The 258,283-nt window shown below is 49.8% G+C and overlaps 6 protein-coding genes across 9 annotated transcripts; 2 read left to right on the top strand and 4 right to left on the bottom strand.

The window, feature by feature from the left end:
- The first annotated feature begins 26,886 nt into the window (after positions 1 to 26,886).
- Positions 26,887 to 62,312, top strand: FIBCD1 (fibrinogen C domain containing 1). Of its 2 annotated transcripts, XM_070454729.1 has the most exons (8): positions 26,887 to 27,385; positions 27,968 to 28,083; positions 37,153 to 37,632; positions 42,471 to 42,630; positions 43,042 to 43,178; positions 54,278 to 54,374; positions 57,570 to 57,749; positions 58,266 to 62,312. In XM_070454729.1, exons 2-8 carry the CDS (start codon positions 28,012 to 28,014, stop codon positions 58,523 to 58,525), a joined length of 1,386 nt encoding a protein of 461 aa, XP_070310830.1. In that variant the 5' UTR covers positions 26,887 to 27,385; positions 27,968 to 28,011; the 3' UTR covers positions 58,526 to 62,312. The 2 variants fall into 2 exon arrangements, with proteins under 2 accessions (XP_070310830.1, XP_020731237.2); XM_020875578.2 differs by lacking the exon at positions 26,887 to 27,385 and having other exon boundaries at positions 27,690 to 28,083.
- Positions 62,313 to 66,608: 4,296 nt separating this feature from the next.
- Positions 66,609 to 69,846, top strand: QRFP (pyroglutamylated RFamide peptide). Its single transcript, XM_020875555.2, has 2 exons — positions 66,609 to 66,674; positions 68,625 to 69,846. Exon 2 carries the CDS (start codon positions 68,625 to 68,627, stop codon positions 69,027 to 69,029), a length of 405 nt encoding a protein of 134 aa, XP_020731214.1. The 5' UTR covers positions 66,609 to 66,674; the 3' UTR covers positions 69,030 to 69,846.
- Positions 69,847 to 74,519: 4,673 nt separating this feature from the next.
- Positions 74,520 to 211,600, bottom strand: ABL1 (ABL proto-oncogene 1, non-receptor tyrosine kinase). Of its 2 annotated transcripts, none has more exons than XM_020875587.2 (11): positions 210,866 to 211,600; positions 108,597 to 108,770; positions 107,747 to 108,042; positions 98,533 to 98,805; positions 89,543 to 89,627; positions 88,629 to 88,806; positions 86,576 to 86,760; positions 84,121 to 84,273; positions 82,514 to 82,603; positions 82,033 to 82,197; positions 74,520 to 78,197 (listed from the first exon to the last, which is right to left on the bottom strand). In XM_020875587.2, exons 1-11 carry the CDS (start codon positions 210,999 to 211,001, stop codon positions 76,489 to 76,491), a joined length of 3,444 nt encoding a protein of 1,147 aa, XP_020731246.1. In that variant the 5' UTR covers positions 211,002 to 211,600; the 3' UTR covers positions 74,520 to 76,488. The 2 variants fall into 2 exon arrangements, with proteins under 2 accessions (XP_020731246.1, XP_020731247.1); XM_020875588.2 differs by lacking the exon at positions 210,866 to 211,600 and adding an exon at positions 123,767 to 123,965.
- LOC139030878 (uncharacterized) lies at positions 211,171 to 212,602 on the bottom strand. Its single transcript, XM_070454710.1, has one exon. The coding sequence runs from the start codon at positions 211,704 to 211,706 to the stop codon at positions 211,608 to 211,610; it is 99 nt and encodes a 32-aa protein (XP_070310811.1). The 5' UTR covers positions 211,707 to 212,602; the 3' UTR covers positions 211,171 to 211,607.
- Positions 212,603 to 213,055: 453 nt separating this feature from the next.
- On the bottom strand, positions 213,056 to 225,087 carry EXOSC2 (exosome component 2). Of its 2 annotated transcripts, XM_070454703.1 has the most exons (10): positions 224,937 to 225,025; positions 223,957 to 224,134; positions 223,301 to 223,402; positions 221,573 to 221,618; positions 221,197 to 221,286; positions 220,074 to 220,139; positions 219,017 to 219,085; positions 217,685 to 217,861; positions 217,159 to 217,287; positions 213,056 to 216,655 (listed from the first exon to the last, which is right to left on the bottom strand). In XM_070454703.1, the coding sequence occupies exons 3-10, from the start codon at positions 223,384 to 223,386 to the stop codon at positions 216,575 to 216,577; spliced, it is 744 nt and encodes a 247-aa protein (XP_070310804.1). In that variant the 5' UTR covers positions 223,387 to 223,402; positions 223,957 to 224,134; positions 224,937 to 225,025; the 3' UTR covers positions 213,056 to 216,574. The 2 variants fall into 2 exon arrangements, with proteins under 2 accessions (XP_070310804.1, XP_020731245.1); XM_020875586.2 differs by lacking the exon at positions 223,957 to 224,134 and having other exon boundaries at positions 224,937 to 225,087.
- A 9,523-nt stretch (positions 225,088 to 234,610) lies between these two features.
- Positions 234,611 to 250,116, bottom strand: PRDM12 (PR/SET domain 12). The gene is made up of 5 exons (XM_070473828.1): positions 249,894 to 250,116; positions 247,969 to 248,159; positions 246,300 to 246,455; positions 237,663 to 237,774; positions 234,611 to 235,011 (listed from the first exon to the last, which is right to left on the bottom strand). The coding sequence occupies exons 1-5, from the start codon at positions 250,114 to 250,116 to the stop codon at positions 234,611 to 234,613; spliced, it is 1,083 nt and encodes a 360-aa protein (XP_070329929.1).
- Positions 250,117 to 258,283: the final 8,167 nt, after the last annotated feature.

The following is a 258,283-nucleotide window of genomic DNA, read 5'->3' as shown; positions in this document are numbered from 1 at the left end:
AATAATCTCTTTCAAGGGCCACTGATTACCGTTTGTTCCCATTTACAAAACTAGTTAATCAAACTCCTTAAAGCATTTGAAATGGCATAAACAGATTGAATACATCCTGCTTTCCTTTAGGTACCTCAGTGATCTGACTGAGAAGCCAGCCTCACTGCAGAATTAAGTGCATCCTTTGTATGTCTAATATACAGAATCTATAAACTCCAACACTGTTTACAAACTTCCCAAGAGTACAACCTGAAATCCCAAGTCTAAATCAAGTGCTCAATCTCATATTTTAAATTCGAATCACAAGGCTGAACTAGTGCTTTAAACAGCAAAACGCTCCTGAAACTTACAAATGCCTAAGCCACTCAACCTGCACACACTTCAGACAAAGATATTAATATTGCTGCTTTGATTCACTTAAAGATGCCTATTCTTTATTCTTTTAATATTATTTATTTGGCTGCATCAAGTCTTAGTTGTGGAACACGGGATCATCTGTGACAATGCAAGGACTCTCTAGTCGTGGCGAGAGGGCTTGGTAGTTGTGACCCGCGGGCTTAGTTGCTCTGCGGCATGTGAGATCTTTGTTCCCCAACCAGGGGTCAAACCCCTGCCCCTGCGTTGCAAGGCAGTTTCTTAACCACGGACCACCGGGGAGGTCCTGGTGTGCCTATTCGCCACTTGAAATCTTCTTGGGGCTGAAAGATGCTAACCCAGCATGGGAGGCATGGGGCTCCCTGGGCTCCCCTGGTTGGCGGGCTCATGCTGCTGGGCCCCTCTTTCTCCTCTGCTCAGCCCGCCCAAAGCCCCCCCACCACGTCCGCCCCCTCCCCAGCGGATTGGATTCAGCTAATCAGTTTACTGATTCTTCCTGTCCGGGACTCTCCTCCTCCCTCCTCTCCGTTAGAGGCGACGTGGAGGACTCGTAATGACAGGTGATTGCATTCTGTGCGTCTCTCAGGGCTTTTATTGCAGCTCTGAGGTCACCACAAGGACAGAGCGGGGCTGGTAGAAAGCCTGGCCACCGCCCTGGAAGAGGCCCAACCAGAGTCGGAGGAGGAGGGGGTGGTTATGAGGAGACCGGACCTCTCCGAGGGCCAGAGGAGGCTCCAGTGTCCCCACCGTTGTCAACTGCAGGCCCCGTGTCCACTGCTGCTGAAGCCACAAAGCGGGGGTGCTGCTTGCAGAAGGTGGGCTCCGGGGAGGACCTTGGGCTTTGAGTCACACCAGCCTGGCAGGACTCCACCGCCTCGCCCTCCCTGCGGAGAGAATGCGTAGGGCTGCAGCTCGCTCTCTCTGCATCCACCTGTTACACAAACCAACCGCACACAGGGCCTGACGCTTCCTCCTATGGCCCCGAGCAGGGCCTGGTACCCAGCTGGCTCCACGTGACCAGCCGATCCCTTCTCTTCCGGAGGCTGGGGTGGGGGGGGCTGGGGGTGGCATCCACACCAGCCCCTGTCACTGCCCACTTCCTGGATGCCACGTGCCTGGGAGGGGCTGTCCACACCATCTCTTTTCTGCTGTCCCAGTGAACCCCTGAAGGCTATAACTAGTGTCTGGGTCGGTCCTGGGGCTCAGAGAGGTTAAGTAAGTTGCCCAGCGTCACACAGCTTAGAGACGGTGGAGCTGGGGTTGGCACTCAGGCAGGTCTGGCCCCTAAGACCCCCTCGTCTTGGCCCCTGTGCCATCCTGCCCCCACATCCTGGCCTGGGATGGGTGAGGCAGCTGTTAGCAGGAGGAAGCAGTGTGACCCAGCTCCTTCCACAGTGGAGAGGATTTCGTTCCATCAGCTCGTCTCTCCCTCCTCAATTATCTCGGCACCAGGAAACTGAGAGAATGAAATGTACCGCGACAACCGCCTCTCGCAGATGAAAGCCGTGGCCTTCAAGTGGGGCTGAAAGCCCCATGGCAGGGGTGCCCTGCTGGAGCGTGGGGGCCGTGGGGGAGAGCCGGCGTGGGTGGGGGTCTCCCCTCCAGCCTCTCTCCCTTCCTGCCAGCCAGCGGTGGGCAGGGTAGGTTGTCTTGGTAACTCAGGCTGAGTTGATGTTAGTCATCTTCCTGGGATTTTTTTTTTTTCCCTGTGATGAAAGGTGGGAGCGGGAGGGGCAGGGCAAGCGGGGAAGCCAGAAGGAATCTGACGCCCTCCTTCCACGGGGGCTGCTGACTTAATAAGAATAAAGGCAGCTCTGGGGCAGCTGGGAAACCCCAAGTGCAGGTTTGAGATAGGTCCTGGGGGGTGGGGAAGCCAGGCCCGGGCGTGGGGGAAGTCCTCGGGCCCCATATGCCCCCCGCCCCGGGGTGGGGACCGAGCCTTGGAGGGACCCGTGTGGGTGAGTGACTCCACAGACTTGGGCACGGCTGTCCAGCGGTTAGAGCTCACCCTGGTAGGCCTTGACTCCCCTCTTTTCACAGGCGGGTGGCCTTGTCCTCATCAGAATGGGGTGGGTGGGCTGTGTGTAGTAGTGCCTCTGCCCCTGGGGTGGAGGGTTGAGTGAGATGCTGCCCTTGGTGGACGCCCCTTCCAATAGGCCAGCACCGCCCTCACTGTGGATGTGGTGGGCTGGCCGGCCTGGCTGGGACGTCCCCCCTAGAACCGGAGGGCACGGGGCCGAGACCAGCTTCCCTCCTCCTTTCCTTTTTCTTTGAACCAGCCTGCAGGGCAGCAAGGCATCTCCCTTGGACTGGGAAGAGAGGCTCGCCCTGGCCTGCTCGGGGCGAGGGCACGTCTCCGCCTTGACCCCTTACTCACGCAGGCTGCCCCTCATTAGAGACGCGGCCACAAGCCTGGGGGGCAGAGTGACTTGCCCCGGGCTTCCCAGCCAGTTAGGTCTTCTCAGGCCCAGGTGGGGGGCCTGGGGTGGGGGTGAGGGGGGTCCAGGCGGCCCCCACCCACGGCTCTTTTTTCTGACAGCCCATCGGCTCTGCCCTCTGCTCAGAGACCCTCGAGGCCTCCTGGATTGAGGATGGCTTCACGGTAAAATGTCGTCACTCTCTGACCCAGAGCCCTGCATGGCCTCGGCCACACCTCCAGGAGACGGCCACGTCAGAGGCCAAACCCGCTCCCCTAACTGACCACCCCCAGGGCACCAGCCCACGGCCTGAGAGTCGGGCAGAGCTGTTCTAACCACAGAGCCGAGCACAAGAACTCTGATGGGAAGAGGTGGGTGGGACAGGACTCAGAGGCGGCTACAGATATTTTCTTTCTCTATTTTTTGGCCACTCCGCATGATATGCGGAATCTTAGTTCCCCAGCCGGGGATTGAACCCTTGCCGCCTGCAGCGGAAGTACAGAGTTAACCACTGGACTACCAGGAAGTCCCAACAGACACTTCTAAAGCTGCTTCTCCCCAGTCACTGGGCAGATGAGCTGGGACAACCCGACTGCCCGAGGGGCAATGCCTCATTCCTGAGCACCCTTCCTGACAGGGCTGCGGTGTGTTCCCCAGTAATCAGAAGAGATGTCATTTCGTGAGCCCTTACTGTGTGCCAGGCCCTACACTAAGGCCGCTCGTGCTAACGGTGAGGGGTGTTACGTCCATTTTACAGATGAGGCAAGTGAGGCTCAGAGAGGCAAAGTCACCTGCCATGTTAGGTGGATTCTTCCAGGAGCAGACCTGAGTGGAGGATTTCAGGGCAAGTGATTTTATGAAGGAAGTGCTCCCAGGAGAAGCCAGAAGGAATAGGGGAAGCAGGACCAGAAAGGCGAGAAGGCCAACGAGGGTGTGATTTCAGGTGAGGACCCGGGCTCAGCTCGGGAACATAGATTGTACCCTCGGCGTTTGTCTCGCTCGAGGAGCGGCTGGCCTTCTGTGTAAACTGAAGCCAGTGATTGTAAACTGTTCTCAGCGAAGCTGGAGGAGCTGGCAGATGGGCACTAGTGCCGTTAGGGGGCTCTGGGGATCTAACAGGCTTCCCAGGTTGTGCTAGGAGTAAAGAACCCTCCTGCCAATGCAGAAGACCTAAGAGACGTGGGTTCGATCCCTGGGTTAGGATCCCCCAGAGGAGGGCATGGCAACCCACTCAGTATTCTTGCCTGGAGAATCCCATGGACAGAGGAGCCTGGTGGGCTACAGTCCATGGGGTTGAAAGGAGTCGAACACCACTGAGTCACAGTCCGCACGCACCCGGCCAGACACCAGGGTCCCTGCCTTACTTGCTGTAAGTCACACACCTGGCAGGTGGTGGAGCCAGCATTCAAACCCAGCACAGCCAGGTGCCAAGCCCTGGGTTCTCACCCACGGCCCCCTCATGGCCCCTCCTGGGGCTGGCATGTCCTCACTCAGACGTCGGTTCCCCTCTGTTTCCTGCTGTCTGTGAGGAAGCCACGGGGCACACTGCAGATGCCCAAGTGACAGGCGCACACGTCACACACTTCCACCACTCCACGCGCTGCATCCTGCAAGTCTCACCACGGAAAGCGTATCTCAGGGCCTCATGTATCTTTCATGCATCAGGACTTTCGGCGCAGGTACTGTGGGGGAGCCCTGGATGTGTACCAATGTGGCCCTGAATGCCTGGAGCATCTCCCGTGTGCAGGGGGACAGTTAGACACTCCTGAATTAGGGCCCATCTCCTTTCCTGGCAAAGCAAACAGGAGTTAAAGAAAAGGATTTGAAAATGATGTGACAGCCGGCCCGTGGATATGGCGGGGTGACCGAGGTTTGGATCAAGCTGCCCACACGGGGCTTAAGGCAACAGAGGGGCAGGGACAGGGAGCAGGCCTGGGGATGAGGTCTCGGCAGTCATTCCTGCCCTACGGCGGGCATCGGCTCGTGCCCTCTGGAAGTTAGACACGGACGTCTGACTTGCCCTGGCAAAGGAAAGCTGACATGGAAAGATGGGGCCACTACTGGGCCAGAGCAGGTAGATGGGGTGCAGGAACCCCGGCCCGGCTCTCCCTCCAAATAGTAGAGTGTCTGTTCACCTGGTCCCCACGGCCTGGGAGCCGTAGGTGCTGACACAGACGTCGGGAGGGTCGGTCTGGGGTCTGCACAAATCGGGGGTGGGAGTGGTGGGCCCCGCACCCTCTGGCTGGGTCCCCAGGGGCTGGGGGGGGGGTGCTTGTGCAGCCCCAGGGGCCACCTGAGGCCCCAGCCCACCTGCTGCAATTTCAAAGGCAAATGTTCTGAGAAGAAGCAAGGCATAATAAACCAGGTTGATCGATATTCCACTGAAGGAGAGGGACAGAGGGAGGGGGAGAGACTGACTTGGAGAGACCTGGAGAGACCCTGAGAGACACAGAGAGACCCGGAGAGAGACATGGAGAAACCTGGAGAGACACAGAGAGACATGGAGAAACCTGGAGAGACACGGAGAGACATGGAGAGACCCGGAGAGACACGGAGAGGTCCCGAGAGACACGGAGAGACCCAGAGAGACACGGAGAGATCTAGAGGCATGGAGAGACATGGAGAGACACGGAAAGGCCCAGAGAGACACGGCTTAACAGGAACGAGAGCAGACAGAGACACTTCTGTACGGAGAGGTACGACAGAGGGAGACACAGGCAGAAATCCACAGAGAGAGGGGGATGGAGAGAGACAGACACAGATAAATACACGAACAACAGAGAGACACACAGAGAGATGGACAGTGAGACACCCACCAGCCCCACCACACGCCGGACATGTGCACGGACACAGACAGGGTTACAGGCGGACACCCGGAGACTGGGGGACACGAGCGATCGGGGGGCTGTGGGAGAGGGATGTAAGAAGCGGGGGAGGAGAGCTGTGGAGTCTGAGCCTCCTGGGGAGCTCGAGTGAAGCTGCTGGAGGCCTGGGCCCACTGTCATTCCAGCCTCGAGGTCTTGTCCTTGGTCCTCCGGCTCTAAGGCAGTGGGGACAGGCGTGTGGTCACCCGACCCCAGTGCTCAGAAGGATGGTCAGAGGGACGGGCGGGGCTGAGACCTCCCACCTGGGGCCAGCCCACCTCTCACCTGCCTCAGTTTCTACATCTGCAAAATGGAAGAGACCCAACTCTTGCCTCCCAGGGTGGTCTTGAGGGTTAAATAAGGTGACAACCACAGCGACCACCAGCAGAAGCTACCCTTTCCAGAAACTTCTGATGTGCCAGGTCCATCTGGGAACCTGGGGAGCCCAACAGTGAGTGAGGCACAGAGGCCCCATTTCCAGATGAGAACACGGGGCCAACAAGAGAAGTGACTCACCTGGGGCCACAGAACTGCCGTCACAGAGATGAGGTTGGACACTGGCCCCTTCCTGTTCTTTCAACCTTAAAATACGTTTCTACCACTTTTAGGAGCAGGCAGCCCAAGTCCTGTGTTAAGTACGGTGAATGAATTGCCTAGAAATAGAAGCAACCTAAATGTCCATCAACAGAGGAATGGATAAAGAAGACCTGGTACATATACACAATGGAATATTACTCTGCCATAAACAAGAAGGGAGTGATGCCACTTGCAGCATCATGGATGGCCCTAGAGATGATCCTACTAAGTGAGGTCCGTCAGACAAAGACAAATATCATTTCATGTCACTAATATGTGGAATCTCAAAAAATGATACAAATGAACCTACTTACAAAACAGAAACAGACTCGCAGACATAGAAAACGTATGATTATCAAAGGGCAATGGTCAGGGGAGGGAAAAGTTTAGAGGCTGGAATTAATATGTAACACGCTGCTTGTGTGCTAAGTCATTTCAGTCTTGTCTGACTCTTTGCGACCCCTTGGACTGTAGCCGGCCAAGCTCCTCTGTCCGAGGGATTCTCCAGGCAAGAATACTGGAGTGAGTTGCCATGCTCTCCTCCTATATATAAAACAGATAATCAAAAAGGACCTACTGTATAGCATAGGGAACTCTAGTCAATACTCCGTAATGACCTATATGAGAAGAGAATCTGAAAAAGAACAGGTATACAAGTATGTATAGCTAAATCACTTTGCTATGACAAACCATTGTAAATCAACTATACTCCAATATAAAATAAAGAAAATTAAAAAAAAAAAACAGGTGAACATCCACCCTGGAGGGCAGAGAACCATTCACTCATTCTTTCCTCCATCTGCTCACTCATTCATTCCTTCCCTTCTTGAACATGTGTGAATTGTCTGGCTATCATTCATTCATTCACTGTCTGGCTATCCTCATTCATTCATTCATTCCTTCCCTGGCTCACTCATTCACTCCTTCCCTTCTTGAACATGTGTGAATTGTCTGGCTATTACTGATAACTAAACAACATTTTAGAAACCAGTTATCTCATGTCCCTTCCACTGTTCCTCGGAGGCTGTTCTGAGTGTCCTTGGCCACCCGCGGATGCTGGACCTCAGGTCTCCTCCTCCGAGCTCAGCAATAACGTTCATCCTCTTCTATGCAAGGTTCACATTTTGGCTGGTGTGCCCCAATGTTCTGGCTGGTGTGCCCCCCAGAGATGGGCAGGAGACAGGGCGCTGAAGCTGGACATCTGTCTCAGGGGCCTGCCTGTCTCGCTCCATCAGACCAGCCTGGGCCGCATCCATGCGGCTACCACTGGAGCATCTGCTGGACGCCCGCCCCGTGCCAGGTCCACAGGCTGCCCCCTCTCAGCTTCGCCACCGCAGGAAGGGGAGATCTTCATGGCTTTGTTAAATAGCTGGGAGAGGGAGGGGCCAGATCCAGGTCACATGGCTTGCGATGGCAGGACTGGGACCCCAGCCCACACTCTTGGCCACCCTCCCACCCACCAGGCCAGGCCCCTAACCCAGCAACACCTCCTGCGGCCTGGGGCCTCACTCAGCGCCCACACTGGTGTGGTCACTTGGGACACGTCTCTGGAGCTTGGTCCTGGAGTCTTGCCTCCACGTGGAGCAAAAAGCCTTCCCCACCCTGGTCTAGGAATTGTCACCATAACCCAGTGAAGCAGCGACTGGACTCTTTCTTTTTCTTTTTTAATAATTTATTTACTTTTGGCTGTGCTGGGTCTTCGTTGCTGTGTGGGCTTCTCTCTAGCTGTGGCAAGCGGGGTCTGCTCTTTAGTTGCGGGGCTTGGGCTTCTCCTGGCGGTGGCCGCTCCGATCGTGGAGCACCGGCTCTGGGGCGCTCGGGCTTCAGTTCCTGCAGCAAGTGGGCTCAGAAGTCGCGGTTCCCAGACTCTAGGCCACAGTGGTGGCACAAGAGCTCGGTTGCTCTGCAGCACGTGGGATCTTCCTGGACCAGGGGTTGAACCGCGTCTCCCGGCACCGGCAGGTGGATTCTTTACCACTGAGCCACCAGGGAAGCCCTTGGACTTTTTTTGCAGAGCGCCGGCTCAACGGTCCAGCCTTCCTGCAGTGTCCACACTGCACGGGCCTTGGGGCTCAGTAGAACAGGGTTTGAGAGAAAGTCCTCCCCTCTCTGTCCCATTCCCCCTCTCCCGAGAGCTTCCTCTCCAAACGTACACTTCCTGAAGACCCCCCTTAGGTGCCTGCCACCCAACCCTGGCTGCATATCAGAGGCCCAATTCCTGCATCTCAGGGAGCACAGTCCAGTTCCACCAGCCTGGCTATCTCCTGATAACTGTTTATGGTGGTGAAACACCCAAAACATAAAACTTGCTGTTTTAACCATTTTAAAATGTACAATGCGATGGAATTCGATATATCTACAGTGTCCTGCAACCATCTGCATCATCCGGCTGCAGAACTTCCCCATCATCCCAGTGGAAACCCTACACCCACTAAAGGGTCAGTCTCCATTCTCACCTCCCCCAACCCCCTCCCCCACTCCAGCAACCATGTATTCTACTTACTCTATTGCCCGTCTCCGCAGACTTGCCTATTCTGGGTATTTCTTATAGAAGGGGACATACAGTATGCGGCCTTTTGGGTCTGGCCTCTTTCGAGTGCCATGCCGTAGTATGCATCAGAACGACGTTCCTTTTTATGACTCAGCAGTTTTCCAGCCTACGGACATAACACATTTTGTTTGTCCATTCATCCATCCACCGATGGACACTGGGTTGCGTCCATCTTTTAAAAAATATTTGTGTTTCTTTATTTGACTGTGCCAATTCTTAGTGGCAGCATGCAGGATCTCTAGCTGTGGCACGTGGGAGCTAGTTCCCTGACCAGGGATCAAACCTGGGCCCCTTGCCTCGAAATTTCAGAGTCTTAGTCACTGGACCACCGCAGAAGTCCCTGCTTCCATCTTCTGGCTGTTGTGAATAAACCTACTATGAATGTGGGCATACAGATATCTCTTTGAGACTTTGCTTTCAATTCTTTTGGGAATATATTTTCTTGGAATGTACCCAGAAGTGCAATTGCTGACCATTCTATTTTTAATTTTTTGAGGAACCACCATTTTACATTTTACCAGCAGTGCCTAGAGATCCAATGTCTCCATACCCCCATCAACATTTGCTATTTTCTGCTTTTTTTTAATATATATATAGCCATCCTAATTAGTGTGAAGTGGTATCTCTGGTTTTGATTTGGATTTCCCCGATGGATGCCTTTTATTTCTTTTTCTTGCTTAACTGCTTTGGCTAGAACTTCTGATACCATGCAGAACGGATGTGGTAAAAGCAGACAGCCTTGCCTTACTCCTCACGGTGGTTTTGCCCAGAGTACTTTTTCAGGATCGGGATGACTCTGATGGGCAGCCTGTGGTATGAGCTCCTGGCTTGCTCTGGTCAGTGTTTCCCCGTCTTATCTCATTTACTTCTCACAGCAGGCTTCTGAGGCCCCGTTTGCATACCCACTTTATAGTCAGAGAGAAAACAGATGTCATGAGGTGGTGGTTCTCCACAGGATGGGTGGTGAGCAGCAGAGCCAAGAGGACCCAGGCAGGGAGGCAGGGTAACAGGTCCCCATGTGCCCTGTTCACAACGGGCATCTGTTCCGATCGGTGGAACGAAATTACACAGCTTGGTGACTGTTTCAAAGGTCACCGCTCCTGGCCCAGGTCTGCCTGATTCCAAAGCCCTTTGCTCGTCCCCCTCCAGGTGCACTATGGTAGCCCCGGCAACCACAGTTGACAAACTATGGCCAACAGTCAAATTCAACTCCAGCCGGTAAGCTAAGGGTGTTCACTTCTTTAAAGGGTTGCAGAAAGAAATCTAAGATGCACATGCAGACAAAGCCTAAAGCATTTACTGCCAGCCCTTTATAGGAAAAGTTAGCTGGCCCAGATTGCCCAGAGAAACTCTATTGGAGGGACCCTCCCTTGCCAGGTTAGGTCAGCTCCTGTGGGTAACGTCCCCTAGCTGTGCTTTGTCCAAGGACCAGGCACTGGCCAAGGGGCTGGGCCTGTGTCCCCACCCAGGGCCAGACATCAGCTCTCACCAGCTCAACCCTCGCTCATCTCAGGAGGTGAAAAATGTGACACCTCAAAGTGGGCCATTAAAGTTTAAAGGTGGCAATGCATATTTAATGGGGCTTAACAAAGCATTCTTACAGAGGCTCAGACAGCCCCCCCCAGGGGTGGAGGCAGGCTGCAGGAGAGCCGCCCTGCCCATGGCAGCCCCCCTCCCACCTGAGCCCCCTCATCTGTCTGTGGTAGGACAGCTTGGCATTCCAAGCTCCTTCGGGAGCCAAGTGCAGGCCCTTCCATTATTAATATCATGCGGACGTCTGAGGAGCTGTGTGAGTAGGGTCGCAACTCAGGCTGGCCTGGCCCCATTCCAAGCAGCCCCCAGCCTGTGGGACAGTTGTGGGAAGGCTGCCCCCCATCTTGCCTCCATCCTCTGACCCTCTACTTGTGTTAGGGGTCACTGCCGAGGGCGAGAGGTCAGCAGGAGGCATCCCTGGGAGTAGGGCATGGAGACAGCCCTCCTGGGGGTTTTGCTTGTGACAGGTCCCAATCCCTGAGTCAGAGATCAGTGTCTGGGAATCAGAGGTCACAGATTTGTAGATTCATGGCATCTTAGAAGAGCTGCTACTGACCCTCCTGCATCCCAGCAGCCCAGCAGCTGTGAGTTCTGCCAAACCATGTGAGCCACAGGACTCACTTTGCTGCTCCTCACCATCTGAAAAGCAGAGACATCACTTTGCTGACAAAGGTCCATCTAGTTGAAGCTATGGTTTTTCCAGTAGTCATGTACAGATGTGAGAGTTGGACCATAAAGAAGGCTGAATTGATGCTTTTGAACTGTAGTGCTAGAGAAGACTCTTGAGAGTCACTTGGACTGCAAGGAGATCAAACCAGTCCATCCTAAAAGAAATCAACCCTGAATATTTATTGGAAGCACTGATGCTGAAGCTGAAGCTCCAATACTTTGGCCACCTGATGTGAAAGAAGAGCTGACTCATTGAAAAAGACCCTGATGCTGGGAAAGATTGAGGGCAGGACGAGAAGGGGACGACAGAGGATGAGATGGTCGGCTGGCATCAACCACTCAATGGACATGAGTTTGCGCAAACTCCGGGAGATAGTGAAGGACAGAGAAGCCTGGCATGCTGCAGTCCACAGGGTTGCAAAGACTCGGACACGACTGAGCGCCTGAACCAGCAACCATCCACATGACTATGTGGGCTCTGTCTACTCTCAGAGCCACCCAGAGCCTTCCAGGGACCCCAGGGGTTTCCCACAAGGAGGCCACCAGTCCTTACTGATGTCCTGCACTGGCCGCTTGATGGAGGAAGCTCTCCTTGGCCACACGGCAGGTGCCCCGCCCAGGATGGTGACCTGGAATTCTCAAGCTGGGGGTCCCTGAGACTTGCCACGGCATCTCTAGCCCTTGATCATCCCTTGTGCAGAGATGACACATGACCTGCACCCACAGTCCTGCACATGGACCTCTAACTGCCTCTAGGACGTGCCGCGTGGAGGCTTTCAAGGGTTCCCCGGACTTGCTGTATGGCAGGTTTTAAGGGCAAAGCTGGGGGTAGAAGGCCCCTTCTCGGAGCGGACATGCCAACCCCCACCTCCTTCAGTGACCTCTGCTGACCGACAGCCGGGCCCCTGCTCGGCTGGCCACAGATGCGGGCAGAGCGGCTGGCCAGCCTGGCAAGGAGCCCTGGCTCCCTCGGCATCTGAGGAGCTGACCCACTGTCTTAGACTCCGAGGGTTTTCCAGTGTGTGCAGGTTCGATGTTACCTCTGCAGAGCATCCCTCCAGGCCAGGGGTTAAAGATGTCTGTCTCGCCAGCTCAGGTTCTGTGGAGCGGCTCCGCAGGGCTGAAGGCAGGAGGGGCTGAAGAGGGGAGCTGGCAGACCAGCAGGGGGCCAGGGGCCTTCAGCACCCCCTGCCCACCCCGCCCAGAGCAACTTTGCTCTCCGACCACGGGGGGTCCATGAAAGATCTCTTTTAAACAGAGTATCTCAGCTAAAATCAAATCCAGAGGCCTCATTTGAAGAAGGGGGAGGTGGGGCAGGGCCTGGGGGAGGGGGCGCTGGGCTGGGGGCTCGTCCTGGTCACAGTGGCATCCCAGGCTAGCAGGGACCCAGCCACAGGGGCTGGAGTTAACAGGAGAAAGTGGGGGAGGGTGGGGGGCTGGGCGACATCTGGAGTGGGTATCAGTCTCTGGTTCCGGCTCAGGAAGCAGCAGGTGTCCTGGCAGCCTCTCCAGGCCCCCCCTCCGTGTTCCCACCCCCTCCCAGACACCCCGCACCCACCCGCCAAGAGGCACAAAGGAATCAGCCGTGCTCACATTTGGGAAGAATTACCAAATTCCTTTGCCATTTGCTATCTCTCACTTTTCTTTTTTTTTTTAAAAATATTATCCCAAACATCCTGGGAGGCCCATGATTTCATGATTCTAAGAGCCTCTGGTCCTCAGATTCATCGGTCGGAAGATTCTAGAAGCTGGAGATCCCTCTTCAGTGTCTGGGCCCAGGGCCCCCAGCCCGGCGGTCAACAGAGCCCACCCCGGCCTCAGGCCACCCGCCTTCTTCCCACTTTGAGGCCTCACGACCTGTCGTGTGAGCTGAGAGATGGTCCCAGGGCCTGAAGAGGGGAGAACTGACTTTTCCTTTCCTGCCAGAGACTTGGGGTGGATTCATGTGGGCCATCTCTTGGCCCACTCTGGTCTCGGCAGTTGAGACTGGAGTCGCTTAGGACTAGACATTACTCCCACAGAACCTTCTGGAATTGGATGCATATACACATCCCATTTCACCTCCTGTTCACCATCATTGTCCCTGGAACCAAGCTCCTTCAGGGGCCTCCGGGTTGGGGCGACCAGGGTCTGGGGCAAGGTCCCCGAGTTCCTGGCCAAACTGTATCCTGTGAGAGCCTCAATTTCACCCCCTTTTCCAGGTCCCTTTGGGGCTGGAGCCCTGGGGTGGCCAAGTGCATGGTTTACCCCATCCTGCTCCTTATAAGCCCTCTCGACTCTGATGCTGACAGTTTATGGAAAACAAGGCAGACTGCAGTCACGTGGGCACCTAAATGGGGGCAGCACAAGGGCTGATGGGGGCACTTCCTGCTGGGCAATCATAGGCAGGTGTCTCAACCTCTCCGAGCCTGGGTTGGGACCCAGCGCAGGCGGTGGAATGGGACAACATATTGGCCCATAGGCTTGTGGGAGAAGGCTCACATGGGGACGAGTAGTGGCAGCCCAGAGCCTTGGAATCCATGCAGGAGGCTACCCTGCCACCGATCCCCCCACCCAAGGATGGACCGTCCTCACCCTGGAGGAGAGGACCCAGCACCTCCTGGTGGGTTAGAAGCCAAAGCTCCCCCCTGCCCACCAGTCTCAGAGGAGGAGCCTCGGGGGTGAGGAGCCGTTCTGAGCAGCTGAGCTATGGGTCCCGGGGATACCAGGCAACCCAGGGCTCTGCCTGGCTGCCTGGAGGAGGTCATCACACATAGAACCCACTGTCATCAGGGTGGCAGGGCCTCTTGGCAGGGGGGACCTCCAGGCTGGGCTGCAGCCCCCTCCGCAGCACCCAAGCTGTTGATAATGGGGGAGATTGAAAAAACAAAACAAAACCAGATGCTTCTCTGAACATTTTTGGCATTCATGAGTTTCATCCCAAACACAGCTAACTTCCGCTCGCCTGCTGCCGCCTGTCTTCTGCCCTGCGCGCCCTCCACCCTCCAGGTGGGCAGCAGGACGAAGGGAGGGCCCTGTCCTCCCTCCGGGTCCCCCTCTGCCCCCTTCCCCTCCCTCTACCCTCCTTCCCCACCCCCAACCCCATCGGAGCCACATTTCCGGCCTGGCAGCTACAGCTGGCCCCCTGCCTGGGTCCTTGTCTGATGGCCCCTCACCTGCTCCCTCCTCCTCACTCGGGAGGCCATGGCCTCTGCCAGCCCCTGGGAGCCTCCAGCGGAGCCACCGAGGCCCCAGCTGTGCTCTGGAGAAAGGTGACTCATGACAGGAGCTCTCTCAGCCAGCAGCCGGGGAGGGGCGGGTCTCTGGGGGGCTTCTCGGGGGGCTTCAGTTTCAAGGGAGGTGGTCCCACCTGCCAGTTCCAAAGGGGCAAGAGATCTGGGCTCTGGTCTTTCCTGGACATCTGCCCCCAAAGGAACCTAGGGAAGGGCCTCTGCCCCATGTGCTGAGGGCCTTGTGGCCTCAGTTTCCCCTCTGGACATGGAAGGGAGTTAGGCGGGACGGCCTCATGGCCTTTCTCACTCTGACAGCGCAGGATTCCAGAACAGCGACCCCCGATAACCTCACCTCCATCGCTAAGGAAAATAAAAGGAAAAAAATAACACCCACCCCATCTAATCCTTTGCTGGCTTATACCACGCAGCTCAGCTCTCTCGCCGGCTCCTCTGGGGGATGATGGAAATGTGAATTTAAATAGAGTTAGGCCTGAAGAACATTAGCCAGCATGGCCCCAGCAGGGAGAAGCCCCGCGGAGCCAGAGGCAGGCCGCGCGGTCCGCGCGTTCACGAGGAGGCCGGCACCTTTGGACAATTACAATCAGGAGGCTTTGATTAGCCCTCCTCCCGCCTTGCCCCCTTCCCAGGTCTGTCCTTAATAGCCTGCTGCCTCCTCTCGGGGAGCCGAGGGGCCTGCTGCTGGGGACCAGCCGGGTGTAGATAATCTCCCAGTGGCACCACTCTGCCATCCACGACGAATGGGGACTCCGAAGCAGCTCAGTGCCCCCTCCCGGCCGGGGGCGGCTGCCAGCCTGAGACGGGATTAGCATGGCTGTCAGCTCTGAGTTCAGGGCTCAGCCATGGGGCTCCGGGCAGAACAGAGCTGGTGCCAGGAGCTGGGGGCATCTGGGAGGCCCTGGCATCCCCCCTGCACAGCCCTGAGCGAACCCCCTCCTCTGTGGTCCCCACACTCCCTGCACTTTGCCGTCACCTGGGTGCCCTGGAGGGAGGGGACAGTCTGTCTCCCTGATTGCCGGGCACAGGCAGACCCTTAGGGCAGGGCTGTCCCTGCTCTGGGCCAAGGGTTTTGTGGGGTTTGGAAGGTGGGCAGGGCTGACAACGAGGGCTTGTGTTGGAAGCGCACTCCTTGGGGCAGGGGGGGTCCCAGTACCCCTAAGCTCAGGCCAAGGGGGCAGGGCAGGCCCCAGGGGTGCAAGCCAGGAGGCAAGTGGGGGCCCAGTGCAGTGATGCCGGGTGGGCATGCTGGGTAAGCCAGGCCCCGGATTGGGAGCAAGAGGCCTGGACTGAGCCCAGAAGGCAGGATCCTCATGCGGTCAGAGCAAAGGGCCTCTGAGCCCACACGGGGCAGGATCAGCATGAGGAAAGGACGGTGCCTCCCACTCTCCTTCCTGACACTGTGCAGCCTGACGTGGCTAAACGGTGCCTACTTTGGGGTGAGGTTCCAGAAGCTGCTGTTACCACCCCCACCCCCAGAAGCGGTGGTGATAACAGCTATGTGTGGGCTCCCGGGATGAACCAGGTGCATCTAGAGGGCCCCCCTGGCCCAGGGCAGGCCCCAGCCCTCAAGCCAAGCTCTGGTTACGGCAGGGCCGAGGTGACTGCGTCCATGGAGCTGCTGGACTCACCCTTGCATCTCAGGTTGGCATGGTGACAAGTCCCCTTCCCCTTGCTGAGCTGAACTTAACCCCCTCCTGCCCATTAGTCACACTCTTAGGTCCAGAGTCTCGTCGCTCCAGGGAACCGCTGCTGGTTCGAATGTTCTGGGTGAGCCTGTACCATCCTCTCCAAATGCTTGCCTCCTAGCCACATGCTAAGGCCTCTGCGGCCCCCCCATCCCATCCTGTGCTTTCGGTGAATTAGGAAAAGGTGCCCATTTCAGCTCCGCTGCCTTTCCCAGCCAGATGCCCTTGTTTTTTTGTTTTTGTTTTTAAATTATTTTTATTTTTCTATTTATTTGGATGCACTGGGTTTTCCTTGCAGCACACAGGATCTTTAGTTGTGGCAGATGGGCTCTTAGTTGCAGCATGTGGGATCTGGTTTCCTGACTAGAGATTGAACCCAGGCCTCCCTCCTTGGGAGATGGAGTCTTCACCACTCGACCACCCAGGAAGTCCCATGGCCACGTGCCCTTGTGCAGTGCACAGCCTGGACAACTGTTCCAGGCAACCCTGCCTCATTTCTCCTCCTGAACACCTAAAGCAGAAAGTCCTCTTGCATTATTTGCCTGCATCGGGATCTCCCAACTCTACCAGTTCTTTGAGACTGCAGACAAATCCACTCTGGATCCCAGTTTTGACTCAGCTGTTGGTGCCATTTGACATAGACTGGGTGTTGGATAATTGTAATCAGGTTGGGTGCTGGGTAGATAAAATAAAACAGAGGGTCTGCAGGTGCCCAGCGCCAGGCTCAGAGCTTGTCAGACCCAAATCCATGTATTCTCAGCACCCCTGGGAGGCAGCTGTAGTGGGGTTTTTTTTTAATCCATTCCTTTCTTAGGGCAAACCTAATTCCCCTCCCCCTGAGTGTGGACTGTGCATAGGCACTCTTTTCTGATGAACAGAATGTGGAGGAAATGATGGATATGACTTCTAACCATAGATCATAAAACGCACTGTGGCTTCCCTTGCTCTCTCTGACCTGCTCCTATGGGGGAAGCCGGAGGCCACACTGTAAGGATGCTCGTCACCCTCTCGAGAGGGCCATATGGCAAGGAGGAACTGAGGCCTCCCGCCAAGCAGCCACGTGCGCTCTCCACCTTGGAAGCGGGTCCTCCAGCCCCAGTCAAGCCTTCAGATGATGCACCTCCGTCAGCATCTTCTCTGCATCCTCCAGAGGGGGCCCTGAGCAAGAACCACACAGCCCAGCTGCTCCTGAAGTCCTGACCCCCATACACTGTGTGAGATGGTAAGTGTTTGTTGTTTCAAGCTGCTAGGTTTTGGGGTAATTTGTAATGGCATAGTTGATAACCAGTACCATAGGCATTTTTGTTCCCTGGTTTGTTCAGACCAGAAAAGTGAGCTCCAAGGTGTCCTGGCGGGGACCTGGCTTAAGCAAAGGTGCCCTGGCTGGAGCACTCATCTCAGAAAGAAAAGCACTTGTCAGGTGCCCAGTGGAGATGGGACCAGGAATGGCTCTGGGGCTTTGGTTGCAGAACTGAGGCATCCCTTCCCTCCTGCCCCCCAGTGGTGGGGAGCTGCCCTGTGGGCATGGAAGCTGGCCCTGTGGGCTCCAGAGTGGGGAAGCTGCTTCAAAAGGAGCTGCCGGGCAACCAGCAGTGGATCAAGGCAGGCCAGGCACCTTGTTTGTTTGTTCATTCATTCAGTGATAACCAAGCCCCTACTGTGTGCTAGGAGCAACCACACTCCCTCCATGAAGACCCTCCTGTCCTCCCCTCTCCCAACCTTTCTGGAAAAAAGCTGACTCACTGAGAGCCTCTGGCCTCCTTGGTGGGGATTATAAGACAGGACCTGGGATGTCAGGCTGGAGGTCAGGTGCAGATCTGGGCATGCGGGGGCCAGGTGGAAGGAGGCCAAGGCTGGATGCTTCCCGATGATGCTCGGCTCAAGACAGTGTGGGAAAGAAGGCGAGAGATTCCAGAAGCAAGGCCGGAGCAGGGCAATGGGGATGAAGAGTCTTAAAGACAGTCCAGTCCTTTGACCCTGTAATTCTCTTCCTGGAAATCGACCCTAAGGAAGTAATTAGCAAGGCCGACAGCAATGGGGGGTGGTGGGAGGCTGTTAGCTGCGCATTGTTTACAACAACTAGAAAATAGAGATAAACGTCCAAAAATGAGGCGGGCTTGTAAACAGCATGTCCCCTTCCCACCCCAGCTCTGGAGTCCGATGACCCGGATGTAAATCTCCGGCCTACAGCGGCGACCTCTCTGTGCCTCTGCTTCCTCTTCTGTCAATGGGGAGAATAACGGGCCTGGGCTCTGGGCACCTGTACGGGTCTGATGAATCAGCGCTCCGAGCAGTGCTGAGCTCAGCTCCTGGCGCAGAGATCCCCGTCTGTACATATTAGCAAGCGGCTTCGTGGCGGTGGTGTTGCTTAGTCACAAAGGCGTATCCGACTCTTTGTGACCCCAGGGACTGTAGCCTGTTAGGCTCCTCTGTCCATGGGGTTTCCCAGGCAAGAACACTGGAGTGGGTGGCCATTTCTTCTCCAGGGGATCTTCCCGACCCAGGGATGGAACCCACGTCTCTTATGTCTTCTGCGTTGCCAGGCGGCACAGTGCCGCCTGGGAAGCTCTGACACAAGTCTGACTCTAACAGTGAGTTCTGGAATCATGAAGAACATGGAATAAATCTCACAATCAGGTTACGCGAAGCTGTGTATTGCAGACCCTCCATCTGGTAAAACATGATGTGTGCCAGAAATAACCATCTCCGCCGCCGCCTGGGGCCCTCCTCTGGGTCAAGGGTGAGACCTGGTCACTGGGGCACAGATGCCCGGCCACTTGCATCGGCACATTGGCCGTGGTCCACGTCTGGCACACAGCAGCAAGTAAGCGGAGTGTGGCGACGCTAGAATCTGCCGAATGACTGTGAGAAGGAATGGAGATGCACGTGAAGTTTATACACAGAATACCTGCTTGCCTTATGTGGGCTTTCCCAGAAGCAGAGACGTAAATACAAGCGGTTTGTTTGGAGGTGATCCCAAGAAGCGCTACCAGGGGAGGAGGAGGGTGAGAGGGGGGGAGGCAGACAGCATGGGGTGGGGGGGGTGTGTATCAGATTGCACCACAGCATCTGGGGCATCAGCCCTGGGGGACTCTGGGAAATGGGACAGACCACGCCCTCAACAAACAGCGAGGGAGCTGGGGATTGGCCAAGGGCTGCCCTTGGGGGAGAAGGTACAGCACATTCTGGAAACATGAGTACCTGCGTGGACAGAGATCCAGCAGTGTCCGCTGCACTGATATCTGGTAAATGTTGAATGAACGCTGCTGATATTTTCCCATCTCAGCCCCACTGGCCTGCCCAGAAAAACACTGCCAAGAGCCTCTCCTGTCTGTGTTATGTATCAGTACATACAGATAGACTCCTAAGCCTTTGCTAGTCCCACAGCCCGTAGTCTCTGGCAAAGACTTAGAAAAAAGACTGGAAGGAAGAACCCCCAAATGGTAACCAGAGTCGTGTCTGGACACAGCTAAACTAGGTGATTTTTACAACTGGAAAAACTGATGAGATTGAAGACAGAAACACAGACGGGACAGATGGCATTAACTGCAAATCTAACCCTGAAAGGCTCCCGTCTGAGTTTTCCCATCCCTGGGCTCCTCACAGTCACCCCTGCCACAGTCTGTCCCATCTATGTTTCTCAGCCGATGCTCAGCGGGTCTGGTGTTGGGTGCACAGGGCTTCCAGATGGCTCTCCAGAAGAGGACATGGATGGTACGGGAACCACAGCTCTTGAGCCCTGGGCCCTGGAGGAGGGCAGGCCAATCCCCACTGGGATGTTCTGACCCAGAGGAGCTCCCTGGGGCTGGCCTGCCTGCCGGGTTTTCTCTGTCTGGCCTCATCTGTCACCCAGGTGAGACTTGGCGCATGAGACAGAGGCTACCTGGAACCTCCCACTCCAAGGCCTTGAGATCCAGGATGGCAGGAAGTCAGAACCCAGCAGAAAGCCAGGGCCACACCCTCAGTGAAGGAGCAGACTGAGGACATTCCCACCCACGGGGAAGGAGCAGGAGTTTAATCCGGAAACATGTCCACCACCAGTGTGTGGCCAGAGCCTTGTTCTCGTGGAGATTTGGGTTTTTGTTTTGTTTTGGCTGTGCCATGCAGCATGTGGGATCTTATTTCCATGACCAGGGATCAAACCCGTGCCCCCCACAGCGGAAGCGTGGAGTCTTAAGCACTGAACCACCAGGGAAGTCCAATTGGGGCTTTGAATTTTATTTTCCCCCTCATGCTGCTAATGGGAATAGCAAATGCTACAACCACGTCGCGAAGCAGTTGGACCACCACTGTTTCAGGAGGCACGGCCTTCAGCTCTTGATGCCGCTGGGTGCCCGGCAGTGCGGCTAGCGAGAGCAGGGAGGGGCAGACTGGGAAATAGAATGATGATTGACAGGCGCTTCCACACGCTGACCCGTTTCTGAGCTTTGAGCAAGACATCAACTTCAGAGCACAGATGACAGCCGAGCTGCCCTCCTGACCACGGCCGCAAGACAGGTGGGTGTGATGGGAGAGGGCACCCTGATGGGCAGAGTGGCACCAGCGGGCAGGCTGCCCAGCTATCCCGAGGCCCTAATGAATGGGACAAAGCAGGGCGGGCAGACCTGCAGGGGAGGTGCTCAGGAAATGTTTGCAGAATGACTGAGGGAGCAAGTGATGGGCTTCGAGCACCCACATCAGAGCCACCACCACCCATGCGGCACCCACAGGCACACTGGGAGGAAGCCAGGTGTAAGTCACAGGGCACCTGCACCCCCCCCAGACACTGCTAGTGGGGTGTCAGGGTGTACAGCCACGTTGGAAAGCAACTTGGCTGTTTCCGATAAAGTTAAACTTACTCCCACCCTATCACCCAGCAATTCCAAGGACTGTGTACATGTGTGTACCAGCACGGGCGTACAAATGTTCACAGCAATGCTGGGCTTGACAGCCTCGCATGGAAACAGCCCAAACGTCCATCACCAGTGAAGTGGTTAAGCCAATTATGCAGAACCATAAATAAAATACTATTGCAGTAAAAAGGAACAAACGACTGAAATACACAACATGGACGCATCTCCTCAGCCGAACGCTGAGGGAAGGAACTAAGATCCAAAGGAACACACACCATGTGGTTCCACCATGTGAAATTTAAGAAAAGGCAAAAGGAAGCTATGGTGATAGAGTAGTGGTTACTTCTGCAGGGGCTGTGTGTGATGGGGGAGGGGCAGGAGAGAACTTCCCTGGGCGACAGAAGTGACAGGAGGGATGGCTGAAGTGTACCAAACTCTACCCTTCAGATCTGTGCATTTTGGGACTTCCCTGGTGTCCAGTGGTTAAGACGTCTCTCTCCAGTGCAGGAGGTATGGGTTCGATCCCTGGTCGGGGAGCTAGGATTCCTACCTGCCTTGTGGCCAAGAAACCAAAACATAAAACAGAAGCGATATTGCAACAAATTCCATAAAGACTTTAAAAATGGTTCACATCAAAAAAATCTTTAAAAATATCTGTGCATTTTATTATACATAAATTAGAATTTATTTAGTTAGTTAAAAAAAGTAAATAAGCATGAGAGAAGAAGGGACTTGGTAGACTAGACACCTACCTGGTGGCTCAGTCGGTAAAGAAACCACCCACAATGCAGGAGACTCAGGTTCAGTCCTTGGGTCAGGAAGATCCCCGGGAGAAGGAAATGGCAACCCACTCCAGTATTCTTGTCTGGAGAATCCTACAGGCAGAGGAGCCTGGCGGGCTACAGTCCATGGGGTCGCAGAGAGTCAGACACGACTGAGCGACTAAACCATCATCACAGACACCTACAACAACAACAAAAGCCTGCAAAAGTTGGATATGATGTCACAAATATTCTTTTAAACATGTAGTTAGACTGAAAAATAAAGAAGGACTCAACAGGGGCCAGAAACCAGAAAGAACCAGGGGCCAGGGAGCCTGCCTGGAGATGGGCAGACTAGGAAAAATTCCACCTTGGGAAGGGAAAAGTTTCCACTTTGGATTAACAAACACAAATCTGTTTTCATGAGGATTTGGGGTCTGAATTCATTCTACATACAAGATAAGAACGTAAAGTAGCTCTGAGTTTGAAGCATCTTCAGCTGTCTAGTGGAAACAAAAGCCATTCCTCCAGGGAAGGACAAATTCTCAGCTCAGAACACCCTGGGTTCCCAAAGATAAAGTTCTGACCAAGTTGGAATTCGCAATCCAAAATTACAAAACACACGGGGAAGCAGTCACCACGAGTGAGGGTCGGCAGACACAATGACCAACAGGATTAGCCCTGCAGGGACTCGAGATGGTGAACCCAGTATCTTATAGCACACAGGACAGGAAACAAACAGAAAAATAGGCATGCCATCACTGAAGGTTTGGCCACTTGTAGGTTGGGATGTGGCCACTTGTAGGTTGGGATGTAGCCACTGGTTGCAAGATTTTTTGTTTTCTACACCCAGTTTCCTTCATTCAACAACAAACATCAGGAACCTGAGGGTTAGCCACATAGGGGTCCCCAAATTCTAAAGGAGTGGGCTCTGGGACCAGAATGCAGAGGTCAAATTGAAGCTGTGATGTTTATCAGATGTATATATAACCTTGAGCAAGGTACTTGACCTTCACGTGCTTCAGCTGTCGCTTTATCTGTGAAGTAGCATAAGAAATGCTAGTAATCTGCCTCTTAGGTACTGGCTGGGGTTTCTGTGAGAAAACTCAAGTCACTTACATGGTGCATAGTGGGCATTCAGTAAAACAGCACCTATTCCTCTATAACAAAAGCTTAAGTCACCTGCCGGCTGGATTTCTTGCTTGGCCTGAATTCTGGACCACCGCCGTAGCATCCCTCCTGTCCCCTGCCATAGCGGACCCTTCACTGTGCCTTGTGGTGACCTCGGTGGGGGCAGGGCCCACTCCCTTCATTTCTCCCAAGCCTTTCCAACACAGGTTGTTGAGCAGAGCAGACTCTTAACCAAAGACCAGGGGATAACAGATGGGATCTCCTATATCACAGCTTGGAAACCACGAACATCCCGCTCGCACTCACATCAGCGCTGGGGTTCCCAGGCCAGCCTTCTCCCCAGGTCTCCACGCGGCTGGGTGGGCTTCAGCCCCTCCCTCTCTGGTTCCCTCTGGCTCCCTTCCTTTCCCCCATCCCCCACATCCCCTCCCCTTCCAGCTGCTTCCGCCGAAACCACATTTTTCCCTGAGTTTCTTGCCTCCCCAGTCTCTCCAGGTCCTGCCCTCCCCTCCCTGGTGAAGCTTGAGCCTCAGCGTTTTACACCCAAGTAGTCCATCGGGATGTTTTGCTGAATAAAAAGCCAGAATTCTGCCTCCAGCTTTAAAAATACCAGTGTCCCCTCCCTGCTCCGTATTTCCAGAGCACTGATCACGTCTCGGAGGATCTGGAGAAAGGGTTGGGGACACCGAGACCCACAGGGAGGTCCCGTCTTGCCCGCCGGCCTGAGTTATCCTGCTCCTGGGTTCTGGCCTCAGCCTCGGCCTGCATTTCCCTGGTGCCCTCCAACAGACAGGCGGCAGAGGTGGCCACACACAGCATCCCAAGGGACTCAGGGCATAAGCCCACCCGCCCATGCACAGCGCATCAATGCCAAAAGCTCACACGCTCACACATGCACGTTCACTCCATGCTAATTCCTGCCTTTGATCGCGGCCTCTAGTCTGTCATCACCACTCAGCGTTGACAAAGCAAAAATAAAAAATAAAACGAAAGAAATCCGCCCTGTCATTTGGACTCCCCCCCACCCTGCCGGGCTTGGCAGCCCCCACCCCAGCCCCCGCCTTTGTATTATGGGTTTATGTCAAGGTATGTTGGATTCTAAATTAAATGTCAGCCCACTGTACGTTTCTGGCTCCAGCCGCAGAAAATGAAGAGCTAGTGCTGGAGACCATCCAGTTGTTCCGCTCCCCGTGCCTAACCGTGAGGGGTGACAAGCCCATTGAATCAGCGCACGGTAGCTTTCCATGCCACAGGAAGCCAAGATAAATTTATTTTTAATGATAAATGTGACTGTCAGAGTGAAGTTGAGACAGCTTTACGGTGAGAATCAAGCGCCCTGGGCAGCGCGGGGCAGAGGCTGGTGGACGAAGGCCAGAGGTCCCAACCTCCCAGCCAGCCGGTCCCTGGGGCCGCATGAGGCGAAGCATATTCAACACTCAGCCCACGTGTGCTGAGCTCCTGCCACAGGCCGGCTCTGTGGCGCTGGGCTCAGGCCCAGCGCTGCCAAGCAAGAGGACAGAGGTGAGGAAGAAAGGGAGATGCACCCCAGCAGTGCGGAGACCTCAGTTCACATTCTGACTCCATCAGTTGCTATGTGATTTTGGCTGAGTGACTTAACCTCTCTGAGCTTCAGTCGCCTCATCTATGAAATGGGCATATCAATAACATCCACGGGTTTTTGTGGAGAACCGCATGAAATAAGACCTATTGCTAATGAACGGTACACAGCACATGAAAAATGCTTTCTGAATGGTAGCTATTATTTATATCATTTTTGCTAATAGCACTTTTACCCAAGTTATGTAACTTACCTTTGGGAGTCAATTTTGTCATTCGTGAAACAAGGGTAACAATAGCTCTCACTTACGAGGGTGGCTGGGAGGATGCTGTGTGCCCGGCGCAGGGCTGAGTGTAGGAACGAGGGGCCGTGGATTCTAGCCGGTTGGACAGCAGTAACCCTGAATGTTGTCACCCGGCGTCTCTGGCCACGCTCATCTCCTTGATGAGAAGGCTCTTTTCCTTTCCATCCCTCTCAGGCTGGCAGGCCTCACAGCCTGCCCTGTACCCCCTCCCTGCAAAGAAAAGGGGGTACCATGCATCAGGACCCCACAAGCATCCCTCCTTCACACTGCGGTGGGCACTTGGCCAAGCACAGCTGATGACCTATGAGGGACATGTCCTGACTCCAAAAGATGAGCAGGATGAATCAGAGCCCTTCTCCTGGGAATTTAACTAAAAATCCCCCAGGAGGGGTTTCTGTTGGTGCGACCATCATGTCCCAGTGGCCAAAGGCAGGAAAGACAGGAACACGGGGAATCAGTGAACCAGAGGGAGAAGGGTGAGGGGATGTGTAGCCAGTGGGCAGGGTCCCGGAGCAGCCTGGGTGTCCCTGGTTCCAGCTTCCCTGAGGTCCTGGCTGGAGTGCCCTGTCTCAGGCTGGCTGGAAAGCCCTGGTCCAGCCCTGATTCCACCGAGCACACCTGGGCTCCTCCCTGGGGCTCTGCAGACACCAACTGTGTCCAAAGGAAATTAGACGGAGGGGCTCTGTCCCCCCTGGAGGGTCAGCTGTGCTTTGGCTCACATAGATCCCTCCTCTCCCCCAGCCAGGGCAGCTTCTAAGGCGCTGAGCAAATGCCGGCGGGCTCCTTCTTCTGGCCCGGCTCTTCTTCTGGGGGTGCAGAGCAGGGGCCATCATCACAGCGGGGGTGATGGGTGAAGACCACTCCCACACATGCACTCACCACACCCCTGCGGGCAGGAAAGGGAGGAATCTGTGGCCCAGCGTGCGAGACAGGCTGACCGCAAACAGTGCCAGGAGCAGCCGCTAGGTGGCCCCCGCTTATCTGTCCACGCGCCCTTCTGCAGGCCTGGGAGCAGTTCGTCTGGCTGGTGTCCTCTGGTTGGGACCTGCCTGGGCCGGGCGAACTGTCATTTTCCATCCTCTGCCTTTGCCTTGCGGCTTCGCTGCCTGGAATGCCTTGTCCCCAAAATTCCAGGTGTCTCCACCTTCACAGCCCAGCACCCCACCCCCTCCTCTAGGATGTCTTCCCCGCCCATCCAGAGCAGACACCCCCAAAACTCTGCTGGCCCTTAGCACCCTCTCCACACAGAATCTCAGCTCAGGGTCCCCCAGAAGGGTGACCTTCTGTCTGTACATAGACACTTCTGGAGCTTACCTCCTCTCCCCAAATCGGACTCAGGTTAGGAGTTCCCGCCTCACGTCTACAAACCTCACAAGTCCCCATTTAGAAGGGGGAGGTGGCGATTTCTTGTTCAATGAGGAGACCCAGGCTTGGAGAAGACAGGGAATCTGCTCAAGGTCACAGTGGGAAAGTCTGAAGCCTCATCTTGTCAGATGTTTCAAAGCACTTTCGCTCAGAACTTCCCGAGAGCCCTCTGAAGAGGGTGCTGTTGGCCCTTAAGCAGCCGTGGGGAAACCGAGGCTCAGAGGCACAGCTGCTTGCCCCAGGCCACTCGGCCACCACACGCCTCTCCACAAGGCTGACGGCCCCCCTGCCAATCCATTTAACCTACAGGAAAGGCCTCAAATGAGAGATGCCATCCAGAAGAGCCCAGGAACCAGGACTCCAACCCAGGTCCCCAACTCCCAGTTGATGCTGGGGGACCCAAACTCCCGGGGGGCCTGACTGCCTCCCTTGGGCCTGGGGAGTGGGCTGCAGGTGAGGCGGGCAGATAGCTCTGGAAGGAAGAGGCGGCTGGCAGGTTGGGAACCCAACTTGTGGGTGAGTTGACAGTGCACTCGGATGCCAGGGGCAGCAAGTGCCCCCCAACCCCAGCTTTCCGGGGCCCCCACCCCCAGGCAGTCTGCTGCACCCCTGAAGGCCCCGGAGAAGGATGAATACGGGGCGACAGACTGGGAGCCGGTGGGAGAGAGACGAAGACGGTGCCAGGGAACAGCCTGGCGGGCCAAGGCGCCCCGGGAGCCCGAACACAGCTCTGGGGAGGAGCGCGGGGAAGGGAACACAGGAGTCTATTCTGAAGCTGGGGGAGCCGAAGACTGGGGGGGCGACGCCCCGCCGAGAGGGGCGGGGGAGGGGCCGTCGGCCAGGATCTCAAGGCGGCCCGGGGGAGGGGGCGGCCGGCCGGGAGCTCGGCGTCGGTCGTGTGGGCGCCTCCCGGTCAGGAGTCACAATAGCAGCTCGTTAACAGCGCAGATTAAGGACTTTTGTCAATTACCTCTGAAGGCTGCACCGGGCGGATTAAATGCTTTTTAAAGTGCTGCTGGTGGGAGGGGGCGACTAAGAAGCCCCCTCCCGGCACAAATCCCTCCTCTCCCGGGCAGAGGAGGAGGCGGGGGCCGAGGCAGCGCTGGGCGCGCCCGGGGAATGCGGGCGATCGGCCGCGAGCGCGGGCAGAGCGCGGAGCGGCTCGCACGCGACACCGCGGGCCGCCTGGGCGAGAATAAGGCGTGGGGCCGGCTCTCCGTACGCGAGCACCGGACTCAGGCCTACCGGCTCTGGCCGAGGAGCCCCCAGGGCCAGCCTCGCGGGTCGGGGTCAGGAGCGGGCGGTCCCTGGTGGCGGGAGACTCTGGGCCTGGGCGCACTTGCCCCGGGACCTGGACCCAGATCTCGGACACCCGCAGGGGGTGCCCTTCAGCCGGCCCCCACCCCCGGGACCCGCCGGATCTCAGGGTGAGCCCCTGTGCCTTGAGGGGGCCGGGAGGAGCGCGGCACCTCTCCCCGGAGACGCCCGAAGGCCCCTCGGGGGCGCCCCCGGGGCCTGCCCGGCGCCGCGCTCCCCGCGCACGGTGAGTTGGCGCGGGTCCGGCCCGGGAGGAAGTTTGCGAGGAGGCGGCCCCCGGGGTTCTCAAGCCCCTCCGGGCCCGGCGAGGGTAGGGCTGCCCGCGGCTCTTTGCTGTCCTCCCGGGCTGGCCTCGGGGGTCTGGGCCGGCCCGCCTCTTCTCTATTAATTAGCCTTTGGGGAGGTGGAGTTTCCCCATCGCCGTCCGCGGTGTGTGCGTGCGTATCAGAGGGAGAGCGGGGGAGCAATAAAAGGCAAAGAGAGTCCAAGACAAAAAAGACACGGAGATTGAGAAGGAGGGGGGGAGGAGGGCGGAGCGCGCAGGGGAGGCGCGGGAGCCGGGAGCGGGGACGGCGCGCAGCGCGAGCGGCGGGCGGGCGGCGGGCGGCCGGCGGCTCTCGCGCTCCCGCTCCCGCTGTCGCCCGCACACACCCGCGCACACGCCGGCACGCACACGCACACACACACGCTCACACACACACTCGCACACCCGCTCGCTGGCCCGGGCCGTCCCGGTGCGGGGCACCGAGGCGGGAAGCCGGCGAACAGAGCGAGCCCGCGCCCACCTCGGCGCCTTTGCGCTCCGCAGCGGCGCGCCTCGCCCGGCGTCCCCGCCAGCGGTCCTGCCGGAAGATGGTCAACGACCGGTGGAAGACCATGGGCGGCGCTTCTCAACTTGAGGACCGGCCGCGCGACAAGCCGCAGGTACGCGCGGGCCCGGGGCGTGGGGATACGGGGGCCCCGCGCGGTGGGCGAGGCGGTGGCGGCTCCGGCCGGCGGGCTGGGCACCCGGGCTGGAGTTTGGGGCGTACACCCCGTGAGGTTCGACAGGCCCGAGTTGGGGCGGGCACCCTCCTTGGCTCCAGAGGAGACACTTGAACTTGGGGTTCGGCCGCGGATGAGGGCGGCACCCCTGCAGGAGCCCCCTTGCTCCTCCAACGGACTCAGGTGCACGCCTGCGCAGAGAAAGTAAGGGACCCATAGAGTTTACAGTGTCACCAGCCCTTGAGCGCAAGCCTCTGTTTCCTCATCTCTACAATGGGCATCTGAACCATTTACTAAGTATCCCACCCTGGGCACCACCCCGTGCCAGGCGCCTGGCACGCGATCCCCTCCCCCTCATCTCCTCTGAATCCTCACACTGTAGCCAGCCTACCCCCATCCCATCCAGCGGAGGATCAATAAATATTGGCCTCTTGTAAGAACACTGGATATTGTGGTCCTCCAGCTTTAAGACAAGGGAAGCAGGATTCAGAGAGAGTTGCTTCTGCCCCAGGCCTTGTGGCTCTGCTGGGATTTGAACCCTGGGTCCTTGGGCTCCAGGTCTGCTCATCCCCCGCTTTGTGCTGCCTCTTCAGGGGGCCGTGGAGGAGGCCCAGGGCTGTGACTGGAACGGGGGACGAGGACAGAGCTCCAGGGCTGGCCGGAGAGGGGCTGGGGCTGGGGAGCCGAGCGGAGGGGCAGCCCCGGGGCCGCCCCAGGCTGGCCTGCCCAGGGACTGGGGCAGGCAGGCGAGATGCGAGGTCTGCTCGCCAAGGAAAGGAAATAATGGAGCTGCCCGTTTTAAATTTCAAATTTCTCCCAGACAGATGTCATTGGGGAAGGAACAGTTCTTGTTTGCAGAGGCAGGAGGGGGGTGGCAGGGGCGGGCCTTGGCGGGCCCCTCACTCTCTCGGGAGCGGGAGCGGCAGCCTGAACGTTGTCTGGAGCCACATGCCTCCACACTTTGCAGAGCCCTTTCCCAACCGTCTGCACAACCTCGCTGTCGGCAGCAGCCTGGGTGGGGAGGCAGGGGTGCACGTGCCCTTGTCGCAGGAGGATGGCGGCGCAGAGAAGTCGAGGCATGCACCCAAGTCACACAGCATGTTAGTGGGAGAGCAAAGTTTCCAAGCCAGGTCTGACTCCACGCCTCTCCCAGCGCCTCCTGGCCCATTCTCCTTTCCTGTGAGCCCCCTTACAGGTACTGACTGCTTGTCATTTGCTTGTTAGCAAATTACTGTTTCCAAACGTTTGCTGCCTCTTTGTCCCCCAAACACACACACACGCTTCACTCAGGGAAACCCTGCATATACTTCAAAACCTACTCAGGTGCCACCTCCTCCAGGAAGACCTCCCTGATGCCGGATGCCCAGTGGGCTCTGCCTTGATTCCCAGAAGCATTTAGCCTGTGCCACTCAGCTGCCTTTATCTCCCTGCCTTGTTCCCTAGCCTTGGTCCCTCCTCTAGCAGGAGCTCCCTTTGGACACATGCTTCTTCTGGGCCCCCATCGTGGGGTCTCCCCCTGGGTCCAGGCTCCTGTCTTTCCATGCAGCTCAGGCTGGGAGCTGAGGGATTTTTGCTGAACTGAACTGCATGAAGCCTGGCCAGGAGGAGCTGGGAGAGCAGCGAGGGCTGATGTGTCTCAAGGGGAGGTGGCTTCTAGGGGATCTATTTGAAATGTGGTTTTAAGGCCTCCTGGGTCAGCCCTGGCCTCTCCGCTGCTTCGTGGGGTATATATTCCAACTGCCACCAGGCCAGAGCCCAGCTGTCTGCCCCTTGGCATTGGAGGCTGCCAAGAGCTTGCGGTCTCAGTGGCCTGGGCCAATATCAAACACCACCTTCTCACTCCACCCCTTTGGTGATCCAACGTGTAGACAGGCTGTCCCGTTGTCAGCTCCAGGCTTGTCTGAAGCTTCAGGTAGGAGGCAAGCCCTTTCCTGTGCCCACTGTCGGAAGGGTTCCCTTGGACCTGGCCTTCTTGCATCCATAGTTTCATCTCGACCACTGACATGCTTTGTGACTGGGTGAGTTACGTCCCCTCTCTGAGTCTGGGCTTTACCATCTGTAAAATGGGAACAGCAATCACTGCTTCCTCCTCACTTCACAAGGGCTTACAAGAGTTGAGTGAAATACTGGTGTGCTTTGCAAACTGTGACGCGCTGTACACCCTTGAGGAAGGTGGTTCTCGGAGTAGCCTGACCCCTTTGCCAGGCCGTCAATGTCCCGATCATCCCTTTGCCCACCAGGGAAAGCAGTATGACCACCCAGTTCCCTCCAGAAGGTTCTGACTGAGGTTCTCTAATGAGGCACTTCCTCCAGAAAAGGTGCCAAAGCCACACTGTGAGTGCCAGCTGTGCTCATCTGCATATCTTCTTGTTTCTTAGTCAGACTGCTCTGGGAGTTTGGCAGCAGGAATGATCAACCCATTAAACAGATGAGGAAACTGAGGCTGAGAGTTGCAGTCAGGACTTGAGCTTGGGTGACCGATGAGCCTTGTTGGGAAGACTAAGGAAAGAGAGGCTGGCTGCCCTCGACTCTGCCTGCTTGGGCGCATTATGTAATTCCCGAGGGGAGGGCTCCGGTACCTGCATGGTTCCCCAGGGCACACACCACACCCCCTGCCATTGAAGGGCCTACATCCAAGTGCTGCTGTTTCTGCGGACAGCCTCGGGCCGGCTGTGTCCCGGGCTGTCCGGCCTCAGCTCCTCATTTGCCAGGTGACCTTGGACAAGGTGCCGACTTCATTAGAGCTTCACTTCTCCCCCTGCAAAGCCAAGGGGCTCTCACACCCTTAGGGCAGCAGGTGATGGTGGAATATTTGCCAGGAGTTCGGAGTTGCTCAGATAAAAGGACCTAGAAATAGCCACGATTCTCCTAATCATCTAGTGTGGGGCAGAAAGTCACCCTGTAACTATCTCCTCTTGTTGCGGGGGGCGGCGGGGGGGGGGGGGGCGGCTCATTTCTGAGCAGTCCCTGAGTCAAACCACCCCTCAGGGAGGTCAACCTCTGAACCATCCCAGGCAGTGTCTCTTGATATTTTCAAAACTTTGAAAAATATTCCAGACAGGGAATACAATTCTCATTGGGAAGTTCTTCTTGATGTCTAACCTAAACCCTGCTGCATTTAATTCACTCAGTGGCTATTTATAGAGTCGCTCCCTCCTCTAGGAGAGACAGCTGTAAACCTGTGCCTCGGGAACTTAGAGTCTCTTGGGAAGAACACACTCACATCATAGGATTATGATAAACCACGATGGGCATTATAAAGAAAACCATGCATGCCTCTGTCCTCATTGCCTGGGCTTTGGGTGGAGGTCACTGTGTCCGGGTTGGATGAGAAGGAGTCTGAAGAGAACAAGGACTGCCAGTCAAGGACTCCTTCCTTCTCCTTCTGTTTCCTGGGCTCCTCCCCATGGAGCTCAGCCCCTAGCCCAGTGGTGTGGCTGTGATGAGGAGGCCAGAGGCCAGGAGAGGCTGGGGTGGGAGGGCAGAGACCACTTCCCCAGGGAGGCGGCATTTAAGCTGGACAACATCTGTCAGATCTGTGACGCCAACGTGTGTTGGAAATGACAGAGGGGTTGTCCCGGGTGATGCTAGTGGTAAAGAGCCCGTCTGCCAATGCAGGAGACTTAAGAGATGCAGGTTCGATCCCTGGATGGGGAAGATCCCCTAGAGGAGGGCATGGCAGCCCACTCCAGCATTCTTACCTGGAGAATCCCAGACAGAGGAGCCTGGTGGGATACGATCCATAGCGTCACAAAGAGTCAGACACAAGTGACTTAGCACACACACACAGGCAGCTGGAGAGAACTGGACAGGAGTTGGGGGGGAGGGGAGGGGACAATAGCGGAGGCTGGGGGTGGGGCGGGGCCTGCTCCTGAGGCCTCTTAGTCCCGGAGTGGTCTGAGCCGAGTGTCCTGGGCATTTTGCCATCAGGAGGGTCCTGGGCCACTGGGTGGGGTATGGTTGGTGGGCCTGGGAGGAGGTGGGGAGGCTAACAGGGAGATGGTTGCGGTGATTTTAAAGTAGACGATGGGGCTTGGACCAGATCAGGGCTGGGGGGGCCATAGGAACAGAGGGGCCCTGGGGATTCGAGGAGGTAAGAGTGGACACAGCCAGGTGCTGGCTGGGGGTGGGGGTGAGGGAGAGGAACCCAGGGAAGCCCCCGGTTTTGGGGGAGCTGGTGAGGCTGATACCATCCCTGGGTGGAGGTCTCAGGATGGCTCAGGCTTGAGGTGGAACAAGCCTGGTTTAGGGGTCAGTGGGCTGGAGGTCTGGAGATCTGGGGGTGGGGAGGGTGAGCAAGACCCTCACAAGACACATCAAGAGACCCTCCCTCACTGGAAATGGACTGAGGACTGAGTGCTCTCTGGGGAGGGCTGGCGGCTCGGCTCCTCCGGGAGGGGTGGACGCGGGCAGTTCCCAGACCCTTCTTTTTGTCCCTAGAACACCTCCGGCCACTCTCCTGGGGCCTTCCTGGTGGCCTGAGGCTTCAGACGGCCTTCAGCGTGGCTCATGTTCAGAGGCCCCTGGCAAGACAGGGAGCTCTTCCCCCAGGACTCATAGAGTGAGCCACCAAGCCCTCTTCCTAAATCTTTGGGGACCCCCCCCCAGAATTTTGAGCAGAACAACCACCTCCTCTTTTTAAGGGGTCTCTGGGATCTTCCTTCTGCCAGGACCAGAGCATCAGAGCCCAGCCCAGGTCAGGCACTGTTTGCCTGGCCGGGGAGCAGATGTGTGTTCCTGGGGAGAGAGGAGGAAGACACCCCCAGGGCCTTTGGGCTGGGCAGGGGCTGGGCTGCCCCGCTCGTGACGATGCGTGAGCCCAGGTGCAGCTCTGAGTCTCTGCCAGGCTCAGACCACACTGCTGCACCTTGGTTTTCCCAACGCAGACCCACACAATGTGTTTCTGGGGCTGGGGTGCTCCTAGGAGGTGAGAGCCTGGGAGCGGCTTGCACCTGGATCTCACCTTGCCTGGCCTCTCCCTGGGGGAGATTTCCTTCTTCCTACTCTGGTATAAGGAGTGTAGTCTCAGCCTACTTATGGGACCACGACCCAGCTCCTTTAAAAAAACAGGGAAAGAGACTTCCCTGGTGGCCCGGTGGTGGCCTCCTGCACACTCCCAATGCAGGGGGCACAGTTTCGATCCCTGGTTGGGGAACTAAGATCTCACATGCTGCACAGTATGGCCTTAAAAAAAACAAGGAAGAAGTGGGGTGCGGCGCAGGCAGAGCACTGTAGCCGTGAGCCCTTCCTTCCAGAGCCCTCTCAGCCTCAGCCAGACCCCGTGGCCATCCCTGGAGGCTGGGGACTCAGAGGAGGCAGTTGGGGCGCACGCCGCCCCTCTAATGAGGCAGCTCCGGGGCTTTCTCCTCCGGCCTCCGCTGGCGTGAGCCCACTGTGTCCTGCCCTGGCTGGGGTGTCCTGGGCCGCCTCGGACCGCGGGCCAGCGCTAGGAGCCATGCAGGGGATGAAGCCACATCCCCCCAGCTGGGAGCTCGCACAGGGGCTTAGCACTAGCAAGCAGGTCTCAGACCCTGGGGTTCCTAGGATGCCCCCCACCCCCCGCCTGGGTTGCCTTCCCAGTCTACAGGCTTCTTGCCCCTGGGAGGTGGGGACACCAGGCATGCATTGCTCTGCCCCGGTCAAGGGCTGATGAGTTAAACACCAGCCCCCCGCACGCTCCACTGGGCTGCTCGCACCTGAAGCCCCCCTTATGGTCCCAGATAGATTTCTTTGCAAGGCACGTAAACTGCAGCCTATAAAAGCGAATAGCACTTCATGTTTAAGGTGATCTCTGAAGACTGATTCTCCTCTGCTGAGTGGCCGGTTTCATCTCCAGGCTCTGGCGTCCCCCTGCCCCTGGGGGGACCCCCTGCAGCCTTCTCCAGCGCCCCCTACTCCTCTGCGCCCTTGACCTTCCCACCAGGGACCAAGGGCCTGGGTGGAAGCAGATGCCCAAGAGGAATGTGGTCCTAGGGACACACCCGGGGGACGTGGCTGGCCGCTCTGCCTCCCCGGCTGGGGACCTTAACACTTTCCTGTGGAGGACGTCACTCAGAGCCGCTCGGGGCAAGGTGTCTCGTGACGGAGTCCGGGAGGGGACTGACAGGGACTCACTGGCTGACACAGGGCTTTGTCTCAAACCCCGGCCAGGCTTCCCACAAGGCAGGACTGCGGTCGGATGGCTCAGCAACAGCTGCACAAACTGGCAATGGGTTTGAACCCAGTCACCCGGGCCTGGGTTCAAATGCTCCTGTGACCTTGGGCAAGGCTCTTCTCTCTTTGAGCCTCAGTTTTCCCATCTGCAAAATGTAACCAACCACAACAAGGGGATGTTTGGAGGTTTCAGTGGTGGGAAAACAGCATAAACTCAAGTAATAGCAGTGACAATGCGATGCCCGCCCCTGTGGATCCTGCTGACTCGTGGCAGGGTTGGGGCAGCCTGGAGGAAGCCTTCATTCTGTGCCAGGCCTTCCTGGGTAGGCACAGGGCTCAGTGTGGAGGTCATGATCCTCTGCCCTGCCAATCACCATGGGTCCCAGGGCCTTCACCTCCTCCCACGCCTACAAGGTCATGGAGAAATGTCCTAGCCCGTCTGCCTTACCCTCCATCCATCCAACAACCAGTTGATCTATGCCTTTTGGGGGAGGGTGGGGCTCACGGTTTAGAGCAGGTCTCCTAGACCTGGGCTCTGCCGGCCCCAGAATTCTAGCTTCCCTTGTATCCACAGCTTTCATCATCTCCAAGGGGATCCATGCCCCCAAAGAGGGTAAGGGTCATAGTCCATGGGACACGAAGTCCCTACAGGCAAGGCTGGCATGACTGTCCACTGCTACCCCTCAGGGACTGGCTTGGACCCTGGCTCGGGGGGAACACCAGGTAATACTGAATGGATGTTTGAGTGAATGAATGCAGTCAAAGGTGATGATTGTATTTGTTAGGGCCACCGTGGGGGCAGTAAGGGCTGTGGGAACACTGAGGAGGAGCGTCACCCAAACTGGGAGGAGGGCTGAGGAAACAGTCCAGGAAGGCTTCCTGGAGGAAGTGACATCTAGCTGAGCCCTGAAGAAAGAGAGTTTAGCTATGGAAGAGAAGCAGGGGAGGCTGATGCCTCGGGCTGAGGGAGCAGCCTGTGTAGAGCTGGCGGAGGGGAGCTGACGTGTTCGGGTCTGACTGGAGGAAATCGTGCCACTGTGTGGAGACCCAGCATGTCTGAGCAGGTGTGGGGAGAGGTGGGGTAGAATGTTGAGTCCCATCACTGCAGGGACAGGCTAAGGAACCCTCTCCCTCATCTCTCCAACAACACAGACCCCTGACCCCCATCTCCTCTGGTGCCAAATAGGAGATTCAGGGGTTACGTGTAGAATTTGAATTTAGGGAAAAGTAGCTATTGCTCTGCCATATTTTCTCATAGAAAAATACAGTATATAAGAGGCTATTTTTTTTTAATTTGGCTGCACCTTGCTGCACATGGGATCTTAGTTCCCTAACCAGAGATCAAACCTGCGCCCCCTGCAGTGGAAGCATGCAGTCTTAACCACTGGACCACCAGGGATGTCCCTAGAGGCTATTTTATGTGTCACCAAGAAAGAAAATTGTCAATCACAATTGTAAGATCCTCCCAAATGTCAGAGATGTTGAGATATGGAGACCGAAAAAAAAAAAAAAAAACAAGGAAGGGACATTCTAGCATCAATGACACAGAAATAGCACTTTAGGTGGAAAATAAAAAACCCGACACCTCCAGATGCTCTGTGCACATTGATCATGAGATAATAAAAGCCGCTAATATTTATTGCACAAACACAGCGTGCCAGGCATGGCTCCAAGTGCTTTAATATACTAACTCATTTAAAGATGCCTCTTGGATTCAGAAAGTTGAAAACGTGGGGAAAATTCAGCGCTTGGACATGCCTGGCCCCGGGAGGAGGCGGATGGTGGGGGGGCCCAGTCCGAGCCCAGCTTCTCATCGGAGGAGTGACCATGGGCAAGCCCCTGGCCTTCTCTGGGCCTCAGTGTCCCCGTGTGTCAAAGGCTGAGTGATCGCTCTGCAGGCTTCCCTTGGGCCATGAGGGATGCGAGCCAGTGAGTCTGGATTTGTGCTCCATCACGGTGCCTCCTTTAATTACAAGCTGAGCTGGGTCCAGGGGGTCGGGGGGTGCTTTGTGAAGAGGGGGAGGAAGGCAGGGGAGGCAGGAGAAGAAAGGGGGGCGGGGAGATGCTCAGGAGGCCACCCCCGGCCTGGGGACTCATGGCAGCTTCGTGGGCCTGTAGTGGCTTCAGGACGCGGGGTGTGGGTGCTCTGGGTTGAAAAGACCTTCAGTGACAGCAGCCCATGACCCCAAGGCATCCATTCCGCTGAGACAGCGCGATGATTTGTAGCATCGCTGTGTCACCATCGCAGCTGTCCCTTCCCGAGTCTGCACGGCGTCGGGCGCCTGCCTATGCGGCGGGCGTGTCATCATTGCCCCCATTTGACAGATGAGGACACCAAGGCTCAGGGAGGCGAAGACCCTCACTCAAGGTCACCCTGCAGGAAATGACAGCTTGGGGACCCGAGCTCGGCCTCTCTGGCTGCAGAGTGGGAGTCCACCTCCCGCCCGCCCTTACCAGACCCAGGAGGGCTCCACGTGGGGCGATGTGCCCGCCTGGGGCAGGGGCAGCGAGGCAGAAGGGACTGTCCCTCCATCTCCTGGCTCTCTGCCCTGGTTCCTCTTGTCACCATCCCCACCTGTCTCCCTGCCTCTCTTGCTGTCTCGAGCTTGCCGCCTTTAGTGGCGGCGGGTGGGGGCCTGTTTCTCTGTCTCCCCTCTGGGGCTCTGTTTCTCCGCGACTCCCCTCCCTCGTCCTCCAGAAGGCGACCCTCTGAGGGTCCCCTGGCTTCACAAAGGCCAGAGGGCCCCATCTGAGGGCTGAAGCCGGAGGCCTGGGTCTGCCCCTGACGTTGTTCCTTCTCTCTCCTTGTCTGTCCCTCTGTCCGTCTCTGCATCCGCGTGCCGGGCTGGCCCGCAGCGGCCGGGCTGCGGCTACGTGCTGTGTACCGTGCTGCTGTCCCTCGCGGTGCTGCTGGCCGTGGCGGTCACCGGCGCCGTGCTGCTCCTGAACCACGCCCACGTGCCCGGCACGGCGCCCCCGCCCGTCGTCAGCACCGGGCCGGCAGGGGCCAACAGCGCCCTGGTCACCGTGGACAGGGCCGACAGCTCACGCCTCAGCATCCTCATTGACCCGCGGTGCCCTGACCTCGCCGACGGCTTCGCCCGCCTGGAGGGCGCCCAGGCCTCTGTGCTGCAGGCGCTGAGCCAGCGCCAGGCTGAGCCACGGCTGCCGGGCGAGCAGGAGCAGGAGCTGCTGGACACGCTGGCGGACCAGCTCCCTCGGCTGCTGGCCCGGGCCTCGGAGCTGCAGGCCGAGTGCGCCGGGCTGCGGAAGGGGCACGGCGCCCTGGGCCAGGAGCTCAGCGCCCTGCAGAGTGAGCAGAGCCGCCTCATCCAGGTAAGGGTGGGGGTCTGGGAAGGGGTGGGTGGGGCGGCTGCCACTGCCTGCTGGCCCTGCTGAGTGCCTGGTGCCCACAGCGCCCCTCCGTCCCCAAGTGCCCCAGGGCCAGGGGCTATTGCAATTCCCGTCTACAGACAAGCAGATGAGGCTCAGAGAGGTGAGAGTCTCACCCAAGGTCACACAGCTGGTGCGGCCGTCCTGGTGACATGGGTGTTAGTGCAGCCTCCACGGCATGCAGTAGTCCATCCATCAGTCAAATCCATCCATCGAGTCAAATCCAGGCCTGGAAGGGCTTCCCAGTGCTCCTGGGCAGGTGGACACAGGAGAGGCAGGACATGGCCTCCATCAGGCTAATAGAAGCTCACGATCACGTGGTGCTCAGTGGCAAGCCGCCCCCACCCTCGGCTGGGCCATGTGGCCAGAGAGGGCTGTACCCCCTCCGCCAGGTCCCCCATTCACTGCCACTTGGTGCCCACAGCTTTCCAGGGGAGGGGGGCACAACTGAGAGCTCAGCCAGACCCTTAGTATGTCCTCAACACATCCGCCCCCTGCAGCCCCCACCAGAGCCGGGCCAGGTGGGTCCCAGCAAGCACCTGGTGGATCTGGGTGAAGGGTTTCTAACACTGACCATGCCTGCAGCACCAGCAAGAATTTTCCCCCTTGTAGAATCAGGGCTCAGGATCAGCTCACTGACCTGCTGTTTTCCAAAAGAGAAAACTAAGGCCCAGAGCGGGGCAGTGGCCAGGGGTACAGTGGCCAGGTCTCCCCAGGTGGTGCTAGTGGTAAAGAACCCACCTGCCAATGCAGGAGATATAAGAGACACAGGTTTGATCCCTGGGTTGGGACGATCCCCTGGAGGAGGGCGTGGCAACTTATGCCAGTATTCTTGCCTGGAGAATCCCCTGGACAGAGGAGCCTGGCGGGCTACAGTCCACAGCATCACAAAGAGACACGACTGAAGCAACTCAGCACACATCTGTGCACAGTGGCCTCCGGAGCACTGCCCAGCCTCCAGCCTTCACCCTGTCTGCTGCCCACCCCCCACCCCCATGACTTAGGTCCTTAGGGACTGAGAGGCGGGCCCCACCCCTGCCATGGGTCCAGCCCCTTCCGGACACATGAAATGACCAGGCATTTGGTCACTCACCAGCTCAAAAGTGATGGGCCTTTTCCCTCCCCCGAAGGCTGCAGCTGGAGAAATTACAGTCCTCGTCATCCTGTCTGGGTGACTGATGGGGAGGTGGCCTCCCCATCCTGGGGGGGTGTTCAGCTGCCCTCCTGCTGCCCCTCCATCTGCAGCGTCCCCGCCCCTCATCCTCAGGGCTCAGGGAGACCTCCGGACTTTCTGGGGCATCTGGGCGCCTCACTCTGCTCTCCCCGTGGCTCAGCCCTGGACAGCCTGGCCCTCCTGCAAACGCTCACCTTCAGGGCAGGGGCGGAGGACTGGGTGGGAGCTCAGGGCCTCCCATCCGCTCACCTGCACGGAGGCCTGGAGCTGTCCCCGGAAGACTAATGGCTCTTCTGGGGCCCAGCACTGCCTCGGCTCACCTGATATATTCACTTCTCACAAGAATGTTTAATTTGACTCATTTCCCACAGAATCAAGGTGATTTCAGAGACCATGTGTCTTGCAGAGCCATGTTGCCATAGCTCCTAGTTTCCCTTCTACGAGCTTCCCAAACTCTCCGCTGTCAGCCTGAGACCTGGGCTTCTCAGAGCAATGCCCACGGCACTCCCTGTCGGAGTGACCAGAGCTGCTTGTTAAAAGGCATGTCCCTGGACCTCACCCCCAAACCCCTGGGTCCCAGCAGGTCAACGAGCACCTGGCTGACTCCTGTGCACTGATGTACAGATGTCTAAGACCCACTGGCCCAGGAGCGGCAGAGCTGAGTGTTCCTGCCCTCACGGTTTGAGTCAGTAGAGTCAAGCCTTCACTGAGGACCAGCTGTGCATCCCTGAGCACCTCCAGTGCCCTCCCGGGATGGGCACTGCCCTCTTCACCGGTGACATGGGGCTAGCACGGTCCATGCCCAGTAGGATGCTGGCGTTCATAGATGTACTGGTCTCGGCGGGTGTGTGGCACGTGAGAGATGCTGTCTACACATCCCCACTTCTTTTATTATGACAGTAGAAACTTTGTAAACTGAAGTTGCAGCCCATGGGGAGCCACCACTGAAAATCTTTTTTTCGGTCCACACTGTGTGTAATAAGCACTTTGCAGTACAATAGCCCCAGGAGGTGGTGAAGCGAAAGTGAAAGTCGCTCAGTCGTGTCTGACTCTTTGCAACCCCATGGACTATACAGTCTATGGACTTCTCCAGGCCAAAATACTGGAGTGGGTAGCCTTTCCCTTCTTCAGGGGATCTTCCCAACCCAGGGATCGAACCCAGGTCTCCTGCATTACAGGCAGATTCTTTACCTGCTGAGCCAGAAGGGAAGCCCAGGAAGTGGAGGGAATCATTACCCCCATTCTACGGAGCGGCAGACTGAGGCTCAGCATGGCAAAGCGCCTTGTTTAAGCTCCAACAACTGAGAAGTGCCGGAAGCAGCAGCTCCGATTTCACTAACTCTGAAAGTCGCCAAGTCCTCTTGAATGCAGCTGTGCAGCTCAGCGAGCAGGGGCTGACTTTCCCCATTAATTCGGGGCATGTTTTTATGTACATTTTCAACTTTAATCATTTGCTGATTTAAACTGAGGTCTTCCTTGCCCGTTAGCAAGAGCTGGCCATGCCTGAATTTCTTGAGTGTGTCTGCCTCGTCACAGAAGGATGGGCAGTACAGATTCGACTGAACCAATGGGCTCGGTGATCTTTCCTGCTCACATCCCACAGGGCCGCCCCCTGCCCCTGCTCCCTGGGGCTTCCTGCATCCCGCTGCAGAGCTCCTCCAATGGGGCTTGTCTCCAGGACACTGCAATAAGACCCCAGGAGAAAGCTGCCACCCTGCCTCAATGCTCTCTCCACCCGTCTGGGTGCCTCTTCCCCGGGCCTGAGCCCCCACTGAATCACCTGCTCAGCAGAGGGGAAACTGATAAGGAAACTAAAAGCTTTGTCGGGCCTCTGCTCCCAGACAAGCCGAGAATCATATTTTGTGAACTGCTGGCACTATATATTCCTATTTCCCTTCCTCGAACGAGCTATTATCTGGCCAGTGACAGATTCGGTGTGTAAAGAAAGACCCAGCAAGCTGCATGCTCACTGGCTGGCTGCAGCCTGCCTGTGACCCTGCCTCCCTCCTCCTGGAGCCCTGGGGTGGGGAGGTGACAGACCACAGACCCCTCAGGCAGCAGGCACAACCGAGAGACCCCAGGTGGAACAGAGCCGCACTAATTGAGCCCCAAACCTCTGGACCGTGATCACAGTGGGAATGGTACAAATCGAGAAAGCAAACTGAACACATGCTGTCGTGAACCTTCCCCCTCACTAGAAAACAGGGCCCACCGTGGTGGTTCGCGAGGAGGAGAGTAATGCGAAAGGGGTTTGGTTACCCTTCCAGGGTTATTTGAAAGTGATTGGAGGAGGGGCCTGAGCGAAAACCCAGAATCAACACCAGAGCCTGGATCCAAATCACGGTGCGGCCTGCCCCCACCTTAGGCTCCCTGCACGATGGTACAGTCCTGGGTTCCTTTCCTGCCAGTCAGTCCACGCGGGTCATGGCCTGAGTGTGTCCTCCACAGGGACCTCCCCTTCTGGGCCTCAGTTTCCCTGTTTGTAACAAGGGGACAACACCTCAAGCCCTTCCACCTGGCAGTGCTATGGGGTCAGGTGAAGGGATGGACATCAGCGAGCCCTGGAAAGTCAAAGCTGGGTTCTCATGGGGATGCATGGCGGGGGGTGCAGGCCTCCAGGGTCCCACCTGTGGAGTTCAGACCCAGCACCCCTGCTTTGTAGCCTTGCTGGGCGATGAGAAGAGATGTTGGGTGAAAGTGTTTTGTAATCTGGAAGGTGCCTCATGAATTCCCATACTGAGGCAGGCACCCAGGTGCTGAGTGCTGAGTCCCTGCTGGGGGCTGCATGCTGTGACTGATCCCCAAGGCACCTGATCCAGGGAGGCTAGGTTAGCCCTGTCTCAAGGCTGGGTTAATCACTCACCTGCAGCCGTGTAACTGGCAAGTGGGTGAGTTGGGTTTTGAACAGTGGGGTCTCCTTTAGTCAGCTCAGCGGGGCTGAAGGCACAGAAATGGATGGAGGACAGGGCCCGCGGGCAGCAGCGGCACGGGGGTCTCCTCCCACCTGAGCCCCAGTCCTTTGCGCACCGGGGCTGAGACCACCGTAGGTGGCGGCCAGAATAAGTCAGGAGCTCGCACCAGGAGCGTGCCTCTGCCTTGTGTGTGCACCAGAGCCGTTGCCACCCCGGTGCTCCACTCACTCAGGGCTCAGTCCCCCCGGAGCCCCACCCACACGGAGCTCCACCCACCCAACAATCCACCCACCTGGAGCCCTACCCACACAGTGCCCCACCCACCTGGAACTCCACCCACCCAGTGACTCCACTCCCCCTGGAACTCCACCCACCGAGCGCTCCACTCACCAGGAGCTCCACCCACCCGGAGCTCCATCCACCCAGAGCTCCACCCACCCAACGATCCACCCACCAGGAGCTCCATCCCCCTGGAGCTCCACCCACACAGTGCCCCACCCACCTGGAACTCCACCTACCCAGTGACCCCACTCCCCCTGGAACTCCACCCACTGGGTGCTCCACCCACTGGGTGCTCCACCCACTGGGTGCTCCACCCACCCATAGCTCCTCCCACCCGGAGCTCCACCCACCAGAAGCTCCACCCACCCGGAGCTCCACCCACCCAGAGCTCCACCCACCTCTGTGCCCTACAGCTTCTCTCTGAGAGCCAAGGCCACATGGCTCACCTGGTGAACTCTGTCAGCGATGTCCTGGACGCCCTGCAGAGGGACCGGGCGCTGGGCCGATCCCATGTCAAGGCTGACCTTCAGAGGGCACCTGCGAGGGGATCGCGACCCCGCGGCTGTGCCAATGGTGAGTGGGGTGGGGGCTGCCCTCCTTGGATGACCTGGGTGCCCAGGTTCATCCCCACAACGTCCCCCACCTGCCCCACTGACGAGACTATACTGCATCTGTGTGCCGAGGACTTCCTGCTGCCGGGCAGCACTGAGCACCCTACCTATACCCTCCTGTGAACCCCTCTCCCAGCCGGATGAGGTGGAGCTCACCGCACCCATTTTCCAGATGAGGAAAGTGAGGCTCAGAGAGGGTGCTCACTCACCACATCCACCCAGGGAGAGGCAGAGTCACAGCCTGCCCCCAAGGCCAGTGCTCTGGAGCCCATTTGACTCTGCTGGACAGACAAGTCAGAGACCCAGGGACACAGGAGGGTGGGGAGGAACGTGGGTGCGGGGCCCAGTGCCTTGACGGCCTTCCCTGTCTCAGGCTCTCGGCCACGTGACTGTCTGGACGTCCTCCTGAGCGGACAGCAGGAGGACGGCGTTTACTCCGTCTTCCCCACACACGACCCCGCCGGCTTCCAGGTCTACTGTGACATGCGCACAGACGGAGGCGGCTGGACGGTAAGTCTCCCTGGGTGTGCGGCCGGCTGGGCCAGGCCCCGCCTCCTCTGGGCCCTGCAGATGTCTGAGCAGATCCTGGGGTGACCCAGGAGGCTGTGCACGTAAACCAGGGGTGCTTTTCCTGGCCCTGCCCAGAGGCTCTCCAGCTCTCACAAACCTGCCCGTAATCTCACCAAAGCATGCACAGGGCAAGTGCGGGGCATGTGCTGACACTTGGGGGCTGTGTGCTGACACGTGGGGGCCACTTGGGGGCAGGTGTCAGATCCCGATGTCTGAGTGGAGCCGCCTTACACTCCCTGAGCCTGCAGCCCCCACCCCTACCCTGGGCAGTGGTTCTGGAGCGGTGGAGGGGTACTGAGGTTGGGTCCTGGGACGACCGGCTGCTACTGTGAGTTCAAGGGCAGACGTCTTCCGTTATTCAGTAGGTGGTGTGTGCAGGAGACACAAGGGGGAGCACGCACGGTTGCTGTGAGCAGAGACCCCCCAGGGTCTCCTGGCGAGGAGCTATCGCCATCTCCTTGCACCTCCTGGTTCCTGCCCAGATGGGAATTGGGAGCAATGGAAAGGCAAGGGTGAGAGTCGAAGGTGGCCTGAGAGCTCCCCAGGGCCAAGAGAAGGAGGAGGTGGGCGTGGCAGGGCAGAGGCCCTGGTTTGAAGACCTGGAGGTCTCCTGATCGGCCAATGGAGAAGCCCCTTCCACAGCAGGGTCGGCACACAGGTCTCCCCTGGTCTGCGCCGCCAAGTCCTCAACTCTGCCTTCGCAGGGGGAATGTAGCCACAAAACTAAAATGCCTGGGAGGTGCGTGGTGGCATACGAGGGTGAGGGCAGCGGCAAATGGAGCAGGAGGCGAGACAGGAGGGTCTGAGCGAGGCAGGAGGGCAGGGCCCAAGCAGATGCTCTTGGAGGGCAGAGCTGCCGTCAGGAGATGGTGTAAGAGCTGCTGAGAGCCCCCCGCGGACCCCGAGACAGACATTCCTCTAAACGTCCCTACAAGCTCCGGAGAGGGGAGCGTATAAATGCACTGGACTCACATCTGAGCCTAAAAGCACTTTTGTTTTCCTCTCTCGGAGCATCTGAGTTATGGCCTCCGCCTCTGGGACCCCCTCGGTGGGCAGAACAGCTCTGATACGCCAGCCAGAGCCCAGAAATCAGAGTTAAGGGTTAGGACAGGCTTAATGAAAGACCAGGATGCCGGCCCAGACCATGCATCTTCCACTCGGGTGGAGTGGAAGCCAATCTCCTGGGAAGTCAATCAGAGTTGGGGCCGGAGGCGGTAATTCCTTGGGCCTGGGCTTCTGGGGTGATTAGAGGGGAGTCGATGAGGTGCACTGGCCTGCCCAGCCCTCCCACCCAGACATCTGGATCAGCCGGCCTGGAAGAAAGGCCATTCTCAGCAGAGAAGGGCCAGCGAGGCTTACAGACGTTAATATCCATTTGGGCTTCCGTCAAAAGCAATCTTTTCCCGGATACCTCTGGGCGTCTGTCAGGATCACCTCCCTGCCACACGGGATCTCTTGGAAACTCAATTGCTGTTTGGGAGGGAGCTGGCTGCCACCTTGCTGGACCCCGATACCATCCATCCTCATTTAGGCTCCATGTCCAAACTGCCGGGCCTCGAGTGCCAACACGGGGGACAGGGTGCCTGGGGCCAGACACGCTAACCAGAACCTGCTTCCCAGAGAGCCGGGACTGCAAGAGGTTGGCACTCAGCATCCCTGGTTGCCTAGGGGCACTTTACAGTTTCTATACTGTGGCCCTGCTGGCACTGCAATGCCTGGAGACCCACAGGGCAGCCTCAGCGAGGGCAAGAGGTTTGTTCAAGTCATCCAGGTGGTGCTAGCAGTAAAGAATCTGCCTGCCAATGCAGGAGACAAAAGAGATGAAGGTCTGTCAGTCCCTGGGTTGGGAAGATCCCCTGGAGGAGGGCATGGCAACCCACTCCAGCATTCCTGCCTGGAGAACCCCACGGACAGTGGAGCCTGGCTGGCCACAGTCCATAGTGTCGCAAAGAGTCAAACATGACTGAAGTGACTCAGCACGCACTCACCTGGCAAATAAGCAGCCCGGCCTCATGCAAGTTCATGGAACCAACTGTCACACGGTGTCACTTGTCAGTTTACGGCTCAATCATGGGGTGCCAGCCACGGGCCAGAGGATTCCGCAGCAAGGTGCCAGCCTGGCAGGGAGCTAGACAAGTCAGCCAGCCTGTGTGGGGGCTGCAGGGCTAGGGGTCCAGGGGGACCCCAGAGGGGAGCCCCCTCACCCCACCTGGGGCGGCCAGAGAGGCTCCTGGACAGGGAGATTGGGGCGCAGGGGGATGAGGTGAGCACAGTGTCCAGGCAAAGGGAACACGTGCAGGGGTGGCAGGGACGGGGCAGGGCTTGTCCTGGGACCTTGGTGGCTCCGTTCTGCTGGCGTATCGCTCAGGGGGCCAGGGACGGGTGGGAAAGCAGGCAGGGCCTGGGTCGCATGGTTTTGCAGATGCTATAGGAGTCAGGCTTTCTCCCTGGGGGCACGATGGGCTCTTGGGAGGGAGTGACCCAGAGACAGGGGGCCAAGGGGGAGAGTGTGCGAGCAGCTCAGGAGCAGGGGTTGCAGGGGCCTCGAATCCTTGCAGAGGGCGTGGGAGTCTCCATGTGGGAATGAGGTCAGGGGATAGGGCGACACAGGCCTCAAGGTGGCCTCTGCTGATGTGGCCACTGGCCCTGGTGGAACCCCAGCCCCTCTCCACACTCACCATTGACCACAGTGACCCAGGCCACATGGGGTCAAGCTGATCAGCCAGGCCACTGCTGAACCTGCCACATGCACCCCACCCACACCTGCCCCGCACAAGGAGGAAGGCAGGATGGAAGGTCTGCCCCCTGTTCACCTGTGACCCTGAGCAAGGGGCCCAGCTTGGTCGCCGGTCATTTGAAAGTCCTCCCGGGTCCCCACTTCGTGCTCCCTTTTTGCGTCTGTCACAGGTGTTGTCCGTCTCTGTCCCCACCAGGCTAGAGCTCTGCAAGGCGGCAGCTGGTCACCCGGTGGCCCCCATAGCTCAGGGGTCCACACGCTGCTTGCACACCATCTGTGCTCCTAAATACATGCCGGACGGGTAACCGTTGGCATCTTCTGGCAGCATAACTTCCCTTCTTGGAACCTCAGTTTTCCCATCCATTAAATGGGAATAAAGTAGTGCTCTTCATGGTGGGGGGGCGTCAGAATCCTCCACAGGCTGCTCACTTGTGGGGCAGGGGCAGAGGAAGGGGAAGGGGCACCAAGGGACCCCCTGAGAACAGAGGAACTGACTCTACCTTGTAGGATCTTATGGTCAAACCCAGTTTTTATTATTATTGTTTGCTTTTTTGGCTGCACCCCACAGCATGTGGAATCTTAGTTCCCCAACCAGGGGTCGAACCCACGCCCTCTGCATTGGAAGGCAGAGTTGTTACCACTGTACTGCTGGGGGAATCCCAAGTGGTGTTTTTAAAGAGGAGGAAGGTTTGTTAAAAACAGAAGCCTAATTTCCTCATTTGGAAGGGTGAAGCGTGGGACGAAGCAGCCGTTTCCAGCTCATCCCCGGGGCCCTGAGAGACTGGAAAGGTCACATTCCCTCTGGGGGCGTCCCCTTCCTCGTCTGGCCAGTGGGGTGGCCCCTGTGTGTTACGTGGCCACCTTTCAGGGCCTGGGGAACAGGGTGACCAGGCCCAGGGCGTGGTTGGGGTTTTGTGGCTGGGAGGAGGGTCCAGCCGGCGTCTGCAGACTGGGTCCCCGACTGTCCTGTCCTTCGGCCCCAGTGGCACAGCCTTGCCCCCACCAGGGTCGCTTCAGCAGAGCTGCCAGCCGGCCTGATTGCCAAGCCCTCATCTTTGCATAATCACCAGTCGAGGTCACAGAAATCAGGTCCAGTTCAGCGTCTCCTACCGTGGGGACCTGCAATAGGACTGGCTCTGCTCTGCGTCCCCCACTCAGATCCACCATGCCGCCAGCTTTCCCCGGCCCTACCAGCCGAGTGCCCGAGCCTGCGTTCTCTGCCAGGCATTTTACTGCCGTGCAGGGTCAGCCGGCTCAGACGGGCCTCTAATTGGCTCCACGCAAGAGCAAACCTCCCCTCCCACCGTGTCCATTCCCTCCCTACCTGCGCGCCCCAGGCTGAGGAAAATCCTTCTCTTACTGGGAAGACATCAAAGGAACTGAACCCCTGAACAGAGCCCAACCCAGCAGGGGATCAGGCTCAGGAGAGATGAAAGCTCCCAGCCTCAGCCAGGATGCAGGTGATGGGGGGGCTGTGGGACACACTGGGGGCGCCACCTAGCAGGACTTGGGGGTCTGCCAGGGTGCGGTCTCCCCGCTGCGTGCCAGGGGCTGCGGAGGCAGGAGGAGACCTGCCGTGACATCAGTGGCTGTCGCCTGGCTCCCCAGTGTTCCGGGGGAGTCCGCCGAGTGCACGCTGATAATGACCACGTCCACTGCTGATGGCACCCCTCTGGTCCGTGAGTGATCCACGGGGAGCGGTTAGGATTTTTCAAACTTTGAACGTAGACGGGGGTGGGGGCTGCACGTGGAGCTCAGCCCGGCGCCTCAGCATCTGATGAACGGCAGCTCTGAGCGCCGTTTGCCTGGAGCCGACAGCTACCGCCTGCCAAGCTGGGAAACATGGCGGGGCGCCAGGCCCAGGGGTACCATTTGCAGTCATAGACAAGGAGTGGGCCCACTTCCTCCTGGGCTTCGGCGGCTGGTTCTGAAGGAGAGCGAGGTTAGACATACTGTGCCCCTCCCCCACCCCACCGGGCCCACACCTACCTTTTCCTGCCTGGCGTCTTCACTGTGACCCTGCAGGGCTGACGAAGGGGTTGCTGATGGGGCCTTTGAAAATATATATATTTATTTATCTGTCTGCCCAGGTCTTAGTTGCGGCCTGTGGGATCTTGAGTCACGCCATGAGGGATCTAGTTCCCTGACCAGGGATCAAACCCGGGCTGCCTGCATGGGGAACTCGGAGTCTTAGCCACTGGACCCCCAGGGAAGTCCCTGATGGGACCTTTTTTTTTTTTTAACAGAGAGGGGAACTAAGGCTCAGAAAGGGTCCCGTGACTTGTCTAAGGTTACACGACCCACGAGAGGCACAACCAGGATTTGAACTCAGTTCGGCCTTATTCCAGCAATTGTGCTCTTGCTAGCAAGCCCAGGCGCTGGGAGTTGCTGCCCAGAGGTGTCCAGAAAGGACTGGAGGAGCAAGCGCCTCCTGGGAAAGCCGGCAGAGCGTCCCCAGGGGCTGGCTTTGAAGGGCTGCGTTTGTTCCACGTCTAAATTCTTTGTTCTTTAGAGACAAGAATCCGCCTCTGCCATAGCCTGCCACCCCTCCTCCCAGAACCGCCTGCTCAGGAGGCCTGGGAAGGCTGGTGGAGCACAACCAACACAGTTCTGCCTGTAATTGGTTTCCACAGCAGCTTCATCAGAGTCGAGGAAAAATCTCAGATGCTGCCTCCTGGGGACCCTTCGATGGTGGCAGACACCCCCCCGCCCACCACCACCACCTCATAGCATTTGGACCCACCCTGTGTCTGTCTCTTGTGCCTCAGCTCCTCTGACCACCTGCCAAGACCCTGCTCAATCTGCAGTCCACCTGAACACCTCCTCCTTCAGAAAGCCCTCTAGTTACCCACCCTCCCAACCGTCCCAGCAGGTGGCTCATCCTCCTGTGAGCTCTGGACAAATGTAACAACAAGCGCGACCCTGATGGAATGCTGTGTTATCAACCAGCCCATTTAACCATGTCACTGTGTGTTGGTGGGTTGGAGCTGTTATAATTCCCATTTTACAGATGAGAAAACTGAGGCATGAAGATCAAAAGAACACCTCAGATTGGGAGCTGCTCTGCCCTAAGGCTGCTGGCTAGAGCATCCATCTCTCCTGGGGCTGTGAGCTCTCTGAGGGTCAGAGTCCCCCCCACCATGAGTCCAGGCACACCACATGGGGTCTGCAGGAGCAACCCTATCATTTTGCAGAAGAGAGAAACCAAGACTCAGATGGTCTGCCCTAGGCTGGAGCCTGGATAGAACTTGAATCTCCTGGGTGCCAGCCCAGTGCATTTCCTGGGACCCGCTCAGCACAGCTATGAGGGAGAGACAGGGGACTCACAGGCCTAGGGGGGCAATGTCCACCCCCTCAGCCAAGGGGCACCCCTGGGCCACCCGCAGTTTTTGTGTCAGTTTCCCGACTTCAGGTTTCAGTGGGCCCCTGCCTTGAGGCACTCCTACTCCGCAGAGGTCTCCCCACCTCTCCAGACCTTAGTCTTCTCATCTGTCAAATGGGAGCATGAATCCCTCCCTCCTGAGTTGTGGTGGGGAGGACTGAGATCATCCTTGAAGGCACTGGGTGACCGCAGAGCCAGGCCCCGACTCTCAGGAGGTCTCCGCGCTCTGGGCAGTGTGGCTAATGCGATCAGCTGGGGCCCATGGGAGAAAAAGGCCCAGAGGACACTGAACCTGTGGAGCGCGAGACAGGCCCCAGGAGCCTGTCTGACACACGGGACAGTCGGCCGCTCTGCTGCTCCCCCACCCGCTCCCGCCGCCCAAATGCAGCGGCTCCTTCCTTTGAAACCTCCGGGCACCATCTGCAGGACCATGTGGGCCCAGCGCTCCCTTGGCAGAGCCTCCCTGAGCGGCACTTGGAAGACGCTGGGCGGCAGGCGGCTGGCTTCTGAGAATCCGCAGCAAAAAAAACGCGCCCGTCTGTCTGCCCACTCGTGGCATCTGCCCAGGAGGCCGCGGAAGCGTTTCTCCATCAATCACTTTGCAGCCGGAACCCAAGGGAGAGGCCCCAAGAGCTGGGCCAGTGGATATTTTAGCCCTAAAATTCATAGTTTGTTTCCCCACCTTATCCCCACCATTTTTGCCTAAATGGAGACTCCTGTTCCATGGCCGGGATGGAGGAGGGGGAGGTGGCTGCCTCAATTCTTTACTTGCCTCCCCTCTTTTTTTCATTTGGCTGTGCCAGGTCTTCCTTGAAGCATGTGGGACCTTTTAGTTGCAGCATGGGGATCTAGTTCCCTGACCAGGAATCAAACCCGGGCCCGCTGCATTGGGAACGCTGAGTCTTAGCCACTGGACCACCAGGGAAGTTCCAAGAGATCGGTTTTTTTTTTTTTTTTTTCCCCTGCTACACTGAGCAGCCTGTGGGATCTTAGTTCCCCAACCAGGGATTGAACCCAGGCCTTTGGCAGTGAAAGCGTGGAGTCTTAACCACTGGACCACCAGGGAAGTCCCTTGCTTCCTTCTTTGTATCTTCTTGTCTGGCTGATCCTTGCTCTGTAATTGAAGGTCTTCTGGTGGGTGACATCTGGCCCTCCAGGGTTCCCAAAGCCCAGCTGGTTTCCAGAAATCTGAAGCCACAACTGCAGTTCACCCTGAACCCCGAGTCAGAGAAAACACTCCTGGGAGCCTGCGAGGACCTGCAGATGGCCTGTGGCCTGTGTCCACCTGGGACGCATGGCATGCTGTGGTCAGCTCAAGGGCAAGATGCGGGCTTTTGAGTCTGAGATTCCAGCCATTGCCCAGTGTTTGGTCACCCAGTGTCGGAGCTATGGGATCAAGACAGCCCACGGCAAAGGCTGGCAACTTCAAACTGCGGGTCGTGATCCATTGGCTGGTGGAGAAATCAATTTAATGGGTTGTGAGCAACATGTTTTTTGTTTTTTTTTAATGAAGTGGAGTGGAGTAGAACAAAATAACAGGATGGAAAATATTAACGCCCATCCATCTGAAGGACAAATATCATTTCGGAAAGCTTTTGTTTCAGATACAAAAAGCTGTGAGTATGCAAGTCAGGATGTCAACTGCACTTCCCTGGGTCACAGTCCGAGAGTCTAAAAGCCACTTCTTTGGAACTGCAGCAGGGCTGTGTCTCAGCCCTGGAAGGGGTCGGTCATGGTTTGTTACCACTTGGAAGAGTGCCCGTGTTGGCAAATGATGCTCTGACCTCTGAGCTGCGGTGGATTGGAGCCAAATTGTCAAGACGTCTGCTACTCTCAGCGACGGCAGGTGCTTCCCAGGTGGAGGAGAGAGGCCGGGAGGCCCCAGTGGCCTTGAATGTGTGCTCACCACCTCTGATCATTCACCCAGACCGAGCTGTAGCCGGGGCCCTGCTTGCTACTGGCACCCAGCCTGGAAAAGTAGCAGGAAAGGAGGGCTGAAGACGGGGGATGCTGAGAGATCAGCTCTTGGCCTGAGAGGCCTGGCAAGGAGACAAGGGGGCAGGTTTGGGACACCCCTGGTGGGTTGCAAATGAGCACATGGACGTGGGTGGTGAGATGCGGACTTCTGGGTGTCCAGCACGGCCTCAGGCTACGGAGTGAGGGGTGAGTCAGACTGTCCACTCATAGCTGCCTGACTTCTGGCCAGTGTCCGAGCTTCTGTCTCCTGGAATGGAAAGCTGGGCAGGTCAGGGGACCCAGAACTGGGCTCCCAGAGTAGGGGTAAGGAAGTATGTGCACTGGACAAGGAGAACTTAGTCTGAGCGTCGGCTCTCAACCCAAGCCGGCCTGCCTGTCCCAGTGGCTAGGGTTTGTGTCCTGCCTGTGCCTGCAAGCGTGACACGCTCACTTTCCACTTCATAATAGCAGGAACAGGAAAAACAACAGTGTGGCAATAATGATACCAACTACTCTGATTTATTCCTTGCTGAGGTCTGGGAGGCCGGCTGAGTGGTGGGTGAGGCAAGCGTGGCCTCGGGGGCAGGAATGATGCTCCTGGGCCACATGTTGGGTCATGTGGGGGCCAGGACGGGCCCTTGCTCTGGGGTCACCCTGGATCCCCTCCCAGAAGCCAGGCCCTCTGGCCATCCGCTATTCCTCTGATCTGCCCTGCTTCCCACCTGGGTGGGGACGCCCCTCAACCAGGCATCACCCTGCGTTCCCCTGCCCTAAGGGCCCTTATTTGGATTCCCCAGCTGGTTCCTGACACGGATGTGCTCAGTGGGACTTTTGGGGGAATAGCCTTGGGACAGCCCCGCTGGGCAGTTCTGGGGGAGACACGCCCAAGTCTGGGAGCGATGTGGCCTAGGGCCAGGGCTGCGAGAGGAGGGAGGAGGGCCCTGGTGGCCTGTGTCCTGGGTCTGTGGGTCTCCTCGGCTGGTATGGGCTGACCACTGCCCATGTGCCAGGCCCTGAGCTGACTGTCTGTGGGTGAAAGTGTTAGGACTGCAACCCTTTGTTGCATGGAATTCTCCAGGAAAGAATACAGGAGTGGGTTGTCATTCCCTTCTCTAGGGGATCTTCCCCACCCAGGGATTGAACCCAGGTCTCCTACATTGCAGGCAGTTTTGTTTTTTTTTTAAACCATCTGAGCTATCTACAGCCAATGGGCAAGGGCCGGGGGGTGGGGGGGGGGTGGTGTGGTGTTGATGCCGAGATCCACATTTTACAGATGAGGAAACTGAGGCTCAGAGAGGCGTCATCACTGGCTGGCACTGTAAGTGGCAGAACCCAAGCTCTAGAGCCCAGATTGGGAACCACTGTCCTCCCCGCCCCTGCCCCTCTCCTCCGCCCCTGCAGCCCTCCCCCCCACCCCCCATCCCCAGCCCTGCTCTTCCTGCAGAAACAGGCTCTGCTGTCCGAGGCCTTCTCGGGGGAGTGTCTGAGCTTCTGCCAGGATTAGGCCTTTCAAAGGGCACGTGCTCAGGGTCCCAATCTGCAGCCATCAATACCCGCTCTCCACCGGCTCTCTGATCTCCGAGCCTGATCGAATTTCCTTCTGCTCGCGTCCCTTCTGAGGGCTTTCACGTGTCAGGGCCAGGCCGGGTTGAAGGTAGCCAAGCAAAGGAAAAAGGTGTCGCCTCCCTCCCCTCCCGCCACCTGACGTCAGAGCTGCCCGAGCTGCTGCGGTGATGGACGGTGCCCCGCGGACAGACCCGGAGCTGCAGGCAGACGCCGCACAGGGCGGTTCCGGGCGGCTGAAGTCGGGCTGCTTAGTAATGGATCGGGTGGCTCTGCTGGTGCCGCGGCCAAACCTCTAACACCTCAGACGCGGGCACAGATGGAGGCGGTGGGGGCGAGTGCTGCCTCTGCAAATGAGCAAGAAAAAGGCTTGTTAGACAGAAAAGCTTGGGGGCGGAGGGGGGGCGGGGGGCGGCAAGCGGGGGAACAGGATTGTCAGCGGATCCTGTAAATACTCAAGGCAGCTCTGGCCTGGACCAGCGTGCTACTTATTTCAAAGCAATTTAACCGATGGGATTCCGGACTCCCAAATCAAGAATGTTATTAAAATGAAGAACAGAGGCGGCCGGCGGCTGGCTACAGACTCCTGGTGCTCCCCTGAGAGGTGGCCCGGGCTCTGCTTTCCCAGGGCCCCCTGCTGATCCCCTACCAGGGGTTTTTTAATAGGGTTGGCGGGGATGTGCATGAATGTAGCAGGGGTGTATTGAGAGACCCAGCCAAGCCGGGGTGTGTGTGTGTGTTAAGTGCAGTGTCAGTCGCTCAGTCGTGTCCGACTCTGCAACCCCACAGACTGTAGCCCATCAGGCTCCACTGTCCATGGGGTTCTCCAGACAAGAATGCTGGAGTGGGCTGCTGTGCCCTCCTCCAGGGAATCTTCCTGACCCAGGGATCAAACCCAGGTCTCCTGCATTGCAGGCAGATGCTTTGTCATCTGAGCCACCAGGGACACCCTGTGTGTGTGTGTGTGTGTGTGTTATTGGGCTTTAAAAACTCAAGAATGGGTTTTTGTTCAGTTTTGTTTTGGACGTAGGAAAAGGTAGAGGGACCTTTGTTCAGCCCCTTATTATTTGACCAGTGGGGAAACTGAGGTCCCTGCAGGGATGGGACCAGTCCAGGGTCGCACAGTGAGGCAGCAGAGTGGGTCTGGAAGTCTGTTTTTCTCCACTGCACCCGAGTCCACCCCGGTTCCTCCTTGAGGGGGCATTTCAGGGCCTGGGGGCATTTGGTCAGTTCCCCTGCCTCGGAATACCATGAGCCTCCCAGGTCCGGGTCCCAGCGAGAGCTGTTCAGAGATATGAGGCTCAGCACCTGTGCTTCCCAAGTGGGCAGGTGAGGGGCAGTGGGACGCATGTGGGGTCCTGGGAAGTCTGGGGCCAGCTCTCCATTCTCATCCGCTCTCAGGTGTTTCAGCGACGGGAGGACGGCTCCGTAAACTTTTTCCGAGGCTGGGAGGCGTACCGCGACGGCTTCGGCAAGCTCACAGGGGAGCACTGGCTAGGTGAGACCCCCGCCCGATGCCTGGCCCACCCTTTCCCTATGCAGTGCACGATGTCACACACGAGCCCCCTCCTCACGTGGATGCCAGTCAGGTCTCCATGACCTCCCCGTGCCCAGGTCAGCTCCCAGGTTCTGCATGGAAAGGGGACCTGTGCATCCAGTGGAATTTGCTCTAGGAGCAGGAAGCCCAGGGCGGTGCACTCGCCGCGAGTGGGTCCCTCGAGGATGTGTGCTTGTCCTGCTGGGGGCTCCCTGGGACCTGGTTGCTGTCCTGGGTCAGGCAGCGGTGGCCGATGCAGGTGCTGGAAGACCAGGATGACCCTCACGCTCCCCTTGCCCTTGAGGGTCAGCACCCACCCCCCAGAGCAGCAGTGGTGCCCCTGCCACTCCTGGCATCTTAACTGAAATCTGTTGGCAGCCATTGAGTGCAGGAAAAGTGTCTAAGCAGAGCCTTGACCAGCTCCTGGCAGGCAGGGAGCCCAGTCCTCAACTGCCCTGTGATGTGCCCTGCCTCTGCTTTTCCACATTCCCCTGCCACCTTTTCATCGAGTGTTTTGTCTTTTCCTATTGAGTTATGAGAGCTCTTTATATATTAAGGTTATTGATTCTTTGTCAGATACCCCTGATACATAGTTACTCCCAGTCATTTGTCTTTCAGCATCTCTTTTTTGGTAACATTATTGCTTATTTCCTAGGAGTTTTAACTTTTTTTTATGTAGTTGATTGCGCTAGTCTTTTCCTTCATATCTTCTGAGTTTTAGGCCCTGTTTTTCTCTCCCAGTGTCATAAAAATGTCTATTTTTAAAATGCCTTTTCAGTGTTCAGTGGTAGGTTCAGCTCTTTAATCCACCTGGAAGTTCACTGGGGTGACGATGGGGGTCTGAGTATGTTTCCGCATCTTCCTCCTCATGCTCTGTGATCTGAACTCTGATGGATGGTGGGGATGGAACTCCAATCACCCCAGGGGCCCAGGGAAGTGGGGGTTGTGAGCATCCTGGTGGATCGACAAGGACTGGAGAAACACAGAGGGTAAAGATGAGGGAGGTGGAGGCAGGAGGGAAGGGGGCCTTGAGGGGAGGAAGGGTAGAGAGGAGGGAGGCCCTGGCCCCTCCCTCAGGACACCTGCCCCGGGGCCCCCGTAGGCACTGGGCTGGCTCATTAAGGAGTGGAACTCTGCTTATCCCAGCAGAGTGGGGTCCTAATAGGGGTCCACGGGGCCCACTCGGGGGTGGGGGAAGGAATCTTCCACCATCCCCACGGGGCTGGGCTCCCTCTTGCCCTACACCTGGATCAGATCATCTGTCCTGGGCAAGAACTAAATGAGCACACACAGTCTGGGCTAAGTCTGCCACTTAGCAGCTGTGTGACCTGAGCCAGTGACTTCACCTCTTAGCACCTCATTCTCCTCACCTATAAAACACAGATAATACTAGCAGTCGTCTCACTGGATCACGACAGCAGTGGCAAACACCTGGATCATGTGTGCAGTGGGCCAGGTGCTGTCCTAAGAGCTGTACAGGGACCCTTTAATTAAATTGGACTCACTCGAATCCCCCTGGCTTCATTAATCCATGTGAAACGCTCATAGCAGCACCTGGCATTTGTAAGTGCTGTCTGCGGGGTGGGGGCTTCTGTCGCTGGTGCCTACAGCCTGCCCTTTGCAGCTTGGGAAGCCCTCTGGCCCTCACTCCACGGGTGTGCAGACTGGGGCCCAGAGAGGGCCCCAGCTTGCTATGAGGCTCCAGCCCAAGGAGACAAGGCCCCTGGGCTCCGGCAGCTGGGTCCTCGGTGATGGATGCCAGTGGATGCAGGGAGGTTCCGGCTGTCTGGACGGCTTTTGCTCTCGTCATGGTTCCTTTTCCTCTGCCCGGGACCTGGACCAGAGTCTTCCCTCTGGGCTGGTTGGGGAGGAGCCCACATAGCCCTCCCTCCCACCCTGGGGGTGTCCACACGCTGACCCACGCAGGAGAGGAAGGCAGGAGGGACAGGCTGAGGAAATGTCACTTGGTGCCAATAACTTGTAAGGCGTTTAATTAAAAGCCCTCTTAATCAAGAGGTAATCAAACTGGCAGGGAAGCACCTTGAGTGTGAGTGGCGGAGAGGGGGGGTGGAAGAGGAAAGGGAGGGCCTGGCATGAGACCCCAGAGTGGGCGCAGGAGAGCGCAGGAGGGGAGGGACAGTGGTGGGGGGAAGGAAGTAGGACAGGGTATGCTGAGAGGTGTCCGGAGCCAGGCATGGTCTTCTGCCTCTCGTCCACTAGGCCAGTATTTATTGAGCACCTATTGTGTGCTGGCTCACCTCAGATGCTAGGGTTCCACAGTGAGCGGGACAGTCATGCTGATCACATGGAGCTTCCACATTGGTGGAGGGGGGAGCCCGACATGGAAATAGGCAGCTGGAATCAGAATGATAAACACCAACAGGGGGCACCTGGGTTGGCAGAGGTCCTCCACTTCGACAGGAGGGCAGGCAGTCTTCCTGAGAAAGTGAGATCTGAAAATGAACAGAAAGTAACCAGGTGAGGGGGCTTCCTTGGTGGCTCAGCGGTAAAGAATCCACCTGCCAATGCAGGAACTGTGGGTTCGATCCTTGGGTCAGGAAGATCCCCTGCAGAAGGAAATGGCAACCCGCCCCAGTACTCTTGCCTGGGAAACCCCATGGACAGAGGCGCCTAATGGGCTACAGTCCATTGGGTGGTAAAGAGTCGGACACAACTGAGCGACTAAAGAACAACATCAAAGCAGGTGAGGAGAGTAGGGAAAAGTGTCTCAGGCAGAGGGAACAGCATGTGCAAAGGCTGTCAGGCCAGGGAGTGCATGTGAGGACCAGATCTCATCTAACCGGAGCCCAGAGTGTCAGAGAAGATTAAGGCGCCATCACCCCCAACCCAGAAGATTTTCCAGACTCGACTCCTGCAGCCTTTTACCAGCCTTCAGCTTAAAACATTTGGAAAGCACAGCCTGATTAAAGCAAATACAAAACACACAAAGCAGGAAAACCCGTCGGTCCCGTTTCCTGCCAAATACAGCTCTGCAGGAAGAAGGAGGTAGCCTGGGGCTGAAAGGACACCCTTAGCGGTCGCTGTTCCTTTCTGTCACCAACCGCATCAGCTTAGCTCTCATGTCCCCTTGGTTCTCTCCAGGAAGGTCACTTCCTCAGCCCCCAACTTCTCCCATCATTCTCTCCCCTATTTCAGGGCTCAAGAGGATCCACGCCCTGACCACTCAGGCGGCCTACGAGCTACACGTGGACCTAGAAGACTTTGACAATGGCACAGCCTATGCCCACTACGGGAGCTTTGGCGTGGGGCTGTTCTCTGTGGACCCTGAGGAAGATGGATACCCGCTCACCGTGGCTGACTACTCGGGCACAGCAGGTAGGGGTCCAGGCTGCGGTGGTGGAGGAGAAGGGCGGGGCCACCTCCCCACCTGGAAGGACAAAGGAAGTCTTTCCAGGCCAGGGGCCAGCATCAAGTCTGCTCATCACCACCACCAAGTCCCCAGCTGGTCCTCATCCCAGCCCCATGAATCTCGCAGGGACTCTCCCACAGAACCACCCATTTTGCAGATGAGCGAAGAGCCCAGAGCCAGGAATCAGGCAAGACATCTGGAGTTTGAGCTCTGCTGAGCCTCTCCATCGCCTCTGGGCTGGGTTTCTCCTCTCCCGGCCAAGGCAAGAAAACCCTGAAAAGGGTGTGTGACAAGTCTGGGAAGAGGGAGAGGCCGCGGGGACGGCCGCCGGGGCCATCAGGAGGGCACTGGGGCTGCCTGTGGGCGCCAAAGGTGTGCGAAAGGGCAGGGGCGCGCTTGCTCACGTGTGTGCATCGTGCACGGGAAGCTGCGTGCACGCACCTGGGCCCCACTGAACACACCACCTGTGTACACCTGCGCAGGGGACTCCCTCCTGAAGCACAGCGGCATGAAGTTCACCACCAAGGACCGCGACAGCGACCACTCAGAGAACAACTGTGCCGCCTTCTACCGCGGCGCCTGGTGGTACCGCAACTGCCACACGTCCAACCTCAACGGGCAGTACCTGCGCGGCGCACACGCCTCCTACGCCGACGGCGTCGAGTGGTCCTCCTGGACTGGCTGGCAGTACTCACTCAAGTTCTCGGAGATGAAGATCCGGCCGGTCCGTGAGGACCGCTAGACCGGCGCGCTCCGGCCCTGCCGCATCCCTGCTGCCCCACCGCCCCACCCACCGCCACCGCCGCCGCCGCCGCCGCCGCCACCAACACCACCACCACCACCACCACCACCACCACCACCACCACCACGCCCCGCCCTCGCCTCGCCCCGCCCCACCCAGCCGTCACCACGCCCCTCGCCCTCGCCCCGCCCCCAGCTACCACGCCCTGCCCCCCTCGCCCCGCCCCGCCCCGCCGTCACCACGCCCGCCCCATCTCCGCTTCTGCCCAGATGCCCGCCCGCCCGTGCATGACTGACCTGCTCTCGCCATGGGGTGGCCCAGGCCAACCCCGACCCGAAGCACCCCCTGAACGAGTGAGGCCACACAGCACCTTCACACTGTCCCCACCCCCAATTTGCCCCTGCTGATGGGGGCGGGGCAAATCTGACCACCCCGAATTCTGCCTGCCCCGACTTTAGCTCCATGGGCCACGTGTCTGCCTCTGCCTTGGCCAGGAGTCGGCCACGTGCTCCTGGCAGCCCTTCCACTTTGCCAGCGCAAACATCTGGAGTCATGGGCGGTGGAGGAGGGGCAGCTGGCACCCCTGGAGCCCTTTTAGCAGACAGAGGGAAGGGTCAGATATTTTTAGTCGGTCCGAGGCCAGCCTCCTCTGACCCTCTAGACCCCTCCTCAGTTTCTCTGGCGCCTGGAGGTCCCCCTCTCTCCCAAGTACTGGGAGTGGTACTCAGGGCCACCTGTGCTCATGGGCTAGGTGGCCACATCCCTTCACGTCCCGAGGCCAGGCTGGGGTGCAGCTGCCTTCAGGAACTCACACCCCGAGGTGGCTGAGATCCGTTCCCTGGAGCCCTCCCCACCCACCCACCCACCCTGATTCCCGATGTCTTTCCAGGCCTGGGAGGCCCCCAGTCCCCTTGGCTGCTCTGCCCATCCTCCTGCCTTCCGGGGGCAGCTGAAGTCTGGCCCCACCCCATCCTCCTGCCTGTGGGACACGCGGGACCCGTGCTGGGCCAGTGAAGACCTCTTGATTTTCAGGGCATTGGCAGGGCTGTGCCACCCCCACCACCAATTTCCAAGCAGGGACTCTGGGATCCTAGGAGGCTGGTCAGAGACAGCTGGACCCAGAGCGTTTGGTGGCTGGTACCTGGTCAGCCTGGACAGTGCTGTCTCAGTGGAGACGCTGCCCCCTGCTGCTGACTGTGGGTGTTGCCACCTTGGGTCGGGGGAAGGGAGGGCGTCACTGGGCAAGTGGGGGAGACTGAAGCTCCTCCCAGGCACTCAGAGACCTTTCTCATCGAATTCTCTCAACGCTCAGTGCACGGTTCCTGCTCCTCTGTAACAAGAACCACAGGTTCTCCAGGCCAGCGGCCAGGAGGGGCAGGGCTGGGACTCCAGCCCGTGACCCCCTGCTCAACCAGCCTTGGGATCCTGGTGTCAGAACCAAGCCCAGGGCTGTTTTGCAGAGTTTCCACCTGTCGGGACCTGAGAGGGCCAGGAGGTCAGCCTGGAAAGCGGCCCAGAGGGTGGGCATCCCAGCGACCCCCCCCCCCAGGACCCCCTCACTCCTCAGGGAGTGATTCCTAACTAGGACTCCTGAAGGCAGTCGAGTGGGCGAGTGTGGGATCCAGCCCTCCCTTCCCCTCCTGCCAAGATCTATGCTTCAATAATAGTAAACCGCAGTTGGCCACGGACAGCAGGAAAGGCCCCAAGGGCCTCTGACGTGCCAGGGGACCTGGCGGGTCCCCTCCAGCACCACCTGGTTGTTGGGCATTTGTCAGGCTTTCCGGACAAGACCCAGTTGCTGCTCTCCTGGCCCTCAGCTGGAATCAGAGACAGCCAGGGAATCAGCGATGACAGCCCAGGCAGTAACAGGAGTGCCAGGTGCAGGCAGGGTGGGGAAAGTGCGCTGAAGATGTGTGCAAGACGACCACCCGGGCCCCCTGCTGGCCCCTTGCCCATCCTCTAGAAACCAAGAGAGCCAGTCGCCCCTGCCCCCGGCTGCTGGGGCCCCCTCCCAGCCAAGGAGCAGAGGCCATGTGGAACCCTGCATCCTCATCCTGGGGACCCTCCTCCCCCCTCCAGCTCCAGATCAGAGCTAGCTTCTGCTGCCAGCCTCGCGGTGCCAGCCACTGTTTAGAAAGTGCCAAGCGCTTTCTGATCTGTCATCAAACACGCTCCTGGTGAGCGTGATGTTAATGGATTAACAGATGTGCGTGTGCGTCAGAAGGCTCAGGGGCGCTCATGCCACGGCTTGGCCCGGGAACTGACGAGCCACAGCTTCGGCCTGGTCGGGGGCCGGGCGAGGGTGGCTCTTAGGAGTGTCGGACCAACCTGGAGACACTGGTTCCTTCCTGCTGGAGATCCCCGGTGCCCCTCTGCAACCCAGGTTTGGCATTGTTAGGGACACGGCCACACCAAAAGCTGGCTAAACAGGCACATGGCCCGTTGTGGTGAGGACAGCCAAGGCCAGTGCACCCCCCTTCCTAAAGGGCACCCCTTCCCAGGGCCAGGAGGCTGGGGTGCACGAGGCAGGCCTGGCATCCAGCTTGGAGGAGCCCGCAATGTGATTCCAGTGCCCGTGGCTGTCACCAGCGATGGGAGTGACCACAGAAGGAAGGCAGTGCTGGGGGAGCCGGAGGGGCAGCAACAGCAGGACAGACGGAGAGATGACGGATGCGTGTAAGGGCCACCCCGGGACCCACGGTCACTGTGCCCGAACGCTGACCCACCATCACGATGACGGAGTCGATGGCTTGATGGTGGGCTACCTGTGACCCAGCTGTGTCACGCTGCCTGATCAACCCCCTCCTGTGTCCTTCCTTCTCCGATGAGGAAAGAAACAAGCGGGGGCGGGGGGCTCTCTCCACTGGGACCCTCAGGCAGGGCATTTACCCTCCCTGCTTCCAAAAGTCCCTTTCCAAAGGCACAGGTAGGTTCTGTGGGATCAGCCTGAATCCTTGCCACTCAAACTCTGGATCCATCTCTGAGACGCCACCCAGCCAGCCACCCCAGCTCCCGGAGTCCAGAGGGTGGATGGGCCCCGGGTTTCCAGCCTGAAGGCCTCAGCGCGGTCAACAGGAGTTGAGCATGGAGCCGGGGGCTGTTCTCAGGTAGCATGTCCCCCTGCAGCCGCATGTGAATAGGTTTGGTCACGTTGGTCTTGGAGCAGAAGTGGCAGCCACACACCCCAGCACCCACCGCCTCCAGGTCCCCCAGGGCCACACACCCTCATCCACGCAGACCTCTGGCCCGGAAGCTGGGAGCCCCATTCACCCAGGGCTAAGAGGATTTGTGAGGTCCCTCGACAGGACCCGCTGGCCACGTGCACTTCAGCAGGAGGGGAGGGAGGTGGGGATGGCATGTGCGCTGCCGTCGGGGGACTGGGGACAGGGCCCTGATGTGGAGTCTGAGGACGGACACGCTCACGGGAGCGGGCAGGGATGTGCAGACAAGGACACGAGGCTTCGGTCCAACGGGCCGGCCGGCGCCTCCCCAGGGCCTGTTTCTTCATCTGTAGAAGGGAGAGGGCTGCCCCCAAACCCCGAGTGCCCACGCAGCTGGCAGGACTTGGCAGACCCGGGGGGCTGACGGTGGACCTCGGTGGGGATGGGGCAAGCAGCGTACACTGGGCTCTCACCTGGCCACGTCTGCCCGCTGCCATGCCCACAGGCTGCCCGACTGTCCACACGAGGGACGAGGCCCGGCCCGGGACGGGTGCTCGTGGGGCCCGTGTGCACTTGGCGTCATGTGTGGTCCTGTCTCCAATAAACTCTCGTGGTGACCGACTCGGGCCTCTGCCTCCCGCCTGCTCAGTGCCCCACAGGGTGGGTCAGACACCCCAGGGTGCCAGGACCGCCTCGTGCACACGTCCCAGCGCGGCTGTTCCGACACGGGCAACCCCTGTTCCCCAGACAGCTCTGTACCCCCAGGAACCGCACGGGGTCCCGGGCAGAGCCGGCCCCACGCCTGGCCAGCACCCTGGGCGTCAGGGTCGGAGGTATGAGGCCTTCCGCCCTCAAGAGCGCACCTCCCAGGGCTGAGCCTGGGCCCTTGTTTCCCATCACGGTCCCCAGGGTCCCATTTCTTCACCACTCCCCTGGTGGCCCAGCTGGGAAAGAATCCGCCCGCAATGCAAGAGACCTGGGCTCGGTCCCTGGTTGGGAAGATCCCCTGGAGAAGGGAATGGCTACCCACTCCAGTATTCTGGCCTGGAGAATTCCACAGACTGTGTGGTCCATGGGGTCGGAAAGAGTCGGACACAACTGAGCGATTTTCACTTTCCCTTCCACTTTCCCTGGTGGCTCAGCTGGTAAAGAATCCGCCTACAGTGCAGGAGACCAAGGTTCGATCCCTGGGTTGAGAAGATCCTCTGGCGAAGAAAATGGCAATCCACTCCGGTATTCTTGCCTGGAGAATTCCATGGGCAGAAGGGTCTGATGGGCTACAGTTCATGGGGTTGCAAAGATGTGACTGAGCGGCTAACATAACACTTCTTTACCACTGAGCCACCTGGGAAGCCCCATTCAGAAAATCAGTCCCTAATGACTGTTTATTCATAAAACAAATTTGAAGCTTAAACACATGGCAGTCTCCCGAGTTGCTGTAATGAAATCCAGTGTTTATCAAGAGCCTGCGTTGGGGACCTGGTGGGGACCAGGGGAAGTGAATGTGCCCAGTGTCCTGCCTCGGGCTGGCCTGCGAGGGGACCCCCGCTCCTCCACCACCCAACCCAGCTCCTCTGGCCCGGCACACAGCACCATTCCGAGGTCCGGTGACTCAGGCACACGGAGGCTCTCCGAGTTGACGAGCGGTGTTGGCATTTTAGTCACAAATAGTGAGCTTCCTTGGTGGCTCAGTTGGTAAGGAATCTGTCTGCAATGCAGGAGACCCAGGTTTGATCCCTGGGTAAGGAAGATCCCCTGCAGGAGGAAATGGCAACCCACTCCAGTATTCCAGCCTGGAGAATTTCACGGACAGAGGAGCCTGGTCGGCTACAGTTCATAAAGTCTCTAAGAGTCAGACATGACTGAGTGACTAAACCTACCCAGGGGAGAATCCACATGGTAAGAAAGTCCCCAGGGCAGGGAGGGTTCAGCTGGCATGCCCAGGAGCTCTGAGCGGGATGTGCCGACCTGGGAGGCCCATGCTTGTGAAGAGGGCACCGTCCGGGCTCCACTAGATGCCAGCAGCCACCACCCCGGCCCCATCGGCCTTGTCCCCTGTGGTTCACCCTCCCCTCCCCATGGTGTGGGCTCTGCTGGGGGAGGAGTTGGAGGTTCAGACAGTGACGAGACTTGCCCCAGGCCACAGCTGGCTCGTGGCTGAGCAGGGAGGAGCCCAGCCCTAAGGGCTCACGTGAGGCTGAAGGGTGGCGGACTGGGGGAGGCGTCTGAGATCCGAGTCAGGGGCCTGGGCTCAGCACAGCCAGGCTGTGTCGCCCTGGAGGTTCCTGGCAGGTTCTGCCAGGGCAAAGGCCACCGGTCAGCTTGGACATCCCGGGACACAGCCCCGCCACTCCGCGGGGGCGGCTTCCCAGGGAGCCTGGTGGCCCCCGGACCCCCTCCCCCACAGCCGCCCGCATTCCCTTGGGGGTGCCGGGGAAAGCCTTTGCTTCTGGAAGCTGATCCTGACAGATCCCGGCCGCTCTGCTGCAGAGTGTCACAGCTGTCACCTCCACGGGTCACAGTCACCCCCGCGTGTTTCAGTTGTTACCGCCTCCTGCTCAGGAGGGGGGCTCATTCCCTGGAGGAAGTCCAGGGGTTTTCAGGAGCCCGGGAAGGGACTTGAAACCAATCTTTTGGGCCAGGTGTCCGGGGGAGCCGCTGGCAAGCCCCTGGGGTTGGGATGTTTGGCACCAAATCTGACATCAGACTTGGTTCCAGGTGCCCCTACTTTAGGGCTGGGGTGGAGGACTCCTGGTCACCCCCAATCTTGCCCCCTACCCCACCCACACCCAACACTTGGGACCTTCTGTGGCCACTTCTCAGAGCCCTGGGCCCCCCGTCCCGAGAGGGAACCACACCGGGGGCTGTTTTCACAGCAGAATTGTCTTGGGCCCCGTGTGTTAACAGTCAGGTGGAACCTTCCTCCTGGCGGTGTGGGGGCCCCTCAGGGCTTGCCCCCACCTCTGCTGTCCCCACTGTCCACAGCGTCCCTGAGGAATTCCGCAGGGCACAGCTTGGGAACCAAACCTTCTCATTTGATGCCCATGGGAACTGAGGCACAGAGGGTAAGCATCCGGCTCAAGGCCCCACAGCGAGTCAGTGACCCCGCGGCAGGCCGCGCTCCGTCGTCAACCAGCACCCAGTGTCACGGCCGGCCAGCACTCACCAGGGAGACGAAAGGACACCGCACCTCCCAGCTTACGTGCACACGCTCACACACGTGTGCTCACGTGCACGCGCGCACACACCTGCCTCTGCCTCTGCTCCAGTCGGCACATGGCGTGCCCTCTGCCTGCGCCCGCCTGCAAAGTCCTCGCCCTCACCAAGCAGGCCGAGCACACCCCTCCGAGGGGCCCGCAGGCAGCCCGTGCTGCCTGACTGCTCTTGACCTCGTTCCTGCTGCAGACGGGGCTGGAGACAGGAGCGCCAGGACACAGCTCGGAGTTCGGGTCATCTGTCCCCCGACCCGGTCACCATGAGGGGAGTAAAGAGTCTAGCCCCTTCCTTAGGTTGCTGGGCATGGGGAAGGCCGTCTGTTCCCATGTGGGGTAATTCCCACCCCTCTCCTTAGCACGTCAGTGGCGCAGCGGTAAAGAACCCACCAGCAATGCAGGAGACACGGGAGACGCGGGTTCGATCCCTGGGTTGGGAAGATTCCCTGCAGAAGGAAATGGCAACCCACTCCAGTATTCTTGCCTGGAGAATCCCATGCAGAGGAGCCTGGTGGGCCGCAAAGAGTCAGACACAACTGAAGCGACTGAACACTCACTCACACCAGCACCTCACAGGCAAAGGTGATACAGGTCAGCTGGGTGAGGGCCCTGGAGCCGGAATCCACTGGGCTCAGTCCTCAGTCCGGCCTGAACAGCCACCCCAGACAACTGCCGGGCGGCCGCAGCCTCACCGTCTGGAGCACTCTGGAAAATCTAGGCCGGGCAAGACACAGAGGACTGTGCTGGGCACCTCCTGCTGGTCTCCCCGGAAACTGGCGGTGGACGGTGGGGAGGGACGGGGAGGGACGCTCCTGGGTCTGCAGGCTGCTGGACAGGCCAGCGGGGGCCCACAGGAGAGCACGTCCCTGGGCTGGGCGCCGGCCCATGCCCCTTTGGCTGGTGCCTTGAGGAACACGCTGCCCAAGGGGCCCCGCACCCTGGCTTAGCCCGCAGCCCACCCCCTCCCCGCCCCATGCCCAGAGCAGGCCCCAGGGGCGCTCAGAGATCACACATGGGCGGAGGGGCGCACCAGACTTTGCAGTGAATAGTTGCGGGGTGAGTGCCCTGAAGTGTGAGCGAGACGCTGAGGGGCCAGAGTGGCTCCCGCAGGGACCCGTGCACCCACGGCACACCCCCTCCAGCCCTGTGCCCCGCTGTGGGGAAGCGGTGTAGGTGAGCACACGTGAAGGCCTCCACCTGGGCCTCCGAGCTCACGGGGGAATCTCCCAGGGAGTGAGCGGCTGGGGAGTGACGAACGCCGTGCCCTCCACGACCGTGACCTTCACCCAGGCCTCGACGAGCCGCACACTGGGCCCACAGCCTCGTCTCCACGAGCCGGGTAGTGGGGCCTGGTGGGCCTGAGCCTCCCTGCAAAAAGGCCCACCTTCAGTGTTTTAGGGGGTGTGGACCAGGCGTGACCCCAGGGCCATGCCTGTGACTCACACTGAACGAGGCGCCCCGGCTCCTCCAAGCAAGGCCGGCTTTGCGCAAAGGGCAGCCCCATCTGGCCTCTCATCAGACCACATCCTGTTTGGTTGGGTCTTTTATCAGCACAGTCCGCGCAGTTCCATCCTTCACCACCAGGTCCCCAATGGAATCCCAGGGTCAGGAATGCACAGCAATCAGGAGCGCTCAGGGCACGGGCCCCGGGGGGGTGGGGGGCCTATATAAAGCAGGGAGCGCCCAGGAGAGGCACCTCCTGGACGAGAACCCAGAGCAGCTCTGCCCAGCCCAGCCCAGGTCCAGCCGCCCGAGTGGGAGCAGACCCGCAGCACCGTGAGTATGGCCGCTCCATCCCCGGCAGGAGTCGCACTCAGGCCTCCTGCAGGTCGGCAGCTGGGCACACGGTGCTAGGAACCCTGGGGACCCACAGGGCTGGGAAGGCCCCGAGGGTGGAGACCCGCACCTCATCTTGCCGCCTAGAGCAGGCAGAGATTGACCACAGGTGCCCTCCGGGGCTCGGCCCTGGGCCTCCCTCTGTCTTCTCCTGCCAAGTCCTGGATGTTAGGGCCTGAGCCCCAACTCGTGCTGGGGCCCAGTTTTCGGTGTGGAGTGTCCCAAGCTCCCACTGGATTCCTGAAGGGGTCCACGGTCCCCCCAAAGGGAAGGAGAGAAGGCGCTGCCCGTCCCCCTTTTGAGACCCAGAGGCCATTTCCAGGTAGACTCATCTACCAGCTGGAGTCCCACCTTTATCTCAAAGCTGTCTGCCTCGCTTCCTGCGGGGAGGAAACCTCTTGAGAAAAGCCCCCACCCCACCCAAACGCTGATGGAGAGGCTTCCCTGAGGCGGCTAAGAGGAGGGCTGGATTTGGGAAGAGGAGGGGGGACATGCTTTAAGTTTATTTTTTTAAGCTTTTGGGCTGAGTACACTTTGAAATGTCTTCAGGGGAGCCATTTCTGGAAAGAGCTCTGGGAGGCCTGGGCTGTCTTCTCCAGAATCTGCTCCCTGTATTCCAGCCTCAGCTCTCCTCCTCAGAGGACCGGCCAGCTCCCACTCATCGTGGTCGTTACCAAAGAGGCTTCCTTTGCGAGGGAACCAGCAATTAGTGCCAAGGCAGGGGCACCGGGGGGAGGCTCTCTTTCTGCCTCGCATCCCCCACGGACCGCCGTGTACGGGGTAGAGGAGCGGTTCCCGCGTCCAGCCCAGTTAGACCCGGGCTTGCATCCCAGCTTTGTCACTTACAGAACTGAGATCTCGGGCCTGTCACCTGTTTGGGAGTCCTGCCTCCTCTGTAAAAGGGAACACGGGAGGCCCTCAAGGACAGCATCAGGTGGGGAAGGTTAAATTGGCCCACAGTCCAAGAAGCCCCCTGGCCATTAGAATCCAGAACCCTAGGGCCTTTACTTTCTAGCTGTGGGGCCTGGGCACAGTCTCTTAGCCTTTGTGACAGTTCTCTTGCCTGAAAAAAAAATGGGACTAACAGGGCTTCAAGTTAGGTTTACTGTGAAGATAAAATACAACTGTGCAGGCAAAGGTTTACCTAGCAGCCAGGTTACACAGTTGGAGAAGGAAACAGCAACCCACTTCAATATTCTTGCCTGGAGAAGTCCATGGACAGAGGAGCCTGGCGAGCTAAACAGTCCATGGGGTCGCAAAGAGTCGGACACCACTGAGCGACTATCACTGTCACTCAGGCACACAAGTGCTCAGTGGGGACTGGCGAGCGCTCCTCTCTGGGAGGATGTCTGAGTTAGGCTGGGCCGTCAGATCTGGTTCCTGCTTTCGGGAGCAACTGGCTTCCACGTCACAGAGACATGAGCAGAGCATCCCCACTAAACAGCTTAACCAGACCCATTTATTACCGAGTTGAAAACAAAGAGGGGTAGATGCTATTAACTCTACCCCATGGCTCTGAGATGATATGGCCCAGGAGTCAATAATTATAATAAGGGAAGAATGAGCCTAAATTTGCTCAGCTCTCCCGGGGCCGCCTATAAGCCATCCCAGCGGCAGCAGTATTAGTGTGCTAAGCTGCCAAGGCCGTCAAAAGATTGCAGGAGAGGGAGAACCAGCCTAATTGGCGTGGCTGGCTCCTGAACCTGCTAAGACAATAAAGGCCGGGTCCCCAACGTGGTGACACTTCCTCACGCTGCTTGCAGGCTGGGCTCAACCGAGCCGCCAGCTCACGCCTTTGATGGCGGCCTGGGAACCCGGGAAGCGTGCAGACAGCTGTGCGTGGCCCTGGGGTGCAGCGTGTAACCCCCTCCTCTCTCTCCTCTGGACCAGATGCGGAGCCCTTACTCCCTGCCCTACCTCCTGTTCCTGCCCCTGGGTGCCTGCTTCCCGGTGCTGGACACAGAGGAGCCCGTGGACGCCGTGGGGGGCCCCGGCCGTGAAATGAGTTGGACAGAGCCGGCGGGGGGACACCCCTTTCTGTGGGGCCCCCCTGGGTGGCCGAGAGACCCACACCCACGCGCCCTGCTTGTCAAGGCCAAGGAGCTGTGGGCGGCAGGCAGGGCGCGTGCCGGCTTCAAGCTGCGTCTCAGGAGGCAGGACGACGGCAGCGAGGCCACCGGCCTCCTCCTGGGAGAAGCCGAGAAAGCGGGGGGCCTGTTGGGGACCTTGGCTGAGGAGCTCAGTGGCTACAGCAGGAAGAAAGGGGGCTTCAGCTTCCGCTTTGGCCGGGGGTGAAGGGGCCAGTGCGTCCTGGGAAGGGCCCCTCTCCACCCGACCCCATCCCTGCCATTTCCACGCGCTTCTCCTCTGGCCTCAAAGACCAAGATGTGGTACAGCTGAGAAGGTGTGGAGTATTCTTATAAAGAGTGACAATAGGAATAATAATAGCAGTAGGATTGGTTAGGTGGGTGCTTACTTCTGATTTCCAACTTTGCTGAAGCAAAAAACCCTGGACGGTATCAAAAAGGAGCTCAAAAAACCAGAAAAGCAAGGGAACAAGAAACACCATGTCTGGCACCACCCCTGAGACTGCTGTATTTCAGCCCCCTCCTCTGTGGGCCTGGAGCCAAGGATGCCCTCGGACCACGAATCTGAACAGGCAGAGCTGGTTGTGCTGGCTCTGGCTTAAAGGTAGGTGGCCTGAGTGATTCCGTGGGATAACCGAAGTTTTGACAGTCTCCGCCAGGACGTCAGGGGTTGACATCTGAAGTGTGACTGTGAGTGAGCACATTCCACTGGGTACACAGCGTGGTTCTGAAAGTTAACAATGGTAAAAAAAAAAAAAAAAAAAAGTCTTGTTCTCCATCCCATTAAGACAACATCCCTCTGGCAAGCAAACGTTGCTGCGGTGTTACGATGCCACTCGGAACCCGCTGCCCAGCCCTTCTGACAACCGTCCTCATCGGTGGTACCGCGTTTGCCAAGTCTCCTGGGAGGTGAACGAGGAATACGTTTGCTTTTTTTTTCTGCAGCAAGGTTGAGTGTCCAATGTTCAGAATGTGAATGTATTGTTGTCTTTTGAAATAAAAGTTGTAACGACTGCAAACTGTGACGGGAAGCCCGCCTGACTCTTGCCTGCAGCTCCTCTGTGCCCTGGGAGCTTCGCTTCCCGAGTTGCGAGTTGCCTTGACTTTGGGGAGATGGAAATTGTGTTGCCTGTACCCCACACGCCTCTCCCGGCATCCCCTTAATTGGCAGTTGGTGAAATACCCGTGGTCAGAGGTACAGGGAAAGACACACGGGGTGGTGCATTTTTTCTCTTGCGCTAGACAGCTCTTGCCCTGGTTTTCTCCAAGCGAGGTGAATTCTGAAAGCAACTGCTCTGCCCCGAGGGAAGCCCGCGCTGGGCAGCCCTGGGGCAAGGCGGAGCATCTCCTTCAAATGCAGCTCTGCTGAGTTCTGCGTCCCGACCCTATCAGCTCCGGCAGCCTGATGCTCCTCACTCCCCGGCTGGCTGCAACTGCCGGGACCAGAGCCTGTATCGATGTTGCCATGGCAACACCGCCCCTCCTCCCTTGTGAGCTGCGGCTTGCCCCTGTTCACAATTGAATAATTCCCCATTGAGCTGTCACAATTAATTGGTAGATTCTTATTAGCCTTTTTAGAACCACACTGGGCCTGGGCCCAGCCTGGCACCTCAGAGCATTTCACAGTGTTTTTCCCGTTCTATTAGAGACTTAGGTTCCCCGGTAGCAGCTCTCAATCCTCGACAGCCTGGAAAGTCACTTCATTAAGGGGTGACAGATCTGAGCCACAAGAAGAGGCGGGCTGACTGGGGAGCAGAAATGAGATGGTGGGGTGGGACAGGGACGCGGGAGTCGGAGCTTCGCCTTATGCTGAAGCGAGCTGCTTGGAGCACGTGTCCTGGGCTCAGGGCCGTGGTGATGGGGGCCAGCAGTGACGCGGAGTCTGGGAGGCACGGTGTTCCCTTTGGCCTCTGCCACTGGCGAGGGAGGAAAGAGCTGGGAGGCCTCCTGCTAATGTGACAGGTTGATGGGAGGGGGGGGCGGTCTTTGTGGGTGAAAGAGGTGAACACTCGGCCCTGAAGCCTCGGAGGGAAAGCTCATGAAACCAGTCAAGGACAGCCCCGCTGCGGAGGCCGTACAACACGGGGTGGCCAGAGGAGGCAGGCAGGGTCATAGCCTGGGCTCTCACCCCGGCACGTGCTAACTTCCACTCTGATACGGGGGAGGCGAGGCAGCATCCTGGAGTAAGTACTCCAGCCTGTAGCTCATTTACACACACAAAGAACCCAGAGAATGTGCTCGCGACATTTACACACACAAAGAAACCAGAGAATGTGCTCGTGACACACCAGGGGAAACACAGCAGACCAAGGGCAGAGGGACGCCCTGCAGCAAGGTCCCCGGCCCATGCGCTCGGGCCAGCTTCTGCTCTCAGGACGAAAGGAGCCACCCCGCAGTCACTAACGGTGAGAGCTGAGAACCTGGAGGTCACCGAGCAGGGGAAGACAGTCCCGCACGTGTTTATGCAAGCTGTGGGTATGCACCGGCTGGCTTTTAATTTAGTAGGATTAAGTTAACCTCGATGGAGAAATCCGAGATAAAGGGGGGAGGGGGAGGGGAGGGCCTTCAAACAGTGGATAACCTGTCATTAGGCTTTCATCATTAAACAGTAATCAACAACAAAGCTGTCCTCTCCAGTTGCTTGTACATTTGAGTTCAATAAACCTGAAAATCAGAACAATCAAACTGCTACAGGCGTTGATCTGTTAAATCCACTCCCACTGCGTTTGGCTAACCTTCCTCTTTAACCTCCCCACACCTCTCGACCCCCCGGCTCTGTAAAGGTTTGGGGGTCTCTCATGCCATCCCCACACAGCCCTCCCTCCTTGGTGGAGAAGATGACTCCCCAGATTAGTGAAGGTGAGCCTCTTCGGAAAACATCTGCTTTGGAAGCAGGGCGATTATGCTCCCCCAGCGGCCTGGCCGGCTCCACCTGCTGTGGCCATGCTGTCCTCCGGCCCAGGCACCAGAGAGCCGACGCATTCGCTCGTGCTATGCATTCAAGACACATAAAAAAACACTCCATCTTGGTGTGCAGATCTCCAGGTATTTAGCTCTTAAAATGGACGGGGAATATTTGCCGGTATTTTCTTGCATTTTTGAAATATTAGTATGTCCAAGAAAAGAAGAGGTTGTGGGTGGGGGCAATAGCAGACCATCAGGCAGCAGCTGTGGTAAGTGAGGTGTCAACTCACCCAAACAGTGCCCCAGGGCCAAAGATGCTGCAAGGCACACACCGGGGGAGACCCAGACCCAGGCAGGGGCTTCCACCGTCCAGGCGGGCAGCCGGGGCCCGGCCCGAGAGGGGGGCGACCACGGAGGAGGGCTGGCACCGAAGACAGGGGATACCATGGTTGGGCAGTCTTGTCCCACCTAACGTCTTCTGTATGAAGACGACAGGTCGACATGGGCCCCCCAGAGCGCTCAGCTGAAGAGTGCCGTCTATAAAACACCCCTGGTGCCGAGAGGGCTGGGTGAGCTGTAGTTCTCACTTCTCTTTCACGATGGAGCGGGGGAGGCAACCCTGGCCCTGGAGCCCCGATCGATGCGGATCGTGCTGTGGCCACCTGGACTGCCAACAGATGAGTCCGGCACAGCAGGCGTTAAGCGGGCACACGCTGTGTGACCTCGGGCTAGCTATCGCACATCTCTGAACCCGGCTTTCCCACCCATGAAAGGAAGACGGTCACAGAACCTCCCTCGTTAATTCTGAAAAAGGTGTGAGGGTTTTCCATGGTGATGCGGAGTGCATCCGTAGAGTAGCTAAAAGCACTGCCCTGTGAGCTGTAATTCTAAAAAACATGTTCATTGCAACCTAACACACATCTGGAACGCACTCCAATTCTAAGCGTGGTTGGATGGTTTCCAGCCAGTGACGCACCCATTAGCCGGCACCACCCAGGCTATGCACCCCGCGTCGTCCGCCCCTCTGACCTCTTCCACCCGACCACGTGCCCGTTGGGCGTCACCGCGCTGGGTCTGACGGCTGCCCGGCACCACGTACCGTGGAGTGGGGCGAGTCTGCCCCTCCCACTCCCAGTGATCCGCTACATTCCACAGTGCAAACACACCACCCATACCTATTCCGTTCCCCTCTTGATGATTGATTTCAGTCTAGGGATCTCAAAGGTTTTAAAATTTTTGAGGCTGGAGGCCTATACGTTTCGAGGTAACCATGTCAACAGCAGCTGCCCACCTTCTGGGGCCTGGCCCTTGGGTGCCCACTCCTTGGTTCTGGAGCTCAAAGGCATGACTTGGTCCTTTGACCACTGTTGTGGTGTGCACACAGGTATGTCTTCCTGGGGCTAGATCCAGTCCCCACTAGGTTCTCAAGGGATTCTGTGACCTAAGAGGTTCAGGACCACTGACCTAGAATGGCGAGACCCAAGTAAGCTTCTTCAGCTCGCCTGACACTCGTTGAAGATGCTCACTTTGGAGAAGAGCTTTCTGAGACCCCTGTCTCACGCCACTACGGCTGCCAGAGTGACTGGCGTGTACACGAGGCCTTGTCCTGGTCTCACCGCATGGGAGCCGTGACTGGACGAGCTCTCTGTGGGCGCTGGGAAGACGGGACAGCCCACCCCGTCTGCAGGGCTGCTGTGAGGAGTCCGGGACCCATGCAGCCTGACCCAGGGAAAGCAGCCATCAGCGGGGACTTGTCACTGCAATCCCACGTCCTCTTTCAGACTGAGAGCTGTCCCTCAAAGGGAGAGTCTGCTCCCCGTGGAAAAGCCCCCGACTCAGGAGCTCTGGTGTCCAGTGACGGCTCTGCCACTGACCCACCCTGCGACCTGGGCCTGTTTCTGCCTCTGTGAGACGAGGAGAGCTGTTCCCCGGTCACGCCTGGGGCCACTCCACTCGAGCACACACCGCAGGTCCCACTGACCCCGTCCCGGGCTGGTGTTTCTACTGCCCCTGCCATGGAGTGGCACAGCTCGCTGCCCAGGTCTCTGGGAGAGAGGCTCCACTGGACCGTGTCTTCACTGGGCTCTGGTGGACGGGACATGCGTCCTCTGACAGGCCGGGTGGCTTAATAAGTATCATTAGCAGGGGCAGCTACTCACTTCCCCGATGTCCACTTTCCGAGCTGTCAGCTGATGTCAAATGGAGATTGAGGACGCGTCAGCACCCCCTCGGGAGGTCCCCATGGGAGAGGCTGCACCGAGGCCCTGGCCGGTGGCTTCATCCCCTCACAGGCCAGCACACCCTGCTCTTCTTCGTCCACCGAGAAATAAGACGCCCGGAGCGCTGAACACAAGTGAACAGAGGGCGCTCTGGGGACTGATGACAGTGGCCAAAAGTGAGTTCAAATGCAAAAAGGAAAAAAAAAGCTCCTGGGGAGGGCCGAACGCTTTGGGGCCAGAGAGGAATCCGGGATGTGAGCTCCTCCCCACCTTCCAGGGATGCCTGTCACCACTGACGGTGACCCTCCTTCCCTACGCCAGATGGCTGCGGCCCGTGTGGGAGCGCGGCCCGTTCTCGGGGCTGCCGAGGAGCCAGGGTGCTCGCGGGTGCAGAGGGGCCTGACGCGAGGGCTGGCTGGTGACACGGCTGGCACGGGGTCCTGCGTGTTCTCTCCTGTCGTGTGAGACCCGACATGGCGTGGCCTCCAGCCGCTTTGGAAAATCCTAGCTCCCTCCCAGCCCACGCGCGCGCCGGGGCTCTGAGGGTGACAGGGAAGAATTACGGACCACAGCAATTCGCCCAAGGTCTGGTGTTGTAAACATTTATTTAAAAAATACTACGGAGGAGAGACGTGGATTCAAAAAAACACAGAGTCATATACAGAAAACAAAATATACTGAACCAAAGGAAAAAAAAAAAAAGACACCATAGGCATTCCAGAAGGGAGGACAGTGGAAAACTATTTACACGTCATTTATAAAAGAGCGAGTCTACAAAAGAGTGTAATACCAAAGTATAAATGCAAAATATAGTGGCACATCGTGTGAACGGGAAGAGACAAGTACCTCATAGAAACGGGCAGTGGAGGGAACCTGGTGGGCGTCGCTCCGCTTCGTCTGCAAGGCCACTGGCGGTGTTCGGGCACCCTCCCCCTCGGTCTGCGTGGCACAGCAGCCCGGGGGGGCAAAGAGGTGAGGCGCTGTGAAAACAGCATAAAACGACCCAGAGGAAACCATCTCTATCAGAGAAATACAAGACAAACTCAGGTGATTAGTGTAAAAACGGGGCCCGTGTGAGGTCATGGGCACGGGGCGGCCTGGGGAGCAGGTGGGAGGCGGTCTCCTCCTGGTTTCTCCGGGGGTTCTCCTGAGCAAGGCCCAGGCAGGTGCCGGCCCACTCTTCAGTAGCTGCTCTTGGTCAAGGTCAAGGTCACGTGGGTCCCTGCCCCTGAACTAGTCCGGGCAGCGCGGGGAGGGGATGCTGAGGACAGCTCTCTGAGACCCTTCCTGGGGTTTCCTCTGATTCTCCATCCCTGATGACTCCCGCCGGAACGCTGGGATACGTGCTGCTTGTGGTAATTCAATAAGCTACGTGCCCTGTGGGGCGCGGCCCACGTTGGGCGGGCTTCGGTGCCCTAATCCTTTCCCTCCTGCGGGTGTGCTGGGCGCCCGATGGCGGCTCCTCCTCTGTGGGGAGGCAGCTGTGCTGAAGGCAGTTTGGAAATGCTTCAAGAACTCTGGAAAGCTGAAGACTGGCTTGTCACCAGGGAAAGAGCCCTGCAGGAATCTATTTTGCCTTAGAGGAGCACGATGGAATGGAAAGAGATCAACTGGGAGTGAAGACCAAGCGCCTTGCGAGGGCCCCTGGGAATTCAGAAGGAAGGTAACTGCGCTCACTGCTGACCTGCTCTGGGCCATCCTGGGCCCAGCTGCACCCCCAAGCTCACCACCCCCTCCAGCCTCTGGGGCCCCTGTGTGCTCCCCCGTGACCCTGCTACCCTCCAGACTCAAGCTTTCTATCTAGGATGAGCAGTGCACGTCACAGGAGAGTGGGCGATGGGGCCCTGAGGACCTGGAGAGGATGAGGAGGAAGCCACCCCCATCGCAGACCCCTCGGCTTCCCCTGGGCCCGGGACCCAGAGGCTGGCTGGTGGCAGCGCCCTGGCCTGTCTCAGCCCCCAGTCAGGAGCCATCCTTCATGAGGAGACGGTGTTGGGGGGGGGGGGGGCGGGGTGACCCCTGGGCTGCACTTCCCGGGATGTGGCTCTGGACACGTGTCCTCAGCAGGTGGCCCGAGTGAGCCAAGTGTACCCTCGCTGCCTGGGGTGAGTGGAGGGGACAGTCCCCAAGCCCTGCTGACTCAGCTCCCGTTCAGGGTGCTCCTTCCTCGGGACAAAGGGGGCGAAGGCAGAGCCAGTGGAGGTCCTCCAGGGATGAAGATGGAAAGGAAGTGCTCATCGACCTGGCCCCGAGGGCTCAGTTTTGAAGCCCCACATGCGGGGAGGAGGCTGGCGTGCCCACTGCAGTCCACAGAGCGGGAACTCCACAGACAGAACTCGGATGAGGCTCCGGGGGCCAGGCGGAGGGGGGAGGTGAGCGCAGGAGGACAGCGGGCAGGACAAAGGCAGTGGCGCCATGCTCCATGGTGGCCTCCGCTCTGCCTGGCACAGAGCTCTGGGCCAAGCTCCCCATGCGCGGGTCCTGCTGGCCGACTCCTGCCGTCTCAGGCACGCACGGGGAGCCCTCGGGCGCTGCCGGCTCCTGCTACCTCTGCACGATGTCACTGATCTCCTTCACGGAGCTGAGGAGTTTGCTGAAGTCCTGGGTGGCCGCCGGGCCACCCCCTGCTGTCGCGGGGCAGATCTGCAGCTCCCGGAGGTTGTTCTCCAGTTTGTTGATGGCCTCGCGGAAGGCGAATTTGTTCCTCATTTGCTGGATGGAGTCCACATAGCTCACGCAGAACGTGTAGAGGTTTTTGCCGGCTTCGAGCACGGCGCTGTGGCTGGCCATCTGCTCAGAGTTCTTGGAGATGGCCAGGCACAGCGCCTCGGTGCCATCCAGCACCATGCCCTTGGTGATGGCGCCACTGGCGAGCCGCTCAGGAGGCTGCCGGGTTTTCCGAAGAGACACGCGGGTTGATATGAGCGGGATGAAGGCGGTGGAGGATGGTGGGTCCCCTGCCAGGGCAGAGGGTGCTGATGGTAAGGGGGCGGGGGCAGGGCTGGTCGGGGTCCCTGCCGGCTTGGTGGATGCTGGCGGCTTTGGCATGGACGGGAGCGTGGGCTTCTTGGCACCCTCTCCCAGTTGGCCGGGCTTGGTGGTGTCGCTATTCACGGTGTCCGCAGCCAGAGCCGTGGGTTTCCCCTTCCCCCCGGTGCCCGCCTCCCCGGCCGCTTCCTGGCTCGGGCCCTGTGAGGACTTCCCAGCCTTGCCAGCGGAGGCGGGTGGCGGGGGCGGCGGGGCAGGTCTGAGCTTGGACAGCTTCCCCTTGTCTCTCCCTGGGGACTCGGAGGCGGGCTTGTGCCTCCTCCCCCGGGGCTCCTCTGTGGTGGTGGCCTTGTTGGGCCCTCCGGAGGCTCCTGGCCCGGCCCGGCTGGTGGAAGGTGCCAGCTCAGTGGGCACCCCCGCGGCACTGGGCCTGCTGGCCTCCTCCTTGTGGGGAGGGCTGGAGGGAGGCGCGGCTGCACCCTGCCTCCGGAGGGGTTTCGGCGTTAGGCTGGGCGGGCTGGAGCCTGGGCTGGCCTCGGCCGCGTCCTTGAAGACCTCATCGGCAGCCTCCTCAGTCTTCTTCACCAGCCGGGGCGGTGGGGTGACCGTGCCTCTGGTCACCTGGTCAGACCTGTTCTCACTTGCCCGCTTCCGAGGCAGGGCCGGCTTCTCACTTTTGTGGCCTCCGAAGGTGGACGAGTCGAACTGCCTGCCAGTGGACTGCAGGTCCCGAGGCAGGGTCACTGACCGCCACTCTGTGTCCTTGGCGCCGTGGGGCACGCAGGAGGCCGAGCAGGACCTCAGGAAGCGCTTGCTGGCGCCGCCGCCGCTCTCCTCTTCACCGGCGGCCAGCCGGCTGCTGGTCAGTGTGCTGGACTTCTTCCATAGGTGGGGCGACCGGAAGCCTGCACCCCCAGACTCCCGGAAGGCCCCATTGGGGACCGCAGACCCGCCACTGGGCTTTGGGGACTTGGCTGACTCTGCTGCGTCCGGGGGTGCTGGCGCCAGCGCCCCATTGCTGATTTCCCGGCCTTCCTCCTCGCTGGCCGCTTTCCGCTCGGGCGGGCCGTCCATCTCCCGGAAGGAGCTGCTGCGTTTGGGAGGGGTTGGGGCGGTTTTCTTCTTCTTCTTGATCAACGCGCTGAACAGGTTGGTCTTCTTGTCCTTGGGAAGCAGGCGCTCATCCTCATTGAGGCCTCCATCTGGAGGACCCCGCTCTTTTCGAGGGAGCAGTGGAGATACAGCAGGCTCGTGGTCCAGAGGATCTGAAACACACAGGGAAGAGTCGAACGAGTCCAGGCCAGAAGCGACGAGTGGGGAGCCTCGCCTGGGCCGGCTGGCCTGTCCTCACAGAGCAGCCTCGCATCTGGGCTCTGCCAGGCCTGCATGTGTGGTCAGGCAGCCCAACCCTGGCGAGCGACTTGTCTCCGCTCACCCTCGGCTTCCTCATTGATGAAACGGAGGACAACAGAGCTACCCGGAGTGCTGCAGTGAGAATGGAATGGACGTGGGGCATTTATCACAGCTCTTGGCACGAAATTCCTCAGTAGCTATTGTCACTGTATGTTGGTGTTGTTATTATCAGGCAGAGCTAAGGCCTCTCTCCTTGAAGACAGCAGAACAAAAAGCTGGGGCACCTGAGCCCCAAGCCCCCACACCGGTTAAAGCAGCAGAGGCCCCTGCACGCCACTATCTGGGGGGTACAGGCCACATGAGGCCAAGCACAGGGTCAGGAGCTGACCTCTCTGACCAGGCGGCCACTCGCGGCTCCCAAGAGGCCGGCAGGAGGGAGGGGGCCGCATACCACAGGGTGCAGTGACAACGGGCTATTATGCTCAGGGAGCTAGAAGGGTGACCTTTTAAAACTTTTAAATGGGCATTCTTTAAATATGAATAACAGCGCCTAAGAAATCTTTCTGGCGTTTTCAAGCTCCCCGCGAGTGAGTGACAGAGCTCTCCCTTTGGGGGTGGCGGCAGCACGGTGGCCGTCAGCACTTGGGACGCCGAGGGACTGGGCATCTGTCAGAACAGCAGGCGGCACACAGGACTCCCGGATCCAGGGAAGTCGAGGCCCTCCCCAAACCTCAGCCCCGTTGAAAGAAGGCAAAGAGAGTGAATTTCTAATGGATTATGCACAGCTCTGTTTCAGGGGCTGAAGAGCTAATTGACACTCTTGGCGCGCCGTGAGATTACATATCAGAATACCTCTCAGATGAATACTGATGGGGGGTAAATGAACATGATGGCTTATCACTGGCCTTTTAATAAGCTGCAAGTTCTCAGAACGGCCCCTCCTCCCCACTGCTGTTCCACTTCCTGACGTCAGGACGACTAACAGAGGATGGAGGGGCCGGGTTCTAAATAGTTTACATGCTGTCGAAGCAGGGTAAGCAAAACAGTCCAGGGAGAGTGCAAAGAAAGCAGGATAATTTATCTCTGATGTAAACCTTTTAAGTGTATATTTTTGCTATATTTCATAGTAAATATATTTGTGCAGCAGTACATATACAATACCTATGTATAGAAGCTACACAGTCAACTTTTAAAATATGGGTACACGATGAAAGAATAGCAAGGACAGATAAGAAAGACTTCCTAAGTGATCAATGTGAAGAAATAGAGGAAAACAATAGAATGGGAAAAACCAGAGATCTCTTCAAGGAAATTAAGAGATACCAAGGGAACATTTCATGCAAAGATGGGCTCAATAAAGGACAGAAATGGTATGGACCTAAAAGATGTAGAAGATGTTAAGAAGAGGTGGCAAGAATACACAGAAGAACTACACAAAAAAGATCTTAATAACCGAGATGACCACGATGGTGTGATCACTCACCCAGAGCCAGAAATACTAGAGTGAGAAGTTAAGTGGGCCTTAGGAGCATCACTACGAGCAAAGCTAGTGGAGGTAATGGAATTCCAGTTGAGTTATTTCAAATCCTAAAAGATGATGCTGTACAAGTGCTGCACTCAATATGCCAGCAAATTTGGAAAACTCGGCAGTGGCCACAGGAATGGAAAAGGTCAGTTTTCATTCCAATCCAAAAGAAAGGCAATGTCAAAGAATGTTCAAACTACTGCACAATTGCACTCATCTTCACGTGCTAGCAAAGTAATGCTCAAAATTCTCTAAGCTAGGCTTCAACAGTACATGAACCGAAAACTTCCAGATGTTCAAGCTGGATTTAGAAAAGGCAGGGGAATCAGAGATCAAATAGCCAACATCTGCTGGATCATAGAAAAAGCAACACAATTCCAGAAAAACATCTGCTTCATTGACTACGCGAAAGCTTTTGACTGTGTGAATCACAACAAACTGTGAAAAATTCTTAAAGAGCTGGGATATACCAGACCACCTTACTTGCATCCTGAGAAACCTGTATGCAGGTCAAGAAGCAACAATTAGAACCAGACATGCAACAATGAACTGGGTCCAAATTGGGAAAGGAGTACATCAAGGCTGTTTATTGCCACCCTGCTTATTTAACTTATATGCAGATTACATCATGCAAAATGCTGGGCTGGATAAAGCACAAGCTGGAATCAAGACTGCTGGGAGAAATATCAGTAACCTCAGATACAGCACCTTTATGGCAGAAAGTGAAGAGGAGCTAAAGAGCCTCTTGATGAAAGTGAAAGAGGAGAGTGAAAAAGCTGGCTTAAAACTCAACATTCAAAAAATGAAGATCATGGCATCCGGTCCCATCACTTCATGGCAAATAGATGAGGAAACAATGGAAAGAATCAGAGACTTTTATTTTCTTAGGCTCCAGAATCACTGAAGATGGTGACTGCAGCCGTGAAATTAAAAGATGCTTGCTCCTTGGAAGAAAAGCTATGACAAACCTAAACAGTGTATTAAATAGCACAGATATTACTTTGCCAACAAAGGTCCATATAGTCAAAGCTATGGTTTTTCCAGTCGTCATGTATGGATGTGAGAGCTGGATCATAAAGGCAGCTGAATGTTGAAGAATTGATGATTCTGAACTGTGGTTTTGGGGAAGACTCTTGAGAGTCCCTTGGATAACAGTCCCTTAAAAAGATCAAACCAGTCCATCCTAAAGGAAACCTATCCTGAATATTCATTGGAAGGACTGATGCTGAAGCTCCAATACTTTGGCCACCTGATGCCAAGAACCGACTCATTAGAAGACTCTGATGCTGGGCAAAATTGAAGGCAGCAGGAGAAGGGGATGACAGAAGATGAGATGGTTGGATGGCATCACTGATTCAATGGACATGAGTTTGAGCAAGTTCCAGGAAATGGTGAAGAACAGGGAAGCCTGGCGTGCTGCAGTCCACAGGGCCGCAAAGAGTCAGACATGACTGAGTGACTGAACAACATGATGGAAAAGATTGGAATCATGGGGTCTTGGAGATTCTGGCTTTGTCCTGTCCCTTCCCACTCACCCAGAGTGTGTGGCCCATCAGAGCAATCCCCTAGAAGCAGCTAAAAACCCAGACACCTGGCCCACTGCAGACATTTCCACTCAGTTGGTCTGCTCTGGAATCCAGACTTCTGTATTTTTTTTTTTTTTTTAGGCTGGGGGCAACTGCAAAATCAGAGCAGCCTTGCTCAGAGCAGAGCCTGGCACACAGGAAGCACTGGATTCATGTTTGCTCATGTTAACCCCTCCTGCAGTGCTCCCACTGCCCTCGCTAGTCAAGGGGACAGCCCCAGAGTCTCTTCTCAGGAACCATGAGAGAACCCCAGCCCTGTCACGGGGGTCTCGTGGCTTCATCAGCACCAGCGAGCTTTTCATATCAGTGCTTTCACAACGAGCTGCTCTTTGGTTCAGTGTTTATTACTGCGCTATCTGTCCACAATGCAGAACAACCACAAACAGTGTGAACGATACACAAAAAGGTGGGTCTGTTCCTGGTAGGTTTCATGAACACCTCTGCCTATCTGACTAGACTGAGTGCGGAAGCAACGGCTCCTAACTGAAGGGGGCGGGGGGCGGGGTGGGCAGAGAGTGCAGAAAAAAGGAGAACTTTCCTCCCTTCGCAGCTGGCCCACTCATGAGGGATGTGCCTGCCTGCCAGTGCAGGGTCACCTCCCTGGGGCCCCTGAGGTGGGTGGGGGTGGGCACATACCGGTCTCTCCTGGGCCCTTGGAGTGGGGTGTCTCGGGCATGTCGGGGATGTCTTTGGGCTCAGCAGCTCTCCTGGAGGTTCTCGTCTTGGTGGGCAGTTCTGGGGCCTGCAGCAGGGTACCTGCAACCCCTCGCATGCCTTTCTTCCCCAACTCCTTTTCCACCTCTAAGAAACAACAAAAAAATGAAGAACAAAACCGGCAGTCATCAGCAGTGGTATGCTGAGTAGTCATCTATATACGGTTACAGAAAAGGCACACACACTCTGAAGAGACAGCACTCGAGCAGTGTTCAGAACCCTGGCTGCAAGAGATGGAAAGCCACCCTCAGTACCCCTGCTCCACTTTCTGCTCTCAGGCGAGATGCTGGCCCACGTGCTCTAGCAGGAAGTGGACTGAAGGACTGGGCTGGGCCCCACAAGGCTGTCCCTCCCAGGTCGACCTTGCTCCCCACCACGGGCACCCCAAGGAAGGGCACTTTACCGTCTGATATGCTGGATTCCTGGAACATCGTTTCAAAGGCTTGGTGGATCTCAGCGAAGGAGGGCCGGTCGGAGGGATTCCACTGCCAACCTGAGGATGAGACCCAAGTCAGACTGCCCACGAGGCCTTGCTAACATGGGGGGATGAGACAATCTCAGTGGAAAGTCTGGAAATTAAGCATTCCAATCCTGCTTAAGCATCTTTTGCTGTGACAAGTTAAAGTGATGAATGTCACTGTGTCCTATTACAGACATCAAGAACTTGAGAAGATTTTGGATATTGGCAGGAATACGGAGTCTAAAATCCCAGAGATAGGCTGACAGCAACAACTACATTTACAAATAGGATTTTACCAGGCTGCCTCCAGCAAATGTACAAAGTTACTAAACCCAGTAGCTTGCTTCCTACCTTACCCTTACTTCATGGATATCAAAGCCCAAATTCCTCATCAGGAAAGATGTACTAATTAAAACAAGATTAAAATGAGGATTAAGGGATGACTAAGCCCTGTTAGGTGAAGACGTAGAGTCCCTCTTGGAAACTTCTGTTGAGAGTGTCAATTCATATAACCTTTTTGAGAAAAAGATAAAACCTATCAAAATTTAAAATGCAAATAGCTCCCTGAACCAACAGTTCAACTTCTAGAAGTACTAGCAAAGTGCATAGAGGTCTATGTATGAGGGTGCTGGTTCCTGCCTTGTTTATAATGATGAAAAAAAAACCCAAAAATAAACCAAATGTGTAAAACAACCAAATGTTCATCAAAAGAGGACTGGATGAATGAATAAATCATGCAATAGATCCCAGACAGCTACATAAAGATATGAGACAGGAAAGTGGGGGGAAGAGAGTGCACTTGTTCTGAATCACAGACATGGAAAGACAGGCCTGTTCCACTGCCAAGTACAAAAAAAAGTTGAGGTGATAAATTTTTATACATTTTATACATGCACACACATGTTACATACATACACACACACACAACCTATAACACACACATAACATACATATATACACACCTGTTACATACATCACACACACACACACACACACACACACGTGTGTGTGTGTGTAAATTGCTGAAATTTCAGGGTCCATAATATACATGGGCTTCCCTGGTGGCTTAAAGGTAGTGAATCCTCCTGCCAATGCAGGAGATGCAAATTGGATCCCTGGGTTGGAAAGATCCTGGGGAAGGAAATGGCAACCGACTCCGATATTCTTGCCTGGGCAATCCAATGGACAGAGGAACCTGGCGGGCTACAGTTCACAGGGTTGCAAACCCTGGGTTTCTTATTAATAAATGCAAATTTCTGGCATAGTAGGCAAATATTCTGAGTGACTTTTATCCACCCAGGTTTTGCATCCGTTGGTCTCATTTTTCATGAAAAACAAAAAACCCCCACACAAAAAATACTATGTATGAATAAAGGTACATAGAAACATGGAAACAAGAAAGAAAAAAGTACCAAACTGTTAAAGTGGTCACTTCTGAAGAAGGGGAAGGAAGAGAGGAAATGGGGCACTCTTAACCCCTCACTTTACACACATGCCCTGCACTGGGTTGCCTACAGAGCCCACATCAGAACCGGCAGGGGAAGGCTCACATGCTCGCATGAGTTCGTAGACCTTCTCTGGGCAGCCTTCTGGGCGCTCCATGCGGTAGTCTTTCTCCAGCAGCTCATACACCTGGGACAGGTCAATTCCTGGGTAAGGTGACATGCCATAGGTAGCAATTTCCCAAAGCAATACTCCAAATGCTAAAAGAAAAAAAAAAGAGCAAGACTGTTCAAGATGCGTTTAAGATTTGACTATACGACATTTAAAACTGGCTAACTGTGCAGCAGACTTCAGAAGTTACACCCTGAGAAGCAGCCCAGACACTTTTGACATTTTATGAGGCTCTTAATTACCAACAGCCCTGGACAGAACAGGACAGAATGAGGCTTTCCAGTCACTCCCTCCCACAGACTAACACACTGTAGGAGAGAGGGGGCCTGGGATGACCAGCCCCTCCAGGGTCTTTAAGGGAGCATGGCTATCTTATTGGAAGATGTGGTGGAAGGCACCTAGGACTGGAATTGAAGAGGCCATTTCTACTTGTGGCTCTGTGACCAACTAGCTGCATGCCTCCAACAGGCACCTCTCCCTGCTGGGTATGTGAAGTTATCTCTAAGGTCCCTTCCAACTCCAAAAACTCCATTAAAATCTTACGAAATCACTGAAACTCCAGGTCCCACTAAGGAACCAGAATTCCTTGGAGAAGTGGGTGGTTCAGGTCTGGGGCAGAGAATGAACCTGGAGTATTTTATTCATTTCAGAGAGCACAGATGCTATAGAAGACTATAGGGTTTTGTCACAAAGAACCAGGAATACTTTGAAGTCTCCATGGGCCAAAGTTGAGATGATCTGAATATCAATTTTAAAAAACTGCAGTGGATTAATCCATAATATACTCTAATATAATTAAATCCAAGAGCTTGTAATACTACTACAAAAGAAAAACAAAACCTAATTGGTCACCACTGGAGGGTATTAAGAAATCAATCTGCTATCATGGAAAGTGGTAAATAATGGCAAGAAAGTGTATATTTATCTTGTCTTTCCTATATAAACTGTACCCCCTACTGTAATCAGATGGTAGGAGAGAGGAAGTTTCTTCTTGTAGAAGTATGGAGCTCGTAAATGAATAAGGAATGACAGAACTAGAAAACTGTCATTTGGCAACCCCCTCATAAATCAGTGGCTCTAGACAGGGAAAATCAAGAATTACGGGGCTAATGATCAAAGGTACCCTCCTTCCTATGAAGTACTATTACCAAAACAAAACAAATCAAACCCGAATGTGATCAAGGGGTCTAGGTCCAACTACCCATATTCTGGGAAGGTGAAGACTGAGGAACAAGAGAAACAGCGAGCAGAATCCAGAATGTGAGAAACTTTAAAGGACAAATGGCAGGATCTCTTCCACAAATAACCAGCAAGAGACACAGAGAGATAAGAAAGGAGCTTACAGATTAGAGACCTTAAGGACATCGTCAACTACTCGCACTGGGAGATTTGTATTTTCACCCCAATTCAAACAGATTAAAAAAAAAAAAAGCGTGACTTTTATGATTAATTGGAGCTTTGAACATTGATATTTGCTAATATTTAGAAACCAGGTCCTCAGTGGCTCAGCGGGTAAAGAATCTGCCTGTAATTCAGGAGACACAGTAGACACAGGTTTGATCCTCGGGTCGGGAAGATGCTCTGGAGAAGGAAATGGCAACCCACTCCAGTATTCTGGCCTGAAACATCCCATGGACAGAGGAACCCGGTGGGCTACAGTCCAAGGGGTCACAAAGAGTCAGACACAACTGAGCAACTAAGCACGCAAAATTCAGAAACTCAACTTGCGGTTCTACAAATACAAAAGTCGTCTTTAAGAGACATATGAATATTCATGGACAAAATATTATGCTGTCTGGAATTTGCTTTGAAATCACAAGGGTCAGGGCTGGGCGGGGGTATAGGGTGAGAGGGTACCACAAGGTGAAGATAGCAAAGCTGGGGGTGGCGAGTGCCTGGAGTCATCAGGTAACTCTGCCTCCTTGATTGCCTGCTGACAATCTGCATAACAAAAAGTCTTTTAAAAAAAGTAAAAATACTGTCACACAAGGCTTCAGAGAGGAACATTCTACTTGAATCCCAAACCAGACTCTGCAGCATTCTCTCCGCAGAGACAGACCCTGGGTGCCTGCAGGGTGGGCTGGCTGCCCTGCACGTCCAGGTAATCTAAGAGTGAAGAAGACAAAGTTGTTAAGTGGGGGGAAAGAGTTCATCTGAATTATTTTGGAAGAGGAAAAAAAAAACCTCACTTTTACCTCATTTTGGAGAGAAAACATGGGAGAAGAGATTTTTAAAATGAGAAAGAAGCAAAAGAAACAAAACGAGAATGAAGTAATGAGAAAGAAATGAAAGAGCAAGGAAAAAGGAACTGAAAAGGCAAGGAGAGAAGGCACAGTGGGGACACAGCCCCGCCCTAGACAGGTGAGGACAGAACCGGAGCGGCGGCCTTACCCCAGATGTCCGACTTGATGGAGAACTTGTTATAGGCCAGGCTCTCGGGCGCCGTCCACTTGATGGGGAACTTGGCCCCGGCGTGGGCTGTGTAGGTGTCTCCTGTCATCAGCCTGCTCAGGCCAAAGTCAGCCACCTTCACCAAGTGGTTTTCCCCGACCAGGCAGTTCCGGGCAGCAAGATCTCTGGGAAAGGAAACGGTTTATCTGTGAGTTCCTGGCTGGCTGTCAGCTTTACAAATCCTCCACCATTGTTTATAAAGGTGCAACACTCACAATGGGAAAATGGAGATCCTAAATAAATACAGTGCAACACTCACAATGGGAAAATGGAGATCCTAAATAAATACATCTGTTTGTAAATAGTAACCACCAAGCTCTACCCTTCAGAGGGTGTCGGGGGAACAGGCTCCCTGGCCCCACGACCTGGAGTGAGTGAATCACCCTAGGACTCGGTTCTCTCACCCATAAAATGAAGATGATGATAATGGTGCTTGCTTCTCAGGATGGTTGTGAATGGTGGTGAATTAACAGTAAAGCACTGACTGAAATCTGGGGGATAATGTCCTTAAGAGTCTGTTCAGCTACTACTGCCCTGTGCCAGGCACCGCGAGCGGACATCCAGGCCAGGCCTTGGTCTCCAGAAATTTACATCAGAGTGAGTCTCTGCTTGTCCTATTTAGACTCAACAGGATAAAATAAAGCTCATGACATTTTTATCCAAATTGTATTTCCCACTTTCCTATTTCTTCCTGATGCGTATCCAACCAAATGTATCCTATGGATTCTCTCCTGTATAATCGGCTTCCTTTCGCCTCCTGATTCTCCCATGGAGGCAGGAGCCTAATCTCTGGTTCACGGACGTTAACCATGAAATCACAAGGCAACCTGGAATGCAGGATGAGAAGAGGCACCCGCTGAAGGCGATGGCTGCGTGAGATAGCCTGATCACCAGCAATGAGAAAGAAAGGAAATTCAGGAGGGTTGTGCCTAATAGGATTTCGGTAAAGCATTTTAAGTTTGCATGAATGAAGAGAGAATGAACTGAGCCATGCAAGGCAAACCAGAAGTCAAGAAATTTCAATTTGCAGCCTCAGAGGGTTCACTTTCCTGAGTGACAGGAGCCTCTGAAGCAGACTCTCGTGGAGCAGAGAAAAATCTGTCATACAAGGCACCGCCAGCAGTTCACACACGCTCCTCTTACTCCTCACTATGAAGTCCCGTGTACAGGTTTCATACTTCAGTTAATTGGGAAGGAAAGGTCACCACGGTGGCTGGAGAACATCTTGTATAGAAGACTCCGGCAAAGCCCATCAGGCCCTGTCCTGCACAGGCCGTCACTCTGCTAGGAAGCCATTTCCACCAGCAAAGAATGTGGAGACCAAGATAATTGTGGCTGCTCGAAGGTCAGAACACTCCAGGCTTTGAAGCAGCCAAGATGCTTAATTTAGAACTACGCATACACAATCCTGACAATGGTGGAAACATTCCTGAACCAGATGACAGCAAGTTAAGTGGAGAATGAAATGATAATTACGAGAAGGGAGGGGAAAACACATACACACACAACACGGGAACAAAACCCACATAGGGCCATTTCTGAGAGCTTGTGGAAAAGAAACACCCCAGTGGCTACTGGGAAGAGGTTATGACACGACTGATGAACCCCAGTCCTAGAGGAGTAACGGGTGCCCTATGTCACAGGGAGCCCTGCCAATGAAAAGGGGTGCCTTCTAATGAACTTCATTCAGTATTCCTCTTAGTCCAAAATGATTCTGCAGTGAAATACTTCTCAGCCTGAGGATAACTGCTCTATGGGTCCAAGGGCCAGGCCGGGCTGAGTGAAGTCCTGGACGCATACCCGAAGCTGGCAATGTCAGGAACCTGGTGTTTGCCTTTGCTCCAAGGTCCAAGGAGCTGCCAGCATTAAACCAGTCAGAGGCCAAGCCAGAAGACCCTGCAGGTTGAAGTTGTTTTGGTAAAAGGATGCCTGGGTCCTGTGGTTGCCCTGCGACTCCGCTAGTGCGGGAAGGGTGGCCTCGCGGGGCTCCTACCTGTGGATGAAGTTTTTCTTCTCCAGGTACTCCATGGCAGATGAGATCTGAGTGGCCATGTACAGCAGCACCACGGCATTCACCTCCTGCCGGTTACAGTCCCTCAGGTAGTCCAGCAGGTTCCCATAGGTCATGAACTCAGTGATTATGTAGAACGGGGGCTCCCGGGTGCAGACCCCTGCCAACGAGACCAAGGCTTCAGCATGCTGCTCCGCTCCCAACAGAACACACACCAGAAAAGATGAGCCCTGAAGAATGAATCTTCTGAGACGGATTCTGCCCCTATGTCCTGGGCCCACGTTCTGTGATGACTTCATGTACTCGTGGGTTGAGATTATGTTCCCATGGGAGGGATGTGGCCCCTCTTTTTTCTTCCTCTCAAGCCCATGAGCTTCAACAGGAAAGAGGCTGCCACTGAGTTCAAAAGCAGAGGCTGGGCCACATCAAACACACTAAATCATCACCGTTAGGTTAGCACATGCCCCTGATGGGTATTTCTATGTACAGTCGCTTCAGGAAGGAACTTCTGAAATTCTTAGGTTTCAAGATGTTGATTTGAGATTTGTGCTTGATTGCTTTTGGGTATCAACTTAAAAGTTACAACATTCTCTCTCACTTCTGTGGGCCCACAGACACACACACACACACACACACACACACACACACACACCCCATCTCTCACTTGTGGGGGTGCATGGACACACCCCCCCACCCCATCTTTCATTTGTGTGGGCGCATGGACACACACACATACCCACACCCATTCCACACAGGCCTCTTTGTACCAAGGGCTGACGCAGGTGGGGAACAGACATACAGACCAGAAACCTTAAGGCAGTGAGCCATTCACCTCTGTTCCAATAGCACCTGTATCACCGGAGAGTTTAATTCAAAGCTCAGAGCTCCTCACTCACCGAGCAACTGTACTAAATTGGGGTGCTTGATCTCTTTCATTACTGCAGCCTCTTTCAAGAACTCCTCCACCTCCATGGTATCCTCCTGCAGGAAAGAAAGAAGTGATGACATTATCTCAGCAAGGAAAGTGTTCAAGGGGGGAAGTACGACTTGAATGGTTAACACAAGCTGGAGCTTTGACCAGCAATGATCCTGGTCCACTGGTTTCAACCACAACATCCTTCTGGACAGGTTCCAAGGTGGCTGGTCATCAGCCCGATGGCACAAAGAATTTTCCACTATGGTGTGGAACTTTTGAATTCTCACCCTGAGCACAAAAGCAAACGGCTGGGTATGCTGTTGACCTGCTCTGATGGCTCTATGCAGACTACTTGTTTCCATCACCTAGTGAAGTTTACGGGGAGGGAGGGAGATGTGAAAAGGCAAACACCAAAAACATGGTACTACTTCCCTAAGGAATGACTGGTTTCCAAGGACTCCCAAAACACTTAACATAAAAAAAAAAACAAAAACAAACACTTGAAGAATCCGATAGGTACTTGATTCAAGAGAAGAGACCTTGATGACAGAAAAAGATGTATAGCACTACCAAAGAACAGTGCCTCAAGATGTGGCAGAAAGAGAGGATGCTGAGTTTCTTAAGAATGTGGTCTCATGTGGCCCTTAATGAAGCAATCGCCACTACCTGTCAGGTCAATTTACTCAGATCCTAAAACAAGCCTCACTAGCAGCTCCCCTAGCAACGGGTTCATAAATGTGATCACCAGTCCATACCACATTTTAGCTAGTTCACAGTATTTAAATGCCAAGGGGAGACGAAGATATTAGCACAAGCCCAGAGCAAATGTGACAATATTTCTACGTTTCCTCACCTATCAGGGCAGAGTGCTGTGGTGCTGGGTCTTGGAGTTGGCCTTGTTATCAAGATCATGGGGGTGGGCTTATGTTGGGGAGACCTCTTTTCAGAACACCAAAGGAAGAAGCCAGTGGAAGACGTGACATAGTCTGTTGCTATAAAGGCCAATGAGGGAAGTGAGACCCTACCCTCCCAGGTTTCAACATGGAGTCTGAGTCTGTCTGAAGAGCAAGACTACAGGGGAGACGGGGAGGGCACGTCTAGTTTGATTCCCCAAGAAGAAAGCTTTATCAACTACTTTAAAAGTGGCGCTTTCTTTACACTGTACCTGCTGCCCCTCTGGGAAACAAAAAGCTAAAGTGTCCGACTCACCACAGCTGCCAGTTCCCACCCTGGCATCTGGGGACCACTCCAGAGGACAGGTCACCCTCTACTGAGCGCTGTCCTGCTCTGGTCACTTGTGTTTACCAGTGAAGCAGGACCACTGAGGATGTGTGTCAGCTCCTGAATCACTCAGCTCAGGGCTTGGTGGGACTGAAACGAAGACACAATTTACTGCCCTTTAGAAATGGTGAGGGCTTCCCTGGTAGCTTGGTGGTAAAGAACCCACCTAGCAGCAGCTCAGTATCAGAAGAACAACCAACCCAATCAAAACACTGGCAGAAGACCTGAACAAACACTTCTCTAAAGAAGACATGCAGATGATTAATAAATATGAAAAGATGCTCAACACTGCTTATTATTTGAGAAATGCAAATCAAAATACAATGAGCTATCACCTCATTGTATGAGATGATGGCCATCATCAAAAAACCTACAAACAACAAATGCTGGTGAGGGTGTGGGGAAAAGGGAACCTCCTTGCACTATTGGTGGGAATGTAAATTAATAACAGCCACTATTGGAGAACAGTATGGAGATTCCTTAAAAAACTAGGAACAAAACTACCGTATGAGCCAGCAATCCCACTACTGGGCACATACCCTGTGAAAACTATTTTAAAAGACACATGTGCCCCAGTGTTCACTGCAGCACTATTTACAACAGCCAGGACATCAACCTAGATGTCCTTCAACAGATGAACGGATAAAGAAGTTGTGGTGCATTTTTACAAGGGAATAATACACACCCATAAAAACGTCAGTTCTAGTGAGGTGGATGAAACTAGAGCCTGTTACATAGAGTGAAGTAAATCAGAAATAGAAAACTAATATCATATATTAACTCATACATATGGAATCTAGAAAAATGGTACTGATGAACCTATTTGTAGGGCAGTAATAAAGACATGTAGACAACAGATTTGTGGACACAGTGGGGAAAGGAGAGGATGGGACAAGTTGAGATAGAAACATATACATTACCATATATAAAGTAGTCAGTGGGAATTTGCATGATGTAGGGAGTTCAACTGGTGCTTTGTGATAACCTAGAGGGGTGGGATGTGGTGGGAAGTGGGAGGCAGGTTCAAGAGGAAGGAAACATATGTATACTTATGGCAGATTCATGTTGCTATATGGCAGAAACCAATACAATACTGTAAAGCAATTATCCTCCAATTAAAATTAGATAAATTTAAAAAAGAAAAGAATCTACCAAACAATGCGAGAAGATTCCACATGCCCTGCAGAGCAACTAAGCCCATGTGCCACAACTAATTCCTAGTTTTTAAAGAAATCTCCGTACTGTTCTCCATAGTGATATCAATTTACATTCCCACCAACAGAGCAAGAAGGTTCTCTCTGCTCCACACTCTCTCCAGTGTTTACTGTTTGCAGATTTTTTTTAAAGCAACTCCTGAGCCCACGTGCTGCGACTACTGAAGCCTGCGTACTCTAGAGTTCATGCTCTGCAAAAAGAGAAGCCCAGGGACCGCAATTAGAGAGTGGCCCCCACTCACCCAGCTAGGGAAAAGCCGTGCAGCAACAAAGACCCAGCAAAGCCAAAAAGAAAGAAATAAAATTGTTTTAAAAGGTGAGCCATTCTAAGGTCACTTAAACATCCTGGGTGGTCTCTGTGTCAAGCTGCCTGGGGGGAGAAGAATACACCCCTGCCACCCCTCCCCTGGCTGTTTAATTCTTCAAGTCCTCTCTACTCCTGAGCACGGTGAGCAGACCACGCTGTCTCTGGCACGGCGGGCTCTGATCTACCAGGGTGAAAGTGAAAGTCGCTCAGTCATGTCCGACTCTTTGCGACCCCATGGACTACACAGTCCGTGGAATTCTGCAGGTCAGGATACTGGAGTGGGTGGTCTTTCCTTTCTCCAGGGGATCTTCCCAACCCAGGGACTGAACCCAGGCCTCCCACATTGCAGGATCACGCTGTCTCTGGCACAGTGGAATCTGATCTTCCAGGGTGACACAGTACTATCGATGACTGGAGGGCAAGTGCCTGCCGGGACCACAGGATTCAACGCCACTCATGGGAAGGACTGTAAGACTCTCGCTCAGCCAACAATATGTTCAAAAAGTAGCCCTCGAATGAAGGCTTGTGGGCGTAAAGGCCCCCCCCATAATGAACCATGCAGAGTGAGATCATTTCCGAAGTAACACTGTTCTTATAGCTACTGACTCTTCTACAAGAACCACCACATTCCAGGTCGTGAGGGGCGTGGATGTGCAAAGGAACACCGCGGCTTTCGCAGGCCCCCTTCTCCTCTGTCTCCATGCACTAACTCACACGCACACGCGCACACACGACATGTGGACAGTGTAAATAACTCCTTGTTTTCTGTCTTTCGAGACAATCTTGTGTGAGCTTGTCTCCCCCTGCTGGAAGCAGGCCTGGTTCAATTTTTAACTTAAACTACTAACAGCATCCTCCATTGGTAGCTGTGTTAAACTGGAAAGATCCCTGATGCTACCCTGTTATAGTCCTTTCATTTAAAAAATCTCCATCACCTTTTAGAAGAGGATTCTTCCATTTACATAGTAAAATAAAAGGAATTCTGAATGATTAGGGTGAAGGCCACACTGTGAGTAAAGGCTGTGAATTTCAGTCCTGTCTGTCAAGGAGGGTGATAGATCCCCTGACCTCTCTTCACAAGGCCTGAGTGGATGCGGATGAAAGCTGTGGCTGGCCCAGTGGTTAAGAGGATGCTGGTGAGTTATCCCTACCGTACTCTGCTGCTGTGTCACCATGGTAAGTCACCTACATGACCGGTAATAGCATTGCTGGACTTGTTCTCTCGCCTACCAAATGGAGAGTGGGTAGGACACAGAGAGCGCCGAGGGCACCACCCAGAACACGGTCATCACCAGTCCGGGGGACTCACTTTCACTATTATCAAGACAGTTGATCTCTATTCCTGAGAAGCAGGCTAAACATATTGCTTGTATGAAAGACAGGCTTGTTCTTTACTTCACACTGGTTTTTGGGTCTTTTTCACATTCTCTCAGACTCAACACGTCACAGGTAGCTTCATCCTTTTTGCTCCCTGGCCTCGTCCCCAAGAGTAGGAATTCCATGGCACTGGACAGAACACCATTTTTAAGCCCAGCCCAGCTCTCAGTCCTCTCCAGACCTCTCTCATGGCAGAGCTGGGCTCGTGCCTAAGGTAGATAAGCTTCCACGTTCTGTGTTTACCCAATGTCAGAGGAGCGCACTTAGAAGCACACTGAAGTGCGACTCCGCACCATCAGCTTGACCAGGACCAACACGCGGGAGAGACGGGGAGGTTCTGAGCCCAAGGAGGAAGGCCGCTGGTTCACAATCAGGTGGGAGGCTTAACGCTCAAGTGAAAGGCCCTTAAGGGACGATCTCAGAGAGGGACCCAGCCTCTGGTCCCCAGCACTGCAGCCGTGTTGAGTTCCATGGCCAGAGGGAAGCCACACGACAGGGCAGCAGCCCCTCTGCCCAGCACATGGCTCCTCATGAAGCCAGAGCGGCCGCGTAGACTGGCCAGGGCTCCTGGTATCCTGGGGCCTTCCCTTCTCTGCTCATGATTGGAGCTTTCCAGTAAGACCAACTTCCTGGGGGTGGGGGGTGGCGAGTAACAAACGTAAACCCAAACCAAACACACACTGTGTGGGTGCTGGTGGGGAAAACGGGCACTTCCTCCACACGGGTGCTGGAGGGCACACTGGTGGGCGCACATGGATCCAGCAGCTTCTGCTCTGAGGAGCTGACCGACCAGCTCCGGCTCCCGCAGGTGCAAACATGCAGAGTCACTGTGCACTGCGTGTAACAGCAAAGAAGCGGGGAGAAGACACGTGTCCACGGAAGGCTGGTAAGATACTAGGATCTCCACCAGAAACAAGGCCACCTTCCGAGTACTGTCAAGGAGGACTGCCGAGAGACAGTAACAGAAGGCACAGAGCAGTGTCTACAGCAGGCTGCCACGTGGTTAAGGAGATAACACACGTGTGGACCATTTCCGGAAGGACATGAAAATCAAGGGTGGAGGAAACTATGTATATGTATTACCTACTGGGAAAATAGGTAAAGAACTGAGTACGGTGCTAAGCTTCAACTTTTTTCAACAGTGTTATTTTCCACTCTTTTAATAGTAAATTTGTCAGCTAGCTTATGAGTCAATATTAACACAATTAGATCAATGGCAGACTTATCCAAATTCTATTGCTTACACAGCTGTTCTATACAAAGATGACTGATATACAAACAAACTTTTACTAGACAGCTCAAGACTGAAGACTGTCAAATTTCAAACTAAATGTTCTCCATCAGGAGGCCCTCGCTGTAATTCCAGTTTCCCACCACAGGGGTCAACCTAATGTCCTCTTGTTTTCTCCTCTGGTCTTCCTTTTGCCCTAAGGGGGAGAGACCAGTGCTGCCTGGAGGATCAATACAGCGTGGTGGTTAAAAGCAGGGCCTTGGTGAGAACTGGCTAAACAGACAAAAGCTTGGGCTAGAAGATGAGGACTTCCCAAGGCATCTTCAAGAGAAAGGCAGATCACAGCCTGTGGGGAAGGGGAACGGGGGGCTGGGGAAAGGTGATTTTTAAGGTGCATAATTGTAGTTCTGTGTATTCTTCATGGTGTACAAGGAATCGGACACTGCGTAACAATGTTAGGAAAGACCTAGGCTTTGCAGCAGGATGTCTGGGTTCACACCCTGCCTCTGTCACTGCCAGCCATGCAACTGATGCCAGGCCAGTTACTGAACCTCCCTCTGCTTCAGGTCTCTCAACTCTGAAATGGTAGGGGTAATCAGCAGCCTTCTCTTTAGGTTGGAAGGATTAAATGAGATGCTCTATGCAGAGCGTGAGGCACTCAGACTCTGCCAGGCACGTCGGGAGAATCAGTAAACGACAGCCACCAGTGCCACTTAGGGCCCACACAAACTCTCCACGTCTGTAGTGGAGATGAACGACCCAAATGCTGACACCAGGCTGATCTGAAAAGTGGGAAACATACTGCACACACGCTTTCTGAGCAGGGTGGGCTGGAGGGAGGGATAATTTATTTAGCTGTTGCTCAGTACCTTATTGGAGAAGGAAATGGCAACCCACTCCAGTACTCTTGCCTGGAGAATCCCAGGGACGGAGAAGCCTGGTGGGCTGCCATCTATGGGGTTGCACAGAGTTGGACATGATTGAAGTGACTTAGCAGCAGCAGTACCTAATACTGGGTTAATATACCTCTAGAAAATGACACACTCCCCCTTTCCTAATTAGCTGCCACTTGGAATGACTGACTATGCACAGAAATCTACGCAACCATATTCTGTAATTTTTTTTTCATGAACTGTGGGATCATAAGTTAATGAGGCTCTTAGGGAAAATCATTAAAAGTATAAAAAGCTTAATAACACGTCATTAGAGAAGTACGTTCTGGAAGGCACCCACTTCCAGATGATTGTGATACCCAGAGAGAACACAAACCCCCCTGAGCTCCAGGGAGCCTCTCCTCTAGAAGCACCTTCTTCAGCCATTCAGAAGACAATGGCTCGGCACCGCTCGTGGGCCACGGTTTCCCCAGGTGGAACCTCTACCTCCTTTTTGAGTTGTCAAACAGGCCTCTCCTGGACCGCCGTCTATTTGTGCTTTTCCTTTTATTTGGCTTTGGCAAATCCTGGCAAGCATGTGGGTGGCGCCTGAGCCTTGACCAGTTCTGCAAGCCGGCCAAGGCTGTGTCTCCTGGGGCCTGGTCTGCGGCTGTGTGCCACATGGGGACGTGGGAGCATGCATCTCCCTGCCATCTCCAGGCCTCCGTTGAGCTCATTCGAAGCTCAAGGACAGAGCTGCCCCAGAAGCAGTGAATCCGATCACCTTCTTCCTGTGCATCAAACCCCTCAGGGTGCCCCACTGCCTCCAGAACAGCACCCCAGCTCCTCAGGTGGGCTCGAGGCCTCCGAGACTCCAAGACGTGCCAAGTCCGCTCTGCCCCCTCCCTCCCTCTCCCAGCTCCATCCCCTCATTCACCTGTTCCTCTGTTGAGGCTGGCTCACCTGGCTCGCTGTCCTGCCCCCTCCCTGCCCAGCAGCGCTCACCTGTCCCCCCTCTCGTCCCCATGTAGTGCTACAGCTCTGAGCTCCTGTCGTGATCAGAGCCTCTGTCACATATGGTGCAGTGACTGGCACACCGACCCATGTCTCCTACTAACTAAGACTACCTAGTAGGGCTCCCCTGATGGTAAAGAGTCTGCCTGCAGTGGAGGCAACCAGGGTTCAAATCCTGGGTCGGGAAGATCCCCTGGAGATAGGAACGGCTGCCCACTAAAGTATTCCTGCCTGGAGGATTCCATGGACAGAGGAGCCTGGTGGGCTACGGTCCACGGGGTCGCAAAGAGTAGACACAACTGAGAGACTAACACTTGCCGTTTTCAGATGACCTGCTTCCAATTAGACATCTCTAACTACCTAACTCAGCCTGAGGCAAAGAACTCTGTCCAATTCCTTTGCACAATCCCAGCATTAAGCTCAGGGTCTGGCAAATAAGAGTGAAGAATTTGATAAATGTTTATCAAATTAAAAAAATCCTATCTGGAAAATATACAGGAGTCCTCAAAACATCCATGCCATCCCTGCCCCCAAGTGTATCAATCCTGCACCCAAGGACCAAGTTGAGGGGACGCGGTCAGTACGAAGGCCAGGAAGCCACCTCTGGTCTCTGGGACTAAAGAATGTAGTCTTTTCTCTAAAGTGTCACTTCGTATCAACCAGAAACCACAACTTCTATTTTGTCATGCCTCTGAGTGAGGGCATCAGGGAATTAATTGGGTCCCGAAAGGGCAGGTGTTCTGGCTGCGTGAATCCGAATAACTTTCGAGAAGAAGCGCGTACACACTTGGGTTTGTTTTCCCCAGAGGTGGGTGTTTCAGTTCTGCCTCTCTGCCAACAGCTGCAAAATGGGGCTCCCTCTCCCCCATTTCTGGGCACAGCTCAATGGAACCGGAGTTTATTTAAAACAAGTGAAAACCACACAGGTCAACACTAGGGGACACTCTCGCCACAGCTAAAAATGTGGGTCATATTTTTGAAGGAAGTGGAGGCCTGTAAACTAAAACTTCCCTCCCTGGGAGGAGTCACCTGGAAACTACAAACACTAGACATCAGTTGAGAGGGAAAGTCACAGGTAAGGGTACAGAATAGACAGTATCTGAGTTAGTAAGAAGTCCCCATATTTTCTTAATGCCTCCTGGTGGGGGCAGCCCCACACTCGTATTTCCAGGAGTCTGGACACATGATATAGAGAATTGGAACTTACTAGAAACACCTAGTGCATCTGCTCTCACAGCTACCAAGAAAAAATCCACAGATTTGGTTTTGTCTCTGACAAAACTCAAGAGATTCCCTGCCCACCCACCCCCGCCCTCTTAACTCAATAGGAAGTGATTCAAATGCCACACAAACTGAACGGAAACCCGCAGCTTTAAAACACCCTTGCCATAGAATGAAAAAACTCCTTCAAATGACTAATCGTTTTACACCAAAAAAAAAAAAAAACCCCACAGCACTTCTCAGCTCTCCAGCATATGTGGAAACACGTGGAGAATGAGTCAACCCGCTCACAGAAACCCAGACGGCGTGTGCCGAAGAGTCAGGCCTGGGGCCGGGTGTGCAGGCAGGCAACGGAGGGCGCATGGCTGTGCCCCAGCAGACAACAGGCCCCCCGGAACAGAGGCGCCGAGAGCGCTGGACAGCCGGGCAGCCTGCCGGCGGGCCCCAGCTTACCTTCAGGGTCTTCACGGCCACCGTCAGGCTGTATTTCTTCCACACGCCTTCGTACACCTCCCCGTACTGGCCCCCCCCCAGCTTGTGCTTCATGGTGATGTCCGTGCGCTCCATCTCCCACTTGTCGTAGTTGGGGGACACGCCATAGACGGTGGGCTTGTTGCGCTTGGGGGCCGGGTAGTGGAGAGTGGTGATGAGCCCGTCGGCCACAGTGGAGTGGTGATGGACCAGCTCGGCCAGCGTGTTGAAGCGGCTCTCTGAGGAGACGTAGAGCTGAGGAGACAGGGACAGCCTTCAGCCAGGGAGCAGGCAGAGTCCCGCAACTCAGGAGGCCAGCTCTCTGATGAGCCTTAACACACAGCGGCCCCTCAGAGGAACCGCCCTCCACACAGGACCCCGGGCGGAGAAAATCACTCACACTGTGCTGCTCTGTGAAGTCCTCCACCCACCTGACTGCCACGTGTCTGGTTCTTTGTAACCAGCCTGAGTACACTGGCAACGTCCATGAAGTATTCCCTGACTGGCCAACGCAAAATCACGGCTGAGCACCAGTCTTCTCATCACCTGTCTTACTTCTCTGTGCTGTACTTACCTCAGGCTGATGACTCCTTGTCTACCTGCTTGGTTACTGTCTGTCTCTACCTACCAGAATGCCAGTTTCATGAGAATACAGCCCTTCAGCCATCTGCTTTTATCCTGTGTCCCCAGCGTCCAGAGCAAGATACAAACACATAACTGGTACTCAAAAATGTTGTTGGTTAAATTAATAAAGAGGAAAACTTAGCATTTGCTGATTAGAAAAGAAAACGAATTATAAAAATTCTGTTTATTACCCTAAACTTATAATGATATAATTATCTAGAACTGAACAGTGATCAGGCTTCCCCGGTGGCTCAGTGGTAAAGAATCCGCCTGCCAATGGAGGAGATGTGGGTTTGATCCCTGGGTCGGGAAGATCCCCTGGAGGAGGATATGGCAACCCACTCCAGTATTTCTTGCCTGGAGAATCCCATGGACAGAGGAGTCTGGCGGGCTACAGTCCATGAGGTTGCAAAAGAGTTGGACATGACTTAACAACTGAACAGCACTAACAGTGATCAGAGGTGAAAATCACTAAATAAAACATAAATCCCTTCTCGTTCCTACTCCCTCTATTTGGGCTGAGTAGAAAGCATCCGAGGCCAAGACCTGCAAATGCCCGTGGCATGCCCATGAGGGATGCCCTGCCAGCTCTCTCCCAGGACAAAGTGGGGGGCGTGGAGGGCTTCACAGAGGCCACACGGCCCCCTCCAGCACAGAGAAGTAAGGAGAAGGGATAGAGACACAAATACACGTCAGTCTTGAATTGAGAGTAACGGCAGGTGAGCACCCACACAGGCAACCCCTCCGTGTGGCATCTTCATCTGAACATGCAAAGGGGAGGAAGGCAAAGGCAGAGGCTGGCAGAGAGCAGCATGAGGACAGGACAGCTATCTTTCTTCCTTCTTTTTGGTTCAATGAGGCAGTGAGGGGGTATTTCCTCACCAAAACCAATTCACATTAAAATTCACAGAGAACACTTGGGATCCCGGCACACAAGTGACTCTGCTGGCTCACTAAGGGCAGCTGACAATCACTCAAGGTGGAACGGATCTTTAAAATCACGACTAGGTGTTTGTAAGCCTTGCCCAAACTGAAAAGACGTGGGAAGGAGGAATACACATTTGGGACAGTGTTGATGGCTGAGGTAAGAGGGACAGAAGGAATAGGATCAGTCAACTGTAGCTGTATTAACTTCCTACTTAAAAAAAAAAAAAGACACAGGAAGAAAAAGACCAGAACACCTATGGCAGGGCCATGGCCTTGGCTGTTTGCAACAGTACGCTCCATTACTTTCTGCATGTCTATAATTTTAGGTAGTAAAAACAGTTTAAAGAAAGGAAATAACAAACATACAAGTTGATCCCACCTATAGCTCTCAAGAGGTAAACAAGCGTCCTTAATAAGAGATCTTTCTTTCTTTGCTTGGGAAGATGACAAATTTTTAAAAACCAGGCAAGCCAGTGGCAAACTTTGGCTTCAGTTCAGTTGCCCAGTCAAGTCCGACTCTTTGCAACCCCATGGACTGCATGCAGCACACCAGGCTTCCCCGTCCATCACCAACTCCCAGAGTTTACTCAAACTCATGTCCATTGAGTCGGTGTTGCCATCCAACCATCTCATCCTCTCTTGTCCCCTTCTCCTCCCACCTTCAATCTTTCCCAGCATCAGGGTCTTTTCAAATGAGTCAGTTCTTCACATCAGGTGGCCAAAGTATTGGAGTTTCAGCTTCAGCATCAGTCCTTTCAATGAATGTTCAGGACTGATTCTGGCTTAGAGGTTTATAATTTAAAATCTCTTTGCAACAATTCTACTAAAATAAGGTTCTAATCCCAAGAACTGTGCAGAACAATCCTGCAGCCCTGGGGAGCTTGTCCCTCAGGAAGAGGGCGCCTCGGGTAGGAGGGCCAGTCAGGGTGAGGAGGCCCCACCTTCACACCTCAGAATGCTGAGGACCAAGCCATGAGTGAACCGCTCCAGGGAGAGGCCATGGGCCACCCGCAGGCCCCCTGAACAAGGCAGGGTCGGGGGAGGGCAGAGGAGGGCACCGCTGGGCCTGCCCTCAGCTTAGTGTCTGCAGGCTGACGACAAGGCACCCCAGTCACTGTTAAGTCACCAGTGCACCGCCGTTCCCAAAGACGATGGAGCGGGGGTGTGGGGAGAGCTCCTAACCCGTCCTTCTGTGCGAAGGTCTGACTGCACTGCTACAGGCTGCAGACCACCCCCCCCCCCGCCCCCGCCCCCGGAACAAGTCCTCTTCTCTCCGGCTGCTCAGCTGGTGGGCACTTTTCCTACCAAGGAGTGATGAGAGGAGGGAAAAGCCATTCCAAGGAGGCAGCCCCCTGGGACCAGAGTGACCCTCCCAGCCTGGAAATTCGTGCACAGCACATGCAGAAGAGCCTGTTCCGCCTGCTGGGCTCCCGGGGCAGGTCGCCTGGGAGCGAGGCTCGTTACCCATTTCTCCCTGTCAGCTTGAAAGCGGCGCTCCCCAACCCGAGGATCAAGTTCACTCAGTTGCACAGAATGCTAATGGCTCCCCTAAGCCCTAGTTTATGCAGAATTTGTTCTTGGTCTCAGCTGATTCCCTCTCAGGCTCCTTTGTTAAGAGATTTCAGAATGATGGGAGGTTTCACTGACTGCGCAAACTTTATCCTTCTCAATAATTAAATTTACAGACCCCGAGACTCGGTTCATTTTTCAACATAAAATTTACATCCCGACACTTATTAAATATTGACACTGCTCTCCCTTCGACGTATGGCACAGCCATCTTCTAAGAGTCAAGTCTGGGGGGCCTCCTTCTGATTAGGGTTGGTCTGTGAGCGGCATGTTGCTTAGTGAACTGGGGGAATCTTCATCAGGAATTCATGGCATGTGCACGGGAGAAAGTGAAACGAACGTTATGAATGGCATGTCACCATGCTATGCGCCCAGTTACGCAAACACTCGGGGTGCTCAGCCAGGGCTGCACGTCTTCCTAATCACGCAGGGACCCGAGAGATGGGGCCTTTCAGAGACACTCACCAGGAACAGCTCTCCTGACAGCCGGGCTCACTGGACTGGGGCAACCTTCGGCTGCCTCAGACCTTGGCATCCCACCTCGGATGTGGTATTTACAGGCTGTGAGGCTAGGAAGTGACACCTGCCCAGCAACTCCCAAGCTCCTCCAACACCCGCAGGAAGGCAGTCCTTAATAATAATTACCCCTGATCTCCTGGACAAGGGAAGGTCAGCTTGGTTCAGCAGGCTTTTCACCAGGTGCCTGCACCTGCTGAGCTAGTGTCAGGGCAGGCAGGTCTTCAAAACACAAGAGGTTATACAGGTGGTGCCCCGCCATGTCGCCTCTGCTAAAGCTAAGCCCAGATTCTGCTCCTGTCAACTCCGAATCTATGACTTCAGCAGTCCATGAAAATAAACGCCAACTGGGCAGCTCGTTGAAGAAAGGAAGGAAAGACTCTTATTGAGGGCTGTGAGGAACTGTGGGGCTTGGCAGTGGCAACCCCCCAAGTAAGAAAGATAGAGACACAAATAACCAAACAACGGGAGAATGACGGAGGTGGATGGTGGAGGAGGAACAGCAGCCTTTAATTCCACTTTAATTCTGTTGGCAGAGGGTTCCAAACTTTAAGAAAGCACCAAGAATGAAAACCAAATCCCAGGGTATCTGGAGATTGTTAAGCCTCGAAGGACACGCAAGAAACAGCAATGGCTGTTCGGTACGGCCCTTCCAAGAGGCTGGCCTGAAACTCCCGGACTCCTGGGCTCTGGCCCCCAGGCTGACTGACCAGCCACAAGGGCTGCTGAAACCAGAGCCAAGAGGGTGGAGGCAGAAAGAAATCCTTTGGGGCCTGACAGAAGAATCTTCTAAAAATTCAGTTGTTTTCTAAAGATTAGCTAATTTGAAAATAAGAATTAAACTTATTCAACCCTGGCCTATTCCTCCCACCAAACTTTACATTTTCCCCTTTGAAATCCAAAAAGGATTGCATCAAAGCTCTGCTATGCAAGCAGCGTTTTCCGTGCCGAGCCATGTTGTCCAACACTTTGCTGTAATACCTCCCCCTCCCCCGACTTTGAGGCTGTTCCACTCATTCCAGGAATACGACCCCACCCAACAGAGTCCCCTTGACTGTGACCTGATGACCCCGTGCGCTGAGAAGTCTCCAGGTGCTGGGACAGCTGAACGGAGAGTCTTTGCTTGGGGCGGGGCGGAGGAGGGGGGGTCAAGAAACCAAGGACACGCTCATGAGCTGCCCAGCAGTGGGCACTGCCTGGTCAGCTCCCCATGGACTACCTGGAACGAAAGGAACCCACCTGGCACACACCAGCTTCCAGACAGGCAGCTGGGCTTCCTCGTTAAGATGACTCTCAAATGCTGCAGATCATGTATCCACGCAGGCCTTGCTCTCTCCCCCGCTTTAACAATATTTCAGACCAACCCCCAGCTAATGAGTTGTCAAACTAGATCATTCCTGCCCTGCATCTGTTCCAAGGATGCTGATTAAACAACTCCAGGGAAAAGAAACCATTATCCTGTTCAGTACAGACCTCGCCTGATTACTGCGGTGCAGCATGGCTCGCCCTGGGTAAACAGCACAGATGGGAAGCAAGCTGTCAGCTCCAGGAAATCACCTCCCCCCCATGGGTGGTGCACTCTGTTCTAATTCACTGAAAAGGCTCCCCTGCGGCCTGAAGGCAAGGTTTCAAAGGGCCCAGCACCCTGGAATCTATCCCGCAGAATGGAAGGACCTAGCTCCACAGCTGGGCTGAGAACAATGACCTGCAAAGCATGCTGATGAGGCCGCATCCTGGTCAGCCGTCAACAGCAGACTATGCTGTTTGTCGTATAGACTCTGGTGCTGGTGTAAAGACATGGGCAGTGACGGAAAGAATCAGAAAAACATCAGATGAGAACACTGAAAACAGACATGTACTGTGTATCTCTATGGTACACGTCAATGTGTGAGAATAGCCATGAAAATGCTCGAAAGATTAAGAAAAAGGGGACTAGGAACTTCCCTGGTTGGTCCAGCGGTTAAGACTCTGCTTTCCAATGCAGGGAGCATGGGTATGATCCCTGGTCAGGGAACTAAGATCCCTGTTTGCTGCCAAGGTTTGGCCAAAAAAAAAGGACTAGCCCTACCAGATATTAAAATATATTTTCAAGTCATACAATTAAAAAGTCTGGTATTGGTGTATGAAGAGACAGACCAATGAAAGAGAATACACCTAAATACAAATGTAAATTTGGTATACTTCAAATGTATAAGAAAAGATGAATTTAGAAAGCACAGGTATAGTAAATATATTAATGAGGTATCATCTTTATCAGTCAGTGACAGAGAGGTTTTTGCAAGTCTGAGAACATACTGCTGAGGAGGGGAAAGGGAACATGCTCTCACAACACTGCTGGTGAGAAAACACATCTGCACAATTCCTAAAGAAAGTAACTTGGCACCATCTATACAAGTTTTAGATATGCATAACCTTCAATCAGTTCTAGCAACTTATCTTGCATAACTTGGACTGTACACAAAGAAGTATGTGCAGTGTAATTTCAAAATGCTGGTCATGACCCTCCAGTGGGGTCTACGGAATAAATTTAGTGGATTATGCCCAGAATGTTTTAAAATGAAACAGAACAGAATGGTATACAAAATATCAGAGTGCATTACATACAGTAAGAGTAATGAGTAGGGTTTCCTGAACCTTCTGTTACTAGCCTGTATATGGGACGGTGGTGTAAAGCTTTTTTTTTTTAACAGTGGGCCGAGATTTTTTTTTAAAAGACTTGAAATCCATATCATAACGGCATTATAATAGCAAAAGACTGGAAATGGCCTAAAAATTGGCCAACAGGGGACTGCTTAAAAAAATGACGGTCCATCCGTACTATGGAGTCATTAAGAAGAATGAGGCAGCTCTGAATGTGCTGCCATAAAACAATCTCCAAAATATATTATTAGATTGGAAAAGCAAGATGCAGAACTGTGTAGATTATGTATCACTGTGTTTCTTAAAAAGTATAAACAAGTATACACAGGGGAACTATGGCAGAAACTGGTCACAGTGGTTGCCTCTGGGCAGGGGAACTGAATTAGGGGACAGAATTATGTTTCATGGCGATTGATTTTCTTTTTTTTTTTTTAAACCATATGCATGCATTACACGTTATTAAAAAATATATACACCATCTGGACCCATGCCGACAATTCACCTATCTACACCCTCAATTACAGCGTGAAGCAGACAGTAGAATCTGAGCTTGGTTCCATTAATGACTCACTATGTGATCTTCAACAAAGAAATTTTATCCCTCTAAACCTTCACTGGGGGCTTCCTTGATAGCTCAATTGGTAAAGAATCTGCCTGTAATGCTGGAGACCCCAGTTTGATTCCTGGGTCAGAAAGATCCACTGGAGAAGGGATAGGTTAGCCACTCCAGTATTCTTGGGCTTCTCTCATGGCTCAGCTGATGAAGAATCTGCCTGCAATACAGGAGACCTGTGTTCAAGCCCTGGACCCGGAAGCTCCCCTGGAGAAGAGAAAGGCTACCCATGCCAGTATTCTGACCTGGAGAATTCCAAGGACTATCTAGTCCCCGGGGTCGCAAAGAGTCAGACACAACTAAGTGACTTTCACTTTCAAATCTTCATTTCCTTAATGCAAAAATGCAGATAAAAGCAGTATCTGTCCTGAGGACTAAGTTCAGTTCAGTTCAGTTGCTCAGTCGTGTCCGACTCTTTGCAACCCCATGAACTGCAGCACGCCAGTCCTCTCTGTCCATCACAAACTCCCGGAGTTTACGCAAACTCATGTCCATCGAGTCGGTGATGCCATCCAGCCATCTCATCCTCTGTCATCCCCTTCTCCTCCTGCACCCAATCCCTCCCAGCATCAGGGTCTTTTCCAGTGAGTCAACTCTTCGAATGAGGTGGCCAAAGTATTGGAGTTTCAGCTTCAGCACCAGTCCTTCCAATGAACACTCAGGACTTATCTCCTTCAGGATGGACTGGCTGGATCTCCTTGCAGTGCAAGGGACTCTCAAGAGTCTTCTCCAACACCACAGTTCAAAAGCATCAGTTTTTCGGCGCTCAGCTTTCTTCACAGTCCAACTCTCACATCCATACATGACCACTGGAAAAACCATAGCATTGACCAGACAGACCTTTGTTGGCCAAGTAATGTCTCTGCTTTTTAATATGCTATCTAGGTTGGTCATAACTTTCCTTCCAAGGAGTAAGCATCTTTTAATTTCATGGCTGCAGTCACCATCTGCAGTGATTTTGGAGCCCCCAAAAATAAAGTCTGACACTGTTTCCACTGTCTCCCCACCTATTTCCCATGAGGTGATGGGACCAGATGCCATGATCTTAGTTTTCTGACTGTTGAGCTTTAAGCCAACTTTTTCACTCTCCTCTTTCACTTTCATCAAGAGGCTGTTTAGTTCCTCTTCACTTTCTGCCATAAGGGTGGTGTCATCTGCATATTTGAGGTTATTGACATTTCTCCCGGCAATCTTAACTCCAGCTTGTGCTTCTTCCAGCCCAGCGTTTCTCATGATGTACTCTGCATATAAGTTAAATAAGCAGGGTGACAATATACAGCCTTGACGTACTCCTTTTCCTACTTGGAACCAGTCTGTTGTTCCACAGCCAGTTCTAACTGTAGCTTCCTGACCTGCATACAGGTTTCTAAAGAGGCAGGTCAGGTGGTCTGATATTCCCATCTCCTTCAGAATTTTCCACAGTTTACTGTGATCCACACAGTCGAAGGCTCTGGTGTAGCCAATAAAGCAGAAATAGATGTTTTTCTGGAACTCTCTTGCTTTTTCGATGATCCAGCGGATATTGGCAATTTGATCTCTGGTTCCTCTGCCTTTTCTAAAACCAGCTTGAACATCTGGAAGTTCTCGGTTCGCGTATTGCTGAAGCCTGGCTTGGAGAATTTTGAGCATTACTTTACTAGCATGTGAGATGAGTGCAATTGTGTGGTAGTTTGAGCATTCTTTGGGATTGCCTTTCTTAGGGATTAGAATGAAAATGGACCTTTTCCAGTCCTGTGGCCACTGCTGAGTTTTCCAAATTTGCTGGACTCTTAACGACTGTTTACAGGAAGATCAAGAAACCATATAAATCAACTCCTTTACAAAACTATAGCTCAGGTTTGGAGACATATAGGTATAATGTGATCCCATTTTTATTTAAAAATATTACACACACACGTGATTTTATCTACAGGAGGAAGGCCACGTACCACACTTGTTTTGGAGAGGTACTATTAAGGTGATCTTTCACTTTAAAAATAACCACCTATTGTGTGAATTCTTCTAAGGATAAATTACTATCACAACAAGAGATTTTCTAAAAAGGGAGAGTCTTAATGTAAGAAGTCAGTCCAAAACCCAACAGATAGTCCACCTGTCTTAGGAAACTGCTGACCACACCACTCCAGGAGGACAATGAAAGAACATCAGGCTGCGGACCTGTAACCTCACACAGCTGCTCCTCCACAGAGGGTCTTTGACCAGGCTAGTGGGATGATGCCTGCTGTTTCAAACATCTTCTTGCTTTGCTGCAAGAACTTAGCAACCCAGCAGCAGGTCCTCCGGCCCCGCCCCTGCCCTGGCCCCTACCTTGCCATCAGAAGCAGTGTTGATGCGGTAGTGGTACACCCTCCCTTCGTATCTCAGCGAGATGGACCTCTGCCCAGGACTGCTCTCGCTCTCCCGAACCAAGAAGCTGCCGTTGATCCCGCTGCTCAGAAGGTACTCGGCGGCGTTGCGGGACACAGGCCCGTGGTACCAGGAGTGCTTCTCCAGGCTGTTGACTGGCGTGATGTAGTTGCTTGGGACCCAGCCTTGGCCATTTTTGGTTTGGGCTTCACACCACTCCCCATTGTGATTGTAGCCTAAGACCCGGAGTTTTTCACCTTAGAAGAAAAGAACCCGAACCAGACATGTCAGTTTTAAAAGCTAACACGTTCATTCTTATTCACTCTTCTGTGATTACTAAAAAAAAAATCTCCAAATTCCTAAATACCTACTTCATTTTAACAGGTCCATATAAATATATGCATTTAGAACTGTATGAGTATACAGTTTCCTGTTTACAGTGAATATGTAGATAAATACATAGCCACAGTTTTTTATAATTCTATTATTCAAGTGCCCTAGTTTCTAATATATGGAAGCTTTTTGTAGAAAAATACTTTATCTTTAAAAAAAAAAAAAAAAAAAGTGTTTTCAGCGTTTGGTTCAAATATCTTTTTCAATACAAAATAGAGAAAGCTCTGCTTTTGCTAAGAACTATACAAGAACTTTTCTCCTGAAGGAAAAGTGACTCTCATAAAGGTGCTCTTAAGTTTTTCTGGCTCTCTCTGGATTCCAAACAGCTCTCCCAGCAAGCAAAGGGTGGCCAGTCAAGCCGCATCTCCCCCGCTTTCTGTCTCCTGCAACCACCAGCAGCCATCCACAGCTCCTTTACCTTTAGTTATGCTTAAAGTGTTATCCCCACTGGCCACAAAGTCATACAGTGCAACAAAAAGGTTGGGGTCATTTTCACTGGGACCGGCGAGAAGGTTTTCCTTAGAGTTCCAACGAGCTGCTTCGCTCAGACCCTGGGGCTCAAAGTCAGATGCTACTGGCCTCTGAAGGGCTTCTGGAAGAGAAAGAGAACAAACAGGGAAAAAAGTTTCATTCTCAGGAGCAAAGTCCTGATTTACTTTTACTTCTTAACATATGTACATGCTACTTATTAATAAAAAAAGAGGGTTAAAAAATGGGACTCTTCCATTCCCAGATCTTGTGAAAAATCCTAAGCATTTACATTCCAGAGAGGTAACTACTTACTGCTGCCAAACGATTTAAACTTTACGTTCTTTAACTCAAAATGAATTCTGTGAGAAAGAGACGGTCCATCCTCACACCTCTTTGCCATTGCTAATTTATGTTATAATACGGGGCAAAAGCTTCTTGCTTTAAAATGTTTTCAAATGTTAACATACATACATAATTTAAAAATCAAATAGTGCTGAAGGGCTTATAATGAAGGACAAACATTTTCCATCCCATTCTTCTGTTACCCAGAGGTAACAGGTGCCTTATTTTGGTGATCACCTCCATCTCTCTAAACACAAGCTATCCTATCATTACAACTGCCCCTCCCTCTCCCACACCAGGCTCTACTACTTACCTTTCTATTTTCAGTAACAGACTTACACTTTAATTTCCTGTTCTCCCTGCTAGAGTCAGTATCTCTCAATGATTTACCTCACAAGATAAGGATATTAACATTCTACCCTTCCTTCTACCTACCCCCACTTCCCCACATACACACTCCAAGTAGGCCTTCTTTTCATTTTCTTTTACTTTGTGTAAAAGAAGTTCTGTTCTTCTATTTTGTCATAACAAAGTCTTCCATTTTTGTCTATAGGTATATTCTAAAAGTTGAAAACCAATCAACATCTTTTATATTAGGAACGTGTGATTATTACTCACTAAGGGGTTAAACACAGTTCAGTATTTTTTCCTGAAGTTTCTTCTTTTACTTTTTTTTTCGAACTATGTTCGAACTCTCCACAGGTTCTTTCAAGACAGCAAATCTACTCCAAGTAGATCTTAACAGTTACAGAATACTATGGGGTGAAATTCAAATACTCATTTAAGGACACTACAGTAAGAAATCAAAACTTTTAAAAAGGAGGAGAATGGAAAATTCTAATTTTTATGCCAAAACACAAAAGCAAGAAAACAAAATTGTTCCAGTTTTTCCCTTTTTTATGGATTTGGAGGACCCAAACATGTTTTCTTGGGGAGTGACACCCATCTCAGGGGTGGGCATGATTTTCCAGTAGTTGCTTCAAAGGACACACTAGAGGCACCTAAAGTATCTGAGAGACTAGGCTAACCTTCCAGAAACACGACTGGAGAACTTTCAGAAACAAACACTCTTTAAACAATCTCTTTGAAATAAACCAATAGAACATAAATAAGAAGCCCTTTCTATCCTAGTTTTTGTACTCCTGACTATAGTGAATTTTGAGGAATTGTTTTTCTAAAGAGTAAGCCCCAAACTACGTCATTACTGCACTTGGTAATTTCACCCTGTGAATCATGAGGGCAAAGAGAATTTCAAGGAAGAGGGTCTTGTGACACTACCATTTCCTAGAATGTGCAAAAGGCTTAGTGAGATGTATTAGGCCCTGTTCTCTGAGTACTTACAGTATATAGCTCTAAAAGCATATCTAGTGCCATCGTGATCAGAGGCTGACCAATCAACCAAAAAAGCTGGTTAAAGCAGGGAATTCTTAAAAATTAAAACATGAGATCCCCTAGCCCACCTGAATGTACACTGATTTGCTAGTCTTGACGATAGGGCCGAGGACTGTTCTGAGTGTGGGTGTGTGATTAGACTTGGATGCTGTCTTACCATCCTACCTATGATGCCTCATCTCAGTTCCAGCTCTACATTCCTGCAGGTGGAAGAAGAGGGTGGGCCATTCGCTATAAAATCCTAGTACAATCCCTTCTAACTGTTCACAGTTGTGTCATTTACACCTAGTCCTGAAACAGCTTTTTAAAAAAAGACACCTGCATTTACAGAGTCTCTCTAAAGCACTGACCTAAATTTTCACAGAGACGAATCTCTTCACATTTGCATTTCACTGCTTTCATATGAACAGAGTAATAAAACAAGTATATCTGAAATAAAGGGACGCGGGAAGAAAAACAAGTGGCTCTGGGTGTGCTTGTGACTCAGGGGGTGGGAGCAGAATGTGGCAGAGGAGCGGCTGCTCGACTCTGTGGGCACCAGAGAGGCGTGTGTTATGAAGGGAGCCAGGCTGCTCCATGCTGCAGCGAGTCAGTTAAGTGAAAGCCAAGTCAACAGAGCTTCTATGGTCGTTGTATTAAGCAGACTTATTAGGCAAAGGATCCTTAACATAAAACAACTCTTGCAAATCAAAAGGGAAAAGAGAAAACCCTCCTCCAAGGAAAAATGGAGAAGGAAAATGGCAACCCACTCCAGTATTCTTGCCTGGAGAATTCCATGGACAGAGAAGCCTGGCGAGCCACAGTCCATGGGGTCACAAAGAGTTGGAAATGACTGAGCGACTAACATACACACTCCCACTATGGAAAAACAGATCAAAACTATGAATAAGCAATGCACAGAAACTTTAAATTACTACTAAACAAGGAAAAGCAGAGACATTACATTGCCAACAAAGGTCCATCTAGTCAAGGCTATGGTTTTTCCAGTGGTCATGTATGGATGTGAGAGTTGGACTGTGAAGAAAGCTGAGCACCAAAAAATTGATGCTTTTGAACTATGGTGTTGGAGAAGACTCTTGAGAGTCCCTTGCACTGCAAGGAGATCCAGTCAGTCCATCCTAAAGGAGATCAGTCTTGGGACTGATGCTGAAGCTGAAACTCCAATACTTTGGTTACCTCATGCGAAGAGTTGACTCACTGGAAAAGACCCTGATGCTGGGAGGGGTTGGGGGCAGGAGGAGAAGGGGACGACAGAGGATGAGATGGCTGGATGGCATCACCAACTCAATGGGCATGAGTATGAGTAAACTCCGGGAGTTTGTGATGGACAGGGAGGCCTCACGTGCTGCGATTCATGGGGTCGCAAAGAGTCGGACATGACTGAGCGACTGAGCTGAACTGAAACAAGGAAAGCATGTTAACCTTTCTTCTAATCAAAGAAAGGCAAATTCTCTGTCAAGTTGGCAGGTACCTTTTCTTGAGGCTAACAGTGTAAAACTTCAATGAAATGGGCATTCTCACACAATGCTAGTAGTTGATGTAGACACTGCTGGAACATTTTAAGAGAAAAACTGGAAACATGAACTGAACTGAGTCTCTGAAGAATTCTATCACCTTCGATATACCTCGAGGAATTTATCCCAGGAGACCCAAACAATGATTTGTATATGCTCAGTCACTCAGCTGTGTTGACTCTTTGAGACCCCACTGACTGTAGCCCGTCAGGCACCTCTGTCCATGGAATTTTCCAGGCAAAAATACTGGATTGGGTTGACATTTCCTTCTCCAATGATTTGTATGCACTGATTTTTAAAATAACAGCACCAAAAAGGAAAAGCACAAAATATTTATCCATTCAAGATAGGTTAGTTTGTGGTGTATCCATAAAATAGAATATAGCCATAATGTCATTCAAAATACTTTTGGAAAAACGTATCTAACAACTTGGAAATATACTATAATAATCCATAATTTTATAAAAATTGAAAAAAGTCCAGAAGGAACTACACCAAAATGTGAACAGTAGTTAATGCATGACAGTGTGCCAATAGTACCATTAATAGTAGTTTAACACAGGGTGGTGGGATTATAAACATTTTAAGTTTTCTTTTTTCTTTTCTATGTACTGGCATACTTCTCTCACCATGAATGTGAATTGTTTCCATAACCAGAGAACAATTACAAGAATAGAAAAACGGTCATATAGAAGCCAGCTGATGCTTATATAATTGATCATCTAACATGAAAAAGTACACAGGGGGAGGAGGGACTCCTCTCTCTGTCCTGAAAAAGTCCATGTGCGTTTCCCTGCAGGATCCCAACTTCGTAGGCGTGAGTACACGACTCTGGCAGACCAGGGCTACACAGGAAATTAAACCAGAGTCATGAATACAGAAATGCTTTTCTTCTCAAAGGCCATCTGACCTCTTCTATCAAACGTTCTGCAGCATCTGGATTTGATCAAAGTTACATAATCGGGGGAAGTGGCCTGGAAAACACCTGGAATGGGCAGAACACAGACACCGGCCCTGGGGTGACTATCGATTTAAAGTGTGGATTATTAAAGGGGGACTGTCCCTCACATGGAGGCAGATGCTGAGAACTTCATGTGAGGGGATGAGGCCTCTCTGTCAGGAAGGAAAGGGCCTCCCACTGCCTTTTGATTCAACAGGACGTCAGGAAATCCAAGGCAGCCTCTCGATTTTCCTCTCCAGCTCTTGCTCCATTCCACAAATTAATGGCCAAAGCCCAAAGGGAAGTATTGCTCATGCATGCCTCTGGATCGAGACGCTAAAGTGCAGCCACAGTCCAACACCAAAACCTTCCAGTCAATTCCCAATCCAGGCTGATGTCAAAATTGACTCACGACGTATAAATGCCAAGTTCCTTGCTTCATTTCATAGCGAACGATGCTCGTCAACCTTAAAAATGATCACAGCTTACAAGGCCCAAGTTGCAGAATGTACTTAAATCTTTCTTGCCTAATACATGAACTTCCTGCCAGTCCCCGGATGGACCCTTAAAGGAGCTCAAAGGATTCATTAAAAAAAAAAAAAAAACGATGCCCAAAATAGCTCCCCTCTTCTGTTTTGCCAACAGATAAAGAAATCCTTGCGTCTATTCTTCTTAAAAATGTTAAGTTTAACATTTTCTGCGGCATCCTGAGTCATAGCTTTAAAATATTTAAGATTTTTATCTTCAAGAATGCCTCTCACCTCATTGGAAATCCTTTTGTTATTACCACATCCTTCATGAAAAGGTTTCCACTCACCCACAAAACTCAGGAAAAGTCATTAATTAGCCAGTTGAATACCAAGAATGGTGCTATCTAAAAGTGCTCCAAAGTTACGGCTCCAACTGTGAGAACAACAAACTGAAAAGTCTGTAAGAACGATGCCACAGAATTCACTGGATCTGTGAGTGATTAACTTATTTGGACAGCATTTGAAGAAAAGAGCTTGGGTCTTTAAAGTACAATTTAAAGATTATTTTATACAAAAATAATCCTTTCTTAAAAGTTGTGAGTCACTGATCAAAAATGTTTACAAAAGATTCTCCCATATGGCAAGTCTGGCCTAGACTCTCAGGGGCTGCTGCTGAAGCTGCCACTGCCAAGGAGGAGGGGAACAGGCTACTTCAGCCCCAAAGCGGAGCGGATGGGAGTGGGGGGAGAAGGTGGGAGGGACGGGGATACGAGTGAGGAGGGGGTGGAGGGGAGGGAAAGGGAGGCTTCATCTCCAGAAGAACATCCCAGGGAAGCTCCCCCCTTCTTGTTGGTGATCGTGCCCAGGGTTATGGCTCCTGCTGGAGTCAGATAGGCGGGCTATGTGGCAGTCATTACTGCCCACCTCGTGGCTCTGGGGTGGGGGGGGGGGGGAGGAGAGGGGGGAGGGGGGAGAGAGGGGAGAGGAGTGGGGGGAGGAGAGGGGAGAGGATGGGGTGTGTCAGATGTGATAAACACCCCCTTTACTTTTGCTCACATTCCATTATTTAAACCCTGGTCGCTTTAGTCTTATTTCCTTTGTGGGCCCTTCATTATGATCCTCCAGTTCAAGGAATCTCTGTAATTTAAAAATCTATAAAACAGATCCTTCAAAAAAGAGGGACGGCTTCGTGTTTTATTTCACACTCAGTTCCAACCGATGAGATCATGCTCAGACTATTCTCAAGTCAGTTTATAACAGTCTGATACAACTTTTTATAATATGAGCTTAGAGGAAAAGGATGATTTCCCACAATCTGAACTCGATGAAAGTCATTTTATCTACGTTCTACATGGTCCTTTATTTTGTAATTTACACTCTCACCCAGAGCAGTTAAACCTAAAAAACAAGTTTAGCTGAATACAGCCTTGGCATTAACTTCATACTCTGAACACAATGTTCCCAGCACCCCCAAAAAACTGTGTCAGCTGCTGGGGAGCAAGGGTAGGGCAATGAGGTAAGGATACAAGGAACACAGCCTCTGCTCCTTGGGGGAGAAAGACCCATTCAAGAAAATGTACACACTCTCAAAGCAAAAGTCTAACAGAAGACAAGCACTGTCCTGTGGATTAATTTTTAAGGACACAGACATGGACTACCAGGAGTTGTGAAGGGGGCTGAACTCAACAGGGTTAGGAAGGAAGCAGACTCTGAACGAGACCATGCCCAGCAAGAGAAGCCCGATTAACACAGGGACCCAAGGCCAGCCTGACGCATCAAGCCTACTCAGGGGAGGGGCTTCACCTATGCTGTGCTGTAGGCCTTCCGGTGATGCCTAGGAACTCCTCAGAATAAAGTCTGCAAATACATCAAATAAACATGAAGCACTGCAGAGAACAACTGTACTGAAACAGTCCTCAAAGTATCTTTTGAAAGTAATCTGTGATACAGTGTTTCTTTACTATGCATTAAATATACACTTCTTTATTAACACATTAAATTGCAAGCTCCAGGAGTAGCTACTGTCGTTTCAAAGTAGTGATGAGTTTAGGTAATAATCACAATTGTTATCATATGAAAATATCTGAGTTCTACTGCTGGCAAAGTCACAAGCACTGCTAATATTACCGTGGTTTGTTATATACATTTGTTAAAAATAAAAACAGATAAAACACTAAATTTCAGTTAGCACTTAGTGAAATAAAGTCTTAAAAATTTCTCCATCCAAGGACATGGAGCCTCTGAATGTCATCCCAGACTCCAAGGGCCTTGTGGGTTCACAATGTCTACACTGCTGACGTAGTTCCGCAGAACCCCAGCAACCTGACAGAGAGACAGGTCTAGAAAGGGGGCTGCTGTAAGTTCCTGTGAAGTCCAGATTATGCAAGTTTCTTTCTTTTTAAGTAAAAAGAACTAATAATTTTCTTTCCATTACTTCCCACTTAGGGGTGTTATAGGCAATAAATTAGATGGGATTCCAGAGAAATCCCCTTTAAAAAATAAAAAAAGTTTTTTTTAAAGTTATTTAAATTGGCCCAAGGTGTAACTATTGCTGACAACCTCTTTATACTGTGATATTCCTAGGCAGTCAATTTTAGAAAACAGAATCCTCCATCCTAACCTCTGTCCAGACAGGCAGTTCGGATGCAAACTCTTCTGAAGATACACAGTCCCCTGTCACAGTTCGCTCAGCCAGAAAGCGAAAACAAAAGGAATTTTGTGTCACTTTCTAAGAATCTACTGTCAATGAAGTCAACGATGACTAAAAATGGAGTACAAGGACCGACATTAAAGAAGACTCTACTATCTTCACACCACTCTGAACCCAACATTCACACCCCTCTCCCTCTTAACCCAGTAAGCGCACTCTCACAGCCTGGTCACTTTTCCTCCCAAATCTCTCAGCAAGCCTGTATTTTCCACACCCTCGACTGGTTCCCCGCTTTGATCTGGCCCCTCGTTCCACCTCCGCACTGCCACCAGAGCGCTCTTCCTAAAAAAATGCAGATCTGACCCAAGTCGCTCTTCCGTTAAAATCCACCAAGATGGCCGCCGGCCGAGAAGCCGAAGAGAACAGCTTGGGAGGCGGCCCTACCTGTGGGCCTCGGTCACCTTCACCGGCGCGGTCAGCCGAGGCGCTGAGGAACAGGGCTATCCCGTGCCTCGCGGGGAAGCTGGCAGTTGGCCAACAATGTAGGAGACACTGTTCCCTGACACCGGCGGGGGCTGTTGCTGCTGCCACCTCTGGGGAAGAAATCCGAGCTCCAGAAGGACCATCTTCCCCCAGGACGCCTGCTCTTCATTCAGCCTGCCCCCCACAGGCCCCCGTGGGTTCCCCGCTGCTGCCTCAGTGGTGAGCACCTTGCCCAGGGCCAGTCACTCCCCCTGGAATGCCTAGTCCCTTCTCATCCTGCCGCCCGCACCGCCGCTAGGAAACCTCGGACTGGTCCTTCTGCCTCCCCACCCCTCACCTCTGGTTGATTACTTCCGGCTCGCCTCGCACTCGGGGAGGACCTGATGTCCGTTAAGGGCGCCTTGAGGAATCTGCCCCCGTGTCCCTTGTGGGACACTAAGCCTGGGCTCCAGGGTGGACAAGCCTTGTTCAAATCTCAGCGCACCATGTCTTTAAGATACTAATTTCTGAGCCTCAGTTTCTCAACTGAACAATGGCTTCAAAACCGAGTTGGGCCGTCAGGAGGGGTCAACGCATACTTGCGTGTGGAGACGTTCTCCAAACAGATGCGGGCATGGCGCCTGGCACCAGGGCACCGCAACAGAGAGTAATCATCCCTTCTCTTATTATTGTTACCACAATAATGTAAATTCCTTTGGGGCAGAGATGGAGTGTTCTCACAGAGTCTTCACTCTCACCTGCCTAATACAATAGACGACTCAGCCCTGCTCAGGGTTTCTTAGAATGAACTCAGTTTTAAGAACATCCTGCACTTGTTTATCTTTGGCAGCAAGGTATAAAAATTAGGTCATGACTGAAGAGTGCACCTTAATGACCTGTCAGCCTCAAGTAAGAACAGCAGAAGTGACAGACGGGAAAGATGAGAAGCAAATGCAACCCAACCAGGAAAACTTAGCAAGATTTAGGAAATACAGTAACTTTTTAAATGGAATGTACACCACAGCCAAGAACCTAAAATAAGGTGTAGCATGAAAGTACCTTTCTCTGTGCTTTCAAAACAAACAGGATTCATTACTGTCTCCTAACAGGCTGAGATGCCTCCACAGACCTATTGTTTGTGAGGGAAGAAAGGTTCCCTGAGTCCTGGGACTGACCCAGAGTCAAAGTGTCCACAGTGAGCCCACTAACCTTAAAAGCCGTTTTATTCTGTCACAGGCCATTTGCAACAGACTGAAAGCCTCCCCCTCTGCCTGCCAGGCTTGGGAGGGTGTGTAAGCCCTCATTTCACATTTCCTGTTTTCTGTTACAGCATCATCAAGGCTCCTGGGTCACTTGAACCCCAGTGACTGAAGTCAAGAGGCTGCCCAATGGAAGGCAATTTCCCTAGAACGTCTCATCAGCCATTACTATTGGAATAACTTTAATTGGAGTCAATCCTAAAGGAAATCAACCCTGAATATTCACTGGAAGGACTGATATTGAAGCTCCAATACTTTGGCCACCTGATGCAAACAGCCGACTCATTGGAAAAGACCTGATGCTCGGAAAGATTGAAGGCAAAAGGAGAAGATGGTGACAGAGGATGAGGTGGCTGGATGGCATCACTGACCCAATGCTCATGAATCTGAGCTAACTCTGGGAGACAGTGAAGAACAGGGAAGCCTGGCGTGCTGCAGTCCGTGGGGCTGCAAAGAGTAGAACCCGACTTAGGGACTGAACAGCAAACAATGGAGTAACTGAATGTAACCCCAATAAAGGTATTTTGGCTCCAAAACACAATGGTCAACTCTATTTATTCATGGCCCATCTTTAAGTTAAATTTTAAGGTTAAGGTATTCAATGTATAGTGCTGTTGGCTAAACTTGAGGACTGATAAGACTGATAGGGATTAGGTAGAATTTAAGAGTAGTAAGGCTGAAGTTTATGCAACCGAATGTAAGGGAACAACAGCTAGTACTTATTGATCCCTGCTGAGTGCCAGCACTGTGCCAAGCACTTTATCTGCACGAAATCCCTACAACCCATTGAGTAGCCTCTATTATGAGTGTACGCGAGAGGGCAGGAAATGCAAGCAGACGTGAAGCACCCCACACGTGCTCTCTCCAGGAATCCATCCATCCATCCATCAGCTACCTGTCAGTCAGCCTCGCTCAGTCTCCAGCACTGCTCTCTCAGGGTCTGGCTCTTCTCCACTCAGGCATCTCTTGCCCCACCCCCCCTGCCCTGCCCTAGCCCCTGACCCCCCCCCTCCTCTCTCACCTTTGTTTACCCCTCTCCTGTCTCAACTTGCCTTCTTGTCTTTGTCTCCCAGTCTGTACCTCCTCCTCCTGTCTGTCTTCTCTATCACCACCACCTGACACAGACAGTATAACAAAGCATCGAAGATGTGGATTAAGAAAGAAGGATTTGAAAACCAGTTTCAGAGAATAACAACCATCAGTATCTGAGGACAAAGTTAAGTCTCTCAAAAGTCAGGAACTAGCAAGCTATTTTTCCAAACGGCTTTGGAACTTCACTAGGCAAGAAACAAGACTGACCATAAGTGATAACTATTAAAGATGGACAAGGAGTACAAGGGACTTCACTGCTTTTGTTACAGGTTTAAAATTTTTCCACTAAAAAAAGTAAAAAACACGAAAATTTCCTGGTGGTCCAGTGGTTAGGATTCTGCACTCTCAATGCCAGATCACCATTACAGAGGAAAAGTTAAATTCTTTCAATGTCTCATCTGATCTTTGGTTCTTGGTTACATATACTTCTGGTTTTATTTTTTTCAGTTTTTTATTGAGATGGAACTGACATACCTCATTGTCTAAATTTAAGGTGTACAACATAGTGATTTGATATATGCACGTATTATGAAATGCTTACCACAGGGAGTCTAGTTAACATCCATCACCACACACAGTTACAAATGACTTTCCTTGTGAAAACTTTTAAGATCTACTCTCTTAAGTCATTTTCAAATATACAATATAGCATTATTAACTACAGTCACCATGCTGTACAATGTTATGCATTTTTCAAACCAACCCATCAATAATTTTTCCTGTTTCTATTTCAGGTCAGTGATTACACTGATAAAACTGTGGTCTGATTTTACAGTAAGGTAAGAGCAGTATGAAAGTTTCAGTTTCCATATGCTTGGAGCTATGGAAATGCATCTCTAGAGATGAGAAGTAAGATGCCAACTCCGGCATCTAATCCTGCCAACAGGATTTTTTTTCTTCCACAATTAAACTATTCACCATGGGAATAAGAAAGGGTCAGAGGAAGAGAAGATAGTCTTCCTTAAAACCAAGGACAGGAAGTATTAATTATAGGCATCAAAGCAAACTTGGAAACAAATTGTTTTCTTAACAAGAAAAACTATCCGTGGGTTTAGTTCAAATTCCATCATCACACTTCAGCCATTACAGCAATTGGCAATGCCAACATTTTAGAGTCTGAAATACTTAAATTACCAACAGCTAACATTTGCTAACATCTTGCTCTGTGCTAGAGTTTAAATGAAACGTCTCATGTGAGTCTCCCAACTCAAGAAAGCAGGGACTATGATGAACCTTATTAGAAACGAGAACACCGAGGCTCAGAGAGCAACATGCCACAGTCCCTTCACTGGCAGGATGGATGACATCCGGGCCAGGCGGGCTGGCTTGGGAGCTGTGTGCTTCCCAGGAGAACGGGACCTCAGCAACATTCTAGCCATAACACTGCCTGGATTTAAGGACATCCCACATGAGCCTCACATCAGTATAAATACATACACTTAGCACTTCACTGGTCTCAAAACTTTCCTGTGACTCATCTCCTGGATTCTCAAAAACAATCCTGGAAGGTGGGCTGGCCAGAGAACGTTTGTTCTCTCGGTCTTAGAGGTAAGAAGGCAGAAAAGTTGAGACATGAAGAAAACTGGGTTCGCCTGACTCCAAATTCAACCGTTTTTCCTACCCAACTGACCTGGGGCCCTTCCTCCTCCTCTCTAGAAACCTCACAGCGTCAGTCTGAGAATGAAGTGAGGATGTCTATGAAGTGCTTGGTGCTAAAGAACTGTCGCCTCATTGATGCGCAACAATTTCAGTGTAACCCCCAAATGAAAAGGACTGACTGGCTTTCTATTTGGTTACAGAAAGAGCTTCAGATTTTTCTTTGTTACTAAACAAGGGAAGTATTTGATGACCTCAGAAGAGAGTATTTAGAAAGAGAGCATGAGCTTCTGGGAGGCAGAAGTTCTAAAAGTGTATCTGTGTGGCTGGCACCACACAAAGCCTCCACCAGAAAGTTAACTGCTGAATAGAAGCGTTTCAAAGTGGGCCCTTAAAATAAATGCTGACAGTTCACAAAGAGTTCACTTCACAGAACCAACACGTCCACATGTTAGATTCATGCACAGTGTACACAAACACAAACACACTAACAAATCAAAGTAAACTGGGGGGTGGGGAAAGAATTCAATTGGCGAATGTTCATGTTTTCTTTCACACCTCTAGGAGAGAGAAGAAATTAATCAGAAAATTCAGTGCTTGAAGTAGACCTAAGAGCTCAATGTGGCCATAAAGGACAGATATATCTATAAACATACATTTTTGCAAAGCTGGAACATGGAGGTTAAATGCTATAAATGCCTATGTGTGCATAAAATGTTTCTAGAAGGATACACAAGAAACTCAAGTGAGGTTTCCGGATGAAGAACAGAATTTCTTCTCACTAACCTTTAAGAATCTTTTAATGATGTATAGCTATTCTAATAAACATTTTAAATTTTACTGCTAAAGGCAGTCATTTTTATCAGTATTAGAAAGAAAGAAAATCCCTAATTCAGGCTTTAGAGTGTTTCTGAAGATACCATTTTAACATCCACAGAGAGTTCCAAGGAGATGAACAGTCATAGCTGATAAAGCATATAGTGGCTAAAACTGGGCTCTTTGGAGCCAGACAGCAAGGGTTCAAGTCCTAGCACCACCACTTGCAGGCTCTGTGACCTTAGACGTGTTTTCTGACTTTCAGATGCATCAAGTTTTCTTCATCTATAAAATGGAAGTAACCAAAGGGCTATCATGAGAAATAAGCAAATAAAATCATATAGTATGCCCGAACAGTGCTTGGAATACAGTAAGCATTTAATAATTGTTGCTTTGGCAGCTAGGCCTAAATAGCAATAGATGCATAATCAAGTTGCATTTATGGCTGAACTTACTCTCAATGGAAAACTTGATCATATTTGATTTTCTTGGTCACTTGGGACACCTGGACCCCCAGTGTGTGTCAATAAACACTGACTGATTGATTTAGGATGTCAGTAAAAACCAAAAGGCTGGATTACTTATCCAGATGTTAGAAATATTTTTTCCCAAGCAGCTAATAGCACATCCAGGCTTTTTCACATCCAGTCTTTAAGAAACAATCACTAAGGTCTGCTAAATTCCCTCAACTACAAAACAATGGTTTCATTTACTTTTTCCAATTAAACGTAACAACGAAAGAAGAAAAACTCAGTAACAGAAAAGAATTCCTAGAGTGATACCTTCCTAGATGGAGGCTTAATGCCAGGTAGTCTGCTGTAATCAGAATTTTTTTTTAAACTTGAGAGTCAACATTATTTCAAGACACATTAGATTTTGTAAACCCTCACCTCCAAAAACAACAACAACTATAATTAAACCATCCAGGTAAGAACTAAATCTACTGTTTACCCCCAGGGAAAACAAAACAATGTCACAACAGTGCTGTGACCTAAACCTTCCTCCATCTCTGCAGCTACAAAAGTCCATTCATCTACTCTGCCTGAAGCATCATCTGCAAAATGGATGGTGATGCCTAACACTAACTCGTTACAGATGTAAATGAGAATGTGCTCAGAATTCTGAGCAACTTGGGAAATAAGCAACATATTAACTGAAGATGATCTTGGCTGCTCACATGCCAACTTCTAGCGACAAATAAACCATCTTCTCTCTCTAAATGCTAGATCTTCTGAGCCCACTCCATCTGGATGTGCCTTCTCCGAGGCGGCGAATATACACGTCTCATGGCAAGAAGCGCCAACTGATTTTGCCTGTACCACTGGTGTTTATGGTTTGAGCTGCGCATGTGACTTCTTGCAGACCCTCAGGTCAAAAAGTTGGAGAGAAAAGAAAAATAGGTGAGACAAATGAACAAGGCCTCCTGTTCATTTCTCCTTCATTTTAAAGAGAAAAACGTTACAACTCCGATGGCATTCCAGCAGCCAGAATTCTACTACTTGTTCTAAAAGGAGCTTTACATTTCTACTCCTATTTTAAGTCCTAAATAAAAAGGACAGACAAATTCATGCAGATTTACATCCCTAAAGTACAATTAACTTTTCTGCTGAAAGCCAACAGTCCGGGGAGAGTCCCCAAGTCAGATAAATTTCCGCTTCATTCTGAAGCTACAAAATGAAGGCCACTCATCATAGTCAATTGTTTGTTTTTTTTTTCCCCAGTTGTCACCTTACTAGGACAGAAAACAAAGACACACAGGAAAGGCGGAAAGGCGGAGGGAGGGAGGGAGGATCAGAGAAGAAAAGGGGAGCAGAATGGGGAGAGGGCAGAAGGGGACCGCCCGGGCTCTGAGGCTTTATGGAAGGAACTTGAAAGAGGTGACCCTCCTCCAAGTGCCCTGGACTCATTCAAAATCTTCCTAAAATACGGTGGAACTTCTCTTCTCTCCCCGCAGAAGTCTTAAGAATTCTTACGACCTCTCGTGGTCCGTAGATAAGATGGAGTGAGTGAGTGAGTGTGTGTGTGTGTGTGGGGGGGGGGGGGGGAATGGTGTAGAAAGATCACTTCAAATTCTGTATCCATAAATGGTAGAGCCATGTTCCCTTTTGTCCACGAGACTTTAATGAAAATCGTCTGTTTCGCAAATACGGGTAGACCTTTTGGACGCGTAATTCCCAATTAACGGTGGAAATCCCACGACGTGGGCTCACGAGGCCCTTCGGGCCTGTTCGCTTTGCTTTCTCCAACTTTCTCGGGGAGACCCTGAAGGCCTGGGGGCCCAGCGGCTCGGCCCTTCCGGCGTGGGATCCCCCCACACCCCCGGGGTTAGTGCGCGCGGGGGTGGGGTGGGGTGGGGTGGGCGCGGCGCCCCGCACCCTCCGGGCTGGCGGCGGCGCCCAGGGGCGGGCGAGGGAACCAGAGAGCGAGAGAGGGCGAGGGAGAAAGGCAGAGGGGAAAGGGGGAGAGGGCGGGCGCCGAGGGAGCGCGCGCGCGCGGCCCGGCGAGGCCTAGGAAGGCAGGCAGGCCAGCCGGCCGGCCGGGCAGCGGACACGCGGCCGCCCTCGGCCTGCTCCCCGGAGCTCACCTTCCAGGTAGCAGCTGGAGGAAGATGAAAGCCCCTTCTTGGATTTGCAGCCCACCAACTTCAGGCAGATCTCCAACATCTTGGCGCGCCGGCGGCGTCGGGGAGCCCGCGCCCCGGGCTGCCCTCCGCGGCGGGCTCAGGCCCGGCTCGCCCGGCTGGCCCCGCGCGCCGCCACGGGCCCCCGCGGCCCCGTCATGCCGCCTGCCCCGCCGCCCCGCCGCCCCGCCGCCCCGCGCCCGCTCCCGGTCTCGGCTCCGGACGCGCCAGTTAACAAAGGGCCCCCGAGCCCGGCCCCGCGAGGCCCGCCCCCGCTGCCTTAACCCTCTGCGCGCCGCGCCCGCATCCAGGGGCTGCCCCTTGTTCCGCCCGGCCCGGGCCGCCGTCCAAAATCGACGCCTCGCGGGTTTCGACGTTAAGGAAAGCGGGGGGGGCGGGGGGGGGTGCTGATTTTAAGCGCGCCAAGTCTTGGTTTTCAGACTTGCGAAGTACTGTCCTGACGTCCCAAGAAAAGACACGGGCAACTATGGCAGGCAAGTCGGGGGAGGGCGGGCCTGCTCAGCATCACTTTTAGGAACCTCCTGCATCACTGGGAGGAGATTCCCCCCCCGCCCCACAACTGCACCGCTGCAGGCCAAGCGAGTTGCACAGGGCGCGGTGCCCTGGCCAACGCCGAGTCCCCTGACTGTTGGTGAATAAGGCAGATTCCCCTGCAGTCATCAGTACTGGTCTCATTTCTATTCGGTGAGCTTACTGTGATTAAGGCCAACTCAGTGGGTGTCTGAGGAGTGAATAATCAGAGAGCTGCCACCCACAGTACAACTACACAAGTTTGCCACACATTTGTCAAGTCATACATCCAGACTAGGAGACAAAGGAGACGTGTGAGTTCAAACACAATGTCTGATTATTAATAAAGGGAATTTAGTCTCCTCCATGAGAACTCATCAGGGGCATGGCCTGCGCCCTTTCTTTAAGAAGCCTCATTTTTGTTCTAGAGAAAACTCCTGTTTGGTGGGTGCCATGGGGGGAGGGGGGAACACATTATTTAAAACCCATTTCACTGCTGTGCTTGGCTCGATAAACATATATAACATATATGTCTATTATATATATAACATATATAACATCACATATAACAATATAAAAAATAATGTGTGACTTGGTACCAAACTGGAAATCTACATCACTGGAATACAGAATCCAGTCATACCAAATAATTTAACAAAATCGGAAATGTTTCAGCAAGTATAGGAAGGAAAAGTTGTCTAAACAGTGTTAGATAACTAAATTGCAACAGGGAGAAAAATCAAGTTAGTGCTGAGATTCTACTACGAGCCAGACTCTTGTAAGAAGCACCCTCCAATCATTACCAAATTGCATGTGCACAACTATTTTGTATGGAAAGCAGAATTATCGTCCTGATTCTTCAGGTGAAAATCTGAAATTCAGAGGAGTCAAGCAGCTCGCCCAAAGTCTGAGCTGGACTACCCCTAGGTCTGCCTGGCTCTAAGGATCAGGCTCCTAACCAGTGGATTATGCAGTCCCTTCTCAACAAAAATAAATCCCAAGTAAATTAAAGCTTCATATATCTTATCTTTGGCTAAATAACTAAGGTTACCATATGTTTCAGTGTAAACCTTCTGAAACAAGAGACCCTGGCTACAGTCATCAGTCCCAGAGGCAAAGCTGGACTCATCTGTGGTCCAACCTATCCTGTAATGACAAAAACCTGGGTATCTTCACTATACTAGGAATGGCTAAGTAACAAGACCTTCACTCAGGTCTGCCAAAACCTGACAGTCCAAGGTTGGACTAGATGTGACTAGTGTGTATCACAGTGTTTCTCAGCCATTATTAATTTTTCAGAGATGTCCTGTCAAATTCTGATTCATATACAAAATGCGTTTTTACTGCAACTAAGTGACCTGTGGTTTGTGTTGTGGTGCCAGGTCAGACCTCATGAGCAGCTGAGAAGACACAGCACTTCCCACTGCCTGGAGACACAGGCCTACAGGGCTACGAGGGGACAGGTGACTGTGGATGCCGTCTGTTGATAGATGCCGGGGGACACTATCATTCTGTCACAGCCCGTGTGTAATGACAGCCAACTGTCACTTGAACCTTTCAAACTCCAAGTATAATGCCAAAAATAAAATCCCAAAGGGTGCCACCAATTCAAATAAGCTGAAAACTACTGTGTTGGTACCTTTTAGAGAGTTCAAGGGCTTTGGATCCGACTATAACAAAGTCTGTCATTATATAGCATTTCAGATGTAATGTGATGGGCTATATTTAAATAGGCACCTTAATGCCAAGAACAGTGGGCATTTTTGCAATTTTAACCATATCCTTGAATTCTGTCAATACAGGCCCAGATATTTGCCTGCATGTGCTATACTTTATATTAAGATGTAAGTTTATTTTAAAAAGCTAATGACTATTCCTAATATTCTGCTCTTGAATCTAAAATGACCGTATCCCTTTAAAATATCTTAAAATGAGTAATGCTTATAAACTGTGTCCAGATCTTTTAAAATAGTTATAAAACCATACATCAACAGGTCTGGGAAAACACTGAATTAGCAGCAATGAACACTGAAAATATTGCCAAGCTGCCCACTACCAAATTAAACTCTGACTATTCTTTCCAGGTCGAGCTTTCGATGCTTTTGAAACTCACAAGTACAAAAAACATTCTGCTACAAGCAGATAGGAGAGCTCCAATCTCCTTACTAGAACAAACAGAGGCCTGAGAAGGATTCCTTCTAAGTAATCTTAAGCCTAAAGGCCATTAACTTAAATTTAAAAAAAAGGAAAACAAATTTAAAGATTGTGAAGTAACTTGTTTGCTACATTGTACTCAGTTTGGGAAAGGAATAACCTTTTAATATGTGCCACAAAGCTTGCAACAATCCTATGGATTTCCTGTAGTTTAACTCCATTTCACAGGTAAGGAAACTGAGGGGTAAGCAGGTAGGAGGACGGGTTAACAGTCTGTCCAGGTTCACACAGCTAGGAAGTAGTAAGGTCTACAGCCCTTGAACTTTCCAAAATGGACATAATTTGTAATTTAAGTGAAAGGTGGATAATTGCAGCAAAGCCAGAGGATGAAATAAAAATAATTAACTATTGAAAAATGTCTTGAAACAGCTGATGGAATTAGAACTATTTAAGAATATTTTAAAATATATTAAGAATAATGAGAAAGAATAAAGGTCCTTCCTTACATTAAAATATGTGATCTGCGCTGTGTTTCTAAAAGTACGGTCCATGGACAACCTATTTTGAATTGCCTAGGGTACTTGTTTAAAATGCAGACTCTCGCTCTCCAGTCTAGACCTACACAATCAGAATATATGTAATGGTGGTATCTTAACATGATCTGAAGATGATCTGCGTGCATACGTAAGTCTGACATGACAACCATTGTTTTGGAAGAAGGAAGAGTTCCTTGTTTTCCCTGGGAATAGGACAAATAGGGATGGATATTTCTAAAATTTATTCATCTGAAAGCAGTTTATGCATTTAAGAAATTGTATAACTCTAAAACAAGTTACCAAATGAGGGCTTTTCTCTGAAAATTTTGGATAAAGAATGAACTTTTTTAAAGTTGGGAGATCAGTCCTTTTTTTTTTTTTTTAAGTAGAGTTGGGAGTGCGGGGTGTGGATAGGCAAGGGCCGACCACAGAAGTTGCTCGTGGGGAGAAAGCAGGATATGGATGCAGGAGGCAGGATGTGGAAGCTCTACCTGGGAGCAGCAGGAGGGGGGTGGGGGTTTAAGGGAGACAGGTGAAATCTGACATGGTGCCTGGTTTGGGACCCCCAGGACCAAATAATCCCAAATCTGACTGATCCCTTCCCTGTTTCCAGCCCAGTTAATAGCTTTAGGAGGAAAGAGCAAAGATCTTGAGGTATGTACATGCTTGCTATTTCACGTGCCAACAGACTACATCCTCTGATTTGCAGACACTGTCCAGTGAGAGCCTGCCAGGCTTCCAAGTGACGGGTCCAACCCACAGGAAAATGTGGCTGAGAAGAACATATCAACCACACCTACTTTTGCCCCTGTAAAGGGCATGCATGCATCTCTTTAAGTACCATAGATTTTCAGTGAGATAACACTGTTTATTGGTCAAGTGTCACAAAGGTCCAGGTACTCTGATGTGGGGGAACTAGGTGAGATAGGAGGCCATGCAGTGAGGCTGAATGAGCTATGACATCACACGACCTTATTCTCAATCTCAGATTTTCCACTCATTGTGGTGGCATGGGCAAGTGACTCAGTTTTCTAGTCTGTAAAACTGTGGGGTGACCTTAAGAGTAGCCATCTCGCTGGGTGATGAAAATTAGAAATAGTGTATGAAAAGTGCCCCATGCAGAGAAGGTGCTCAGTGAGCAGTATTTTTATTTCCAAAAGAGGACTCTCACTGTATCAGGTGATGCTCTGTGTTCCTGCCTAAGTCGTACTGGGACCAAGCTGGGCTAAAATTAACAAATGTGATACATGAAAATGATTCCAGAAAACACAGTCTGAGGGAGTGAAAGCAATCTGGAGGTTTTCCAAGGGACAAGGAAATCAACTTATTTTATTAAGGGAAAGAAACACTAGTTATGGGGTAAGAGCAGCAACCAAGGTTCAGATGTCACAGAGTCCTACCTTTAACTTCTAAAGACAAAGTTTTACAACCACAGCTTGGAGGCAAAACACAAACTCCACACCCCGCATCTTTAGTGAAAGCCTATTTCAGGCCCAGAACTTGAGAACTTGATGTGCAGCCTACACATAGGACTGTCTTTCGCAAAACACACTGTTTTGTTACTCCCTTTGGTGGTTCCAGACCTACAATTCTCAACGGGGGTGGGGTGGAGAGGCACATCTGAACTGCTTTAGGGTAATTACATCCACTTTCTAGAAAATCTCATTCTAGAAAGATTTTACTGTATTTTTATAATTGACAAGTCCAACATTACTATTAAGTGATTTTTCTCCCACAGGAAACTAATATTGATGGTATGCCCTAAATAGTCTTATTTTTATTTTTAATCAAAGTAATAAAAGTACATGGTTAAAAACCAAATAGTACTAAAAGTCATATAATAAAATCAGAAGTCCCCTAACTCTATCCCCTTGTCTGTTTCTCCAAAGGCAGCCTTCTTCAGATTCTTAATATCCTCATATTGTTGTTTCTGGATTCATCAACTTTCCACATGCTATATTAACTGGTTATAGTAGTATCATGCTATCACCATCTCCAATCTCCCATAACAATACAATCACAATTTTTGGTTAAATCAACAACATCAGTGTTGATTATTACGATGACATAAATATTGTTCATTGCTCCACCAATAATATACTGTGAATGTTTTCTTTGTTATATAACTTTGTTTATCCTGGCGATATTATTAGGTTGCAAAACTAATTGCAGTTTTGCACTGTTAACTTTGCCATTTGATATTGGAATACATTCTTAAATATATGTGGTTATTTTATACATCATTTTAATGTGCATTTCTCACTTTTTTTTTTTTGCTAATGACTTATTACTTGCTGTGAATTTTATATTTATTTTAGACTACGGAAATGATTTAGACAAAAAGCAAATTCGGGTGATTTTTCTTATTTGAGCTCAAAGTGAGTCATAAAGCAGCAGAGACAACTTGCAACATCAACAACGCATTTGGCCCAGGAACTGCTAAAGAACGGACAGTGCAGTGGTGCTTCAGGAAGTCTTGCAAAGGAGATGAGAGCCTTGAAGATGAAAAGTGTACTGGCCAGCCATCGGAAGTTAACAACGACCAATTGAGAGCCATCATCGAAGCTGATCCTCTTACAACTACATGAGACGCTGCTGAAGAACTCAACACTGGCCATTCTACTTAAGGTTATTCAGCATTTGAAACAAACTAGAAAGGTGAAAAGGTTCGGTAAGTGGGTGTCTCATGAGCTGACCGCAGATCAAAAAAAAATCGTTTTGAAGTGTTGTCTTCTCTTGTTCCACACAATGGTGAACCATTTCTCAAATGGATTGTAACGTGCAATGAAAAGTGGATTTTATACAACACCCAGCAACGGCCAGGTCAGTGGCTGGACTGAGAAGCTCCAAAGCACTCCCCGAAGCAAACTCACACCCGAAAAAAGGTCATGGTCACTGTTTGGTGGTCTGCTGCCTGTCTGATCCACTACAGCTTTCTGAATCCCAGCGAAACTGTTACATCTGAGAAGCATGCTCAGCAAATTGATGAGATGCACCAAAAACTGCATTGCCTGCAGTTGGCATTGGTCAACAGAAAGGGCCCATGACAATATCCAACCGCACGTGGCACAACCAATGCTTCAAAAGTTGAAAGAGTTGGGCTATGAAGTTTTGCCATGTTCACCTGACCTCTCGCCAACTGACTACCACTTCTTCAAGCATCTTGACAGCTTTTTGCAGGGAAAAATGCTGCCACAACCAGCAGGAGGCAGAAACTGCTTTTCAAGAGTTCGTCAAATGCTGAAGCACAGATTTTTATGCTAAAAGAATAAACAAATTTATTTCCCATTGGAAAAAATGTGTTGATTGTTCCTCTTTTGATTAATAAAGATGTATATTTATAATGATTTAAAATTCATGGTCCAAAACCGCAGTTAACGTTTGCACCAACCTAATAACTGCCTTGATTTTTTTCATTTGATTAGTCTTCTGTATACCTATTACTGTTTTTCCCCAAAACATTTCAAATATCTATGAAACATCTAGTATAATTTTTTCCAAATATTAAAAAATATTTAAAATATCCTCAGTTCTATTTATTGACTCACATCCTCACGTGGCTGGAATTCACCATCCAGTAGCTTCCTGGGAGTGGGGAGAGGTGCTTGTTTGAAAAAAAAATGCCTTTCCACTCCAGTGAGTTTAGCTGGGTATAGAGTTTTAGGTTGAAAATCATTTTCCCTGCTTAATTTTGAAGGCATGTCTCTGCTATCTTCTAGTTCTCAGTTCTGTTGTGTAGAAATATAAATCCACTCTGACTCCTAATCTTTTATATATCACCTGCTTTTGTCTTTGGAAGCTTTTAAGATCTTCTAATATTCTCAGTGTTCTGAGATTTTACAATGAGATGGCTTGGAGTGAGTCTTTCTTCATATATTATGCTGTGCACTCAGGGAGCCAATCCAATTCAAAGATTTAAGTCATTTAACTCCAGAAAATACTCACTTCATTGAGTTCTGAGATTTTTTTGATGTTTACTGTTTCCTAAATTCTCCTCCATTTGCTCTCAGTTCTCTCTTTCTGGAAGTCCTGCCAGATGGATACTAAAGCCCCGGGACTGAGCTTCTAACCATCTTATCTGTTCTTTTTGTTGTCTAAGTCTTAGTCTTATGTTTTGCTTTCTGAGAGAGACTATTTTCCAAGTCTCCTGTACAGTTCTTCTGAACTCTTCTTCTGTTTCCTACATTGTCTTTATTTCCACCATGTTCCCTTCCTCTGTGAATTTCTTTTACCCTTTATCTATCACATAGAGACTTTTAATTTGGCTGTCCAGTCATTATACATGGGAGAGGAACTAAAAAGTATGCACCAAAAGGGTACAACATGTGGACTTAAATAAAGGGAGGTGGTGAGCTTACTCTTCCATTGAGAGAATGCCCAAATGAGCTTTTCTCTGAGACCATTCAATTTTGTTTTTGTTTTTTTTCTAGAAAAGATTCTTTCCATCTCTTCTCCGTTAGGAAGAGGGCTAAGAATCTCATTATTCAGTATGCAGACTCAAAAAAGAATCTGCTCTTGCCCACCCCACTGGTTTCAGCCTGATGGTGTACCCACACCTCTGCTGGGGGTAATACCCCAGAGTCTGGAGCCTTTGTAGGACAATTTCTCAATAATACTTCTAGTCTCATGAAAGTGGTCATCTGGCTGTACAGGAAGGGGGAGGGGTATGAAGAACCTAAAAACTCCTTTATAGGCTTTCAACTGATCCCCTTGGTTTCAGTTAAGGGCCTCGCCACCCCCTGCTTTTTGTAGTATTGAAGACTCCAATTTCTGATTTGTGTCTCTCTCAGAAGAGGTTAGGCTTTAGTTTCTTTAATTCTGCTAGGTCTATTACAACTGTTTATTTTTGTTTTAAATATATGGATTTCTTTATTTTTTATTAATGAGTTTATTCATTTATTTTTGGCTGTGCTAGGTCTCCACTGCGGTACTTCTCATTGTGGTGACTTCTCTTGTTCTGAAACACAGGCTTTAGGCACGAGAGCGTCAACAGCTGCAGCATGTGGGCTCAGCAGTTGTGGCTTGTGGGCTTTGCTGCTTTGTGGCATGTGGAACCTTTCCCCAGCCAGGGATCGAACCTGTGTCCTCTGCACTGGCAGGGGGATTCTTATCCATTGTACCACCAGGGAAGTCCTATTACCATGCTCTTGACTGCCTTCCATTTTCAAAAAACATTTTTGCCTTTCTTATCTGCTTTTATTATTGGGTTCTTTTTGTCCTTATACATTTTCACTTAAAAAAAAAAAAGAAATCATTTTACTGCTGTTCCAGTTGGGCTTGGGGGAGGTAGCAGAAATGAAAACAGCTCTGCAAACTTTAATCATTTTCAATCAGAGTCCCATTTGACCATTTTACAGATGACAAAACTGAGGCAGGTTAAACAACTTGACAAGGTCTCAGAGCCAGTTAGTGGCAGAGCCAGGGAAAGAGCCTGGATCTCTGAGTTACCTTGCTAGACTTTTTCCATTATATGACACCCACGAGGTACCCATAATCAAGAGATGACAGGCTAATTTTAGGATATGAGGCTGAAAAAGTATTTAAAATTTGTTGCAAGCTACAGCTCTCAAATCTTAATATTGCTGGTAATGAAGAAACAATCAAATCCTGAATTCTTAAATCCAGTCACATAACTTTAAATTATAAACAGATACGTTATTAAACAGAAATAGTTTGGGATAGTCTTATTAAACTCTAAGTGCCTGAATTCAATTTAAAGAGGTTTCGCATGATTTCATGAATTGTCTTTGTCCCTTTCATTTTGGTTAACTTTTAAAATAAATGCTACAGAATTTTATTTTAAATCGTGGAAAGTCTTGTTTATTTTTAATCAGAATATTGAAAAAAGATTGAGAAATCTACAATACAAATAAAAAAGAGCAATGTTGCCGAAATCTAAAGGCTTCAAACTATTTTCTTTATAATAAAGTAAATTTAAGCTCCCTTAAGTAGAACTGGTTGAAAAAAGAAAAGCCCAAGTGCTCGTTATTTATAAACAGTAATCCCTTTATTTTCAAACACTAGCACTGCTTTTGGCTTTTATAGTTTTGTTCTGTCTGAACTGGAAAATCAATGGTTAATCTTTTTCCTCTCTTTCTCTAAGACTAAAAGAATCTGCGAAAGCAGCAGACCAGGCCTAGGGGATCACGTTACTTTGGGGGTGGGGGGAAGGAGGCAGCTGGAGGGGAGTGTAGAGAAAAGGGCCAGAAGGGAAAGAAAACAAGTTGTCTGAACCTCCCCACAGTGTAGGACCCAGCAGGGATTAGGAGGTCCGTGGAGGAGCCCGTGTTTATCCAAGTTATCTCTGGGGCAGCTGAAACGGGCTGTGAAAGTATGGGCTCCCTTGATATTAAAACCTTCTCAGCACCAGAGCTGCACCCGGGAAAGCGGATTTCTTCGTAATTGTTACCAAGGCCTGAAAACCTAGAAGGAAGCGCTCAGAGAGTGTTAATGTTTGTTTCTTTCGAACATTCAGTACCAATTTGTTTTGTTGTCAAGGTTTTAAACATACAAAGGACAAACGGATTCAGAAGATTTCTTCCCTACACTTGTTAGAAATTACTGCTGTCCTTAGAGAAGCAATGACATCTCTAAACGAAACACTGCTGCTCTTTTTCCTCCTAAAGAGACAGATCTGGCATATTAATACAGAACTACATAGTAACCAGAGAAGAACAGCTACAGTTAACATTGGAGAAACTGCTCACTAAACGGCACTGCCGGTGGGGGGCGGGGGGAAGAGCCACTTTAAAAGCTACAAAGCAAAGTTGACCTGGCAGAGGCTGTCCTCTTGTCTGCCACCTTCCTACCACTGGTATATAAAATCTATATTCAGTAAAGCAGCTCCAGAACTATATTTGATCACTAGGGTATCTTTACATTCTCTAAGTAATAATAATTCATATTTAATATTTATGGCTACTTCACCATTAAGAATGAAACTGTGAAGAAAGCTGAGCTCCGAAATTGATGCTTTTGAACTGTGGTGTTGGAGAAGACTCTTGAGAGTCCCTTGCACAGCAAGGAGATCCAACCAGTCCATCCTAAAGGAGATCAGTCCTGGGTGTCCATTGGAAGGACTGATGCTGAAGCTGAAACTCCCAATACTTTGGCTACCTCATGCGAAGAGCTGACTCATCAGGAAAAGACCCTGCTGCTGGGAGGGATTGGAGGCAGGAGGAGAAGGGGACGACAGAGGATGAGATGGCTGGATGGCATCACCGACTCGATGGGTGTGAGTTTGAGTAAACTCTGGGAGTTAGCGATGGACAAGGAGGCTTGGTGTGCTGCGATTCACGGGGTCGCAAAGAGCCGGACACGACTGAGCGACTGAACTGACTGACTGACTGACTGACTGACACCATTAAGAACAATTCTAAAACAATAGGAAATTAGCTCCTCCAAAAGGTTTAGGCCAATAACGGCATATCAACTAGACTTTCTTTGATGAAAAAGTCATGGGAATCCCACACAGACTAGTTATAGGAACCGCCAAGCCCAACAATGGCCCCTAACATCTGTTCTCTCTCACCCTCAACCTCTAAGTTTTAGATGGACATATGGCTCCTAGTCCCTCTTGTACCTAATCATTACCACGTAACTAAGTTTTAGCTGGAATCAAGATTGGCAGGAGAAACATCAATAACCTCAGACACGCAGATCTGATACGCAGATACCACCCTTATGGAAGAAAGCGAAGAAGAACTAAACAGACTCTTGATGAAAGTGAAAGAGGAGAGTTGGTTTAAAACTCAACATTCGGAAAACTAACATCATGGCATCCAGTCCCATCACTTCATGGCAAATAGATGGGAAAACAATGGAAACAGTGAGAGACTTATTTTTGGGGGGGTCTCCAAAATCACTGCAGATGGTGACCAGAGTCATGAAATTAAAAGACACTTTCTCCTTGTAAGAAAAGCTATGACTAACCTAGACAGCATATTAAAAAGCAGAGATATTACTTTGTCAACAAAGATCCATCTAGTCAAAGTTATGGTTTTCCAAGTAGTCATGTATGAATGTGAGAGTTGGACTTTAAAGAAAGCTGAGTGCCGAAGAACTGATGCTTTTGAACTGTGGTGTTGGAGAAGACTCTTGAGAGTCCCTTGGACTGCAAGGAGATCCAACCAGTCAATTATAAAGGAAATCAACCCTGAATATTCATTGGAAGGACTGATGCTGAAGCTGAAGTTCCAATACTTTGGCCACCTGATGTGAAGAACTGACTCATTGGAAAAGACCCTGATGCTGAGGAATATTGAAGGCGGGAGGAGAAGGGGATGACAGAGGATGAGATGGTTGGATGGCATCACCAACTCGATGGAGATGAGTTTGAGCAAGTTCTGGGAGTTGGTGATGGATAGGGAGGCCTGGCATGCTGCAGTGCATGGGGTCGCAAAGAGTTGGACACGACTGAGAGACTGAACTGAAGTTTTAACCAATGATACGGGAATCAGAGGGATTCCCAGGTGGTGCTGGTGGGAAAGAACCCGCCTACCAATGCAGGAGATGTAAGAGACTGTAGGTTCGACCCTTGGGTCAGGAAAATTCCCTGGAGGAGGAAATGGCACCCCACTCTAGTATTCTTGCCAGGAGAATCCCACAGACAGAGGAGCCTGGCAGGCTACAGTTCATGGGGTCACAAAGAGTCAGACATGAATGAGCCTCTGAGCAACATGGCAAGCAGAAACGATGCATGTAACCTCTGGGCCAGGTTCTTAAAAGGAATGAGAACAGCTTCCCTCGCTTTTCTACTTCCCACTGCAAGGGGACAGGCTAGCTGGAGTGGTCGTTTGGATCATGAAGTAGAATCTACACCTTAAAAGTAACAAGACAGAAGGTGTCTGAATCTGTGGAATCCTCATACACATGCAGGACTGTTAATGCCAGACTGTTACAGAAGCCAGAAATAAACATGCAGTTGTTTAAACCACTGGTATTCTGTGTCTGTACAACAGCCATTTAGTCTTTACTGTAATACTAAAAGACCAGTTCTAACTCCTATAAATCTAAGAATTTTCCAAATCAACTGTTTCTTTTCTTTATCTAGCAAAAACTGTTAATCAGAGAGCAAGCATTTGAAATTGCCCTATAACCTTTAGAAAATGAAAGTGTTTTAAATAATCGCTGTGAAAAATACAGTCCAGTGTTCATCTCATAGCAAAGACTCAAATATTACACATTAACTGTTATTACTAGTATTTAACTGTCCCTTTCACTTTCCACAGTCTCTGGTACTGGTATGAGGAAGATTAAAAGATTCTCTGTTCTATGATATATCTGAGAAAGAATTTGTATCCAGAATACAGAGAACTCAACACTCAATAAGATAGTAAGCAAACCAAATAAAAAATGGATACAAGATTTAAATTGGAGTGTCACCAAAAAAGAAATATGAATTGCTAATAAGCACATGAAAAGAGGCTCAGCATCATGAGGTATTCTAGAAATAGAAACTAAAAACACAATGAGGTACTTTTTCATAGCCACCCAAATAACTATGATCAAAAAGAGACAAAATCAAGTGCTGGTGAGAATGTGGAGAAACTAGAAGCCTGGCGTGCTGTAGTCCATGGGGTTGCAAAGAGTCAGGCATGACTGAGCAACTGAACAACTGTTACAACACTGCTGGTGGGAACATAAAATGGTAGAGCCCTACTATAGAAAATACTTTGGCAGTTTCTTAAAAAGTTAAACATAAATTTACTATAAGACCCCCAAATCTCTACTATTAGGAATCTACCCTAGAGGAATGAAACCATATCCACACATGAATGCCCACAGTAGCATTGTTCGTAACGGTCAAAAACTGGAAACAATCCAAATTTCAATCAACTGATGAATTAAACAAAATGTATATCCAAAGAATGGAGTAATATTCAGTAACAAAAGGGAACGAAGTGCTACAATCGAAATGGCAAGTCACTCCAGTATTTTTGCCTGGGAAGTCCCATGGACAGAGGAGCCTGGTGGGCTACAGTCCATGAGGTCACAAAAGAGTCGGACACTGCGGAGCCACTCAACAACAACAACAAAGAACAGACAAACCTCAAAAACACACTGTGATGTGAAAGAAGCCAGTCACAAAGATCATATACTGTATGATTCCATTTATATGAAATGTGCAGAAAAGGCAAATCTACAGAGACAGAAAGCAGATCTATCGGTTGCCTGGGGATAGGGGTGGGACTGACTGCAAGGGGGCACAAGGGATCTCTCTGGGATGATGGAAATGTTCTAAAGCTGGACTGTGGTAATGGCTGCACACTCTATAAATCTACTAGAGATCACTGAATTGTACACTAAAATGGTAAATTTTATAGCATGTAAATCTTACCTCAAAAAAATGTTAATAAAAAAGAAAAAAAGCAATGTGTTCTATGATTGTGACTCCATTTCCTAATTGGATAGCATACAGAGGGTGAGAAAGCCTGGCCGCTCAGTTCCAAGCTGTGAACCTAAAAAGACCACACTGCGTGTTGTGGGTATGTAGCATTGCATTTCAAAATGCTTCTAATGAGAGCCCCATTCCCAGAGAGTAAACGTGAAACAACTCCACCCAGCCTTGATACCTATACTGTCTCCTGGCATATTCCTGGCTAAGGAGTGTATATGAAGGGGAGGACTGGATATACAACTAAGATGATTAAGAACCTGGGTGGGAGTGGGGGGTACAGCACAGGTTGATTAAAAACAACCTGGCACATCAAAGACTGAAATTGAAATGCACAGAAACACATCTCCCGTTCATAAGAAGCACTTGGACATGCTCACGAGTCCCTGCAGCTTTCTAGCCTTCACCTTCACAGAGACCTGCAGGGATGTGACTTTTGAGTTCCCAAATATGCTCCTTGGCACCACTCATCTTCTGGACACACAGTCCAAACCATTGAACTTCTCATAGAAACCGAGAATCATGGTAAATTAGCTGAGATCAGAATGTTAAGAAGAATATTTAAGATCTATTGTAGGAAAATGTCTAGGTAATAAATATTATGTTTCCAAAGTCCAAAGAGAAGGAGAAGCAACCAATTAAATCCTGAAATTAATTAGAAAGGGATATTTCATGAGTCTGAAGTTTCTGACAAACAAAGGAACTGCAAAAGTTAATCAGTCAATAATTCTCAATACTGTCCAGACTTCTCCTTTACTTTTTCTCATCAAATCTCCAAAATGACTCAAGGGAGAGAATACTCTGGTGGTCCAGTGGTTAGGACTCTGAGCTTCCACTGCAGGGGGCACGGGTTCCATTCCTGGTCTGGGAACTAAGATCCCACAGGCCTTGCAGTGCAGCAAAAAAAACAAAAACAAAACTCAAGGGAAGTACGGAGGAAAGACTGTATTCCCGATGAAGCCACAGTGACTAAAGCCCAGAGTGAAGGAATCTCACAAGAGGGACTCAAGAAGCCAGCATGCTCTGAGGCCAAGATTCCACCAATAACCCAAATGCACCTAGTATAATGGATCCATGGATAATGCCATGCATGCCTGGCGAAACAGAGGTCACATCAGACTAGAATAAGAGACAGTTCCTGCTTTGAAGAGAACTGGGTATTTATCTTCACTTCTCGATCCTTGTCTGACTCTTGGTTTAGCTCTCATAAAACTCTTATTACTTGTCAATCAAAGATTTGACTTGTCATCAGAGATTTGAGAATGGGCTGCTCATTCAACAAACGTTACAGAGCCAGTGGTGATGAAGATGATAAAAAGGAAGAAGACACACTTCCAGGCTTCTCAACATGCTTGGTCTTGAGAGAGACATGGGAAAGAGAGAGGAGCAGACACTGAAACAAGGAATTAAAAGGTTGTGGTTTGTTGGACACTAAGTCGTGTCCGACTCGTGTGACGCCATGGACTGTAGCCCACCAGGCTCCTCTCTCTGTGGGATTGTCCAGGCAAGAATACTGGAGTGGGCAGGCATTTCATTCACCGGGGGCTTTTCCTGACCCAGGGATCGAACCCGGATCTCCTGCATTGCAGGCGGTCTCCTGCACTGCATGTGGATTCCTTACCAACTGAGCCATCTTTCAGTTAGAAAATTTCAATAATAAGTATATGCATAATAGCTACAGGAGCCCAGAAGAAGTGGCTAATTCTGTCTAGAAGTGAAGTGAAAGTCGCTCAGTCATGTCTGACTCTTTGCGACCCCAGGGACTATACAGTCCACAGAATTCTCTAGGCCAGAATACTGGAGTGGGAAGCCTTTCCCTTCTCCAGGGGGGCTTCCCAATCCAGGGATTGAACCCAGGTTTCCCACATTGAGGGCAGACTCTTTACCAGCTGAGCCACCACGGAAGCCCAAGAATCCTGGAGGGGGCGGCCTGTCCCTTCTCCAGTGGATCTTCCCGACCCAGGAAGATCCTAGAATTCTGCCTAGAGATGTCGGGAAAGGTTTTCCAGGGGAGAAACCAGCAGTACAGTACCATTTCCTTTCAGAATACAGAAATCAACTAAAAGCATGCAAGTGGCCCACACATATGTGTTGAATTGATTCTCCACAGAGGTAGTACAAAGGCAGTTCAGTGGGGATAGGATGGTCTTTTGAACAAATGGAGCTGGAACACCGTGCCATCCATGTGCAAAATGATGACACTTGGTCAATATGCACCATAAATGCTAAATGAAAACTTACAAAACTTCTAGAAGAATATCTTTGTGACCTTGGTGTCAGCAAAAATTTTTTAGATACAATACAAAAAGCATAAACCTTAAGAGAAATAACTGATAAACTGAACTCTATCAAAATTAAAAATTTCTGCTCTTCTAAAGACACTCTTGAGAGAATGAAAAGGATAAGACTGGGAGAAAATGCCAAGTGCTGGTAAAAATGTGGAGCAACTGGTGTGAACTGCTGATGGGGAATGCAAAATAACACATTCATGTCGTAAAACAGTTTGGCAGTTTCTCAAAAGTTAAGCATACCCTTAACATATGGCCTACTGATTCCATTCCTAATTATTTAATCAAGAGAAATGAAAACTAATGTTCACACAAAAACCAGTATGTGAATTTACATACAGTATAGTCGCTTTATTCATAACCATCAAAAACTGGAAACTCAAATGTCCTTCAACAGCTGAATGGATAAACACACTGCCACACCATCACACAACAGAACACTACTCAGCAATAAAAAGGAATGAACCATGTTGAGTACACGCAATAACACAGATGAATCTTAAATGTATTCTGACTCATAATTCTTTTTATGATATCCTATCACAGACAAAACTTCAGGAAAGAAAACTGAAAAGTGGTTTCTGGGGCTGGGAGGATATGTTGACAACCAAAGGAATCAGGACTGGAGGCATGGGTGATGGGACAGTTCTAGATCTCAAGGGTGGTGGGAGTTTTATGACCATGTGTGCTGGGATTAGTCGCTTCAGTCTTATGACCATGTGTGCTGGGATTAGTTGCTTCAGTCGTGTTCGACTCTGTGCGAACCCAAGGACTGTAGCCCACCAGGCTCCTCTGTCCATGGGATTCTCCAGGCAAGAATACTGGAGTGGGTTAACATGTCCATTCCAGGGAATCTTCCCGACCCGGGGATCGAACCAGCGTCTTCTGCATCTCCTGCATTGCAGGTGGATTTTTTACTCCTGAGCCACCAGGGAAGCCCTACATGACTATAAGCACTGTCAAAACTCAAAACTCTAAAAGGGGCAAATTTTACTGTAGGTAAATCATACCTCAGTAAAAACATGTCTTTCTTCCTTCGGGGGATCCACTCACTGCCAGGGAGCAGCTTGGTGCTTCCCTGTGAATAACACCTCTCAGCTGTGAAAGGGCCCTGCATTACTGGACTTGATTTGGCTGGTGAGAATTACATTAGTGGAACTATAAGAGTGGTCCTGGAGGGGTGAGAACAGTCTATACCATTTGGTTTCTTTGCCTTTGTTCCTTCTACCTACAAGACTCAAAGATGAATATATATCAGAAGTACACGCAGCACTGATAAGCAACTTTATCCACTGTCATGCCAGGTGGCAGAAATCCATGCTGAAGGGATGGATTTCTCTAATGCAAACCTCTTTGCACCTGGATGGGAAGGCACTGGTGACCACAGGGGAGAGGTAGCTGTGGCGGATGGACAGAAGCCCTGCAGGACAGTGGGGCCTTGGGTTCTGGAGGTTTATGTAAGGCTCGAGAAGGCACTTCGCCAGCTCTGAGCCTCAATCACCTGCAAAATGAAGGCTGTACCACATGGCTGTTGTGATATGTCCAGGTTCTTGGTCGATAAGCTGATTCAAGGTCTAAGGTAAATCTTTCTGCTTCTCCTTGTCAAGGGCTTTTTAAAAATGATCACAGACATCTTCCTGACCAGGATGAGTAAGTTTGCTAACTTACAAATGCCAGCACTGTACCCAAAGACTGGCTTTCCTTATCGAGACCATGCCCACAGCCAGTCAATCTTCATAGATGAACTTAGGAGCCTTGGGGCCACAGGACAATGAAGGGCAGGTCTCCAGCAAATCACATCAGAAGTGTGGATGGTCAGCCCTGGCTGGCTAAAACTGATTCCTATCTCAACACTTCCAGAGCAAGTGAGCCAGAAAGCTTTATGAAAAACAGTGTCCAGAGCCCTGGGTGTTCAACTTCCTGCTGGTAAGGTGTACAAAGACGAGGATGGGGTGGGGCTGACCAGGTTTGCACAGTCTCCTAAGGATTGAAGGAACTGTTTAATTAATTCCGCAGCTTTCCACTCTTTAAGGCGACAAAACTGCCTTTAACTTTGTCCTATAGTTGTGAGCTCCTGACTCTGCCTGCTGCTGTTGCTGCTAAGTCACTTCAGTCGTGTCCGACTCTGTGCAACCCCATAGACGGCAGCCCACCAGGCTCTGCCGTCCCTGGGATTCTCCAGGCAGGAACACTGGAGTGGGTTGCCATTTCCTTCTCCAGTGCATGAAAGTGAAAAGTGAAAGTGAAGTCGCTTAGTCGTGTCCGACCCTTTGCGATCCCATGGACTGCAGCCTACCAGGCTCCTCCGTCCATGGGATTTTCCAGGCAAGAGTACTAGGGTTTGCATATCTGATTCCTGAGTCTCAAAAAGCCCCATAAGGGAAATTTGACAATATTCAATATCTACCAAAACTATAAATTTATTTACCCTTTGACCCAGCGATTATATCTTGGGGGATTTACTCTATAGACTTAGCCACCCATACACACACACACACACACACACACACGAGTGGATGCAAATATACACATATTCATTCAAATATACATATATTCATTGTAGATTGTTTAAATAGCAAGAATCCATCATTAAGTTAAATAAACTTTGGTCTCAGCCTTCAAAATGGGGTACATTTATGCCTGGATGAGGGTACACGTTAGCTTTCCAAAAAATATACAAGTATTTATTTTAAAAGGAATCAAAAAAATAAATAAAAAGGAGTCAACTTTCAGAGCTTCAATTTCACACATTAGCCTTTCTACAACTGATCTGCCTAAGAACTCCTCTGTCTGACTAATGTTTCTCTCATAATGACCCCTCACTTTCCCCATGAAGGGGAAAAATAGCTCTCGTAAGTCCACGGGTTTAAAAATTCCTGGTCATAAACCATGGGACAATCTGAGAATATATATCTTTAGGCAGGAAGTTGGTTTTCTTTAAAAAAAATTTTTTTTTTAATTTTGTATTTGAGTGCAGTGGTTTAACAATTCTTTTCTTTTCTTTTCATTAAGAGATAAATATTAAATATTCTGCAAATGTTTATGGAGTACCTACTAAGAGCTAGGTACTGTCCTCCACTCCAGGGTTACAACAGCTAGAATACAGGGGAAAAGAATCCCTGCCCCTTGACAGTTCACATTCCAGGGTGGGGGTGGTGGTAGAGGCAGACAGACAACAAAATAAACTAGTAAATTATAGACTACATAGAGGGTAGAGACCACAAAAGAGGGCTTCCCTGGTGGTTCAGTGGTGAAGAATCCGCCTGCCAAAGCAGAAGACATGGGTTCGATCCCTGGTAAGGGAAGATCCCACATGCCATGCAGCAACAGAACCCAACGACTGAGCCTGTGCTCTGGAGCCAGGGAACTGCAACGACTGAGCCCACAGCAATTACTAAAGCCTGTGTGCCCTAGAGCCCGTGCTCCAAAACAAGAGAAGCCACGGCAATGAGAAGCCCGTGTACCTTGGCTGGAGAGTGGCCCCCGCCCCCAACAACTAGAGAAAAAGCCCATGTAGCAATGAAGACCCACACAGCCAAAAAATAAATCAAAAACAAACAAAACACTAAGGAAATAAAGCAGGTAATAGGGGTGGGGATGCTGAGGTTGAAGAGTAGGGATTGAGAGGAAAATTTTAAATAAAGTGGTTAGGAAAACCATCACTGGAGATGACAATTGAGCAAAGACCCAAAGGAGATAGCATGAACTACGGGGGAAGCACTTTCCTAGCCCAGGGAACAGAAAGTACAGTCAGTGGGGCAGGGAGGATGATTGGGGAAGGTTCGAGGAAGGGCAAAGATCCCACAAATTTTTCATTGCATTTTCACTTCCATTCAGTTCCAAATACTTAAGAATTTCACTTTTGATTTTTTTTTTTCTTTGACTCATGGTTTTACTTTTGTGTGTCATTTCATTTGCAAATAGTTGAAAGCTCTTCCAGATATCTTCCTGTTATTGATTCCTCATTTAACTCCACTGTGGTCAGAGATCATACTTTCCATGAATTGAATCAACTTACATGTATTGAGACTTTTTAAATGGCCCAGAAAATGACTTATCTTGGTAACAGTTTCATGTGCACTTGAAAAGAATGTGTATTCTCCTGTTTGGAGGTGGGGCCAGAGTGTTCTATAAACATAAATTAAACCAAGATAATTGTTTTTATTGTTCAAACCTCCCATATCTTTATTGATTTTCTGTCTATGTGTTCCATCAACTGAGTGAGAAGTGTTAAAATCTTCAAATATAATTGTGGATTTCTCCTTGAAGTTCTATCAGTTTTTGAGTCATGTATTTTGAATCTCTAATACATATATGAACAGTTAGGATTATAGATTCTTATTAGACTCACCTCTTTATTATTGTGAAATGACTCTCTTTACCCTTGGTAATATGTTTTGTTTTGAAATCTACTTTGTCTGATTAGAGCCATTCAAGTTATCTTTTAATTGATGTTGATATGGTACATTATTTCCTACCCATTTGATTTTAATCTATTTGTATCAAAAGAGTTGGATATAACTTTGTGATAAACAACAACAAATCTTTATACTAAAAGGCAGCATGTAAATGGGTCTTACTTTTTTATCCAATCTGACAATCTCTGCTTTTTATTGGGACATTTACAACTTTTCTATTATCAATAATAGAGTTTAATCTATCATCTTGCTATTTTATATTTATCCAATCTATTCTTTTTCAAAAAGTCAGCTTCAGATGTACTGCTATGGTTAGACAGCATCAACAACTTAATGGACATGAATGTGAGCAAACTCCAGAAGACAGTGGAGGGAAGAGGAGCCTGGTGTGCCGCAGTCTGTGGGATTGCCAAGAGTTGGACACGACTTAACAACTGAACAAGACAAGTACTGATGTGTAATTGGCTCTATGTTCATTTTTCCAAGTTTTTCTGCCTGTCCTTTTTTTGTGTTAAGTAGCTTCATGATTACAATTTATCTCTGTTGGCTTATTAACTATAACTCTGCTGCTTTAGAGTTTATCATATACATCTTTAACTTATTACAATCTATCTGCAAATGATATATTAACTTCACATATGGTATAAGAATCTTGAGACTTCCTGGGTGGTCCAGTGGTTAAGAATCTGTCTTGCAGTGCAGGGGGCATGGTTTTGATCGCTGGTGGGGGAACTAAGATCCCATGTGCCGCAGAGAAGCTAAGCCTGCGGGCCATAACTGGAAAGTCTGTGCACCAAAATGAAAGATCCCACATGCCACAATTCAAATCCCACAGAGCCAAATGAATAAACAAATATTAGAAAAAGAATCTCACAATAGTGTTCTTCCACTTCCCTCTCCCATTTGTGCTTTGTTTCTACATAAGGTATAAATGCCACAGCGGGTTATTTCTGCTTTTGTTTAAAAGAGAGGTTTAAATAAAGAGGAGAAATATTACATATTTGTAATAATAGTTATCCTTTTCCCAGTGTATTACTTTCTTTCTGTTGCTCTGGTTTCCACCAGGTATCATTTTTCTTCTGCTTCAAGAACATTCTTTTAAACATATTTTTAGTGGTAGCCCACCAGTAATGAATTCTTTTAGCTTTTAATATGTCTGAAAAAGATTTTATATTGCCTTTGTCTTTGAAAGATATTTTTACCAAGAAAAGAATTCTAGGTTGACAATTTTTTTTTTTCTTTTGTTACTTTGAAGATGTTCCTCCACTGCCGCCTGGCTTACACTGTTTTCCAAGAGGAATCTGCTGTCATCCTGAGCTTCATTCTTATATATGCAATGTATCTTTTTCTCTGGCTGCTTTTCACATTCTTCTCTATCACTAGTTTTAAATAATTTGAGCATGATGTGCCTTGAAACCATTTTTCTTCATGTTTTTTAATGCTTGGAGTTGCTTGAGATTTTTCGATCTATGGGTTTATTACCTTCATTACATTTGGAGATTTTTTTTTTTTCAGTTATTCTTCTCTTTTGTTATTTCTTCTGTCCCTCACACTCCCTTCTTTGTCAGGCATTCCAATTACATATATACTTGGCGCAACAGTTCAGTGATGCCCTTGTTCATTAACTTTTTTCAGATTCTTTTCTTTCTGTGTTTCATTTTGGACAGCTTGCATTGTCTTCAAAATCACTAATCTTTACTTCTACGCTGTTTATTCTGACATCAATTTCGTTCAGTGTATTCTTCATCTAGAATCTCTAGAAGTTTATCTTCCATGTCTCTAACACAATCTTTCCTCTAGCTTCTTAAACATATGGAATACAATTATAATACTTATTTTAATGTCCATATTTACTAACTGTACCATCTGTTCATTTCTGGTCAGTCACTGGTTGTATTTCTTACTTCCTTACATACCTAGTAATTTTTGATTGGATGCAGACATTGTGAATTTTACCACAATAGGTCCTAGCTATTTTTCCATTGCTAAAACTATTCTTTAGCTCTGTTCTGAGACACAGTTTGATCCTTTGGGGTTTTGCTCTTAAATGTTGTTAGGCAAGACCAGGGTAGCATTTATTCTACCATTAACTGGGGCAAGACCCTTGTGATGGTTAATTTTATGTGTCAGCTTAACTGGGTCACAGAGTACCCAGATTTTTGGTCAAAATGTTATTCTGGTTCTTTCCATGTGGGTGTTTTTGGATGAGATTGCCCTCCTTAATGTGGGTGGACTTCATCCAATCAGCTGAAGGCCTGACTAGAAAAAAAGGGCTGATCTTCTCTCAAGTAAGACAGAATTCCTACTGCCTGACCACCTTTGAATTGGTATTCTAGCTCTGTGTAAGAATGGGATTTAAAAGTATATGAATTCATTTTTGCTTACATTTGCACAAAGAAGTGATGGAAAGACATCTAACAAAACTGACTACAGTGTTTATTCATGCAAGAAATGAGAATGGAATAACCAAGCAGTTCCACACAAGGGTCAGAGTAAGACTTCTCAATCTACTTTTTTTATACATTAATTTTTAAACTAGCAAATTCATTAATTTACTTTGTGTGTGTATGTGTGTGTGATAAAGTTTTATTAAAGTATAAAGGAGATAGAGAAAGCTTCTGACATAGACATCAGAAGTGGGTAGAAAGAGTACCCCTTTGCTAGTGTTAGCAATGGAGTTATATACTCTCCAATGAATCCAAAGAATGTCTGGAGGTTGTAAAGGCTCACCAGACCGACTCCCATAATTTACATTTTTAGATAACAGAATTAGCCAGAAGGTTTAATCCAGAGACTGTCCTCAGGCAGGATGCATTATTGTTATATAATCCTAAGGAATGTAGAGGAAAAAAAGTAAAAAGTTTGTCCTTTCTTCCTCCTGAATATTCCAGACCTCTCTCCTTGGGGACCCCTAGACTTCTTATCAACCTGCCTAGGAAACAACTCTCTCTTTTTTTTAGGAGAATTATGTTGCCAAGGGAAAGGGGTGTCATTTTTGTTCCATAACTACTTCCTGCTGTTTAGGGGCGTGGTCCCTAAATTGTTAAGGCAACATATTCTCCTAACCCTCATGTTGAGGGTCACTGATCCAGGGGCCCCAAATATATTTTACTTTTAAAAAGTCACCACAGGAAATAGAGTTGGTGTGGCTTACTAACATATGAACAAGAATCTTAATATTCTGCAGCATGCTGGAGTCCAGTAGGGCGATCTCCGGACTTTAAGTCTTACTGGTGTAACTATTTCATAGTAATTAAATCACCTTGGATTAATTCCAAGGCAGATTTATCCTACCATTAAGGCAACAACTTAAGCAATATTTTGCTCAAAAGAAGAGCTAGACTGTGAATTCCCCAGGCAGCTGAAACTATGTCTTACGTCCAATTCACCTTTGTGCATACTTACAGCCAAGTCCTATAGTTATTCATTATTGATTGGTTGGGTTGGTTGAATTAAGAACCTAATTCCACTGTCAAGCAAACAGTGTTAAGGTGAATTTCCATAAGCCCTATTTTCTAAGGATAGTGATAGATATCTATTGTTGAAGGGTTCATTAGGACTCCATTTGTTGGTTTCCTGGCTTTTGACCAGATTCTAGAGTTACGAGGTTTACATAAGCACGATTTCTTTTTTTTTTTTAATTGAGGTATACACCTGTAAACTTAAATTCCAAAGAACCCCATACTAGATTCCAGCATGCTGCAGAATATTAGGATTTCTGTTCTTATGTTAGTAAGCCAAGCCAGCCCTATTTTCTGTGATAATGTTTTTGATAAAATAATACATTCGCTAGTTTAAAAATTAATATATAAAAAAGATTCTCTCACTAAAAATTTTTTGATAAAGTAATACAAATTCATTTTAGAAAAGTCAGAGTAGAGAATACTAATATCTTATTTTTTATTTCTATTTAGTCTTTCAAAAATTTATTTTTAGTATAGTATCATACCTAAAATAGAAATTTAAACCACTTTATTGAAAAGAAAATGTTATTTTTTAAATACATATTTAAAAATAAATAAATTTTTAAATAATTAGAAATTTACATCCCACTTGAAAATATACTGATTGCTTAATCAGACCAGCCATGGCTTTTTATTAAATATTTTTCATGTTTATAAAGTGAAAAATACCTATTTTGTAATTTATCTCTTCAGCCAGCTGCAGTTTTTAGACATCAGAGTCCCTTACAGAGAAATGTACCTAAACAAAAAATATCTGGCCAGTTATGCAAAAGTAGGATACCAAATTAAATCTTTAAGCTATGAAATCAATAATCAACATATCATATCTGGACACAACTCTATTCATAAGTACAGTAAGTTTAAGCAAAATTTTTGACTCTGTCATGCTCATGTACTTATGATATTGTTGGGAATACAATTTTAAAAATAAGAGCAAAGAAACAGCTACAAGGAACAGACTATTCTGAAACCATTTCCAGGAACAGGCTTTGTTTAAACAAAATGTATTAAGTGAAACCAGCTGCATTAAGGGTCAATGCCATCTGAAGTGGAATTCTAAAACCACCCACTTCATAATATCTGGGTAATTATTCCTTCCTGTTGCTGTAAAGGAAACACTCAATGGCCAGCTTGCTATAAGACAGCATGCCAAGGAGCCGTGCACCATGAACAAGAGGTGCAACGGTAGACAAGTGGACGCCCCCCAAAACCACTAGCTTTACGCCTCCATATCACACATTAGACAAAATGCTGAAGCAATGTGAAGGGACTCGCTCTTCTGAGGGTACCAGGAGAGAGAGGCCTACGGTCAAGAATAATAACATTCTGCCAGTGGGTCAACTGATGATGCTTTCACACAAATTGGTTTAAAAAAAAAAACAAAACAAAAACACAAAACACTCCTTGAATTAAAATATGCTCTAGGGAATCCTAAAATGCATATTTATTTTCCAATCTGAAAACTAAAACAGATCTCAAGAAAAAGGGGAGTCTGAATCATAAACAAGGTTTCATTATTTAAAATCATTTTCCTTAAATTATAACAAAAGCGGGACTTCCCTGGTGGTCCAGTGGCTAAGTTTCCTTGTTCCCAATGCAGGGGGGCCCAGGTTCCATCCCTGATCAGGGAACTAGATCCCACATGCAGCAACTAAGTAAATAAATAAACACTTGCAAAATATTAAAAAAAAAATTATAACAAAAGCATAAAAAAGAGCTTGCTTCTTTGAAGACCTCCTAGTGGCAGTATATCAGGGGAACCCTTCATGAAGTCAGGTGACCCAGTCAGGAATATCACCCGTTTTGAAAGTGTTTCCCAATGTATCATCAGTACTGGTGGCAGGACTGTAATCAAAACAATGCAGTTGAGAAATGCAGCCATTAATCACTTTATTTTGGAAACCAATTAGGGGATGATGAAGGATGAAAAAACAGTGATTCATCTGTTTTGATGAAATCTGGCCTTCAAAAGACAGAACAGGCCAGGAAACACACATATTTTTATGGTCTAAGGTATTTTAAACTAGACCTTTAAAATAAGATTCTTCCCAAGCTCTCTAAATGAACAAAATAAATCAGTTAATTTATGAACCTGACTATGATGTATTCTGCTAAATTTACGGATGTAAGCTTACAGGTAAAAAATAATATACGTGACCTGAAGGCAGTCACAAACTTTACACTTTGAAGCACCAAACTCAGCAAGAGAGCGATGTACCACCATCTGATGTCACCAGCAAGATAACAGTGGCTCAGGTTTGCAATGGACTCATTAGCTGGGTTTACCTCACTCTTTAAAAAGCAGGCAAAGCTCAGTACTAAAATTCAAGTCAGAATGTGCAGTTTGCAACACAGCTTATATGGACTAGAACTGTTTCTCAGAAGAAAGAGTTTGAAACTTCTAAAATCCACCGAGAGGATAATATCAACAATGTCCTGAAAGGTTTTAAGAACATTCCAATTATAGGGATTCCTGATTAGTATGACTACCATCCATTAAAAATTCATGAAAACTTGGGCCCAGGTTAGACTTCACCATACTTACGGAGAACAAAGCAGGTACAGGCTGAGTACTTGGAGGAACTGGGGGAATGCGGAGCAAAGTAAATCTCTGGAAGAAACTTTTGAAGAAATCCATCAATACTGACAGGAATACTAAAAATAAGCAAATTTCATGATTCTTGGTGGCTGATTAAAAAGTGTTGTTCCTTAGCAACATCTATGAGCCATTACTATATATAAGCAAGATGGTATTGGTGGAGAGCATCTGATTAGAAACCAAGGAAAAGACATGAGCTTGAGTCCTGGGACTCTGTCCCTTCGCGACCGCAGGCAAATCAATTAACCTCTCTAAGCCCAACAGCCTTTACCCATACAGCTGAGATAATACTGGCCATCTCATATGACACCAAATGAGATGATGTCACACGACCAATGTTGCCAGTACAACCACATAAATAGAAGGTACAGTATTGTTTGAAATAGCTCTTAAAAATCTTTTTTTTCTTAATTTGATTTTAGTTGATTTTCTCTTAAAATATCCTATTCAACATGTTTCACACATCTTAACCCATCTTGTACTCCCCCTATTCGCTAGTTCCACTCTTTGTGCTGCCCGGGACCCTACGTTGGAAATCTTATTTGACGTGCCTACTGGTCCGTGGAAGGCTGGGAGAAGGATGAAACACTTGAAGGGTGGTCAGTGCAAGAAGAAGTTGATGGAAACTGGAAAGGAAAAAGAAGAAAATCAAGAGCCACGCAGTGAAATGAAAGTGGTCACGTCCCTGGCAACACAGAAGAGGTTTTTGGTTACTTGTGGCCTTAGGCTACCATATGGACTCTTGAAGGGCAGAAAATAAAGAAAAGTTCTCAGTTTGAGCAACCATTTCAGTGTCCAGAGAAAGGGAAAATGACACATTAGCAATGAGAAGCTCAGAGCAAATTTCCAGGGACTATCAAGACTCAATCTAAGTGATGGTGGGTCCTGACAAACAAGCAGGGCTTGCCTCACAGGTGAACCCCAAGGCACCCGAGGCCTACTTCCTAGACAGAGATGCTACTCTGCTTTCAACTTTCTTACTCTCATTCTGTCTGGATGGAAGAAAGATGATTTAGAGGATTAAATCCTGACTAGGCTCTAAACCACCTAGGATCTTCAGGAAACTTAATCCACCTTTCTGGGTCTATTCAGCTTCTTAAATTTTACCTTTTTTCTTGGAGTCATTTCCCTTTTGAAATATATCCTTGAGAATGTCTTTTAGTGCTGAGTTCTCAGTGGTAAATTCTTTTCATTTACCTGAAAATGTCTTTATTTCATTCTCATTCTTGAAAGACAGTTTCATGGCTATGCAATTCTAGGTTAACAGTTATTTTCTCTTTCTGCAATGAAAATATTATTCTACCATTTCAGGGCTTCTCTAGCTGTAAAAAAGCCAGCCATCACTCTAATCCTTTGTAGGTAATCTGCCTTTCTCTCCAGCTATTTTAAGAGTCTTTTCTGTCTTTGATGTTCTGTAGGTTCACTATATATTTAGACATCTGTTTCTTTCCTTCTTTCCCTTTTCTCTTTGACTGCTTTGGGCTTTAATAGGCTTCCTGAACCTGAGAGTTTTTATCTCTCTACCACCCTTAGAACTTAGGACAGAGAGGCCCCTGTCCTCAGTTCCACGATTTAACAGACTCCAGCTCCCTCCACAAGACCAGTGGTCTGAAGGTTCAGGGGATATGTCCACCCAGAGCTTGAGTAGCATATTCCAGGTACCCGGGATCCTGGAATCCCCCACCTAAACAGCTCCAAGCCCACAGTCAGGGTTTACATGGATCTCTTCCCTACGTCTACTCTAAAAGTGGAAGGCACCAGCAGTGTGGACACATGCCAGAGGTGTCCTCAGATGGCATGTTTGTGAGAAGTGTGAACCGAGATTATATATGTAGGGTGAAACATCTATGCATGTGTGCTTGAGGCCCCTCAGCAGTGCAGAAAAAAGCCAGCGGAAGAAAGAGAAGAGGGTCAGGCCACCGGCCAGGGTTTGGCTCAGTGTGCTGCCACATGCCAGTGCAAAGCTCCGTGAAGTTTGGACACTCTAAATTTCTAGGGTACTGTGGTATATTCACCGAGAAAGGAATATAGAACATATTTTGTTTAATAGTTTGTTACATTTGTAACTTAATATTTAGACATATGGTTTGTAGGTTTCCATTTATACTGATGCACTAGCTCTCACAAATGATAAGGGATGGCCTGATTTTATCAGTTATAAAAATCCTCACCTGTTATCGCTTTCAGTATTTCCTCTATGCCATTCCCCATAGCCATCTTTTTCTTGGAACTCCAATTAAACATAAGCTTGATCTTCTCACTATGTATTCTCTCTTAACCAATCATATTGCCTACCTCTTCATCTCTCCAAACTGCAAGCTCTCTTACTTCTTCAAATTTATCCTCCAGTTCACTAATTTTCTCTTCAGCTAGATCTATTTTGATATTCAATCCCTTCTTGAATTTTTTATCCCAAAGATTATATTTTTCACTTCTTTACATTATATTTGGTTCTTAAAATAAACTTGCCTGGTTCTTCTTGATGATATCTTTTTATTTACTCATACTTTCAACTCCTCCTTTTGTTTCCAAAAATTACTAAGTGAATTTATTTTATATTCAATATCCAATATTTCAAATATCTGAAATCATTAAATGTCAGAGTTTACTATGATTTCTAGTGCCACTTGCTCGTGATATCTTGTTTCTGTGTGTCTGCCTGTCGGCTTTTTGGCATGTTCACATTGGTTGGCCAAGGCCACTAAAAACCTAGGTCCACTTTAAGTCAAGATTTCCAACTTGTAGTTATTAGAGGAGGGTGGGTATCACACAAATAGTATAAAATCAGTTTCCCAATCCATGTGAGAGCAGGTCAGTAGCCACAAGTTCTTATGTTACTCTTTTTTTTTTTTTTAACTTTGTCCTCCACTCGAAGCCAAAAGTGAAACAGAAAATTTTCTTGCTGCTTGATATTATATAAAGTACTTCTCTCCTAGTCCACCCTTCCTCTGAGAGTGTAACCTCTCTCAAGTCTTGGCTTCATAAGAAATGGTCCTGGATCATCAACTAACTCCCTTCTCTATCCTCAGAGAGCCCAAGGCTTGTCACAGGCACACTACTTCCCTTCCTCCCCCCACCAAGTTCTAGGTCATCGGAATCTATGTACCAGGATATCATCAATGGATGCTTATTCTGGGGGTAAAGTTTTGTAATAGCAGATTATTTACATTGTCACAGAATGTCTTCCTCACAGATTGCTTTTTAGTTGCAGGAGCAAAACCAGCAACTAATTATCCAAACCACACACTTCACTAGATAATTAAAATCAATGTCACTAATGACAGGCAGAAGGACACTGTGGGTACCCGGATGTCATACCAGGAGAAAGACATGACTTTACTTTTGCAGTATTCTAACCAGGGGTGCGTAACCTGAATCTAACAGTAAGGAAACAGACCAGAACTGAAAAACATTCTATAAAATAACTGGCCTACATTCTTTAAGAAATATCAGTGCTATGCAAGATAGAAATACTAAGGAACTGTTCGAGATTACAGGAGATTAAAGAATATGACTGCTTAATGCAATCCATGTTCCTGGGCTGGATTCTACACTTGGGCGTGGTGGTGGGGAGATGCTCTAAAGGGCATTAGTGGGACAGCTGAGAAAACTGGAAACACGGATTATAGATTAAACAAAAATATTGTTATCAGAGTTAAAAATTTCCAAAATTGGTAATCACACTGTAATTAAATAAGAGAATATCCTTGTTGTAAAGAAATATATTTGAAACATTAAGGGACAACCTCAACTGACTCAGAAAAATGAATTTTATATCCACATACACATATCGGGGGGCGGTGCAGAGAAAGAAGGATAAAGCAAAGTAAACTGACAAAAATCCTAAAAATTGATGAATCTAACTAAAGAGCACGTGGGAATCTCTATACTATCCTGGTAAATATCTTGTAAATTTCGAAATAATTTCAAAATACAAAGTAAAAAAAAGTGGGTGATCCAACTTGAGCCAATGGTAGATGTGGAAAACAGAATAAACAAATATACAGTGCTTGCATTAGCAAACTATATTGATCTGTGAGGAACCTAAAACTCCATTTTACCAAGTATTCCTGCTGAGGAACAGGTGAAGAAGTAATATAGAGCTCTGCTCCTGTTTAAGATACAGAAAGTTGTAAGAGAACATCTCTCTCAACCTAACAAGAAAAAGTTAAGAGTATCTATAAAATCATAATGTTTCTTGAGCTAATCAAACAGAGCTGAGGTCATGAGGTAACCAAGTGAACTGAATTCTAAAGAGTGACAAGTCCCTCCAAGGAGAGACAAGACATACAAACTGTGTGACCCTTCACAGAGCACAAGAGAAAAAGCTGGATGCCATAAAATCAGGTAAGAGGGAAACAACTTAAATTTTAACGAATTCTTATAAAGCCAGCTGTGGCTTAGTATAACATATCAGATCTCTGGGAGGTCCAAACATCACTGCTGTCTGAACTGACTTGTGAGCGCCTTCCCGTGAGGCTTCTACCAGATGCTCATGAGAAAGACTGGGAGCAGAGCGGGAGACTGGAGGGCACGCCACACCCCCAATACTGACTTGGGAGAAAGTCGTGCCCATTTCCTGGACCATTCTCTCAAATAGTGCGTTTTAATCCACCAGGGTGAAGGGCAAGAAACCCTCCCTGCACCCCAGGATCCAGGGAAAGATCTACCATTTCTGGGGGTGGAGGAGAAGCAAAGATATTGTTGGCTGAATCAGGCATTGATACAATCAATATAGAGGTCTGCTACTGTTGGGGAGGAGGGGCTTGTGAGAAATTATATTCCACTCTTGCCACAGAAGGTAGAATTTTGTGTGCCACAGAGGGTGGAAGTGCTGGAATGCTAAGAAAGCCCCACCACAGGACTAAGGGGACCAAGAAATTCCCTGTCCCAAGCAATCACACGCCTGGCTCCAAGTAGAAAACTACAGCAATTTACCACTTGGGTAATAATAAAGGGAGGTTAAAAGTAAAGGAATAGGGGAAAAACTACACAAGCATTATCAAAAGGAAGCTGAAGTGGCCATCAGAACAAAAGTATTACCAGGGATTAGGAGGGGTGTTACATAATGATAAAGAGGCGCATTCAACAAAAAGTCTAAACAGTCCTAACTGTGTCTATACCTAATAACAGAGCTTTAAAATATAAAGAGAAATAATCCAAATAAAAGTAATTTAGTCTTTCCTTTCACTCCAGCTAGTTATTTCTTTGTCCTTCCTCCATCCTTACTAGTCCAACTTTTATTATTCATTACTATACGGTAACCAGTTGTGAAAGCTAATGACTAACTTCAATATATACCATATTTTCCTTGCAGCACTGTTTGTGTTAGCAAAACAACTTAAATGTCCTATAACAGGTTGGCAGAGATGTTTATTGCATTAGGGAAGAGGGAGGAGACGATATAAGAGGAGTTAAGTCCCACAAGAAAGAAGTAGAAGGTCTAAACCTCCCATCTTATCAAAGTGTGAAGGGAAGAAGAGAGGAAGAAGCAAACAAACAGACATGTCATCACCTCCCCTTCCTGCAGCATTCTGAGGGCAGGGATGACGTATCAGTCAGGGACAGGCGTATCAGTCAAGAGACAGAAACCACAGCAGCGACTTGTACAGGGAAATCTTAATATAAACAATTAACTAACAAAAAGTTGTTAACTAGTAAGAGGGTTTTCTGACTGTGTGTTCTTAAGAGTCTCTACGTGTCTATTTGGCATCCGTTAACTACAGGGCCAAAGTACCCAGCCAAACTGCTTACATCTGCCCTATGGTCCAGAGCCTTTACTCCAAACCACATCCTTATCCAGCTCTCACACACCCCAGCTGGTACTTCCCCTCCCCTAAGTCATCCAGGGCCAAGGGAAAGCACATGAGGAAGGCACTAAGAACTTAGGAGAGCCTCCCTGCCACTCCAAAGATGAGGCTCAGACCCTGCAGAGAGAGGTCCTGCTCCGCTGCAGGGACACACAGCCAGCGAGGGACAAGGACACCTGCTAGTGGGAGCAAAACAGAGGTCTATGGCAGCGGGCCACCGTGCGGTGGGGAGACCTGCTGGGAGAGTGTGTGAACGGGCTGGAGCCAGGCCACAGTATGGCCTCTTGGGCGGTCTGGGAGGGACGTGGAGTGTCACTGGGCATGAAGTCCACGAAAAGCCACACCCCACTGAAAATCAGCACACCGGAAATGCGGATGCCTTCTCCCTCGATGGCCTTGCAGGGTCCCTTCAACTCTGTCCCTCTACTGACAAAGCCTAACATTAAGCCAGCTAGCAAAGGAGAAATGCTTACAGAGTCCAGATCCCACGTCACAAAGCAGGGCAAAGAAAAACAGATTTGGAGATGAAAGGCAATAAACCGGGACCTGGCACCGAGAGGGGAGGGGAGGGCAGACTAGTAGATGGAGGGGAAGAAACAGGGCTGTGCCCCACCTGAAACTCTGAGAGGAGACCACCTTGCAGGATGCAACCTCCCGTCCACACACGGGGATGGCCACAGAATAAAAGCGGAGAGCAGCATGGCAGGAGGAGACACAGGGCAAGTCTGAATCGTAGCACTCTAAGCCTCCCTTAGTTTCTGTGTGGGAAGAAAGGGACTCGAAAGTTCTTTTCTGCTTCGTGGGGAAAAAAAAAAACCACGTCAAGAGCCATGACATCTGCCACAGGGTGAATGCATTGAAAAGGCAGACAAGGCTAGTCAGCGGGACCTGATGGAAACAAAAGAATAAAACAAAAACACAAGGTTACCAAACACACCTCTGGGGACGTCTGCAAAAAGGGTCCAGGGACCAGACAGGACTAGATCAGCAAAGGCAGTGAACAGGGAGCCCACCCTCATCGCAAGACCTTATTATCCTCAAGCCACTCAGATATCATTCTTTCCTGGGGAAGGGCAGTGGGGGGTTGGGAGTGGGGGGGTTGGGGGTGTGTGGAGGGAAATGTGCAAGACTCAGAGCTTACCCAGAAGGTAATTTTTAAACTGAAAGGAAATGAGACCTTGTTAACTGACTAGTTAAAACACTTCTCCACACTACAAGATGGCAATTTATGAGGAAGACAGATTCGTGATTTAAAGAAAAAAAAAAGATTCTCATATCTCTGCACAGTAGGTACATTACTACATGTCTTTAAAAGACAGAAAAAACCGCAAAGAACACACAAACTTGTATATGCATACAATATTAAACTTCATCAAGTCTAAGATGCCACTGTGAGATACAGTTTTACTTTATGTATCATTAAGCCATGGCATTCTAATAGAATATTATAAGATCCATCCTGATATTAGATTTTTCTTCTCAATTTGTAATTTTTTAACCATTTTTTAAAACTGGCATACAATTGATATATGTTACAGGTGCACAATGTTCACAATTTCTAAAGGCTATATACCATTTATAGTTATCATAAAATATCTATTATAAAGCTTTTAAGATGTGAAATAATGGACATTTCACAATTAAAGTAGCTCTGAAAAAACGCAGGAAAAACTAGCAAGGTAGACCTTACATTCTACCAAATGCCTTCCTTTGTTGCTTTCATTTTCTTACTGTGTGTACTTAAAAAACACACATGCACAAACTTCCCTACTATTCATCTTAAACTCTCTCCTTAAAAGACATCCTGGTCACTCTCAATTTGAGGGAGGAACTTAAATTTCTACCTAGACACATTCTAATTCCAACAAAATACATGTTGCCAATTCCCAGCTGTCTAAATTCACATGTAACCTACGGCTCCACCTCTCTGCGTTTTGGCGGGTACCTTGCTGGTGCTTCACTTTATTATCAGAGCACGTCTGTGTGAACCGGCCGAGTAAAGGATGCTCTCTCTACCGCAGGTGTGACGGCTGTCCCCACACAGAGGAGACGACCCCAGGCTCCATCTCATCTCACCAGCTCTCTGTGGTTCACATAAAAGGAGGCCAACAGCTGATTTAACTTTCCACATGACAGTTACACTTTGGGTGGTTATTTTCATCTTCATAGGAGTCTTCAGCTCTGTGAGGACCTTCCTAGGCCATCTGGTTCATCCTTAACTCTTTTGAATGGTTCATGTTAAAAACACTCCTGTGAGTTGGGGAATTTTGCATATGGACTGCATGTTGAACAATGTTACTGGATCCGTGCTGAGTTTCTTATGTGCACCAATGGTGCTACGTTGGTGGAAAACGAGGGTCCTTATTCTTGGCTATCAGGCATCTACAGCCAATTTCCAGGTGGCTGGATAAAAAGGAAGTGTTTGTATGTAAAGAGAGACGGAGACGGTGTGGCAGTTGTTAATAGCTGATGAACCAAGAGGAGGGAGACTGGTTGTTCTCTGCACTTATTATTTCAAGCTTTTACCGGTTTGAAAATTTTCATGATAAAAAATTAAGAAAAGAAAATAAATGTTCTAGATAAGTACAATCTATCCTTCTTAACATCTTCAGGAAAGGAAATTTCATGACTTCCCATGAAGCCAATACAGCTGCAGCATCTTAGTGAGGGCAATCTTGAGCACCACTGAAGCAGCCCTGAACACAATTACCAGGGGGCTCTCTGCGGGCACCATGCTAAGAGCTTTTAGCTCCTGGCCTCTCCTCATCCTCTCAGTAATCCTTTGAGGTGGGTGTGTGTCATCACCACTCCTATCTCACGGGGGTCAGAGCCAAAGCTTTCAGGGGGTAACCCAGCAACTGTGAGATCCCACTCCAGTTACGGTAGGGTCAGGATTTCTGGGCAGAGAAACTCTGGGGCCCATACTCTTTATGCCGTCTCTTCAAACTTGGATCAGGACTCATTCCTGGTCATGAAATCCACTAGTAAGTCATAGCCCAGCATTTTTCAACTATGGAATTAAACAGAAAAATCACTGTGCAGGATAAAGAGGGTGTGTATTAATTCACAGATTTTCTTCAGATACACAGAGCAATCATACTAGAGTATATGTTCCCCACACAGGTTACAATGTTTGAAAACCACTGAGTTATTCTATATTGCTTCTTCTTTCATTTCCTGCCCAGAAGCCTCACTGTTTAGGAGTCTAGAGAAAAAAAAGCAATGCAGATTTAGAGAGTTAAGGGGCAAATTCCATTGGGAATTCTCTAATCTCAATATAAGCCAAAATAATATACTTTTAGTACACACTAATAGATAACAATGCAGCTGGCAAATTTGCTAACATAAAAGACATTTTCAAGTAGGAATTTGGATAATCCCCTTGATGTCTGTTACAGTAAGATGGTATCCACCATTCTATTAAAAGATACCAATTTAAAATTCTGGCTGAAATAGTAATATAAATATAGTCAGTTGTTAAAGTTAAATGAAAATTCTTCTCTGGTGATTCTTCTCCACTGAAAATCCCACTGTATGTCAACACAACTGAGGTCAAGAATGATGAGTGAAAACTACACTCAGAAGTCCAAGGTGAGGCGTGTATGTGTATGTGTCTCTGTTGCTGGCAGTGCTGGACTGGGCAAATGAGTGGTAGAGAATTATATCAATAGCGTCTCCCCAAACCAAGTACCCAACCTTTTTTAAAAGGTTAAATGAGAAAAGTGAAGGGAAAAAAAAAAATTCCAAATATGTTGAAGGACTACCATTTAAAGAGGGTTATCTGTGAATTAGTCTTACCATCACCAAATGAAGTCATAGGAAGAAAGTACTATGTCTTTAAATCCACAACTATTTTTCATTCCAAGTTTCTGTTTAAGGCCATTACTGCTCCCTTGGGACTGTATTGACTCACTGCATCTTCAGAATGACGCAAGTGAGCTTCTCTGTACAACCTCAAAACAGACTGTGAATATATCCAGGCAAAGGCTGTCTGGGGAGCCAGCAGATCCATCAGGCACCCATTTGTACAACAACTGCTAGGACCGGGCAGGTGACGAGAATGCTCTGCTTCTCACCTTCAATTTCATCACAGTCTGAAAACTTTCTTCAACCGATGAAACACCCTGACCACTTTTTCTACATCTTTTCTTAACTTGCCTATCCTCTTAGGGACCTCAGATCCACCTTCTCTGCCCATTTGGGGTCCAGTCTACTTTCTTGGACTTACTTGGTTATGGGGTAAGAAAAGAATGAAAACAAGAAATCCAGTTCAAATTTCTCCAGTGCCGGGTCTCTTATACATCTCCAGTTCCCTCCTCTAATCTTTTTTTTTAATCTAAAAAAAAAAAAAAAAAAAAAAGCGAAAACTCACCATGGGGAGTGGGAGGGCAACTTCAATTATCCATGCTCTCCTACCCCATTATTAGAAAAAACTGAGAGCTGGCTATAACTCAGTACTCCTTCCAGGGCTAAGAGACACAACACCAAATGGTTCCCCACATCTCCTACGTCAGTCCCCGTCTGCATCCACCAACCACGGGCAGAGTAGAAAACGGGCAGGACTGGCAGTGGTGGACCTCCACGTGGCCACTCAACAAAATAAAGAGCACCAGCCCATGGCCCATGCCAGGCTCTGAGCAGGCAGGCCAGGACACTCACAGTCCTTCCCTGCACAGAGCTGACGGTCCAGGGAAGGAGGGAGGCTTTAAATCCCTGTCACATTAATAGGGTTCATTGTAAGTACGCAGAAGTGCTAACAAGGACTAAGACAGGTGCTAGAGAATCTGGCTGAGAGTAGAAAGGGCTCTTTGAAAGTGACAGGTAACATGGGACCTGGAGGAAGAGGTGATGTTTGCCAAGGAGAGGAGAGGGTGGGATACGGGAAGTGGGGGGAACAGTTCACCTAGAAATAGCAGGGACAAAGGCCCGAGGCAAGGAAGGACTCGATACAAGAATCAATATGAGGTGAATAGAATCCAAATCTGAAGCTTCAAGGGGTTTCATCCAGAGACCAGTCACACAAGACAGTCCCAATCACCACCAATGTGACAAAGGCAAATAAGGCTACAGCTGCCTGGCCTGTAACCAGGTAGCTTCAGGGTTACCTGGTTCAGCACATTTCCTAAAGGCTTCCTTCCCAAAACACATGACCAAAAGGCAGAGACCAAACCAACATAAAATATGTGTGTGTGTGTGTGTGTGTGTGTGTGTGTGTGTGTGTTTTTAAAAAAGTAGTTTACATTTGGGGCTGATCATTTTCACACAGTGTTCTTTCTGAGAACACTCAAATTATAAAAGGTATCCGTGGTGCCAGAAAGCAGAGTGGGGCCTATTAATACGACAGCTGAGCAGCTGTAAATAATAAAACCTCAAGTAATCAAGCTAAATGTCAGGCTTTGCCTGTAGTACCTCTCAAAATCAAACACAACTTCATCATATTTCTATTTTATCCTTACAACATGGGCGGTGATAGTGGTAAAGAATCTACCTGCCAATGCAGGACACACAAGAGACAAGGGTTCGATCCCTGAGTCAGGAAGATCCCCTGGAGAAGGAAGTGGCAACCACTCCAGTATTCTTGCCTGGAAAATTACATGGATAGAGGACCCTTGCGGGCACATAAGCCTCCTAAAGTATCAGAAGAATGACAGTGTTTTAAGCCCAAAGCAGCTCCTCACATAACAGATTACTCATATGCTCTATATTGTTGGGTGCTTAGTTGAGGCATTTCATTATCAAATGCACCACTTTGAACTCATTTCTCTATATAAATGTATGAGCTCCCCCACCCCAAGCATAAACGGATAAACAGTACAAGACCCTTTCGGGATTTACTACTGGGGACTAAAGTCTTTAATATATCTCAAGACTTTACAGGACTTTGTATCAGAGGTGAAATTGTACCCCATTATGCCATAAGTCAGCAAGCTCTAACATAAAGTAAAAAATGGCAGAGGGCAGCAAAGAGGCGACGGAGGATGGAATTTTTATAGTAAACAGCTTTGCCATTGTGAATAATGAGTGTTACTAAAATGTGCTGCTGCTTTTCCAGTGTCTCCCTCCTTCTCCCTCTGTTGATCTCCGTTGCCATAACGACCACTTGAATCATCTTAACAACTGCATACACGTCTCCAGCGCTGTTTCTGCCACTCTGTCTCTCCAGCTCGGCTTTCGCTCACCTGGCAGCTGCTGAGCCTAGAGGCCGCTAACACAGCGAGGGGCTGTTTTGTGAACAAGTAGTTAGGAATTAATTCTTAAGATTTTTTAAAGTCCTAGTTCTCAATATATGGTAATATTTAAATCTGAATCATAATTTTCAATTAACTAGAAGTTTTTCTTCCCTAATTGCCACAAACTTTTTAATTTTCAAGGAGAAAATGACAAACTTTCAAAATATAAGAAACTTCTAAAAAAATTCTAAGCTGTATATTTGGCTCTGTATATTTGGCTTCACGGCCTATGCTTCCTCTATTTGCAGTCATCCATCATCATCAAAGGCGGCAAAATAACGACTGGGTTTCTGGGGAAAGATGATGAACTGAGCACATGTGCTCAACTCCTCTCCTGACGGTGGCCCCTTTAAATTACAATAAAGGAATTTTAAAGGAAGTCTAAACCCACGGCGAGGAAGAGAAAAGAAAGGGGGCTGTCATCAGACTAGAAGCTCTAACAAATTTTTTTGGAATCTGAAAGTGGATGGGCACACGTCTCCCGGTGAGGCGGAGCAGAGGAAACCACCGTTGAGCAGTCTTGAGAGAGGAGAGTGGTAAGAGGGAGCCCGTGGGCCAGGAAGAACGCCAAGCACAGACATGGCAAGCAGAAGGCAGGGTGGAAGTGAGACAGGGGAGTGAAAAGGGAGAGATGCAAGCCTGAGCACAAGACGGTCCACAGCCAAAACCCACACCTGACCCACCTCTGCACCCCCAGATACTCACCCCACCAGCGAGGAGGAGTCTGCTCCAAGGGAGTTAAAGGCAGGCAAGTCTGGAGAGCACAAATGCAGCCCGTTGACGCCCCGATGTCATATAAGCCACCGGAGAAGGTTTCTTAACTCCCCTACTCACCCACATACACAGAACACACTCAACCTTCCCATTCCCCCACTTTTCTACGGACAACAAGGATCACCAGAATCTTGAGGAAAGCCTAGAGCATCACAGAAAGAGATCAAGAGAGACAGAGTAACCCTGAAAGGAACAGATAATTTAGGGGGGGAAAAAAGATTTAAAGCACCAAAACACAAAACCCTACAACTACTCTAATCCATAACCTCAGAGATTCTCATAAGGATTACATGTTGAGAAATCAAGAATGTCATGCTAGGGAAAAGATTTTAAGAATTAAAAAAGAAACCCTCTGGTAGTTAAAAACATGACTGCCAAAATTAAAAAAAAAAAAAAGTTAAAAAAATAAAATAAACGAGGGCTTCCCTGGTGGCTTGGTGGTAAAGAATCTGCCTGCAAAATGCAGGAGACACAGGTTCGACCCCTGATCCGGGAAGACCCCATACGCCGAGGAGAAGCAGCTAAGCCCGTGCTCCAGAGCCCGGGAGCCGCGACTATGGAGCCGAGCCCTTTTGGCAACAAGAGAAGCCACTGCAATGAGAAGACTGTGCGCCACAAGAAGAGAACAGCCCTCGCTCACTGCAACTAGAGAAAGCCCGTGCACCAGTGAAGACTCGGCAGTCAAGAAATAACTAACTATACAAATAAAAATTCTTTAAAAGAAAAAGAATGAAAAGTAGGCACTTCCCTGGAGGTCCAGTGGCCACACTCCCAATGGAGGTTTGATCCCTGGTGGGAGAGCCAGATCCCACATGCCACAACTAAGACCTGGGGCAGCCTAATTAATTATTGATTTTTTTTTTTTTAAGCATAAGAGGTAGTCAAGGAAATTTCCCAAAACCCGAGAAAAAATGCAAAGGTCCAGGAGGGCAAATATGAAATTAATACAAAGAGCCCCTGTAATAAACACGACCGTTTCACGGCTTCCGTGGCGGTCTGCACGCTCCCTACTCTGCCCAGCCCCTCCAGGGCTTTCTCCTGTGATACCATCCCGGCCACCAGGATGCCTGGAAATCAGCTCCCACAACATGTCAACTGAGGCTCACTTAGAGCTTACCTGATTCAAATTTCACAGAGGCCACCTAGGGCAGACTGACCCCTCAGGTTTAACTTCTGTATCTCACAGTGGCTATACCACTCAAGCGCACCCACAGTCTCTCTTGCGTTGCAGACATCTGTTTTACCTTTTGGGGTCCTTTTCCCTTTTTCCTTAGAATATAAAAGTTTTTTTGCGAGAGTCTGCTGCAGGTAAAAGCTCAGTTTTCATTTATCTGAAAACGTTATTCCCTGATTATTAAAAAATTATATTTTAGCTGAGTTTAAAATTCTAGGTTTGGCAATCATGTTCTCTCAGCCCTTTTAAAACACTATTCCACTGTCTTCTGGTTTCCATCGCTGTTGCAGAGAAGATCTCCCTGGGAGGCAATCAGTTTTCTTTTTGACTGCTTTAAGATCATCTTTATGCCTTTGGTGGTCTATTATACTAATTTGTCTGGATAATGCTTTTCTAATTTTAATTCTACTTGGGATTTACTCTGAGTCTTAAATCTAAATATTTCTGGTTTTCAGTATTTTTGGAAATTTTTAGCGTCATTTTCTGAAATACTGCCTTTTCCCCATTATCTCTTCTTTTTCTGCCTTGCTATTTATTTTAAATTATTTCATTCTGTCTTTTTTAGATTTAATTTTCACAGTTTTCACCTTTGTCTTTCTATACTTTATTCTATGGAGTTTCTTCAGCTTTATTCCCAGTTTACAAAAACTCTCTTTAGCTATGTCTAACGCACTGTTTGACCCATCCACTAAGGTTTAATGTCACTGATTACATATCTCTGCTTTCAATTCTTCCAGATCTTTCTTCATAGGATTTTAGCTCTTATTTTCTATTTCACATGTTACTTATCTAAAAGTTTTTAAGCTATAATTTTATATTATAATTCTAATATCTAAAGCTCCACACTAGTTCTGCTTTTTTCCTCTCTTGCACTCATAGTCGCTTATTTCCTCATGTTTTTAAATTGAGGATTATGAGCTCATGTTTGGAGAGGCTTTATCTGCGGGAATCCTGGGCTAAGGCTAGAATAAAGGCAGCTATATCCAAAGAGGATATATATTGACTACTGCCAGTATCCAGGAACTCTATCAACCCAGGATCTCTTTAAGATAATTTCTCTTTTTGGAATTCCCAAAATTCCAAAGACTACATAGTAAATTCAAACAAAGTTCATGAGAAGGCAGGCCTAGGGTAAAAACTATCCAAGGAGAATCCCACCACCACCACACACCGCCCACCCCCCCATCCCCCCACCCCCCCGCCCCAGCAATTCAAAGTGAAACTGAAGTCTCTCAGTTGTGTCTGACTCTTTGCAACCCCATGGACTGTAGTGTACCATGCTCCTCCATCCATGGGACTTTCCAGGCAAGAGTACTGGAGTGGGTTGCCATTTCCTTCTCCAGAAAGTACAGGCCAAATCAGACAAGTTTAAAAAAAAAAAAATCTGCCAATGGGCTTATTTTTTCATTCTACCATTTTGCTAGAGATATAGGTAACACTTCAATAATCCTAACTTTATATGGTCAGCTCAGTTCCACCTGCCTGTTTAATACAAGCTCCAGACTTTGTCTCCTATCCCAAAAAGCCCTTAAAATCCAGGTCTCACAGACACCCACCATATGAGTGTACCACTCCATGTGTAGCTATATACCAAAGGGAAATAAAGCATATGTCCACACAGACTTGTTCACAAATGTTCTGGCAGCTTTATTTGTAATAGCCCCAAAATGGAAACAACCCAAATGGCCAATAAGAGGTGAACAGATAAACAAAGCATGGTATGTCCAGACAATGAAATCGTATTCAGCAATAAACAGGGACAAACTACTGATACACACAACAATACAGATGAATCTCAAAATAGGTAACAGTATACAGGATATGACTATATTTTCTAGAATTTTATATAGATGAGAACTAACACATGGGAACAGAAAACAGGTAAGTGGCTGACAGGAAGCAGAGTGGTGTAGAAGGGGAAAAGACTGCAGAAGGTCATAAGAAAACCTAATGATTGATATTTTCATTATTTTAATTATGGTGATGATTTCATGGGTATATACATATGTCATAATTTATTATGATCGTACACTTTAAATATTTTTAGTTTACTATAGGTCAATTATACCTCAATAAAACTATGGGGGGGGGGAAGACTTCTTGGTTACTGAAAACAGCAAATGACGCCAAGACAGCTGTGGTTTCAGCTTGCGCCTCTAATTTTCAGTTTGTCCGCTATTTTTTAGGCCTTGAGGAGTTCCCCCTTTTCTTGCAAGTTCCGCTAGTTACTAAAAGATGTCATCTATTTAAGCATCGTGTTTAAGCATTTTTATCAGGTGAATTTTCAAAACAGTTAACCTGTCATGTCACCAGTGAAAGTCTCCCTCGTATCTATGCTTGCAGGCGATGCTAAATTTCCCTCAAGTCCTATCACATCATGCCATCCCATCCCAGATCCTTCAACAATAAAACCCCGAGGGTGAGCAGAGTTGGATCACAACCTAATCTGCACGGGCCTCGTATTTTCCTTTCCTTGGGCTCTTGACATGCCCAGAAGCTGTGCCTTCATCCTGTACCTTTAACTCCTTTCAACAGTAGTATCTGGGCTGTAGTGAAATCCCACCTCTTTACTCCTGGCCTCTTCACACGCCCCAAAGCTCTCGCTCCTCATCTCCCCCCACCAAACAATACCACTCCCAAATCTCTCCCTGACTTATCACCCTAATGAGTGGCAGGCTCTCCTTCCTCTCGACCACTGTAATTCTTCTCATCTACACTCTTAATGTGAACTAAATCATGCCTAGCATTTGACTTAAATGCTTGGGTGTTTCATCTTCTCAACTTGGTTCCTGAAAATCAGGACCATCTTTTGAATCTCCCACAGCTCTAGCACAATGCCTTGTGCTCCTGTAAACAAACAATAAATACCTGGCAAATGAATCACTGAACATACTCAGGAATGAAAATCCTTAAGGGCAAATTAGTACAATGGGAGACATCTCCCAAAGGTGCAGAAGGGCCTATCATGTCCCTGTGTCTGACTCTTTGCGACCCCATGGACTGTAGTCTGCCAGGCTCCTCTGTCCATGGAATTCTCCAGGTAAGAAATGCTGGAGTGGGTTGCCATTTCCTCCTCCAGGAGATCCCCCTGACCCAGGGATCGAACCCGAGTCTCCTGCAACTCCTGCACTGGCAGGATTCTTTATCACTGTGCCGCCTGAGAAGCCCAACCAGCCTGACATTCTGATGCAAATCACTTAAATCCAGACAGTCACAGCAAGAACTGTTTGGAAGTATCCATTTCAAATCTATAAGTCATGTACACTTTGCTTCAAGAGAATCATAACTAAAATGTTAAAACTAATAAATAAATAAATAAATGTTAAAACTGTACTTAGAGTAATTATCAGGCAGCATTTTTAACACCAATTTCTGAAGAGAAATATCAATAATATTTTCTTTACAGATGTATTTTTTTTCCCTCATAAGCACACATGCTTCTGAGTGAAGATATCTGCAGCATTTCAAAAGTCTAGCACTGGTTAATGTACCATGAATATGTCACAGTGCTTAAGAAAGAACAAATGTTCCTATATTCTGACATCTCCATAATTTGTTGAGCCAACAGAACGAAAGGACTCTAGGTCCCGATTTGTCCCCCCAAACTCAAAGCACAAATGTATAGAACATAAACTGGCATTCCAGCTGCCTGTATTCAACTCCACACCCAAACCTACAGTTTTTTCCAATTTCACTTTTTAAGGGAGTGCCACCATGTGGCGACTGACTTTAGTACACTTAACAGATAGCACTAAGATGTGTTATGTACTCGAGAACAGGAGGGGAAAGAATAAATTATCCAGGCCACATTTTATAGGATATTTTATAACAGATTACTTTCACAAATGATCAAAGATTAATATAAGTCTAATAAGATATTCTCTGTTCCTTTCAGGAGGGTTCAGGTTGGGACCCTGCTTTCATGTTAGTGAGACCCAGAGTCAATGGTCCCCACAGCAACTGTAACTGGGGCAGGGCCGAGAGGTGGGGCAGGAATATTGCGAGGCCCTGCAATCCCGGTCTCCTGCCTTGCTGTCCCAAGCCCACAGCTCTTCTGTATAAGATGCAAGTTATCTGGCAACTTTCAATTTTATTTATTTATTTAACAAACACGTATATGGCACTTACTATGTGCCCGTGACTGTTCTCAGCACTTTATAAGTATTTGTAAAGCAATATTTAGAGCAGTGCCTGGCACACAGTAAACATTACATGTGTTTAATAAACAAAAAATTAAAATCCCCAAATAATTTGTATTTAATGCAGCTCTTCTCATATGAGGAGTCTGAAGTAACAGCCTATATTATAAAATCTCAGCAATCTTCTAGGTTTTTTTTTTTTTTTAAAAGGATGCAAAATTCATAGAAATAAAGTTAAGAGCAAAAGCCAGAAGTCTGTGCTCTAAAAGGCTGGAGCACTGTCCTTCAACTGGTGACTGGATTCAGATCCACACAAAGGGATACCACTCAGAGACACAAAGGGAGGGACTCGCATAACTCACAACACTGTGAATGACTCACGACGCATGACGCTAAGTGAAAGAAGCCAGACTCCAAAGGCCATATACTATATGACTCTGCTATATGATGTCCTGTACATATAAGGACAGAAAACTGACTGTGGTTGCCAGGAGTCGAGGAGGGAGCGGGGCAGGGATGACTCCAAAGGAGCAGCGCTTGGGGATGTGGGGGATGAGGGCAGGGCTCTGTGTCTTGAATGAGGTGGTAATTTCACAACTGAATGCATTCATCACAGTCCACAGAACTGTACCCTAAAGAGTAAGTTTTATACTTTATGGAAATTATACCTCAATAAACCTGACTAGGTCCATAGTTTAGCTTTCCAAATTGAAGACTGGTTATATTTTAAGAAGCTAAAGAAGTTGCATTCTAGAAAAGTTAAACAAAAACTGGTCAGATTTTTTTTCCTCTGTAACTGACCTCTAACCTTTATTAACTTTATAACTACCCTTCATAATAGTTACAGTTTGCTGAGTTAACTATGTAACAAGCACTATTCTGTTTCTTCCCGTTTACCACTTCCTTTTCTATGTCAACTTTAGATACATGTGAAATAACGAGGGAAAAATGCCCCTTCACTTCTCCACAGCATACTCCCGCACCCATTCCACTCCCAGGACATAACCACCATCAACAGACATTTTTCTACACATGTTCAGACCCACACTTTTCCCTGTGGTATGAATGGGACTGTACTCCATATTACACTTGCTTTTCTACTGAACGCTCTGAACGTCGCTCCGAGTCTATGTAAAGCTGCCTCAATCTCTTCAACAGCTGCAGATGTTACACAGAAGCATGGCCATAATTTATTTAGCCATTCCCTAATAACGTGTACCTAACTCCTTCCAAGTGCTCCAAGGTAGGCTCCTCGTACAGAGTTTAATTCTCCAATGACCCAACAACAAGAGGGCCTATTAAAGACAAGTACCCCAGGGCTTTGGAAAGACGCACTAAGTCCTTCCTTCCACAAATCCTGCTCTGTGCCAGGAACACAGCAGTGCACAGGTCAGACACTCCTGGCCACCACCTAAGTCACTGCCTTTCTTCTTCACTGGCTGTAACCAGTAACAACTCCCTCGGCCCCCACAACCAGAGAGGGGCTCTGGGGGCCGGCAGAGGGACTCTCGGCCTGGACTGAGTGCAGAGTGACTGCCGGGGGAGGCCTTCCTGTTCCTGATGCTTGGTGTGGCGTCTCCTCAATCCCCATCAGAGAGAGGACACACAGCGAGGGTCATCACGGCCTCTATCCTAGAGCGGCTCTGCTCTCAAAATGGAAGTCGTCCGCCTGCTGCTGCTACATGCCGGCTCACACCAAGCCTCCCAGGAAGCGGTACACTCGGCAAATCATAACGGAGTTCACAGGTTCACAAATGAGGCCGCTGAGCAAATCTTTCTATCAACAAGGAAGCAGAAAAAGAGGAGGCTGTAGGCTCTGACCGCTGTACACGTGAACGAAGGGCACAGGGAAAGACCCCCACTTTAAGAGACGCAGCTGAAGACAAAAGCAGTGATTTGGCTGCAGCAGAGAGCTACAAGTAAAAACGCAGGGTTTGGGGGCAAAATCTCCCAGTTTAAAAAAAAAAAAGTATTATGGGAGTTTTAAAAATATATCTCAAAGCAGAAGAGCATCAGAACCTTCGGGCACTCCACATACCCCGTGTCCCCATGTCCTACTCGTCCTGGCTCCAGCAAGTATTGACGCATAGCTGATCATCTTTCACTTAGACCCTCGCCCACTCCTCTGGCCCAAATAATTTTGAAGCATATATCTGATACTATATAATTTCATTCATAAATATTTTAATACATGCTTCTAGAAGATAAAGTCTAATTTATAAACATAATGATCCTTTTGGTTATAAGACCTAAAAATTAACAGTAAATCTTAAATATCATCCAATATTCAGTTAAAGTTCAAATTTCCCCAATCAGCTCATAAATGCATTTCCACCACTCCAATTTTTATAGTTTGCTTGAGTTCAGATCTTAATAAGTTCCATGTACTGTGGTTACGTCTCCTTTAATCTATAGGTTCCACTTAATCTTTTTCTTCTCATTCACTTACTAAATCAAGACCTTTGCTCCAGTGCTGCCCTCTGTCTAAATTTTGATGACTAAGTTTAACATGTTAGGAGGCTGAACTGTAATTGTTTCTTTTCCTGTGAAAACTTCCTTTGCTCATTTGCAGGTGACGACTCCTAAAAGAGGTGCCTTTTTCTGAGTATAGAGGAAGGGCGGGGATGGATGTATGTGCACACTTTATTTTGGAGGGCTGTTCTGTGGCTGGTTGGAAGAATCAAAAGTGTTTCTCAGACAAACTGCAGCTCTTTCACAACTAAAACTTGGTATTTCCTCATGAGGTCAGACTCTCCAGGGCATTCTGAGGCCAAGCAAGCCTTTAGAAGAACAGGGTTATGGAGGACTTCCCTGGGTAACACTCTGTGCTCCTACTGCACGGTACATGGGTTCGATCCCTGGTTGGGGGGGGAACTAAGATCCCACATGCCATGCAACATGGCCAAATAAAAACGGTAGGATTATGAAGGGGTCCTCTGCATTATAGAAGGAGTATAGACAGCTGGGAGACCCAAGTGGCACCAGTGGTAAAGAACCTGCCTGCCAGTGCAGGAGACATAAAAGGCACGGGTTTGATCCCCGGGTTGGGAAGATCCTCTGGAGAAGGGCATGGCGACCCACTCTAGTATTCTCGCCTGGAGAAGCCCCATGAACAGAGGAGCCTGGAGGGTTACAGTCCATGGGGTCGCAAAGAGTCTCACACGACTGAAGCGACTTAGCACACACAACCAACTATTTCCATAAACAAACGAGGTTGAGTTCAGACGGCATGAGCTGGGAAGAAATTAAAGGGGGAGAAAGAGCTGGTGCTGGCGTGGGCACTCTGCCAGGATGGGTACTCTGGACTAGGTTGCTGGGGAAGGTCTTTCCTAAAGGTGCCACGTGAGCTGGGCCTGCATGATCTGAAAGGCCAGAACCAGAGCCGGTGTACCAGTACCCAGAAGAGGGCAGAACAGGGCTGGGGGGCAGGCACTGACAGGGCAGAGCACCCCAGTGGGCAAAGAGAGGGATTGGGGGGGGGTCTGAGTGGGAGACCAGGCCCAGACCACACAGGGCCCACAGGCCGTGGAGGGAGACTGGGGACGCTCTTCTGAGGTGGGCACCCAGCGGAGGACAAACACTGGGAAGTGAAAAGGCCTGGCACGGATGTCTGCAGAAGGGTCTTTCAGACAGCAGGAGAACAGACACGGAGGAGAAAAAGACCAGGCCGGGAGGCAGAGAAACTTTTCCGAACAGGGGTGGTGGTGGTGAGGGGCCAGGGTGGCGTTTACTTGCTCTTAGCCTTTATTCTAGGGTGCTAGGATTCTTCTAAGATTTATTCTAGGAGTTCTTCTTCTTAGAGCTTTTGCTGCCACCTCACAGATGTGGGAGTGGGGATAAAGGAGGGGTCCAGGTCGACACCTATGGGAGGGCGGGCCGGGGACCTCAGGAGAGGATGCCATGGTCACAAGCTGTCACCTCTTGCCCAGGCCTGAAGCCATGAAAAAAAAAAAAAACAGGACCGCAACGTGAAGACCAGGTTTGGGGAGATCCCATTCACACACACACACACACACAAAACCCCTGAAAGTGCCTGCACGTCTTCCTCTTCACAATCACAGGGCTCACTCTCATCTGCACCCTAAGGAGCTGCGTCTGACACAGCCGCCCCGGGAGCCCACCTATGCGGCCCTCCCGCGTCCTGCCAGAAGCGCCCGTGGGCTGGGCGGCCATTCACTACAGGTTTTCCCTTCTTTCCTCCAGGTCCTTCTCGGGAGTCTGTCTGGGACCACCCTTCTCTCCCTGAGCCTACAGTCCTGCCTGGCCGGACCCACCTCCCACGCTGGCGGTCACGCAGCTTGCGCTGGCTGTTCGGCCTGATGGGGAGCGGGCGGTGGGGGGCACCGGGGGGAGGGCAAGTGTGCTCGGCATGTGTGTGTGCAATGCCCCGGCCACGGCCGCATTCCTCGGCCTGCACCAACGCACCGGAAGCCCCTGCTGGGCAGCCGTTTCTCTGCAACCCTGGGAAACTTGTTGTGGGCGATGACCCGCACCCACTTGGCCTCCGTGCTGCCAAATACGCTCTGATGAATTCGCCCAGTTATCTACTTTGTCTTTGCTCTCCTCGGGGAAGCACTCGTCAGGTGACCAGCACCCGGTCCCTGTGACTGTCTTCCTACCTAACTCTGCTGATAAGGGTTTTTTTCTTCTACCAAGCGTCTGCATACAACTGATTCTTTTGGCCCGTGCCAGGATTTAGAAAATGTGCCAGACTATGATGCCCTACTAGATTTATAACACTTTCAAAAATCTCAACATTTGTTAAAGCATTAAGCTATGGTATAAAAAAGAAGAAAGAAAAAAAAAAGCAAAAAGGGCTCTTGGGGGCTTAAGAGACAGATCAGAAACACAGGGGCTGTCGGGTGGAATTACGGCTCCACACCACAAAGTGATGTGAATTTCCTCCTTCATAAAGAGAAATAAACACTGCTCTGTCATTGGCAGTGCACAGGTGAACTGTTCTACTGGACACACCTTCCAGGTGGCAGTTCCAAGGACGTCTCCAGAGCCTTTAAAAGTACCTATTGTTTTGATGCAAAATCCCACTTCTAGAAAACTTATCCCGAGGAAATAATAACATACAAAAATGGATTATGAAGATGATCCGGGGAGAAAAGCTGCAAACAGCATTAAGTGCTCGTGAATAGCGATTAGGAGAATAGACCGTGGCGTGGCCACATCTACCAGGTAGATGAGATTTCCATCCTGCCACACGTGCGTGCAGTGCCCCCTCCTCCTGTGAGAACTCGGCAGAGAAGCAGGTGAGCAGTACCCAGGTGGCCCGGGCTGCTGGCTGCAGCAGCATCATGACTGCAGCAAAGCCTGTCTGTCCATGAGTCTCTAACAACTGCCCTGAGAAACCAATAAAGGCCTTCTCTCTCACACACACACACAAGCCACGCGAACATACAAATGTCTGCATATAATTTCAAAAAGGCCTACAAAGTCCAAAGTGAAGCGTATCATTTATATTTAAGAATAAACAAACAAACAAACAAAAGAATAAACAATCATCTTGGCAAGGTAACAAATTCTGAACATGGGCAACTCCGACCACAAAGAACAGGGGGAGGGGAAATTCAGTCTTCGGAGGCAGGCAGCAAGCACGCCACAAACTCCACCTGGATCTTTTAAAATTTTAATTATTTATTTTAATTGGAGGCTAATTACAATATTGTGGTGGTTTTTTGCCATACTACCTGTTATCTTCTGAAATGATGAAATTAATCCACACAAGGTGTTGGGAACACAAAACACAAAATACCTGGCCCTACACATACAAGTGCAAGGAATGGGGAATCTATAGAGATTTCCAAGGTTTTTGCACACATTCACTAGAACAGGAGTCTGATTCTGCTAAGTAAACCAAACACATGGTTGAGACAAAAAGCCCAGTCCCTCTAATGAGAGAGGGAACCTCTGACACGTAGAAAGGTCAGCGACAGAGTTTAGTCTGAACCAGAAGACCAGGACATACATTCCCCCAGGGGTAAGTAATGAAAGAAAACAAAGAGCTCTGGGGAGATGCATGGTACACAAAAACCTCCCTTTGCAGGATAAATGCAGTCCAGAAAGCTCTGCTCTTACTTTCTCTGCTCTCTTCTGGATAAATGCAGCTGTATTCCTAGAGGAGAAACTCTCCCTAAAGGACACGGTGATGGCCGCATCCTGGCCTCTGTAGCTGGGTGCGACCTGCTCTCTGCCCTCTTGTGGCCACTCTCCCTTTCCCATTCAGCAGCCTGCCCCCTCAGGACCTTCGTATGTGCTGCCCCTTGGTCTGGAATGTTCTTACTGCTCCGAAGCCTGCCCCTTGGTCCAGTCTCGGCTTAAATGTCTCCTCTAACCGCCCTCCCCCCAAACCCATTATGTTAGGACCATTTCTCACGTGGGTGGGCACGTGAGACTGGACGTGTGTTGTTAATGACAACACACAGTCACAACTGAGATGCCTACAGTGCCTGCTGTGTCCTGGGGACTTTTCCTCATTCACTTTACCCACATTATCTTGTTTAATCCTCACTATAACCCAAGGATGCGAGTACTGTTAGGAAGGTCACTGCAGGGTCAGTATAGCAGTCAGCATGCAACATGGTCCCCAGTGATTCCCATCGCACCTTCAGTTCAGTTACTCAATCACGTCTGACTCTTTGCCACCCCATGGACTGCAGCACACCAGGCCTCTCTGTTGATCACCAACTGCCGGAGTTCACTCAAATTCATATCCATTGAGTCAGTGATGTCATCCAACCATCTCATCCTCTGTCATCCCCTTCTCCTCCCGCCTTCAATCTTTCCCAGCATCAGGGTCTTTTCAAATGAGTCAGTTCTTCGCATCACGTGGCCAAAGTATTAAGAGTTTCAGCTTCAGCATCAGTCCTTCCAATGAATATTCAGGACTGATTTCCTTTAGGATGAACTGGTTGGGTCTCCTTGCAGTTCAAGGGACTCTCAAGAGTCTTCTCCAACACCACAGTTCAAAAGCATCAATTCTTCGGCACTCAGCTTTCTTTATAGTCTAACTCTCACATCCATACATGACTACTGGAAAAACCATAGCTTTGACTAGACGGACCTTTGTTGGCCCCTTTTAAGGACCCTTTTGTTGGACCTTTTAAGTCCCCTCCCTCACTGAATAATGCTGGCCAGTATAACCAACAGGATACTGCAGAAATGACAGTGTGACTTCTGTGGCCAGGTCATAAAAGACACAATGGTTTTGGCCTTGTGGTCTCCTGGACTGCCTGTTCTGCAGTCACTCAAGCAGCCTGTGGAGAGGGCCATGTGGCAAGAAGCTGAAGCCTCGTGCCAACACTCAGCATCGCCCCGCCAGCCCTGGGAGGGAGCCTCCTTGGAAGCGACCCCTCCTCCTCAGCCCCAGTCAAGCTGTCCGATGGCTGCAGCCCCGGCTGACGCCCAGCCTGCAGTCTCACTGAAGACCACAAGCCAGACCCAGCCAGCGAACCCACTTCTAAATTCCTGGCCCACAGATACTGTGACATGATATTTGTTTTAAGCCTCTACATTGTGAGGAGATTTGTCATGCAGAAATAGATAATACTGATGGGAAAATTGGGATTCAGAATAAAACACAGTTACACAACTTACAAATGGTGGGACCAAAATTTTTGAATCCCACTAGTCTTCCTTCATAGATTCAGTTACTAAAGAATCTGCCTGCAATTCAGGAGACCCCTGTTCAATTCCTGGGTTGGGAAGATCTGCTGGAGAAGGGATACGCTACTCACTCCAGGATTCTTGGGCTTCCCTTGTGGCTCAGCTGGTAAAGAATCTGCCTGCAATGTGGGAGACCTGAGTTTGATCCCTGGGCTGGGAAGATCCCCTGGAGAAGGGAAAGGTTCCCCACTCCAGTATTCTGGCCTGGAGAAGTCCATGGACTGTACAGTCCCTGGGGTTGCAAAGAGTCAGACATGACTGAGCCACTTTCACTTTCAGTCTGACTCCAGAACCCGAGTTCTGAACCATTACACCAGGCAGCCTTCTCCACAGCAGGATTAATGCCCCCAAAGGACCCCATAAACGCAAGAATCATGACTGCCTTTTTTTTTAATGCTATAACACCACCAAACACCAGTACAACAGAGCTGGCACATAGCAGATATTTTGTCAAAAGAAAGATAAATGGAGTAAATGAAATGAAAAGAATCACCAAAATGTGGAGTCAGTGGTGGAATTTATAAGGTGACATGCTCTAGTCTACATTTTGCTAGATATTTAAGTTTATTTATTTATTGTATTTATTTTTGGCCATTTCGGCTCTCCGTTGCTGCACAGGCATCTCACTGCCGTGGCCTCCCTTGCTGGGGAGCGTAAGTTGGAGGAGCAAGGGCTTCAGTCGTTGCAGCTCCCGGTCTCCAGAGCACAGGCTCAGTAGTTGTGGCACATGCACTCAGGTGCTCCGAGGCGTGTGGGGTCTTCCCGGACCAGGGCTCGAACCTGTGTCTCCTGCACTGGCAGGTGAATTCCTTACCACTGAGCCGCCAGGGAAGCCCCTTGGCTAGGTTTTTTAAGTTTTCCTACCAAGTACACGTATTCTGCGGTTCACTTCACTTGAATTCAATTTGCAATGGGATCTTCAAGGAAGGAAAGCCCATCACCCAGTGCCCCAGGGCAGAGGAACTAGAAAGCAGTGCAAAGACCCTATGGTTAAAACAGATCTGTCCTGCTTAACGAACAGCAAGATGGGGCCACCGTGGCTGTGGGGGAAGGCCGGGGACACCGATGGGCCAGATCTTGGTTAGGCGTTTGGCTTTTAGCTGAAGTGAAATGAGAACCTACTGGAGGGTTTTTAGCAGAGGAGCAATATGATCTCATTTGCATTCCTGAAAGATTATTCAGGTTTCTGTATGAAAAATAAGTTGTAAAGCATAAAGTCTGAAAGCAAGAGGAGACCAGTACGTATGGCCAGATGAAGTGAGGGTCTGATGCGGTGACTCCTGTCTGAGCGCGGGGCACGCCGCTGTCTGAGCGCGGGGCACGCCGCCTGGCAGACTTTATGCACCCAACTGTTCTTTTTTCCTTTGGGAAGGCTCAATTTGAAAATCACTATAAACATATGCAATTACTATAAAGTCCACACCATGCACCCAACACAAAATAAAAGGTTACCATATTCTACATTCAGTGGCATGGAAAAGTATTTACAATATATTGTGAAAGGTTTTTTTAAAATCAAATGAACGGTTTCTATATGTGAGGGGTATGGCTCTGAGCAGAGAAATAAATCTGAAAGGTTTCCACAGAACAAATAGTGGGTTATCTCTAAACAGGATTAGAGAGCTCAGTGAAATTGTGGATGGTTTTTACTTTCTTTGTGATCCCTTTCTATATTTTTTAATTCTCTTTAAGTTAATTAACAATATTTAATAAAAATTCATATATGCATACCCTATAGCTCAAGAATTCTCACCTGTATTTACCAAAAGATATGTATAAATACACACTATTCATCACAGTCCACAGGGTCGCAAAGAGTTGGACACAACTGAAGTGACTTAACACATACAACACACATGATAGAAAAACATGCACTCTCTTTTTTAATAATGAGCACTTATTTAATGGAGAGAACCATAAAACTGTTTTCATTGGTAGGAAAATGCTTAACTTCTCGAATTTTTTTTTTTTAATTTGAAGAAATAGCTGGATAGCCCACTAAGTGAAGATTCATATTATTCCAAGACAATAACTGACCTGGGAGAAGCTTCCGATCACACGGAAGCCGTGAAACGAACGCTCGTGACAGAGCATGGGAGACACCTGTGATGTTGAACGACGAGTTTTCAGAAGATTAAAGGGGGAGCTGGTTAGAACAGGGTATTTCAGCATTTCTTGATTTTTGTCCTAGTCCTAAAATGCTTCCAAAAAAGACTTTTCCCTCACAGAGGAAAAAGAAGTGGCTAAGAGAAGCCTTAGGGTGGGGAAGGTCTGACAGGTTAGAGGTGTGATTTGCTACCCAAAAGTCAATGATCAGATTTCAGTGATATGCCAAAGCCCATGAATAGTCACAAAAACGGAGTGGGGGTTGGGGGGTGGAAATACATTTAGCCACCAAGAAAATACATAAGAGAAATTTTCTTCCTTAAAAAGTAGAGAAGCAGTATGTTAAGGATGTGTTATCCTAATGTTTTAGCAGAAAAGCTGTCGCCTAATATCTTCAGGTCTTCTTACAAGGATCAATTATGCAGCCACTTGGAAAAAAATAGTATTTCCTGCTTTCAAGAATCCCTGACATTCGTAAGAGTGAATGTTAAGAGAATATAAAGAAATCCAGGAACAACAGGTCTCCTGTTATAGGATGGCGCTGTCTATTACAAACCCAAGAATAACAGGAATGCACTTGATAGCAGCTGCTTGGAAGTCGCCACACCGAAGGACCGCCTTTAAGGAAGGGGCAAGAGACCAAACATAGCAACTGCTTCTCCTTGGCACAGCAAGATGACATCCCGACAGCCCCAGGATCTGCAGGCAAGGCAGTGGCAATCCTAAGGAGACCACATTTTAACCAGGCTAAAGTGGGAAAACTAAAGAGCTGCAAGGTGGCCAAGGGTGAGCCTTCCAAGTCTGCGACAGGAGCCTGGGCTCTCGTCCAGGCCCACCACTGAGAAGATGGGAAGCGTGGCTACTTAGTGACACTGGCCCTGCAGTGTGATTGGGAGGATTAAGCAAGAGACTAGGAGAATTCCAGACACACAGTATGCTCAACAGTTGTTATAATAAATGGCAGAGATCCTAAGAAACGCTCACCCCTTGCTCTACGTGAGCCGGCAAGCTCTGCGGGTGCCCCCAGGCCTCCCTAGCCCTGGAGAACTGCTGTCAGGCACTTACCAGGCCTCCCTCTGCTCTGATGAGTGACAGAATGCCCTCCCAAGCCCAAGGAAACAGGTATGATTTTAGCTGAAACAACCAGCCGGATCCGAAGCTAGTAAAGACAGAGTCGGAACTCCATCCCAGGTCTGACTGACTCCTGGGCTCAAACTCTTAGTCACTCTGCAAAGCAAAATGGGCATGCGACATCGAGCACCCAGCAGCACATGGCCCACTCAGAGTAAGCCGTCAATCTGAGTCAGGGAACCGCCAAGGTAATGTCAACAATACTCCCTTCAAGGAAGGGAGCTGGGGTAACGCTCCTGGGGGAGGAAAAGACAGTGCGTGGGGGATGCCCTGGAGAGACCATGGCTTCTCAGCTTTCTCAGAATCTTGCCCAAACTCTCCAGTTTCTTGTACGACATTAGATTCTCAACAGGATCTGGCGTTCTCCTCCAGGAGGTGAGCAACTTCCCGAGTGGGCTGAACTCAGAGACTGTCTTATAGCAACTTGTTCTGAGATCTTGAGAAAGAACGCTTGAGCCAATCTCAGTTTCTTCCCTCATATGGCAAGTTTTGAGGGCCCCAGACTGCCTTCTCACAAGGTCAGAAGGAAATTCTGAAGAATAAAATGGCCTGAGACCTCGCCCTTTCCATCCAGCATTCAGGATTCTCCCTCTTTTCCTGAGGTCAACTGTGTAGCGAATCCAGCAGGTAACACCAAGAGAAGCCCTGCTCTGCCCAGGCTGAGGTTCTAGAGGATTCCAAATGCCCTGATCCCACAGCCATGAGCATGGGGCAAGAAAGAGCTTGGTTCCAAATGCCCACATCCCACAGCCACAAGGACGAGGCAAGAAAGAGTTTGGTTTTCATTTCCTTTTAAAAAGCCCCAGACACACACAACTCAAAACCTCCTTACAGTCAAGGCAAAACGGACACAGATCGGTTATCACATAATAGAATGTAGCCAGCTAACACTAATTCTGCGGAGGCCAGCGGCCGGTTGACACCATGGCCACAAAAGTTCCCTTAGACATCCGAAGATAAGTTGGCAAATAGCAGCAATAAAACAACATCTTCCCCTCAACTCCCAGAGCCCTAACAATTTCTCTTTTTTGGCAAAACACTACCGGGTTGCCTTAGACGCTGTCAAGGTAAGTCTAAAGGTGAAGAGAAAATGTTAGAGTGAAATGGATTGCAATGGTTTCGAAGAGAAAAACTTCCATTTATAGCAGCACTGAAAAATAGCTGAAAAAGGCACCAACTTTGTTGTGCCTGAATTCGTCAAAATGTTTTAAAAGTCGTAAAGAATTAAGTGACCCACTGAATTAGCTAACTGGAAATCTAAAGTCTGTTGCAATTTCATATAGAAGGTCTGACGTAAATGTCTTTCATTTGACCACATAATTAATTAAACTCCCCACCCAGATACAGAAAGCCCGAGAAGCAGCTCTCTGCAGGAGGAGACCTGGGGCGGCTCTGTGTGAACCCGGTGTGACCAGAATCAAGGGGAAAAGGAAGTAAGGAAACACAAAGCCTCCCAGATTCAGCTGCTTTCCTAAAGCAGCATAAACTTGGAAGCAGGCTACTCCAGCAGGGAACCAGCTTCTATTTGTTGATCTTTGCATTTCGAAACCCATTCGTCTTCATAAGAAAAGTGGTTGCCTCTTTTCTCACAGAGAAATACTAAATGGCGTCCATAATGAAACCACCACAAAGTCTGCAGATCACTTTTTAATAAAGGAGAAGTGTGGTCGACACTTGGGTATTCTGACAGAAACTGATCCCTGACACTAAAGGGTGTTCTTTCTGCACAATTAAAGGCGTGAAAGGCACAGGTCCTGGGGCAGACGTCCACGGATGGCAGGTCACAGACCCCATCTCTGCAGACCAGGCTGGGCAGCAGCTAAGCAGAGGCCCCTGGGGCTGGGTCTGCGCAGACGGCCTTCACCCCGCCACGCCCTGAGCCCAGCGAGGGCAGCTGCAGGGTGCCAAAGACTCAAGAAAACAAAGTTTTGTTTAGCTTTTCCGAGATAGAAAAAAGGAGAGGATCGCTCAAAATGGTCTCCTAACTTGCACACTGTTACAGCTAACACGTCAAACACTTACGAGTGAAGAGGAAAACCATGTGAAGGGGTGTGCCGTACTGCATCCACAGGAAATGAGTCCTACTGGGCACGTCTCCTCATCACAGCTGATTCTCTCTAGAGACCTAGACTTCCCAAGTCATGTGAGAACCAGGGACGCCATAGAAACAAGTGGTGAGCGAGTGACAGGTGTGCACAAAACACAGGGGGAGAGTGGACGGAGACTGTTGACCCAGCATCATCACTAAAGCATGTCGGAACGGAAGCCTCACCTTCTTCTGCTTACAGAAGAACTACAAGGAGCTGTTTCTGTGATTTCACTGCTGTTTCTGGTTACCAGACTGAAGTTCAAGAAAATCACTCTTCCCTCCTGCCCATCTCTGCCCACTTGACCAGTTCAGTCAAGCCCATACCCAAGACGGCTCTTGGCATCACTGCCGTTCATCAGGCTCTCCTTAGCTCCTTCTCAAATTACAGACTGATTTTGCTAAATCATGGCTCTGCTCTTATGACAAACTCCTTCAACAAACATTTACTGAACATGTACTATGTGTCAACTACCGTTCTAAGCACTGGGGATACTCTCATGATGCGAACAGGTTAATGGGAATCCTCTGTAAATTTCATCGGCTGCCAAATATCCCCAGAATCTTTGACGTGGCATTTGAGGTCATCGCTCAGTCAAGCCCAACGTGCCTTTCTGCCTTAATTCATGTGCCACCCTGAATACTGCAGCCAAGCCATTCCTAACAAACTTTTTCCTTTGCCACCTGAAGACATCTCTCCCTTATTAAAGAATAATCTCCCTGAGACTGTTCCCTAGGGCACTCAATGAAGATACTCAGAGAAGGAAGAGTCCCGAGAGGCCCCACTGAATTCAAATCCCTCTTTATCGTCATACTTGCCTCCTTCTGAATAACCCCAGTGGTAAAATGATCCTGGTTTTCCAAGGCACTCATGCTATTGCTCAACTGCTCTCCTGTCTGAAAACTCTTTCCACACTGAGCCCAAACACATTTCACTTTGTGACTGCCATCCGCTTCTCCTAATTCTGCCTTCCAAAGCAGTGTAGGGTGAGACAAGCTTCCTCTTACATGACCATCCTTTAACTATTCTCAGACAGCTAACACACCTTCCCTTGGTCTCTTCTTCTCCAAGCTCAAAAGATCACCCAGGCTCACTCAGTCACTGAATACTTACTGAACATCCTATGTAATAGGCACTAAACACAGTCTCTGCTCTAAAGACATGTAAGAGGAAATGGTAGAGAGGCAATTATAAAACAGAGTGGTAAATACCACAGTGATAAGCAAAGAATGCAGCTGGAGCAGGGAAGTGATACTCTTTGGAGGGGGTGGATTCTGGCAGGTAGCAGGGAAATAACATGGAATCCCATTTTCTGAGTCTTGACCATTTTTAGGCTAAATAATGGGCTCTTCAATTTTCAGAGACTGAAACTTGGTGCTATTTATTTATATTAAACCCCAAATGTCATATTAAAAGGAACACAATTAGAATAACATAATAATATAAAGATATGTCATTTATTTTGTATCAGTTCATTTATTCTACTCGGCCATGCCTCTCTGAACTGAGGTTTTTAATTCTCAGATAATGGTTACCAGCATTCATTTAATTGCCCCTCATAATTCAATAAGAACTCACATATCAGAAGCCAGTGTGTTAGACTTAATCAAGGACCAAAATACAACTTAGCACAATTTATTACGATAAATTGCCACTGCTTCAGGAGAAGATAAACGGTTGTACTTCAAATCTAGTCTAAATGATGATTAAATATCCCTAAAAGTGATCTATAGCAACATTAGGCCAGTGTGAACTACAGCCTGACAGCAGGAAACAGATAAACTCATATCATGCTTGGGGTCATGGTGGAGACAGGGTTTGGTAGAGATTTTTCATTTAAAAAGATAACTAAGTAAAGAATCAACATATTTTAGATTTTAATTACTCATTAGAAAGCGACATGACATTCACCTCTTAAACGGAATCAAGAGTATCATCAGCCCAGACGATACCTGATAAGGAATCTGAGAGAAGACGCGGCGCATGGAGTGAGAGAGACTGTAGCGCGGCACCGTTCTGCTGCTGCTGCTGCTGCTCCTCAGTCACCAAGCCACGCCTGACTCCCTCGGCCCCACGGACTGCGGCACACCAGGCTTGCCTGTCCTTCACTGTTGCCAGAGTTCGTTCAAATTCGTGTCCCTTGAGTAGGTGATGCTATTTAACCATCACGTCCTCTGCCACCCCCTTCTCCTTTTGCCTTCAATCCTTCCCAGCATCAGGGTCTTTTCCCATGAGTTGGCTCCTCTTTGCATCAGGTGCCCAAAGTATTGAAGCTTCAGCATCAGTCCTTCCAATAGATATTCAGGGTTGATTTCCTTTAAGACTGACTGGCTTGATCTCCTTGCAGTTCACGGGACTCCCATTCTCCAGCACCACAATTCAAAAGCATCAATTGATGCTTCTGATCAACTGGTGCTCAGCCTTCTTTATGGTCCAACTCTCACATTAGTACATAACTACTAGAAAAACCATAGCTTTGACTATACAAACCTTTGTCAGCAAAGTGAAGTCTCTGCTTTTTAATACACTGTCTAGCTTTTATTCCAAGGAGCAAGCGTCTTTTAACTTCATGGCTGCAGTCACCATCTGCAATGATTCTGGAGCCCAAGAAAATAAAATCTGTCACTGCTTCCACTTTCTCCCTTTCTGTTTGCCATGAAATAATGGGAATGGATGTCATGATCTTAGTTTTTTGAGTGCTGAGTTTGGAGTCAGCTTTTTCACTCTCCTCTTTCACTGTCATCAAGAGACTCTCTAATTCCTTCTTGCTTCCTGCCATTAGAGGGGCATCATCTTGTACCTGAGGTTGCTGATATCTTTCCCAGCAATCTTGATTCCAGCTTGTTATTCATCCAGCTTGGCATTCTACATCATATGCTCTGCATATAAGTTAAATGAGCAGGGTGACAATATACAACCTTATCATATTCCTTTCTCAAGTTTGAACCAGTCTGTTGTTCCATGTCTGGTTCTAACTGTTGCTTCTTGACTTGCATACAGGTTTCTTGGGAGACAGGTAAGGTGGTCTGGTATTCCTACCTCTTAAAGAATTTTCCACAGTTTGTTGTGATCCACACAAAAGCTTTAGTGTAGTCAATGAAGCAGAAGTAGATGTTTTTCTGGAATTCTCTTGCTTTCTCTATGATCCAACAAATGTTGGCTATTTAATCTCTAGTTTCTCTGCCTTTTCAAAATCCAGCTTGTACATCTGGAAGTTCTTGGTTCATGTACTGCTGAAGCCTAACTTGAAGGACTTTGAGCTTAACCTTACTAGCATGTGAAACTATACTGTATAACAATGTATAACAATATAACTATACTGTATAACAGCATATAACTGCTGTTAGGCAAGATTCTGCTCCAAGACTATAATGTTCTTTCTTTAGCTATGATTCAGTTCACCCTTTTCTTCCTCATATTTATAAAGGCAATAAAAAGAGCAAAATTAAAATGTATAAAGTTTTTACATGAAAAGATTTTCAAGATTAGCCAGCAGGGAAATGCAAATTAAAACCAGAAAGAAATATCCAATAAGAATAGCAAAAAAAAAAAAAAAAAAAGATAATACCAAGTGTTGGTAAGGAAGCCAGGAATTTTGGCATGGCAAGGTACTGGTAGGGATGTCAAATGATAGCCCCTCTGCAAAAGAGTTTGGAAGTTTCCTGTAAAACTAAATAAACTAATCAGGTGACCTAGTAATATCCACACCAAGAAATAAACCCACACAATTATAGTTAACCTACAACAAAGGCAACAAGAATATACAATAAAAAAAGACAGTCTCTTCAATTACTGGTATACTCAGAAAATTACATGTAAAAGAATATAATTAGAACATTTTCTCACATAATATATAAAAATAAACTCAAAATGGATTAAAGACCTAAATGTAAGATCAGAAACTATAAAACTCCTTGAAAATATAGGCACTACATTCTTTAACATAAATCATAGGTAGTTTTTTGGATCTGTTTCCTAAGGCAAAAGAAACAAAAACAAACATAAACAAGTAGGACCTAATTAAACTTGAAAGCTTTCGCACAACAAAAGAAACCAGTGACAACATGAGAGGACAACCTACAGAACAAGAGAAAACACTTGCAAACGATAGCACTGATAAGGGGCTAATATCCAAAATATATAAACGACTAACAAAACTCATTATCAAAAAAAATAACCCCAATGAAAAATGAAATGAGAAACTGAATAGACATTTTTTTCTAAAGAAAACATACAGACACATGAAAAGGTGTTCATCATCACTAATCAACAGGGAAATGCAAATCAAAACCACAGTGAGATACCACCTCACACCTGTCAGAATGACTATCACCAAAAAGACCACAAGTAACAAATGTCGGCGAGGATGTGGAGAAAAGGGAACCCTTGTACACTGTCAATGGGAATGTAACTGGCCACTACGGAAAACAATATGGAGGTTCCTCAAAAAACTGAAAACAGAATTACCACATGATCTAGTAATTCCACTCTTGCATATACATCCAAAGAAAACAAAAACACTAATTCAAAAAGATACATGCACCCCAATGTTCACAGCAGCATTATTTGCAACAGCCAAGATATGAAAGCAACCCGTGTCCATCACAGAAGAATGGATAAAGAAGGTGTGAGATATATATATATACACACACAGACACACACACATATGTGTACATACACATACATACATACAGTGGAACACTACTAAGCCATAAAAAAGAATGAAATTTTGCCCTTTTCAAGGACATGGATGGACCTGGAGGGTATAATGCTTAGTGAAATGTTAGACAAAGATAAATACTATATGTTATCACTTATTCGTGGAACCTAAATAATAAAACAAGCAAATGAATATAACAGAAAAAGAAGGGGGAGGCTGAGGGAAACATGACTACAAAACAGGAGAAGATGGAAGTGAGAGGCTGAAGGGATTCGAGGAAGGAATCACAAGCTAAGGAGTGGTGGCCTCTAGAAGCTGGAAGAGGCAAGGAAGAGGTTCTTCCCGAGAACCTTGGAAGGGGCAAGGCCCTGCCGACACGATGACTTCAGCACAGCAGTACTAATATCAGACTTCTAATTTCCAAAACAGTGGGCAAAGCAATTTCTCTTGCTAGTGGTAATTTATTATAGCATCCATAGGAAACTAACTTGCTATGTGAATTGAAAGCTTACATTCCCATTAAAAACTGTACACAGAGGTTTATAACAATTCTATTCATACGCATCAGTAGCTGGAAATGACCCAAATGGCCTTCAACTGATTAACACACTGTGGTACAACAGTGGTACTGATGTACAACAGAATACTACTCAGTAACAAAAAGGAACAGACTATTGCTATTTGCAACACTCGAATGTATCTCAAAGGAATTATGCTCAGTGAAAGAAGTCAGTCTTCAAAGGTTATACACTGCATGGTTCTATCAACATGACATTCTCAGAAAGACAAAATACAGAGACAACAACAGATCAGTGGTTGCCAGGGGCTAAGGATGAAGGGAGGGAGGGACTGCAAAGGAATCGAATGAAGAAGGTTACTGGGGATGTGAAAGTATTTTGTGTCCTGCTGTCATGGGGGGTAGTTATTTATAGTTTATTCTATATCTTCCCTCTATATCTTCTCTAATTAAATCATCACTAACATAGTAATTCAATTCATGGGGTTGCAAAGAGTCAGACATAACTGAGCGACTGAACTGAACTGAACACAGTAATAAAGAAGAATGAAATAACTTTTGAGCCAGAAGCATTCTTCAAAGACATTTGGGGCAGCCCACATTCATTATGTTAACTAAACATAAGCCTAAGGACCATAAAGTCAAAAAATGATTCTGTACTGGAAGAGCCTCAAAGAAATTCACCTGTTCCCTTCATCCTACAGCAGGTGAAGATGCTGGTGAAAAATAACATGGCTAAATGGCATAAGAATGGAGGAAACGGAAAGCAAGGGCCTGGAAAACCAATTGCCAAATAACCACCAGAGTATAAGCTTTACTTTAAACTCCTACAGACTTCCTTAAGTTGATAAATGCCCAGAAAGTCATGAGAAGAATCAGCCATCACAACAACATAAAGAAAAAATGCTAATACTCTGGTGTGTGCATGCTAAGTTGCTTCACTCATGTTGAACTCTTTATGACCCTACAGACTGTAGCCCATCAGCCTTTGGTAGAACACTAAATTTTTTAGGCTTTTATCTATGCAAGAAATCTTTCTGACCAAGGAGAACTGAAGGCTTGCAGGGTTGCTTATAAACCTCAGAACTTAACCTCTAGCAAACTAACCACAATATATAAATATAAATATTTTAAAAATCGTTTTATTATTCTTATTTTTATTTTATTTATTTATTTTGGCTGTGCTGCTTGGCTTGCAGGATCTCAGTTCCCCGACCAGGGATTGAACTCACCCTCCTTACACTGGAAGCACAGTCTCAACCTCTAGACCTCCAGGGAAGTCCCTATCCACAATATGTTATACCAAACTGTGCCTCACAAATTTACAAAGGTTCACAAATAAAAACCTATGCAGACTCTGACAAAATGGCTGAAAAAAAAAAAGTGTGTGAAACGACAAGCAGTAGATTTAAGGATTAGATAACTGTCCTGAAGAAATAAGAAACTACAGGAGGAAAAGAAAAGTAGGCATCTGGTCAGAGGACGCTGCCGCTATAACAAGAATGGCCTGAAGGCCCAAATGACCAGGAAATCCTCAGGGCAGGTGATTAGAAGCACACATTTCAAGTAGTAGGAATGGAAAGATCTCTACAGCTCACAACCTCCAATTAACCTGAAGGAAGTACTTTAAAAAAAAAAGTATCTACAGTTTAAGCAGAGGTTTTCTTGATAATTTTCTTGAGACATTGCATTCCAGTGTCATCATGTGTTCAGATACAATCCATGGATTTTACAGATAATCCATAATTACCAACACTGTGCAAACTTGTCTCTGGCAAACTGCTCATCACAATATTATCACTACTAGAGTCTATGTCTTAATTTTCCTCTAGTTTAGTCCTTTTTGGTCCTTTTTAGCCTGCTCCTTATTACTGACAGATATATTATTCTAGAATTATAAATCATAAGAGGCGCAACAATTAACATTTGTTAGAGGCTAAGTAGTCATGTTTTTCCAGTAGTCATGTACAGATGTGAGAGTTGGGACTATAAAGAAAGCTGAGCATTGAAGAATTGATGCTTTTGAATTGTGGTATTGGAGAAGACTCTTGAGAGTCCCGTGGACTGTAAGGAGATCCAACCAGTCCATCCTAAAGGAAACCAGTCCTGAACATTACTGGAAGGACTGATGCTGAAGCTGAAACTACAATACTTTGGCCACCTGATGCGAAGAACTGAGTCGTTTGCAAAGACCGTGATGCTGGGAAAGATTGACGGTGAGAGGAGAATGGGACAACAGAGGATGCAATGGTTGGATTCAATTAGATTCACCAATTCAATGGACAGGAGTTTGAGTAAACTCCGGGAGTTGGTGATGGACAGGGAGGCCTGGTGTGCTACAGTCCATGGGGTCAAAGAGTCAGACACGACTGAGAGACTGAACTGAGAGGCTAAGTGCCAGGCACTTAGACTTTTTATTATCTCATTTAATTCTCCCATCAACAGTACAATCAAGGTGCGTACTACGATCCCTATTTTGCAAATCAGGAACCAGAGACTCTGAGAAGTTAAAAAGACTTGCTGGTGGCTCAGTGCTAAAGAATCCACTGCCAATGCAGGAGACACGGGTTCGATCCCTGGTCCAGGAAGGTCCCACATGCCTCAGAGCAACAAAGCCTGCGTGCCACAACTATTGAGCCTGTGCTCTAGAAGTCGGGAGCCACAGCTGCTGAGCCCACTTGCCACAGTCACTGAAGCCCTCGCACCCTAGAACGTGTGCTCCGCAACAAGACAGGCTACCATGATTAGAAGCCCATGAACCATAACTAAAGTAGCTTCCGCTCTCCATAACTAAAGAAAAGCCCAAGAGCAGTGAAGGCCCAGCACAAAATAAATAAATAAAATTCTCTATATATATTAAAAAAAACCAAAACACTTGCTGTACTGCTCAGTTCAGTTTAGTCGCTCAGTCATGTCTGACTCTTTGCAATCCCATGGACAGCAGCACACCAGGCTTCCCTGTCCATCACCAACTCCTAGAGCCTCCTAAAACTCATGTCCATCGAGTCGGTGATGCCATCCAACCATCTCATCCTCTGTCATCCCCTTCTCCTCCTGCCCCCAGTCCCTCCCAGCATCAGGGTCTTTTCCAATGAGTCAACTCTTCGCATGAGGTGGCCAAAGTACTGGAGTTTCAGCTTCAGCATCAGTCCTTCCAATGAATATGCAGGACTGATCTCCTTTAGGATGGACTGGTTGGATCTCCTTGCAGTGCAAGGGACTCTCAAGTCTTCTCCAACACCACAGTTCAAAAGCATCAATTCTTCGGTGCTCAGCTTTCTTTAGAGCCCAACTCTCACATCCATACATGACTACTGGAAAAACCATAGCTTTGACTAGAGAGACCTTTGTTGGTAAAGTAATGTCTCTGCTTTTTAATATGTTGTCTAGGTTGGTCATAGCTTTTCTTCCAAGGAGTAAGCATCTTTTAATTTCATGGCTGCAGTCACCATCTGCAGTGACTTTGGAGCCCCAAAACATAAAGTCTCTCACTGTTTCCATTGTTTCCCCGCCTATTTACCATGAAGTGATGGGACCGGATGCCATGATCTTAGTTTTCTGAATGTTGAGTTTTAAGCCAACTTTTTCACTCTCCTCTTTCACTTTCATCAAGAGGCTCTGTAGTTCTTTGCTAGTACCGAGCAAAATGTGTAGCACAGAGGATGTCCTCAGCTAGTATCAACTACACCAATGTTGGTGTCTGCAGTCACACTGCTCATAAGTGGTAAATAGGGACCTGAATTCAAAAAGAAATCATGATTTCAGTATCACCCTTGTCTCCCTGTTGGGACAAGGAGGTAGAAACAGGAAACTGTCAAGGGACAAAAGAACCCCTGTATATTCTATTCTACAGTCTGTACTTTCATTTCTGGGAAGGCCTGGTTTAACATATACTCTCATTCTCTGAAGCCTTACTTTCCCAGGTTCACTTTAATTTATTAATCTTCAATTTCTCTTTCAAAAACAGAACCAGCCACAATCAAACAAGAAGGAGTTTAATAATTAGACAATTTCGGGAGTTTTATGAGATAAAAAATGCCACAAATTTCAGGATTTCCCTGGTGGTCGAGTGGTTAAGACTCCATACTTCCAACGCATGGGGTATAGGTTTGATCCTTGGCAGGGGGAACTGAGATCCCCATGTGGCAGAGTTTGGCAAAAAAAAGGAAAGGAAAAAAGGGCCAATTTCAACACTGATAAACATTTTTCCATATCCATTTCAAAGAACAAGAGCTAAAGTCTGTTATCACAAGAGTTCAGGCTGAAATCTGAGGGAAAGAACTTCAGAATGATCAACATAAATGTGAAAGTCATTTCCCCCTCACTCCGGGAGTTTCCATTTCCTATCGTGAGCCAGAATTCGCAAGCAGAAGGAAGGAAGGGAGAAACAAGGAGGTATCAAGAGTTATGCTGTTGTTTATTTTTTTTCTTTCTTTCTACAGAAAAATGCAAATCAAAACTGCAGGGTGGTCTATTAGGCAGGCCAGTCTAAGCCACCTACACACCAGAGAATTAAAAGCTCCCAAAGGAAGGGAGAGTACCTTCTCACCTCCCTACCTTTACTCTTGCCCACTTTTGTCTCTGTAAAAGCAAACAAGTGAAAACAATTCAACTCTAACACAACTTCAGCAAAAGAAAATATATATATATGAATATATGTGTATATATATATATGTATAATATGTATATACACATATATGGTTTACCTGCTCAATTTTTAGATAAAAGTACATAATTTTTCACAAAAATAGAGACTGCCTCACTATATAATGGGAACCACCAGAAGTTTCTGAGCTACAAAACGCCAGACTGCACCTTAGCACAAGAGCTCTGGTGTTATTTGGGAACTATAATTTGCTTGCTCAAAAAATTTTGAGAGATAAAGGTACGTGATGTTTTACAAAAATAGAGACTGCTGCTCTACATAATGGGAACCACCAGAAGGTTTTAAGCTACAACACCCCACACTTAGATTGTTCTTCAGCATAAGGGCTCTGGCATTATTTGGTAACTTTTAAAAATAATACGCCAGGTTGGGGGGGGCGGTCAGGATGTGGCGGTGGGGGGACACATGTATACCTGTGGTTGACTGATGTTGATGTATGGCAAAAATCATCACAATATTGTAGTTATTCACCAATTAAAATAAATTAATTGAAAAAAGAATACACTTTGACATAAATTGTAAAAAAAAAAATTTTAATAAAAATAATACACCACGGGCTCTGCATAGTGCTTCACACAGAGGAAGCGCTCCAGGGGCAGGTACAACAGGTAAGGAACATAAGACAACACCTGGTGTTCAAGATGGGCTATTGACATGCAGCCCACTGTCTGTGAACCAGGGCTGGCCTCCACTTCACCTAACGCCCTTCAGAGGAGATGGACATGCTTTTGCTGAAATAGGGCTCAGCCTCCAGGCAGTGGAGAAAAGGTTTTACATGTAGTCACAGGCCTTCTCAGAAGTCTAAGTGCAGTGCATTGGTTAATGACTGAAAAGCCCCGCGTGCGTCCTGTCTGACTCACTGCCGAGCACACAGCCTCAAAATGACTGACACCCACGCAGCTGGAGACATCCCACATACGTGGGAAAGCGAACTGCTCTTCCTCACAAATGGCCCTCCTTTGAGTTCAGCCAAAACCAAAGACAACCAGAGAGTACTCGTGACCCTGTAACCTTAGCGGGCCTGGGAAGGAGCATCGCGCCACAACAGAGGACCCAGACGACGGGGCTGCCGACTGCTCTGTTAACAGCATGGAGTCCCCGCTCAAGGTCTGGGTCCGACTTACCGCAGCCCCCAGAGCCCGGGTGCTAGGCGGTGGCCAAGCAGCTGGGCGTCACCAACCCCAACACACCTACTTTATCCCTTTTCCGAGGCTCTCATCCAATCTCCTTTCCGCTCCATCTCCCTTGCCCGCTCCTGTTTTCCTCCGCACTGCACTGTAAGTGGCCGAGGACAGGTGTGCTCTTGCCCTCTTCTGTGTAACCCACGGTTCTTGGCCAACACACACTCTGGTGGGCTCACTGGTATCCCTGCTCACGGGTCTCCCACAGCGTCTGTGGGAGCAGAAAGCCCCACGACTGGCAACCCCACAGAGCAGCCGCCCACTTAGCTTAGGAACTTTGTATCTACACACAGAAAAGGAGCCAATTTCCAGCTCTGTCCAGCCTGCGATTCAAGGACATCCCAGGTGCAAGGACATGGCTCTTTGGGTTGTGTTATCTGTGGCCATTCATTACGGGATTCATTATGAATTTACCGGTAAGTTCTCCCACAAGCCAATTTAAACAAAAACTTCACTTCAGTTAAAAAATCATACGTTACTGACTCCTCTTACTATCTACATCATGATTACACATTCTTACAAAGCAATGATGTGAACTTAGAAAGTCATACCAGAGTTTGATCATTTTACAGAATCCATCCCATAACCATGACTTCATAATTTGGAAACACTGTAACCCAAATGCATCCTGAAAACCACTGCAGGACACCTACATTTTTCTTTCTTTAATCACTTATTACTTGTCCCAGGAGAGTATTAAATTTTCATTTGAATGATGCTGACTGAACTTTAAATTACTTTCTGAATCAACTCTTCTTTGAATAATCTATAGAAATACATGGTGTTTAAAAAAAAGTAGCTATTTTTAAAGTAATACATCTTATATTTCCTGAGGGCTTTTCTCTTTTATGTTGTTGTTCAGTCGCCAGGTAGTGTCCAACTCTTTGCAACCCTATGAACTGCAGAACGCCAGGCTTCCCTGTCCTTCACTATCTCCTGGAGTTTGCTCAAATTCATGTCCATTGAGCTGGTGATGCCATCCAACCATCTCATCCTCTATCACCCGCTTTTCATCCTGCCCTCAATCTTTCCCAGCATCAGGGTCATTTCCAAAGAGTCAGCTCCTCCTCGTATCAGGTGGCCAAAGTATTAGAGCTTCAGCATCATTCCTTCCAATGAATATTCAGGGTTGATTTAAGATTGACTGGTGTGATCTCCTTGCAGTCCAAGGGATTCTCAGGAGTCTTCTCTAGCACCACAACTTCGGCTCTTTCTCTGTTATGCCCACATCTTAACTAAACTTTAAAAAAAAAAAAAAAAAAAAGAGCCCTAAAAAAAATTTCAAGAAACGCTATGCATTTAATTTAACTGACAATGACATGGTGCCATGATTGTGAACTAGACAACGCCAAGGTGGGTGCTACTAATTAAACATCACATGTCATGGCTCAGCCAACGTAACGCAAGGCTATACAGGCAGCTTCCTGCTAACACATCACAGAAGCAATGCACTTTTCTGTATTTTAAGAGCTCCATTTTCCCTGCCAGGCTGAAAAGACCTACATATCACCAATGAAACACACATTTTTCTAAGGATAAAAACTTTTCCTTACCTTGTAGCCACTGAACAATATATTTTGTTTTGAATAATGTGGGGTGGAGAGTAATAACTGTCACTATTACTTTTAACAACATGATTTAACATTTTTATGTTATCATTCACCCATGCAAACCACCTGATCCCAGCAACTACCTCAAATGTGCTTCTTAAACAAAACAAAGCTTCCAGATGCGCTAATAATGGTCCCTTCTTAGTTTCCATTTTTTTCCTTGCTGTTCAAAGTATCTGAAACTGTAGCTGTATTAAATAATAATGTATCACAAGTGACTGGACTAGTACCTGAATGCACTCATCAAATGTCACCAGTTACTACCCTGGAAGGAAGGGCAATTGAACGATAAACACTATTGTGACATTTCTTTCCCCTTCGGCAATGTTCTGACTATATCTTACACTATGAGGTTCTTTGCATTATAACTGTATCTGGTTTTCCAACTGTCATCTCTCAAGAAGAGATAGTGTTGTGAGGCAGAAGCAGTTTTAACACTTAGATAACAGTGGCCACCAGCAGGCCTCAAGGAAGACACTGAAAATGAGTCCTTGACCAGGCTTTACCCTGGGCACTCAGCACGCTTTACCATGTGGCTTCCATGTAAAACGGTCTGGAACAAACAACAGCTTCTTAAGCCAGAGGTCCTGTGCTCTTTAAACTGACCCGGAGCACAGCACATTAGTGGGGGTGCTGACCACAGGAACAGCCGAGCACCGGAGGGCCAGGCGCTGTGCCGGGGGGGGCAGCGGCTGGCCTGGTCAGTCTCCTAGCAGTGGCAGTAGCCAGGCCGCACTACCAACACAGGACTGGGTTTAAAGGCAAGAAAAATAACCTATTGTCTTTAACAAAGTGGTGCTGTAACAAGGCAGTTCAGCAATATACCTCAGGGATATAATCAGTACAGTGTGGTAGGGAGAGGGAAAGTTGCTCAGCCTCATCCAATTCTTTGTGAGCCCCATGGACTATACAGTCCATGGACTTCTCCAGGCCAGAACACTGGCATGGATAGCCTTTCCCTTCTCCAGGAGACCTTCCCAACTCAGGGATCAAACCCAGGTCTCCTGCATTGCAGGCAAATTCTTTACCAGCTGAGCCACAAGGAAAGCCCAAGAATACTGGAGTGGGTAGCCTATCCCTTCTCCAGTGGCTCTTCCTGACCCAGGAATCGAACCAGGGTCTCCTGCATTGCAGGTGGATTCTTTACCAACTGAGCTACGAGGGAAGCCCAAAAACATGAAAGTCTCTCAGTCGTGTCTGACTCTTTGCAACCTCTTGGACTATACAGTTCATGGACTCCTCTAGGCCAGAATAATGGAGTGGCTAGCCTTTCCCTTCTCCAGGGCATCTTCCCAACCTAGGGATTGAACCCAGGTCTCCTGCATTGCAGGTGGATTCTTTTTTTTTTTTTTTACTTATTTTTGCAGATGGATTCTTGACCAGCTGAGTCACAAGGGAAGTCTGTGGTAGGGAGAAGCATCCTTATAAGACAGAATTTTGCCAGTTTCATAAAACATAAAACACAAGTGTGAAAGTAGAACACAAACACAGAAGTGAAGCCGCTCAGTTGCGTCCGACTCTTTGTGACCCCATGGACTGTAGCCTGCCAACCTCCTCTGTCCATGGGATTTTCCAGGCAAGAGTACTGGGGTGCACTGCCATTTCCTTGTCTAGGGAATCTTCTTGATCCAGGGATCAAACCCAGGTCTCCCAAATTGCAGGCAGACTCTACCGTCTGAGCCACCAGGGAATCCCTTAGACAAACGCAGAGCCTAACAAATACAATTATCATTTGTCAATGGGATCTGTCATTTTTCTTTCAAAAAGTGGAAAGGTGAAATAACTGATCAACTTAAAATGTATTACCTTTTCAGTGAGAACACTGGTGGTATAAGCTATAGTGTAAGTGCATGCGTGCTCAGCTGTTTCCGACTCTTTGCAACCCCATGGACTGCAGCCCAACAGGCTCCTCTGTCCGAGGGATTTCCCAGACCAGAGTGCTGGAGTGGGTTGCCACTTCTTTCTCCAGGGGATCTCCCCAACCCAGGGATCGAACCCTCCTATCTCCTGTGTCTCCTGCGCAAGCAGGTGAATTCTTTACCGCTGCGCCACCCGGGAAGCCCAAAAGTACTAGTAAATCCAACACAAAATTGGCTTAAACAATAAGGAAACAGTATGATGTCACATAATTCAAAGTCCAAAGGTCAGCTGGCAGTAGCAGCCCTACACTGCCCCCCTCCCTCCCCCACCCCACCCCACCCCAATGCCGACCCTTCCAAGGCTTCCAGGCTCCGGCCTGAAGGTGGCTGCCCTCATGGTTTACATTGACTGCTAGAGGCAAAGCCCGTCCTCCCACAACTGCAGGGAAGAAAAGGCCTTGCTTTCCATCAGACGGTCAGTTCAGAACACTCTGAGGGTCTGAGAGCAGGGGTGCTCAGTCCTGGCTGTTTGTTCGAATCACCTGGAGAATTAAAAACAAAAACGAGGAGACACTTTGCAGACCTTATAGTCACTGTGTTCTCTCTAGCACAACAGCCCCTTTCCCTCGCAGTAATCCTTTTGTACAAAATATCTCTCTGCTAAAAAACAAATAAAAAAAACTGATGCTCCCCAGGGTATCTCCCCAGGCCAATTAAATCCTCCTGAGTGGTGGAACCTTAGATGGAAGCCTTCTCAAGTCCCAAAGGAGAAGGAAATGGCAACCCACTCCAGTATTCTTGCCTGAATTCAATGGACAGAGGAGCCTGGGGGGCTACGGTGCCTGAGGTCACACAGAGTGGGACGTGACAGAGTGACTGACACACACAAGGAGATTCTAATGCACAGCGACAGCTAAAAACCGCTTGGTGAGTATAGTCTGAAGTCAGGCAGGTTGATTCCTCCAGTTCCATTCTTCTTTCTCAAGATTACTTTGGCTATTCGAGGTTTTTTGTATTTCCATACAAATTGTGAAATTATTTGTTCTAGTTCTGTGAAAAATACCATTGGTAGCTTGATAGGGATTGCATTGAATCTATAGATTGCTTTGGGTACTATAGCCATTTTGACAATATTAATTCTTCCAATCCATGAACACAGTATATTTTTCCATCTGTTTGTGTCCTCTTTGATTTCTTTCATCAGTGTTTTATAGTTTTCTATGTATAGGTCTTTTGTTTCTTTAGGTAGATATACTCCTAAGTATTTTATTCTTTTTGTTGCAATGGTGAATGGTATTGTTTCCTTAATTTCTCTTTCTGTTTTCTCATTGTTAGTGTATAGGAATGCAAGGGATTTCTGTGTGTTAATTTTATATCCTGCAACTTTACTATATTCGTTGATAAGCTCTAGTAATTTTCTGGTACAGTCTGTAGGGTTTTCTATGTAGAGGATCATGTCATATGCAAACAGCGAGAGTTTCACTTCTTCTTTTCCTATCTGGATTCCTTTTACTTCTTTTTCTGCTCTGATTGCTGTGGCCAAAACTTCCAAAACTATGTTGAATAGTAGTGGTGAGAGTGGGCACCCTTGTCTTGTGAGAACCCCTCTGGAGGCCGGGGTGGGGCCATTCCTCATGAGGTGCAGGGCAGTGAAGGAGCCGAGGGCAGTGGGTGCTGTGCAACCCGGCCCTGCAGTTACCTAGTTAGGATCTGCCACACAGTGAGCCTGGTGAGATGGTTCGCAGCAACATAAATACGTATATCCCTTAAGCATGTTAAAAATGCTCAACCTCACTCAGAGGAGAGCTACTAATAAAACCCATAGTAAATCCAAGATACTATACTTCCTACTGAAAAGTCCCCAAACTTAATAACACAGGCTCTCAGCTAGGCTCTGGGGATATAATTACCCTTGTGCGATACTAGTGAAGAGAGTGTAGCTATCAACATAGTATCCACCTTAATATTTACTACCTACTACTATCTATTGATACTAAGTAATACCTTGTTATAGAAATTAATTAAACTGATTCTAAAATGTATCTAGAAATGTATCTAAAAGGTACCTGGAACAAGAAGAGCCAAGGCAATCCTGAAGACCAAAACAAGTCTTAACTCTGTGCTACCTTGCTTCAGTCCCGTCCTACTCTTTGCCACCCCATGGACTGTAGTCCCCCAGGTTCCTCTGTCCATGGGATTCTCCAGGCAAGAAGTGGGTCGCCATTTCCTTCTCCTTACTCTACTGGTTATTAAGACTTACTTTAAAGCTACAGTGTTTAAGACTACATGACACTGGTGCAAGGACAGACAAATAGAACAAGTAAGGGAATCCCACACAGACCTAAACACACGTGGACACCTGATTTATGCAGCAGCATATGTTCTTTTCAATTAAAGAACTAGTTAAATATGGGGGAAAAACAAACAACCATTGCCTCTACATTGAAAAAATCTATTTCAAGTGAACTGTAGGTCTAAATATGAAAGATAATAGAATAAAACTTCTCCATGACCTTGGGGTCGACAAATATTTCTTGTATAGGACCAAAAAAAGCACTAATCATAAAGACTGTTAAATTGAACATTAAAATTAAGAACTTTGGTTCATTAAAGATACCATTAAGAGAATAAAAGAAAAAAAAAGGCAAGCCACAAAGTATGAGAAGATACTTGCAATAAATGCATTAAAAAAGAGATTGAGAATATATAAACAACTCCTATAAATCAATAAGAAACACATATATGTATATGTGCATATACGCATGATATCCAAATAGCCAATAAACATATGATCATGAGTTACAAAAAAAGTTCAAATTAAAACCAAAATGAGACACTACTGCAGAGTCCCATGAAAAGTGAACATTTAAAACACTGACAGTATCAAGGTTTGACAAGACTGTAAAGAAATTGTTAGCCTCCTCTACTGCTGATGAGAACTACACTGATGCAATGTCTGGAAAGTTCTTTGACGGGGAACATGCCTATACCGTGTAAACAAGCGATTCCACTTCTAGGTATATAATAAGAATGTTTGTAGAAACATTATTTGTAAGTAGCTAAAACTGAAAATAATCTGCATGGCCATCAATAATAGCATGTGTAAATAAATTTTTGAACATTTATAGACCAGAATACTAATTAACAATGAAAATGAACAAACTACCAATACCTGCAACAACATGGATGAATCTTACAAAAATAATGTGGAATGAAAGAAGCCACCAAAGCACAGAAATCTACATAGATACATACTGCTCGGGTTGAAAAATATGCAGACCTGAGCTTCTGCTTCTGGCCATAATGCACTATCAGATATCCTTTCATCCTACGCAAATGTAAAACTGAACAAAATAAATGAGACAACTGTTTTCAGGCATAAGACAGCAGGCAAGACAGGGCTCTGACCCTCAGAGCAGAGGAAAACAGCAGGGAAGTGCCAGCTTCCTGCACAGGGCACTCTCCCAACCACAACCACGGTGCAGGGAGACACTACCCACGCTGACAGCAGCAGTCCGTGTGAAAGGACAAGATTGGGCTCCCGACTGCTGAGGGAGCAGGAGCTGCAGGGCAGGACATCCGAGGGGTGGAGGCTGTGGCAAGTGCAAAGCGTAAGACAGCAACAGGGGGCTGACACACGCAAGGCGAGAGTCCATAAGGCTCAACAGACAGCATCGGCTGCGAGGGTGAGACGTGAACAGAGGTACAAAGGCCTCATGGTGCCCGCAAACGGGCACCCGCAGCCAGTCCAGGGTGGAGAGACCTTGCTAGACACGTCTTTCATTAGCTGAGATCCCAGAAAAGTCAAGCATTAGTATCAAGAATGTCCTCCACAGTAAGGGCCATGCCTCTGGACTAAGGATAAATCCAAAAGCAGACTCACGCTAACAAAATACAAACAACTTACCGGGTCAAAAGAACATGTCAGGAACTTAACGGCCTGTCAGAGCAAAATGAAAGCCTCTCTAAAGTAAGACAAGGCTGAAAATCCCTACAGTGTAACATCCACATGTCTGACATATAATCAAAAATAATTAAACACGCAAAGAAGCAGGAAAATGTGACTCCTAAGGCAAGGAAAAAGCAATCAATCAAAATAGACCCCAAGATGACCCACACTGGGCTTCCCCTGTGGCTCAGCTGGCAAAGAATCAGCCTGCAGTGCAGGAGACCTGGGTGGGGAAGATCCCCTGGAGAAGGGAAAGGCTATCCCACTCCAGTTTTCTGGCCTGAAGAGTTCCACAGACTATACAGTCCCTGGGGTCGCAAAGAGTTGGACATGACTGAGCGACTTTCACTTTTCACTTTCACTTGACCCAGATATTTGAATTAACAGACAGGTCTCTACCTTCAAGGATTTGGAGAAAAAGGTGGACCTAATGAGTGAAAAGATGGTGAATCTCAATAGAAAAATGCAAACTATAAAAAATAACCAAATGGAAATTTCAGAATTTAAACTGATTATATCTGACATGAAAATTTTAAAGAAACTGAAGATTACAAACCGCAGAGAGTTAGTGAACTTGAAGATAGATCAATAGAAAGTGTCTCAACTGAAAAATAGGAAGAAAAAAAAAGTCTGGTGACTTTTATCAGAGTTTCAAACTATATAACATGAAAACTAACAGAATATCTATAGCTATGTTTTCATTCTAAATTCTAAATTGCTCAAGTATGCCTTTTCTTTTTCATCAATCTCACTAGATGTTTGCGTATTTTACAAATGCCTTTCAAAGTCAGCTTTTGGTATATTTATCTATTTATTTACTTATTTGGCTGTGCTGGGTCTTTGCTGTTGCAAGTGGGCTTTCACTGGTTGTGGTAAGCAGGGACCACTCTTCACTGGGGTGCACGGACTCTAGGCAAGGTGATGCATGGGCTTCGTTGCCCCATGGCATCTTCCGGGACCAGGGGTCAATCCTGAGTCACCTGTGTTGGCAGGCAGACTCTCAACCACTGGACCACCAGGGCAGTCCCAGCTTGTGGTATTTTTGATCATTTCCATCTCTCAGTTTGTGTTTTCATTCTTGCCACTCTTCATCTTCTGTGTACTGTGGGATTACTCTGCTTTCCTAGCTTCTTTAATTAAATGCTTAGTTACCCCCTTCTCCCCCACCATCTTTGTTTTCCAATAAAAACTTTTAAAGCTAAAAAAAAATTTAAAGATAGAATTAAAAGCAAAAAAACCCCCAAATCTATCATTATAGCTGTGATTTTTAACATCTGAGGCTCGGCAACAAAACACACCAAAAAAGAAACTGAGCAAAAGTACAGATAAAATAAGTATACAAAAAATCAGTAAGGCCGTAGAAGATTTTAAACAACACTGTCAACCAACTTGATCTAATTCACATTTACAGAAAATTACAACCAAAAACTGCAGAACACATATCCTTTGCAAGTACAAATGGAACATTCAGTAAGACAGGTCAAAGGCTGGGTCATAAAATTAATCTCAGTAAATGTCAAAAGACTGAAATTTTATAGAGGATGTTCTCTGACAACATAGAATTAAGTTTGAAATCGGTAAGATATCTGCTGTTGCTGCTGCTAAGTCACTTCAGTCGTGTCCGACTCTATGTGACCCCATAGACGGCAGCCCACCAGGCTCCGCCGTCCCTGGGATTCTCCAGGCAAGAACAATGGAGTGGGTTGCCATCTCCTTCTCCAGGTAAGATATCTAGACTCTCCCAAATATCTGGGAATTAAACACTTTAAAAACAACACATCAAAACCTGCCTTTAAGAAGGAGGGGAGAGTCAGAGTTCTGAAAGGCAGATGGGTTTGGAACACACAGAAGAATGACGTCCGGGGCACGACCGCCACACCGAAGTCGGACACGGGAGGCCCGCAGGGAGCGCTTCCTCCTGCTGCAGCTCGTCTTCTAAGTAGCAGTCTTAATCTTTTTAGCCCATAGACTCCGATAATATGCCTGACATACTCCTCTGGGTATAATTCCCAACTCAATCATGTTAACTCATCCTTTTCCCTCCCACTCATTAAATGCATCTCTTTGCAACACACTTCACAACACACCAGTGGTTATCACATGGAGATCTGTAGCACAGGCCAAGCCCCTAACCAACACAAAGTGATTTCGTCTTTCTCCAATTTCTATTATTTTCTTTGCTAGGTTGCTTCATTTAAGTAAGGTAAAAACTCTTTCGGTTAAATCATCTTTGATCATCCTCTGTTACTAATCCCATTTTTCTGTTTTCTGAATTCTCTGTTTTCTTCTATATTAGTAGCATATTTCTTAAAAGGGGGAACAAAGGGCTTCCCTGGGGGCTGGGTGGTAAAGAATCCACTTGCCAGAGCAGGGCGCATGGGTTTGATACCTGTTCCGGGAAGATCCCACGTGCCGCAGAGCAACTAAACTCATGTGCTCCAGAGCCCTGGAGCTGCAACTGCTAAAACCCGAGTCGAGAGCTCCACAAACCACCGCAAGGGGAAGTTCGTGCGCTGCAACTGGGAGCAGCCCTCACCTGCTGCAACTAAAGCCAGGTGAGGCTTTAATGGGAAAGCCAGCATGTAGCAACGAAGACCCAGTGCAGCCAAAAATAATTCAGCCAAAATAAATGGGTAAATAAAATTTTTACAAAACTTACTTGTAATGCCAAAAATAAGTTTTCTTTTAAAAAAAATGAGGAATAAGATTTTATGAAAAACAAGAAAGCCACACAAAATGTATTAGACTATGAAAAATAACAGGATGCCTTAAAAAATGTACATACAATTTTGCATTATCTTAGCTCATGTATCACAACCCCAATCCCTAATATAAAGTACATGGATATAATCTTTCCAAACAACCTCTTTTTAAAGACCTGATTGAACTTCAATACCTATAAGACTCAACAGCTGTACTTTTTCCCACCTCCTAAGCTGTATGGTTGCACAGTATAATTTAATAATAGCAAGAACTATATTATTGCTCTATCAAGTTCCTATTTGATTACCTCAAATAAAGTTTTATTTGAAAACAGTAAAATAGTTTTAAACTGAGAGTAAATAATTTCTTACAATCATTTTTATGTACAAATTAAATAATACCCTGAAAGACACAGAATGTACTACCTTAAAATTAGAAAATCTAGAAATAATTTAGAGAAAAAAAATCTTCAATTTTTAAAAGTACTAACTAGAAAAGCATTACAAAGTTTTACAAACTGAAATGACTTTATATTAAAAACATTTACTACCAAGAAAAATAGGAAAACTTGTGTGCAATTTTTTTTTTTTAACTCCACAACTTTCTGATTTAGGGAGGAAAAACCTAGAGAAATGGGATTTAGAACTTAAACATGAGTTAAAATCATTCTCTTGTAAAAATTTGAATATCACCACCCTGACCCCCACAAAAGGAAAAAAAAAGATTCAAACTAACCCTACACAAAGGCGTCAAGTCTTAACTTCATAAACTACCGAAAGGCACCTTGCTTACGTGAAAGACACACACGGAGGTCCTCCCTTGGGGATGTCATCCACTCTCACAGCTTTAAATACCATCCAGGACCCGGTGACCCTCGGGTTCTCTCTCCAGGCTGGACTGCTTCCCTGGATTCAAGACTGGAGAGCCCTCAGCATGCACACATGTCTGACACACCCATGTATAGGCACCTCAAATGCAGCAAGGGCAAGAAGCAGCTCCAGGTGCCACTTCCTCACACCTCATCCTCTGGTTCACATTTCAGTAAAAGGCAACTCCATTTTTCCAGTCCCTCAGTCCCCGGACCCTTGCCTTCTCTCACATGGCACATCTAAGAACAAATCTAGTCAGGAGTGCCTTCAGATATTCACAGAATCTGACCCCTTGACCGCCACCACCACCCCGGGCCGAGCCATCACCATCCTCACCCAGACTACTGCCATCAACGGCCAAGTGGAATCCCTCCTGCCTCCTCAGCTCCCCTTCAGGACGAAGCAGTCAGAAAGACTTCATCACAGCATAAATCAGGTCATGTTCCTCCTCTCTCAAAATCCTCCCAAGACCACACGAGGAGAAGTCAAAATCCTGAAATGGACAACAAGGCCACTTTCTTCTCCAGCCAACCTCCCCTGCTCCCTCATTTCATCTCCTGCAACTTTCCTCTGCTCTCTCTGCTCCAGGTACTCTGGGCTTCTCGAACCTGCTAAGCAAGCTCTACCTAGGGCCCCCCATGCGCCGTGATTCCCCTCCCGCCTGAAAGCCATTACCCTAACCCTAACCCTAACCCTAACCTTCCTCCTCAGGTCTTTATTCAGACCCCGCCTTCTCAAAGAGCCTCTCTGGTCACCCTAACTAATGTCACCCCTTAACATTCCCTGTCCCCTTTTCTACGTATTCTTCTCCTCAGCAACTCTATGTTTTAGTTGTTGTTGGTGTTGAGCTCCTTATTGCAAAAATTCAGGCTTAAATTGAAGAAAGTAGGGAAAACCACTAGACCATTCAGGTATGACCTAAATCAAACCCCTTATGAGTATGTGGTGGAGATGACGAATAGATTCAAGGGATTAGATCTGGTAGACAGAGTGCCTGAAGAAATACAGACAGAGGTTCATAACGTTGTACAGGAGGCAGTGACCAAAACCATCCCAAAGAAAAAGAAATGCAAGGAGGCAAAATGGCTGTCTGAGGAGACCTTACAAATAGCTGAGGAAAGAAGAAAAGTGAAAGGTAAAGGAGGAAGGGAAAGATACACTCAACTGCATGCAGAGTTCCAGAGAACAGCAAGGAGAGACAAGAAAGCCTTCTTAAATGAACAATGTAAAGAAATAGAGGAAAACAATAGAATGGGAAAGACTAGAGATCTCCTCAAGAAAACTGAAGATACAAGGGAACTTTTCACACAAAGATGGGCACAATAAAGGACAGAAATGGCAAGGAACTAACAGAAGCAGAAGAGATTAAGAGGTGGCAAGAATACACAGAACTATACAAAAAAGGTCTTAATGATCCAGATAACCACAATGGTGTAATCACTCACCTAGAGCCAGACATCCTGGAGTGTGAATTCAAGTGGACCTTAGGAAGCATTACTGTGAACAAAATTAGTCAAGGTGATGGAATTCCAGCTGAGCTATTTCAAATGCTAAAAGAAGATGCTGTTAAAGTGCTGCACTCAATATGCTAACAAATTTGGAAAGCTCAGCAATGGCCACAGAACTGGAAAGGGTCAGTTTTCATTCCAATCCCAAAGAAAGGCAATGCCAAAGAATGTTCAAACTATCATACAATTGTGCTCATCTCACATGCTAGCAAGGTAATGCTCAAAATCCTTCAAGCTAGGCTCCAGCAGTATGTGGACCAAGAACTTACAGATGTACATGCTGAATTTAGAAAAGGCAGAGGAACCAGAGATCAAATTGCCAACATCCACAGGATCACAGAAAAAGCAAGGGAATTCCAGAAAAACATCTACTTCTACTTCATTGACTATGCTAAAGCCTTTGACTATTTGGATCACAACAAACAATGGAAAATTCTTAGAGATGAAAAAAACAACAACGAAAAATTCTTAGAGATGGGAACACCAGACCACGTGAGCTGCTGTCTGAGAAACCTGTATGCAGGTCAATAAGCAACAGTTAGAACTAGCATAGAACAAAGGACTGGTTCAAAATTGGGAAAGGATTTTGTTGTATATTGTCACTCTGCTTATTTAGGTTATATGCAGAGTACATCCTGTGAAATGCTAGGCTGGATGAATCACAAGCTGGAATCAAGATTGCCAAGCGAAGTATCAACAACCTCAGATATGCAAATAAAACCACTCTAATAACAGAAAGTGATGAGGAACTAAAGAGCCTCTTGATGAGGGTGGAAAAGGAGAGTGAAAAAGCTGGCTTCAAACTCAACATTAAAAAATCAAAAATCATGGCATCTGTTCCCATTACTTCATGACAAATAGATGGGGAAAAAGTGGAAACAGTGGCAGATTTTATTTTCTTGGGCTCCAAAATCATGATTGCAGCCATGAAATGAAAAGACACTTACTCCTTGGAAGAAAAGCTATGACCAACTTAGAGAGCATATTAAAGCAGAGACATCACTTGGTCAACAAGGGTCCGTATAGTCAAAACTATGGTTTTTCCAGTAGTCATGTATGGATGTGAAAGTTGGACTAGAAAGAAGTCTGAATGCCAAAAAATTGAAGTTTTTGAATTGTGGTGCTGGAGAAGACTCTTGAGAGTCCTTTGCACTGCAAAGAGATCAAACTAGTCAATCCTAAAGGAAATTAACCCTAAATATTCATTGGAAGGACTGATGCTAAAACTGAAGCTCCAATACTTTGGCCACCTGATGTGAAGAGCTGAGTCACTGGAAAAAACCCTAATGCTGGCAAAGATTGAGGGCAGGAAGAAAAGGAGGTGACAGAGGATGAGATGGTTGGATTGCATCACTGACTCAATGGACATGAGTTTGAGCAAGTTCCAGGAGATGGTAAAAGGCAGGGAAGCCTGCTATGCTGTAGTCCATGGGGTCACAAACAGTCAAACACCATTTAGCAACTGAACAATGAACAACAACTCCACCAACTAGAATGTAAGTTTGAGGAGGGCAGGGAGGTGCCTTTACCCACTAATGTATCACCAATGACTAAAACACTTCCTGGTACATAGTGTGAGCTCAATAAATATTTGCTGAGAAAAGGACACACTAAGGCAAACAAGTTTACTAGGGAATGCTTTCAATTCTGTTTTGCCAACTTTCACAAAAGTGAATTTTCTTAATTGAGACACTGAAATTTGAAAGGAACAGAAGGTCCATGAACTAATACTATGGTTTCCTTCCCCCCGTTGCCTGTACCTGTGACCAGCCCTTTGACCCTGAATGATCCTAGCAAAAAGTTGCCATCTGCCCATTCAGGTTCATCACCACCACCAGACCACACAACATTATTCTTAGCTTCCAGATTCATGTCTGGTCCAACACTGTATGTTACGGCTGCAAGGTTTTAATCCAAACTATATGGATATTAACCAACTCTAGAAAGATCAGCCTGTGAGAGATCAAGAACCATTTGCTCCCCTAGGAAAAGTATGTCCAAAGTCCAAAGAAATTCACTTGTCTTCAGTTAAAACATGACCTAGGCAATTGTTTTCAATAAGCAATATTTATCACAAAGAACAGACTATTTGGCTGAGATACCATCAATTTGTTTTTTAAACCCTCCTAATTTGGGTATTGGGCTTCCCTGGTGGCTCAGAGGTTAAAGCATCTGCCTGGAATGAGGGAGACCCTGGTTCGATCCCTGAGTTGGGAAGATCTCCTGGAGAAGGAAATGGCAACCCACTCCAGTACTCTTGCCTGGAGAATCCCATGGAGGGAGGAGCCTGGTAGGCTACAGTCCATGGGGTCACAAAGAGTCGGACATGACTGAGCGACTTCACTTTCACTTTCACTTTGGGTATTACAAAATAGAACAAATTTGTTGTAAAAAGCCTGAAACATCACAAATGCAAAGTAAAAAGTACAAGTTTTCTATTCCACCTAAATCCCAATTCCCTAGAGATTAACAATTATATCAGTCTAAACGCGTCTATACTTTTTTCTGTACATGTGCAAATAAATAGTTTTTCTTTTACAAAAATGGGGCCACACCATGTAGACTGATCCCCAAATTGCTTTTTTCCACTTACCATTACACGGACAGCTTTCCGTGTTGGCACTTACAGTATGTTGGCAATAAACATCCTTATACGATTTCCTATTTCTTTTTGTTTGCTCACTCCCTGATATGACTTCTTGATAGACTTTCTATTAGTCAGTTCAGTTCAGTTCAGTCGCTCAGTCGTGTCCGATTCTTTGCGACCCCATGAATCGCAGCAGGCCAGGCCTCCCTGTCCATCACCAACTCCCAGAGTTTACTCAAACTCATGTCCATTGAGTTGGTGATGCCATCCAGTCATCTCATCCTCTGTCATCCCCTTCTCCTCCTGCCCCCAATCCCTCCCAGCATCAGGGTCTTTTCCAATGAGTCAACTCTTCGCACGAAGTGGCCAAAGTACTGGAGTTTCAGCTTCAGCATCAGTCCTTCCAATGAACACCCAGGACTGATCTCCTTTAGAATGGACTGGTTGGATCTCTTTGCAGTGCAAGGGACTCTCAAGAGTCTTCTCCAACACCAGAGTTCAAAAGCATCAATTTTTTTGGTGGTCAGCTTTCTTCACAGTCCAACTCTTATATCCATACATTATACAGAATCCCAGAGTGCTTTTATTTATATAGATTATCTCATCAATATTTACTATAGTATAAATTTAAACTGAAAATTTTAAATTATTCATTTGTTCACCTAAAAATAAACATTTTTATTTTCACCAGGAAATAGCTTGTTTTCCCCCATTTATAGATAACTGTAGATACTGTTCTTTGAAGCTACATCAAACTCGTAAGTGGTAGTTTCCTAAAGGCTAGTTTTGAAATAGAATCTAAAACTCTGATTAATATCTGTATTCTGTTATATTAAAATTCAATGGTCCATCTTGCCCCCTGAATGAATCTTTTTTACCTGTGCTTGATTTTATAATATCATGTGCTGTCATTTACAAAATATCAGTTCACTGAATCATGTATGTCTTCCAAATAAGTATTCCATTATAAGATATCAAAATAGTGTGTTTATTACCACCAATCTCTACTTCACAGGAGCAGATACAAGTTTTCCAAAACCCTAATTTCTGCTGGAAAGCAAAGATGTTTTCATTGACAACAGACACTACCAGCTGTTTTCCTTGAAATACTTAATAAATTTTTAAATTCTGAATAACCACAGTTTGTCAGTAAAAATGGTAGGCTATGAAAAAAGCAGCAAGTTCAGCTCGAACTAACCATTACCCAAAGCTCTTCCTAGAGACAAACAGCATACAGAAAGAAGTATTTTCCAGTTCCTTCACAGATTACAAAGATATATACGTAACAGTTGAGAGTTGATAAAACTAATAATTTTTGCTGTTTCATCAGGAACATTCTTAAGTGAAAAACAAAAAATATATATATTTATTTAATTTTACTATTTTACTACATGTGCATGGCATGAAGAACACAATGGCTACTATGGTCAGTTGCCACAATCTTGATTCATGCTTAGAAGCCTGCATTACTTTTGCACCATTACTGAAAAGATTGCAAATAACATCTTGTGTGAGTGCATGCTAAGGTCACCTCAGTCATATCCAACTCTTTGTGACCCCATGGACTGTAGCCCTCCAGGCTCCTCTGTCCATGGGATTTTCCAGGCAAGAATACTTGAGTGGGTTGCCATTCCCTTCTCCAGGGGACCTTCCTGACCCAGGGATGGAACCCTCGACTCCTACACTGCAGGTGCACTCTTTATTGATGAGCCACCGGGGAAGCCCACCATCTTAGTATTGTGTCAACATGAAAAGTTTCCCCCTCTGGTCCCCCTGAAGGGGTGAAAGGCACACCAAGGTCACTACACTGTCCCATGCTAGGACAGCTTCCTAGAAGCGAGATTACTGGGTCACTGCTATGTACATTTTAATTCAGATATGTTTGGCCAAAGCTCTCCAAAAAGCCTGTACCAATTTTCACTGGGGGTGGCAGAGGATGAGATGGTTGGATGGCATCACTGGTTCAGTGGACATGAATATGAACAAACTCCGGGAGGTAGTGAAGCACAGGGAAGCCTTGCAAGATGCAGTCTATGGAGTTGCAGAAAGTTGGACATGGCTCAGAGACTGAACAATTTTCACTACCTAAGGTTGCATGATCATCACCAGTTGAAATGCAAATAATTCACTTACAAATCTTGACTGTGGGAAGTGTCATAATACATTACTCTATTTACCTGTCTAAACCCAACGCTAAAATACAACTCATGTTTCATGGCAAGAGTAAAATCCAACGGGTTTCAAGACAAAAGTAAAATCCAAGTACCCAGATTATTTAGAAAATCAAACTTCAATTGTCAAATACAAGTTCACTGAATAGAGAAGTTTGTTTATTGTAGTCACAGATTGTTAAGGGTATTTGTGATTGAATTTCAAAGTATATGCTACTTGCACACGTCTTCCATTTGCTTACAGAGGGTGGGTGAGCTCGACAGATATTTTAATAAGTACAAGGTCTGAAAAATGTCAGGCTGTGACAGTACAAACAGGACTAATTAATTGGTGCGTGGCACAGACATCAGTCTATGCTGACTCTTAGCTTTAAAACTTCATGCAGAATTACTGGACGTGACCAGTATAATATGTACTGTCAGCACTCAAATGCCAGTGGTGTTCATAAAAATGTCAAAGACAACCTTTTTTGCCCCAAGTGTCATGTGAAACAAAGAGAGGAGGAGGAAAAAGCTCCATTCTGAGGAAAGGACTACTCCCTGTCTCAGGTGAAACCACTGAAAGCTGGGGATCCTCAGTTCACAAGGAATGTGGCCTCCCCTCAACTGTTTCCACATAGTTCCAAAGTGAGGATTTTCAAGCTCTACTTATGACTGAAAAGATCAAGGTTATTAGTGTCAACTAGGGCCTGTGGGGGCCTCTGGGGGTGCACAAACCCCTTTGAGGATAAGATTGAAAGTGTCAACTAGGGCCTGTGGGGGCCTCTGGGGGTGCACAAACCCCTTTGAGGATAAGATTGAAAGTGTCAACTAGGGCCTGTGGGGGCACTCTGGGGGGTGCACAAACCCCATTGAGGATAAGATTGAAAGCTCCCCACAGGTAAAGCAGTGAAGGATCCATGTACCTCAGAGGAAGGAAGAGCCCAGGCCAGGCCGGAGGTCAGAGCAGAATCATGGACTATGGATCCTGAGAAATCACTTAAGCCCAACCTCCTCAGGAAGCCAGAATAGTAAAATGGCTTGTCCAAGGTCAACAGTGAGTTAGAAAGGGAATCAGGCAAGAAATAAGCAGTAAGACTTTGAATAAAGCCATCCGATGTCACCAAGTAACTTTTTCTTATACAAAGAAAGTTCCACTCGAGAGTAAAAGATAACTACAGGAATTGAAGTTTTAAATAGAACTGGAAGGAACCTACACAAGCCCTGTGGTTCAAAAGTTCCTTAGGCATGACAAAAAGGAAAACAGGACCAGAAATCTTGAAGAGCACTCACCATGTTCCACAAAAACATTGCAGTGTGGACCGCCGTGCCTCGATGATTCCTTCTTGCCTGCTCCTTTGATAAAGTGCAGGGCAGGCAGACTTGGCCTCCTTTGGTCCCCAAGAACTTTTCCAGGCTGCTGCCCCATAAAGCAAGGATAGGCACCCCTTTCCAGAAGAGGGTTCAAGGTCTTTCAGAATGATCAGTGAGCTGAGAAGGAAATGGTCTTTACGTGGGATTTCACATTCACCGCATCTCCACCAGTCAGTAACTGAGGTCAATCACAATACAACTTCCACAAAAAAAGGAAGCGAAGATTTTAGGTTGACGTGTGCAAACAGGAGTTCCGATTATATTCGCAGTTAATCAATTCGAAATAATGTAACTGCAGTGCGACCCCAAAGTTCCTGGATTTCAAGTGTCTTTTACTGGCTAAGTTTCCTCCCTCTCATGGAGAAAAACTTAAAGAGAAATATTCACAGGGGATGCTGTACAACGGTCAGTGAGGCTAAAGTCGTGTCGATTTCCACACATCGAGGAAACGTGGATCGGTCTTTGAATGCTCCTCCAGAACTTTTCCTGGGGAAGTCACCCACCCTCTATCTTGGTGTCTCCATCTTCCAACAAATTTCCTGCCACACTAGCTGCCGCTCCTGCTTTTTCTCTACCCTGCTCTCCGGAAAAGGACACGGGTCACCCCGACTTCAGCGAGAGCTGGCCCTCTGACGAAAAGGAATGCATGGCCAGCAACTTTTTAAGTCCGCTTTTTAAAAGGCCTGTGAAACCAGTCCAGGCTTTTCCTCTGCATTAAAGTTTCTGGCTGGGCTGAGGCTGAGGGGGCCGTAGGTGACATTGGAAGAAGTCAGGGCATTACAAGCTCACGGGAGCAACGTGGGGGGGAAGGGGAGGCCACTTGACAGCAGGGAGGGGATTTGAATGAGGGGGGCGCTCCGAGGGCAAACTTGAGGCCGGGAATCGGAGTTAAGGGGCGGCTTGGGGGTAAAGAGGGAGGCTGCCGGGGCGGGGGGAGGGGGCACGGGCGGCTTACTCCGGGGGGCGATGCTCCTCCAAGCCTCAGGAAACGGGGTGTCCCCAGGTCTGGGGAAAGAGACCACAACCCCAGGGTCCCAGAGCCGGGAAGGAGCTGATAAGGGACGATGGGCTCTCGCGGCCCCGAAGGCGGGTGGCGGACAGAACGGGGAGGAGGCCTGGCCGCCTCAGCTGCCCGGAGCCTGTGGGGGGGGGGGTCTCTGTCCGAGACACCCCCCTCCCCCGGGCCCGGACGTGGTTGCGGCCGCCGCCGCCAGGCAGTCACATCCCCCGGGCTCCGTCGGAAGACCCGGCCTCCCCGCGCAGGTAGGGGCCGTGGACAACGCAAGGCGGGCTCCTCCGCTGCAGGACCCAGGAACCGGTTCCGGCTCCGGCGCTGCTCAGGGACGGTCACCGGACCCCCGCGGCCGCCATGATGGATTACTAGCCGCTCCACAACGAGGCCAGTCCCCGCCCCCGGGCCCGCCCCCCGATGACGTCCGCTGCGCGCCTCGCGCGGGGACCGGGACCCTTCCGACACCGCTTTCGGAGACGCTCCGGCGTCCTTCGGCTCTGGTCCCCCTGCCCTCCAGGGCCCGGCCCCGCACGACCTGTTAAATGTGGCTTTCCCGAGGGGCAAGGTGAGTGGTAAGGAAGCTCCCGCCTCCCCTGCACTCCCATTGGTCCCTGAGAATCCGGGTCAGCTCCCTCTCCTGCATCCCATTAGCCGACTGGGACAGCAGGGGCTAGAGCTCCCAGCCAACCACTTTCGGCGTAGCCCGCGGGGCAGGCCGGGAGTTGTGGTCCTGCGGCGCCCCCGCCCCTCTCCGATCTCGCCTGGCCCTCTGCTCTAGGCTCCTGAGCGTCGGTCCCGCCCTCCTGGGAGCCGGTGGACTCTAGCCGGCCTCGCGCAGGGCTGGCCAATGTCTCCCCTGAGCGGGCTGGTAAGGCCGGCTAGGAACCAAGGCAAGGGGAAAACTGCGGATTGGATTTCCCCAGAACCGGAGCTGGATCGCTTCCTTGAGCTTCTTTAGGAGAGAGAATTTAGCTCGCTCCTGGAAACCGAAGTATTTGGTGCCTCCACCGCCGCCCCTCACCCCCAACTTCCACCTTGACTCCAAGAAGCATAAATGTTAGAACGAGCGAAAAATAAACAAGTAGAGAGCGTCGACATATTGCTAACGAATTGTTTCTTTGGAGTATCAGGGAGCCCACTCATTAACAGCATTTTAAGAACCTTTCAGAGGCAAAGCATAATCATAGGTATTTGAGTGAGAAGGAATCTTTAATATTAAACTTAAACTTGTCCAGTGATGTATGTCAACTTTTTCTCAATAAAACTGGGTGGGTGGGGGCAGGGAGGGGACAGTAGAAGAAGATTACACGATCTAATTTCAGGGATGTACACACAATCACATGAAAACATGTTAGCCGAAACTGTTGAGTTTAGGTCTACAGAACTAGCCAATGACCCATACAACCAGATCCACACATGCCATAAGCCATTTTTATGCAACTAAAATGCACACTGGTCCCCTTCTTCACTCTCCACATCTCCCCAGAGCAATGCACCTGCCGGGATATACCCACTTCTAAGGGGATCCTCATCACACCTAATCTATACTATGGTCTATTCCGCTTTTCATAAACCACATTTTCATTTAATCCTTACTCTAGCCCAGTAACACAAGTAATGTTCTCCCCTGTATACAGATGAGGAAACCAAGTAAGATGTGAGTTACTCAAGATCACTGGCCTAATCATGTGACAATTTGAGCCCAGATTGATACTACTCCAAAGCCTTTTCTCTTGTACCATTCAATATCAAGTAACTGTTGCTCTAACGTTAGTTGATATTTTAGAAGTTGCTACTGATAGTAGGGGAAAACCAGTTGCATTATAGGTGTTGTATGTTCAGTTGTTGTGTATCTTAGAAATATTTCTGCTGGATTGGGAAATGGTGCTGATTTTATAGATACTGGCTTGTAAAAATAAGAGTTCCTTGGAGGTACTGAATGTGAAGCAAATTCAGAAGCAGAATTTATATTTAGATGTTAACTGGGTTAGCTTTGCTCTATCATGAAGTAGTCTGGCTGATGAACTTTGTCCTGGCTTATAGATCACTCTTCAAGCGTCAACACCCTCTTCCCTTTATTTACCCATCACCTTATCCTTACCATCACCCTAACGTTTCTCTTTGAAGATTTCACTTTTTATTCCTCTTCACGCTTTCATCATTTCCTACACATCTTCATTCTTCACTCTCTAGCTTAAAATTGACCAATCAAATCAGAACTCTAACCCACACTTCTTGAACTAATAAATCATTCACAAGCATTATTGAGCCCATGTGCCAAGCACTGTCCTAGATGCTGGGGTACAAATGAGGCGTGGGGGTGGAGAGACTCATCCTTGTCTCCCAGAGCAGACATGGGAGGGACAGGCAGTATATAAAATGAGTAACAATCCAAAGTGTAGGTCTCAATGCTGAAAATAAAATTTCTGGACCCCATATCCTTTCACTGTCAGTCCAACCCCTTCTCTCAAGGGTTGCTTTATGATCCATCCCTAGAGCTTAAGCCTACTGATCCACAGTTGCTAATAAGCTTTAATGAAGTCACTTTAATTATGTGAATGGCTTTCATTTATAAACAGGGGTCATATCAAACTTTACAAGGTTATCATGAGAATCAAATGGGACCTTATTTCCCATAAATATTGAGACTAACTATGCTTTCTGAAAGTCAAGGACAGAGGCCAGCAGCACTTGATTTAAAGGTTTATCCCTACTCACCATTTACTTTCTGCCATTTTCCAGTTTTAGGTGAAGTCCAGACTATAATACTTTTTTTCCAGAGATGCACTAGTGCTGTAGAATGATACTCTTAAGGACTTAAAACTAGAATCCAGAGCCCAGCAAATGCCTGACAGTCAGAAGTAAATAAATTTTAATAAATTGCCAAATTCAAATTGCCACGTTTGAATAAATCCCTTTAAGCTCATATATTCCACTAAGAGTGACATAATCCAGCCTAATTTTGTGCTCACGCTTATAAAGCAAAGCAACCTACACATTGCTAGAGGAATTCAGAACCAGTGTAAAAACTTCAGCTTTCTTTTTAAAAAAATACCTACTGAAATTACGCTTAACAAGGGCACCCTCTAGTGGGCCACAAAAAAAGTAGCTAATCACCAAAAAGATGTTTTGACTTACATGTTGGTATCTCCACTTAGTAGGTAACCAGTATTCAGGACATACTGAGTGAACAGCATGGGGTGGCAGCTTGGGAGACCAAGTGAGAAGGGCAAACATTCAGAACCCACTGACGGCCCTGATCAAAAGCAGCCCAGAGCAGGATGTAGGCTCCCGTCCTTCCCCTTCCCTTCAGGGACATACAACCTGGGACGTGTTCTTGGAAACAAGGGAGCAAACCTAAGGCTGCAATGCGGCCTGTAAGACACTCAGTTGTCTGCAGCCCCTCGAAACAGGCGACAGACTGAATAACGTTATAAAGACATACAACTTAACAAAAAAGAGCTGAGCTGCGTTTCCAAACTGTCATATGCTCCACGTTACCACTAAACTGTCCTAGGTTTAAATTTTACTAGGTGTTCTAGGTTTAAATTTAAAGGCCTCTGTCAGAAGAATTTCTATCTCCCAAGTCGTCCTTCACCTGTACTTAGCTCCCAAGTATTACACAGAATACAAGAACAGAAACGGTGATGCCACATGTATAAATTTAAAAAAAAAAAAAAAAAACAGCTCCCCAAATAGCACTCTCATATACTGTCTTTAAAAGAACTGTTTACCCCAAACCCAAATCAGGGCACCATGTTTAGAAAGTCATCTGAAAAAGAATGCATAGAAATTCTAGCCATTCTCAGTGAGACAGAACTTCAGTATCTTCTTTTTACCTTTCAACCCTGAATTATTCAAAAGTAAATGCACTGCTGCTTCAGTTATAGGAGGAAAAATTTTTCTTTTTCCATCTCTACCTTTCTTACTTTGTTTTCACATTTATCAGAACACCCAAAACATTCATTCTCTCTGTCCTCAATTAGTCAGCTTCTTACAGATCACCCTCAAAGGCAGAACAGATTAAGGTAGCCTGGAGGGGATGTACTTGCATCTGTCACTAGGAGGAACATGTAACAGGAAATGAGATTCCAACCAAGCAAAAGGCTGCTTGGTTGCTGTGTTCTCCCACTGACTCTTGGGTTCATTTTACCAGCTACACTCTTCAGTGTCATTCTCGCGCTGCAGAGGGGGGAATGGACCCAAAACAGACAACTGGGGGGATCAGGGAGGCTGCGTTTCATACAGGGGCAATTTCATGGGGCACTGTGCCTGGTGAGTTGACAGTGACTTATAAGACAAAAGATTCCCTGTATGATTCCAAAATAGAAGTCTATTTGGCTGGAACTCTGAATGCTTTTAAGGGCCTGAAACTACCCGAAGCACCGGAAGTCTGTGGGCAACTCAAGGGGTCAGCAGCAGTAATCACCTTCCCCCTCGCTTTGCCTTAAGACAGGAGAAAGCAGGTCTTTGGGGTAGAGGCAGCTCGATGTAGGTCCAGTGATGAATTTCCCGGTTCTTCACTGAGCTGCACGTGGAGACCGCCAATCAGATTCTCCACTTTCAAGGGCTGCTCTGCTTGGGTCCACACAGTCCTGGCCTTCAGAGGCTTCTTCTTACCCCTCCTGTTCCAAAAGCCTCTGGCGTGTTTCCATCACAATTTCCTCCATTATTTCTGGCTTTAAGATGTCTTTGATCTGAAAGAGAAAGGACAAAAGGTAATTTGTTCAATCAGTAAGCACACCATCAAGCTGACCCAAATATAGAAACCAGGCCTGGTTAACACGAGCCTTCTGTCTTCCTTTCGTTTATCAGAGGCTAAGTATTCCAAGAAAGGATCTGCTAGAACTAGCTTAATAAATCAGCAAGGTTCTCTGGGATATAGCTGACAAGAACAACAAAGCTATTACTCCAGCATTCACTAGAAAGGCAGCTAAGACTGGGCTGGCCAAGGTGAAGTCAGGGGGTCGGTCATAAAGCAGCCCCACCTGGCACCTCCAACTGCCCACAAACCCTTACATGGACATAGACATTGAGAATAGTATTAGCATCTCGGGGAAAGCTCTACCAGTCAACAAGGGTGTCCACCAGGTGAGTTCATACTGATGGACATGGTAAAGGTATGTCAGGGGGAGGTGGAGCGGATGACACGCCATACCTGCTCACAGATCGGCGAGAAGGGGAGCCCTGGTTGGCGTACCTGATGTGGAAGGGATGCTTCATAGCAGTACAGGATGCTGGTATCATACAGCATCATCCTCTGAGTTGCCAGTGAGACGATGCAGTTCCGGAGCCGGGAGATCACCTCTCGATCAGCAAGGGAGACCGGCTGCCAGGGGAGGCAAACAGAATCAAGACCAGAACAAGTGAACAGTTACAGCAGATCACAGGAATCATTTATAGCTGAGGTGGGATCACTCTGGGACTCCAAACCAAGCAAACTGCTGACTCCAAGGAAGATGAAAAAGGATGGCTCCCTCAGTGGCTTTTTGGCTGCTACCCTGCAGCTTTGCCATCTGGGCCAACAGAGATCAAAGTCGCTGATTTCATCTCTCCAGAACAAGAGAGGACAGCATGATGTTTGAGCAGCCTTCAATGGAAATGCAAACCAGCTCAAACTACAGCCACGCATCAGTGAGAAACGGAGAGCGCCCCACCAGCTGCAGAAGCGCAGTACCCGCTAAGTGCCTCTCCACCCCAATAGGGCAACCACGGCATGTGCTCACCTCAAGGTTTGCGATGAAGCCCCCTGCATCGTCTTCTTTGTGCTCGGGGGTTGGGTAGACCCAGATGAAGCCGTTGTTGCCCAGGATCACTGAGGCACCGCACGGCAGGTCGTGGAAGTGGGTCTTCTGCCGTTTCACCAGGGAAGGGGAGACCTGAACCAAAACGCCCTGACCTAGCTAAAAAAATATATATATCATACATTAAGTCACTGTAGGATCACCAGTGAGGTGCCTATAAAGCAGAGTACAGACTGTGTCCTAGGGAGGCTGGAATCAGGGTCCTTGCTGGTGATAACTGCCATGACACGCACATGCAAAATACTGACACTTTCCGGAGGCATGTGCCATTTACACATCCCAACAGAAGGTGACTTTCACTCTCTTCTCCACCATTTATTCTCCGTTGTGAGCGCCATCGTGTTCTGATCCAGGGCTGGTGTGACGACTGAGAGAAGGTGGAGGCAATGAGGATGTAGGCTTGAGCCTCTTGAGGGCCAAGGAGCACTGCCCTGCTCCACCTTAACCCCAACCGCCTGTCCTGCCCACGAGATACGCCACTGGAGAAGGGGACTGGCCTTCCAGGGGACTGGGCGCAAACACATCCCTGATCCTGGCAGGTGAGCTCAAGGCCACATCCCACAGAAGGGGCGTCTGCTACAGGCCCCGGGCCCACAAAGGTCAGCACAGGCAGTGCGCCTGCCTCCTCTCCTGATCCAAGGGCGCGGCTGACTGCAGCCACTCCACTGACCAGCGAGGTTTCTTTTCCACTCAGAAAATGAGAAAGTTCACCCAGACAAAGCCGAGACTAATGAGTCATCATTTGTTTGGGAAAACATGCTGTCATTACAAAAATAAATAGCCTCAATAATGTCTGTCACCTTATAGCAAGAAAAGCAACAAAATTTCCTTTAGAGGCTCAAGTGAGAAGCCCATCTTTCCTAAGAATAATATCCATTCTCTCGACCGGACGTTTGTCCAAGGGCCGGGGGCCATCATGTTTCATCAGTCCATGAGCTCCCTTGGCTGCAGCTCAGCACTGAGGCCATGCAAAGCCACCACACCCCTTGGGAGAAAGTGGAGACAGCCACGGGGCTGGGGCCCAGGCTCATAGGGGCTCTTCTGCCAGAACAATCTCCTCCGCAGAAAAAGGGTGAGGGTTGTCGTCCTTTATGATGCTACCAGCCCACAACCATGTGAGTCAGCATGTGCAATGCCAGCCTATTAACACTTAACTTCCAGGTGCTTCAGGCCAGAATTCCAGAGACAGCTGGAGACCGAGAAATGGATGTGAAGTCTCACTCATCCAATGAGAACACTCAGAGCCCAACTTACTTTTCCGTATTTGAGACTCCTTGTGTGCAGAGAGACAGCTCCATCAGAGAACACTGCCTGGACCTCAGCCTGGCCGGTGATGAAGGAACAAACACTTTGTCATCGCCTGTATTCCTGGTTCCCTCTCCATCCTCATGTCTGTGTCCACCAGGCCCGCCTGCAGCTGTAGATGGACTCGGAGGTCACATTGCTGTGACCTAACCTCTCCCCCTTGGCTGTCATGAATATCCTGACACGAACACCACCTTTTCTCCTTCCTGGGATGAAAGTTAACATCACCAGGAAACTTTGAGCTGGCTTCAAGCATGAGCCACCATAAGTTACAAGACCGCAAAACACGAGAGGGTCGGCCCAGCCGACCCGGCCAGGCTGAGCAGCAGCAGGTCTGAACAAGAGCTGGAAGGTCAGCTGGGCTGAGGAGAGGGGTAGGGAGGGGTAAACTAGGAATCTCAGAGTAACATATACACACTGCTATGTATAAGCAGATAAACAAGAACCTTTTGTCTAGCACAGTAACTCTACTCAATATTTTGTAATAATCTATATAGGAAAAGAATGTCAAAAAGAACACACATGTACTTATATATGTCTGTGTGTGTAACTGACTCACTCTGCTATACGCGTAAAACTAATGCGAGCATGCGCGCTCAGTCTCTTCGCAACCCCCAGACTGTAGCCCACCAGGCTCCTCTGTCCATGATATTCTCCAGGCACGAATACTGGTGTGGGTAGCCACTGACTTCTCCAGGGGATCTTCCCAACCCAAGGACTGAATGCCCGTCTCTTATGTCTCCTACATTAGCAGGTAAGTTCTTTACCACTAGCACCACCTGGGAAGTGCCCAAAACTAACTATACTTCAATTTTAAAAAAATGTTTTTTTAATGTAAAAAGAAAAGAGAGAGAGAGAGAGGCTGCATGAGAGCCCTTTGCTCTTGGTCAAGGACTCAGATCCCTGCCAGGATTACAGGTTTCTCCTGTGAGAGATCTATAATTTAAGCCCCATTTCCCAGCTCCACAGCAAACATTAAGATGCTGGAATACAAGGTGAAGGATACACTGATAAGGTCCCCTTCTTGCAAGAAACCTCTCATCGCCAGCTCATCTTCTGCAGATCTTCGCCTCTGAAACACACAAGAAGGCCATGTTAGGTAGTCAGACCCTAAACGAAGATTTCTATCTCTTCTTTCTCTTTCTCCCAAGACCACTGAAGGCAGCCACCGTGTGCACATACCAGGGTAGGTAACCTGTGCCACTCAAAGAAGAAAAAGCCATGACTACTACTCTGTCTTATAGACGTTCCCGCGGCTCCTCTTCTTTGAATAACATTCAGAATCCTTATGTGATGTGCCAAACCCCAATCGAGCCTACCTACTTGCCATGGCAGCTCGCCACGCTCCAGTAAGACCGGCTACCTCCAGGTTAACTGTATCTTTGCTCACACGTTTCCATTTATCTCAGATTCCTGAACTCACTGTTAAAATTCTAGCCATCCTTCAAGGATAGGATCAACTTCAACGTTCATTTTTCCTATAAGCTTCTCGCGGCGAACTTAATCATGCCTTTTGTACAATCACACACTTGTTTACTCTTGGACTGCCGGGTATTTAGACCAGTTATCTCATATTCCCTGCTAGTCTAAGCTCTTTTAGGAACTGAATTGTGCCTCCTGGATCTTGGTGTTCTCCAGAGAGCCAAGCACCATGAGCCTCTCTGTAAATAGATGTTGGCCTGAAGATAAGGCTGAATCACAGCATTTTACAAAAGGAAGCAGCTAAGGTACTATGGTTGTCTGGAATAACCAAATGTCATTCGATTCATGTAAAGCTGATTTGTAAAGTTTTTCAAGCGAGACCTTCAGTGAGCAGAACTGATACACCCAGAAAAGGAAAATTATTAGCACCAAGCATCTGAGAGAGCGCCTCTCAACTCTCCTTTGGGATCTTCCCACAGACATCCCAGATTCTACCACATACCAACTGCTGCCTGAGTTGGGAGGCCTGGGCCAAGTGAAAAGCCTATATGGATATCCAGACACCAAACTTCACAGGAGACAAACAGGAGTACAAGTGGCAAGCTCAGTATAAAGCAAAGCTCTCTGATGGAACAAGGGATCCCAGCACTCTGGCCAGCAATACACAGTCCCATACACTATACACAGTCCCAGCTGGAGATCCTTACCAGCTCTCCTCCAGGAAGGTTCATGGATGAGAGAAGCAAGACTGAATCCAGCCTAGAGTTGGTCTCCACCTTCCACCTCTTCTGTTGAACCTACAAAACAAAGGAATCCCACACCTGGACACATACTCCAGAGGCCAAAGCTCACACTATAAATGACCAATAACCCCCGATCAGACAAACCACTTACATCGAATTGTTTACAAACAAACCATTTACATCAAACTGTTTACAAACAAACTGTTTACATCAAGGTCACATAAGAGACAAACACAGTGAATCCTTCTTTCGTGTAACTGGGTGTAATAGGACGACTATCTCATTCATTAGATCACCAGCTCACTTTTACTTTGTAAAAATGAATCTGATAAGACTTTACCTCTGTGATTCTCCCCACTACAATGTCTCCCACTTCACCATTATATCTGAAAGAAAAAGCAGAAGGTCCTCCATCAGTGAAAAGACTCTATGCCAAGACCAAGTACCATTTGAGATTTCAGTTAAACAGCACGCAGGCCTGGATCAGGCACCACATTTGGTAAATTCACATAATCATGCTGTTTGAACTTAGTTTCAGGAACTGACAACTTCCAACATTCCTATGCATGTAAAGTCTCCATCAACTATTCTTACATCATTTATTGCAAGGAGTTCATTAAGTCTGATACCCCTTATTTTGTTAATTGTATGAAAAATGGATACGCATGGGATATTTTCTGGTGGGGTCTGGAACACAGATGAGTTCCGCATCAGCCAGAGGAGGAGAAAGGAAACAGCCAGGATACCACCCAAACCAGTCTACTCACATCTCCCCCACCCACTGGCTGCATGTCTCGGACCCCTTTGCTAATTCCTCCTCCCAACTCTAATGATGAATTAGACCCTCCATGCTGAAGGCTAAGTCCTTGGGCCTCTTCTCTTTCCAGCCCACACTCACTTTGTGAGCTTATCCAGTTTGATGGCTTTAAATATTACCGATGAGTCCACCACTCTCCTGAATTCAGGCTCTAGCTCTAGTCAACTGTTGGCTACCCAGCACCTTCACTTACGTGACTAACAGAAATCTCTATAAGTTACAAACCTCAAACAAAGCTTTCTAGCAGCCCCTTCAATTCCACTATAGCAAATGGATCCTCTCCCAGTTGTCACTGGCCCAGGAAATAGCAACTCCACCCCTCCAGTTGCTCAAGCCACAATCCTCAGTCTTTCGAGGAACCCTGCGTCTCTCCCTCCTCCCCTCTCTCTCCTGCTCCAGGACAAGTCCAGCAGCAGATTCTAGTACCTCCACCTTACCAATATAGGCAGAAAATAAAAAGCATCCCAAAGGAAGAAGTAAAACTCTCTCTTCTCACAGACATAGTCCTACATGTAGAAAATCCCACATACAAAATCCTACAGCTTTTCATGGTAAATACACTCAGAACACAAAACACATGCAGAATTGATCACTATTCCCCACTTCTATAGCTATCACCTTAGTCCAAGCCACCATCAATTGAGACGATGAAAACAGAGCAGGAATCTTTCTCCCTAAGCCTGCCCCACCCCCACCCCCAACAGCAGCCAGAGTGATCTCATTAAACAGAAGTCAGATCATGTCCCTCTTCTGCTCCGACTGCTCCAGGGCCTTCCTAGACTGCACAAAGTGGAAGTCAGAAACGTTTATCGTGGCTGCAGGGCATGCAACGGCCTACCTCAGCTCTCTGCATCCGCTCCTACTACTCGGCTGCTCACTCTGTTCCAACCCCACTGGCTTATGTTCTGGGGCTAAACTTTATTGAGCCCTTCGAGGCAGGAGACTCTCTGTATAAAGTACTTTATACACACTATTTCAGTGAATTCCAATGAAAATCCTACCCAGGAAGTCATGCAAGGTCTCATTTTGGAGAAGAGGGAACCAAAGTTTGAAGAGGTCAGACATCATAGGGAAACCTTTGAAGCCTGGCCTTACCTATAGTCATTTATACCCTTCCTACAGTCATGTTCCCGAAATCCCAGACCTAAAGAACGACAGGGCAGGCAGGGCTGGGGGTAGGGGGTATGTCTTGGCCTATAAGACCTGGCTATGCAACTCAGATGCCACAAAATACACACCTTTTGTTCTCACCTGGTTTTCAAAGCTTTTACACAGATCAACTTGTTTACTCTCTCCACAGAGCCAGCCACAGATGCAATGAGCTTCTCTTCCCCCATATAGGTTCCATGGCCCCTGTTGCAACAGGAAGATACAAAGGATACCAGGGTAATACTTGAGGTGACCTCTCGCAGCCAGAACAATGTGTTCCGCAAACCTGATTCCTCCTTCCTTAAAGACAGGCTTTTGTGCTGATTGCCACCCCTGCCTAAATACTCCTTCTTTAGAGTCCTACGTGGCCATCTCCTTCATTGTACTCAAGTCGACTCATATGGCACTTTCTCCACCAGGCTTTCCTCATCTCCCATTTGTAACAGTCACCCACCCTATGGCTGCCACCCCCACCATATTTCCAACTTATGCTCCACTTACCCGGTTTGACGTCTTAATTTTTTTCTACTGGATTTACCAGTAAACATTCTGAATAACTTGTTTGTTGTGCTTATTTCTCATCTGTCTCTCTCAGAACATAAAGTCCACCAGAACAGAGATTTCCTCTTTGTTCAGTTTATACTCCAACCACAAATGATATTTATTGACTGCATGAATACAGGACTGAATCTTAAAATTTCCTGGGCTCCAATAATGCCAAACTAAGAGGTTAAAGGTCAATGGAATAGATGCTGTACCTCTCCCATATGCATACGCGGCGGCGGGGGGTGGCGGGGGTGGACAGGGGCAGGCTGAGATACCACTCCTGTTGACCCCTATGATGGTGACAGAACGGTGACTTCTGTTTCTTTTCCTAATCATTACCCCCCATGTAATCCTCGGGCTTCCCTGGTGCTCAGACACTACAGCACCTGCCTGCAATGCAAGAGACCCGGGTTGGTGGTGAAGATCCCCTGAAGAAGGAAATACTGGATCCCCACTCCAGTATTCTTGCCCGGAGAATTCCATGGACAGAGGAACCTAGCAGGCTACAGTCCACGGGGTCGCAAAGGGTCGGACATGACTGAGCGACTCACTTTTCCACACTTTCACTTTCATGGAATCCTCACCACTCTCTGGAATAGTTAGTTGTTATCACTATTTTACAGACGAGGAAATTGACCTCGGAGAAGTGATACAGCTAACATTATGATGGCAGCAGGACTGGAACCCCAGCTGCCCTTAAGTTGAAGTCTGCCCTCAGACTCAAAGTTATCTATTCTGGTGCATGTACCATAATTTATTTGCATGCCCCCTAAGCCCAAACAATGACTCCTTCCAAAATCGTGCCCCTGGCTAGGAGATGGAATGCTGAGGGCTAAGTGGACGAAGTAAAAAACGCCCACCACCCCTTCCGCCGAAACCTGTGAAGAGGCCCCAGCTCCAGGTTCAATGAGGAAGGCTCAAAATCGGGGCCTAGACACAGGATCCACGAGTCACGGCTACCAGTGATCGGGACATGAAGGTTTTGGTGAAGCTGAGGCAGCTGCAGACGGGGACATACAAGATGCAGGGCGTAGGAAGTCCGCAGCCTCGAAAACGAGGCAACTGAGATGCTCAGCTCACGCGCCCCGGGTACCGCGGACACTTGGATGCAGAACACAGGCCCAGGTTTCACGTGGAGAGAGAGCAATGCAGCCGACCCTTGCTGCCCAAAGTCCCCCACGCCCCCACGTACCGCATGAAGCCTGTGTCCGTGGTGATCGTGTCCCCTGGCACCACCAGGTGTTTTTTACTCTCGCGACCTAGACTCTCGCTAAGAGGCTTCCGAGCGACGGGAAGCCGCATCTCCAACGCCATCTTGGCGCCAATGACTCGCGCAGGCGCAGCCCCACGCGGAGGCACGCTTTCCGTCTCCGCAATTCCCAATTGTCGCTCGTAGGGGCGGGGCCTCAGAGCAACCGCCAATGAAACTCACGGTCTGGCCTCCATGTTGGCTATTGGCAACCATTAGGTTAGCACGAAGGGAAGGAAGGAGTCAAGTTGCCATTTTTACTATTGGCAAGGCTGCTCTTGTCAAATAAAATCTCAGGTTGCATAGCGTTTGACTTTTCAGCAAAACTCTTGTGCTCACCCCACTTACTGTTTTCCAGGCTTAGAAATAATTGTGAAATGGGCCTCTGAGTTTCTTTCCAATTCAAAGCTGCTGAAATCTCATTTATTTGGGTATGCGTTTGCCCAGGAGGATCAAGAGGAGAAAACACTATTTGGAAAGAGTCTCTTTTCGTACTGTTACTAGTAGCCCCTGTATTCTACATTACTGCCACCTCGTGGGTGCTAGTTCAGCACCAACCATCACCTACACCCCCAAACAGTGCTACAGGTGCTGTTTCCATTCTTTCTTAAGCAAGCTGATTTCCCTAGTATTTCTTTTGGAAAAAGCAAGAAACCGTTTAAGAACACATTTAAATCTTGCCAAGCGGGTTTGTTTTGACAGGGAGGACAAATGGACACAATACAAAGATCTTTGCTTGTATTTACTCACACAGCGAAATGAGGCAGGAGCTGTCCTAAGAGTTCAGTGATGAACGGATAGATGGATATGTGGCTTTATCTAGGTGTCAGAAGTATTTTGCTTATCCCTCTCCCCAGTTCCTACACTCTCCCTCACCCTTGCCCTGCATGCTTTATAGCATTCACAACAGACTGAGTTTCACCCTCAGGGAATTGGAGGTGATAATTCTTCATGCAGGCTTCCCAGGTGGCGCTGGTGGTAAAGAACCTGCCTGCCAATGCAGGAGACAGGAGACTCGAGTTCAACCCCTGGGTCGGGAAGATCCCCTGGAGGAGAGCATGGCAACCCACTTCAGTATTCTTACTTGGAGAATCCCATGGACAGAGGAGCCTGGTGGGCTGCAGTCCGTGGAGTTGCAAAGAGTCAGGCAAGACTGACGTGACTTAGCATGGCACAGCCCAGCACAGTTCTTCATGCACAGGGATTCTAAAGAGGATAGAATGAAATAACTTGCATCAGCACCGTTCACTGAGATCAGTAAATCAAGTCTGCTTTCTCCTGAAGATTCATGAGACCAATAGCCTGGTAAATCTTTAAAAGGATAGAATTTCTTTCACCTAAGCATGGATACTCAGTTCAGTTCAGTCGCTCAGTCGTGTCCGACTCTTTGGGACCCCATGGACTGCAGCACGCCAGGCCTCCTTGTCCATTACCAACTCTCAGAGTTTGCTCAAACTCATGTCCATTGAGTCCGTGATGTCATCCAACCATCTCATGAGACAGAGGACAGAGGACAAGGGGCTAGAGCCAAGAAAAGTATGAGAAAGTGTGCATCTGTGGAGTCTGCTCTCTACCAGAAGAGGGCAGTGGTGTCCTTTGAACCAGCATAGCTCAGTCAGGCTGCCAAGCCTGGGAGTGCCTCTAGACCAAGTTAAAGCCTTGGGTTTTAGTTTTATGCTGGATTGGACAGAGGAGCCTAGTAGGCTGCAGTCCATGGGGTCGCTAAGAGTTAGACACGACTGAGAGACTTCACTTTCACTTTTCCTTTCATGCACTGGAGAAGGAAATGGCAACCCACTCCAATGTTCTTGCCTGGAGAATCCCAGGGACGGGGAAGCCTGGTGGGCTGCCGTCTATGGGATCGCACAGAGTTGGACATGACTGAAGCGACTTAGCAGCAGCAGCAGCAGCAGTCTTGACACTATCCAGTTTCAAGGAAGGATTGTCATAATCATAACCCCTCCCGTTCTCATGGCACTTATGCTTACGGAGCCTTTCACAATATTGGGATTATGGATCTGTCTTAGTATAGTGGCAGATTCAGTGTCTGGTCCAGATAGGGGGTCCCTGTGACCCCTGCACAGTGGAAGGGGCCAGGGAGCTCTCTGGGGTCTCTTTTATAAGGCACCAATCCCATTCAGGAAGGCTCCACCTTCATGACCTAATCATCTGCCAAAGACCTCACCTCCTACTACCATCACCTTGGGGTTAAGATTTCAAGATATGAATTTGGGGTGGACATAAACATTCAGTCCACTGCAGGTACCTTTTTAAAGAGGAGGAAACTGAGGCCCCCAAAGGAATAGAATTCACACAGCAGTTGGTGGCAGGGCCATGTTCCTTCTGACTGCACCCGCTTCACCCTAGAGACTGCACATCCTGAAAGTCTGGCACTTTGCATTAAGCAAATGTTATGTTATTGGAATTCCCTGGTGGCCCCAGTAGTTAAGACTCTGTGCTTCCAGTGCCAGGGTCCCAGGTTTGCCCTCTTGTTGGGAACCTGAGAGTCCATAAGCCACTTGGTGCAGCCAAAACAAAGACAAGAAAATACTATGTTTTAAATTCCTCACAGTCAGTTCATCTTGGAGGTAGGCATTACAACCCTTGATGGACAACTTTGCATCACATCCCCAAGAGGCTTGTTAGGAATACTGACTCTTGAGCCCAGATTTAAGCACTGGGGTTCTGTAGGAGGGGTCCAGAAGTCTGTGAGTAGGTGTGTGAACTCCCAGAGTGATACTAATTGCTGAATGGGTCTAACATTCACCATTTCCTCCCCCACCCATCTACCTCCCCATCTGTGCGGCACCAGGGCCATCACGCCAAGCCGATGGCATCACCACCTGACCCAGTTCCTTGATTCTACCTTTTCCATGCCTACACCCAATTTCCATACAGCAGCCAGAGGTAGCTGAACTCATCTACAAAGCAGAAACAGACTCACAGACCGACAGAACAGACTTGTGGTTGCCAGGCGGATAGGGGAGGGAGGGATTGAGAGTTGAGGATTAACAGATGCAAACTAGTATATATGGATAAACAACAAGGTCCTACTATATAGCACACGGAACTATATTCAGTATCCTGTGATAAACCATAAAGTGAAAGTAACCCAGTTGTGTCTGACTCTTTGCAGCTCCATGGACTTTACAGTCCATGGAGTTCTCCAGGCCAGAATACTGGAGTGGGTTGCCATTTCCTTCTCCAGGGGATCTTCCCAACCCAGGGATTGAACCCAGGTCTCCCGCACTGCAGGCGGATTCTTTACCAGCTGAGCCACCAGGGGAGCCTGATGAACCATAATGGAAAAGAATATTTTTTAAAAAGAATGTATACAAAAGTAAAGAAAAAATAAAAAATAAAATTATTTTATGGCAATGTGACTAAATAATTAGTTAAATTTTAAAAGAATGCATATATACACATACATGTATTAAACTGTATATGTTCATATATATATGTATCTATAACTGAATGGGGCTTACCAGGTGGCACAGTGGTAAACAATCTGCCTGCCAATGCAGGAGACACAGTTTCAACCCCTGGGTCAGGACGATCCCCTGGAATAGGAAATGGTACCCCACTGCAGTATTCTCGCCTGAAAAATCCCATGGACGGAGGAGCCTGGTGGGCTACAGTCCGTGGGGTTGCAAAGAATTGGACACGACTGAGCGACTGAGCACACATAACTGAATCACTTTGCTGTACAACAGAAATTAACACAGCGTAATAAACCACCTACACTTCAATACAACGTGTAACTAAAAATGAAACAAACAAAATGAGCAAGATACATAAAGCAAAAAAAAAAAAAAAACACAAAGTTCCCTGTATAGCACAGGGAACTATATTTAATATCATGTAATAAACCATACCAGCGCTTCACTGGTAGCTCAAATGGTAAAAGAATCTGCCTGCAATGCAGGAGACCTGGGTTCAATCCCTGGGTTGGGAAGATCCTCTGCAGAAGGAAATGGCAACCCACTCCAGTATGCTTGCCTGGAGAATCCCATGGCCAGAGGGGCCTTGTGGGCTACAGTCCACAGTATGGGGTCGCAAAGAGTCCGACACAACTGAGTGCCTGTCACTTTTTAAAAAATAAACCATAATGGCAAAGGGTAAAAATAATTAATTCTTTTAGGATATTCAAAAACAAAATAAGAAATAAAAACAGATCAGATTAAATCACTTTCTTGCTTAGAACACTTCTGGCAGCTTCCCTGTTCCTAGGAATAAAATCCAGATTCATCTCTGCCTGATTCTGCCCATCTGCGACCGAACCTGCTCCCTTACCCAGTACACAGCCAGAGGAGATGGCACCAAGGACGTGTGTGTTTTTGGCGCTGTCTGCGTGGAATGCTCTTCCCTCCAGGTCTTCATGTAGCTCCTCCTCAGTTGGATCTCAGCTCATATATCACCTCCTCAGAGAAGCCTTCCTGACCACCTTACCTAGACTAATCCTGTTTTTATCACTTGATACTGTTTTATTTCTTGTCACTAAATTTTCCCCTGGTTAGGGAACTAGATCCCACATGCCATGCAGAGCAGACACAAGATGAAAAAAAGAAAAACAAACCCAGGTACTCTTAGAACAGCACTCGGCCAATATCTGTGGAACGAATGAACTTATTCCACAAGCATTTCTGGAGCGTTTCTACCCCAGGCATCAGGGCGTTTGGTCAGGAGCTCAGGGATCGGAGGTGGGGGGTTAAGGGGAGGACAGAAAAGACGTCCTGACAGCACTGGTGTTCGAATGAGCCTTGAAGGCAAGGAACTATTGACGCTGAAGAGTTTGGTTGAGGGGGACAGAGAACTCTGAATGAAAGTAAGGAGATCTGGAAAAGTGTGAAAACAGAGCAGCAGGAACCCTCTAGCCCTGAGCTCTTTGGAAGCATGGAGTCCTAACCACTGGACCGCCAGGGAATTCCTCTCCATCCACCCCACCATCCCCAGAACTTTTGCAGTCAGAGATGTACACAAAAATTTCCACCCAAGGACCTCATGTTTTGAGGACAGCCTCTCCTCAAAACATTAGAAACAGTTTTGATGCCTGTGACAGCTTTTAAGCATGTCCACAAATTTTAAGAATGGCAGTCTGTGCCTTTTTGTCTTGCATCTGGGCAGGCTTGTGACTAAGGCAGCTGTCCATCACCTTGATAGCGCAAGTCAGAAGTGCCTCTATAGGACTCTGAAGACTGATCGGAACAGACCAGGTAGCCTGGTTCTCCTACAACACCCGCCCTTGAAGCCCTGAGCCAACATGCATGAAGTTTGACTTCCCCAAGGCAGCCGTGCCATGGGAAGCAGTCAGGACGGGTGCTAACAAGCCATTGTCCTTAATCTGTCCCACCCCGTCATGGCCATGCAGCCTAGCAGACCAGCCCCAAGCTGGGAAGGAAGCCGAAAGCTTAGAATATCTGTTCCTCCATTTCAGGAGCTCCGAGGATAATGGCTAATGGAAAGGGCAGGAGATGGGGTGATGGACAGCTACATTAGATGCCCCTGGGGGATGCCCAGTGAGGTGGGTGGTAGAAGCAGCCACAACCCTTCACTCCACCAAAGGCATCCTTGTGTTAGCAATGGTTTCCATTTACTGAGTTCCTTCTACATGCCAGATCCCAAGCCATGTATTTCACTTACATCCATTATCTTACTTAGTCCTCACAATATCCTTAGGAGCGAAGCATCACCCCATTTTTCATTTGAGTAAGTTGAGACACATAGACATTAATTCACTTGTCCAAGGTCACACAGCTAGTGAAAGGCCAAGTAGGGTTTCAAACACAGACCAGTGACCTCTATCTAGAACTCTCTATACCCAGAGGTCTTGAACCATGCAGTAAAAAAAGACATGAAAGTCATCTTGATTGGAAAATAAGAAATAAAACTGCCTTATTCACAGATAACATGACCATGTACATAGAAGTCCTAAGGAATCTAACCCCCCAAAGCTACAAGAATGAATAAGTGAGTTTTCTAAGATTAAGGCTACAAGGTCAATTTATAGTGCTGTCTGTACCGCATGCCTACAGGATACGCAGCAAGCCCTTCTGATTGAATCTACAAACTGACTGGTAGGTGGCGGGGCCTTCTGGTCGTGAGCATGGCTTCTGGGGTCAGTTGCCATGGTGAAACCTGCTCTGCCACTCACTGGCTAAGTGACATGTGTAAATGACTTCCTCTATGCCTCAGATTTCTCACAATTCAGATGGACATTTGGAGGAAAAAAATGGCAACCCACTCCAATATTCTTGCTTGGAAAAGCCCATGGACAGAGGAACCTGGTAGGCTACAGTCCTTGGGGTCACAAAGAGCCGGACATGACTGAGCAACTTCACTTTCACTTTTCACTTTTTGATGCCTCAGATTTCTCATAATTCAGATGGATGTTAACAGAGCATCGGAAGGGGGACAACAAAGAAAAAAGAGCATCAAGTTCACGGATTTATGGGGAGGAGTCCCGAAATGCATGCGTATACATCCCTAAACTCAAAAATTACTCTAGCTGTATTTGTGTGCTTTTGTTGGGAGGAGGGGGACGTGCAGTCTTGGGAAAGGAGCCTGAGGCCCCTGCTGGAAAAGTGAACAAACTGAGATTAAGCTTTGAGTATCAAGCCTCAGTGAGTGAGTGAAAGTCGCTCAGTCGTGTCCAAGTCTTTGGGACACGATTCTTTGGGACACAACTCTTTGGGACTGTATAGCCCATGGAATTCTCCAGGCCAGAATACTGGAATGGGTAGCCTTTCCCTTCTCCAGGGGATCTTCCCGACCCAGGATCGAACCCAGGTCTCCCACATTGCAGGCGGATTCTTCACCAGCTGAGCCACAAGGGAAGCCCCCACCGGTATGCAGTCCTTCCAGTGGCCAATGCCTCTCTGCCCAACCTGTTATCTCCAGTGCCAGCAACACTTTGGGGGCAACACCGGCACTTTAATTCTGCAATTACAACCTGCTGCCACCAGGTGGGTTCTGGAGCAGGGGCTGTTGCCCTTCAGATCTGCCGGTTGGAGCTTCATAAAATTCCCTACAGAAAGCAATTTAGATTTTTGATCAAGGGCGGGCCCACTGACTTTTATGAAGTCTGACACTGTGTTGCAGTGAGAGGAGGGTAAGACTACGGGCCACAAGAGGCATCAGAAAATGTCTAGTGAGGAATCAAAAGAGAAGCAAGATTTGTAATGGGATGAAGAGGAGGAGTATGAAGCGTGATGTCCCCCACTGGCCCCAAAGACCTGCAAGTGAATAACTTGCAGGACCTTCAAGTGTACGTCTCTGCCTGTGCCCCTACATGCCAGGGTGCGAGATCAGTCCCCCGAAGTATGGGGTCTTTGGGAATACATGAAGCTCCAAATGGGAATGGCCTGTATGTACATGTGAATTCCAGCATCTTCAGGGTGTGTGTGTGTGTGTGTGTGTGTGTGTGCACAGCTAGAATGCACAGAGAGGTGGGCCTGAGGGATGCCAGTGGGTTGGAAGGGTGACAGCCTCACAGCTGTTACGTGTGAACTCACACTTCCCAGTTTGTGCACCCCCTCCTGGCCAGGAGGTCCTGGAGGAGAGTCGGGGCCTGGCCCTTCACTGATGGCCTCCCTGCTCTTTGTTCTTCCTGAAGGAGTGTCCGGAAATGAGCACCAGAGCATTTGGAAATTCTAGGCATTGGGAGGGTATTTCTTGTCCATCTTGGTCCACCTGCCTGGGCTGCATGGATTCCTTCAAACTGTCCATGAAAATTTTTTAAAAAGCAGCAGCAAAGATTTGGGGGCAGTAAGAAAACAAGACACTGATATTTGAGAGTCAGCTGGAAACCAGGAGGAATCTGCCCAGCGCCTTGTGAGCTTTGACTGCTTTATACTGCGGCCTTCTCTTTGGTGAGCTGACACCCCAGCTGCGACAAGGATGGTTATTTTCAAAACCAGTGGGTGAAACAACTCTTCCTGCCCGTTCTCCAACTTCTGGACATTTTCCACATTTCCCTTTCGTGCAGACAAAAGATCGACCCATTCAGATGCTAAGTGATAAATGTTCCAAGTAAGTTTTATTTTAGAATACAAGAGAGGTACAAATGTATTTACAGTTGTACATGTACAATCAAATAATATATATCACAGGTTCGTAAATATCATTTAATATTTACAAAGTTAAAGTGACCGTTTTCTGGAAGTAGAACACAGGTTCTTGAAAACTCTATACATTTTATACTTTTCATCAATATTATAGTTTATTTTACAAAACGCCCTAGGCAGGATTCTAGTAAATGACTGAAAGGTGGGGAAGGCGACACTAGAGGGCGCCCACGGCCCGGAGCTTGGGGAAACGGGACGGAGCCAACGGCGGAACCTCCTGGCATCCCGCACAGCTCTGAGATGCTTTCCGGGGACCGAAAAGCCAGTCTTGGCCTCCTGGTGCCGGAGGGTGGCGAGGAGGGCCCGGCATCCCCTTTCCAAGCTTGACGTCCGAGCTGAAGAGCGAGGCGGCGTTGGTCCAATTCTCTCATTTTACAGATGGGGATAGGGGAAGCGTAGGCCCAAAGAGAGGCAGGCCTTATCCCAGGGAGTGGCTTTCTATTTCGCCTTGATGCGTGCTTAAGTCGCTTCAGTCGTGTCCCACTTTTTGCAACCCTGTGGGCTATAGCCCACCAGGCTCCTCTGTCCATGGGATTCTCCAGGCAAGAATACTGGAGTGGGTTGCCACGCCCTCCTCCAGGGGCTCTTCCTGACCCAGGGATCGAACCTGATCTCCTGCATGGCAGGCAGATTCTTTACCGCTGAGTCTCCGCGGTTTTGCCTTCCTTCTCAGCTTGTTTGGCACATTTGTGCCTTGTGTGTCCCCAGGGAGCCCATTTTGGGGGGGCAAGTGGCCCGAAGGAGAGAAGCCCCCCACCCCGTCCTGGCAGGGAAGGGCAGGTCTCTCCGGCCTCCTCTGGCTGTCCCTGAGCCCGCCAGCCCCCAGCTCTCAAGGAGGGGGCGACACTGCAGGGTAGCAGTCCCTGAGGAGGGAGGAGGAGAGAGATGGCGCGTGCCAGCCCCGGGGCCCGCTTTGCCCACCCTGGGACGGGGAGGTCGCTCTCCATTTATTTCCCACACGCGGCTGTGAGGGTGGTGGGAGTCTCCCTTCCCCCGCCCTCGCTGAGAACCCTCAGCGAGGCTTTCAGTATCCTCTCCCGCCACCCACGAGGCGCCTATATCAGCCCGGTCAGCCGACTCAACAGGCGTGCGACTCCGGGACCGCCTGAAGATGTGGCCGAGGTCGGGGAGAGGGGAGGCCTGGGAGAGGGACTTCGCCCTTCAGGGTCCTCATGTGAGAAAATGGGGCGAAGAGGGTAAGCCTGGGCGTCATTTCTGGGGCGCGCCTACAGCGCCGGGTCAGGCGGCCGCGTGCGGCCGGGAGGTCGCGTCAGGAGAGAAGACTGCGGCGAGTCGCTCGGCGTCCCGGTATCTGGGAGCGGGATCGCGCGCAGGGGGGCGGGGGCGCGCACGCAGGCGCAGGCGCTCACAGCACCGTGGCCGGCAGGTGTCGCGCGGCGGCCCGGGGTCTGGGCGGCGGGGGCGCGCGCGGGGGGGGGAGGGGGGAGCGGGGGTGCGCGCGGGGAGCGGGGCCGCGCACGTAGGCGCAGGCGCTCACAGCACCATGGCCGGCAGGTGGTGCGCGGCGGCGGCGGCGAGCGCGGGCGCGTGCGCGTGCGGCGCGGGCAGCGCGGGCGAGTGGGTCTGCAGCGCGGCGCTGGGCGGCCGGTGGCGCGCACTCTTCTGGTGGGCGCGCAGGCCGGCCAGCTGCGAGTACGCACTCTGGCACACTTGGCACTTGTAGGGGCGCTCGCCCGTGTGCAGGCGCACGTGGTTGCGCAGCGTGGACGACTGACTGAAGCGGCGGTTGCAGAAGCGACACACGAAGGGCTTGTCCAGCGTGTGGATGCGCATGTGCGAGCGCAGATTGCTGCGCGAGTTGAAGCCGCGGTGGCAGATGACGCAGCGCATGCGGCCCGCGGTGCCCGCCGCCGAGTCCGCGGGGTGGAAGTCCTCTGGCCGCGCGGGCGGGGTCCGGGTGGGGGGCGGGCAGGCGGGGAGGAGGAGAGAGAGAGAGAGAGCAGCCTCGTTAGCATCACCGAGGCCGGCGGCTCGACACCCCGCCCCCGTACGCCTCCCCGAGGGGCGCCCCTCCCGGGGCTCAGCCGCCTCGGATCATCGATCCGTCGGTCCGTCGGGGTGACCGCTCCGCAGACTGATTCGGGGCGCCGCACAGGTGTGGGAAGGGGCAGCGAGCGCCCTGACCTGGCATCCGTTAGGAGTTGGACTTCAGACCCATGCTGCGAGATCTCGGGGACTTAGTGACTTAGCCTCTCGGGGAAGCCTCAAGTTTCTCATCCAGTACAATGAGAACCTACGTGAAGGCAGGGCACCCAAAGCCAGGTGCTTTGTGACAAGCTGGAGGGATGAGGTGGGGAGGGAGGTGGGCTCAGGATGGAGGGGACACATGGATGCCCTGTGGCCCATTCATGTTGAGTAAGGCAAAAACCGTCACAGTATTGTTAAGTAATTATCCTCCGATTAAAATAAATAAGTAAATTTTTAAAAATAATTTTTTAAAAATGGGAACCTACTAGGACATCACGGGGATTATGCACAGCTACACCTGAGTGCATGTGCGTGCTCAGTTCTCAGTCCTGTCAGACTCTTTGTGACCCCATGGACTGTAACCCGCCAAGCTCCTCTGTCTATGGTATATTCCAGGCAAGAATACTGGAGTGGGTTGCCATTTCCTCCTCCAGGGCATCTTCCTGAGATGATGACCAAAAAGCTGACGTCTTCAAAGGCTACGCTGTATAGAGCACTTTACCTGCCTAAGCCCAGACTTGGGAAGTACCAGGTGATTAGGAACCGTCCATAAATGGTAGTAACTGTTATAACTACTCCTCTTCCCCCAAAAACTTTTCATTTATTTATCCCACAAATATTTACTGAGTGCCATCTATGTACCAGGGCTTCCCTGGTGGCCGTGATGGTAAAGAATCTGCCTGCAATGCAGAAGACCTGGGTTCAATCCCTGGGTTGGGAAGATCCCTTGGAGAAGGGAATGGCAACCCACTCCAGTATTCTTGCCTGGAAAATTCCATGGACAAAGGAGCCTGGTGGGCTACAGTCCATGGGGTTGCAAAGAGTTTGGTTTGATTGGGCAACTTTCACTTTTTCAACTATGTACCAGTGAACTGTACCTCACTTTTCTCATCCCCAAAATGAAAGTAGTGATAACATCACCCAAAAAAAGTTGCTATGAGGATCAGAAAAAATGGTTTGTGAAACATTAGAGCAAGGGCTGGATAGACAGTAGTTCCTGAGCCCCAGATTTGCCCTTTAAAAGTAAAAGTAACCAAATATCACAAAGGTTTTATGAGGACCCAAGTGGGATGATACCTGTAAAAGGTTTAGGCCAATACTTGGCAGGAAATAGGTCTTGAGCAAATGGTCTCTACCATGATGATCAGTGCCCCCGCCTCACCCCACCCAACACACACTCTCTCTCTCTCTCTCTCTCTCTCTCTGCTCAGCCTTCATTCAACAGATGCACACTGAGCACCTACTCTGTGCCAGGTCCAGCACCATGGACAGAGCTGGGAGGGCGCTTAGACATCATCTTGCCTAACAAACATCCTTCTTTTAGAGGTAGGGAAACCAAGCACAGAGCCATTTCCCAAGATTGCACAGCAGAACTGGAATTCAATCCAGTGTCTTTACTGCCTGGCCTCTTGCTCCTCTGCCACACCCTGCTTCTCCCTCCACCCAATCTGCCCACAGACAGTCTATTTTGTCCAGAATCAGAACTGTCTTCCATCCGTGCCTGGACCATGGCAGCGGCTCCAGGGGCATCAGCCTCCTTAAACCAGGAAGTGCCGTGTGCTTGACGCTGCTGGAGGTGGAACCAAGGTGCCCAGAGGCCAGGAGTTTCCCTGCCAAACACACACACAGCCCCTCACTCACTCGCTCACCCTCTCTGAGCCCTGTGGCTCCATCGTCACTGTGGGCTCATGGGGACACACCCTCACTCACTCGCTCACCCTCTCTCTGAGCCCTGTGGCTCCATCGTCACTGTGGGCTCATGGGGACACACCCTCACTCACTCGCTCACCCTCTCTGAGCCCTGTGGCTCCATCGTCACTGTGGGCTCATGGGGACACACCCTCACTCACTCGCTCACCCTCTCTCTGAGCCCTGTGGCTCCATCGTCACTGTGGGCTCATGGGGACACACCCTCACTCACTCGCTCACCCTCTGTCTGAGCCCTGTGGCTCCACCGTCACTGTGGGCTCATGGGGACACACCCTCACTCACTCGCTCACCCTCTGTCTGAGCCCTGTGGCTCCATCGTCACTGTGGGCTCATGGGGACACACCCTCACTCACTCACTCACCCTCTCTCTGAGCCCTGTGGGTCCATCGTCATTGTGGGCTCATGGGGACACACCCTCACTCACTCGCTCACTCTCTCTCTGAGCCCTGTGGGTCCATCGTCATTGTGGGCTCATGGGGACACACCCTCACTCACTCGCTCACCCTCTCTCTGAGCCCTGTGGCTCCATCGTCACTGTGGGCTCATGGGGACACACCCTCACTCACTCGCTCACCCTCTGTGAGCTCTGTGGCTCCATCGTCACTGTGGGCTCATGGGGACTACCTACCATGCTTGTTCTTCTTCTGCTCCTCCTCCAGTCCGGGCACACCAGGGATCCCCAGGAAGGTGTTGTGTGAATTTCCATACCACACCAGCAGCTCCTGGTCTGGAGGGATCATCTGTAGGGAAGGAAGCGAGAGGAAGTCAGGGAGACAGCAGCCCCCTGCCCCCACCCCTCGCCAGGGGGGGATGTCCCCTCACAGCCAGGAGGAGCTGTCCTAGCTCCCACCATGGACATGTGGATACAGCCACAGCCCCAAGAGAGCCACACTGGGATCCCTTTCTACCAGGCTATCTCCAACAAGCTTCATAGACATGGGAGGCCCTGGGATGCTCCGCCCCTCTGCTTCACTCTGCCCAGGTTTCTCACTGTCTCATCTCAGCTCTGCTGCTGGGACCAGAGCTGTCTCCTGGCCACTCTCCCAAACTGACAACAATGGGATGGAAAGCATGCTGCAAATAGAAGTAACCGAAGAAGGAAAGCTAGAAAACGTGTCATTTCTCTCCAAGGGGAATCAGAGCTAGCCAGCCCTCAGGTCTGCAGGGCTAAGCCAGACATCCCCAAGGAGCATGGGCTGCAGGGTGCCCTGTGGTTCTCAGTTACACCCTGCCTGATGATGTTCTGGAAACATCTCTCAACCAGCGCACCTAGGAGCCAGCACCACATCACACACACTTCTCTCCCCGTCACAGGCCTCTGTATGACTCCCTGCAAATGGCTAAAAAAGAAGCATTCAGATCGATGATGCTTCTGCCTCCAGGCATATGGGGGCACCCAGCCTTAAATGGGATCTGTCTCGTCGTGTCATAGGTCTATGGTACAGCTTCCCAGGTGGCTCAGAGGTAAAGAATCCACCTGTAACACAGGAGACGAGGGTTCAATCCCTGGGTCGGGAAGATCCCCTGGAGAAGGAAATGGCAACCCACTCCAGTATTCTTGCCTGGAGAATCCCATGGACAGAGGAACCTAGTGGGCTATAGTCCATGGTTTGCACAAGTGTCAGATGTGACTTGGGAACTAAACAGTGATAGGTCTATGGCAGGGAACTCCACAGTGACAGGGCTCTGCTGCTCCCAGGGGGAGGACCTGCCAAAGGGTCCTGCCATCAGGAGGGCTCTCCAGTGACTATCCAAGGAGGCTGTGGAAGGCTCGCTCCTGCGGTGGTGCCGACCTGCCCTCTGGGACATCCCAGGGGCCTGCCACCCCTTTGGTGGCAGCCAGTTACTCAAGGTGAAGAATCCTCAGGTCCCATCCAGCTAGAGCAAAGGCAAGAGGGCAAGGCCCATCACCTCCTGAGGCCTGAATCCCAGAGGAGTGACTTTGGTACCCCCTCTGGGGGTCACTCTCTGACTGGCACAGAGAAAGGCGGACACCCCCAGGCAACAACTGGATTGTTTTCCTAGTGGGTCCTTTTTGGTTTTCTGGCTGCATCACGTGCCATGTGGGATATTAGTTCCTGGACCAGGAATTGAACCTGTGCCCCTTGCAGTGGGAGTTTAAAGTCTTAACCACTAGGCTGCCAGGAAGTCCCTGGGTGAGTCCTCTTTTAGTTGAAGTGAATAAAAAAAAAATCACACAGGACTCCATGTAGGCTGTCTGAAATCACCCTAGAAAACGACCCTTCTCCTTGACCCCCGGGGTCACAGAAAAAGCCCCCACCCCTTCCCTTTGGTTCTGACCTGAAGAACCCTGCCAATCACAGAACGCTTCTGCTCGCCACACCTGCGTTCTTCCGGTCCAAGCCAGGAAGAACCTCAGACCATCAGAGCCAGCTCTGCCTAACCCTGCAGGGGAGGGAAGCAGGAAGAGGAGGGGGTGGGAGAAGCAAAGTTCCAGGGGGCCTAGGTGATGTCCATCCTCCGATGACTCAGCCTGAGGTCCCCATGCCCCTTTCCAACAGACCCCACAGCCCTTGGGGTGTCATGGCAAGCCACACGGTCAGTGAGTGACAAGGAGCCTGGCAGAGGGTGCCACGCCTGCTCAGACTGATGGGGTTTAAATATGGAAAGACCAAATGCAGTCTCAGAAGCCAAGGGAAATTGGGCCGTGCCTAAAAGCAGATAGATGCAAATCTGGCACTGCAGCAAGAGTCCTCGTGGCCTCTGACCATTCAGAGGCATGGCCACTGTCAAGGAGGCCAGCAGGTCAGAGCTGGAGGGCCTGCTGGAAAAGCTGAGAGAGGGTCAGTGAACCCTTTAGAAAAGAGGGTGATGGAGCTAAAGTATTCAGGACAAATTCACTGCGAAGGAAGCTGCTGAGAGATGGTGCCAGTGGGCCTTCAGTCCCTGGGTCCCCGGGTGACCTTAGGCGAGCACTCGGCCTTCCTAAGCTTGTCTCCTCAAATGAGGGGGGTGGGGAGCATGATCTCTGAGGTCCCCCCAATTCTAAGACTCTGTCAGTCACCTCCAACATTGTCCCAGCCCCTGGCTTCAATGTTCAGATGACACCAGATCTTTGTACATCACGGTTCTTCTCAAGTGACCAGTTGTCTGGTCCAGCTGTCCAGCTATCTGTACATGCCCCTTCCTTCAGGAGATGGTACTGCCCAGGGTTCTGGCTCTGGCTCTGGGGTCACACAGGTCAGGGTCCACTTGGGCTCCCCACCTGCTGAGTGTGCCCCCTTGGGCAAGTGACCTTCTGTCATCAGTCCTCAGTTTCCCCAACTATAAAAGAGTGACCACACCTCTGCTGGGCATCCATCTATGGGGTATTGGGTTCCCCAGTTGTTCCCACAAAGCCTGCAGTGTATCAGGGGGGGCCCAGGATGTCCGTGGCTCTGCCTTCAGTGACCATCAAAAGCACAGGCTGGGGAATTCCCCAGTGGTCCAGTGGTTAGGATTTCACACTTTCACTGCCGAGGGCCAGGTTCAATCTTTGGCTGGAGAATTAAGATCCCGGATGCCAGGAGGCAGGGAAAAAAAAAAAAAGCACAAACTGGCCCGCATGCCCCCAGGACGCCAATACCACGCTGGTGCCACTGTGTCCTGGCCCCATCTGCCCTGAGCAGGAGGGGAAAGCCCAGAGGTGGGGTGAGAAGGGTCAGCAAGCCCCCATGATGTCTCTGAAAACTACACTGCCATCTCCAGACTTGCAGTCTGGGAGTCAAATACCTAAGTCAACACCGGCCTTTTCATTTGAACTGACAGTGACAACCATTACGAAACATAAAACAAACACAACAGTGACAGCAGTCATGGTGATGAATGAGGAGCCAAGAACATCTGGAAATGCATGAATTCTGAAGATTATTATTCAAAATGGTGGTTGGGGATAATATTTTTAAAATAAGAGCTTTAATATTGACTGAGTCATTTATTCACGGACACGTTTTTCAAATGGACTAAAATTAATTTTACTCCTGGATTTTAAAAATTAGAACACTGACACAGACACAAAGGAGCATATTGGGAAAAGTAATTCTCCCAGCCAGAGTGCCCAGCCATGTTTTCTGGTTTTCTGCGAATCTTTCCTGAGAGGGGTTTGTCATTTTGAGACCTTTTTTTTTCTAATGTTGATTAAAATTGACTTACATCTTCTACATGCTGCATCTGATGTTTTAAAAATTAATGAACACATGTTACTTTTATACAAAAAGAATATATATATTTTAATTAATTAATTTAGCTGTGCCGGGTCTTAGTTGCAACAGGAGGGACTTTTTTTTATTTTTAGTTTTTTCAGTTGCAGGATGTGGGATCTAGTCCCCTAACCAGGGATCGAACCTGGGCACCCTGCATTGGGTACATGGAGTCTTAGCCACTGGACCACCAGGCAAGTCCCACAAAAAGAATAGTTTTTAAAGAAAGAAAATCTATTAAAAAGAACTCGCTGGAATTGACAATGACACACACCCCCAGACAGCAAGAAGCTTCCAGTTTGGGGGAGAATGGATACATGTGTGTGTATGGCTGAGTCCCTTCATTGTTCACCTGAAACTATCACAACATTGTTAATCGACTGTACCCCCATACAAAATTAAAAATGTTTAAAAATAAAGTAATTAGAACTGATGACACGAGAGTATATGAGGTTATCTCAGTCAAGAAAAAAAAAGAAGTGTCCAGCTCTCAAAGAAGCACTGGGGAAGACGGCCTCACCTCTTGGAAGCTGGGCACTGAAGGTTCTCTCTACCCATCAGAGCTCCGGGAGACCTGCGGCAGCTCCTGGCCTGGATCTCTGGCCTCTGCCTGCTCCCAATGACCCCAGAGATGGAGACCAGGAGAGCCCAAGAACCAGCCGCCTGTTCCCTGAGATCCTAGTACCGTTGTCCGGAGGCTCCCGGATGCTAATCGCCTAAGAGCAAAGAACAGCCATGGTCCTCTGCAGGGCCCCCCAGTGCCCTCAGGAGCCCTATTTCTCCTTTTTTGTGGAGGGGGGTCCACCGCACGGCATGTAAGATCTTAGTCTCCCGACCAGGAATCGAACCCACACCCCGCCCCCCACAGTGGAAGTGGGACGTCTTATCCCTTGGACTGCCTGAGAAGACCCTAGCCCCATTTCTTTCCCGTCAACACTCTGACCTGGCCCAGCCGTGGCTCTCCACTGGGGCTCAGAGAATGATAATCAGCTGCTCATTCACTTTTCTGGAGAGCGGAGACTAACTCAGGACACACCATAAACAAAGCAATTCCCAAAGAAACGGATGCCGCACCATAAAGTTCGCGTCGCAAGACTCTGGGTGAATTTCAGAGCCTGACTCTTCAGCTGACTCTTCAAATTACATAATCTCCCAATGCGTGCTTCTTCACCTTCCCTATCAGCCCAGAAGTTTTGTCCTGACCCATTTCTGAATTTTTATTATCAGTTGCAAACGTGTGGGGGTTTGGGTTTGTTTTCCTAATATAAATTCATGTCACAACATTGAACATGCTCCCAGGAGATTCTGATGCCCCCTGCCCCCACCCCCGGTTGGTACAGAAACCCTCGTCCAGAAGGACCTCAGTGTCATCTGGATGAATATCAATTTCCATTGTACCACAGATGTCCTGACACACCAATTAATAGAGTGGCAGCAAATAGATATTGGCCAGGGAGGTCCCGCGGCGCAGTGACCGAGGGCTCCGCTTGGGGGTCAGACAAAGTCAAGCCACAGCTCAACTGTCTCCCAAGGTCCCCCTGAACCTCAGTTTCATCGTCATTAAAATGGGGATAGGGAAAGCCCCAGGCTGAGGGGATGAAACCTGCGAAAATCCTTAGCGTGGTGCCGGCACATAGTAACTGCTCCAAGGACGGTAGCATCATTAATGATGCTTATTATTAATAATCAAAGTCCCTTAACTGCACCCACCAGTAAGCAAGATTGAAAGGAAAATAGAGCCTGTCCTCAAAGAAAAAGAAAGATGGAGAGATGGAGCTGTTGGGCTCTAGGGGGAGAAGAATTTCAATAGCCTGGAATGAGAAGAAAAGTCACAAAAAAGGAAAGAGCCCCCATTTCAGGGCACAGTCCTACGCCAAAACATCAGGAGAAGAAAGCCTGAGAAGTTTCTTCCCAGTTCCCAAATCCAAAATTTGCATAAATTATTCCTAAATACTTTACTTGTGTTGAATTTGGGGGTCAAATTTCTTGTTTTGCAGGGCAGCCAGTTTTATTTACCAGTTTTGTTTTCCTGGGAGAAACACGTCTGTGTGTCCACTTTCAAGCCAGCTCCCATCACCCGGAGAAAGACTTATTCATTAACATGTAGTGCCCATGTGCTGTGCAATTTCTAGAAATGTCATTTTAGGTATCTGAGGTTACAGTACATTCTTCCTTGGCAGAAGACTGCAAGGGGAGACAGGGTCCTAGTATAACATGCCGGCAAATCCAGCCAGACACCAAATCCACCTGGACCGGCTGGCCCCAGAAACCCATCACCCTCGTCTCCATTTGAACGGCCTTCCTTTTGTATCTATAGAAAATTTCAGAGCCATATTATATTCTGCTTATTTTATGAAGATGCTTCTTTCCATTTTTTTTTTTCCTTTTCGCCAGAAACGGGTTACTGTTATGAAATAGACATAGCAGTTCTGGGTGACAGGAAGATTTAGAAAACAGGTCATGGCACAGACCCTTCTTGGCTCCCTCACACAAACACAGAACAAACAGCCCCCGCACTCCAGAGGCATCCCCGGGAGTGGCCTGGGGCAGCAGGAATCTCTTCCGGCCGAGCCCTGCTGCATGGCTGTCGATCACACACACCCAGACGCACCGCTGGTCCGGCATCTGACATTTTGGCACGTCACTTTAAGAAAACTGCCACCACAAAAAAAAAAAAAAAAAAAAAACAAAAAACAAGGTGCCCAATATCACTTGTTTAAAGTAAAATGGGTGATATTTTGTGTTTTCTTATCCCTCACTCCAGCACTCGACTTGTTAATTCTGTAAAAGCATGGATAGCCAAATTGGTGATATCCAGTGATCTAGATCATATCCAGGAGGATATATTTTCCTAATCTTCTTTCTTCAATGTTTAAAATGTATTTTATTCTGTTTTGTTTTTTGGCTGCTCCGAGTGGTGGCTTTTGGGATCTTAGTTCCCCGACCAGGGACTGAACCCAGGTCCTTGGCAGTGAAAGGGCTGAGGCCTAACTACTGGACCACTAGGAGATTCCCTTCTTTTCTTCAATTTTAATTCCCCATCAAATGTAGATGACTTTTAAAAATCTTATAATCTTATATTCCTCCGTGGAGATACATCTTAGCCACCAAGCCCTCTGACTCTGAATTTCTGTACAAATGTCTGTTAATATTTCCTGGCTCTGCTCAGCGCTCAGCCAGTGACTGGAACAGTGAGATGAGACTCCTGTCTCCATAACTGATGCAGTCGGGAGTCCTTTGCTAAAATCACATTGGCATCCTTACCCTGTTTCCTCTGTGTGTGTGTGTGTGTGTGTGTGTGTGTGTATGAGTGTGCACGTGTCTCCGTGGGAGCGATGGAATGAGTGTGTGTCCCCCATCTCATCTGTTTCAGGGTAGCCAGGAAGCAGTGTACAAATGTTAAGGATGCATGTGAGGCTGAGCGGGTGAGAGGGGGTGCTCTCTGCCAGAAGCGCAGTTCAGCCACACATAAGGCCAGTCCTAGGGTTGGCCTTCCTCCCATAAGAAGCACCTCCACTCTCAGCCTGGGTTCGGATCAGTCCTGTCCTCACTCTATCCCGTCTCATGCAAACTTCAGTCCGAGAACTGCTCACCTTCCTTTTTTTTGCACAGCAGGGCGTGTAGGATCTCAGTACTGAGACAGGGATCAAACCTGGGCCCGGCATTGAAAGTGCTGAGCCCTAACCCCTGGACCTCCAGGGCATTGCCCAACCTCTCTTTACCCTTTCTGGACCTCCTCGGGCCCAGCCCTCGTTGGGACACACCTCCTGGCCACACCAGGACCCAAGCAAAGGCCATTCTGTTGCCACCCCTGGGAGACTCCCTGGGGCTTGCTTATTGAGCGACAGCTGTCCAGTGCCCCCTCAGAGCCTTATAAAGACGTGAGGCTCTGAGTTGCAGGAAGAAAATGGACTAAAGGAAGGGGGAGTCCTTCTCTGGCCTGGAGTGGGAGCTCCTTCAGAACACCCCCAAACTCAGCCAAGCCCAGCCACACCCCAAGAGGCACCGTGCCTCTTCCCACAAGCGTGGGGTCCAGAGTATTGTGGGGGCACGATACCCTCACACCCCCCTCCCGCCCCTGGCCCAGCACTTGCTGCCAACCTGCCACAGGGCGGCGGGGCTGCTCCCCCACTCCTGGGCCAGACACTGAGCAAATATTCTGGAAGGGACAAGGTCTTAAGGGTCCCAGCAGCCTGGCTGCCTCAGCTACCACCACCCGTGCCAGGATCTCCTCCCCCAAAAGCATGAGTCTGTCTGCTTCTGCCCAAGCATTTCCCTGCTGGGGACACCTCCTTTCCATCCCCCTTGAACCTCCTGCCCTGGGCCTGGCCAGCTCCCTGCCCCGCCCCCACCCCCATCATGGGAAATGATACATATCTGCCTGCTATCTCTCGCTTTCCACTTTCCCTCTTGTCTGAGAAGCTTCATTCGCTCAGATATCAATGCTAACATCCCCCTACCCCCACCCTGTTCCAATGCCTGTAAAAGCTCCTGAGTCTGCCAGTCTACCAAGTGAGACCCAGTAAACTGTAGATGGTCACAGAAGCCTTCCTTGCAGATTAAATACATGAAGATTAAACATGATCACGCTTGTACCACATCTAGGAAGAGCCTGATGCTTCAAGTGATGAGGATGTGATAGCTGAGGCTAGAGTTGCGATCCACACCATCCACACGTCACTGGTGGCCCATGCATGCAGGACGATGGGCCGAAATACTGCCGACGCAATACCCTCTCTCCCAGCAGATGCTTTCCCTGGACTGCTTTCTGAGGACTTGTTCTCTGCATCTCTGTGGCTTCGCAATCCCAGGACAGCCTCAGCAGATATCCTGGGACCTTGCTGTTGAGGCGGCCATGACATTCACAATGGCATACAGTCAAAGGCTCTGGAGGTCATGGAGGTCATGCTCCCAGACACCATGATGCTCAGGCTTCAGTCCTTCAGCCTGGGCAGGGCCAGCCAGGCCAGCATCTTCCCCAACACTCCCCTCTTGCTTCCACTTCAGTCCCTGGACACAACTGCCCTGCACCCCCACTGCCCCGTGTGCAACGATAACGCACTCACCTCAATGGCTTTGTAGAAGATGCTGGTGCCGATCTGGACCACCTCCAGGTTCTGCTCCTGCTCGTTACGGGCGCATTTGATGTAGGTCATCCAGCTTCGGTGGTCCTCCTGGCTGGCGTCGATGAAGTAGCGCACCGTGCCATCCTCATTGAACACCTGGGCGCAGGTAGATCAGGGGCCGGGTGAGGCAGGGCTGTGTGCTGTGTGCTGCCTGGGGCCAGGGCCAGGCCCCACACCAGGCGCATCCACACATTGTCTCTTTCCAGCCTCCAACACTCCCAGGAAGTGGACACAGCTGTTATTGTCTCGGTTTTCCAGTGGAGGAAAGGAGGGCTCAGAGCAGTATGGCGACTTGCCTGAGGCCGGCTGGCTAGAAGTGGCCAACAGGGGGTCAGTCCCAGGGCCCCACAGGCTCCTGCTGCCACGGCCTCCCCATCCCCGCGTGAAAAGGGGTCTCCAGGAGATCACTGACCAAGACAGTATCCCCTCCAGCCTGCTCTCCGGGCAAGCAGTGGAGAGCGCTGGCCAGGACCTCAGAGGGAGACACAGAGGAGCCTAGAAAGGGAAGCCTGGCCCACTTGGGGACCTTGGCCTGGCCTCTCTTTGTGGGAGCCACCAAAAGTACTCCAAGATCTACTGGAGCCCAACTTCCTAACCCAGCAACCAGTGGAGAAAGGAACTGCTGGTGCGGGTCTCCAGAGGTATGGGAGGAGGTGAGGTTAGGAGCGGCCTGGGGGCATCCCTCTGGCCTCTTTCCTCTGCTCCTGTGGCCACGTGTAGGATTTGTCCCACGGCTCCTTGAGCATCTGCCAGGAGGGGGCCCTGGTGGGGAGCCCTGAGGAAGGGAAGGACAGTGACACTAGGGAGTGGGTGCATCAGCCTGACCTCCTCAAAGTGAGAGGCCCAGGAGGCAGAAGTGCTCTGGGAATGGCTTTATCTCAAGGGGGGGGGGGGGGGGACTTTGCTGGCATCTGGCACTGTTGTAGAGAGGAGAGACAGAAGACCTTGGATGGAAGGTCACCTTCCTTCTCTAAAACGGGAATAATAACTCATTGGGCTGCTGAGACAATCTGGTGGAATGCTGGCCCAGTGCTCAGAAAGCGGACTCTGATCAGAAAGCTGACTCTGTGCCAGTTCACGGCCATTCTGTCCGCTGTCATTGTTCCACCTGGTTTGAGAAGCCGACTCCCAGGGAGCACCCTCTCCCTTCATCCTTCCTTCCAGCCATGATCAGCCCAAGGCCAAGGCTGGCTCTGAGGGGCTCTCTTTTGCTGCTGCTGGAGTGAGGGGAAAAAATGCAGGTGGCTGGGAGGTGGCTCCAGGAATGGAGGTGGCTTCCAGGAATGGCTTCCCAAGTCTCCAGTGGGATTCTGGGCAAGGCACATGACTTCTCTGGGTCCCGGCGCCAAGCCCCCCTCCGGAAGTGCTCCCCAAGTTTCCAGAGAGGAGAGAGCCTTCGCCCTGCGATTTGGGGAGGAACCTCCAGACATCAGGCAGGTGTAGGAATCGACCTAAGGGACGGGTCATGGCCCAGCGCAAAGCCCCTACGGCTACCAGCAAGGGAGGAAGCAGCAGCGGTTCAGGCAGGCCGTCAGGGCCCCATCCACATCCCACGCCCTTCAGTCCACACTGCTCTCCCCCCAGCCCCCCAACCGGCGACCCTGCCTACCTCCCACATGAGGTTGTTGTTCTTGCAGATGTCCACATGCTCCGGAGCGATGACCCGGCCAGTGAAGGGGCCCATCTCGGTGCCGGCCTTGATCCACGTCTTGGAGAAGATGCCGAGGCCCTCTCCGGGGATTGAGCTCTGCGCGATGATCACCTCGGCCGGCAGCACCAGGCTGGATAGCTTTTGAACCTCTGTGGCCGCCAGGCAGGGGGACTGGGTTAGAGCGGGAGGCAGGGAGGCCGGCTTGCCCCCCACACACCCTCCCCCGGGGGTGGAGGCTCAGCAACCCACGGAGCCTCCGAAAGCAAGAGGTTCCTTTGGGATTCATTTCTAGGTGAGTTCTCTTGTGTTCGTTTTTGTTTTGGGTCTCTCCACGAATTCTCAGAATATCCACAACCGCCCCTTCCCTCCACTTCAGCCAAGTTTAAGAATTGCTGGGCCGACGGCAGTGCAGGCCTTAACCATTGAGTAAACTGAGGCCCGCTCCCACGAGGAGGTGACGGCCCAGCCAAGATTCTTTCGCCCGGCTCGGGTTCTGGGCGGTTCTCGCGTGGCTCCGCGCGCGCTGCGCTTTCCGGCACGGAGCGCAGGGCACTGTCGGGGGACCAGGGGCTCGGCCAGGGGCTCTGACTCCGCTCGGGGTGCGGGAACCTCGCGCCCGCGGCGCGCCGACCGCGCTGGGAAAGGAAGTCGGGCTTTGAGGCGGAGGAGGCTCAAAACAAACGCGGGCGAAGGCGGCGGGCCGTGTTTCACGCTACTGGGTGACCCTGGGCTCGCCCGGGTTCCTCGCTGCCCGGCGAGATCCGAGGGTGCCAGGGAGGGCAGTACCCGTACCTAGGCCAGCCGCGAAGTCGCCTCTCCTGGTGGACGAGCCGGGTCGGCCCGCAACCCCCCGGGGGGTGTCCTTCTGCCTTGGCCGGGCAGCCGGGGTGGGAGCGGCGAGGCGCACAGGGGCGGCCTTCATGTCTTACAAGGTTCCCCTCTAAGCTACCTGGGAAAATACCCGGCGAGCGGGCCGGCTGAAAGGGGGGGTTAAACGGTGTCCATTGCGGCGCGGCCGGCAATTTGTCACGCTGTTAAAGTGATCGCATTCATTCGGCCCCATTCGAAAGAAATTGCTAATTCTAAATTCATTAGCCCTGGAAGAATGCTGTAGCAGTAAATTGTAGCTCAATGCGGAGGGGACTTGTTTAAAAGGGGCCGAGGAATTCCCCTTACAAAAAGGGGGGATTAGACGGTTGACATAGCGTGAATGGAAGTGGAATTAGTCTGCACGGTAAATTAAGAGAGGAACAGAAATCGTAAGGGGGGAAAAGGGGGCGACGCGCAGAGATGCCAGCGCCGGGGAAAGATATTGTTTGCGCGTTGATGAATGAGGAGTAAGAACTTGAGACATCTTAAAGAAAAGAAACTTTTCTCCCTCTCTCTTTCTCTCCCTCGCTCTCTCTCCGATGCTTTCTCTCCCGTCCGCCCTCCCTCCGCCCCCTCCCCAGCCCCCGCTGCCTTTTAAAGTTCTTGGTTTAAGTGGGAACTCTCGCGGGTCAAGCCCAAGTTAACTAAATGAATTTAAAACCCCTTCTTTTTGAGTCAACTGCTATTACACGCCTAGTAAGGCTTTAAATGCCGGGAACCCGCCGGCTCAAAGCGGGTGAGGGGCGGCTGGGGAAGCGCGGGGGCGGCGGGCCCGGCAGGCGGAGCGCCTAGATCTCGGACTCCGAGCCGCGCGTGGTGGAGGCGCCCCCCACCCTCGCCCGCCCGGGCTCGGCTTACGGGAAACTGAGTCACGGGCCGCGTCTGGAACGCCCGGATGGGGGCGAGCGGCTGCCACCGCCCTCTGGTCCCCGCCGCGGCCCGGGCGTGTGGGCCCGGGAAGCAGGGGGCTGCGGGGAGGGAGGGATGCGATCGGCCCCGACGGCGCGACTCACCGCCCGAGAAGGACTGCGCCAGGACCTCGGCGGTGAAGGCGGTCTTGGGGCTGGCGTGCTGGCTCCGGTCTTCGAAGAGCTGCTCGCCCAGCACGTTGCGCCAGCGGCCGTACAGGAAGCTGTGCAGGATGTCGGAGGTGATGACCTCGGCCAGCGCCAGCCCCGGCGCCTTCAGCCCGGTCTTGAGCACCAGGGCCTCCGCCGGGAGCACGGAGCCCATCATGGGCGGCCCGGGACTCGCCGGCGCCGAGGACGGAGGGACGGACGGACGGACGGCCCGGCCGAGGCGGGGGATGTGATGGGCGAGCCGGGGAGGGGTGGGTGGAGTCCAGGAGCGAGAGAAGAGGGCTGTGCTGGGGAAAGAAAAGGGGCAGGAGGGAGCAGGAGGCGAGGGGGTGGCTGGGAGGGAAGTGAACGAGGGGGAGCGAGGCAGAAAGGCAGAGGGAGACGAGAAATGTGCAGCGATGGCAGAGGCGGCGCGAAGGGCTGGAGAGCCAGGGGTGGAGGCGGAGGCGGGTGCGGGAAGACGGGGGCGGGCGGTGCGGGGTGGGTGGGAGGCGGGTGGCTGCAGAGAAACGGGCGGCGAGGGGCTCTCCGCCGCGCGCTCGCCTCTCACACACCCGGCCCGGACGGTCTTCCCCTTGGCAAAAAATCTCAGCGCCTTTATAGGAGCCGCAGTGACCCTCCTAATTGGTTATTAATGACCCCCTGACGTCGGAGGACAGACTTGTTGTACCCGGCCCAGGCGCGAGGAGCCTTCGCCGCCAGAGCTAAAGGGGCGGGGGCGCTCGGCCGCTCGGATCGGTCCCCCCCTGCGCTCCTCCCGCCCCTTCCTGGCCCTTCACCCCCCCCCCCCCCCCCCCAGCTTCTTTCTCCTCCTCTCCCCGTGGGAAGCGCCGGGCCGGGAAGGAGGCTCGGCCCGCGGCGAAGAGAGGAGGGGGACGGAGCAGGGCAGGGGGCGCAGCGAAGCTCGCTTGGACTCCAGGGACCAAGACTAGGCAGGAGGAGACGCCTGCCCTCGGGCCCCGCGCTCACCCTCGATCCCAGGCCGGATTTGCCCTCGGCATCCCGGCTGGGCCAGGCCGCCACTCACCTCCCTTGAGCTCCCTGGCCCCGCCCGGCCCGCCCGGTGCCACGCTCTCCCTGGGCTCCACGCCCCAGACTGCGGTAGTCGCCCTGGAGCCAGCCGGCCTGGAGCAGGCCCGCGCTGAACTCCTGCGCAGACGACGCTGCCGAGGCCGGCGCTTCGCTTCAAACGGGCCTCTGCAACCGCCCGGCTGACTGCCGGTAGCCGGTTGCGAAACTCCTCTCTGGGCGGAGAGGGCTGCGGGGCGGAGCTGCGGCCGCCGTCGGGGCTGAGGCTGGCCCGAGACGGCTTCGCGGGAGACATCTCCCGGCCCTAGGGGGGCTAGATCGGGGTTGGGAAGGGCACACCCGCAGACCGAAATTCGCTGGTCGCTTGGCAAAGGCTTTTTCCTGACGGATGCAGGGCGATCGAAAGAGGTCCCCGGAGCATCGCCAATGCGAGCGGCGGTGCCAAGGAGCGAACGCCCTCCGCATCTTCAGGGAGCTCCCCGGGGCCGGGCCGCGGTGCGCTCTCGGCTAGAAGCTCGAACCCCTTGGCTCCTTCAGTTCAACTGCGACCTAGCGCCCCGCACCCCTTCCTGCCTCCTACCTCTTTCTCTTCTAGCTTCCCCTTCACTCCCTCCCTGCCTACTTGCTTCCCCACCCCACCTCAACCTCACCGGGCCAGCAGACTTTCTTCACGAAGGTTCCAAGGCTTCCCGGAGGGCCAGCGCAGTCTCTCCAGGGAGACCAGGAGCCGGGAACCAAAGCGGGAAGACTACCGCTAACCTGCGGACTTTGCTGCCGCCCAGGGTTAGTCTCAAGTCCCACCCCGTCCCCCAGCCCAAGACGAGGGATGGGGAGCACCGAGGGCACCCCCATCTGCTGAACTCCGCACCCTCCCCACCAGTGTCCGATATCAATAACCGGTTTTCTGGACCTTCAGGCCAGTGCCTTGGGCTCACTGGTGAGCTGGAGGAATGGGAGCCGGCCCCCAGGCCTTGTCCTCAGAGAGGGGACTTGGGCAGAGGGGCAGGGGGGCCTGGTTCCTACAAGGAGTACTGTCAGTGCCCCTTGGCAAAGAGCCCCCTTCACAGCTGGGTCCTGCCTTTGCTAAGCCAGCCCCGCACCTGGCGGCCACCAACACACTAAGACACACCCGGTGCGGGCCAGTGGCCTCCTGTCCTCCCGGGGTGCGCATTGGAGCATAGAGTCAGGAAGGCGGGAACCCCCATTCTTCAGAGCCAGGGGCTGAGGTCGCCTCGAGTCTGATGCCCCAGGGGAAGCCGCCCTGGGCAGCAGGGGCGACCGTCGGGCGTGGCGCCAGCAGAGGGCAGCGTGGCGGAGGAGCGGGCTGCAGCCCGGGCTAGGGTCCCGGGAACCTCGACTTTCCTCCAGCCGTCGCCAGAGAGCCACGCTGGCTCTGGCTTGAGCCGAAAGTTCGATTCCGAGGCGAGCGGAAGGAGTCCGGGCGTGGGAGCCTCCCCCGCGCCTGGGCCTCTGTTTCTAGGAAGACTCGGTGGAGAGCAAGATGCGCCCAGGATGGAGGCGACTACGCCGTCGGGGAGAGCCCCCAGGAGCCGCAGCCAAGCTCAGCGAGCGCCTCCGGGAGACAGCGGCGGATCGAGGCCTGCTGTGCGTCCTTGGGACGGCCCTTCTCCTCTCCGAGCCTCGGTGTCCCTGAGTGTGCAATGGTTTGGGTTGGACTTCACGAACTGAGGCTTCTTCGCGCCTTGTGTCTCTCTGGGTCAGGTCACTTTCCAATGAATACCCTGCAAATTTTGCCGATTCCAGGGACCACACCCCACCGAGAAGTCTGTGCGGTCCCTCTGTCCTGGGGTGCAGCATTCAGGTTCTGGACCTTCTTGGCTCGGGGTCAGAAGATGAAGTGATGGAGGGTTCGGACTGCAGCCAGGGAGCCTAGTCCCCTCGCCTGCACCCGCGAACCCAGAGAGCGGTGCTGTGGGCGGGACGGAGACGGAGCGGCCCGGGAGCATCTCCACCGCGCGCTCACATTTTGTGGCTCTGGTCTAGCCGCCGACCCATCCGACCACGCCCCAGTCTCAGGGCCCCTTGGAACTGGGCAGCAAGGCCCCCGCGCTTGCATCTACCCTCGCTGAGATTGAGAGGGAAAGCCCAGCATTTCCCAAGGTTTCTCCGCGGATGAACCGAGTCCTTTTCCGGGGGTCCCGGGGGCGCTCTGCGCACGCACCAAGCCCCCTTCCTTAGCCCCAGCCCGGGCTGAACTCGCAGGCGCCGCACCCACCCCCCGCCACCTCCGCCCTCGCGCCCGCGGGCCGCCGCTCCTAGATCTCTTTAATATTCATGGGCGTTAATAGAGAGGCCCCCAGTATATCGGTCCATTGTGGGAGGCTCGTAGGGCTTGAATAGGCCCCGGCCCTCTTTCTTCGGCGCGGCTTCCCGAGGGGCCGGGCCAGGAGTGAATGGCCCCGCTTCCCGCCCCGCGCCTCCTCCCCCTGGCGGGGACAACATCTTTATCCCCGTCGCCGCCGCCGCCGCCGCCGCCGCTGCCGCCCGGGCCCCCATTCACGCGGCCCGGGATCCGGGCGGAACGAATCAATCGGCCGCGGCTCTTCGGAGGTCATCCTCATAGCCCGGGGTCCCCCTTTCTCCGCGCGCCCACGGGAGGGGAGAGAGGGAGGCGGCAGCGGGCAGGCCGACCCCACGGACTGAGGGGCACTGGGCGGGCGGGGCAGGTGGACATCGGGGCAGGTGAAGCGGGACTCGGGGAGGCTGGCTGGTGATTTCTACTTGTTGACCCGCGCTGGGTGGATCGCGGAGAGAACCGGGGCCATGGCCCGACCCCGGAGACCCCGTCCTACCTCCCCTCGAGGCACCCGCAGGAGCCCCTTCGGGTGCGGTGGCCGCATCTGCGAGGCCCAGGGCACAGGGTGGGAGGGGGGCCGCCTAAGGCTCCCCAGGCCCCGCTCCTCCTCCCGCAAGGCACTTTCGTTCTCGCTTGTGCGCTCAGGTCTGGTCTGCGCTCTTCCCGGGGCGATCGGAAGGGAAGCCGGTCTCCCGGTTTCCGCGCCCTCACTCTGCGGCCCCGGTCCGTGGTGGAGGGACGCTCGTCTGTCAGGCGGGGCCGCGGCGCAAGGGTTCCCGCCCCGCCGGCCCTAGGAGGCGCAGAAAGGAGCCCATTGTCCGCCGGGAAATACATTTTTTGGGGGCCGAGTGAAAGCCTGTCTTTCTTTTGAACTTTAGAAGAGTCTTCTGCCTCGCCCCTCGGAGGGAGAGATTTGTCCCCACCTCCCGGGGGCCCCGCGCGCCTCCTCCTCCCGAAACATCTGCCAGGGGAAAATCCACCCTGGAGGGCAGCTCGCGCTCGCTCTAAGCCCCGCGAACTCATTAAAAAGATATTAGCGGCGGGGGCAGGGCCCGCGCAGGTATCGATCGGCCGGAATGAGCCGGAGGAAGAAAAGACGAAGAATGCGGACCCGCGGCGCCCCGGCCGCTTACCCCGGTCCCGCGGCCCCCTGCGCTGCAGCCCCGAGGCGGCAGTGGGGCCCCTGCGCGATCCGCGCGTCCGGCGGTCCGCGGGTCCAGCTGCCTCTGGCGGCTCCTCGCCCCCTTCCCTGCCCCGCGCCCCCGCCCCTCCTCTCCCGCACGCGGGTTCCAGTCTCCTCCCGCCTTGTCCCTGCTCCGCTTGCTCTCCGCAGCCGTCGCGCGCCCCCGTCCACTTCTGGCCTTCTCTCCCGCTCCTTCCCTGGCGCTCTTTCCTTTTTCTCCTGCGCTCCGGCCGCCCCTCCGGCTTCCTCACACCCTTTGGGCTTCCTCCTCCCATTTCTTTCTCCTGCTGAATCTGTCTCTCTGCTCCCCAAGCCCGCGGGGCCTAAGGAAATTCCTTCCTCGCCTGGGGCCCGTGTGCCCTCGCCCCGGTTCCCGCAGGCCGATTCGGGGCTCAGGGGGGCGTACCCGCTAGCGCGCGCAAAGAAGCAACCTCTGCGGAGGTGGGGTGGGGGCGCGGGCCGCCGAAAAGGTTTCGATAGACGTGACTAGGGCTGGCTAGCGCGGGGCTGTCGGGCGGAGTGGCGGCCTCAGTGTCGCCGTGAATAGGGACAGCTCCCCCCACCTCCCAATCTAATTAGCCTCCGTGGCCGCGGGGAGACAAAGGCGCGCCCCGGGGGCTCCCACGTCGAGCGCTGTCATCTGCGCCCAGGCCGGCAGGTGACTGGCACGCGAGTCTCTCTGGGCGCGGAGGCCCGGGTGCCCCTCCTCTGCGCCTCCTGGAACCTTCCTCCCCACCCCCCCCCCCCCCCGCATCGCCCACGCCCGGGGCCTCCAGGCCGCGGTTGGCAGCGCGGAAGTCCTGGAAGATCGATGCGGCGGGGCTGAGGGGTGAGGCACGTGGGCAAGCTGGAACTCCAGGAGGGACGTGGCAAGGCACAGGCTTTGGGAGATAGAGTTGGGCAGAGATGGAGGGAGACTGAGGCAAAGAGGCCGAGAAAGATCCAGATAAAATTTAGTCTGAGACTTTGGAGATCCAAGGACGCAGAGAAATGAAGGAAGTGGAGGCAGGGATTCCAAAAGAGCCTGGGGCTTGGGGAGACTTCTGAGAGTCAGAGAAATGGTGGAGAGACCGGAATGGGGGTACGGTTGGGGAAAGCAGGCAGGAAGGATGAAGGGAGGAGGCTGACGCTGGGGTGGGGGGTGAGGGAGGACGCTGGGGTGGAGGGTGAGGGAGTGGGGGGGATGGGAGATGGGTGGTACCCTCTTTGCCTTTCTCCAGGACCTCCAGCCCGGCCCCTCACCAGCTTTCAGCCCCTCCTGTGCATCTAGGACCAGCCAGAAGGAAGGGTCCCTGACTCACTCACATCCCCTTCTTTCTCCAGAGGCCCTTCCTCCACCATCTCTGGGCCCTTGCACCTGCTCACCTTCCTTTTGCTGGGTTCACAGCCAGATGATCAGACTGGGAGCTCCTGGAAGGCAGAGACCTTGTCTGGATCTTCCTTGGTCTCTGGGGCCAGCTCTGGGGCTTAACACACAGCGGATGCTCAGTCAGGGAAAGAGTGATGGGGGCAGATGGGGGCAAGATGGTGTTCAGTTCAGTCGCTCAGTCGTGTCTGACTCTTTGTGACCCCAATGGACTGCAGCATGCCAGGCCTCCCTGTCCATCACCAGCTCCCGGAGTTTACTGAAACTCATGTCCCTGAGTCGGTGATGCCATCCAACCATCTCATCCTCTGTCATCCCCTTCTCCTGCCTTCAATCTTTCCCAAAATCAGGGTCCTTTCAAGTAAGTCAGCTCTTTGCATCAGGTAGCCAAAGTGTTTGGAGTTTCAGCTTCAACATCAGTCCTTCCAATGAATATTCAGGACTGATTTCCTTTAGGATGGACTGGTTGGATCTCCTTGCAGTCCAAGGGACTCTCAAGAGTCTTCTCCAACACCACAGTTCAAAAGCATCAATTTTTCAGCACTCAGCTTTCTTGCTGTGGACAAATTCAAAGGACCACGAGGCCTCTGAACTTGCTCACCTTCTCTGGGCAGCACAGAGGAAGCTTCTGTGCTCCAGCGAAGTGGCATCTAGGGACCTCCAGGTGCTATCAAGCCTGCAGAGCCAACCCAGATCCTCAGAACCTTGGGCCTAGCATCGGATGCTCCCACCTGGGTAAACATGAGGCAGTGGGATGTGTGTCCTCAGACCTGAGAGGCTGAGCCAGAGGGACCCACAACTGGAGACCAGGCCTGCTCCCACTCATCCTAGCTGGGGCCTCAGACTCCCCAGGCCTCCCTGCCTCCAGTCCTGTATCTCATCTACAGAGATGCCTCTCCCGTAGCATCCGATCATCATTGCTGTCCTAGCTCCAAAACCGTCCTCAGCATGGAGTAGAAAGTGGTGAGGGCAGCCACTGTCTGAGAGCTTCTTTTGCACCTCTGCTGCCCGGGGTCAGGCAGGCGCAGAGGAGACTGAAGAGCTCATGTAGCAACTCTGCAAGGTAGGTTTCCACAGTCACCCCATCCTACAGCAGAGGAAACGGAGGCTGTGCAAGAGTAATGGATGCTTTCCAAGCCGGGACCCTTCCCTTCTATGCCTTCCTTGCTCTCTGCACCCAGCGAAGAAAGCCCTCCGGGTGGTATCATCATATCCGTGTGTCCAAATATAAGCCGGAGAAGAAAGCCCTCCATGTGCCCCCTGCTCAGGACTCTAAGTGTATCAGAAAACAGCTGTTCAACTGGACTGAATGGAGTTGTTTGGTTTTTTTTAAGTCTTTTTATTTTGTATGGGGTATAGCCAGTTGACAATGTTGTGATAAAAAAATAAATAAAACCAAAAAAAATCCCATAAAATAAAAGAATAAAGAAAAAAAGGAAACACACACACGCACAAAGAAATCAATGTTGTGATAGTCTCAGGTGAACAGCGAAGGGAATCAGCCACACGTACACATGTATCCATTCCTCCTAAACTCCCTCCTATCCAGGCTGCCACATAACATGGAGCAGAGGTCCCTGTGCTATACAGTAGGTCCTTGTTGGTTATCCATTTTAAATTGGATGGAGATTTTTCTTAATGTTCGACTCGTGTATATCCTCCCACCCCTTCTCCTCTTTGTCTGATGGCAGACTTTGGGCAATCCGGGAAACAGACTCACCTGAAGACCACTTAAATAAGGTGTGTACTATGTGTCCAACTCTTTGTGATCCCATGGACCATAGCCCACCAGGCTCCCCTGTCCATGGGATTCTCCAGGCAAGAATACTGGAGTGGGTTGCCATTTCCTTTTCCAAATAAGGTACAGTTACAATGAAAGGCAGTGTGCTGCTCCAGGTATCCGGGGCTTCTCTGCTGGCTCTGCTGGTAAAGAATCCTCCCAAAATGTAGGAGACCTGGGTTCGATCCCTGGGTTGGGAAGATCCCCTGGAGGAGGGCATGGCAACCCACTCTAGTATTCTGGCCTGGAGAATTCTGGGGACTGTATAGGCCATGGGGTCACAAAGAGTTGGAAATGACTGAGCAACTTTCACTTTCAGATATCCAGTAAGTCACATTGGATTTTTTTCTGGAGGTTTCTGGACACCCCAGTCTCTCAGACCATCGTGTATTTTTTATTTATTTATTTTTAAGATTTTTTTTTTGTTGTTGTTGTGGACCGTTTTTAAAGTCCTCATTGAATTTGTTACAGTATTGCTTTTGTTTTCTGTTTTGGTTTTTCGGCCCTGAGGCATGTGGGATCTTAGTTCCCGGACCAGGGATTGAACCCCTGCCCCCTGCACTGGAAGGCAAGGTCTTAACCACTGGACAGCCAGGACAGTCCCTCATGTATTTATTTTAATTATGCAAATGTTTAATGCTTGCCCACT

The sequence above is a fragment of the Odocoileus virginianus genome, chromosome 2 (genome assembly GCF_023699985.2).
Source record: "Odocoileus virginianus isolate 20LAN1187 ecotype Illinois chromosome 2, Ovbor_1.2, whole genome shotgun sequence".
Taxonomy (NCBI): domain Eukaryota; kingdom Metazoa; phylum Chordata; class Mammalia; order Artiodactyla; family Cervidae; genus Odocoileus; species Odocoileus virginianus.
The sequence above is the reverse complement of the archived record's forward strand: the minus strand, read 5'-3'. Positions and strand labels throughout refer to the sequence as shown.

Bases quoted from the DNA above. Each gene is read 5' to 3' on its own strand.
- LOC139030878 (XM_070454710.1), bottom strand. From the start codon at position 211,706: ATGTCACCTACGGCCCCCTCAGCCTCAGCCCAGCCAGAAACTTTAATG.
- PRDM12 (XM_070473828.1), bottom strand. From the start codon at position 250,116: ATGATGGGCTCCGTGCTCCCGGCGGAGGCCCTGGTGCTCAAGACCGGG. The intron at 237,775-246,299 runs GTGAGTGCGTTA...CCTTCCCTACAG, and splicing joins TCTTCTACAAAGCCATTGAG to ATGATCCCTCCAGACCAGGA. The intron at 235,012-237,662 runs GTAGGTAGTCCC...CCGCGCGGCCAG, and splicing joins GCAGAAGAAGAACAAGCATG to AGGACTTCCACCCCGCGGAC.
- ABL1 (XM_020875587.2), bottom strand. From the start codon at position 211,001: ATGGGGCAGCAGCCTGGAAAAGTTCTTGGGGACCAAAGGAGGCCAAGT. The intron at 98,806-107,746 runs GTAGGGGCCAGG...CTGTCTCCTCAG, and splicing joins ACACTGCTTCTGATGGCAAG to CTCTACGTCTCCTCAGAGAG. The intron at 89,628-98,532 runs GTAAGCTGGGGC...TCTTTCCTGCAG, and splicing joins TGGCCGTGAAGACCCTGAAG to GAGGATACCATGGAGGTGGA.
- FIBCD1 (XM_070454729.1), top strand. From the start codon at position 28,012: ATGGTCAACGACCGGTGGAAGACCATGGGCGGCGCTTCTCAACTTGAG. The intron at 42,631-43,041 runs GTGAGTGGGGTG...TCCCTGTCTCAG, and splicing joins ACCCCGCGGCTGTGCCAATG to GCTCTCGGCCACGTGACTGT. The intron at 57,750-58,265 runs GTAGGGGTCCAG...ACACCTGCGCAG, and splicing joins TGACTACTCGGGCACAGCAG to GGGACTCCCTCCTGAAGCAC.
- EXOSC2 (XM_020875586.2), bottom strand. From the start codon at position 225,058: ATGGCGTTGGAGATGCGGCTTCCCGTCGCTCGGAAGCCTCTTAGCGAG. The intron at 219,086-220,073 runs GTATCCTTCACC...ATCACCGGCCAG, and splicing joins AAGAAGGGGACCTTATCAGT to GCTGAGGTCCAGGCAGTGTT. The intron at 217,288-217,684 runs GTGAGCACATGC...CTCCCCTGGCAG, and splicing joins GCTTCATCGCAAACCTTGAG to CCGGTCTCCCTTGCTGATCG.
- QRFP (XM_020875555.2), top strand. From the start codon at position 68,625: ATGCGGAGCCCTTACTCCCTGCCCTACCTCCTGTTCCTGCCCCTGGGT.